The 245,002-nt window shown below is 40.8% G+C and overlaps 20 protein-coding genes across 44 annotated transcripts; 9 read left to right on the top strand and 11 right to left on the bottom strand.

Annotated features, from left to right (window-relative positions):
- Positions 1-20,134: 20,134 nt before the first annotated feature.
- zgc:110789 (Xan_ur_permease domain-containing protein) lies at positions 20,135-28,599 on the bottom strand. The gene is made up of 12 exons (XM_037255020.1): positions 28,374-28,599; positions 27,506-27,646; positions 25,886-26,043; positions 24,524-24,683; positions 23,994-24,175; positions 23,519-23,639; positions 22,739-22,895; positions 22,407-22,660; positions 22,167-22,331; positions 21,675-21,783; positions 21,471-21,566; positions 20,135-20,914 (listed from the first exon to the last, which is right to left on the bottom strand). The coding sequence occupies exons 1-12, from the start codon at positions 28,416-28,418 to the stop codon at positions 20,640-20,642; spliced, it is 1,863 nt and encodes a 620-aa protein (XP_037110915.1). The 5' UTR covers positions 28,419-28,599; the 3' UTR covers positions 20,135-20,639.
- Positions 28,600-33,069: 4,470 nt separating this feature from the next.
- Positions 33,070-35,853, top strand: LOC119124764 (intestine-specific homeobox-like). The gene is made up of 5 exons (XM_037255028.1): positions 33,070-33,888; positions 33,972-34,028; positions 34,189-34,337; positions 34,622-34,735; positions 35,124-35,853. Exons 1-5 carry the CDS (start codon positions 33,702-33,704, stop codon positions 35,307-35,309), a joined length of 693 nt encoding a protein of 230 aa, XP_037110923.1. The 5' UTR covers positions 33,070-33,701; the 3' UTR covers positions 35,310-35,853.
- Positions 35,854-36,648: 795 nt separating this feature from the next.
- On the top strand, positions 36,649-55,788 carry bicd1a (bicaudal D homolog 1a). Of its 3 annotated transcripts, none has more exons than XM_037255025.1 (10): positions 36,649-37,146; positions 46,440-46,652; positions 48,066-48,218; positions 48,393-48,890; positions 49,801-50,193; positions 50,639-51,397; positions 51,659-51,810; positions 51,897-52,107; positions 52,977-53,062; positions 54,058-55,788. In XM_037255025.1, the coding sequence occupies exons 1-10, from the start codon at positions 36,931-36,933 to the stop codon at positions 54,131-54,133; spliced, it is 2,757 nt and encodes a 918-aa protein (XP_037110920.1). In that variant the 5' UTR covers positions 36,649-36,930; the 3' UTR covers positions 54,134-55,788. The 3 variants fall into 3 exon arrangements, with proteins under 3 accessions (XP_037110920.1, XP_037110921.1, XP_037110922.1); XM_037255026.1 differs by having other exon boundaries at positions 52,987-53,062; positions 54,058-54,186; XM_037255027.1 differs by lacking the exon at positions 52,977-53,062 and having other exon boundaries at positions 54,058-54,176.
- Positions 55,789-56,548: 760 nt separating this feature from the next.
- fgd4a (FYVE, RhoGEF and PH domain containing 4a) lies at positions 56,549-93,432 on the top strand. 8 transcript variants are annotated; one of them, XM_037255472.1, is made up of 19 exons: positions 56,549-56,804; positions 73,773-73,856; positions 74,037-74,120; positions 81,198-81,350; positions 81,938-82,133; positions 84,599-85,025; positions 87,784-87,873; positions 87,962-88,107; positions 88,263-88,419; positions 88,510-88,648; positions 89,202-89,260; positions 89,332-89,478; positions 89,755-89,927; positions 90,215-90,245; positions 90,351-90,431; positions 90,511-90,636; positions 90,937-91,074; positions 91,157-91,297; positions 91,757-93,432. In XM_037255472.1, exons 1-19 carry the CDS (start codon positions 56,741-56,743, stop codon positions 92,015-92,017), a joined length of 2,697 nt encoding a protein of 898 aa, XP_037111367.1. In that variant the 5' UTR covers positions 56,549-56,740; the 3' UTR covers positions 92,018-93,432. The 8 variants fall into 8 exon arrangements, with proteins under 8 accessions (XP_037111367.1, XP_037111365.1, XP_037111366.1 ...); XM_037255470.1 differs by lacking the exon at positions 56,549-56,804 and adding an exon at positions 59,573-59,886; XM_037255471.1 differs by lacking the exon at positions 56,549-56,804 and adding an exon at positions 59,932-60,035.
- A 4,545-nt stretch (positions 93,433-97,977) lies between these two features.
- Positions 97,978-111,701, bottom strand: nup205 (nucleoporin 205). 2 transcript variants are annotated; one of them, XM_037255469.1, is made up of 42 exons: positions 111,626-111,701; positions 110,653-110,795; positions 110,370-110,541; positions 110,119-110,263; positions 109,826-109,985; positions 109,502-109,730; positions 108,962-109,120; positions 108,686-108,861; positions 108,475-108,591; positions 107,991-108,128; positions 107,725-107,875; positions 107,412-107,617; positions 107,139-107,321; positions 106,883-106,933; positions 106,419-106,628; positions 106,109-106,346; positions 105,827-106,016; positions 105,624-105,744; positions 105,263-105,344; positions 105,018-105,182; positions 104,795-104,919; positions 104,571-104,685; positions 104,106-104,255; positions 103,511-103,585; positions 103,120-103,277; positions 102,966-103,046; positions 102,660-102,851; positions 102,330-102,531; positions 102,161-102,259; positions 101,900-102,048; positions 101,577-101,768; positions 101,380-101,501; positions 101,165-101,297; positions 100,895-101,021; positions 100,750-100,823; positions 100,534-100,662; positions 100,077-100,203; positions 99,575-99,747; positions 99,358-99,487; positions 99,045-99,173; positions 98,511-98,584; positions 97,978-98,430 (listed from the first exon to the last, which is right to left on the bottom strand). In XM_037255469.1, the coding sequence occupies exons 1-42, from the start codon at positions 111,651-111,653 to the stop codon at positions 98,278-98,280; spliced, it is 5,973 nt and encodes a 1,990-aa protein (XP_037111364.1). In that variant the 5' UTR covers positions 111,654-111,701; the 3' UTR covers positions 97,978-98,277. The 2 variants fall into 2 exon arrangements, with proteins under 2 accessions (XP_037111364.1, XP_037111363.1); XM_037255468.1 differs by having other exon boundaries at positions 108,956-109,120.
- A 261-nt stretch (positions 111,702-111,962) lies between these two features.
- agk (acylglycerol kinase) lies at positions 111,963-115,497 on the top strand. The gene is made up of 14 exons (XM_037253290.1): positions 111,963-112,308; positions 112,391-112,430; positions 112,523-112,602; positions 112,679-112,754; positions 112,841-112,966; positions 113,058-113,152; positions 113,792-113,861; positions 113,957-114,036; positions 114,258-114,315; positions 114,397-114,544; positions 114,619-114,716; positions 114,807-114,877; positions 114,958-115,042; positions 115,124-115,497. Exons 1-14 carry the CDS (start codon positions 112,199-112,201, stop codon positions 115,256-115,258), a joined length of 1,272 nt encoding a protein of 423 aa, XP_037109185.1. The 5' UTR covers positions 111,963-112,198; the 3' UTR covers positions 115,259-115,497.
- A 537-nt stretch (positions 115,498-116,034) lies between these two features.
- On the bottom strand, positions 116,035-121,838 carry dennd11 (DENN domain containing 11). Its single transcript, XM_037253289.1, has 9 exons — positions 121,323-121,838; positions 120,468-120,567; positions 120,213-120,371; positions 119,586-119,739; positions 119,369-119,507; positions 119,087-119,218; positions 118,837-118,987; positions 118,554-118,622; positions 116,035-118,375 (listed from the first exon to the last, which is right to left on the bottom strand). The coding sequence occupies exons 1-9, from the start codon at positions 121,696-121,698 to the stop codon at positions 118,180-118,182; spliced, it is 1,476 nt and encodes a 491-aa protein (XP_037109184.1). The 5' UTR covers positions 121,699-121,838; the 3' UTR covers positions 116,035-118,179.
- Positions 121,839-121,905: 67 nt separating this feature from the next.
- Positions 121,906-127,986, top strand: wee2 (WEE2 oocyte meiosis inhibiting kinase). 4 transcript variants are annotated; one of them, XM_037253283.1, is made up of 12 exons: positions 121,906-122,413; positions 122,828-123,117; positions 123,220-123,428; positions 124,051-124,108; positions 124,420-124,589; positions 125,021-125,142; positions 125,248-125,394; positions 125,555-125,662; positions 125,902-125,987; positions 126,071-126,241; positions 126,340-126,488; positions 127,660-127,986. In XM_037253283.1, exons 1-12 carry the CDS (start codon positions 122,377-122,379, stop codon positions 127,820-127,822), a joined length of 1,710 nt encoding a protein of 569 aa, XP_037109178.1. In that variant the 5' UTR covers positions 121,906-122,376; the 3' UTR covers positions 127,823-127,986. The 4 variants fall into 4 exon arrangements, with proteins under 4 accessions (XP_037109178.1, XP_037109179.1, XP_037109177.1 ...); XM_037253284.1 differs by having other exon boundaries at positions 121,906-122,324; XM_037253282.1 differs by having other exon boundaries at positions 121,906-123,117.
- LOC119123903 (BH3-interacting domain death agonist-like) lies at positions 124,722-129,610 on the top strand. 2 transcript variants are annotated; one of them, XM_037253291.1, is made up of 5 exons: positions 124,722-124,732; positions 128,347-128,437; positions 128,705-128,973; positions 129,143-129,276; positions 129,367-129,610. In XM_037253291.1, the coding sequence occupies exons 3-5, from the start codon at positions 128,727-128,729 to the stop codon at positions 129,559-129,561; spliced, it is 576 nt and encodes a 191-aa protein (XP_037109186.1). In that variant the 5' UTR covers positions 124,722-124,732; positions 128,347-128,437; positions 128,705-128,726; the 3' UTR covers positions 129,562-129,610. The 2 variants fall into 2 exon arrangements, with proteins under 2 accessions (XP_037109186.1, XP_037109187.1); XM_037253292.1 differs by lacking the exon at positions 124,722-124,732 and having other exon boundaries at positions 128,678-128,973.
- A 238-nt stretch (positions 129,611-129,848) lies between these two features.
- bcl2l13 (BCL2 like 13) lies at positions 129,849-140,199 on the bottom strand. 2 transcript variants are annotated; one of them, XM_037253287.1, is made up of 7 exons: positions 140,086-140,199; positions 139,404-139,606; positions 137,345-137,425; positions 137,099-137,255; positions 136,483-136,555; positions 135,991-136,122; positions 129,849-131,497 (listed from the first exon to the last, which is right to left on the bottom strand). In XM_037253287.1, exons 2-7 carry the CDS (start codon positions 139,549-139,551, stop codon positions 130,502-130,504), a joined length of 1,587 nt encoding a protein of 528 aa, XP_037109182.1. In that variant the 5' UTR covers positions 139,552-139,606; positions 140,086-140,199; the 3' UTR covers positions 129,849-130,501. The 2 variants fall into 2 exon arrangements, with proteins under 2 accessions (XP_037109182.1, XP_037109183.1); XM_037253288.1 differs by having other exon boundaries at positions 140,082-140,191.
- Positions 140,200-140,452: 253 nt separating this feature from the next.
- atp6v1e1a (ATPase H+ transporting V1 subunit E1a) lies at positions 140,453-145,056 on the top strand. Of its 2 annotated transcripts, none has more exons than XM_037254686.1 (9): positions 140,453-140,632; positions 140,833-140,898; positions 141,015-141,124; positions 141,733-141,799; positions 141,932-142,021; positions 142,353-142,421; positions 142,511-142,605; positions 142,737-142,824; positions 144,928-145,056. In XM_037254686.1, exons 1-9 carry the CDS (start codon positions 140,600-140,602, stop codon positions 144,952-144,954), a joined length of 645 nt encoding a protein of 214 aa, XP_037110581.1. In that variant the 5' UTR covers positions 140,453-140,599; the 3' UTR covers positions 144,955-145,056. The 2 variants fall into 2 exon arrangements, with proteins under 2 accessions (XP_037110581.1, XP_037110580.1); XM_037254685.1 differs by lacking the exon at positions 144,928-145,056 and adding an exon at positions 143,095-143,429 and having other exon boundaries at positions 140,454-140,632.
- Positions 143,577-151,212, bottom strand: slc25a18 (solute carrier family 25 member 18). 2 transcript variants are annotated; one of them, XM_037254683.1, is made up of 10 exons: positions 151,086-151,212; positions 149,798-150,122; positions 149,376-149,498; positions 148,539-148,594; positions 148,301-148,391; positions 146,078-146,193; positions 145,770-145,953; positions 144,940-145,112; positions 144,558-144,633; positions 143,577-144,483 (listed from the first exon to the last, which is right to left on the bottom strand). In XM_037254683.1, exons 2-10 carry the CDS (start codon positions 149,815-149,817, stop codon positions 144,342-144,344), a joined length of 981 nt encoding a protein of 326 aa, XP_037110578.1. In that variant the 5' UTR covers positions 149,818-150,122; positions 151,086-151,212; the 3' UTR covers positions 143,577-144,341. The 2 variants fall into 2 exon arrangements, with proteins under 2 accessions (XP_037110578.1, XP_037110579.1); XM_037254684.1 differs by lacking the exons at positions 148,301-148,391; positions 148,539-148,594; positions 149,376-149,498; positions 149,798-150,122; positions 151,086-151,212 and adding an exon at positions 146,405-146,657 and having other exon boundaries at positions 146,078-146,261.
- A 2,872-nt stretch (positions 151,213-154,084) lies between these two features.
- On the top strand, positions 154,085-177,094 carry LOC119124417 (cat eye syndrome critical region protein 2). Of its 5 annotated transcripts, none has more exons than XM_037254366.1 (19): positions 154,085-154,359; positions 161,543-161,637; positions 164,154-164,337; positions 164,586-164,713; positions 164,863-164,946; positions 166,287-166,345; positions 166,442-166,605; positions 169,297-169,383; positions 169,523-169,673; positions 170,568-170,697; positions 170,782-170,819; positions 170,889-170,980; positions 171,063-171,189; positions 171,657-172,009; positions 172,089-172,220; positions 172,401-173,184; positions 173,848-175,717; positions 175,945-175,987; positions 176,362-177,094. In XM_037254366.1, exons 1-19 carry the CDS (start codon positions 154,240-154,242, stop codon positions 176,365-176,367), a joined length of 4,647 nt encoding a protein of 1,548 aa, XP_037110261.1. In that variant the 5' UTR covers positions 154,085-154,239; the 3' UTR covers positions 176,368-177,094. The 5 variants fall into 5 exon arrangements, with proteins under 5 accessions (XP_037110261.1, XP_037110263.1, XP_037110264.1 ...); XM_037254368.1 differs by having other exon boundaries at positions 166,445-166,605; XM_037254369.1 differs by lacking the exon at positions 164,863-164,946.
- Positions 177,095-178,919: 1,825 nt separating this feature from the next.
- Positions 178,920-183,483, top strand: ada2a (adenosine deaminase 2a). The gene is made up of 10 exons (XM_037255102.1): positions 178,920-179,046; positions 179,404-179,738; positions 179,950-180,169; positions 180,332-180,545; positions 180,621-180,748; positions 180,821-180,911; positions 181,483-181,591; positions 181,692-181,849; positions 182,444-182,646; positions 182,715-183,483. Exons 2-10 carry the CDS (start codon positions 179,432-179,434, stop codon positions 182,860-182,862), a joined length of 1,578 nt encoding a protein of 525 aa, XP_037110997.1. The 5' UTR covers positions 178,920-179,046; positions 179,404-179,431; the 3' UTR covers positions 182,863-183,483.
- On the bottom strand, positions 183,477-186,395 carry ribc2 (RIB43A domain with coiled-coils 2). Of its 2 annotated transcripts, none has more exons than XM_037255104.1 (7): positions 186,179-186,395; positions 186,015-186,096; positions 184,912-185,199; positions 184,722-184,840; positions 183,947-184,126; positions 183,695-183,861; positions 183,477-183,615 (listed from the first exon to the last, which is right to left on the bottom strand). In XM_037255104.1, the coding sequence occupies exons 1-7, from the start codon at positions 186,299-186,301 to the stop codon at positions 183,591-183,593; spliced, it is 984 nt and encodes a 327-aa protein (XP_037110999.1). In that variant the 5' UTR covers positions 186,302-186,395; the 3' UTR covers positions 183,477-183,590. The 2 variants fall into 2 exon arrangements, with proteins under 2 accessions (XP_037110999.1, XP_037110998.1); XM_037255103.1 differs by having other exon boundaries at positions 183,477-183,620.
- A 2,690-nt stretch (positions 186,396-189,085) lies between these two features.
- On the bottom strand, positions 189,086-190,373 carry LOC119124683 (apelin receptor B-like). Its single transcript, XM_037254884.1, has one exon. The coding sequence runs from the start codon at positions 190,272-190,274 to the stop codon at positions 189,258-189,260; it is 1,017 nt and encodes a 338-aa protein (XP_037110779.1). The 5' UTR covers positions 190,275-190,373; the 3' UTR covers positions 189,086-189,257.
- Positions 190,374-191,299: 926 nt separating this feature from the next.
- On the bottom strand, positions 191,300-203,090 carry ndufa9a (NADH:ubiquinone oxidoreductase subunit A9a). 2 transcript variants are annotated; one of them, XM_037254882.1, is made up of 11 exons: positions 203,013-203,090; positions 202,299-202,475; positions 193,229-193,326; positions 193,036-193,127; positions 192,811-192,952; positions 192,564-192,666; positions 192,420-192,490; positions 192,176-192,252; positions 191,956-192,051; positions 191,650-191,716; positions 191,300-191,555 (listed from the first exon to the last, which is right to left on the bottom strand). In XM_037254882.1, exons 1-11 carry the CDS (start codon positions 203,065-203,067, stop codon positions 191,385-191,387), a joined length of 1,149 nt encoding a protein of 382 aa, XP_037110777.1. In that variant the 5' UTR covers positions 203,068-203,090; the 3' UTR covers positions 191,300-191,384. The 2 variants fall into 2 exon arrangements, with proteins under 2 accessions (XP_037110777.1, XP_037110776.1); XM_037254881.1 differs by lacking the exons at positions 191,300-191,555; positions 191,650-191,716; positions 191,956-192,051; ... (4 more) ...; positions 193,036-193,127; positions 193,229-193,326 and adding exons at positions 200,110-200,364; positions 200,459-200,525; positions 200,749-200,844; ... (4 more) ...; positions 201,829-201,920; positions 202,022-202,119.
- On the bottom strand, positions 197,822-199,077 carry LOC119124684 (apelin receptor B-like). The gene has a single exon (XM_037254885.1). It carries the CDS (start codon positions 199,049-199,051, stop codon positions 198,092-198,094), a length of 960 nt encoding a protein of 319 aa, XP_037110780.1. The 5' UTR covers positions 199,052-199,077; the 3' UTR covers positions 197,822-198,091.
- Positions 203,091-203,860: 770 nt separating the features above from the next.
- On the bottom strand, positions 203,861-212,987 carry dyrk4 (dual-specificity tyrosine-(Y)-phosphorylation regulated kinase 4). 2 transcript variants are annotated; one of them, XM_037255122.1, is made up of 14 exons: positions 212,483-212,987; positions 210,384-210,461; positions 209,299-209,454; positions 208,940-209,090; positions 208,603-208,766; positions 208,074-208,210; positions 207,864-208,004; positions 207,236-207,374; positions 206,650-206,731; positions 206,253-206,425; positions 206,098-206,158; positions 205,691-205,820; positions 205,422-205,603; positions 203,861-205,241 (listed from the first exon to the last, which is right to left on the bottom strand). In XM_037255122.1, the coding sequence occupies exons 1-14, from the start codon at positions 212,501-212,503 to the stop codon at positions 204,985-204,987; spliced, it is 1,872 nt and encodes a 623-aa protein (XP_037111017.1). In that variant the 5' UTR covers positions 212,504-212,987; the 3' UTR covers positions 203,861-204,984. The 2 variants fall into 2 exon arrangements, with proteins under 2 accessions (XP_037111017.1, XP_037111016.1); XM_037255121.1 differs by having other exon boundaries at positions 203,861-205,244; positions 212,483-212,986.
- A 6,632-nt stretch (positions 212,988-219,619) lies between these two features.
- On the bottom strand, positions 219,620-231,758 carry wfdc1 (WAP four-disulfide core domain 1). The gene is made up of 6 exons (XM_037255038.1): positions 231,335-231,758; positions 221,727-221,922; positions 221,570-221,653; positions 221,104-221,244; positions 220,775-220,825; positions 219,620-220,678 (listed from the first exon to the last, which is right to left on the bottom strand). Exons 1-6 carry the CDS (start codon positions 231,428-231,430, stop codon positions 220,623-220,625), a joined length of 624 nt encoding a protein of 207 aa, XP_037110933.1. The 5' UTR covers positions 231,431-231,758; the 3' UTR covers positions 219,620-220,622.
- Positions 231,759-245,002: the final 13,244 nt, after the last annotated feature.

Here is a 245,002-nt window from a genome sequence, read left to right on the forward strand (position 1 = left end):
AGGGTCTTGTCATCTTCATTGGCCACGTCGAAGGAATTGTTGTGTAGAACAACAGAAAAAAGGACATAAAAAAGTCGACACACCATTTTATACTTCATGAGGCTTCACATTAATATCTATTCCAGTTAGTGCAACAGAATGTTTGTGCTGTCAACCTTGAATTTTATTTGCAATACGTGACTTTTGTAGTTCATATTGTCTTGTTATTTTTTTGTAGTTCATAATATCTGCTTGTCTACAGGTTGTTATTTTTAGCCAAGTATGTCAACGTGTATTGCTTTGCTTTTCTGTTTGCCACCACATAAATCATAATAATTTAAGTACAAATGTAATCACTGCCGTCTTTACTCAGAAAACCGCTTTTTTCCCTTGTTCCCACTTGTAGTATTTTATGCCCGGAAACATAAGAACCCACTTGTTAGAAAGCTACATTTTACTGTGTTATGTATTTATTCTGTCACTTTTATGAGTTGCCCTGATGCTAGGACATAAAAGTGCAATTGCAATGAAGGACTTCATATTTTAACTGTCCAAACCTTGAATGTGTGGTTTGATCAAGAAACCGCACACCTTACATAAGACTTCACCACAGGAGCGTTCGTGTCTCGCTCTTGATTAAGCTCATTATCTTGCTATAGAGACTTCTTGCTGCGAGTAAGACGAGTGCCGCAAATCAAGCGGTTTTTTGTATGGACTCCCCTCAAGCTATAGTGTTTTTTCTCCTCAAAGCTGAGAGACTTGCTGATTAAGTTCCTCAGAGAGCCATTAGAGCTGGCGACCTGTCCCACTCAAACACCGGCTGCATCAATCATGCAAATCCACGAGGTGGACACCCCAGTCAGGTCTGCCAGGGCCTTATTACACCCCGATGCGAGACACCAGTAAAACGTTAACCACTCCGGACATTTTCTTTGAAAAATTCCTCCAACAACAGAAATGGGACACCATTCTTGAGCATGGAGTGAGCCATAGGCCTCATATCAGGGAGGTTTGGTTAGTCAAGTGTGACACACACACACACTTTTTTAGTTGTGCCCCCAAAGCATATCTCCCTGTGGTAGCTGTGAGTGGACAGGCTGTTATTCTAGCTTTGACACTGGCACAGGACATTCTTTAGGACACACAAGAGGGCTCATGACAGGTCTGATAAAAGTTTTTGATGGAAGATCAGTAATTGTTTGTCAAATTTGCTGTGTTGCTTCAATACAACTCAAGTTAAAAAATTAGAATATATATTTTTTTTTTCCTGTATGACTCCCTCCCATGAATGCTGCTATAATAAAAACCTGAATTACTTAAGTTTAACGTATTTTAGCTCACAAAAAGAACAGGAGATTCCAAATAGAATAGTTTGGATGTAGTCGATGGCAAATGGATAATTTGGGGTTTTACTTTTGCAGCATCACCCAACTCGGTGATTTGGTTATTTTCAGCTTCACACCGTCAACACACAAGTCTCTGTATTTTGGTGTGTTTCAGCCTTAATATTGTTCTTTGCTGTGATTCATACATGATCTAATCAGACTTAATTAACCCAATGATGAAAGTTTACTTTCCTTTTTCCAAACAGAAATGAAACAAAACAACAAGCTCCAGGACAAAGAACCCCATTATGTGGTTTTCATTGTGCTCGGTAATGGCCAACAGTAGGTCTTGACCCACAAAGCAGCTCTTTTTATTTGGAGGAAACACAAGGCGTCATAAAGACAGGACTGATAATGGTTTCAATGGCTGCCTGACAAAATACATGCATAACAAATGCACTTGAATGAGACTGGAAATGATTGATTTTGCCAATTAGGCAAATCACTCACTCGCATAAAACAAACTCAATAGTGTGGACACTGGCTGCAAGACCTTTGGCCAGACAAGCATGTCCAGTGGTCTGTGAGTACTGACAAATTTTCCAGGCTATTAAATGCTCACCAGTTTCCTGGAATTCCCAGAAGATCATAAATAACTGTTGGGTCATCACCTTGAACTTAATACATCAACAGAAATGACCCTTCAAATGAACATCTGTGGGCCACATTGGACTGACTTGGTGATTAGCACTAAGTGCTAATGTATTGCAAGTGGGATTTGAAGCTACCTGGCCTTTACAGCAGATATGCAAAACCTGAGCTAACAGGCAAAAAAGAAAAAAAAAATTTGCCACAGAAATCTGGAAATTATGAACTGTTTTTATGGCCATGGTTGAGCCTTAAAATACAAACAATAACAAGGAAAATATTTCCTTTTCTGTACAGTGATGAACCCGTGCAAAGGGGTTTATTGAACATTTACCGGAGTAAAAATGCAACTAAATCAATGTTTGGCATGCCAATGTGGAGTATTGTTTTTGACTGGCAAACTCTGGCAACTCAGTTACTGGGAAATCAAAACTCTGTGGTATTTTGGAAAAAAAATGCAGAACGGATATCATGCACTGCCTGCAAAACCACAAAAAAACATAAAAATACGAATAAAGAATGTTTGTCCTGCTAAAACGTCAAACTAGCATTTACCTAGTTGATGCAGCTTTCCCCAGCCTGCCTATGTGTGACATTTCGGCCATATGCCGCTTTGTAGATTCCAAAACAGTCGCTTCAGTCTTGATATTTCCATCATTCAGCGTTATGGGTGATATTTGTTATAGAGGCAGTTGTGACACCAAGCTCAGCACAGCAGTACAAATGTTATTTGAGCAGGAGTGATGTTGTATAATGCTACCATCTTCTACTGTTCTTTGCCGGTTACGATCCAACTACATTGCTGTTATAATCCCTAAAGTTTAAGACTTGAACCAATTTGTTTAGGTTGACAAAATATTGAATTGGTGCTGGTATATGCTCTTTATCCCACATGATTATACCTCATCTCCAAAGAATTTCCTAGCCGACATTCGGTAGGTCTTGCTTGGCCTTCATACATAACTTTATGGCCCCATGTTAAATTATTTTGAGGTGGTGTTTATGCGAGGCATGTGAGCGTAGCATTTGTTTCGGAAGTCCTGGGGCATCTTAACATATTTAAAACCAGTCTTAGCTCAAGTGGAGACTGTAAATATAAAAAAGTTTTAAAAGACATTTGGGGTCTGAGATAAAAATAGGACACTAACCTCTTGAGAATATTTAGGAATAAACAAGTACTGTTGTGGTCTGAAAGTTTTGTGCTTACATAATACGTACATATGTTCCAGATGGTTCTATTTCCAGCTGATGTGCTCCAAAAGAAAGCTCGCTAGACTTTGTCATCCCTCAGAGTGCTGCATACTCAGCACCTGTCTGCCCTATGTTAACTGACATCATCAAAAATATCACACGCTTCCATCTGCGTCCGATCACGAGCATCCTCTCTATGAATAGCTCCTTTCACAGCATGTGCACTTTTTGATAAACAATCCCAAAAGGTCCGCACGAGTGGAACGAACTGACAACATATGAAAAAAAAAGGTCTGCTTTAATAATCAGGTTCAACAGATGTCCATGGCTTTGCACCAAGCAGGGGAAATAAATGCATCTTATCTGAGCCCAAAAAGCTCCCAGTGGGCAGGATGCTTCATTTGTTATGAGCATTAAACCAGTGGAATGGGTCTTCTTTGCTAAAGCTCATTTTTATCATACCAAAAATATAGTTGAGGATGTGGGTGATGGTCTAGATTCATCAGTGTTGGATGTATCAGTATTTCAGTCTAGCCTGTGATTGGTGTGGCGTATATCAGTGAGAAAGCACTACAACAGACTGTTGGGATGAATGTCGCTCCGGCTCATAATTCTTGAGCTAATGGACAGAGTAATGTAAACATGTCAGTGCCACTGATGCTTCAAATGTAAAACGAATGAGTTGGAGAACGCTTGCACCAAGTTTTCTCCGTTATATAAATACAACGTAATGACAAGCCTGGCTGTGGTGTGCTAATATTATTTCACAGGACATTAACACTCCATGTGTGGCGCATGTATGAAAATACGTGACATTTCTCTAATATGCTGAGGCTGGAGCTTTCATACTTGTTCTAGATTCATACGACATGATGGCCCAGTTTAGATTTAGATACTAACCATGGAAGCGGGGAAAAAAAGTGAATGTAGTGGTTTTTTTTTGTTTTGTTTTTATTGCAATCAAGCTTAAAGAATGGACAAAGTTGATGAATCATTTACTGAGCGTGAATAATATTACACATTATTTGATTTAAATGAAAAAAGGTATTATCGTATTCAGGAAATCTAGCTATCCTTTTCTATACCATTTATCCTGTTAATAGACACGGGGATCCAAAACCCATGAAGCATAGTGCAGCCCACTCAGTTCCCATTAAATGTACTGAATGTAAAACGATCACAACAATTTGATAGAGGCACTAAATCTGAATTTTTTTGAGCTTCTGTGTAAATCCTGACATGATGGCACTGAGCTGCTTTGTCTCACCCCCTCCTCTTCAGGCCCGCCTGTTTGGTTGATCTAGTCCATAATGTTAGGCCATGTATTTTTTTCCTGTCCAGTTTAGTTTTTCGGTTTGAACACTACTCCACCCATTTAAAAAGATATTTAGAATATATTAATACTCATAATAAAGACCACTTTGGGTCAAAACCCCCATGTGTATTCTTTGTTACATCCTTTATGCCATTACATAAAAGTGATGATACAATATGTCACTAAAGAGTTAAGAAGAATGATAAATTATGTTATGTGGTTTTCAATGGTGTTATGGTTTCCCACCACACCTTGTTAAAATGTTTTGAAAGGCACACTTTTATAACATTCATCACAGAACCCAAAACAAGCACCCAAAGCTTTTAGTGTACTGTTTTTACTTTTCCATGCGTGCTCCCATGTGGGCATCGCTCATTTGAAACGCATTTGTGCGTCTCGCCTGTCGGTGTTTGATACTACGCAGAAGACTGTATGACAAACTCAGAGCCAAATGTGAATAATTTTACTTCTCAAAATGTCTACCTCATAAGACTATTTTGTTTATTTAAAAAATGGCCACATCTGGTGTTTCAGACAAGCATTACAATCTTGGGATCATTTGCGAATATGTGGTCAACTAAGGGATTAGGAAATATTTTTTGCTGTTGCAGGAAAATTAGAGGAAATTAATAAAGCTGCTTCATTTTTCTTTTTTTTTTTCAAATTGGTTTTCCTTTTCTCAGCTGGTCAGCGTACTTTGTGTTGTGTATATAGAAACCAGGTGTCACCTACCATTGGGTAAAGTATTTACCACTCATTTCACTACGGAGTCTTGTCCAGACCTTTAAAGAAATGTTCTGTTGGTCCAGCGAGAATCATTTCATCGCTCAATATCCATTATTACATTTAGCCAAGAGCGGACAAGGAAATTATCACACATTTTAATCTTCTTAGGAAGGCTTTGGCATGTTTTCTTGCAGTCTGTTATTGATACTGCAAACATGTTGAGAGCCAGTATGAGGTGACAAATATTCCAAATGGTAAAACCCAGAATAAACTCGATACGAATTAAGCTATCAAACAGGCTGTATTAAACCAAAAGAGCACCTAAGGTTGAGATACAAATTATAAATTATTAAAAAAAAAGCCTCCACTTTTGCCATCATATCACCCTCACAAATCTGCTGTCCATGTAACTTAGCAAAACCCCCAAAATGAATGAATAAAAAGTGAATGAATTTTTATACAACTCCTTTTTGTGCTTTGAATTTGAATTCGATGCAAATCAAGTTGTAACAGTTGGAATCCTACAAATTCCCTTTCTGTTTCTTGAATAACACCTGTGAAAAGTACACTGCCTTCTCACTTGGCTTAAATAAAACCACCTTTCACACTTGTCATTCCGTTGCCAATTCAAGACCAACCCCACACTTCTAAACACACATTCAGTCAACCATTTCCCATAGTCTTCTCTTGTTTCAGAGCAAAACCTGGCAGGATTTCTGTGAGAGGGTCCTCATTATTGGAGGAGAGAGCAGTTTGGGAATGGTTCTTCAAACCCAAGTTTAGAAACCAGCGAACCGCTTTACTCGCAGAGATACAATCGACCTTGGAGTGTCCCTGTGGGGGGGAACACTAAAGCTGAATAATGCAGCTGAGTGTGGGAAGAAAAGTGTAATAACTTTCACCTGAATGCCTCCACTCCACCAAACACCATAGATTTGTCATTCACAGGCATCGTACCCCCCATGTATTCAGAGGAGAAGCCCCGTAGGGATCTTGCACTAATAAGGAAGCAGGCACTCATTACAAACCTCGGCATGTGGAGTCTTTCTCTTAACTAGGACCAGCCACCATCTCTTTCAAAGAGTGAAAGGGATTCCCACTTAATGATGCAATTATGCTAATAACAGACTGCAAAGACGCTTGTCTGCCCTCTTCTTCTCCTACTGAAGAAAATGGAACTATGTACATTTCAGATCCATCATTATAGATTAGCCTGCGTACAGAGGCGGTGCAAAGCAGCTTTTTCTTTCCTGTACAGTGGTGCGGTAATGGTGACTAAGAGAAGATTGTAGCTAGACTTTGTACACCCAAATGATGCTGTGACATTTCTGTTGCACCCAATCTATATTAAGAATCATATTGACTTGATGCTTCACATTAACCTTTTTCCATTCAGCTTTAAGTACTATTGGCCTTGTCTGACTTGTTGGCTTGAGCCCATTTTCTTGTCATTCACAGATAGACTGCAGTAACAGCTCTCTTTGTTTCAGAGTAGACCAAATGTCTGCAATTTGACAGCTAATCCAATCAACAGTGTTTTTCTCCATATGAAGCCTATAATCACGTTAATAATTGCCATAACAGTGCCCACAATGTGAAAACAAATAGGTCGACCATATTTACTCTTGGAAATGTGTCTATAAGGAAATAGACAGGAACATGTTTTCCCCCAAGACCAATGATTAACCAATGTTCACCCTATTTAGCACACCCGTAAACTGAATTTGTGGCCAATTTTACACAAATTGGGACCATCAGAGCTCTGACAGAAGATCTGACTCATTGCGGAATAAATATGGCTTCAAGTGCAGGCTTTGATCCTTGCAAATGACATAACAAGGACACAAGAAAAAAACATTATGCATGTGGAGAATAAAGGCCTTGTTTTATAGCTCACTAGATGCAAAACAAATTAGGAACAAATTTACCGGTATAGTCATATTTTGTGAATCTGCGACTGCATAGGTCTAAACACAAAAAACATTACAGCTAGCCTGTACAAACTCAACACAATTGACATATTGCATTATTCTCTTCAAGTTTATGAGAGCATAATTTCTAAAAGACAAGCAAACAAAAAAAGGCAACCTAGTATTCACAAATTCACATTCCACAGATGGTATCACATGCTGTGGAATAATAATAAAATGATATGATGAAACCCAACGTATCCCCATGGACATGTTTACTCCAAATCAATATCCATCTGACCTCCTTTCACTATTAAAGGCATAATCCTAATATATGAACAGATCCAGAATGATCTATTTGCTGCACTCTATATAAAATAAAATGTTTCTGTTAAGCATCTTTCAGAGTATCAAAAACAACAACAAATGGCCTATTGCTCATTCTGTGATTTTTAAATGCTTATAATGTTTTTTGGTTTCAATGTTTGTTTTATTGAATGACACCAGACGTAATTGGTGTTCTGCATAAGCAAAGTCCCATTTCAATCATGTTACAATTCATGTATTCCGGCAAAGACTGCTATTGCCCACAGTTTTGGCCTGTATGGTCACCAAAAGGTTAGTTCTAGTTTCGGGGGCCCTGTGTCTCTTCAGAAAAAGCTAAAAGCCTACTTCAGCAGGGGGCCATGGCAATTTTGACAATATGCTTTCTGGCAGTGTAGCACAGATTTTCAAATGTGTGAAAAGGTTGAATCTGCCCAGAGGGGGCCTGACTTGTCCCAGAAATGTCTAGAACAGCCATTTTTAGCTGGTTGCCATTTTCTGATTCAAGCCAAAAAGGGAGGTACCTTTTTTAAGTCAGCAAGATAATAAGATAACACAATCTTTTTTTTGTCACAATTAGATTGTATTTCCATGTTAAGATGCAGTATACCGTTGTTGCAGTATAACTGAAAAATGTCAATCAATTTCAGGGGAGAATGCCCATCTATCCATTATCCATACCGCTTTTCCCCACAGGCAAACTGGAGCCTATCCCAGCAGACATCAGGTAGCAGGCAGGGGACAACCTGAACTGCTTGCCAGCCAATCATTGGGCACACATTAAAATAAAAAATGCAAAAAGAAACTAACCCTTTATTCACTCAACAATAAAATTTGGTCTATTTTTTGTTGTGATAATTACAAAAAGCAAATACATTTTTCCCATCCATGCAAGTTTAGGACTGAGAAATAGGAGTTGAGCGCACTAGTTTCCACAAGTAGTTGAGGTAGAATGGTCGTGGAAATACTACACCAGTTAATAAGTGATATGGACGTTTTTGTGAAGAATTGTGACTGAGTAGTTCTGGGTTCATTTGCTCTGCCGAGCTCATGACAACAGGTGAATCCATAGATAAGCAGAAAGTAGTCCCTTATCAGTACGTGGTCATTGTAAACATCAGCCTCCTGATCTCCTGTCTTGGTCACACGCTGACATTTCAGTCGAAATATCAACGTGTCATACTGGGCCAATAATCCTTCTAATTGAATAAAGATGAAGACAAACCGCTGCGATGAAAAAGGGCAGATGGGATGTCTGCTGTTTGATTTAATGACCTTGTTGATTTATGGGTGGGGATAACACCCCGATTTAGGACTGTGTGGGTGGTGTGTCAGAGGACAGTTTGCAAACGTGCCCTTTCTGTTGGCTAATTTCCTGCTGTGCCTCAGTATCATAAATTTCCATAACTGAGAGTCTGAGCCATGGAAGGAAAGTGAAGCACAGGAAAAAGAAAGGAAATTGGCTTGTGGCTATTTGGAGTGCTCAACATACGTAGCTCATATCCTCAAATAGTAGCCTCTGCTCTAATAGACGCGTGGCTCAATTAGTGGTTGAAGGCCTCATCCAATTGAATAAAACATTCAAGAGAGACCTCCGATTTTCCCCCAATGTAACACAAAGAAAATATGTATATCCCTGCCATCTATATAGTGACACTTGACGTAAGAAGGCACAATAAACCAGTGCCCACCTGTTGCCGTTCACACAACTGCAGCTCATTTCTTCTTCATTTGTCATTATTTTAAAAATAACTCCAAAAACAATTACCGTCCCTGTCATTAATTCCACTCAAAGTGTGTAATATCTGACTGACATGGGTTTGAGTCCTTGGGACGATTACACATATGCACCTGCCTTCCTTCTTTTGGAGCTAACATAGTTGGGCGACTCAGAATGAACAGGTTGGAGAGTTTATGCGTTCCCTGATGAGGTATGGTGAAAAATTAAACACAGTGCTTAACATTTTAAGAAAGTTAAAAACATGTGCCTACTGGTCCAACAGATCCTAAACAGATTTGGCTCTAAGTGGAATATTTCCTTCTCCCAGCAGTCTTGATTGTAGCATGAAACACACACACACACACACAAAGAGAGCCTTCTCCCTCATTTGTATGCTGTCTCCGCACTGTAGGTAGATGATAAATGAGCTGATCGCTATTTGGGCATTTGGGGGAGGATTTCAGGGGTAGTCATTGGGGATGCTTTGTCACATCTAAAAATTCAACAGGGAATTCACTTTTATTGGCTGGTCGATATAAACCCCCGCTTTAGTCTGACTGCTAAAAATTGCCAACAATGCTATCATACCTCTGCTTAAGCAGATAAGTACCAGTAGAATGAAATGAGGCGTTATTCCCTTTTGCACCAGTGACAGTTTCCGTTCTTTCACCAACATGCTGGCGTGTATCACTTTTTCTGTTCTTGTTTTAAAAGCGGTTAAGGTCAAGTTCTTCCACAGCAAAGTCATCCAAGAAGGTCTCTATGGACCTCACTTGGTAGTCCGTGGTACAATCAGGACAGATAAGTTCCCAAAATTTTGAAAGCATACACTTCTATGAATGTTCTTGGCAAGATGACGCGTTGTGATTCGGGGTCTAGCCCAGTCATGATTGATTAATTAATTAAGATGTGTTGCCATGCAACTTTAGATCGGCGCTACTAAACACAGGTATCGGCCGATGAATTAAAAAATAGCAAATATCGCCTCTCTACTTTAATATGCTGTAAAATAATATATGCACGTTATCTGAAGATGAAAGACCTCCGATGCAGAATGAGGTTGTCACAGTGATCTGAAAGAAAAATCTAATCAGAGGTGTAACATCAAGCAAAGGGCAGGGACTGGCACTAAAAAGACAGTCGCTTTCAAAGCAAGTCGTAGTAAGAACTGCATATCAAGCTTTACAGGGTTTGTCATGATAACCGAAGCAAAACACAGATGTTCCAAAATATAGTATATAAGGGCCAAGTCGAAGCAGCTGAGTACACATACATGCACACACACACACACACACACACACACATTGAGAGGCCGCACTGGCGACTGGACTGTGAAATGTCAATGAAATTCAGCAACCGTCCAGTGGCGAAAAGGGGCGACAGTCAAAATAAACCAATAGTCAGTCGAAGTGGGGAAGGAGGTGGGTGTTTATTGCCACACCTCCCTTGGAGAATTCAATGGATATCCTCAAGCTTCAGAGAGCACATATAATATGCATTATATCTGCATAATAACTTAAAAGCAACTTGGTGTACCGCATCAATATTGAATGGTTGCATGGGACCAAAAACTCATCATGTGCTTGTATGGATTTTCTCCAGGTACTCTGGCTTCCTCCCACATTCTAAAATAATGCATGTTAGGTTGAATGAAGATTCGTAATAGTGCAGAGCTGTGAATGTGAGCATAAATGTTTGTCTAGAAATGTATCTCGAGAAACTTTGCACATGGAATGGGGCTTAGGTCCTGGTAAGCTGAGCAAGTTTTGTGAAGGCTGAGGCCAGGAAACTCCCTTCTTCTGAAGAATAAACTTCAGCGAAGGGGTGGTCGTCTGCCTCAACCAAAACTGCATTAACAAATTTTCCATGGCTATGATTTAGATGTGTTACAAGTAATCTTGTGTAATTTAAAGGGGGAGTATGGGATATTTATTGCTCCTGGGTTGTTCAAACAGCTTTGATGTTAAATTACTTCAAGCTATTGTGGTAATTACAAATCAGACATGGTCAGAATCCAAATGAGTCACGCCTACGTAATAAACACTGTGTTACATTTCAATATTTTAAGATCCTGCAAGGTTTGTAGAAGCACGGTTAGTGTGTGGTATGTATGCTCTAAACCAGATGGATACAAAAAATAAAAAAGGACCAATTAGCCCATCTGACCCATCTTTCTGGGTTGTTTTGCACTTAGATTTGCGTTGGGATCAAATCGACATGAGTAGCGAGTCAGCAACGTTTTGAATGGGTTATTTTATTTTTATGCTGTGACTGTGGCAATATCAGGAATTTAGCTTTTAGTTTAAAAGTGTCAATTGGATTGTTCAGACGTGGTAGAAAACATACAAAAGAATGTCTTCCTGTTTAATGTGATTGTCAGTGAGTGGCTCCCTGCCATAAATGATTTAATGCAACCTTCTGTCAGTTTAAGTAAGCTTTTACAACTGTCATCTCTTGGGAAAGTACACACGCACAACCTCAACCTTCTCATCTGGCCTCACTGACCATAAATTGCTCAAAGCTTATTCCGCCACACTAATATATCAACCCTTTTATGCATCAGACAACGCACTTTTGAAGCATGGAAGGACATATTTCCAACTGACGAGCCGGTGTTGTATCTTTTGCTTGTTTGTTCAACTGTTGTACCAACGCTGTGTGTTTACTTTGTTACTTTCAGCTGCATCGAGATAACAAGGTGTCTGGTATATTTACCACACACAACAATTTCCTGATTTGTGCCAATGTAAATATGGTATGAGAGCACGAAATGAACAGATTATGCGGCTTGGATAAGGACACAGAATGTGTACAGAGAAATAAATAAAAGTCAGTTCTAATCCAACAGTCTGCAGACAATAATTGCATTTCATGGAAAAAAAACACTCAATAAAAATGTCAAATGAGCCCAAGTTTTCCAAACCACATAATGAGACTACACAGTTACCCATGACCCTGTAAAAGTAGAATACAAACATTTGATATATGGACAAAAGTATTGAGACTAGTCACTTCAACAGCATTCTCAACTTGGCAGGAAGAGTTTGGGGAAAGCCCTTTTTTCTTCCAGCATGACCTTGCCCTGATGCACAAAGCAAAGTTCATTATGGCGTGCTTGGATGAACTTCAGAAGCCTGATCTTGATCCAATCGAGCCCTCTTTTGGGTTCAACATTGGGGATAGTTGACTTCACACATGTTCTTGGATGCCAAAATGGAATCTGTCTCTGTCTTTTTGTTGCTGGTCTAATGGCCATGTGTCCCAATATTTTTGTTCACATGGCATATTCTATTCAGCAATTCAGTGTTTTTTGTAAGAAAAAAACATTCATCTGTTTTGAATGAAAACTAAAGAGATTGTAGCTTTTTTTTCCAAAACCTGGCACTTGCAGTTAATAATTTAAAAATTGAGGCCAATTTTCGATCTTACATGCACATGAGCAGTTATAACGTTAAGATTTAATCCTACCAGAGATCAAAACAAAATCCAAAAAGGCTCATGTGGCAAGCTTGTACAAAGTCTTAGTGATTCCTGTGCTGGACTCCGTTCTCATTGGCTAAGCAGCTTTGAAACATCAGGATCAGTCACAGTAGCAGAGGACTCTCACATGACAGGCGAGGATGAAAAACTAATTCCACTTTCCATGTGCGCCATCAGTAATGAAATGAATACATTGGCTTGCTCTGGTTTGGTCTTGTCTTTTTCAAGTGAAACGTTTCGCACTTTTGCGCGGGTTCAACGAGCCTATGGGAGCAATTTTAGCTTTGGAAATCTTCTTCTAGAGTTTGTGATTGAAAGGAGGATGAATGTGAAATTATTAGTGCCAAGTCTCATTCCGATCTCTCCCAGGACGCATTCGTGGTCCTCCGCATTGGGGGCTAAAGTTCCTCGCGGTCCTGCTGCTTGTAGCCATCACAGACAGCTCAGCAGCACCGACATTCTTGACTCAACAATAACAACGAGGCTGACTGCAAAATTGCTTCCCGTTAACGCACAAAACAACAAGTCATGCCATCGCAGTCAAACGGCGACACTTCAAAAGCATCCATATTCTCCTCTTTCATTTACATCAATTGATGCGTGAGATCCAGAAAATCTGCACAGATATTATTGTAAAGGCGCTTGGATGGCCTTTGTAGTGATTACACACTGGGGGGTTGTTGAAAAATCATCGTACAGTGCCAATTTTTTAAATACGCATCCTCAGGACTTACATTTGTAGATAAATATCCTTTTGGGGTCTGGAGGAAGATGTTAAATAATATCTTGCTGACACTAATAGGACAGAAGTAGAGTTTCTACTCTTGAAAACAAGCCTCTAGCCCAGCCACAAGAATGCGAGTGACCAGTGTGTTTTTAATTTTAGAGAAGTATCTCGATCATAGGTTGCTTCATTTAGCCGCCTGTATTGAAGTCCATGTCATGTCTTTGACCACCAATCGGAAAAGCGAGTCTTCCAGTATTTCAAGGTTTTAATTTGCATATAAAACTGTCTTTGGTTTACTGGATTTTCATTCAAAAATAGTCCCTCAAGGAAAATGCATGTCTCTGTGGGATCGACTAAAATCAAACGGCCACACTAACAATTATAAAGTTGCATACCAGTACCATAGAGTCATTACATGATTGAATGTCTGGGAGATTGCTTATTTCCCAGAGATGTCATCATGGCGAAGGGTCACATCACATGGTGGACTGGTGACCAAATGTGACCCCACTTGTTTAAATTGTGTATAATCAGCATAATTTAACGCTAACTCATTTTCAGGGTCAGTCATAAAATATATGCGTAATTGTCCTCATCTGTTCAATCCTCAGTTTTAGGGTTGTCAGTCTGTCTCATGGGTGACAAAGTGGCGAGCGTGTCCCAGACAACGTTGTACCTTGGCAGCGTGGAGGCATGCTGTAAGTGCAGCTTCGTGCTCTTAAGTCTGGTGCAGCAGGGGAATAGATCTTTGAAGTAAAAAGAGAGGAGAAGCACAGATATTTCTGTCTATGGCTTCTGCTCCTCTCATTTTCTCCTCATTATCAAGATGCCGATTGTCAGACCTCATACGTGATCACTCCGAGTTGAGAGATGAGATACAAAAAGCAGATGAAAAACCTAGAACAGCTGAGGTGCGTGGAATTCCCCGCCCAGAGATCTGTTTTTGATTCTGCTCGCGAGCATTTAGAATAGGATGACACTAGAGCTCCCTTGACATTAGCATGTCTGTTATTTCTGAACTACACATTGTGACATGACATAAACTTTGGATAGCACAAAGAAATCATCTTGGATCAATTTTCTCAGCTGACCCTTGCTCACAACTCGGGCCCAGTCGATGATGTTTTTGTTTCTTTCCATCTTTGCAGTATGTGCATTAGATTTATCACAGAGAAGGGAGAGAAAAATGATTGTGTCTTCCTGACTGTCGCTCTTCAATACAAACAACATAGTCAGCCCCGTGAATTCAATTTAAAAAACAGTACATAATTCCTGAAAAAAATAGAAAAATACAATCAAGGGAAAACATTAAAAGCTCACAGGTAGCAGGACGCAGTAACGGTGGTTGGGAACATCCAGTTGAAGGTCCAACTGGTGATAGCCAACCAGCATGACAAAGTGGTGGGTAAAAATAATGTATATGTATAAAAGATAAATGTGTGCGTGTATATATATATATATATATATATATATAAATGTGTGCGTGTATATATATATATATATATATATATATATATATATATATATATATATATATATATATGCGTTCCTGTGAGCGTGTTTATATGTTTATATACGCTTTAAATGTAATGTGCTGACGTTGTGGAAATACATTCGCATTTTGACACATGCAGAAGCAGCTTGAAATACGTAGATAGATTGCACAGCAGGAAAGAGAAGTATTCCAGATGTTCATCATGTGCATCATGAGGGAAAAGCTCTCGTGACTCTTCCCGATCCCAAAGGTTTTATGGTTTTCCACTGCCCCAGTTGCTGTTACTTTTGGATGCATAAACTTGGATATGGTGGTGGTGTCAAACAGTAGGTGGCAATAACCACATGATAAAGATTATTCATCATTTTCACTCACTGCATATTGAACAACAAAATAGCCAAAGCAAAAAAAACATTTCCCCTATGTAATTGTGGGCTTTTTATTTTGTTTGACAGCTCTTAATTGAACAATGAGTTATCATTGTGGTTTTGTTCTAATATATACATATATATATCATTTTAGTTTTTAGAAAAAAGTAAACTAAAAGACTCATTGAAAATACAGTAAAGATTTAGGAGGAAATTTTATAGAAAAAAGTACAAATATATTTTAGTCTAGAGTCATGCTAAAACCATGTGATTTAAGTTGCCTATAAAATGTTCTTAGACACAGCGCCTCTGAACAAAATGCACTAAGGTTTGTGATTGTAGGGTCAGAAAATGTAAAAAGGTTGAATGTATGAATACTCTTTCAGAGCACTGTAAATTTTGTGCCGGCTGAATCTATGCTGATGCATTCTTTGAAATAAAGCAATCTTAAATTGAAAACCCTCCCACAGGGTCACACTGCCATTAAACATGATGAGTGAAAAAGGACAAGACGTAATGGGCACGGTTTCACTGGGGTCATTTAGTCTGACAAGCGACACACTTCAGTAAAATTAAGACAAATGCATGTTTGGGTGCTCCCTTAACAGTGCGTACTTAAATAAAGTGTTTACCACATACTGCGCTGATGGTGTTTGCTCCTTCTAACAGGCAATAAAATGGCCAGTAGCGTTTTCTGAAAGTCATTGCAAATCTTCATGATGAAGTGCCGATTGCAGTTTACACCAATGTACCCTGCGAAACGATTTGACGCCATAGAAGTCATTTTTACATGTTCTGGGGTCAGAGGGTCTGTTCTTGTCAAGATGGAAGCTGTCAGAGTACCACCTCAGTGACAAACCATTTTACCCCTAAAGTGACAATAACATACTTAGGGACAAAATTACAAAATAGCAGTTTCTCTCTTATCACGAGAGGGATCCTATTGATTTCAAGCAGCTGGCTGTGGCAGTGTGTAATTTTGGACTTGGACTTCTTTTGGCTCCTGATTGTATACATTGCTGCAGACTGTCTCATTTTCTATAATAAAGTGTTGCTATCTCTTAAAATAGACGTGCTCTTTGTAATTGTATTCATGTGTTGAAGTTGCACTTTTTTTTGCAAGTATGGTATTCTCGCACATCTGGTCTGAGTGAGAAGGAGGAACATGACGCAGGCTAAATAAGGGCAATGATTTGCTCACTGACAATATGAATCCACTCAAGACAGTCATTTTCAGTAAGAGCTAAATACCTGCTCGCAAAGAGGACCAAACACTGGTTTTAGTGCAGACCTCGTTTGAGGTCAGCCCACAGAATGCGTGAGCCAACCCACAAATGTCTTTCTGTAAACTACGTTGCGTGCGAGGGAGGAATGATTCCCGTGACTGTACAAATCCTATTCGCATAAGACGGTGTGTTCACACATGATTCATTTCTGTCAGTAAGTGCAACATTTTTCAGTTTACCTTGATATCATACTGAAGAAAATAAATTCAATGTTAACATTTTGGCCCTGTTGAAGTTTGCTTTTTATGCTCTCTCTTTGTTTCTCTCATGCTCTCATTTCAAGTGGTGTAGACAAATGGTAGCCTCACACCAAATCTCAGATCTGTTTGAGGTTTTGTCCTTGGTTAGTATTTTTTTTTTAACCACAATGAGTTGGACCTCTGGGGAGCTGTTTGGGTCTCTTTTATGTACATTTGGAGTGTGGTCCAGGGCCAGAATGGTGGAATAGTGGTAATTGTGTCTCTGAGCTTTGAGGTTTAGTGCTCCAGCCTCAGCTCTGGCTTCCCCCTGTGTTCCAAAAGTGTTTGTTAGGTTAATTGAAGATTTTAAATTATTTATGGATTTGAATATGAGTAGGAATGTTAATCGTTTGTTCACTGCGACTTACAGCTTTCGGCCAAATGTAGCTGGGACGATAGGCTCCTGATTGCTCAAAGTCCTAAAAAGGACAAGCAGTACAGAAAAAGGATGACTGCAGTGTAGTCCGAATCAAGACGTTATAGACTTGAATGGCATCACCAAAAGTTTAGCTGGAAGCGTTTTCCTTACTCTGGTGTCAAAATACAGGGACCTGAAATATAACCACATTGCTCTTTCTGCTTTCTGTATTTGTTTTCATTTCCATATCATTGAGTTTTTTCCCAATACGATACAACACCATCATCAATTATCGTCACTGAACATTCACATCATCACTTTGCGTGTAACAGAACTCATTCAGTGGAATATCCCTGTCACTTTTTCCTGCTTTGGAGCTCACATCGCATGACACATTGAGTACTTCCTCATTGAGTCTTAAACATCAGTGCCAGTTTCACATCTGTGAAAATGATCTTTTCATTTTTGTTTACAAATACAAAGGATATTGGATAAAGAATATTGGACCCAAGATGTCAGAGGAGCTGAGGTCAGTGGCGACATCAGTACATGTTCTTGCTTAGTGCTTGACTCTGTAAAGTGCTTTCTTTTTCTTCTTGAGAGCAAGAACTGACCGAGGTCATAGCATACACTTCGTTGTTTGGCCTGGCAACCTTACATAGTGTACAATTGGTTATGATCCTAAAATCTGTATTGAAACATGAGCGTATAATTCAGCGGTGATGATTACTTTTCAAGCAATGAACATGCAATAAACATGTAATTTGCCTTTCCTTTTGTACAGTTGTGAGCTTGCTCTGTTCCCACTGTATTATTTTTACTCACAAGTTGGATGAAGTCTCTTCGAAACAGTCAGACATTTATTGTAAGCTCTACTTCATGCAGCTAATTGCAGTGTCTCATATCTAAAATAAACAGATGACATTGACAGTCACAGAACAATTTTAATGATGCACAAATATTTTTTAGGTATCATTTTTTTTATTCAAACTGATGTTTGAAGTTTTGTTTTTAAAAGGACATGGCTTAAAAGTAAAGTTTCAAACCATGAAATAGTAATTGCACAAAGGCCTTGTGTTCCTTGAATGCATATTATATGAGCTGCCTGTGTAAGTGAAGATTCTCTTGAAGTATGGCTCTGATTTCCTCCCTGAGTCCCAAGTTATACACGTTAGGTTTATTGAACTGCGGGAATTCATGTTAATTTCTAGAACAATTCTCTAGCAAGATTAATTGATATGGTAGAAGTGACCTCAACTCCATCAAACACCTTTGAGATGAATGAGAACAGAAATGATGAGCCGGTCCCTATGTGGGGAGCAAAATCAACCACTGAATGAATGGATAAAAATTAGAAGCGCTTCAATACTTTTGTCAGCTTCATGTAGTTTGTAATGTGGCTGAATATGGCTCTCTAGTGGTCAACTCCGTAGGTGCACCTAAAGAGCAATGCATTGAATCCACATAAAATTATCAAATAACTTTCACTGTTACTGAACAGGTGAGCTGGAATTTTTTGTTATCTTGCACAAAGTAATTCGATAAAAATCCAGTGTTTTTTTAACCACGTTTAGGTTATGTGCACAGCTATACACTTTCACTTTATATACATGCTTTATTTATAGTTACAAATCACTCACTGCGCACACGGAAAAGCTCCAACTTTTATATCCACAAAAATCCAAGAGTGATGCCGCCAAAAAAAGGATCTTGCAAAGGAGCAGAGAGCGGCTGAGTGTCTGGAAGAAATCAAAAATCAGCTGAAACCTCCGATGCTCTTGAAGAAATCAAGAAGCGACTGATGGGGAAAGAAGCTCGGATGGAGGGGATCCAATTCCTCAAAAATGAGAATGCCAAGAAGGATCAGCTGATTAAAACCCTCATCGGCAGAGTGGAAGAGCTTGATCAGCAGAATAAGATCAATGATGCGATTCTCACTGGTCTCAAGATCGCACCTAGAAGCAATGCCGGGTCACTGAGACACCCAAGCAATGTGGATGATGAGGACAATCAATCTGTGGAAAAACAAGTAGTGGAGTTCTTGACACCGAAAAATATAACACTGGATATCGCAAATGTGGACTCATGTCACCTGCTTCTCAAGAGAGGAGTCACCGGTAGTCGAGTCAGCGACAATCACACCATGCTACTGTGATTCACAAGCAGAAAGCACAAAATTGCTTTACTGAAACAGGGGGAAAACTATGAAGGGATCAAATGTTTATACAAACGAGAATCTCAGTAAACAAAATGCATCTAATGCTTGGTAAGCCCATCAAATGAAGAAGGAAGGCAAGATACAAGGGACTTGGACGTCCAACTGCAAAATCTACATAAAGCCAAACGGATCATGTCCTGTGAATACCAGACCGGTTCAGATCAGAGTGCTGGAGGAGTTGGACAAATTTGTAAATTTAGATATGTCTGGCCCTATGAAAAAAAAATCCATGAGCTCATGCCACAATCAAATCATCACATAGTAAACTGCAAGAACTGAGGGATTTGGCTGCACGTTATGACAAAATAAACTTGGAAACAAATCACCATTCAACATGAACTAAGATGTTGATTCGGACTACCATGACTACTGTAATGAAATGGGCAAATGCGAATACCACGTCAGCTCAACCGCCGCATCGTTTTGGATGGAAAGCTGCCCATAATTCATTGCAACAGCAGGAGTCTAATCGCCAATTTTGGAAAAATACAGGATTATCTATTGACGTTGGATAATCCCTTTAATATCTATGCAATCAGAATTTTGGACGAAAGATGGTATGGAAGAGGGGGCTTCACCTTAAAGATACAAATTTGTCCACAGGAGGAGAATCAAAAAGGAGGCCTCCCTTTGTGGAGATCGCCACACTGAAATAATAATGTTTGTGCATTTGAAGGTCTTAAAAACAAAACGGTGAAGAGTTCATTGCTAAAACAATATCAGTATTGAGGTGAAAGATGAAATCTCTCAGTAATTATGACTACATCTGCTTGTATTATATCTAACATTCCAAGCAGAGCTGGTGTCCTAGATAAAAAGACTGCATTGCTATCTCATAAACCTTTATTATAAAGACTGTATACAACTTAGAATATCACTCTTTTTGTGGTTGCAAAAGTAACATATAGGATGTGTAATTATGGAGCTAAGTGATGTAAATTGATGGTTGGAATCAGGGCGGTACTAGACAAACAAAATTACTTCATTCCATTGCCCATTTCAGCAAGTCATGTGTTAACAGTGCATGAAATAAAATTGTGATGAATGGTGACAATGGTGAACTAGCCGAAATAAACAAAGCATTAGTATTGTAAATGATTCTCTGATCATATTGAACAAATAAATTCTTAAATACAATAAACATTTATTAGACTAATAATACAATCAAAAATGTTGGGACATTAAATATAGATTATATGAATGAATATAGTTTACAAAAAATTACAAAGCATCTTTCACAGTGAGCTAATACTAAATATTGAATTCTGATTTCGCTCATGGCATTGCATGTATTGAAAAAAAATCCCCAAAATGGGATGCTGATACGAGTTCACAACTTAGAAACAACTCCAACAATGATCTGTGAAGGCTCTGAATGTCCAAGTTCCTTCTTTGGTTCCTGAGTGGTTCTGCCTTCTCTACATCCATCAGGCCCTTTAGGCACAGTTGGTGGGCAGCATGGTAGGTAACGACTCCATGGCAGAGAAGACAAGGAAGCACTCAGGCCAAAAGGCAGGTCATAGACTTCTTTACTCTCCAGTGTGTTGAAGGAGCTGTCCTCGTGCGCTTTGTTCCAGGCTAGAATGCCTCGTTCTTCCTTTGTGCCTGTTAAACATGCAAGAATTGAAAGAAATGTGCACGCCATACTAAACACACCTTTGCTTATAAGTTTTCAACGCATGGATTCACCCGATTCTAGCCTTGTTTTGGGAATCGATGCTCTAACTAGAAAATATATATATTCTTTTTTTTTTATTATTATGTTCCGAATAACATTGCTCTCGTGCCAGGAGACTCTGCAGAAGTGAGTTGGGGAGGTTTATTTAGACAAAGGTAGTGCTTTGCTGCCATTTTGTGGCTTTTATAAGAAACTATTTACCCTATTACTGACACGTAGTTTTACTTCTTACACGGGGCTAATTGTGACCAAATACTGTGATTTGTTTATTTTTGCTGTATAGCTCTCTCTAGAGTCATTTTTTGTTAATGCCACAATGATGAATACATTGTCTATTGTCTATATTCATGCAAAATATAAACAAAAAAATGTAATTTAGTTCTTAGTATTGCCTCATTGTATTTTCATGAGGCACTGTGAAGCCATTTTTCAGATTTTTGTTATTCTAAAAACATCACCCCATGTCATAGAGTGCGGTGTTACCTGGAATTGTGTTGTCTAGTAAGAAACCAAAGAAACCTCCAACAAACATGCTGGTTGTGAGAAGGACTTGCAGCACTTGGTCTATCTCAGTCACACCTGAACAACACAGTGACACCATGACACAATTTGTATTGTGTGTGTTTGTGTGCGTGTTGATGTGTGTTTTTGAATCATTTTTCTAAGTAACGTGAAATTAAATGTTACCTGTTGAAATTGCCGTGGGGTTCTTTAGTATCCAGTTTGGTATGACAAGACCCGAGAACATGGAGAAACCAAACACGAAGATGTTGCGAGATGAGTTCAAATCTAAATACTAAAAAAAAAAAAAATTTGCTTGACGGTTCCGATATAACAAACTTGTAACATCTTGTCAAAATGTCAGTCTGTTTGGGAACAGTTTGCCACAGTGTGTTTCATTAATCTTGAAATACATCCATCATCCTCATCAGGATCTTGGGTGAGCTGGAGGTGTGGTTTGTTGCAACTACAATTTTCCCTTTGTTGTTGAGCCGCTTAAAAATGCAGAGAATATTTTGTTACAGGCTTCAATAAGATTTAATATTTGCTGTTGTTGTTTCTGTTTTGGACTCAATCATACTATCTTGCTGGTAGGCGAGTGTAAAAGGAAAAAAAATGTAATCATCTCGCTCTTTCACAAGAATACAAATATTTTATACACTTATGTTATGTGCTCACCTGTAGATTAGAAATCCCTGCAGCAGAAATGACTCCAAACATAACCATAAACATCCCCCCTACAACAGGTGTTGGGATGGTTGAAAAAATAGCTCCCACTTTTCCAAAAACACCAATAACAATCATGAAGACACCCGCAGCGACAATCACCATACGACTGCCAACCTGTGGAGGAAGTGAAAAAAGTCATTTGAATGTTATATTCAGTCCACAATTCAAACTACATTCAGCATGACTCACCTTGGTGATACCGAGTGCTCCCACATTCTCGCTGTATGAGGTGGTACCATTTCCTGTCCCCCAGGCTCCAGCCAGCAGACACCCAATCCCCTCAATCCCAATGCCCCGGTTGATTGCATGTTTAGGTGGTGGCGGAGCCCCCGATAGCCTGGCGCAGGCATGGTAATCCCCAACGGACTCTATCATGGATGAAATCACACCGGCAAAAATGCCAAGTACCCCTGCCACGCTCACGGTGGGCATCCCCCATTGACCTAAGTGAAAAGTGGAGGCTTCATAATATGGAATTCCATGAAATCCCATTCAATGAGTACAACCTCATGGGTTCTTACCTGGATAGGGGAATGTAAACCAAGGAGCTTTACCCACGACGTCGCCTTTGAGATCAGTACGAGCCAAGTAGCCATACTGCTCTGGATCAGAGGGAAGTACACTGTAGGTTGTTAAAATATAGCACAGGAGCCAGGACAAGGAGATTCCAAGCAGAACCTGAAGGGACAAACAAAATACCGTATTTTCCGCACTATAAAGCGCACCGGATTACAAGGCGCACCTTCAATGAATGGCCCGTTTTAAAACTTTGTCCATATATAAGGCGCACCGGATTATAAGGCGCACCTTCAATGAATGGCCCATTTTAAAACTTTGTCCTTATATAAGACATATACATTTGGCCCGCGGGCCGGACTTTGGACACGCCTGCTGTAGTGGCTCAATATTGGTCCATATATAAGGCGCATCTGATTATAAGGCGCACTGTCAGCTTTTGAGAAAATCTGAGGTTTTTAGGTGCGCCTTATAATGCGGTTCCAAAGTAGGGATGGGCATTTAGCGTGATGATCAGCTGCGGGTCATGTAATGAAATTAAATGTTACTTTTGGGATGGCAGATTCTGTCTAAATGTTCTGAACTCCTGCTTTCGAGTTCTACCTGATGTTTGCCCCCGCCCCGAGACTGCAAATTGGCATGGACTGAATTAATAGCGCCTCTGCTGCTTGCTTTGCAATTCAGTTTGCCTAACAATAGCTTATCCCTTGCCCCCCAAAATAGTGAAGTGATTTAATACAAAAATACTGTGAAAAAAGAAAGATATTTAAAAATATTTTACATACAGGGAGAATCTGGAAGATGTAAACACGCCTGGAGTGTAGTTTTTTATCCTTGCTGTACGTCAGCAAAGACACAGGGATGTGACGAAGGTACTGTGAGAAAATGATGATGAGGACAGTGGTTCTGGATGAAGAAAAGAGAAATATCACAATAATTAATGTACATTTTTGATTCGAAGGCATTTGACAAAATATAAAGTATTGCAACTACAGTAGGCTCTTGGATCATTGAACTTTTAATAGGATTTTCTCTTGTGCTTCTAGTGAAGATTAAGCATTTACCCCACAGTTCAATGAACAGCTGAACCATTTATTCAAATGTGTGAGGTATGCGCGTTGACAAAAAAAAGCATTTGATCGGAAACACATTTCAAGAACACCTCGACGGTATTATTACAATTAAAAAAAAGAAACCCCAGATCATATGAAGTCCAAAAGTGCACAGACTTTACAAACTGACTTTAGTCATATCACTTACAAGGTTGAGATTCCCCAGTGGTTCCCTGCACTGGCACCAGCAGAGTCAAACAGAGAGAGTCCAATGAGAGAGATGGTGGGGGCTATGGTGAGAGGTCCAATGAAACGCATGAAGATGCCAATCAGTCCAGAGAAACCAATGAACACTTGCAAGAGTGAGCCCACCATAATGGACCCCTGCACCTGGACACAAACAGGGTACAGTGTACGTATGATCCTCAAGTCAGTAGTCAAACGGATATTTGTACTTTTGGTTCATTTAAAAAGGTAAAACATTTTTTATTGCACATCCATGCCAATTAAACATTCCGATTAAAAAAAATGAAATAGTCCGTTTAAGTCACTAGTGAGTATTTTCTGTTCTCAAAGAATTGTATTGTGTGTAAAACAAGAAGGGAACTTAACTGGTTTGGTTTGGTGTGGTTTGGTTTGGTTTGGTGTGGTTTGGTTTGGTTTGAACAAGACCAAAACTGACAGAGCACATTGTGGTCAATATGCACTGAAAGCTCTTATGTCCCCTAATTAACTTACTGCTCTCATTCTAGTCTGCCACACTTCTATGAATTCACTAGAAGATGTATTGACGAGGCTTGCGTTCTGCGTCCAAGCAGGACAAGTCCACTCTGGCATTGACAGCATCGCCATGGACGGTGCAAGCAATGTGAATGTCCCACCTTGAAGAATTGGCAATCTGCGAACCATAAGAGAAAATAGGTTACGATAGATCAGGGGTCACCAATGATAAATAGAAAGGACGCCTTGTTTGATACACACGAGAAAACTAGTAATAATATTGATCCACCGAGGACAGGCTGCTGGAACCTATGCTAGCTGGACTATGTATGAGATGTAGGATACACCCTGAACCGGGCACATGTTCACAATGTTACGTAAACATTCTGCCCATCCTATCATGTGTCGCAACAAACAGATGTCATCGAGTCCGAAAGTAGTTTACAATCGATTAGATTAGATTTAACTTTAGTATCATTGCGTGTTCCAAATACAAGGCAACAAAAAGTAGATTGCATCCAACCAAAGTGCATAAATAGCATATACAGTATATACTATAAAAGCTGGTACGGGACAATGTAAACCATAAACATACTGTATGTCAACACCAGGAAACGAAACCCGATGTGCACTGTTCAAGTTCCATGTTTATCTGCTCCTGAGCATTTAGGGAAAGACAAAAATGCACCAGTGGCCCTGAGCCAAGGCAGTGTGGATTTAGTGAGAACAAGATTCTATTGATAATATGTAAGTTGGGGAAATTCTTTCCCTAATCCTGGTCTGACACCAATATTCAGCATGACTCGGACTGCACTGCAAGTGTTACAATTGTAAAACTTCCTACGAATTCATGGCTCTTCAAAAATAACATCCAGTATCAAAACACAAACTACCAAACAATCCAATGCATCTCACCAAGCAAAATACAATAATCAACCCAAAACTGAGCATTGGGAACCTATGGAGAGCAAAACATTCATCCATCCAGTCTTATTTGAAATAAATTTAAAAAAATCAAGATTTCAATTGATTTGTTTGATATTTTCTGAGAGCCTTCATGTATCCCCACAAGCTGCTGTTAGTGGCAATGGCATAAGAAAATGATAATGTATCACTCTTTCAACAAATAGTAATTAACATTAAATATAAAGCTGTTATTGGCTGCCAACCAGTTCAGGGTGTGCCCCGCCTACTGCCCAAAGTCAGCTGGTATAGACTCCACCATACTTGTAAACCTGTGTGAGGCAAAACCGGTTCCAAAAATGGATGGATGGATGGATGGACAGGAAGGACGGGATGGATGGACAGACAAATAGTAACAAAAGCTTTACGAAAAATGCCATTGACACGTTGCAGACCGTATTTTTTAGTCTTATCTACCTGATGCCAAAAGTAACTTGCAGCAGAGTGCAGATTCCAGACACGAAGAAGATGGTGCTAATGAGGTGACTCTGTGTGACGGCATCATGTTGAAGACACAAGCCTTGTGAGAGGATCAATGGGATGGCAATGATACCTCCAAATGCTGTCAAGCAGTGCTGAACAAACAAAATGCACACTTAATTTGAGACCTTGTTCATCAGCTAAAAAGCACATTATTGAACAAGCAATATATACACAGTTAAGTGCAAAGTTACCCCAGGGGTATGAATAATTTTGTATGTATAGATATACAGGGGGTCCTCGATTTACGACGTCGATCCATTCCTACGTATGCGATGTAAACCGAATTTCAGTATAAATTGGAACAGTAATAAAACTGTATTAATAGTAATAAAATGAAACAGTACAGTAATAAAAGTAAGAAAATAAAAATCGGAACAGTAATAAAGCCATAATACCATAATGAAGATGATAACACACGCGAGACACGGCAGTCTAAAACTGCGTATGTATAACGTGAGTGGGTAACGCCGTCTTCCTAATATAAAAACTAATAGAGACGTGTGTCGTAAACACAAACCAGCGTAACTTGAAGACGTCGTAAACTGAGGACCCCCTGTATTATTTTTATTTTATATTTTTGGTTTTATATATATATACACTGGCTCACTTTGTAATATACCGTAATTTTCGGACTATAAGTCGCACCGGAGTATAAGTCGCACCAGCCATAAAATGCCCAAAAAAGTGAAAAAAACCCATATATATGTATATAAATCGCTCCTGAGTATAAGTCGCCCCCCCCACCCAAACTATGAAAAAAAACCGCGACTTATAGTCCGAAAATTACGGTAGTATAATTGCAAGCACAATGAAGTAATGTCAGTCATCTAGTGGTGAATGGTGATTTTATAACTAAAATATACAGTGGACCTTGTTCATTTGGGGGGATGGGCACTAGGTCAGCCTGCAAATAAAAATCTGCATATAATTTATGCCCATTGAAATGCATTTGAAATGTATTCCCGTTAAAAAAAAAATCCTGATAAACCTGCAATATTGTCTCCACTGCAAAAATACGAATGAGTAAATAAACAAACAAACAAACAAACAAACATTCTATACATTATGGGTACTGGTCCTTAATGAGGAAAAGCGTAATAGAAAATAGATGAGTATGTGTATACCTATAGAAGCTACCGTAATTTTCGGACTATAAGTCGCGGTTTTTTTTCATAGTTTGGGTGGGGGGGCGACTTATACTCAGGAGCGATTTATATACATATATATGGTTTTTTTTCACTTTTTTGGGCATTTTATGGCTGGTGCGACTTATACTCCGGTGCGACTTATAGTCCGAAAATTACGGTAATATCATTTTACATACATCTTAATGGGAAAGTTTGCTAAACACATAAGGCAAGCACTTCTTGACGGCAACATCCCAACTGTGACTGAAACGAATTTCACCATTAGGTCCACATATACTAGAAAAACCAAGCAAGTCTAACAAACCACGAAGAAGACATTAAGTAACATGATGCCTCATTTGACAAAAGGTTTTCATTGTCTTGTCTTCTAATGCTTTTGTTTGGGTGCGTGGTTTTGTTGACATACCTGAATACCAAGAAGGATACACAAGTACCAAGGCGGTACATCTGTTACGCAATAAGCCAACTTGCTTCCCTCTTCGTCCATTGGAGTGTCAACGTCCTCTCCATGTTTGGTTTCATGTAACTCACAGACGCGGCTTTCAAGCTCGAATGTAAACAAAAAGATCATAATCTCAGAAATACTGCTTATTGTGTAGTGTGTGCATAACTAATACCTGAACAAACTGTGAACACTTTCTCGCAGTCAACAATCACAAATTTCCAAAGAATATTATTTTTATCTCCGTTAATAATAATAATAATAATAATAATAATATACATGTTATAGATAGATAGATAGATAGATAGATAGATAGATAGATAGATAGATAGATAGATAGATAGATAGATAGATAGATAGATAGATAGATAGATAGATAGATAGATAGATTATAATATACTTGTTATTATTATTATTACTATTATTATTGTTATTATTATTATTATTATTATTATCTCCTTTACACACATCACCTTTAAGGGCATTGATGGATGAGAACATTTTAAGTTATACACACGCACGCACACCAACCCACCCACCCTTAAGGGCATTGATGGATGAGAAAATTTTAAGTTACACACACGCACACCCACACACACACACACTCACACACACACGTACAAATTCATACACACAATAACACTGCGGGTCAAATTTAGCCCGCGGGCCAGACAGACGGACAGATAGATATATGGATATAGATATAGATAGAACACTTTTGTTACTTTTAACTGTTTCATTTTCACATCCAGTGTTTGATTAAGTATAAATGCGTATGAGGAAATAATTGCTTAAAAAATGTTGTGGAAGAGGAAATAAATGATCTACTCACTGCAAATGCGTAGTTGTCACCATTGCTTTCCTTTTCTGGAGCCATCTTTACTTCAGGAGGCTGTCACAAAATCAAACAAATAAGAGCAAAACTTAGAAACAATTAGCTGGGAGGGAATGGACTGCAACTGGGGAGAAGTGAAGAAATGATCATGTAGGGAGGTGGGAGGGAGAGCTGGGCAGTGTAAGAAGGAGGTATCAAAGTTCAAACACGAGACTCTGCTCATGTCTGTTGAAATGGGTCGCACCCACAGCCCATGTGATGCCCATTAGAACAGTAAATAGCAGCTGACCCGCTTGTCAGTGGTCGGCGGCACCAGGGGACACTCAGACAGCATCCGTTTGTTTTCATTATTCAATTAGGAGGCAGGAATTTTTGACAAGCCAGAGCAAAGAGGAAAAAAGTGGCCACCCCTTCCAAATCATACTTTCTCAGGGTGGACTTATTTGAACCATAACTAAGAAACATCTGGGATGCTTACAAGACTTACAATTCATACATTTATCAGATAGAATAGTATTTTATGTATACTTGTCTTACGAGTATACGGACTCATATAAGTAGTGCTGTATATTTGTATTGTATCTTTTACCTATGGATAACTGATTTCATACTAAAGATTTGGAAGGCTGCTTTAAAAACGTATTTTTATAGTTACTTGTTGCCCCATTTAAAAAAATACCGTCCATGATGTAATCAAAGTAACATTATAGTAATGTAACTTGGTTATTATTAGTAGTAGTACTTTTCCCATCAGCATAACACAATTTAACATAACATGATAATTATTGTGAGAAATCAATATTACAGACCTTATAAAGTGAATCCAAAAAAATATCTATCTTAATACATTATATAAGCTGTTATACAAGCTAATGACTCTACAGAGCTGTCAAAGCGTCAATATGAAATATTGAATTTTAGTTTTGAACCCAGAAGAAATGGTAATTAATACCCATGGTGATTCACAATTTTCTTTTTCGTTCCACAAAAATACCAAAATTGTGAACCACTGTACTTTTCATCACACAGTGACCATGAGCTATTAATAATCAACTACACTTGATTTAGTCAACCAGTGACTAATTGAAGTGCAGTGTTTGTTTTAACTGCATTCATATAAATGGACCTTACAAATTATACTACAGCTGCGCTTTTATTCCCTAATATAGTTGGGCTATTTATTAAGTAAGAATTGAGTGCAAAAAGTTCATTACCTCTTAAAAAGGAAATTGTTTGAGCTATGGTACAGTCATTTTAAATCAATTGTGGCCACATGCTGTACCTGCACAGTAGTTTTATTATTCTTTTTACCGAACATTGACACGTTTCCGTGACACATGCTGCCAACCTATCACATGATGCAAAGAAACCATTAATGTTAACTTAGTTTTCTAATTGGCCTCATTATTTCCCTTGAATTGTATTAATATCTTTATTCGTCCAAGCATTTGATAAATTCCCTCATCCCTTGAATTACTGAGATGTTCCAAAGATGGAGAGCTTTTCTCCTTATTTGGGACAACTCACACTAGTCACAAGATTCCTTATCTTTGTTCTAAATAAAACATTTAGGCCACACCAAGCCACATGGAGGAGCGTGATACCAGAATTTTTTGAGAGAACAGTAGAATGTCCTTTGAATGTAGAAACTTGGCGTCTTATATTTAGTATGTTGTGATTAATAATTTGGTCTGAAATCATTAGGCCATCAAGTGTGACATCACATCACACTGACGTTTCTCATCTAAAGAATCACAAATAAGTAACACTGTTTAGAATTGTTGGGGAAAAAAAATCCAAAACATGGATTTAATATTGCTGATTTGTTTTAACTGTTTACATTGTGAAAACAGCATGACTTGGGAAATGTGAAGCATGTGAAGGGAGCAAAACAGCAGTGTAAAATTGTGACCTTATTAGACACCCTCAGTTGTGTGCACATGTGACAGTTGAGAGGCATGCATTACGTGATGTCATGCGGCGGCAAAATTATGTATTCTTCCTAACACAGCCATCTAACACTTTCTTGTCATTCAAAGCAAAAGGCTATATACAAATATCGTAACACAATGTTGTGTAGAATAACTATTTATATATACTTATCAAGACTAGCTGGGATTTAAGACTCTATTTTATTACGGTGAATGTCACAGATTGATTTCATTAATGTTGAAGATTTCTGTAAAATTATGTACACTGTGAGTCTGCTGTCTGTACTGTATCTAAAAAAAGGACAATTGCATCAATATTTCCATAAAATTGCATTTCAATTGAGTCAAGGTGTCACAGTGGGGCACTGGATAGCACGTTTGCCCCACAGTACGGAAGGTTCCGGGTCCGATTCTGGCTCCAGCCTTCCTGTGTGGAGTTTGCATGCTCTCCCCGTGCTTGCGTGAGTTTCCTCCCACATTCCAAAAACATGCACAATAGGCCGATTGAGCACTCTAAATTGCCTGGAGATGTTAGTGATTGTTCGTGTGCCCTGTATTTAGCTGGCGACCAGTTTAGTTGTTTAGAAATGTTTCTTCATTTTTGCTTTTATGTTTGCCTATGTGTTTTAGACTAATATAAAATGGTTATTTAACCATATATCATTTAACCAGATACTGTAATTTCCAGCACTCACCACCAGAGGTCAGTTACAGCCTCTCAGCGACTATTTCTAAAACCTGAATTCAGTATTGCATTTATACTGAAGGGTCAAGTGGCCAAATACCATTTAATGCCAACATGCATGACGGTAAATCAGTCCATTTATATACGTGTACATTTCAAGTAAGACGTACTGTATATGGCGCTGAACACATGATGAAACAATAAGTATCATAGATGCGAAAATTGCCCATACAGTACATTGTTTTGTATTTCTCAACACCAGCATGGAAGTAATCAGTAATGCATAAATAATAAAGAAGTGCACATACCATCTTGTTGGCCCATAGGCGTTACGGTGAGGGTTAGACACCCCTTCCATTGATTTAAATGATATTAACCTCCACATTACTCCACTGGGCATTGATAGCAATTATTTGTTTAACTGTGTTTATTTGCGATGTTTGAGCAGACATGTTTATATTCACCATATGTCACCAAATATTTTGATAAATTCTAGCTTATTTTTGGGAGTTTACATTGCAATTGTAATTGCACTCAACAAACAGAATGTTGTTGTTTATTTCATTTGGGAGACACCCATATATTTACTGATACTATGATTTTAAAATAGAAGACTGAACCTATTCATAACAACAAAGTTGTAAGGACATACAGCACAAGCATACTTTAAATTATGAGAAGCAAGTTGTAGGGTTTGGGAATAAAATTGTAATATGGGAGAAAAATAAATTACAATAATAAAGAATAACAAAGATATGATTACTATTTAAACAGAGCCCATTCAGAGAAATGTGGTAAAATAAACAATCTCACTAGTGGTCATAATAAAACCTCATTTATTTGTTCAATACATTTTTTGGTGCTCACAACTAAATATTCATGTTTTATTTTTCCCCATGTCCCTTTTGGATCCATAAATTGAGAGCAGCAGCTTCTAACTCACATGCCATTATGCCATAATATTTGAAACAGCTTTTTTTCCCCATTCAAAACAACAATATAGTACATAGGACTTTTTTGTTCCATATATAAAACTTTTACTTAATTTGACAAAATTAAGACCAATGTCCATCATCTTAAGTCTCATCTCTTAAGAGAAATTCATTTCCAAGTTTCATTTACCGTTTTTTTCCGTGTATAATACGCCCCCATGTATAATACGCACCCTAACAATGGCATGTTGATGCTGGAAAAAAGCCTGTACCCATGTATAATACGCACCCAATTTTTTTTTTTTTTTTTTTTTTTTTTTTTTTTAAGTCCCAATGATCGTCACACACGCAGGGAGGCAATGGGTCCCATTTTTATAGTCTTTGGTATGGTCTTAACTAGGCTGGATGTATTTTTTTTGTTGGCGTTGATTTCTCCGACTGCCCATAAAGGCACCACCGCGATCAGTTAGGTTAAAATGAAAAGAGAGGAAAGTGACGTGCGGACATGTGAAAAAGGCGGCTCTGTATGGGAGAGACGTTGAAGAGGAATAAAAACACCCTTGGAAACCAAAACTTGCCCCTCGTCGTGACTCGGAGCCGCAACAAATGTTTCGGATTTGTGTAGGGTACATTGTGACAGCAAACGAGCAGGTGATCGAGCAAGCGTCTGATACGAGAGCATTGCGTTCGTATGGAGCGTGTTTGAAGTGAACAGCAGAGACGAAAGGAACAAGGCAAAGTGTTGTGAAATAAAACATTACCTGTAATACGCATTTTGTTATTTGCTGATTGTATTAAACTATCACATTCATTGTCAGTCAAGAAGAGAAGAGGACTATTATCCCTTCTTTGACGAAATGACCAGAGCACAGTACAAACACACTATTGTTCTTTCGGTATTTATTCAACCCACATTCTTTCACAACATGACAAGAAGAGAACAATACATAAATCAATACTCGTACCAGTACCATGATTTTCTTAAAAAAAAAAAAAAAAAAAAAAAAAAAAAAAAAAAAATGTAAATTAAAAAAAATAAAATTAAAAAAAATTGTACCCATGTATAATGCGCACCCCAGATTTTAGGACAATAAATTAGTTAAATTTTGCGTATTATACACGGAAAAAAACGGTATAAGTTTATTGAACATTTAGTTAAGTATTTTCAATCTACATTATTTAATAACATCAATCTAATCTTTACAGACAAGATAGCGCACATGCGGTTCTTTTCAGCATACACAAGAGGTCAGTATTAATCTGTTTTCCAACAAGACCTGAGAGGTGAAGTTAGGCGTGAAAGGCCATTGAAGGGACAAAGTCATAAATATTTATATGCCTATAAACAGGCTGATAAGATTAAAGGAGTTCCACTTTCAGCAGGCTGCTTTTTACAATTTCTTCTCACTTCAATCAATGACAATTTGCCTCCCGCTGGTCAGTGTACATTAATGTGGCAAAATATGTGAAAAGGCACCAGTGTAATATGAGAAGAACTGACTGTGCTCCTTGGAGACACTGCCAAGAAAACTTTCAGATGCTGATAACAGTTTTCCTGGAAGTAGCTGTTACACGCCGTGACTCCTCCTCAATGATGACCATGTGATCAAGGTAAATCTCAGCCCACCATGAGAGGAAGGACAACTTGTATATTCTCACCTTTCAGGGAGCAGAGTGCAAGATTAGTAGGCTATCAAAGAGCGGCGGAGAGAAATTTCAAAACTAAAGGGGTTGTGTGCTGAAAATTCCAATCGCGAATAACATATAACAGATTGCAATGCTGGAAATACAGAATAGAGAACACACAGAGATGGTGTCTGACCGGGAACAATGCAAACAAATATCTCATTCCATTGAGGAGATTCTTAAAAAGCCCTCTTGCACCAGAGAAAAGGAAAAAGTTCATCGCAACTGGTCTGTCATCAAGGAGAAAACCAGGATATCAAAACAGCTGGTAGACGAAGGTATGCTCTTCTCCTAAGCCTCGTCTCTAACGCTCCATGTGAGGTTATACATTTTTCAATAAACATATTTATTTCCCCTAAAGAAGGTCCAGATATCAAGCGACGTGAAGAGTCTCCAAAATCCACTGCAGACTGCATTAGTGAGTATCATGTAAAAAGTAAAAAAATCATGATGGCGAATGATGAGGCTATGAAGACAGATTTGGGCTGACAAGGAAGAAAAATGCTAGTTACTGCCAGTGGCAAAGTTATAATGATATGAGGAGAAAGTTGTGATAATATTTGTCGTTGGTTTTTTAGGTGGGAGAAAAAAAAGACAAAGCAGGGTCACTTTTACACCGTCCCAAGTGCAGGCAATGGAGAAGGTCTTCCAGCAGACGCACTACCCAGATGTTAACACCAGAGAGCAGCTGGCCTCATGTCTGCTTCTCAGTGAGGGTCGCATACAGGTACACATGTTCATCTTTCATAATTATTATCATAATCATCCTATCTTTATTTATTCTATTACGTCATTTAATAGATTCACTGTCTGATTTTATTTCATATATGAACATAACCTGAACATAAGATGCTATTTATGCTGGAATCCACAAGTTTATTTGTTGAAGGTGACGTGAATGAGCACCATCTTCAGCCCTTTTAGATACCTAAATTTGTATTGTTTTTCATTTCATTAAGCAACAAACCAAAAAAAAACCACACATTTCTATTTTGTTGTTGCCTTCTTTAGGTTTGGTTTCAGAACCGTCGGGCCAGATGGAGGAAGACTGAAACACAGAAAGATATTCAGCTACCGGACGGACAGCATACGCACTCGCCCAATAATTGCCAGTTATTTTATGAGGTATGTTTTGAATACTCTATTGTTTATTATATAAATCCACTTCATTGGGTATACCTGGGCAAATTCTGCCTTTAAAGAAGATAATGCTTAGTTTTAAATGGCCTTGTCAGAGAGGTCATCTGTTAATTATTATTGTTGTACTCTATAAACTGGAAATACAGAGCGCTGTGACGATACAAAGCAGCGGAGACGGGCCTCAAATGTTACCAAATGAATTTTCCTGTAAATGAATGTGTTTTATGTTGACATAAAACAGCTACAATGACAAATTCCTTAACCAGATAGCTAATCAATGAAGTCTATGATCAACGAAGTAGATTGTAGTTGTATTGGGAGTCAGACAACATGTCATCATTACGCACCCCTTTGACCCCTCCCTCCCCATCAGAAACCACGGCTGGAGGCAATGTGTTGGCCGCCATGTTGCTCGCAGGAGTCGTTGCATTCAAGATTGCTCCTCACAGTAAATTCACCTCCCAGTATGCTGACCAACATACATTTCACACATCACATGTATTTTAACCCTATGATAGCGACCTCTATTCTTGCAAATGATGACACGACTGGATTGTGACAGTAACATCACTTTTTTTATTCAGGACTTTTTGGTTAGTAACAAAACTCATTTACAACTTGATGTGCTTGTATGTACAATAAATGTCCTCTTTAAAGAATAGACAATGTTGCCTAAAGTTGTGTGTGTCTATTACACATCACACATCAAGGCTACAACATTATTTTATTTTGCACTGAATTATTGTGTAGAAGATATGTTATTTTTATAACACGACATTCCTTTGTCTGAGATAAGATTCTGTGCCGCCTGTGAGTGTTCATCTGTTTGACTTTCTAACTGCTGGCCTTTATCTTAATTTGTACTTGTAAACTGAGGTTGCTCACAGGTCAGATGGGTGAGTTGGAAAAATGTGAATGTGCAACTGTGCAACCCAATAAAATCTATGGCAACAAAAAAAATGCACGAATACCATTCATCATGTTAAAAGTTTGTATGTATTCCTCTTGATGGCTTTGAATGTAAAACAATACACAATACATTTTGCATGATTACAACATTGAGGTTGTTACTTTACAAAGTTCTACTGTACACAGTTTAATGTATATAACATCATGTCTTATGTAAGGTAATAATAATATCACATCTATTCCCTCTGCTTGACTTTTTGCCTTTTAAGAACCAGTGTAGCAGCCATAATAATAATAATGTGATCTTTTTTGCTTTTGTAACTTGGCCACATTATATTCCACCTTCCATAATTGTTAACAGTTAATCATTTCAAAATACACTATCTAATACAGTAATAATAATGTGAAATTATCCAGCAGGACATGGATCTGTTTCTATAGTGCTTGTCCCAAACTGCTCAGCATCATACTAGGAACTGTTCCAAAAATGTTACCCCTGTCATGTAACTAATTGAATTCAATTAAGTATTAAACTGCAACACCCTCTTTCTATGATTTGGTTCTACTGCTGAAACGTATCATCTGTCTGTCCGTTTGTCCGTCCGTGTGTCCGTCCTTCCAACCATCCATCCAGGAATAATAATCTAACCTTGAACCTCAAAACTACTTTCTAACCACACATATTTTGAAAATGATTTATGATAATTGTTTTTGTAGTAATTGCCAATTATAGCAAAGCTAGTACAACACAAGCCTCACAATCAATGCCTTAAATGACTTGACAGGATAAGAGCCAATAAAGTCTGACAAGGTAGTGTGTGCAGTTCAACTTTTCACCCCGGTTATTTTCTGTTTATGGCCTGTGTTATGTTATCGCGTACTTTTGGATGAGGCAAACAGACGCTAGTAACAAAATTATACAATGGGTGGAGTTGCAAAATATGTACGGACACATATGAGCCTGGAGGTGGCGCCCTTGCATTCATGAATTAGCAGAAATGACGCCGTGTTTTTCTGAGTGACCTGGTTTGGAAAAATCACGACTTTATCTATATGCTGCTACGATTCTTTTGATGTCTTGCCCAGTCCTATTAAGGGGGGAAATTATAAGAGTTTGACTACACATCTTTTTCTGCCGCTCCCCAGGGAAGGGGGCGTATATTCCGCATCCCCATCCTCCTCCCTTCCGCCCCTGCGTGCTGAGACATACCGGGAGAACAACCGCAGACCAACAGGCTGGGTCGGGGGACGGAGAGAGCGAGGGAGAGGCGATGGCGGCCGGTGCGGGATGCGGAGAGTCGGTGGATCAGTACCGGGCCGAGGTGGAACGGCTGGCCCAGGAGCTGAGCGAAGCGAACGGGGAGAAGATCCGGGCTGCTGAGTGCGGGCTGGTGGTCCTGGAGGAGAACCAAGCGCTGAAGAACAAGTGCGCCGAACTGGAGAGCGAGCAGGAGGCTCTGAGGAAAGAGTTGGAACAATTGCAAGAGGTAAGAACCTGCACTACACTCACAGTGGGGACCACATCATGTCTGTGCACCTGTGTGGCGCGTTGGCTCAGATGAAGAACCAAAGAGTTCATAGCATCTCTTCCTCTATTGAATTATGGATTTACATCTACATTCATTAAATCTCTTTCAACATCCAGTTTCATTCAAGCTTTGCAGTCGTATACATTAAGCATGCTGTTCAATCAACTATGCATCCTTGCAATCTATGATCTACTTTACTTTGCATCACTATATATATTCTTCAAAAATGGGACGGGATTGTTAAGTCTTCATTAAACATGCAATCTATTAGATCGGATGGATAAAACAAACGTTTTTCTTTTAAATGCATTCTAATTCAGTCTTTATTCAAGCCTAAACGTCCAAGGATTTTCAAGAAGCACCTGTAAAAGCCTAAAAAAAACGTTTCTGCAAAAAAAGTCTCAACATCAAGTACCGTATTTTCCGCACTATAAAGCGCACCGGATTATAAGGCGCACCTTCAATGAATGGCCCATTTTAAAACTTTGTCCATATATAAGGTGCACTGGATTATAAGGCGCACCTTCAATGAATGGCCCATTTTAAAACTTTCTCCATATATAAGACATATACATTTGGCCCGCGGGCCGGACTTTGGACACACCTGCTGTAGTGGCTCAAAATTGGTCCATATATAAAGCGCACCTGATTATAAGGCGCACTGTCGGCTTTTGAGAAAATTGGAGGTTTTTAGGTGCGCCTTATAGTGCGGAAAATACGGTAGTTTAGTAGCTTCACATGTATAACAGTGGAACATCTAAGGTTGGGCACAACATAGCCTGGAATGCCAGTTGACATTAGGTTTGATTAGATTTACATCTGCACCTTTATGGGTGGTCGTCTGAGTTTATGAGAGGAGTAAATAACAGAGGTGTCATCAATGAGGGATGCCATTGACAAAAGAGAATTGTTGTGATTAGTGCAAGCTTGAATCTCAGATCAGGCCTGCTTGTCTGGATAAATTTAAATAACATTGTCTATAAAATGTACTCTGTAATCTGTTCAGACCTCCGTGTCTGCCTGTCGCGCTGTTTTCGCCTGGCACAGGGAACATTTTCTGGAGGTGATATTACTTCCACAAAAAACCCCAGCTCCCGGTCTTTTCTCTTTGTCACACACTTGTGTCACAATAGCAGAGAGCAAGCCTTCCACTACAATAATATTACATCTATTCCCTCTGCTCTATCTTTTGCATTTTAACACAGCAGGAAAACTGCTGATGGAATCTGATTCAGTCGTTGTGTGGCCTTACCTGTGAATCTCATGAATATTGGCGATGATGAAAATCCCAAATACATTACTTACATGAAGTATTGTATTTTTACCCTTCTTGCTGAACATATACTATAAATAACCTGCAAAGTGGACAAAAATAAACACTGCTGACCTGACCATGGGGCAGTTGAAAAGCATGCTGTGCCCGGTCAGCTTAGTAGCAAAAGCAAATTTGGCGTTAGCCCAGGAGAGGAGGGACTGTCCATTTACAGGATAAAAACGAGCTAAAAAAAAAAACAAGTGTGTATAGTGTGCTGTATTGATGCATTTTGACCAAAGCATGTTACAGACATGTTATAAAGACTGTTTAAAATTATGAAATAATTGGGTTATAAAACGTGCCTTATGTAGAGAAAGCAGTGGTTTGCCCTCTACATGATAAATGATTTAATGTCCGAGTCTGCAGCGAATTTTCAGAGCTGGGAGATTTGGAGATCCCTGTGTCCACTTCCCAGCTGGTGAGATGCATACATATTTTCACATTAAAAACTTGTCACCTCGGTTTGAAACCCTTTTGTAATGCTGCTATAGGTTAAATAAAAACTATTTGTATTATTGTATAAGATTCCCTTAGGAACTTTTGCAAGTCCACAAAAAAAAAACATAAAGTGCACTCTGTGTTTGGGGACTAGAAGTGCTCTTGGTCTTCAGTGTTTTTGCAATCACACACACACACACTTGGTGCTGCATGCCCCTCAGCCCAATCACTCTCTCCAATCCTGTATTCTCTGGATGTTGCTGGCTAGTTGCCTAGTCCATGGCAGGGGCCTATTTCTTCAGTGTTTCTAGCTTGTTAGTGCTGTCTCTGGGCAGATCAACCTCAGACAGGACAGTGGAAATGAGAGATGAAGGAGGAAGATGAGGATGCAGTTACTGTGGCAGTGGGACAATCTCTTTTGCTTCGGCACTGTGCTCATATATATTTACATTGATGTGGATATTTTTGCAATTATCTGTGCTAAGATGATCAGCAGGACTGCACAGTATCCTCACTGATATGTGAATGTTGTAAATAATGACTCATTGAGACTCTTCAAACAGAGAAAGAGAAAATACATTGACATTTGTTGCAGTATATCCGCATAAAATGTGTCAAAGACTATAAGCATTATGGGTTGATTTCAACATTCTATTCTAGCCTGCAAGATGCTTTGCGCTTTTTTTCCCCCTGTGGCTTGACTTGACCGCTACAATATTCTTGCATGTTAATATGTTATGGCTGAAGACAGTTATTTTGTTGCTAATGTATTGGAAGTAGAAAGGCAGGTAGGTAGGTAGTTTGCGACTCACCACGCTTGACTTAACTGACTCACTTATGACTAGTTGTATGTATAGTAGAAATCCAAAAATCAATCAATCACCCCCCCTTCCAAAAAAAGAAATTGTTAGCACATTCAACACCATCCTGACCACTCCCACAGTGTAATGAAAAGTTTTATCTAAAAATCTACCTTTCTAAAACTAATGACAAATGCTCACTTTTAACTGAATGCAGTAAAATATGAGCAAAATATATGTATTATTGTAATTATTAGTGATGTATGAATTAGACGTTTCCTACATCATACTGAATCTGTTGTATGTAATATTTTATTTGTAGCTGTTTAGTTTGTGCAACAACATTAGCCTTACTTGGTGGGATGCTTTGTGGGTGACTACATCCATGTATTTGCACTTTTAGACAACAGATGAACTCTTGCTTGTATTTCTTTTGAAACAAGACATAAATTATCGGTCGTAAATCTGTCCCGAGGATGCATTACAGATTTGTCTGCCTCCTCCTTTGTCTCCTCTTACAGTAGCTTGCACTAGTGGGAGAGCAGTAAACATAGAGGAATGAGGTGGATCAATACATCCAGAGATGTTTTTTTGTTCCCCACTCTTCTCTCTGTTGAGTCCACCATCCCCCTTCTCTCAACATGCCCCTTGTACTCCCCACACCTTATCGTATACGGTCCCCCTTGGGCTGAGGTGGGGATTTTGCATCAATTTGTGGGGTGAGCAATTTTTGAGCTGAGCTGCACTTTTCTGTCTATAAAATGAAATGGAATCACATGAAACAAAAACGGTTTAAAATAGTGTTAGCAAACATTTTGATGTGGGTGTGTGTTCGTGTATGTGCATGTGTGTTTGAGTCACACCTCACTGAAAATGTATTGTGCACAAAACGTGAGTCTTGCAACATAAATAATACACGATTTGAATTTTTATTGTACATTACAATATATTTGACTTGTCACATAATTAGTGGCAGCATAGCTCAGACTCAATTGTTCTATTGTTCATTCACTTATACAAACACGGGTAAGTGTGTGGACCATGTTTGTAATGCATTATAGACACCAGGTTACCTTTGACCCCGGCAACAGGCTCAGCCAGGCGGCTATGAATCGAGCTTAGGAGCCCTGCGGTTACCCTTAAATATGTTGTGCTGCACTGGTTTTTGTGTGCCTGTGTTCGGAACTAGAGGTGAAGGTCATTCGTCAGCACCTTTTTCCACTGCATGAGGGTGTCTCGTGTCAGTAAATGCGGCAGAGCACAAGGGGGGTGTTTGGGTGCGGATGTTGTGTTGAAAAGCAGTGAGGGAGGGACGGCAGGATAGAGTGTGGTGTGTGACTCCAGCTCATCACTTGTGTGCCTTTGTACTGTATTATCTGCTTCTATGATTATGTTGATGTAATGGAGAAGAGGGCAGGAAGAGCGACCCAGTACTGGTCTGTGTAGCACGAGTGGTCGGGTAGTAGCAGAACAAACTGAAACAAAACCTCCTCCTGGTTGTCCTTGAGTTGAGCTTCCCTCAACATAGTACATTTGAATAGTGATTTATTTATGTTTATGTGGCCAAGGATGAAGAGTGGCAGCTCAAATTTTCATGATGGACACTTTAATTTGGTAGACTTTCAAAATAGCACTTAGCGTTGAGATCAATTATTTTTCTTGAGGAGTCCAAACTGCTACTAATAAAACATGTTGAATCATGATAGTGGACCGCATGTGTTGTTTTAGCAGCAGGTTGTTGCAGTGACTGTCAGTGGCTGCAATAAAATTCTTGAGTCACTCAGTGGAAGCCTCATGAGTCAACTGGTATATGTGGAGGCATGCTCGTCTTTCTCTTGCGTCTTTTTTTCCGCATCAGCTCCTCTTTCTCTGCTGCAGAAAGATGAGACACTATCATGAGTCCATCTTTCATTACTTTTCTTTCTCTCGTATCAGTTGATTCTTTGCAAGTGGCGGACAATTACGCTCCCCACCCACCACCCGCATTGTGCATTTCTTGATAAATTCTTTGTAATGTGGGAATAATAACGTGTCACTACACAAATGAATGAAATAACTTTTGCTTTTAGCAGAGAGGAGACATTGTGGGTTGATTTCTGCACTGTCGACATTAGTGCTCTATTTCTTATTCACCCGAGGCAAGTTGCTGAAGGGAAAATATGCACTCAGTGCCTTGTTGAAATGGAACTAGCTTGTTCACAAGGGGGAGCACAAGGCAATGTTCCACCCATCAGAAATAGATGAAAATACATTGCAATCAATGAGAATATATGCATACAATAAAATAATACATGCAACATAAAACTGCATTTTAATTACAAGTCAGCCATCAAGCTTGTGTTCTTGTGTTCTGAACCGTGTGCAGTCTCACGTCAGAGCCTTGTTAACATCTTTCTTCTTTACTGTTTCTCTTTATGGGTGCATCTAATCATTTTTTTCTCTTACAGTAATAAAAATATAATTCCATCTTTGCATCATTTCTTTATTTTCATATTTCCTTTATTCATTTATTTCCATCTTTTAGCCTCGATGACCTTGCTGTCCTCAAATGAATGGTCAATTCAGCAGTGATAATCAGTATACTCCCTAAATGAGAGTGCCTGGATCCAAGTGTATTTTTAACCATCCGGATGTGTGTGTACGTGGTCGCCTGAAGGCCATCTATGTCGTCTGTCATCATGGTTGACTTGCTCCTGGTGTCCTGGCAGGCACATTAGCAAGCAGAGGGAGGAAGAGTATATGACACAGTTACAAAATGCATATTCTCTCTATCCACTCATGCAGTTGCCCAACATCCATACCTATACTCAGCATATAATGAAACACCCAATATAAATATAAAATGGTCGGACAAATATTATCAATGATTTAGTATAAGATGAAAGAAGAACCATTATATAGATACAGTTTTGTTTAGTTGTGCTGTTTTGGATTATTGCAACTCCATCGACTTGCAGTAGAGATGAAAAATATAAATTGAGAAATAATTATACTGTGTATATGTTTATAATATCTACATTAATGAGGGCAGAGTATACTCTACATTATCTGGATGTAGCATTTTGTAATTTAGTTGTTCTGATGGCCGTATCTGTTCAACAGATAAGTCTGCAATTATCTAGAAGAGCCAAATCAGATTTGTGGGGTGAATTGCCATCTTTGGAGCACATTTTAAGCTGCTGCTTAGACGACCCGTTCATTGTCTATCGGTCAAGCACGCAAATGTGATTCTGGGAAATAATCCATCTTTCTTCTTAGCATAAGCAGACATGAGCCAAATGAAATCATTCCAACAAGACAACTTAAAGAAACCTGTCCTTGGCAGTCCTTTAATTAGCACACTTGTGTATAGTGTGAAAATCCAATCGGAAAGAATGGAAATAAATTATAATCTATTCCTGGGTCAAACTGTTCGACTTGACCTCAGCATCAGAGACTTTGTTAACAAGTCACGATGTGTGACGGTAATATTTGATGTTGATGCAGTGTTGCTCCTCTGCTGCCGTCCATGCATGTCTCGCTTCATGGTACCAAACTCTGTGATGTCATCAGATGGGCTGACCATCTGGACTATTCATGTCTATGTGTATGTATACCAATCATAACAACTTCCTGTGAGTTGACTATGACAGTCCCATAACCGCTACGTTCCACAGCTTCATTGCTACATGCTTTTTGTGGGGATTACAGCTCAGCAAGCTGCCTTTTGGATGAAATTTCAATCAAGTTACACTGAAAAGATTATATGTTGATTGACGGATTTTGATTCCATATCTGTAGCGCACATTTTTAATCAACTGGTGTTTTCACGTCAGTACAGAAGTAGTTCGACTTAGTGCCCCCACTTTGGAGCCTGTCAGGATAAAAGCTGTCGCATGGCAAATCATTTTGTCTTGATTTGTAACTTGCTAGCACAAATTTGAGTGATGACAGCTAGATGGTGTCAGAAAGCTTGACAACAAGAAAGAGTGGATAATTCTTCAAAAAAAAAGGCTGCGCTTGCTTTAAGCTGTTGATTGTACATCCCAGTTAAAGTTTACTGTAACCCTAAACATTATTAAAAAAAAAAGCATCTTATTAAAATTAAAGTATTTAAGAAACCACATGATGAAAGTTCACTAGTTTAATGCTAACACATGCAAAATTCTTTGCATTAAAATCAAACGTAAGACATCACTATATGTGAATCACCCAAAAGTGATTATTAATATGAGGTTACTTGACAGTTAACATTTATCATTATTTAACATTTAATGCTAATCCACAATGAATAATTAAAGAGGACGAGGGTTTGTGTTGTTGTTGTTTTTTTACTCTAACTGTTCTTCATTCACCATGAAAATTGACTATCAGTATGCAGTTAATTATGAAGGTGTAGTTAATTATGAAAGATGATGGAGTTTAATTGGGGTTGTAAGAGTGTAAAAATAGCTAGGCGCATGCACACACTGCACAGCTAGAGTCCCCTCCCTTGACTCCTCATTAGAAGCTACAACAGATGGGTAAGGATTTCGGGCTTTGCACATCTTCCGTATCTTTAGTGTCCCATGTAGCCTTCTCCATGCTTCTGTCCGAATACATGCAGGTGCATCCCCATTGTCTGGACTTTACCCAGTGAGGCACATAAGGCTGGGGCGCCTGAGGCGGAATTCATTATGGGGTTTTCTTTTTGCAAATGAGCTGCCATTCACAGATTTTGAATGAAAATTATCCTGAGGGAGTGCTATTCACCATTGGCACACTGTTTTTTACATGAAGAGAATTACATAGAAGACAGCAGGCCCAGGACGATGAGGAACCATCATTACAACGACATTGCTTTATACATAATGAGTTGAAAAACACAGAGCTGTCCTTGTGATATTTTTAGCTGCGAGGCGCCTGCCCTGCAACAGGCCGGTCAGAGCGTTGTGTGAGGGAAATGAGTCACGAGCATTAAGTGTCACTTTCTGTGAGCCGTTGTCAAATGCCGTGGTCTATAAGGAATATATTGCTCTGCACGTTGGAAGGAAACCCAACGGACTGTCACGTGACGATGGTTTTCACAAGTGTTCCTGAGCATGGGCATTCTTTGTTGGTTTCGGCTTGGCATCGAGATTTTGCCAAATATTCTGAATCTTTTGATAATATTTTGTACCGCAGATGATGACTTCCTGCAATTACTTGCAATAATTCATTGACAAACATTCTTAAACTGCTTGATTCCTTGCTCACAGTTGTTTCACCAAGTGGTGAGCCTTTTCCATCCTTATTTGGGAACACCTGAGCCGCTTGAGGATGTTCCTTTTATACCCAAACATGATGCTCATCTGTTTGCAATTAACCTGTTCATCTTTGGAATGTTATAAACGGGTGAATAAACATTCAGCAGTTTGAATTTTGGATATATTTGTAGTGTATGAAATTGATTATAGGTTGAAAAGGGGTTTTAGTCTGTTTTTATTTCCAACTTTACTTTATTATCCCAACTTTCTTGGAATTGGGGTATATGAACACAATGTGCAGGGTTGGTTTTTTTACACACATTAACAAATGTTTTGAAAAATATTTCAGAAAACATATCTTAGTATTGTCTGGTGTGTGTGCGTGTGTGTGTGTCTGTGTGTGCGCATGAGGTTCTCAGTGGAGCAAATTTGGCAATGTAACAGCTCTACTGTTGGTTTTATATTGCAAATTCCCCCTTTGTATTCTCAATGTGCTGGAAATCCAGTAAATAGGGCCCCGTGAGGCCAGCTTTTCCCCTCTTCCTCCTACAGAGTTCAGCTGTGGGTGACCAAGCTGCTACTCGGACGTTGGCAGCGAGCCGCTCTTGTGAAGTGGGAATTTAAGCTCATTCAAATAATACTTTGCATTAATTAATGGTTTTGTTCCGTTAATCATTCACCAGAATCCCAGTGTGGTTCCCCATGGAGGGAAAGTGGGTAAAAGGCCAACCACAGAATGTGTGAGAGAGAAAAGAGAGGTAATGAGAGAGAAAGGTAGTATATATGCAAAAGATAGATGTGTTACCAAACAGGTACCAAACACATGTGCTCTGCCAGGGATGTTTTTCAAACATTTGGGTGCAATTCTTCTTTTTTAGCAAGGGTCAAAATCTTCAATGTTGATTGATGCAATTTAATTTAACAATTGCAATGTAATATGGAAAATCCAATTTAATTTGTAGAAGTGTTTTTTCTACGCATCAAATTGGTATGAGCTCAAAATCCAGCTCAAAAATGTTGGATTGCTTATTAGGTTTATGTATCCGCAGTAGTAGCAGATAAGGGAATTCAACTCTGCCAACCTTTAGGTGACATTATTCAGAACAAATGCAAAAATATTTTTGGATAATTCTTGATGATGCCTGACATGTACTGTAATAGAGCAGGCTTATTTGCTTGCGACAGAATGACAGCTCAGTTGTGTTGTTGTCACCTCACTGATATTTCCAGTCGGGCTTCAGCACCTTTATCATGACACGTCAGCTGTCACTGCTGTGGAAACCTGTGTCAGGAAAATGGGAACAGTGTGTCTATTGATCAAATGAAACCTGATCCCTTATAGATGGAAGTTAACGCAAGTATTGTTGCAGGACAACTCCTGAAAGTTTTGCTTCGCAGACGTTATTGTGAAAAGTGTTGTCTTACCTACCAAAATCAGTTCCATTGTTTAGAAAGCAGTTTTGAGATGACAAACTGCGCTTTTCATTTCCTCAGGCATTCGGCCAAGCATACAGCATACAGCGTAAGGTGGCCGAGGACGGCGAGAGCAATGAGGAGACGTTGCTGCAAGAGTCTGCATCCAAGGAGGCGTACTACATGTCTCGTCTTTTGGAGCTGCAGACGGAGCTGACCTTGAGTCGCTCTGTCGCTTCCAACACGCAGTCAGAGAATGAGAGGCTCAATGAAGTCGTGCTGGGTCTGCGAGAGGTGAGTTTGCAGAACGGGACGCTTCACAAGGTTACTCTCAAAGAAAAAAATATATATATGGGGGGAGTATAAAGTTAAATTGTGGTAAAAGGGATTATCAATGAGAGTGTGGCAAACAAGCACGACCTGCATCTCTCAAACAGAGACAGACCGCATATTTCTTAATAAAAACAATGTCAAAATAACAGTTTCACAATTTGGTTTGCATTAGTATGATCCGTCTCTAATTAACAAACAGGAACCTTAATTAAAAAGGCATTGAGCTGTATTTGGTGAGATTTACTCTGTCGTAGTCAGAGGAATTATTTTTTGCTCTCATTACTATAAAAGCCTCAAGGCTCTCTTAAAAACTTATTTCAAAAGTTATTATGACTCAAAGGAACAGAATACGCGAAGTGATGTTCTAAAAGAGGTCAGCCCCCTGTGACATGATGTACTGTGACGCTTGAGTGCAACAAAATTGGACGTGCAGATTGAAATTGACCTTAATGTCCCTCTTAAAGCGCTTGCAAAGATGAACACGTGAATGCTTTTTTTATCTCCCATTTTATTTGACAAGGTGACGAAAATAGTCCTCATTTTCTTCCTCGGTTTGTTTTTAGTGTTTTCTAGTAACGTTTTGGCAGACAGGGAAACATTTTCACACATCACGTAATAACGTGCGCCTGTTTGCGTGCATGTCTGCGGGCATGGTGACGGGGAGCATAGGAGTTCGAGTTGGGGTCAGACAAGGAGGCCACGACCCCATTGTATGTTGCAAATCCGGGGCTAAACTGTGGAATCACTTCTAAATACCCTGAGCTCGGCACATGCGGGACACACACTGAATAAGGTTGCGCCACTACTACTACAATTTCTGCACACTTTCAAACATCAGAGCAAAATACAATGATTGTATAGAGAGTATTTTAATGTATTATAAATTGTATCGAGCATATTAACATTTGCTAGCTATATAGTTTTCAAACTATTGCTGAAAACTAGTTTAGGCTCTATTAGCTTTAAGGGTTTTAGAGCTGCTGTCAGCATTTGTGGAGCTCAAATCGTTTCTTAATGATCTGCATGTACGGTCTAGTCATCATTTAATGCAAAAGCATTGTCCACTCTCATCCTACACACACATGAATGAGGACACGCACATATGCACAGCCACATATACGAAATATCAGAACACCAATCAGTAACATTTACATTAAAATATCTGAAACTGTTTTGTCTTGTAATGATTCCTAGTCAGCGCAGTAATGTTGATTGTTTAATCAAATGAAACAATATATACAGCGAACTTGACTTTTGTTTTTAATGTTGTTGTTTTTAGTATAACATTTTCCCCACAATTCACTACAATACAGATAGTTCACTAAAGACCTTTGGGGGATTTAAAATGTCAATTTGTCTCTTCCTGTCCCTCAGAGTATTGACGTGCTGGAGCTCCAGAGAAGTAGGATGAGGGAAGAGATCAAAGAGTATAAATTCAGAGAGACACGTCTGCTTCAGGATTACACAGAGCTCGAGGAGGAGAACATCACCTTGCAGAAATTGGTCTCTACGCTCAAGCAGAGCCAGGTCAGTGCTGAGGCCGCGTAATACTCAAATGAAGGTTTTTTGGCACATCTTGAAAGCTTTTTTTCCCCCCTTATCATCCACATACAATTTTGATAGCAACTGCTATTTCTTTATAAATGCCGTTAAAATATTTTTGAAATTTTGCTCTCTTTTTTATCTTCTTCTTGTTCTCAGGTGGAGTATGAGGGTCTCAAGCACGAGATTAAGGTGCTGGAAGAGGAAACCGTTTTGCTCAACAGCCAACTTGAAGACGCGTTACGTCTGAAAGAAATCTCTGCGGGACAACTGGAGGAGTCCTTGGATGCCCTCAAGAGTGAGCGTGAGCAGAAGAACAATCTGCGAAAAGAGTTGGCCCATTACCTCAGCCTGAGTGACAGCGTCTACGTGGCAGGAGCCCACATTGCCCTCACGGTCACCGGTGTCGAAGGCCTCAAGTTCCCAGAGGAGGTCAATGGTAGCTCCAGCGACAACAGCAGCAGTATTGTCCCTGTCAACGGCAACAATGACGACAGTTGTCGACACAACGGTCACCTTCACGCAGGCGCCATGTTGGCCAAAATGAACGGAGACTACCATGCGGGCAGAAAGAGCGAGGGTCTGCATCCGGTACCAGACCTGTTTAGTGAGCTCAACCTGTCAGAGATGCAGAAGCTCAAACAACAGCTCCTACAGGTCAGTGGGGGAAGTCAAAATGATGGTATGACGGCTCTCTCACTTGGCAGCCACTGAAGATTTTCTTAACACAATGACAACAATGATGGCGGATTAATCACATATTGTGCTAACGGTTAATACAAATTGAGATAGTTTCACAGTGGGAAAGATACAAAACAATGGTTTGTGAATTCCCTTAATCTCTTTTGGTTACTTTCAGCAAAATCGTATCTTAAAGTTAAAACAAGAAATTTTGACATTTGGAATTTGCTATGCTGTGGCTCAAATCAACAGCAGCAGGGAGAAGTGTTGTGATGCATGTGCGTGGGCCAGTGGGAGTGCTGTCAGGGTGATCAGGATGTGATATGAACAGCAGAGCCATGAAGAGAAGAGACACAGACAGAGCCTGGCATCTTCTGCTTTTGGACTAGAAACGCAAAGCCTTAGAAATGCCAGCATCTTGGAGACTTTCACTATTTTAAGAGCATGATTTGATCATTCCATACAACACATTGACAACACATTGAATCAACAAATTTAAGGTACTTCAATAATGAGCTAGCAAAAGTCGCATAAAAGTCAGTTACGTGAACTACTACACTGACAACAGAGCCTGAACACTTTTATGGATAAATGTTTGAATTAAATGACTAATCAATCGGAAATTGGACTCCTCCATCTCAGCTTTTACCAGACCAAGCTACAGATTGTACAGCACCCTATTGCGCAGATAGAAATACAGATCATTATTAATCCAAATGTTTAATCTTAATTAGTATTTTAACACTTTACTGATTGTGAAGTCTTTTCATAAAGATTTGTTAGCAGTTCTTCATTTTATAACCACATTAATTAATTTCTTTAGAGCTTCATACCTAAACATAATTATATAGCATTGTCCTTTAATAATATTCATGTCGTCTTCCAGGTAGAGCGTGAGAAAGCCGCACTGCTCATGAACCTGCAGGAATCGCAGACCCAACTGCAACACACTCAAGGCGCTCTAACTGAGCAGAGCGAGCGCGTCCATCGCCTCACGGAGCGCGTCAACGCCATGAAGCATCTTACCGGTGGCAAAGAACTGGATGACCCTCAAGAGTGTGAGAAACCTGCCGACGGCTCCCTGTCGCCACAAGCTAATGGTCACGGCGATGTGGCCATACATGGGTTTGAGGTCCTGGAGTGTAAATACAAGGTGGCGGTAACAGAGGTGATCAACCTGAAAACAGAGCTGAAGGCCTTGAAGGAGAAGTATAGCCAGACTGCGGAGGGGCAAGCGGAGGATCATAGTGACGACAGAGTACGCGCACTGGGGGAACAGGTTTGTGGTCACTACAACAGTATAGGAATAGACGATGTGTGTAAAAATAAGTTAACCACTCAATGTCAGAGTAAAATCATCAACCATCTTGTCCCAGGTGCTAGTGAGTTGCTTCCTCACACAGCCCTAAAACGTGCATGCTAGGATAACTGAAGAATCAAAATTGTCCATAGGTGTGAATGTGAATGGTTGTTGGTCTGTATGCTCTCTCACACAGGACTCTAATGAGAAATAGATGAATATAACCATGCCATTTTTTGGACATGATGGTCCCCTAAAAACACTGGTAATACCACTCAAAATTGTGGACACTCTACTCATTGAATAGCATAAGAAATATTTTTAGAGAAGACTCGACTGGTACTGCACTGTAGATATTTTATTGCTTTATTTATTTCAACATATTCTATTGTGTGTAATTAATTCTAGTTAATGTTCTATTCAGGTAACCCATTTGGAGAGCAGCTTGCAGGAAGGCCGTGAGAGGGTGGCGAGCCTGGAGGCGGAGCTACGTGCATCTGTGAGCACCGCCGCAGAGAGCCAGGGCCTGCTGAACACGGCACAGGATGAGCTGGTGACTTTCAGCGAGGAGCTGGCGCAGCTCTACCACCACGTGTGTCTATGCAATAATGAGACACCCAACCGCGTCATGCTCGACTATTACCGCCAGAGCCGAGTCACACGCAACGGTAGCCTCAAAGGCTCCGAAGACCTCCGGGCTTTACTTACACCACGCCTGGCTCGACGCCTGGCTGCAGTTTCGGCGCTCTGCTCCTCCGAGGCTCAGCGTGGTCCCTTGGACTCCCCGTCCAAAGAGCCCCAACACAGTGACACAACCACCAACACACCAGAGTCCCCAGTTCACCACAGTAGCCCCACCCGCAACCCCATTGGCTCTCCTGTCACCAGCACATCCCCTTGCCCATCACCGGTGCCCTCGGAGGCAGTGGGAGACCTGCGGAAGGAACCCATGAACATCTACAACTTGAACGCCATCATCAGAGACCAAATCAAGCACCTGCAGAGGGCTGTTGACCGCTCCCTGCAGCTGTCCAGGCAGAGAGCTGCAGCCAGAGAGTTAGCTCCCATGCTTGATAAAGACAAGGAATTGTGTTTGGAGGAAATCCTGAAGCTCAAGTCCCTCCTTAGTACCAAAAGAGAGCAGATAGCCACACTCAGACTGGTTCTGAAGGCCAATAAACAGGTAAAAAAACTGCTTTATAGCTTGAGAACTTCAAAAAAGAACAGAAAGTTAGGCTGGAAAAAAATAGTGTAAACCGAATCTCTAGCACCCAAGTAGTGCTCCTTTATGCAGTCCCAGCAAAATTCTGTACAGCAAACCAGTTATTGTGCACAGTCCTTGTCAAGGAAGAGAAACAAATAGACTTGAAAAATATTAATCTTGTCTCACAAATGCATTTATATGTATTTTTACCAATGCCACTGGCGTTTGTCCACATTGCAGACGGCAGAGGTAGCACTAGCCAATCTGAAGAGCAAGTATGAAAATGAAAAGGTCATGGTGACTGAAACCATGATGAAGACACGGAACGAGCTGAAGGCCCTCAAAGAAGACGCCGCCACCTTCTCCTCGCTCAGAGCTATGTTTGCCACCAGGTGAGAGTTCGAGCAGTCATTGGTAGAAATCATGATGACTTCATTGATTTGAAGAAACATCACACTGTTTTGTTGTGACTTTGCAGATGTGATGAATATGTTACCCAGCTGGATGATATGCAGAGGCAACTTGCAGCAGCTGAAGATGAGAAGAAGACATTAAACTCGCTCCTCCGTATGGCTATCCACCAGAAACTGGCCTTGACCCAACGGCTGGAGGATCTAGAGTTTGACAATGAGCAGATCCATCGTGGTCGCGGTGCTAAAATACCCAAAATGAAAAGCAGCCCACCAAAAGTAAGTGACAAAAATAATGATCGGTCTGACCCAGACTCCCACATTGAATCATTCAAATTTCATAGGACTCAGATGAATTGCACGTCTGTGGGATCAGTCAAACACATTTAAAACGATAGATATAAATTAATTCAAATTAATTATTATGCACTCAGAATGTTTTACTCTGTTTTGTGAGTACGCAATGTCCCCCTCTGGCAAAAGCTGTCTACTGCAGGACAATTATACAGATTGCTATTTATTTTGAATACCACTGCAAGATATTAATACCTATTTACTCGTTCAATATTACAGTTATAAGTTTATTGATATAATACTTTTAAATTTCGTGTGTAAAAGAAAAATAAACAAATATAACGAGCACACAAGCATCCTGTATCATCTGTGCACATGTAGACTCATAACCACAAGAGAGCAGTCTTCCCTGCTTACATTTCAACACTTGCCCTGTTGCACTTGGTAGGGATTTATAGTTTAAGTGTAGCAAATGAGTTTTATTATTAACTACATGAAGCACGGACGACCACACATACACATAAGTGAGGAATGAATACGTAGCAATTGAAAGTTTTAGTGGTTTGTTTTGGAGATAGGGACTATATGAAACTTGAAAAGGGATTGCATGGTACTGCATGAAACCTGTGAACCGTTGCCTCCTTTTTGTACTATGAAATTGAAAGCAATATTGCATGTGTGTGTTATTTGTATCGGAACTGCAAACTTAACAGGTATCAATGTTTTCATGAGAACGCAGTAGGATCTTTCCTGCTTAAAGCTTGTGGTTCCTGACCAGGCATTCCCCCCTGTCTTGTCCCCCTACTTTTGCCTGTTTGTCTACAGACTGTGACTGCGTGTGTCTAATTGATCAGTTTCTTGTAGATTGTCAGCAGCCTGCTGCCTCAGTATCGTCGTTCTCCACACAGCTAAGGCGAGGGAGAATTTCCTTCCTATACAGGTAACATCCTGTAGTTCTCTGTCTGTGTAGACAGAGCAGGGGTTACCAGCCTTTTTGAAACCGAGACCTACTTCCAGTACATTTTCAAATGAGGACTTTTAGAAATTCCTAGACAATCCAAATGCCCCATCACTGCTAGACTATCTTTACAACAGTCCCACGGCCATACTTGCTGTCCACGGGCACCAAGTTGGTGACCCCTGATTTACAGTAGTCTGTCTGTCTGTCTGTCCGTCCGTCCATTCGTCCATCTGTCTGTCTGTCTGTTTGCCTGTGTGCCTGTCTGTCTGCCCGCCATTCCAGCTGCTGACCAATCTTAAGGCCTAGTAGTCAACCATTGTTATTGTGATGTTATACGTTAAAGATCATATCGATATAGATAATATCAATGGACATTTATCCTGCTTCAGTGAGGCCTGCATGAATAATTCCAGCCCTATGTTTTGTTTGCATGGTCAACATGGACCACAGCCAGCTTGGCAACTCAATTAGTTTTGTTGGACAGGGTGGAAAAATAAGGAGCTATATTTGTTTCAATGGAATCATTTACTTTACCTTTAGTCAACAGGCTCCCAATTTCTCCCAGGTTGTACAATTTGTGCGGGTTTAAGAAGTATTGGCTTCAGTCCTGATCTGTTGGTTAGTGAGTGAGTGAGTGAGTGAGTGAGTGAGTGAGTGAGTGAGTGAGTGAGTGAGTGAGTGAGTGAGTGAGAGTTAGTGAGTTAGTGAGTTAGTGAGTGAGTTAGTTAGTTAGTTAGTTAGTTAGTTAGTTAGTTAGTTAGTTAGTTAGTTAGTTAGTTAGTTAGTTAGTTAGTTAGTTAGTTAGTTAGTTAGTTAGTTTATTCTAGCAACAAATATTTTCATACATTTTTCCACCTTCATTCTGGTTTTATCACTGACTGTAATTTGGAAAAATGCCATCCGTTTCTTGTTGTACAGCCCTCTCCAACTGCATGTATTTTCACTGTGATCTCTGTGTTTCTGCATCCTTGCAGTCCTAAATTTCGTGCTGACCTTCAAGAACACAAAGCAGTTTTGTCCAGCAGCAGGAGCCTTCTTATCCCTATGTGACCTTCGTAACTGCCCGGCCCACCAACCCCAGTCCCGGAACATAACCCTTGTTGACTAAGAGTGGGAGTGGTGCTCCTGTGTGTGGGTCCCCTCATGGCTCCTCGAAGCCCTACAAAGATGTCACTGGATTCCATGATACAGAAGTGCTTCCTGGTCCACTGACACCGCGTGTCACAAGAGACTGGCAAACGCACACAAACACGAACACACGCACATGCACGCACGCACACACACACACACACACACACACACACACGCACGAGTGACAAATCACATGACTCTTTTCCCCTTATTGTATGTTTGAACATTAACTGCTATTGGTAATTATTTATTCATTAGATATTTATTATTATTGAAATGATGTTTTTCTTTTGGCTGGCGATTTCTTAACTATGGCTTAAAGTTGAAATGAACCCAAAGAAAGCAGTATTAAAAGGGAGATTTTATCAGTGTTAAAGAATTTCTTGTCATGGTCATGACTGCTAACTTTTCTGTTTTTTCTTTGGATGCTTGTGTTTTTATACAAATACTTTTTGCAACGCATGAGACTTTTATAACATTTGTTTTTTTAGTTTTATTTATTTTAGAGCAGCCTTGTGGGATGTGACTAAATCCATGCTTGGCTCATTTCTCGTCAGAGACTGAGTTAGAGGAGTATCTATGAGATTAGGGCTGCTGGCCTGAGTTGTTGCCTTTTGAGTTGCACAGGTTCAAGTGACCATGTAGGGACCAGACCTCTTATTTTTTTTAAATATGTCAACAGTAATTTATCAAGGTCGTGCCTCTTGTGTTCCTTACAGTCACCGTTATTTTTTAAACATTTTATTTAAAACAAATATTGTCTTTTCTAAGAGGTCCTCTTCTGTTTTATCAGGGTTAGGAGGGTTAGAAAATAAAACTTTCTATGAGAATCTTAGTTTGGGATTTCTGGAAATATTCCAAGTTAATTAGGGGTAGGTACTTCAAATGTTATCATATACAAACCTAAATATGAAATATCCTTATTTGCCCTCCTGTAACACATTGTGATGACGGCAAATGATTATGTATCTCTGTTGATATGCTTCCTTCACACAGTATGCAGTACTGTCCAAGCACAACTGAGCATCTATGCATTACAGCACTATCCAGTCGCGCTCACCACAAACTCTCTACCGACAGTAAAAGTGTTTCCCACTTTGTTCAAAAAGATTGGTTATGCAGTAAGTTACTTCTCGCAATTAATCCTTAACACCAATTGCAACAGTTCTGATCTGACACAAGTGACTGGTATGGATAGCCTTTCTAATGTTAGTCTTTTTTTTTTTAATTTTTGTAGCTTCATTCTGTGATCTGATCTTCACCACTTTCTAATCATTAGAAAGTCTAATGAAATGTGAATGACGTGGAACTAAAGCCAGTATAATGCATTTCTGGATGGGTTGTTTCTTGTTGTATGTGTGCATTTGCAATACCTGTATTCCTGCTGGGTCACTGGTGACCAACCTGTCTTGGTCTGTTTGCACAATATAGCAGGATAGAAATCGAGAGACTAAAAAAGATAAACAAACCTCTTTGTAGATTAAAAATAGCTGAATGCTCAAGCTACAATTGGAATTTTCTCTTTAAAACTGCATTTAATTGGTTTCAGAAATAAACAATGGATTTGTCTAATTTGTGATTTGTGACGTCTCAATTTTACGATGAAAATGAAAATTTATTGTACTGATATTTCACTTTGGTCCTGTAGGTGGCGGTGTTGCTCAGTATTTTATAACTCAAACTTAAATGCAATATTTAAAAATTCCAAGCATGTTTTTGGCATGTGGGAGGAAAGTGGAGTGCCCGGAGAAACCCCACGCAGGCACGGGGAGAACTAAAAAGGCAGACGTGCTAACCAGTGCCTCACCGAGCCGCCTATTCATTCATGTAAAATTCCCAAACTGCCAGTGAAATACATATAGGCCTGCAGAATGTCTACAACTAATGTTGAAAACCTTTTGTAAGGCTAACTTGATTTTCATCTGCAGTGAGTGAGTTATTATTTATGTAGTGTCATTATTAAAGGCTTAGTTAGTCTTTTTCGGATTTTAATTCTACTGTGCTTGACTGAACTCTTAACCCAACAAATAAACTTTAAAATGAGTTTACCAAAATAAATACGTTTGCACTTCAATAGCCACAGACAGGATGAGGTTCTCAGACTGCATGACAAAAAAAAACGATGTGTTTCATTTGGTGTGGAGCGTTTGACTCACGGTTTATAAACAAATTTTAAAAGTTGCAAATTTCGTTAGTGGATGCTTTTGAGGGTAAAGTTGCTGGAGTCTGTCTAAAAGGTGCCAGTCTCAATAAAAGTGCTAAATCGGGGAGTCGGTGGGTGGAGTCTGCCTCACTCACCGGTGATGACGTCACTAGACGGAGAAGAACTTGACACCTGACACATTCATTCCGTACTCCGTTCGTAAAAACGCCACATGTAGTATTCCCTTTTAATCAGAGCGTCTCTCTCGTCACCTTTTATGTAAAGAGAAGAGTTTAAAGATTTTTTTTGACGTGTCAGTTTCTACTTGTGAATGAGTCTAATTTGTGTGTCTGGATGCTGGAGGAGCGTTTTTGCACAAAAGCATGGATGGCTTTAGTAGAGTCGCTTTTCGCAGGAAGCCACAAAGTCTGGATATTGAAGACGCAGGTGAGCTGAGATGTTTTCTACTTAGAGTGATTCTTGACAATATAAGGGCGCTTTTCTGCACGACGACTTGTATTTATGACTATGTCGATGCATTTGTGAGTGTTGTGTAAATGAAAGAACTGTATCCCATCTTTACACACGGCTGCAAACTCTAGGGCAGGTATGAAGATTTGCAGGCAAGTTCCAGCCTGCATGTGTAAGCATCTGCAAATTGGAGGGTTGTTTTTTTTCTTCTCGTAACTTTCTTGTGACTATGTTAAAACTAGTGCCCAGTGGTGCTTGAACATTAGTTCCATGAGTTAACGTTCAGCACCCTAATACTTGCAGTGCTGAATGTTTTGAACCAGTTCCATGTCAATCTTACTGCAAGCTTATTAGAAGGGAGTAGCTTATGCCTGCGCTGGTAACTGCGTGTGCAAACATGCAAGCAAGAACACTGCCTGCACTTGTAATGTGAACTTCGCTCTCTGTGATAGTGGTGTTAACAGCGTGCAGTTACTTGCCATAAGCAAAGCACTTTCTTCCGGTCTAAACAGGATCAGAACCACTTATTTATATTTACAACATAAATTGTAATATTAGTCCCATGAAGTTACAGTACTTTATTCCCAACAGTCTATTTATTCTCTTCATTTGGTAACGTTTCTCTCGGTGGCACAGTGTTGGATTTACAGAATTAACATTGAAGATTTTATAATATCCTTCTGACTAGTCATCATTGCATTTTGAATATATATTTTTTAAAGCCAACATGTCAGGCTATTCTGCCCAGTTAGCAATGGAACCAATCTCAAATAAATTTTTGCAGGGTCACCTCGCTCGCCCTCTGATGACAGGATTTTTTTCCGCCCTGTTAGTTTCATCAAAAGTTGTTACAGCAAAGCCTACTCTGATTAGAAAAACACATCTGTCACCACTGGAATGGAATAAAGGCTGTCAATCAAAACTGGGCATTATTTTCTTTCTAAAAGCAGAATGTTACCACTGAAATTGTATTGGGTTTTATTCGGTGGTGAAGATGTCCCTAGTGAATCTATAATGTTTATTTGCTTATATTCAGATCTAGTTCCTGTTTAAGTGGATGTGAACCACATAGCAAGAACTGCTGAATCATTTTTTGTCACCTCTAAGTTATCATGGTGACTTAGAAGGACCCTTAATAATCAACCATCTGTCTTTCTGCCTTGTTGATCCAGTTCTAAATAGACCACAAATATGTACTGCCTTTCAGGGAGAAGTGACTTGTGCTGTTTGATTGTGTAGTACTGAACAGTATTGATTGATCCCTTGATCGTGTGTAGATTCTATATTAGTAATTTCACAAGATCTCTAATTGAGCCCAAACAAATGTTTTCCATCCCCTAATTTGTTTGCTTCGAGGCATGATGAACTGGGTTCTATACAGTGCAGTCTGTTAAAAGCATAAACAGTGTAGTGGGGCTTGTGGTACTGTGAGGGCAACCTAACCAGTGTACCATAATGGAACTTTTTGTTTCGTGTCTGCTTGGATAGAAGCAGTGGGTCTACAGTATATGAATCAAGACTGTGTTGGCAGCCATTGTTGTGCTCTGAGTGACGCTCATTCATCCTAGTTGAACCCTCCGACTGTCCTCTCCTGGCTTTAACTTCTGGAGACTATTCACTTCCGGACTACTCAAACATGAATTCTATTTATGAGCTGAATCTGGGTCATTTCAAAGTTATGGAGCATTGCCATAAGCAAAAAAAATAACCATTAAGGTTAACCATATTGCAATTATGATGACAGTTTTCAATTGCTGTTATTCCACAAACTTAATTGTGTCTATGTAATTAGTAAGTAGTCCACTAGATGGCGGTAAATACAATGTTTCAATCTCCTTTTTCTGCTTGGTGCACATCATGCGTGATGCTTGTTTATCCCCATAGGACCGTCTGGGGCTTTTATTTGGAGATCATTCTGGCTTGTGACATGACATTTTGTAGGATTTTTTTTTCTCCTCCCAATTCCAACATTTTTGACATCCCTTGAAATGTACACACACAAAATGGTGGTTGGCTCCTTTTTTACCATGGTATAAAACCATTCATTTTTGTAATGTCAGAATTACCTTTGTATAATTAAAAGTAGTGATATTTGATATTTTGGATCTTTTCCAATAGATTCCAACAGATCCAACAGCCATTTTTGTTTCTGTTTGGTGTGCATTTTAACTCGTGGGCAGTATGTATTTTTTCTAAAATGTGCTTCAGATGGATTTTTATTGTAATATGCATATTTATTTGAACTATCTCAGTCATTGCCCTGGGATGCCGCCTTGTCTCTTATTAGTGGACATGGTCACATCCACTGCAGCTACCAACTCAAGCAGTCATGGGGTGTTTTGTTTGTAGAGAGTCCCAGGTCACTGATGCACCTCCATTTGTTACATTCTGGATTGGCAATTGTATAAAATTCAGAACTATGCCTCAACTTTTTGTAACACGTACAGTAATGCCAATTGTGATTCTGCAATCCTTCTGCTTTGAATGTGTAGTGACTACATTTTACGTGACACCTGGTGTGTCCATTTTAAGTCGTTTGAAAACATTTTTAGTCTTGTCAAACAACTATAGTGAAACACAAAAGACTATCAGTGAGCAGCAGAGAGTCTGTCTAAGGCTTTCCACATGCGTTTCCTGAGTACACCGTTTCCCCTCCTCCTGCCATTGTGAAGTTCTTTCCAGAAAACTACAGTATTCTGTTTTACCTTAGCTCCGAGCTCAGCCCGCTCGGCTTTTTGAGGATGGAACTCGGGAGGAGTTTTTCCCTGAACTTTCTGAACTCGAGGAATTCCCCATTGCAGAAGGACAGAACTCCAGGAAGGTGTTAGTGGATTACATACCTGTTTTTAGCATTTTTCCTTAAGACGTAGTTATTTATTTGTGAGTGAAGATGAGAACTTTACCAGAATGGAGTGCGTTTTAGAACCTAACCCGATCTACACGATCAAAGCTCGAGCATTATGTACAGTTATGCTATTTTCACTGGTCTTACAACCACTGTGGACTACTTGGGGAGCAAACATTGGAGATTTCAACTGGAGTGGTACAATAGCGGAAGGTGAGCCATCACAGTATAGGTGGCAGAAGATTTGATTTTGTTTTCTTCAAAGCAAAAAACATTTGTATTGACAATGAAACGGCGGCGCAAGTACTGGTTTTGGAGACGTAAAGGTAAAAACGCAAAGATGTGTCTGCTCTGCTGCTATGGTAAGATTTAGAGGCTTTATTTGACGAATGAAGGATGAAATGTTTTCAAAGTGTTTTACCTTTTTACAGGACAGTACGGTATGGTTGCATTGTATCTTATGAAACATGTCTCATACATCGATTTGTTGCACACTAAAAATCCTTCACAAGTAAGATGTTGCTTTTTTTCCTAAACTCACCATTTATTTGCTGTCGGTCTTGCTGAGTGATCATTTGGAGGGATGTAATCTGACCAAAACAAGTGGAAATGATCATCTCTCGAATTTGTGTTCCAAAGTTGCTTTTGTTAAGCAGTGCCGCTGAAGTGCGGCAGTGAGTGGTTTACTAATGTGAACGTTTGGCAAAAGCACTTATCACAATAGTTGATTCACTGAGCCGTGGCGTTTGTTTGTCTCCATGTGGACGAGCTTGCCGCTGCAAAGCAATGAAGCACAGTTTGAGTGGGAATGCTGGATAAAAAAGCAGTTTTGTCTATAAAGGCCTGGGAACCAACAACCCCCTCCACACACACACACACACACACACACACACACACAGACACACACATTTTTTTTCCAGCCACTCTGGCCTTTTGGCCATTGTCCCTGAGGCCCGTTACCCAACCGTGTTTGTGTTTGTGTGCAGCGTTAAAGGGCACATATTATATGAGTGGATGTGTGTTGCAGTGTGCACCTTTCTTAGGCTAGCGTGTATTGTTGGAGAGCTCCATCAAGTCCCCCTTCTTTTCCTATTTAAAGAGCAAAAGAGAAACACTGAAGCATTCTGCTTTCGTTCTCACTGGCAGGAAGGAAAAGGCTGGGAACGCAAGCCAGCCTGCCCGAGTTCTTTCACCACACTTATTGTTTCAACGTGGGAGTGGATGTCACATGCTCAAGTGACACCACTTGTCACAATCAGTGTGGGATGGGTCCACACTTTTAAAAGTGTTCAATGACAAGTCCAAAAGTTTGAATGAGACTAAAAACCTCAATTGTTGGTGGTGTTGTTGACTAATTAATCTTTTGCCCAAGAAAACAAGGTAACACGCATAAATATTTGTCTTCATGTGAACAGTTATGATCAGGGATTTTAAGTACCATAGATTTTATTGATACTTTCATCTCTGGTGATGTCATACACAGTCATGTCTAATACTGTACAACACTGAAACTCACTGCAGAACAAATATTTAACAATTGCACGCGTCATGCAGGTGTCATGGTTTCAATAAAGTGCATGAATTGAAGCCTGCTTGTCAAATCCGTTAAGTTAGATCATATGTGATTGCTCATCCAGTGCATCAATTATTCATGTAGAGGGGAAAATGGTAACTCCTCTTAGGCAACTAAATTTGAGACTTTGAAGGCTGGTGGTGCAGTCTACTAATTCAAATGCTACACATGAGTCATTTCATTGCACAGAGAAAAATAAAGGTATTAACTCATGAAGTATGCTCATCATTGAACTGCATTACATCAACATGAAAGATGTTTCTATTGTTTTGGTGGCTTTATTTAGCCACTGTAAATGAAAGGCACAAACCAAAATGAGTAAGTTGCTCAAAACATGTGAATATGGAATTTTGCATTACATCCAAATTAGATTGCGCAAATGAGTTTATTTTTAGTTACACAGATTGATATGATTAATAAAAGTGTTTGTCTCATTGATCCCCTTCAGCATTTATTGTGCAATCTGCATCAGCATCAAAGTCTATTTTACCCCAGGTTTCCAGCTGAGAAAGATGAGAAAAGCTAAGACAGCTAGCTAATGAAATTAACTGGGCATCTTCTACACTCAGATGCTCCTGAGGCTTTGTTAAGAAGTAAATGGTTGAATGCATTTGCTTATCGCTGCTTGCGTTTCAGATTGACAGGAGTAAGGGTGTAGGCCTGTGTCCCAAGCTGATTATGGGAACCAATCCAGTGCAGGTTGTGGCTGTGATGCGGGGGCAGATGCTTACCAGACACACTGCTTGTGCTTGCCTGCCGTCAGCTGTTCTCTGATGCACAAGCAGAGTCTTTGTGTACGTGTGTGTGTGCGTGTGTGAGTGTGAGTGTGTGTTTGTGCATTGGGGGGTGCGCAATTTCAAACGACCATTCATCATTGACCCTCATAAACAGCAGGGGAGAGAAAAAAAAAAGGAAAAAAAAGAGTTCAAATGAAGTATGGACACATTAGCCTGTGTGGAATTAATTAATGATGTGTGTTGCAAATTCTCGCTCGTATCCTCATCAAGTGGTGGGCAATAGCCTGGAGCCATGCTGATGCCATCCTCCCATTACCTCAGGCATAAAACAAAAGATGGATCAGAGTGGTGAGAACGTGGTGTGGGTGTGAGCCACACAGACAAGGTGGCAAAGGGAACACCAGCTGCAGTTTTAAACAGGCAGATAGGGTGTGAAAAATATTGTCACTTGTCACTGCTTTCATGCTTCTGATAGGCTGAAGATGTTAAGCAGCTGGGTATGTTGAATGGAGAAATTTAAGATGGGAATGTTTTATGTTTATTGTAATGTCTTTTGGTTTGATTTTTCAAAAAATTACACCCTCAGCCCAAATCTAAAAATGTCAATTAGATTTACAGTGCATATCAAATAATCTGACTAACCTAAATATGATTAACATCCTCCTTGAGCACATTAGAATAGAGTAAAATAGAAAACCATACTTTTCCTGTCATTGCTCTGAGGAAGGTTTTGAGGCGAATGAATATTAAAGCAGAGTATGATTTAAAGCAGGGATTATCAACTGGGGTCCGTGGCCCTCGAGCGGTCCGTGGCTGTATTGCAGGTGGTCTGCAAAATTGGAAATGGAAAATAATAGACACTTTTAAAAAAAACATTCCAGCTAATTTTGTGAATCGTTTACCCATCCAAATTATGTCAAATGTAGCTGAGATTCCCAAAATAGACATACGGATGCAAATAAATAGCCTCCTTTTGTGCAAAATACAATAATATTCCGCCAAAGCAGTGGTCCCCGGGTTGCTTCTTGATTATAATGGTGGTCCCTTGGACAAAACCAGTTGCAAACCCCTGATTTAAAGTATAGATACCCACCGCTGTGTCCTCAGTGACGATGAAAAATGCACACATATTTGCCGATTGTTATGCATAACAAGATGGTTGTGTGTGTTTTGTAATAGAGGTGCACTGGTGCAGGTTAAAAAGTGGCTTCATGAGTGCGCGCCATCACAAGGTTAAGGGTACTTTCCCAGATCTAAATAGGCCCATTATTCACACCGTCAAAATGTTGCCATGGAAACACTGTCCATCAAATAAGTGTTGTGTTGGCTTATCAAATCAAGCATTCATTTATAGGTTAATGAATTATAATGTCTGTTGAGTGATGATTGCCACAATTTGTCATCATACACAAAATAGTACACAAACTTCATCACTACCAATAATTTAAACGGGCCTGACTTTGTGACCCTAATAATCAAAATACCTGCATAAACCTTTTGCAAACTGACATTGGAATTGCATGGTAATTCCTTTGCTGTGTATTGTGTGTTTGAGTGTGACCCGACCTGAATACTGTGTGACCTTTTGGCACTCACGGCTCTGCACTATCCATGCCCAGGAAGTAACTCTTCATTTTCTGTATACAGCAACCAGATATCCTGTCAGAGGTTTATACACATGCGCGCACACACGCACACACACATGCGCACTTAGTACACTTCAGGCGCATTAATTACTGTGTAGTGTAATGAGGCCTGCACAACCTCAAACCTTTGCGTGTGCCATTGGTGGTGTATGTGGCATCCAATCAAGGATGCGCGAATGGGGCATTTAGTACAGAAATACATTTGAAATACTATGTGCCATGGTCAAACCAGTCAACATCATATTTACTTACTACAATGGCTATTTGCCAAGTAACATTTCTGGTGAAGCATTTTCTTTTTCTCTTTGCACCACTTGTTGGCGCACGGTATTTTGGATTATGCATAGCATAAAAAAAAAAAAAAAAAGATGAAAGTTAAAGCAAAAATATCAGTTAACTTTCTATATTAGCTTAACAAAGGTCTGGTGATGTCTACGTAGGTCTGGCATAGCAGAATATGCATGACGTCAAAGTTTAGTTTGATTTTTTATTTTAACCTTACTAAGGCCAGATGAGTTTGATTGAATTGTGTGACATTTTGAGATCCTGTCACTGTATTGTAGTGTTAAGTGAAGACTTAAAATGGAGAATATCACAAAAGGTCAATTGACTCAGTCTTTGTCATCATTTGTCCCCTTTTAAAATATTTCACAAGATGCGTTACTATGTTGGAGTTTGCAGTTTTTTCTTGGAGCACTTAATAAAGAAAGTTATCTCATATTCAGCATTCATTTGATCATTTCACAATCCTACGTGGAACTTAATTAAGATGGATACGTATATCCACAGTATTCTGCCAGTGTCGGAGATGTTTGCTTATCTTCTATAGGGCCAATTCGTGTGTGCAGTTCAGGCTGAAAATGAAAGCGTATGAGGAGACCGCCAGCCACGGCGCCCAGGGGGCTCCGAAGATGACTTCTCTCAAACAGATCAATTCTTCGTCATCTCATGTCCAACCTGCTGTGCTTCTCTTGTGTCACTCTCTCCCTTCCCTAGAAGGGGGTTGGTTTGCGTGGCGTTGCGCATCTTCTATGCGCTCTGGCCAGCAGCAGTATCCAGGGGCAGCAGATGAGTGTGGCCATTGGCTTCCTCGCCTATTACTGGCCCTCCCCTCCTCCTACACAATGGGACTGATTGTCCATGTGACACACACGCACAGAGGGGGCTTTGCTCTGCTTGTGGGCTGACTGGCGCTCCCCCACCATATGCCCCATCTCTACTGGAATGTGATTCTCTTCTTCAGTCCATGTGGAGTGGAAGGCGGAACAGTGTGTGAAGCAGAAAGTGAGAGGGACAGAGAGAGAGAGAGAGAGAGAGCGCAAGATGAGAGGTTGAGCTGAAGGGTGAGTCAGTGCAAGGAGGGAGCGACGGAAGGAAGGGAGGATGCGAGAAATGCAGCCAGGCAGCAGTCTATCAGCAGCCTGATTTCCGAACCTGCCCACCGGCTCTGGAAGCATCGCGCACAAGAGGGGGAACCCTTTTTTCTTTTAAGGGTGGGCATCTATTTTCCACTCTGTACCCTACTTGTGTTGTGACTGGACACAATCTCCACTCAGGTTAGTGCTTCATACCGGCATGCACAGTGTAGCCATAGGGCGTTGGGTTGATCGGGTTGACATGAAGCAGTGCCGCGCCAGAAAGGTGTTGTCTGCGCAGCACACACACACACACGCACATACACTAGGATGCCCTTTGCTGAGGCTGCTGGTTAATGAAGGAGGGGGCACACATGGTGTGTGCGGGTGTGTATGTGTGTGGGTGTGTCGTAAGGTGTTTTCAGATGAGTCTCTGAGCTGCAGGGAAATGCGCTGAAAATCTGCAACACACACACATTTATGGTTTTCCATTGGAGAGGCTGCTACTGTTTCCCCCAGTTTAGTGTGCTCCCTTTGATTGGCGCCTCAGTCCCTGCTTGAGCTGTGGGAAAACATGCACTTGTGTGTTACTGTGTGTATTTTCACTGTTGCCTGCTTGAGTTGGGTTAGGGTTAGCTGACTACAATGTGATTTAAAGTCACCTTGCCTTTAGTGATGGAATAAAACTTTCAGATGATGGACATAAGAGACCTTGGACAGGGCATTGTTGAGATGGACATTAGTTTTCTTGCTTTTTTTTATTAGAAGCATTTAAAGAAACTTTTTGGCTGTATTGAACTTGAACTTTGTTGTTGGTGTAATAATGAGTAGAATGGTGTCCTTCATTCCCATGGCAACTACGGCTCATCTGTTTAACAGCTACTATGTTAGCACCAATACTGATTCAGAATCGTGTGTTGTGCTTGCAACATTGACATGTGTCAAACTGACCAGAATAATTTGGAATATCCTGTAGTATTTGGGTGTGTCAACGAAAAGGAAGGTCACAATGCATATTACTGAGCCCATCTGTTCCAACTGTCCACAAAAATGATTTCCCACCTGTAGGAGGGGCACTTTAAAGAAATGACTCCCTTTAGGCACACTTTGATTATAAGAAGCATATATCAATACGGTGTCATTATCGGTATCACCTTTCATTGAGGATGTTTTTTTACGTAACAAGGTGCCATACTCGGACACTGTGAAAGAATACCAAGAGTTCTAATGAAAGAAAATACACTTGGTATCTTGGATATAGTAAATCAACAAAATCTTAGCTCTGAAACATTCAGACTTAGGAACACCAGTGCAACATAAATGCATACAGTATATTCATTTTGTAGCACTCCAATGAACATGTTTCATTGGGTGGCATGCAAGTTTATGATTTTGATGAGTCGTGACATGTACTGTTCATTTTTTTTCTTTTGTGGAAATAGTCAAATATTGTGTGGTTTCACTGGTACGGAGGAGTGAACATGCGGTGTGAGGCGAAAAATGAGCATATTAAAAAGAGAACATGTTTCGCAAGTAAAAACTAAAAAGAAGGAAGCCTTATGCAAATAGAGCTGATGTCTCAACACTTGCTCGTGTACACCAAGTGTGATCTCTCATCACCTTGTTTCATTACTTATTTTATTTCTCCCGTTCTTATTTTTCCCCCCACATTAATTAGTTAAGGATGTTATAAATGTTTTTTCACCTTCCTCTTTCTGTAATGGCCAAAGTAAAAATAAAATGCTATGTCATGCCCAATGCAAAGGCGCTGGCTCCTTTATTGGCAGTGAGTCAAGTTGCTGTTTTGTTCTCTTTGTACAGTGGTTTGTCTTTCTGCTGACACCAACCAGAAATGTTGATTCCGTTTGACACCTTATTCCACCACGAGGTGTCAGATGAAATGTGACATTTGTGTAGGCGGGGACAGGTTTTGAGACAGAGAATAACATTTTCAAAGCTGTTTCAAAAGCATTTGGATTGTACCGTGGAGCATCGTTGTTAGCAATATAGGACCCGCACTTTGTCGCTCAAATACATACTTTCCTAAAGGGCCTCAAAGACATTTTTGTGCTGTGTTCAAAGTTTCATTTATCAAGGCAGGTCAGGTCAGAATATTATACTCAAAACAAAATGTACTTTTCATTCAGAACAAAAATATCCAACTCACCACCGAAGTAAAACCAAAGTGGTCTTATAATAAATTACACTTCACAACTTGACACATGCGGAATAAAACAAATTTGTTCGCATTTCCTCTAAAAGGAGCTGCTTTCTAACGGGTAAAATGGTTTTCATTCCTCTTTCTATATATCTTTCAGCATGTTGTTGCTTCAGGCTCGACTTTCTGCAGAAAGCTTGTCTGCGCATTCCAGTTCAGTGCTGAGAATGTAGGCTCCAGAGCTTCTTGTCAGAGAGACTCATTCATACTCTGCACAAGAATCCTGCTGGGCACAATGATCTTGTTTGAGTTCTTTCTGCGCTGTTTGATGAGGCCCTACATTTACTAGTTGCCCTATTTACTTCATGCATTATGCATGAAGTGAAATCTGATTAGTTCCATTTGCAATTCAGCATTGACAACATTCAGACATACAATATGAAGGAGCTTTGCTATGACGATGTACAATTTAGTACTTAAGCAAAACATAATTCACAGGCATTCCTCTTACTCAACCTCATTTATATTGGTTCAGTGACATTTATGTGTGAAATGTATGTTTTCCATCACTTATTGAAAGTCAAAGGTGTATGTGTGGACAAGCCCTCGTCACTCAGTGTAAAGCTAAAAAAAGAACAGTAGGTGTCAGCCACTGTGAAAGTATGATTACACCATGTCCTCATGAAACTTTCACAGATGTCATCCACACCTCCTCTGCTAATGACAGCGGCCTGATGACTTTTAGTCTGCACTGAACTCAGACCATCATCAAATGACCAATAGAAGGGTATGGTTTGTAAGAATTTCTCATGAGGTTATTTTTGGAGAGGTTTTAAACTCAGGAAGTACTTTTGCTTCATAGATGGAACTTTAAGGGCTATTTTGGGATGACAATGGAAAAAAGGCTTAAAAAAGAAATGACGGCATAGAATCTGCTTCATCAGTTATTATCACATTGTATTTAACATTGAGTGTTGATTTCACCTCTGTAGTCTAGCTTGCCATGAAAGTGCTGACCATGATTATAAGCTCTTGTTTATTTCATGAGAAGTCTGCTTGGGCCCAGCGAGGGGCACTGATTGGTCGAACAACCTATTGATTGACACATTTAGATGCTGCCGCCGGGTGGCTGTTATGTGTTTTCCGCAATAGACTGGTAGGTCACAGGGGATGGAGCAAGGGGTGACAGAAGAGGCACAATGAAAAAGGGGAAAGTATTAATAGAGACTGAGAACCAGTGTTGCCTACTCATTCTCACAATAAACTGTTTCTCTTTGCTCATTAATCAGTCAGTGCTATCTACATCCCTCTTTTTACACTCATTTGTACTATATTATCCTTTAAATTAACTTTTTAAAATATAAACAAGACCACGAGGTACACGTTTTAACTCTGCTAAGGAGTTGTTTTGCTGAGTCGTGTGTATGCTGGCGGTCATCAATGAGATGAGATGGCCAGTATCTGCTTTAGATACAATTTGCGAGGCTCGTGGTTGGCTTAATTTTAACCCAGTCGCAGTAGGAGCTATACAATTGTCAGTTCCACCACATGCTCTACATTATAATTTCCTGGAGCTACTGTATGATACCAATAAAATTCTTGCTGCTCTTTGTGCATTCTTCTCAGGACATCTCCGGCATGCACATAATCCCGGCATCAAAGCATTCATCCACTGTAATGCTGTTGTGTTTTAATGTTCAAAGTCAGACATGTGCAATGTTTCTGCAAAAACAAAAGATTTAGGGGGAAAATGTTATACCTACACATGGTGGTGGCAGGTCACTGATGGTGTAGTGTTACAATCGCCTGACTTTGTTGGTGCAGTCAGTGTGGGTTCACTTCCCTCTCATTTGTCCATGTTGGCCCGACAACTGACTGGCAAAAGCAGTATAGAAAGTGATTGAATGAATATTGGTGGCAAAATAATCATCAGAAATTATTTCTTAGTTTTCGTTGTAACTAAACGCATATTCTGTTTGGTCTTGAAAGGTGCGTTGCAAGTTGGCTTTAAAGACCTTCCAATATAGACAAATTGGTATACGATTTTGGAAGGGTGCCTAGAATCAGTTTTTATGTAGATGAGAGAAATCAACTAATTATGTTTTGTCCACACAAAGGGTCTCATCTGGTTGTTTGAGCCGTATCACGAGCTCCACAAGGTCATTTAATTTTCACTCAATTATGAATGTGGCTGACCTATAGGTCTTTGGTTATTGTCAATTCCGTCTGGGCAGCGGAGTGAGGACGTGGCTACATCTGCTCCCATTCGATAACTAACGTCTCGTCTGAAAGCCTTGAAAAGGCAAGACACGCGTTATTAAGCGGCATCAACTGCGGTGTGATTAAAGGGGTGTGACTTGGCATGTAAATGTGTTCCCAACATACCTTAATCTGCCAATTTAATACGGGGAAGCTCTGCAAATGCAAAGTCATAGCGTTAAGCTTTTTCACTATAATATTGGTCGGTTGGCTGATGTTTCCATTTGGATGCTAAATGCTGCTTTATGGGGAGGGGTCTTGTCTTATGTGGATAGTGCTTCAGTGTGTAGCATTTTCTTCTCCACGATCCGTAAATGCATTTTTGTCAGATTATGTGTGGTGTATAAATAAAAATTAAGATCTATTTCTGCGTTTGGGACTGATTTAAAAGTAGATTCCATATCTGGGTAGCGCACATATTTATTGATATAACTAGTAATCGTGGTTGTTTAGCTTGGTTGCGTTGGAGAGGCAACTTTCCTGGACGAATAATTTTGTAGATAATGCATGAAATGCGGGATTGCAGATATTTTAAACAAGATTTACTCATTTTCCTCTTTGTGAATAATCTCTCAGGTATGTGATACACTGCACCTCAGAGATTTCAGTCCTTTGGTGTTCTTTTGGTGTCCTTATCTGTTTCTGAATCCTATCCTAGCATTGCCCTTAATTTATTTCAATGACTGTGAAACCTTTGAAGCCCTCCTCTTTTTTTCCCTCATCATATCTGGTTTCTTGTAAACCGGTTTGTGAAGTGACGGGGCAGGTACTCTTATGGTAAATAAAGTCACCGAGCTGTCAAGTCAACCTGTAGTTGAAATCTGGTCTATTTTCAAAAGGAAAAGCCCAAATGTAATTCAAATCAGATAGTATTGTCGGATTCAGCATGTGGAAAACGTTGCAGTTCTGGAAGGAAGTATGCTCAGGTACTGTGGACTTCTTTATTTATTTTTTTACAGTTTACGAGATGATCAGATTAGAAGTTTATTGTGGATGCTTTTGAGTTTTATTGCAGGAACCATACACACATGCTGCATTGTTTTTACGTCAGAACCATTTTAAAAGTGTTCTCTTAGTTCCCGTCTGTATAAGAACACTGTTGAATTACAAAGCTGTTGTCATGAAAAGAGTCTTCACTCTGTCCATGTCAGCTTGTTGCTATGGAGGGGGAAAGCACAGAAAAACAGGTTTGCAATAACATGCATTTCAACATAGGAGATAATAGGGGTGTTTTACTCCCATTTGTTTGAGAATGAAGTAAAAATATGACATTGTAGAAGTATGTAGTTACTGATTATTGCCATACAGGCTATTTTTCATATGTAGTCTCTGAGGAAGGGTTTGTGAAGTGTCTTGACCAAGGACGTAACGACACATGGTTCGGACAGAGCTGGGTTCGAACTGCCAACCCTCCGGTTTCTGAACGACCCGCGCTACTGCCTGAGCCACGGCCACCACGATATTGATCATTCCCGATGTTAGCTCTGATTGAGTTCCCATCTTTCTCTCGGATTTAAAATGGACAGCTCTTCATGCTTGCTTAACAGGAAATAGAGTTTTCACAGGCTAAACACAAAGCCAAAAACAGGGACCACCTTGAGTTCCAATACTTTTGCTCGCAAACCTAAAGTGCTCTGTCTTGCGCTGTTTAGCACATATAAATGTACATACAGTGAAATGAAATAAAAGCTGGAATTCTGAACTTTCGTCTCATATTCATCTTTTGATTTGAAACTCAAATGTCTTCAGTTTCCAACAAAAACAAAGGAATTGACTTTGTTGTACCAATACTTTTGCAAGGGACGGTATGTATTGTAGATATCATTGTCCATCATTGTTTACTGGCAGTGACACAGAATGACTGACTCACAAAAAAGAGGAACAACACGTTTGAATTTGAGTAATTTTACATAATGTTTGTCATCACCACAAGAGAAGACTTTGTTTCCTCAACAGTTTTGTGTTTCTCATGGCCCTGTTATCATTTCATCAAGGTTGACAGTCAGCTCAAGGTTGTATAACGGCAATGATTAATCTGATGTCCGTTTCCCTTCACAACCAGTCAGCACCATTTACTACTGTGCGTCTGCCTGCCTGTACCCAATTGTGTTCAGTCTATCGTGGCCTTTTTTCTAGTAGGTTAGCCAAATGTTGCTGGATGTGAAAACAGGATGTTGATAGTATGGAGAGGATGTTTTGGAGCAAGCCATTTGCTGGCCACTAAATGTCCTCCTCCTTTTCTAGAAACTAAAGATGTTGTCAGTTTGTATTTTGGCACACTGGACACCCTTTTTGTTTTCCGGGTTTCATGCCATGCACCTTTCAGTACTGACATGGTGACACTTCCCACTTGATGAAATAATAGGAGTGTGATGATGTTGGTCACGTAGCCGAGCATCTGGTGGCAGTATCGCACTTAGTGTGTTCTTTATGCAAATGTTCTAATAGGAATATGGATGTGTAAGCTGCTTTGACATGTTTATAGTTATAATAAAGAAACTTACAGCATGTGTGTTTATGGGTGCACATGTAAACAGCAGGGTGCCTGTCATGAGGACTCCAGATGGCGAATGGAGAAAGCTCTAGTTTAATCCCTGAGCCACAATATTACACCCCCTTCTTTACCTACACACGCACGCACGCACACACACACACACTCGTTTTGTAACAGCCTCTGTCTGTAGTAGGTCAGTATTTGACTTAGGCTCAATCCCATTCTTTCCTCTTAACCCTAAACCTTTGTCTCGTCCCTTCCCCTTACTCTTTGGAGAAATGAAGACAAAGGGTAACCCCCCCCCCCCCCCCCCCCCCCGGGAATTGGGAACATACTGGACTCATGACGTCATCATTTGGAGCCAGGAAGACTAGTTTGCTCCGATGCGGTTGAAGCTTCATAGCACTCAACTCAGAATATGTCATATAAAATACAATAAAACTTGAATTATACAGCACATTTTGGAACTTTTAAGCCAAACATAAGTGTCATTAAATATTACTTGCATGTATGTGCTTCTCCTGTATTTTTATACACCAATGTTGACGCCTGTTGCCGAGAGGGCAAACTGGGTAGAAGTCATGTCGTCTTGGGAAGTCGAGGGTCTGTCGTCGTGCTTTAGGGTCATGCACTCTTTTTTTGTGGCCCAACCCCTAGTTTACGGAGAATCTTGGTTCTCATGAATTTCTAGGGGGATGGGACAAGATGAGATGTAAAGGAGCATACTACCCATATATTGGGATTGAGCCTTAATCTACCTATTTTCCTCTTTACTAGTTAAAAAGAATTAAAGAGATTTTCCCCATACATTTCCAAGTACTGTAAAGCACATTTATTCAATAATTATAAAGCATTGAATCTTGACTATTGCTGGGTATAATGAAATATGGGGTCCTGTGAATGGATGGATGAGTCATTGTTTACACATACAGAAGATTTTGAGTTCAAGACTAGGTTTTAGTGCAGGTCAAAGTAACTGAGAAACCACCAAGGATAACAATTATGCCATGATCCAGCAATTCTACAATAATAAAAAAAATTGTAAGAATGGAAACACAATAAACATCAACAAAATATTTGTTCACATCTCCTGTGCTGTGTCATAAAATATATGACAGCAGAAAATAAGCAACATAAGATTACTAAGCAACATTGGTTTATTTCATATTTCCATATCCGCAATTCACTATTGAAGTTCTAGAAATGTTAATGCTCTGTATGCTGTATCTTATCTGATGATCATATACATTCCGTCATGTAGCGTAGGATAACACGGCGTGACGGCTGATGAGTCAAGAAGTCAGTCAGCATCACATTGTGGCTTTCTGCAATGTGACAGTCATCAGGGCATCAGCTGGAGCGCAGTGGAGTGTGTTTACATACATGTACAACTGATTTATTGCACTGTGTGTGGCGTGCACACTTACATGTTTACTGCTTTGCATTGCTTACAGCTTTGGTTCTTTGAGTTTTTTTTTTTACTTGCTATTGAGAGTGTTGCTCCATTATTGTTTGAGTTATGTCTGATTTCAGGGCGGGGGTTTACACTCCTTTGAGTCCTCATTGTTTTTAATGCTATTTTCTCTTTAATCTTTTCTATGCATATTAACGGGCTGTGTATAATTATTGTTAGCTGTCCCCATAGGCTATGCCCTACATATCCCAGACAGGCTAATTAGTTTCTGTCTCCAAAGACTGTTGCTTTGTGTTCTTCAAATAAACAAGTTATGGTTGGAGTTAACAGGGGCCTCACCAGCGTTACATTTTTTCGATGCGATGGTTGTGGATTTGATTTGTTTACGTGTATGTGATGTGCTGTGATGCTGTCATCTCGTTTGCATCATTGTAATTGTGGATTCCGACTCATGTGCTTGCAGAGAGCAACGATAACGTGGCGTGTTTCCAGTCCAAGTGTGCCGATGAAGAAGCCTGTGTGCCTGTGAAAATTGAGCCCTCCACAGGTAAGACTTTCGCACTCACCTTGCAGCCATCTTTTTATTTGTCTATCTTTCATGTCATGGGAAAACAGTCCATTTCAATCAATTGATTTATTTTCTTGTCTTTTTTAAGCTTCAATATTCATGCTGTAAGGAAATCTAGTTTGCATCATTGAAATTGTGAATTCCGTCACCTGTTTGCAGAGAGGAACGATGATGTGGTGTGCTTCCAGTCCAAGTGTGCTGATGAAGAAGCCTGTGTGACTGTGAAAAGTGAGCCCTCCACAGGTAAGATGTTTCACTCACACTCACCTTGCAGCCATCTTTTTGACATTGACAGCTATTGACATCAAAGGACCATTTAAATTGGGCTGCCACAAAATGTGGGAAAAGCTTCTTTTTTTTTTATTCTTCTAGATTTTTTTTTTAAATTTAGCTTGCAACACTTTTGAGGGTCCACCTTTCTGGTAGTGTTTTTTAGTACAGTATGCTGTAGAAAATATTAAAGTAAAGAAAATATAAGGTTTTTAAATAAATGTGTTGGGGTGTACTTTTTGATGTTGAGTAGATGTTTGCAGTTTGCATTGATTATTTGGTGGGATGTTATGTTACGACAAGTTCTGTAGAGCATTGTCTGTCCATTTGTTTATCCCTGCCTTCCTCTTGCTCCATGCATTATATAAAAGTTCAAACCGAGCTATTTTCAACACCCCACAAACATGCAAGACGTAATATATTCTCCAACAAGACATTGTTTACGGCATTTGAAAGAAGATATGATTGTATTGTATTTCTTTCTTTCTTTCTTTCTTTCTTTCTTTCTTTCTTTCTTTCTTTCTTTCTTTCTTTCCTTATTTCCTTCTTTCTTTCCTTCTTTCTTTCTTGGTCTCTGTCCGTCTTTCTTTCTCTCTCTCTTTTTCTCTTTCTCTCTCGCTCACTGGTGTGCATTGCTGTCTTTGCCTCTCATAGCCTCATTCACCTTTTTGTTCAGCTTCTTTTTTCTTGAATTCTTCCTCATTTTGATCCTGCTGTTGTAGCTTCTTACAATGCTGACATTATCTGCATCTAATCTTATATTGCCTTCTGGATTAGAAAATGAGGCAGGGTTAATCTGAACAGAGTCTGGTCTGGTAGTAGTCCCCCATGCCGGCTGCTAATGGTGCTCTGCCACACTTTCTATACCACACGCGGGGGTACACACACAGGCACGTGTGCACACACACACGCACACACACACACACAGAGTTATGGTGGACACAACAAAAGCTTCGCATAAAGCCAGATGGGACACACACCCTCTAATCCCACAGGGGGATGTAGGGCATCTGACAGTGATAGAAACCAGGTCCAATGGACGTGTCTAATGGTTTGATGCGTTTTACGTGATAATGGACAACATCAGCAGCAGGGGTTGTCACCGTCAGCGTCAATGAGTGGCACATGCTTTTGAATTTAAACCAAGACAAGTTGTACTACTTAAACTGGTGAAAATTAGTGATGGCCTCTTTGGTCTCATAGTTTCGCCTCCCCCCGGCCGCAAACTCATCATGCAAGTTTTGTGTTGCTCCTCCTTGACAAAACAGAGTGAACTGCCAAACTCTGCACTGTATCATACATGTGAATGAGTCTGACTCTTCATTTGGGCATTTTGAATGCATGCAGGATGAACAAACTATCATATTGAAATATTTGTGTGAGTATATTTTGTTGTTTGCCTCAAATCCTTTGTTGTAAAATAGTGGATCCATTATACATGCATGTATGTACATATGTCTTACAGCAATATTTCACCACTGAAACTGAAAAGCAGCAAATTCTGTGTCCCTTATCGTTTAACGACTTTTACGTTCAGACAAAAAAAATCAGACAAAAAAAAATCAATTTGTGACTACAGTTAAAAGCCAAAAGGTGTAGAAAGTGAATCCAGAAAAAACATTAAAAATAATTTCAGTCATTGAGTGTGTTTATTTGTGGACATTTTACTGTGATGCTGATTTGTATCAGTGTTCAAGGCCTTAAACTCATTAGTTTAGATTTATCTCCACTCTGTTTTAATGACACCCAACAGGGTTGTTTCTGGCAGTTTATTTTTAGCACCATCGAGTCACATTCAGCCTAGCAACACTCGTCATCCACAGCAAGATTTTTGTTTGGGGAAATTTGCATTTCATTTAAACGCATTTGGCGTTGCCAATGAATTTACTCAAGTGGAAGTGATTCAAAGACCAGTTTGCTGAAAGAGACATGTAATACATGGTGTTCCATCAGCTTGCATGTTTTTAGAATGGTATGTGCAGTCGGGTGGTTGCACACACGCTTGCCTTTGTTACTCCCTACAGATGCAAAGACCAAACTGGTCCTCTTGCCAAACACACTTAAATGCTCTTTGCATGCTTTGTTGATGTCTCAACATCGCACTGTCACTTAAAAGCAACAGACTGGGTGATATGCCACTGAACAGTTCACTCACATCGAGCAGTGCGTGGCTGTCTGTATCTCGTTTTTAGGAGCTGCCAACACGCTGCAAAAATCATGGCTGTGCTTCCCATTGTGAAAACGCAAATGAATGGGGTCAAAATAAACGCAGATGTTACAGCCATTTCAAATGGTGTTATGTCAGAGCTTTCACAACAATGTGCTTGCAGGTACCAATTAAGAACTGGCCCACCCCCGTCAAGCAGTACCAATACATACAATATACTATCGTAGGTTGTGGTTTGTATTTATACTTATTATTGCAGTGGATACATTCCACACCCACCTGTGTTGGGTATAAATATGCAGAGACCATTAAGGATTGTTTATATGTGGTTCTACTGCTCCCATTTGTTTTGAAAACAAAAATTTCTTGGAACACACTTTAACTATTCTTTATCACCTAATCTCACTTTCTCCCTCGCAATTCTCCAAAAGAGGTCAATGTACTCATTTCAAGCTGTATATTACTCCCAGTTGAGGTTTAGTATTTAAACGCCACAACTTTCAACCCAACCATATCATTTCATCGAATCAACGTCTGCTATCTTAATGCTAACATTAAGACGAAACACCAAAGATGGACTAACGGGAATTGAGCAGAGATGTCAGTAATTTTGAAACATCAAAGACCGAGGATACAACAATACACAGTCACAAAAATGAAAAGGGCCAAATGTGAGAGCCTGTGTTCCTATTCTTCTTTCTGTTGGTTACGCTTCATCTCTTCTAGAAGACCGCCCTGCTATAGAATGTTGAAACGTGGTACTACACTGACAGATAATTCCTCATCTCATTTGTACCTTTGGCTAAAAAGCAAAGCGTCAAGTAACTTTAACTGTTAATAAAGTAATAGAAATCCTGCATTTCTCTGTTGCAGCAAGCTGGTGGTGACACTGCTGTATTCCTATTTAACCGAATTTTCATTGATTCCAACTTGTTTCTCGCTTTTGTTTGCATTGTCTTGTTTATTTTGGCTTGCTATGTTTGCACATGTACTTGGCCTGGGGACTAGACGTGGATGAGTGTAAGCGTGCACGTGTGTGTTTGTGCATGAAAACATTCTTTCCCGTGGAGTTTTTAAATGGTCCAGAATGATGATATGCGATAAGAGACAAGATTGACCAAGTTGTTTTTTTCACTCTTTACTTTGTGTGTGTGTGCGTGTGTGTGTGTCTGTGTGCGCGCACTCACGTGCGCCACTTTTTGTAAAATGTAAGGTGTGTGAGTGAGGGAGGGAGGGAGGAGTCTGTAACAAAGTCTCTTCACTGAGCGTCATTCTGCAACTGCCAGCACTGGAGTCAACAAGTCACCAAACCTTGGTGCATTTTGGGACACACATAACAGCTCACTGAGGATACACATGGCAACAAAGTGATATTTCTTTTCTTTTTCCTGCTCTACCTGGGTGAGTGAACTCCACAATCTTGAGAAAATGTTTAGTCGTAGGCAGAGCACCTGTTCAACACTTTGCTCCCAAGTGTGTTTTGCTCCCGTAATTGCAGAGATCACCATCTTTGACCTACCCTAGGTTCTTGCTGGACTTTTCTACCTCAACTCTGATGTAACACAGGTCTCTAATACGATGTGTGCACGAGCCATTTTCATTGCTTAACGTTGCATGCATGTGTAATTTGCTCGCCCATCAACAAGCAGCACAATGTGACATTCCTTGTGGTCCGAGTGTGGTGAGACGACGTGGCGTGAGGTCAAAGCATGCATTTCAAGTGCCAAAGAGGGAGCAAAAATACAGGTGCGCTTTTTGTTTCCCAAATGGAGCTAGAGGAATGAAACGAGGCCAATCTCGTTTATCAGGTCTCTAGTTTTTAACATTTCGTCTCACCAGATTTCCAGCAAGGTTCATTCAGCTCACCATGTTATGGTTTGTAATAGTGAATTGTGTTAAGGTTTGCATTCTTACAGAGGGTTTGGTTGCTCATGTGGTGATTCCTGTTTTATCTATGCAATTAGTGTGACTGTGAAATTATAGTTGCATTACGCAATGTCGTTTACAAATTAGTTCAACAAATGAGATCTCACGTGGTACAGTGTCATCTGTTAACATCAGTAAACAAGTATCCCATTAAGATTTGAATCAACTTTTGCAATCCACTGTGTATTCAAATTACACTTTTTGTGTTAATGGACTGCATCGTTAGCCACTGTTTCGGTACCACATTTGTGGTTAGTAACCCAAAAGGGCTGAAATAAACAAATACAGAAGTGAACCTGGTCTGAAATTGACATGTCATGTCTGCATTGCATTAAAGCGGTTAAGATAGAATGGAGTGCACTTCATAGATGCAGCCAGCAGAGTCACTGTGGTTTCAGTCTCAATAGGTTTGCTCAACTACTTTGTGCATTGACAGGACATCAGCATTTCAAAGTTATTTCTTTTTGTATGCACATGTTATTGCAGTAGAAGCCTTCAGGAACTTGGCAGGATATAAAAATACATTTTACATCTTCAAAAAGCAACAGGTCGGTTGTCATGGTAGCCGTTAAATCTCAAGTTCAGAAACCAAGGTGAAGTTTGGTTTGACTTGTTTGTGTTTTTTGCATAATATTCGCATGGATCATTATTTTTTACAATCGAGAACACCCTGTCTAGCACATGCTTTGCTTTTTTGTGTGGTTTATATTTTCCCAAGTTAACAAGACTCAGATTCAGCCAGCAGGGCTTATTCCTGCAGAGGCGGTGAATCAAAGCGTTTCTGCAGGGCGGCGATGCCTCTGGCTGGTATTAATTTACTGTGCATTCTACCATTCAAGTCAGGATGCTTTTAATGAGAAGCTGCTCGAGCTGAGCAACACGAGTGTTTTGGTAAAGAACTCAGAGAGCTATTATTAGTTACAGTATACTGTCAAGTGTCACAAAAACATGACAAGTTGCATTTCAATATATTAAGTCACATACTACAGGCAGATTTACCAAAAACATAACATTTTACTTTAACATGAACTGCCAAGCTGTTTAGTAGTCTGCGTTACGTTTATTTAGTTGGTGCTTTAAACTTTGCATTGATTAACATTGCTGTTTCTTTTATTTGCAAGAGTGCACAGTAGCAGAGCTATGGTTTTGGCAAACGTCTCATTACAGGGTGGCTTACAGCTCCAGAGCAGACTGGCATGATACACATTGAAAACAAGCCTCCAGGCTGGGACAGACTCACCCCCTGCCATCCTCAAGGGTGAAAGTGCTTTCTGAAACACAGCCTGTAGCCTAGCTACTGCTTTATATGGCATCCTGCATAGGGGAAAAAAATGGTGCTTATCTTCTGGAAGTTTTCTCATGATCTCCTAATGTGACCGTGGGAGGCAAGAAGGGGCAAGCGCACACAGTGTAAATCAAATTCCTGAGGCTGTCTTCGGAATTGATCGGTCATTTTTTAGCTGCTTTTTTTAGAGTTTGCTCCCCCAAACTTAGCATAGAGCTGTTTCCACTCAGACGATGCCAAGTGCTGTTGTCTTTAATTACGGTCAGCCTGTAAAAATAGGCTCTGACTATAGGATTCGGTGGCTTTTTTTCTTTCTGTTTTAGACATAGACATTGTCAGAGATTAGTGTGCAAAAAATACAAGCTTGCTGCTCTGATTCCCACCAAGGTTTACAAACACACATTTAAGAAGTAATATGTGTAAAGGTGCAACACACTATTTTATGGATGTCTACATGCTAAACTTGTCAACTTGTTATAGTTGAGCTGTGCCAAAGATGCAATATTTTTAAAAAAATTAATGTGCCATGATATGTTATTAGGTGTGCTGTGGGAAATTACCCAAATACGTCCCCCCCCCCTCAATTTTAGTTACCACATTCTTGCACCATTCAAAACAACATTTGCCTGATTTATACCGACGGGAGCCTTCCTCACTTTCACATGGAAATGTTCCAAGCTTTAGTGATAAAGGACTGACCCAAATGATAGTTGTTTGACATTCTGTGGCCTGGATACTTTTAGGCTTTAAGATTCAGCTTCCACAAATAATCCAGCACATGCTGTTTATCCAAACAAGCAAAGCAAGGAAAGCAGAAAGCTACTCTAATTTCTGCATCCAGCTCTATATAGAATATTGATACTATTTGGTAATCACGCACCACCTTTAAGTGAACACCTTACATGGAAAATGCCATGTTAAACAATGAGACAGTTTTAGACCATATAAGGATGTGTGTGAGTGTGTTTGAATGTGCATTTGTGTGCATGAGCGATAGAGAGCGGAGCAATAGATCAAGGCTACTGTTAACACTGCCAGTCTGTGTCCGTCGCTCCATTACCTCACTGTTGTCTAGCTAAATAAACAGCACTGCTGCACCAGCTGGGACCAGCTGGTTGGATGGGAACCTCACTGAACCATCAGCTGCTCAACCATTATCTCGGGCTGATGACTGCAGTTTGAATTGATCTTAAGATGTCTAAATCCTGTAGAGGAGAGGTCATACCAGCCATCAGTATGGGACCGATACTAATGGCTTATTTTAAGATATTGTGTCCTTGTGAAGGATGCTGATACCAGCCATCGATAATTAAATGGAAAAAAAATCTATCTGCCATTCTGAGTATTTCGTGCCAGTGCGGCTGTTTGACATGGTGAACCTTAGGTGCATCAGAAAGACCGAAAGGTCATTTTCAGAGTTACGTATGAGTGGTTTCAGTACTTGCTATGGGTATTGGTGAGTATTTAAACGTGAATACTCGTACTGGTATCAGTTTAAAAAAAAAACGGTATCGAATACTATCTCTAAACCCGTATCCTGAGTTTGCATGCAACACAAGTAAACTATTTCTGAGCAATAAAATCATCTAAAAATTCATGGCATGACAAAATGCAATCATACTGGGAGTGTCTATTTTAATGGCCATGCTTCCTTTCTCTTTGTGTTGTACAGCTGCAGATAGTAGTCCGTCATGCCCGCACAGTAGTAAATCCAGCGTGCATGTGTGTCTGACTCGAGCAAGCAGTGAGGGCAGCGAGAGAAGCCGGGCCGGCGTCAATGGAAGGAGTTCTGGCAAGAGGCCGCTGTCACAGACCAAACCGCCAGGTAAGCAATGATGGCTGACTAATGACTGCACTTATGTACATCAGTTGTTCTGTAGTTAGAAAAAGGCACGATCAACAATGCACTGACGGACTAATTTGTCAAGTCATTGTTTTCATTTTAAGCATTACCATTTTTATGTGTCACAACGTCCCCCTCATTGCATTTTCACCATCGTAATTCATACATCAGTCGCAGTGTAGTGTTTAGCAGTGCTCATGTCCCACCCGGCGAGGGGAAGCGGTGAAAAGAGGAATCTGATAATGTAAGTTGTTAGGAGACCGGTGAACGTTGACCTTTGTCCCGCTTTTATGTTTCCCGGTTAATCATTCTACACAGATAAGTCCCATAAAACACTCCTTATGCAGCAGTTAATTATGCTGGATATTTCCACTTCAAACGTGAACCCTGAGGAACACGTTACTCATAACCTATTGTTTAATTGAGCGTTTCCTCCAAGCCCAAAGTAAATGCCACGTAGCCCACAGTGCCCCCCTCAGCCCTAAATGTGCATCGCAGCGGTTTCTCCCTCAGGAAATACGCTGCTCTCAGCAAAATCCAGCATTATTTATTTTTTATTTTGTCCTTAGTGCCTCCCAAGCCAGCATACCTTCAGAGCCCGGTGACAGAGCTCTCATCCTCACTGGCTCACAACCAGAAACCCCAATTTAGACCGGGGATGGAGGAGGGAGGAGGTGGAGGAAGAAGGGGGGCGACAAACCGGGAGAGAGTGAGAGTCAAACACTCCAAAGTATCAGACCTCATCAGCCAATTTGAGGAGAACAGGTAGGAATTAAGGAGCCTTTTCCTCTCTTCTGCTGCGTAGGAACTGCAAGCATAGGCCAAGCCTATGTTCTGCCCATGATAAGAACAAATTGGAGAGCCTTCCAATGGTTACATTTGTCTTACTGGGAATACGTGATTTCACTTGAACTGCTGCACCTCATTTCTTCAAGTGTCCTCACACATACGAGGACATAATAGTTAGTCCCTGAAAAACATTAACTAGTACTCGGTTTCCAAAGGGTGATTTCATTTCATTATGTTATTGAGTCTGAATATTTTTGATTGGTTAACTGTCTATTGTTTCACTGTCCTGGAAAGATAGTGGTTAATCAATATTACTGAGAACTCGATAAGAGTCAACAGTAGAATTGATTGCAGTGTTTTTAGAGACAGTAAGCATTTGTCCTCAATTCAGAGGTCATTTTGAATTTGGGAGCCAAAAACTGTTTAGTCTTTACAAGAAATAAAATAATTTGTTTTTGGAGCATAAATACTGTAGAAAGAGAGAGGAGGGGGTCTTGTGAGTCTTTGGGTTAAAATAGAGGCAACTTGATGAGGCAGGTCTTGTGTATTTTAATTATAAAGTAATATTTTATTTAGTTACTAGTCATTATTGTATTATTTTTTTCCATTGTTGTCTTGTACGTTTTATATACAGCTTGTGGTTGTTGATAACGTACTCAAGAACTAAAGTTGAATTATCAAGTTGAGGTATCATACAAGTTTTGTGGGACATTGTTGCTTCAGTTGATCCCATCAAGTCAATTTTATTTGAATGGCCCTCAATCCCAAAAGAGTCTCAAAGGGCACGACTCTCCCACTGTCAATATATTGATTGAATTAAAAGGGTCATTACGTGATGTGCGACAATCCGAGGAAATATTGGGACACAGGCAGTTTGCACTTAGAGTACTTTGTACTGCTCAATGTACGTAATAATGCAGCAAGACTTTTGCTGTCGTAATAACGTTGACACCTTGAGGCGGCACAAACGGAAAGACGTCGTCTTTCCCAACATTTCCTATATGTCAAGGATGGAAAGCAGAAGTTCTGCCATCAAAGCGCTCCAACTGATAGTAGTTCAGACGAGAAGAACTGGGAAAGAGATTAGCACACATTTACAGGTCAGTCTTTGGCGAGGGGATGAAAGCTGATTTGAGAAGACGAGGGCACACACGCCTCCTCATTCAGTTGTGGGAGAGCAGTCAGTGTCGGGACATGAAAACCAAGGGGAAGAGGTATGGCTCATTCGGCGGCACCACTCTCATCTGTCATTTTATCATATTCACCTTTGTGATGTCACATTATTTGAAACAAAAATGTTTACATTTTGTGAATAACCGCCTTTATCAAGGTAAGCAAAGACGTGTTACTAGAAGCTCATCACTCGTATCCTTGCACTGACTCCAACAATAGACCCCAGGAGTCACTTTTTTTAACCGACTTTTATTTTAGACCAAAGAAAACTCTGGACCATAACAGGACTGCTGGGATTAGTCCCCAAGACGCCCCGCAACAAGAGACAGCGGCCCGCAGCTTCTGTGAACAGAATTAGCCTTCTAATGTCCTAATCTGGTTCACATGGAACTTAACGGCTTCGAGGCGGCCACGTGGCCAACGAGACCTGCCCGGACTGCTTTTAAAACTGCCTTAATGCATGTCATCTAACATTTGCTGGGCTTTAACCGCTTGAAGAACTTCGTGCGTGCGCAAAGCGGAATATTCAGTAACCTCTTGCTCGCCGAGAGGTAAGGGTGATGACGTTTCATATTTAAACGCAACAGGGGACAAGCAGTTGCGCCAGTGTGTTGTTCCTCTATTTATACACGCTTCCTGTTTCTGCCGGACTTGCAGAGAAATGGTGACCGCCTCCTAGAAAATGGAAACAAAAATTCTGATCTGGTTGACTGATATCTGTAATGGTTCGTTACTTTACAGATAGAAATGACAAGCACTAATACAAAGCGCTCATGTATTTTGAGGAAATAAGGCTAAGTGCAGGAGTACAATGATTTGGAGGGCTCTCACGTTTGAAACAGCTGCTCTCTATGCAGGATGTAGAACAGCTGTGCATGTGTATTTCTGTTTATTTTTGGCACAATGTATTTTTTCCCATCCGATTTGTGCTTATAAAGCTAGTGGAAGGAATGTGTAAGTTGTAAGACAGGTGTGCAGAACTAGGACAGCTTTTACCTCTGGGGAGTGAGCTGCTCCTGTCCTGCTCATTACTGTACCTCACACACACACACACACACCTCCTGTGCCTCACACCAACCTCGCAAGACCAACAGAAGTCTGGAAGTCAGTGCGAGTTTTATTTTTAACTTGCATGCAAAGGCTCTCCGCTTTCTCTCCCCCTCACTTCCTGATTGACAATGTCAGCTCGAAGAGCTCCTGTACCGACATACTCGTCTTTTTTGCATTTTCACGATCCTAATCGGCTTCCTTTTTCTTTGCTCTTGCAGCAACACGGTCAACAAGAGGGACAGCTCGTCTTTCAAACAGACCAACAAGTCAGCCAACTGCAGCCCCGCCGCACACCGGAACTCCCACAAGTTGACGGAAGCGGCCAAGATTGAGGAGAACCACTCCACATTAGAAGTGGCCTCTTTGTCATCCCAAGTGCAGGATGCTCATATACCCGCAGCTAACGGGGTGCTAGAGCAGATGGAGCAGGACAAGGAGGAGGAGAAAAAGCCATGCAATGGTGAAATAGTGCAAATAGACAGTGCAGAGCTCATTGATGGAGATATGGGACGCACAAACAGGAGGGACGAGGACTCGAATTCACGCACGGACAGGACTGGTTCGGTTAGTTCCCATGAGAATGAGGAGAGTGGAACTGAAGCCAAACAGGAACATGCAAAAGAAGAGGCGAGCACAGAGCAGAAGGTGCGTGGCAACACTGCTGTTTGTAGTCATGTGTGTGTCATGTAAGCATTGCTTCATGGTCATGACGATCGATTGCAATATAAAGTGCTATTATTATATTGGACTCTGAGAGTATGAGTCGCTTTAAAAAAATACTGTACAAAATTCCAGACCAAGAACAGTAAACCTCAGACTCGCTCTCAAAATCCCTGTTCCCTAACTGTGGGTGCGTTCCGACATACGCCAAAGGAACTGGCTTTCATTTTAATATATACACGTCGCACGTGAGTATAAGTCACAGGGCCAGTCAAACTATGAAAGAAGTGCAATTTATACTCCCAAAAATGCAGTATCTGCAAGAAGGCTACATGCAATACATGGAAGCAGTGACGTATGTGAGCTTGCCGATGGGGTGTTGAATCACAGGTAACGATGTAGCATACATTTTGAATTACCAAAAGGTTCCTCTATCAATTTATATGACAAAGTGGACTTGACAAGATTAACAACATCCAGTTACACTCATAATTTGGGCTGTCACAATATCAAATATTTCTCGTATTGATTACTGTCTTGATTACTCTATTGAACAATTAGATAAAGATTGATTGCAAAATCCCAGTATTAACTGATTATTGTTGCTCATTTGGAATTTTTTCAACATTAAGCAATACTAAATAAATTCCAATCAAACAATATCACATGAGAAAGAGTGATGTTGAACTGAAAGTGTTTGGGAAACTGTCTTTTATCATTTTGAGGGCTGCTGCTTCGATACATGTTTGAAGTTGCTACAGGTTCAACTTCATGTTAAATATACTGCAGACACACAGATAACGATTATTTTGAATTAAGCTGGGGGGGTTTCCTGTAAATTGAGTATGATTCAATTACTGGTTTAGTCTATAACATGAAAATACCACTTTCCTGAGGGACTACAGAACATATTTACTGGTCAGAGGCTGACATCAGAGAATTTGGACAATTCTAAGTTAAATAAATCTCTCTGAATGATTAATCACTTCAATCAATCAAAAATGTTCATTTGATGAGCTATTAGCAAAACGCCAGTGTATCAGTTTTCGCAAAATGTTTGGCTCCATCTCAAGACCTCAGAGTTTCATTATTCTGCTAGAATTCTAAGTGATCTTGATGGGAACACCAAAGGCACTTTGGAATGATATTTATATTTATTGATGGCCTTGGGTGAATCCTCAACTCGAGATTGCAGTTCACCAAACTGATGTGCCAGAGAAATGACAATGAACATTGGCTTCAGGTTACTGCTAGTGTAGCGGTGCATGCACCAGTGATCAGTGTGAAAGCTCGTCTGTCTTTATGTATCCTGTAATTGACTGGACACCAGGTCAGGTCTGCCTTTCACCCAATTTCAACAGGATTATCTTACTCCCACATTTCTGAGCAGGCTTAGAAGTAGAAATTCAGTGGATGGACTGACATTGATTAATACATCACAAGAGGCTCATGACATTTCCTCGATAGTGCCGACTGTACTGGAGAACAATACAACTAAAGGAATATAATGCTGGTTAAAACAGCAAAGCCCCGCATGGTGTGAGGCAGAGGCCCAACAAATGAGTTAGCCCACGGGAGCTAAGGATTATGTCGCTGTCTACGGATTATAAATATCTCAGGTCCAGATCAATGGCAGCATTCAGAGGAGCCACTGCCTCACTCAGCTGATCTGACCATTGATGTAACATTAAGGTGGAATCTTCCATTAGGTTAAATAAGAGGCTTGATTGCATTACTGATCAGAATACTTCATTATCATCAGTGAAGAACTATGCAGAATATACTGTAGCAAATCGTACATTGAGTAGTACAATAATTTTAATTGCTTATGCTACAACTGAACCGCGTCTTACTGCGATGTAATATTTTGCGATTTCACATCACAAAATGTGGCGCCGATATCAGTGTTGACTATACTGTAAATATCCACATTTGTCTGATCTTTACACAAAAACTGATACTTGGACAGTTGTTGATTGGGTTACATTTGGTTGGGATTGTTTTCTCTAGTTACCTTTAGTTGTCTACCTTATAATGCTTGACTGCTGTTTTTGACTAATTTCCCTTCTTCCCATTGAGAGCCCAGCCGAGCTGTATTGGTGTCAATAACACACTCAAGTGCGACATGTTAACATGCAGCGTATGTGCAATCAAACACCAGACACTCGTGATTGATTTAGTACAATAAAGTAAATAAAAATCTTAAATAAATTTTTGATTTAACAGTAAAAAAAATTCTTAATCTTATCACGAGCAATTATTGTAGGTTTTTCTCTCATTAATAGTGGGCAACCATTTCCCCTGTGTTTATGTTGCTGGAAGTATTTTTCCGTAAATATTGGATGTTTTTTTTCACATGACAATCAAAGGCGAAATCAACGGAAGAATGTCATAACGCTAAATGTCAAATCAAATTGCTCTCAAGTAAACCTTGCGCTGCCCGCAGACACTCAAGGGCATTCTTGTATGCGGGAATTGATCTATGTTGGAATGTATTGACATTTGTATTCCTTGAGTCCTTTTTAGCATTTTGGCTTTGTATCTTTGTAACACAAGGGAACATGTCATTAGAGGTTTGTAAAGACAGCCCCACGTAAGAGCTCCAGACTGATGCCACAACCACAGTTGTACTTTAATTTAAAATCCTCTCTCCATCTGAGCTGTGTGAGTGTATTGTCTCATTAACAACCAGGATGTGACTTGTATGTAAAGTTGCTTTCTAATTTGTCTTCATGATTTACAGGAGACAAATGAGCAGAAACTGTTTAAGATTGCCAGTGAGCTCTTGCACACAGAGAAGGCCTACGTTACGAGACTCGACTTGCTGGATCAGGTGAGATTTGCTTCATGTCACGTCTCTGTTTTGGGTGAATCATGTGCTATGAAGTAGAAATGTGATTAAATGTGTTCTTCCTCTTTAGGAATTTTGTGCCAAGCTCATGGAGGAGGCAAATAAAGGAACATTCCCTGTGGATGTAGTGAAAAACATCTTCTCCAACATCTCCTCCATCAATACTTTTCATAGTCAGTTTTTGCTTCCTGACTTAGAGAAACGGATGGGAGAATGGTGAGTTTGGGGTTTTCAAATGATTTTAGTATTTTCTAAATAGAGCCACGTGAGGATCATAACTGCTGAAGCCAGCCGAGCTTTCGACACACAATCCTCTAGGTTTTGAATCCCACAAAAAAAAAAAACGAAATGTGCACTCTGCCTCCTTGCAGGGAGTCCACCCCTCGCATTGGAGATATCCTGCAGAAGCTCACACCCTTCCTCAAAATGTATGCGGAATACGTGAAGAACTTTGACAAGGCCATGGAGCTGCTGAAACAGTGGAGTGACCGATCTCCGCAGTTTAAGTCCATCATTCAGGAGATACAGGTCCATTAAAAGTTCTTCCTTTTTACTTGACAGCAAAGCACAAACTGAAAGCCTCAGTGAGGTTGAAATTTGTTTTCTTGGCGTGTGCAGAGTCAAGAGGCTTGTGGCAGCCTTACACTTCAGCATCACATGTTGGAGCCTGTCCAGAGAGTGCCTCGATACGAGATGCTCCTCAAAGACTACCTGAAGAAACTTCCTCAGGACGACCCTGACAGACGGGATGCAGAAAGTAAGAAGAAAAACACTTCTCAGAACACGTAATGGAGATGCAAAGGTGGAAATGCAAGTATTTGTGGACGAGGGCCACAGTTGCTCAGGTCTTAGGTAACAACCAATCACAGCTCACCTACTTTCTGAGTTTAGTCATGTTGCAAGATGAGCCGTGATTGTTTATTTGGTGCTCCCCGAGCAACTGTGATGTCATTTTCAGACAGCAAGGGAGATGGATAAACACAGGTGGATTTTGCTGCTTAATTCTTTTTGCAATATGAATCAGAATGCCGTGTTTAGCCCAGCAAAGGAACATAGAACGAATCATTTTCTGAAATTTTCTGGGCTTGACTGGCCCTTTAAAACCAGCTAAATTGCAGCACATTTAGAAAGAAAAAAAATGACGTTTGCGGCGCAGCCCAAGAGATATTTATCGTAAGTGTTCTGTCACCAGCAGCAGAGATGCATCTGTCAGATTGCTCTCTTGAAAGGCTCTCGATCAAGCTCAAACATCAACTATCTTATATGTGTCGTTTGTGATTTAATACCAAGTTTCCCTTCGACTTTCCTAGAATCCTTAGAAATCATCGCCACAGCAGCAACTCACTCCAACAGTGCCATTCGGAAATCTGTAAGTACGCCCAGTAAAATACTACTCGCATTTAAAAGCCTTGCCTCAAGTAGACACTTTTCACTATTCAGGAAAATCTGAAGAAATTGATGGAAATTTACGAGATGCTCGGGGAGGAGGAGGACATTGTTCATGCCTCTAACGAGTTCATCAAAGAAGGTCACATACTGAAGCTGGCAGCCAGGAACACTTCAGCCATGGAGAGATATCTCTTCCTGGTGAGACCAACACAATAGCAAAATGTGCTAAAGTGACATCTTTTTTTTTTTTAAATGTAAATTAGCATCCTACTGAAACACTTCCAGAACTAATCAACCAAACATTTTCCATGATGGTTTGATTTTACGCACAAGTATATACATTTAAACCATAAAGCCTGTTTTTTTTATTTGTATTATAAAAGGTCACCTTTAAGGTTCATGCAGTGTTTAAATCTGTTATGTTTTTCCAATCTTTGTACTGCTGTAATAATTTTCAACTTTTTTTTTTGTTAGTTCAACAACATGCTACTGTATTGCGTACCCAAATTCAGCCTGGGAGGACCCAAGTACACGGTTAGGACGCGGATCGGCATCGATGGGATGAAAGTTCTGGAAACCACCAATGAGGACTACCCTCACACCTTCCAGGTTTCAGGGAAGGAAAGGACTTTAGAGCTACAAGCCAGGTACATCTAAATAAGAATCCTAGTTATTGCAGCTGATGTCATCATCCGGCCTCTGGAATTAAAATATATGTTACTGGAGCAGCAAATAAGGATCACAACCAAGATGTCTTTTGGTACGCCAAACACTATCATTCACTTAGAAAGAGAATGTTAGCCTTAAATGAGAAAAGTCAGTGTTCAAATTTAGACCCCATAAATGCCTAAAAAAAACTTTAGGACCACAGCTAACTACTATGATGGTCAGAAGGAAGTTCTCATACTTGAAATGTTTTTTGTTTTATTTTCAGCTCAGAGCAGGACAAGGCGGGCTGGATCAAGGTAGGTGCGGTGACATCATCGCTATAAAAATCTAATTAAGCCTTTCATTGAATTCTATATTTGCTTGAAAAGTTACTGATGTATATTATATTTGGGGTTCTTCAGGCATTCCAAGAGACTATTGAGGTCTTCCAGCAAAAAAACGAGTCGTTCAAGACTGCATCCAAGGATGTGGAGGAGGTTTCGGTTAGTATCACGTACTTAGCAACTTCTCATGTTTAGGAGCAACTTACTCAATGTTTTTTGTTTTGTTTTTGTGCTGTAGAATGCTGAGCTGGGGAAGCGTGCTCCTCGCTGGATACGAGACAATGAAGTGACAATGTGCATGAAATGTAAAGAAAATTTTAATGCCCTTACACGGCGGAGACATCACTGCAGAGCTTGTGGCTATGTAAGTATTGAGCGGATCTCATTTGGAATTTATTTTGTAATATTTCTCAAATTTCTCCCCACATACCACATATTAATGTCGGAAAGATCTTCCGTAATGCCTTGAAGTTTCAAAGCTATTGCATGCATCCTCAATTTTTTTCGAATTTCGTTCTGAGAAGTGATTCATTCTGTGTTTTTTTTGTAAACATAATGGTGCCATATTCTAATGTTTCTTAACGGGCTTGTTCCACCATTGTTTTTCGATTTACAATTGTGGCCACACTTTGTGTCAGGTTTCCTTACTTGTCCTTCTCCCCAGGTGGTGTGCTGGAAATGCTCCGACAACAAGGTGCCGCTGGAGTACGATGGCAACAAAGTGAACAAAGTGTGCAGGGACTGTTATTCCATCCTAACAGGAGAAACAATTGCGGAGGGCAAGAAGAAAGGCATCCTGGAGGTGAGCAGAGAAACATCTAAAGGAGCATCGCCAGTTGTGGAAGAGCAGCCCATGTTTATTTGTGACTTTTTTTTTTTTTTAGATTGAGGCAGCTCAGTTCACAGGCAGCAGCATCATGTGTGGCTTCTTGCAGTACTGTGAGAAGAACAAACCTTGGCAGAAGGTGTGGTGTGTTATACCTGAGAAGGAGTGTCTGGTGCTCTACCTCTACGGAGCTCCTCAGGTAAAAGGAATAGAAATGTCAGTTCTTGAATCCGTCAACAACGGCGCCATATTGGATGTGGCAAATGTATATCATCAAACCGGAATTCTGGGGATTAATACCGAAAGATTGCTTTTGATTGTATGATATCATTCTCATTCAATTTTATATTTACTGTTTGACAATTTTATGGCAAATACGGTCATCATATCTGGAAAATTATGCTGTCATAGGGCTTAATTTGAACCGGCCACTCGGTTCAACGGGTGTCTTCAACAGAAATAAAAAGAAAACAGAACGAAAATCAATCATTTTCGATTCCCTAACGTGTTTAAATGGCTCTTAATATATAATATGTAAACCGATACACTTTAAATGGGGCAACTACTGTATGTGCTGTTTCCAATTTAACATGAGTTTAAATGTGATTCTTGATTGCTACCAAAACCAAACCACATTAACCCATTAACTTTTTGGTAGGACGTGAAGGCCCAGAGCACGATCCCGCTGCTCGGCTATTCGGTGGACGACAACAGCCGCCCCGCAGAGCCCCAGGCCAGCTTCCGCCTCTCCCAGTCCAAGTCCGTCCACAGTTTTGCCGCTGAGAGCGAGGAGCTCAAGCAGCGCTGGCTCAAAGTGATCCGCGTGGCCGTGACGGGCGAAGTGCCCGAGCGCCCTCACGCCAATGGCAGCAACATGGCGGACGGCGCCGCGCAGGAAGCGGCCTCGGACAGCTCGTAAACTCCCGCCGGGAGTTTGTCTGCAATTTGTGCGACTGAGGTCACAAACACTTCCTCTCTTTGCTGGGCCAAAAAGGACAACGCAAGTGCTGGATAAACTGCCTTTTCCTCCCAATGCTTTCTTGTTTTGGATGACTTCCAGAGCTGTGCTGGATCACTAATTGAACACTAGGACTGAGATGCTTTCTGTGTCAGTGTTTCCTTGAGCCTGTGGACTTGTACTGCACCATCTACTCAGTCTTAACTGTACACTATCAATGTCTATTTCTAAAGGAACAATTACAATTGTTTTTTTTTTTCTGCTCCTCAGCTTGTTTTTATAACATAGGAAAAAGAAAACACGGTGAGATAGAAATTGTCAGTACATTATTCTCCCTCCTGAACCCAGTGAATAAGATGATTGCATCATTCATACTCACATTGACTCTTTGAGGTAAAGCCATGGAATAAGAAATGGGTCGTTATGCTCGACAGGTCATTTTGCAGGGCTGCTATGCCATCACCTCACACACAATGACCAGCTTGGTATGGACTGCACGTTTTTTTTTTTTTTTACACCAGTCAATTAATGAGCGAAGTCAACTATAATTGCTCATATATAGCCAACCTGGATCATTTAGATTTTAATCACAAAATAAACTGCAACAAGTACACTATTTCTATCTAGAATAAAAATGATGTTGCAATATCCCTGAAATTTGTGATGAGCTCCAATGACCTTAATGAGGACACGCAGTAAGAAAATTAATTTGGCCTCTTCAATTACACTTCCTCCACATTGAACTTTGTGCAGCCACAGCCTGAGAAAAGGACCCTTCATGTTAAGCTAACCATGGCAAATAAATACATACCCCTTGAGCATGCTGTCTGAGCAAAAGCGCAATGAATATCATATTTCACTTCTTTCTGTTTGTTGATCAAAATAGGAAACGTGTGTTACGCTGCAGTGCAACAAGAGCTGATAGCCACAGCCAGTCGCGTGCAGGACTGAATCTTTCAACTAATGACTGTAGTCTGCATGGAGCAGCTTCTTTTTAGACGCAAATGCACAATCAAGCTGTTGCAAGAATTGTAGATGTTCTTTTTATTAAATTAAAGTAATTGTATTATTTAAGTAATTTATAGATGATGAGGAGGAGCTGTCAGAAAGTAGCACAAACCTTTCTCCAGAAGGGAAAGAAATCCACATTTTACAAGGTGTTCTGCAGTGAGACAACATGCAGTGGTTGTATGGACTGACAGAGGGGATGGATGTGCCTATTTTTTTTTCTAATCCTCGTGTTAATATCTCGATGAAATAAGAGCACAACACAGGTTCTGAATGTACAGCCAACATTTGTTTGTATGCGTGCATCTTCTCACCCCAAAATGTTTCAGAATTGTACAACTACATTAAATATTTGTGGATCCAGCTCATTTGTGGTGTGATTTCAAGTTCTTATGTCGACTAGTGCAGTGTTTCCCAACATTTTTTCATTCACGGCACACCTTTTCATTGGAAAAAATCTCGAGGCACACCGCCAACAAAAATCGGTTAAGTGTTACTCCAGCTTCTATCTTAAAATCAGTTATATTACAACAAATGACGTAAAGTTCTATTCCTGTATATGTATGGAGAGTCGAATAATTGAATAAAAATAAATACTAAATATTCTTTAAATTGTATTTCTTTTGTAAATGAAAGTGACAGTTTTTGAAAAAAGGTTTTAGACAGTGTAAGGAATAAACTATTGAAAGTGATTGTGATCAAAATCCAAAAGAATCAATATGGCTTTGTTTACTGTTTTAGACTAGCTCTATAAAATATTGCGACATTAAGAACAAAGTCACTTTTAAAGACGCTCTGCTGTTCTGACAGCGTCTGAGTGGCTATCACAGTCGAGGTGTCTGAATAAAAGGTTGGTAAAAAAAAAAAACGTTAATTTAAAAAACGTTATGCCGACATTTGTTATTTTGGGGGACACCAACTCCTATAACAACGTAAACATTGTCATATAAAGCAGTTAACCAAATGTCTGATTATTATGTTTTGATTGGCGAATATAAATACAAGGGTTAGGGTTTTTTCAGTTCATATGACTTCAACCAGTAGGTGTCGGTAATGCGCATTAAAGCTGGTGCCACCACGCCGTAAATCAAAACGAAGAAGAAAATGACGTAACTTCCCGTTCACGAACGAGTCGTGAATTGCATTTCCCGTTCACCACCTGAACGGATCTGTGAGTGAACGAGTCATTTTAAATTGTACTTTGCGTTCGTGTACACAATGTGTTGTGATGACATCTGCTGTGGAGTCTTCACTGATCTATTCGCTTGTGAGCTGCTCCATAAAACCATACATGTTCCATGCAGTGCGAGCTTGGCTTCCATAGGGTAGTGGTTAGTGCACTGGGCTCTCACCCAATCGACCTGGGTTCGAATCTCTATGACACCCAAAATATTTTATCATAGAAAATTTGCAACACAGTTGCGCGTGTGCTGGCCCATATAACCATACACTTCCTTAGAGATCGGGTTAGTCCGAGGGTTAGGTTTAAAGTTAGGGTTAGAGCTAGGGTTGGGGTTAGGGTTAATGCTAGGGTTAGAGCTAGGGTTGGGGTTAGGGTTAGAGCTAGGGTTAATGCTAGGGTTAGAGCTAGGGTAATCCTACCTCTAACCCTAGCACTAACCCTAGCCCTAGCTCTTAGTCCGAGGGTTAGGTTTAAAGTTAGGGTTAGAGCAAGGGTTAGAGCTAGGGTTAGGGTTAGAGCTAGGGTTAATGCTAGGGTTAGAGCTAGGGTTAACCCTAATCCTACCTCTAACCCTAGCACTAACCCTAGCCCTAGCTCTTAGTCCGAGGGTTAGGTTTAAAGTTAGGGTTAGAGCTAGGGTTAGAGCAAGGGTTAGAGCGAGGGTTGGGGTTAGGGTTAGAGCTAGGGTTAGGGTTAGGGTTAGGGTTAGGTTAGAGCTAGCACTAACCCTAGCTCTAACCTAACCCTTACCCTAGCTCTAACCCTAACCCTAGCCCCTAACCCTAGCTCTAACCCTAGCTCTAACCCTAACCCTAGCTCTAACCCTAACTCTAGCTCTAACCCTAGCTCTAGCCCTAGCTCTAACCCTAACCCTAATAACAGGCCACTTTATTAGGGAAATATCATGGTCAAAGGTCACAGGTGTCAAGCTCTAGTCCTCGGGGCCGCGTTCCAACATGTTTTCCAAGTGACCCTCGTTAAGCGCACCTGCGTGAAAAGTTTTTGGTCACTTTCACGTTCCGCAGGAGCTAAAACTTTTCACGCAGGTGCACTTAACGAGGGAATCACACGGACACTCCATTAGGTACACCGCCATTTTCAAGTGTACCTAATAGGCCACTTTATTAGGGAAATATCATGGTCAAAGGTCACAGGTGTCAAGCTCTAGTCTAAAATGGCGGTGTACCTAATGGAGTGTCCGTGTGATTCCTCGTTAAGCGCACCTGCGTGAAAAGTTTTAGCTCCTTTCACGTTCCGCAGGAGCTAAAACTTTTCACGCAGGTGCGCTTAACGAGGGAATCACACGGACACTCCATTAGGTACACCGCCATTTTCAAGTGTACCTAATAACAGGCCACTTTATTAGGGAAATATCATGGTCAAAGGTCACAGGTGTCAAGCTCTAGTCTAAAATGGCGGTGTACCTAATGGAGTGTCCGTGTGATTCCCTCGTTAAGCGCACCTGCGTGAAGAGTTTTTGGTCACTTTCACGTTCCGCAGGAGCTAAAACTTTTCACGCAGGTGCACTTAACGAGGGAATCACACGGACACTCCATTAGGTACACCGCCATTTTCAAGTGTACCTAATAACAGGCCACTTTATTAGGGAAATATCATGGTCAAAGTTCACAGGTGTCAAGCTCTAGTCCTCGGGGCCGCGTTCCAACATGTTTTCCAAGTGACCCTCGTTAAGCGCACCTGCGTGAAAAGTTTTAGCTCCTTTCACGTTCCGCAGGAGCTAAAACTTTTCACGCAGGTGCACTTAACGAGGGAATCACACGGACACTCCATTAGGTACACCGCCATTTTCAAGTGTACCTAATAACAGGCCACTTTATTAGGGAAATATCATGGTCAAAGTTCACAGGTGTCAAGCTCTAGTCCTCGGGGCCGCGTTCCAACATGTTTTCCAAGTGACCCTCGTTAAGCGCACCTGCGTGAAAAGTTTTAGCTCCTTTCACGTTCCGCAGGAGCTAAAACTTTTCACGCAGGTGCACTTAACGAGGGAATCACACGGACACTCCATTAGGTACACCGCCATTTTCAAGTGTGCCTAATAACAGGCCACTTTATTAGGGAAATATCATGGTCAAAGGTCACAGGTGTCAAGCTGTAGTCCTCAGGGCCGCATTCCAACATGTTTTCCAAGCCCTGATGGAATGCACATCACTAGTACAAAGCAGTGCAAACGACCATGGTCGTCCAGGTTGAAATAGCCAACTGGATAATGACACGGGCTCTTGCTCGGTAAGAACTTGGTTCGATCCCAGGTGTGAGAATATATATTATTGTGCAATTAACCCTTTATTTATTCTTTTTTTTTACCTCGTGTAGTGTACCTATTGAAGTGTTCATGAGGTGTACCTACACATATTGTCATATAAAGCAGTTAACCAAATGTCTGCTTTTTATGTTTTAATGGGCGAATAAAAAAAAACAAGGAATAAAACACCACACAAGTTTTAACATAAATGTTTATTTGAAAATAATAATATTAAAAGTAAATTTCAAACCAGCAATCCAATGTGAAATTGTAGTAGATATATTGGAAAACAATATTTAGGCATATATATGCATACACGGTATTTAAAAACTACTACAGGTGTTATAAAATCAAGATTACCCAAAGAGAAGCATAATCTCCCCGTTGTTGCATGACGGCGCATCCCTTCATGCAATAAAGTTAGCTGTTAGCTTGGAGAAAACGTGCATAAAAGAAGTGGTGTTTCAGTGAGTGGTTCTTTCTTTCCTTGGCAAATCGTAAATCTACATTCTGGCTTACATAGTTCACGCCAGGAGACGCAACACATTCACTGACTGATCCGTTGATGCACGGGAAGGCAGTTCACCCATTGATCGTTCGCGAACGGGAAAGTCAGGATTCGTTCCCTCACTGATCCGTTCTCGCGATGAACTGGAAATGCAAATCACTCACTCACTGACTCGTTCACTCACAGATCCGTTCAGTTGGTGAACGGGAAATGCAATTCACGACTCGTTCGTGAACGGGAAGTTACGTCATTTTCTTCTTCGCTTTGATTTCCGGCGTGGTGGCACCAGCTTCAATGCGCATTACCGGCACCTACTGGTTGAAGTCATACGAACTGAAAAAAGTTCGTTCACTGAAAACAAAATCGTTCTTTTGAACGAATCGTTCACTCATGAGCCAACACTAACAGCAACACACACATAAAGTGAGTATGTGCCGATGCCACAACATGAAATCTCAAGATTCTCCGATTTGCCACGCATGCACGATTAGCAAGTGGCTGACCAGGCCTTGCGCTAACTGATCTGTGGTTTGGCGATCCTGTTTACAATGCGCTCGGTATTTAATGTTGGACAATTTCCCACGGCACAGCTGAACATCTCTCACGGCACACCAGTGGTTGGGAAACACTGGACTAGTGTATTGTCATACAGAATACAAATTATCACAATGAAGAAGTATGATTAAGTATGATGCCAGAATATAGATTTTACCAAATGAAACTCAAGTTTCCAAACGTTCTCTCAAAATACTTTGGATTCACATGAAATTAAAAATCGGCTATGTTTGAAAAATAATTGCACGTATATAAGTATTTTTTACATAACCAAAATATTATATCATCCATAAAATATTGATTATTGTAAAACTACTGGAAAGTATGGGGATATTTACCATGTACATCTTTTCCCCTCAAAGTATATCACTCAAATTGTTTTTTTTTCTCAAAATAGGATTTGAAAAATTAATCTTTTTCCCCCAACGTGGAATATTTTCTACGCTTTTTTTTCACATATCACTTTATTGTTGAAAAATATCAGTCAAATGGAATCATTAAGTTGTGTAGAAAATGTATCTGCACACACAAGAAAGACAAATCAAACCAACACTATTTTTAAACTATTTGTGTACGAGTTAATTTCCTGTCTATTAAAGAACAGTCCTTGCAGTGTAAGCCGACATAATCATAGAAAGATATTCTGCTGTTGCTGTGATTTTGGCTTGGTGTAATGTACTAAAATTGTCCAGAATTATGAATTCTCAGCTTTTGGGCTGCCTCAAGAGGCCTCGGATCCTGCGTACAAGAGCCTGAATGAAGGTGTGACGTGAGCGCACTTGACTGTACAAGCCTTCTATCTCCAGAAGTTTTCTCTGGAGAGCCTCTCCAAAACCAGCAGCCATGTCACTCTTAAGCTGCAAACCACAGGAAAAAAAAAAAAAGGGGTTTAAGTGCTGGAGCAGTATTACGTGCTTACTTAAGTTTAATTTCTTACCAAGTCCAGATCTTGCTGAGAAACCCGCGAGATGGCTCCACGTCCGCTGCTTGCTTGCAGGCTGCTAAACGAGCCTGGAGGCCCAAAATAATGGGGGTTCAGGGGGAATGCATATTGGAGTTTTATTGGTATATTTCGAAGATTTTTGTTTAAAGAAAAAAACGTTTTCTCCATTGCATTTCAATGGCCGTCAATCACAAGCAGACTTTGGCTATTCACAGGCAGGCCATGTCTCCATCAAATTCGAATGTTTGTTTGGCTTTATCAGCTATTGCAACCAATCCACCAACTGCACAAATGTCAAACTTCAAATAGGTCACAGACTCGGTTTGATGAAAGAGTAGGGAAAATGGAATAGGAAAGTAGGGCAAATTTGAGGTCCAATTTCATTCATTCATTCCTCTGTTACTGCAAGCAGTGTTGCCTCATCGCCAAAAACACAAGTTGTGATTTGTGGACATTGCGCTCGAAATGTCATTACGAGGTATTTAAAGAAGACAATTTGAGTACTCGACTAGTCTTTACAATCCTTACCGTTGCCAAGGCGAGATTGATACAAAGTGGTTCCAGGCAGTAGAGAATTCTTTGGGTCTGTGGGGGTGCAGTGTAACAGGTAATACTCGAGGTGGCGCCACAACACAAATAGACATGTCTCGATGATGTCTACGAAGGGGGGGTTAAGGTTTGTCGACAGTACACCATTAGGTGCTGCTGCTAAATTAGATTTAGTCCTCCACATTAGAAAATCAGATGCAAGCTGGAGGATCAGCTGAGATTGTGATATTCTACATGTTTTGTGTTCTCTCTAATATGAGCTCGTGAAATAGGAGGTCTGCATGAAGGATACAGGAGCAGAGGGCCAGGAGCTTGGCCCTATTGTTGATGAGTTGCACCAGCCTTTTGTTGGCCAGCAGACTTCTTTGCACCGATGAGATTTTCTCCACCCCTCCTGAACCGGACATCAGGCCTTGGCACAACTACAAACGACATGACACGTCTGCTTAGATGATGCACATTGAAGTCAGACTAGCGTTAGGGTTCCGCCGGGCCATGTCCGCCATTACCTCCTTGAGCTCCTCGGGGGGCAGCTGATCCAAACTCTGCAGCTTGCCCAGACTCTGCCTGTGACTCTGGTGAAAGTGGAAGAAGTCGGCAGCACCGTTCTTCAGCATGAAGAGCACCAGGCCCAGGCTGGGGGCTCGTGAGTACGCCACGTTGGGCTGGCTGGACGTCAGATCTACGCACATGACTCATGTTTCACCAGTAACATTTTAAAGATCATAATTTCTCAATAATAACAGCATGCGGTGGAATATTATACGCAACTACGCATGATGAAACTTGTCCTTCAATTCAAATCAGATTTTTCTTGGTAATCGGTAACCGCACGCCCCACCCACCCGCCCATTTATTCCACAACTACACCCATAATAATTACAAATGCCAAAAATCGGCCCAAGGCCATTGCATTGTATTCAGCTTTCAAAGTTCCTCTGCATAATGACTGACGAGGACAAGCAGCATGTTCACATTAATTCATTCATGGATTCCTAATGAGGGTCTGACCTGCGCGTCCTCCGTCCCTGCCAGCCGGCTCGCTGCCAAATGGGCTAAACAGGCAGATAGTGAACTGGGCCTGAGCCGAGCTTTGCAGCAGCAGAATTTGGCAGTACTCCATGATGTTAGCGCACACCTGAGGTCAGAGCCCAGAACACGTCAATGACATAACAGTGATGTGCATAACTTTTCCAAATTCCAGTATACAGCAGCCATAATTGTTTAAGTGAATTAAAAAAAAAAAGAAAAAAAAAAGGAGATTAATTTAGAAACTATAGACATCACACACACACTGCTGACATTCCTTTATCTGTAGGATTAAGTTAAAAGGGTAATGGAAAAGGTGGAATCAAAAATCCACTTTACTATACCTATAAATCTTGCATGTTGTACTTGAACCTGGTTAACTATAAAATATTACTATGATCCAATCAACTTTCGGTTAAGCAAGCATGGCACATCCTACCTGTTGCATGGCCACCTCCATCTCCTCTTTTCTGTCTGCTGAGTCTCCAGCTGCAGTCACCTCCGCTTGCTTCAGTAACCTCTCTCGCTCACTGCCTGCCAGGCGGCTGAGCAGCAACAGGCATAATCGCTTGGGGGGGAAAAAAATACAGCACAACGTTTTCACAAAAAAAGCTAAATTTATGCTTTGAGCTTTTGACACAATAGTCAAGCTAACCTGGAATCTATTGATGTGACCTTGAAACTCCATTAGAGCACCACCATTGAGCTCGCCGGCCATCTCGGGGCCCCCTGAGAAATAACGTCCAAATGTCATCTATTTTATGTTAATTTGTTAATGATTTGCTGTATGCTGTTGATACCTGGTAGAGCCGTCTTACTGATGATACCAGTAAGCAAAGAGAGCTCCTGCAACGCTCCTAAGCTGAGCTCTGGACAGCGCAACAGTGACTGGATGGTGTCTGCGTGGACTATCAGCCACTGGAGAATCTACAAACAACACAAATACATATTACGCAAAGACATAAACACAGGCAGCCTCCAAAACAGTAACATACACAAAACAACTAACCTCGCGCAACACGAAAACTATGCAAGCTAACTGAAATTATGAGTTTTGTCAGTATTCTCACCTGTGCTGCCCCCTGCTGGTGATTCATAGTGGTGGAGGTGAGTATCACCTGGAAGAGCCTCAGGGTGGGTAAAAGAATCTGTCTATAACGGTCCATAGGGCTGGGTATGAAGCCTGACGGGTCCCTCATCATCCTGTACCCACCAACAGACATATTCAAGTCAGTTGGAGGAGGAGAGGTGTTTCTAATGAAGCAGTAATGCGTGTGACTTTAACCTGTGAGCTTCACTGTCAGGTATCATGTCAAACACTTGACACTCAATTAGCTGTGCTACCAGACCACAGCGAAGTAGTTCGATAGCACCTTGGTTCGTCTTGGCCACACGAGTCAGCAGGGCCTGTAAACACATCGCTGGCGTTGAGCCTTCTTACCAAGAAACTTTGGTGAACAAATACATAGAATGGCTCCTCACCATCTTGCTCTCGTATATGTAGAGTGGCTTGAGGAGGGGAGGCTGAGGTGTGAGCAGAGCCTGCAGGGCTGTGTCATCCTGTCGAAGGCTCTCCACTAGCGAGCGCAAGTAGCCACTGTTGCAAACATACACCAGCCACTGGTTCTGGCGGTCGATGGACAGGATTCGGTCAAGCACCGCCAGTGCTAGCATCTGAGAGACATTATTGTCATTGGATAAGATTTCAGCGATACCTTGACTTACACGTATCTCCCATGACCAAGCTCAAAACTCAAACTGGATTGATTGTAGAAAACTCGGGGGGTACAGACACTTAAACATACCCTGCTAATTTCATGGCCGTCACATGCATCCCTGCACACCACCTCCATTAGTGCTCTGCCGTAGCTCTCAATGATAGTGAGGTTCTCTCGCTGTAGTTTGGAAAAGCCATCTTCAGGGGCTGTGAGACGCTCCCACATTGCCTTCCCAGCTAGGACACACCGAGAAAGTGAAGGGGATGATTAGATTTATATAACAAAACTAGGTTAAATGCTTAATAAAAAACAGATGATCAGATATGTGTGCGCTTATGTTTGGTTTACCGGATTGTAAAGTATCTGGTTCCTCAGGCTTTTGGGCAATTTGAAGGTAGTACAGCAAAGACCCATACAAATATGCACGTAGACGCTGGTACCCTCCACCTTAAAATGTAGAAGACAATCTTACAAATTGCGTAAGCAGAGTTTGAAGGTGATGGAGGTTGATAACCACCTGTAGAAAGGATGAAATCCAGCAGCTTGCGAAGGATAAGATGAAGGGCGGAGTTTGCTATTGAGGCAAAACCAGATGAGGATTCTAATCCGGCCCCTTGTGGATGTTCGGACAACACTGATTGGCTGAGGTGGGCAGTCAGGGTGAAGACAGCACCAGCTACAATGGACATCAGTTCTCCCGCTGCATCCTCAGATAAAACCTAGGTGACAAAAGTACATAAAAATAAGTGGAAATTTCATTATTCACATGTATGTATGTATGTATGTATGTATGTATGTATGTATGTATGTATGTATGTATGTATGGGGGGGAGGGATCATTATCAACCTTGTCATGCAGGTCTAATAGCAGGTCTCTAATGATTAGTTGTCTCTCTTCAACTGCTATAAGGTCAGCAGGGCAAGCGGTCAACAGCGTCTCCACTAGGCTCCTCCAGGACTGCAGCGCATGTCTCTTTGCACTGAGACTTCGTCGGACACGGTTACGTTCCACCACCTGCTGTAGGATGGAGTTCACCTCCTAGGAAAACATAGTGTTTTAATTTAGGTTAAACGATGCAACGCATGATGTACTCCGACCTCATACGAAATTAAAAAGTAAAATCATGGTCCTGTATATTTTCAGTTCACGTACCTCCATTAACAGTGGTCTCTGTCCTATCGCGGCCATCCCTTGCAGAGCATTCACCTCAGCAACCAAAACTCTATGGAGCAACTGTGAAAGACAATTTGAATATGATAATTTGGTGAGGTCTTCACAGCGCCATAAATTAAACCAACAAACCCACCTTCACATTGCACACTGTGTGTCCTTGCTCGTTGACATGTTCACAGTTGGAGATGACTTGTTCTATCTGAGTGCGCTCAAAAAAGTCCAGCTGCAGCAGCTCAGGCATGTCTTGGCTGAAGTCGATGGCATCCAACACACTCAGCAACTTCCTACGTACTGGTTACATCAAACAACAAGTGGACAAGTGGTTAAGTCCATCACCTGAGATGACCAGGCAAAACTTAGTATTCATGACATTCCCGGCTTTTCCCTTCACCTCTGAGAAGTGGGAGGAAAAGTGAAAGAAAAAAAAATATTGAGGGAATTGATTTTGTCAAATTAAATGTGTAAAATATGCTGGTTTCAGTGTGACATGTTTTTACTGGAAATGTGAACAAAATTATACATACCTTTGGAAACATAGTCAAAATGTAAGAATCCGCTGACTGATCTAGTTTCTTCCTCCATAGCGGTTTCTCCTTCAGCTAAAAAGAAAAGTATCAACAAAAGCATATAATAGTTAGTTTTATTAAAAAAATAATAAAAAACTTTTTTTGTTAAAGAAATAGTAGTATTACAGATTGTGTATAGTAGTAGTGTTTTTCCACAATCAATAGACACTTTACTCACAACAAATTATGATGAGACCATTGTTCTTGAACTTTAGGAACACTGACACTGTAATAAATATTGTTTTAAACCATTGGGAACCTTGTACTTTAACCTCCGCGAGAAAGGCAAATTTGTCATTTTTGTATATAAACAGGATTAAACAATGGCTGAGGGTGGGTCATGGGCCAAGAAAAATGATTACCGGCATAAATTGTGCATATTATGACAATACAATACAGGATGTTTTGGTCTTGGACAAGGTCTGTAGGTCTACTATAAAAAATAATAATAACAACAATTTCAGTCATTATATTATTCAAAGTTTTAGTCCTGTTTCTAAGATACTGAGCAAGTGGATGAATGGATAAAATTACACAGCGACATATGTAGCACCTGCATGCTGCGAGTGTGGCTGGTCATCAAGCAGCAGGTTTACGAGGCGCTGTGTATGTGAGCGCTGGCGGTTCAGTGATGTCACCCTTAGCTCAATTGCTGCTGTTTTCATGAGCCAGGACATCTGGGACAGTGCAGCAATCTGGTCCCCTGAGAACACCATGCATCAAAACAAGATTTTCATACAAAACTTGCAAATGTAACTACAGTTCTATAAATCCTGAATGACCAGCAGAGGCGGGGCTGAAAGCACTAAACGTTGTTCCCTTCATGCATACACAGTTTGAGTATGCATACCAAAAAAAAAGTCACCTGTGAACACTGGATGACCAGAGACAGGCAAATGTTCTGGTGTCACCAGAACGTTTTTGTATGCTATCGAACTCCGTATGGGCGAATGGAACCTTCAGTCCTTTAAGCACTGCCTCTGGCGGTCAATAGAGCCAAAATCATGGATGTACTTGCCAGGGAGGATGAATGGTAGGTGCTGCAGATGTGAGAAAAGAAAGTCCTGGCTTGTCCTTAAATAACGCATTGTGGGTCCAGATGTTTCAGAGCAAGCGCACAGCTGGTATATCACCTGTGAATACAATAAAAGAACATTCACGAAGACATTTAAGAGCACCCAATCAATCGCCATTGTGAAGTACCAATTGTTAAGGCACTCTACGTGAAAGGCGAAAGCTTGCCTGGTAGCAGAGCTCAGCCAGGTGTGGAGCCTTTTGAGTGAGGGCAGGGCCTGATCTTTTCTCAGTGCCTCTCTGCAGGAGACTCAGGATAGCATGCAGGCAACTGCGTGGGCACCCTAACACACCTGCAAAATACAGCTATTAATGCACTGCTGTAGTTAGGATTCGATTTTTTGCCGGATATCACAAAAGAAGGTCCTGCGATCAATGTCAACATCTTCACCTGGATCTTGAAGGTTGGTGGAGGACACACGCTTCTTGACGTCATAGCCCAGTAAATACAACGCCAAATTGGGCGTCTTCATTTCCAAAGAGTTGATGAGAAGGTTTAGGATATGAACCTGTGTTTCATGTCGGATTTGTGCCACCTTCTTTATGGCATCTGCATCTAGAAGTGTAAAGAGTCTGGTCATGGCAAATAATGAAACACATTTTTTGAAGAGGCAAGACAAGAACCTGGTGATGCACCATTTTCTGTCTCAGTTCCTTCTTCTGCCTCGTCATTATCCAGACACTCCACAAAGCCTGCCATCAGCTTGTCACTCACAACCTAAGGGAACAGAAAAAAAGTTAACTTGATCCTACCTAAGACATGACCCACAGCTGTCATCTAATATAATTACATTGATAAATGCTAAGCAACCTAGCATGAAATCTGATGCGATAGAAACACAACCCAAGATTTTGATCGACACTATCAGAGAATAAGTCAGGTTTTTGTTCGGATAATTTTCCATTTTGTGCCAAGAATCAGATGGGGAATATTCTTCTAATATTTTAGTTTTGTTTAACAACATCACCAATATCTTTATGAGACACTAGAATATACCTGGTCATATGTAAAATCTCCAACAAGCCTTTCTTGAATGTTTGGGTAGTTTGCAATGCGGCGGAAGATCTTGGCACTGTGGAAGGCAGCCTCAGGGTTGGAGTCATTGTGGTAGAGATACCTGACAGCAAACAAAATCATATGAATAATTTGAACAGCGCACCACCACCAGTTTTGAAGATGAGCGCCGGGTTCATTTTTACCTGGCCACATTCACAATGTGATCTGCTTTGCGGGTTTGAGGACTGACCCCCTGCAGAAGCTGCTCTAATGGGGACACCAAAAGAGAAGCCTGGCTTTCCCTGAGGAGATCCATGAACACCACCTCCTTCTGCAGGGTCAGGTCTAGTAGGCAGAGGCAGTGCAGTACTGCAGATTCCAAATGCTTCTTGCCTGGAAGACAAGATTGCATTGCATCACACTCAAAACAAACAGTCACAAGCTTTATCAATGAGATTGTGACAGCAGCCTGCATGCTCTCTTACCAGGAAAAGGGGCATAGGTGTCCAGCTGGCGTACCCCCTCCTCTAGCACGCTGAGGCAAAGCGCCAACATGGGCGAGTCATTGAGCAGGTGGAACATGATGCTGTGGCCCGGTGGCTTGTCAGCTGGGACTTGCTCGCCCTGCAGCTCCACCATCTCTTGGACAAAGTCTGACGGCTGCGGCTCGTAATCTCGCAGCAGCTTGTGGAACACTTCGAGCGCAGTGTCGGCTACTTCCCACTGGCAAAAGGCAAAACCGAATGAGTATACGTGCGTAAAATCTATGAATAGAAACAATGAGCTGCAGAACACCTTCTCTTCTGGACGTCGATATGCTCTGGTGGGGAAAGCTAGGAAGACGGTGTCACGCAAGAAATTCAGGTATGGCTGGAAGCCTGGCACACGCAGCCCTGCACCCAAATTGAGGGGAATGCTGCTCTCCACCAAGGTACTTATTAGATGACAGAAGCCTCGTGTCAGAGGGTACTCCTCACAGCTCGACTCAATCTCATTAAGCTCCACCTGAGAGAACAGAATAAGAAAGCAAATTGCCCGGCAAATGAGGTTGGCGTTTGTATAACAATCTTCAAGGTATTGGAATGTCATTATGTTACCGATGAGTACACATTAAATGATGTGCACCTGTCTAATGAATATGTTTGAAGTCCTATTTTATTTACAAAAATGCCACTTACAAAATGTATTAATACACTTACATATTTCTCTTTAGCAAAACGCTGATCTAGACACTACGCGAGTGTATCAAGTTGACTTACCTCAATTCCTGCCGCCTGTCTTTGTCCTTGAGCACGGACCGTCTGAAGGATCTGTAGCAGGAAAATAAAACTATAAGGTATCCGTCTAAAATTTTCTATTGCAAAGACTGCCTGCCTCCAGCATTTTGAGGCAGTCCGGAGCCCTACTTAAATTTAATCCTTTGTTAATTTCACATCACAAATTCATATTCGGAGCATTTAACCATTTGACAATAGTCCTGAATGCATTTAGAAAAAATATACTAAAATGTTCAACCTGTGTGTACTCTAGTGACTGCCAGAGTGAAGCGGCAATTTCAGGTGATTTGCCGAAGGCTGCCAGGCAGCGAAGAAGCTCAGCTTTTAGGACAGGTGGAACACTGCACTGAAGCAAACCCAGCATCACCACCACAGGAGTCCACTGGGGGTGCTCACACAATGCCAGGCGAGCATTTTCACTCTAGAAAAAAACAAGAAAACATACACATTTCCACAACGTTCTCAGGTCAAAGTGTGCCTAAAATATCATAAAATGGACAAACAAAAATACCCATGCAATTATTGTAGTGAGTAACTGCAAAAATGATGTAAGTCCTTCCAGTTCTCGTTGAGTGATACCCCGAAGCGATGGGTGACGATAATGAACTGCATCAGGGTTTGGTAGGTCTCGCCGCAAATTCTCATGGTAGAGCATGAGGGAGTGGAAAAAATGCTCCCATGATACTGGACAGCCTGCGACTCCCTGGATGTTATCAGCTGCATGAAAGGACATGAGAATAATTGGTGTCCAATGTTATGTGATAATATGCACTAAAATTAAAATAATCAGCTTGAGGTGAAAACTTTTATTTCGTTCCTCTTACCATGTGAAGGTCCGTTGGTTTTTAGCAGGCTGAAGCAGTAGTGTGCACATTGAGGACCATTGGCAAGACCTTTCAGCATCCGCAAATAGGAGATGTAGAGTGTGGAGGGCAGAAGGTCCCCCATTTGCCGCACAAACTTGGACAGAACCACCTACATTCAACGCATCAAAAGAAAAATTGAAAATTGACAACAAACAGAACTCATCTAAGGAGGTATAGGTTAAGACTTTGATGGTTATGCTGATAATATGGAAAAATAATATTACCTGTTTATGTGGAGGCCTTTGCAGTGCCATTCCCAGGTAGGATCCTTGCAATGGGTTGTGCTGAAGGGGCTCTGTTGGACACCAGAACTCCAGGCCCAACTCCATCCCAAATGGATCCTTATTGTAGAACTCTCCTATCTGGAAAAAAAAAAAAAAAGGGTAACACTGCTGTATAAAAATGTTTTGACTTTGAAAGTTGAAACACTATCTTGAGTTAAAGCACTAGTCTTTGAGGAGATTGTTGGATTATGTAAAAGCAACATTAAATCACATTTGGAATAAAATACGTTTTTGAAGATGTAGCTGCTGTGAATTCCACCACTGACATTTTAGAATAAATTTAGAGTTGTGGTTTTAATTTGAAGTAATCGACAATGACAAAGCGTTATCCTATTAATATTGAAGATTATACTTGTAAAATCGTGAGCGTAAATAGAGTATGTATTATGTTAAGTGTGTGCGTGTGCCTTCGTAGGAGATTTACAAGCATCATGAGGTGGTCCAAGTCTTTGCGCAGTGATGATGGAGGCTCATTGTCCATTTGTAAAGACATATGCATCAAGCGGGCATCCTCATCGGCACGGTTACGGAGATGCTTGACCTACAAAAGCATTCAAAACCAAACCAACTTAATTAAACTTGGCGAGGAATGTCTTCAATCTTTCACTACAACAACAAAAAATGTGACAGCTCACCTTCATTGACATTAGTGCCAGAAAATCTGTGATGAGTGAATGGAGGCGGCGGATGTAAAACTCCTCCAGGAAGAAACTCTCACAAGCGAGCATACCCTCTTTAATAAAGAGGAAGACATCTCCCAGGACAGCCTGGTCTGCCAGCGCCTCGTCTGCCTCGGTGAACTCCACGAGGACTGGCCAGAACAAACGTGAAATGTCTTCCATTTCAACAGCACCTACATCAAATCTTGTGGTAATCTAAATATCCCAAAAAGATGTGATCCTAACCTGCACCTTGTGGCAGCTGGGACAGCACCCTCAAAGAAAGAGCCCAAGTTAGGCGACACACAGCCTGCAGGCCAGGAAGCTTCCATGGCTGGCTGTCCATCAAACGACTGTGCAGTGCTGACACATACTGTCTCTCTGAGAGCAGCGGTAGTGCCTGGAGCAGATCTGAAGATGGAAAAACACACACTTATAATTGAGTTACAATCAATTCGGTCAATCATGTCGAATTTCATATTGAGGTTGAATTGTGTAGAAATCGCACTGAGGATTGCAATACTTGCAGCATCCCACAATTATTTAAGTCTTAACAGCAGCTGAAATGAAAATGGAGAGCATCACAATGGTTGGAATCACTGAATGGGTAGGCTGGAGCTAGGCTGAATGATATGTTGTACTCTGTTTATTTTGACGAACCTTTCATCGAGGGCATAAAAATATAAAGAGATCTACACAAAGCTATGCACTGATTTTCTACGTTTAGTTAATAGCTAATACAATATTTGAAAAATAACTTTTCAAACTGTTCTAAGCTTCAACAATTCTCACCTTCTCTATCTTCAGTGCCTTGCTCAATGAAGCTGACATCCAAACAGTACATCAGTGCCATGGCCAGAGCCAGGTTCACACTATCCAGCGAGCCATCAGCTTGAGCCGATACTGTCTCCAAGTAGCCGATGAGAGCCAGGGTGTCATCTTTAGTTAAAGGTGATTGGCAGGTCCATGCAAACAGGCTGTCTGCAAGGGCCTGCCTGCATTCTTTAATAAGGTCTGAAACCTGGGGGCGGGGGGTCAAGTTGGTATCATGTCAATTCCAACCGGAAAGATCAACCATGACAAAATAATAGTTTAAAAAAATAGATGTACTCCTACCTCCTTTCGGTGCTTTTCATTGCCCAGGCCTCGCTCCTTCTGCAGCCGCTCAAACTCACGTGTCAGATTGATCTCATTTATTAAGGTCAGGATGCGCCTGGTCAATCCCTGGCTCATCAATTCATCTGTGAAATGTGTCGTCAAAGACACCAGCTCTTCACTAAATGAGGCGGGAGGCAGGGGAAGAAAAGCAATCAAAAACTTTTTTAAAATAACGGCAGAGATCGTGAACGATCCATACTGTATATGCAGGAGCTATTGAAACAACCTGCAGAATAACTGTCAGCAGTTACCTGAGGTCCAGAGTGAATGTCTTGCCGTGACGTGACTGGATAAGTGTGCGCAGAGAGTTGGCCACACAAAGCTTTCCATCCCAATAGAGGAGCACTGCCACCAAACCACGTGTCAAACCTGGAAAGTGGGACTGTTGCTGCTGAGCTGGGAGGGAAAAAACACAGACCGTCAAACACCATGACTGTAAACAGCTCCCTAGTGGATTTTTGTATCTATTCAAAAAGGTTTATGCTGTTGTTTTTGTAAGGACCTGCCAACAAAAGCTCCACAGCTGCCAATTCTCCAATGTCAAATAAATCACTGACGATGAAGGCCTCTGAAAGAAGGTGCTCTGGAAGGAGTCGGGACCCCTGCTGACCCTGAATGGCGATGCCTTCTGTGCTGGCTTTCCGCACCTTCTCTCTCTGCTCTGCACTTTTTGGCTAGAAATGAGAAAGGAGAGGATGTTGTATGTGCATCATGTGGGGTACTGTAGTAAAAACGCATGCAATACAATGACGCTAGGGGGGGTTATAATAAATGCATGGCCTCACCGGGTTTTTAAAGAGGGATAGAAAGTGTGGCTTGTGTTTTTTCAACTGAAGGTCGAGCAGATGAAAGCTCTCTGGCTGTCTTCTCAACACAGCGCCCTCCACTGTCTCCCATAGTTCCTTTAGTGGCCTCCACAGACTGGCTCCTACATAATAATAGGAGATGTCCAAGGTCAGGTACACAACATACACTACAGAGGACATCCAGCTTTCAGATGACATTTCAGGATGAACTTAAAATTCACATTAACCTTTGTAGTTTAAGTTAATTTGACCCCCTCATAACTTGTGAATTCACATGTAGACTAGTAATGAAAATCGTTGTGGATATTGTCGTTGCGCTCGAGAGAACCGCAAAATCAACTAAAATATTGAAATGTAGTGTTATTCTTTTCACTAACAAAACCGATCTGAGCAAATAAATAACTTCAACATGGTCAGCTAAACGGGGTAGTAGTGAAATCCTTCTTACTTCAATATAATAATTTTAAAAAAAAATGTTGGGCATTTACTACTTCCATTGATTTAGCATCATGTTTGTTCGGTTGCCTCTATTTCTGCAGAAAATCAACAGGCGTTCATCCGACAAGTACTCAACAAACCAAGTAAACAGACCAGTGACGGACTTCTCATAAAATATTTTACTATTGTAAGTACTTGTTGAATTGAGCTGCTGCGTTGACATGGCGTATGCGAGTATGGAGACAATGAAACGCCACCCAGACATGTAGTTAATTATTATGAGTTAAGATTTCATCAAAACAAGTCAAGCTAACGCTATGTCTCGGTATACGTATTAGCAGCGTTAGCCTAGCAGCCCAAGCATGAGCGCAGGGCTCACCATGCGGTAGTTACTTTAGAAACACAAGGAAATCATGTCTTCAAAAGATATAGAAATATAGATCGAAAGGCTTTATTCCTGTGTTATTGCCCGATAAATGAATACAATGAAACGTTCCAAAATTGTGGTTCATACCCGAATTTACCGCCATCTGCACCGCCATGACACAATGCGAAGGGTGGGCGCGACACTGGGCCGTCCTTTAGTGCCTGTATGAAATTCAAAACATCAGAGCTTTCTTTAAGATATTCATTAAATAATGTTTTTCTTAACCATGTATTTTAAATGGATGCTCAAACTGTGATTTTATTTCGTAATAATTGAAAATATGACAACAAATTCTTACAAATCTATCAGGCAGAGTCTTGGGATTCTTTTTTTATAGGAAATCTATTCCACCATTGCTCGCCGTAAATTTTCAATTTATAGATTATTCGTTACACTTTAATGTATTGATATTTAAATTTGATATAATTATTGTCGTTTTCCCGATTTTAAATACGCCTCACACTGGGATCGTAATAATACTAGATGTGGAACCAAAGTTCCCATCATTTTATGTTGAGTCCAGCCGTAATATTTTGGTGTAACACCTCCACGTTGGTGACAAGCGGTGACCGCTGCAAGTGAAGTTAACCTATTTTACGAATCAAACATGTTATAGCAGTTGTTATTTTATCTTTTGTGCTGTATAGACTTGACTGTTCAATGGCGCGGGTTGTGAAAGTTTTTCGGACATTGCGTAATCATTGGAAGAAGTCAACATTTGCTGTGTGCGTCTTAGCTTACGGAAGCCACTGGCTTTATGGGAGACACTGGTGAGTAATCAGGATCAATCGGACAAAAACGCAGCATAAAACTGTATGTGTGACTTGGGTTTTATTAATATGATCGTTTTAGTGACAATGTTCTGCGAAGAGAGGCATGCCTGGAAGCTAGGGTAAGTCTAATAAAGTATACATTGATCATGAATTAAGTAGAAACTAAATAAAACGCTCCCAAATTTATTTGATTTTTTTTATATATTGTCAGGAATTTGGACGACAAATAATAGCGCCAAATGAACGTTTAAAGAAGGCCACCGTGATCTTGAACCCTGCAGCTTGTAATGGGTGAGGAAGAGACTTCTATTTATAAAAACCCTATAATGTGTGCTTCTGCATAATTTTTTGCATAATTTGTTCACAGGAAAGCCAACAGTTTGTTTGAAAAGAATGCTGCTCCTATTTTACACCTAGCTGGCATTGAGATTACAATAGTGAAGGTATTTTTATATTAAAAACCTGACGAGACGTTCAGGCCACAATTATGATGTAATTCCATATATGTGTGTGTGTTATATCCTTACAGATGGATTATGAAGGTCAAGCCAAAAAATTGATGGATCTCATGGAACAGACAGACATGCTGATAGTAGCCGGAGGGGATGGCACTTTGCAGGAAGTCATCACAGGCTTACTGCGGAGGTCAGATCAAGTAGGTTTGCCTGAGTTGTGATGATGAATAATACTTTTGAAATGTATAAATAGTGTTTGTACTTCATCCAAAACTGGTTTTATGTCCACAGGACTCATTCAGTCGCACACCAATTGGATTTATTCCACTTGGCTCTCAGAATGCTTTGAGTGCCAGTCTTTACATCCGCAGTGACAGCAAGGTCAAGTGAGTATTAAACTCTTCACAATAGATCTGAAAAAGTAATAAATGACCACAATTTTACCTGTGTCACACGAATCAACTTGAGTGCCGCAAATAAGAAAAACATTCAAAACAATTAAAAACCGTTAAAACAATATACTGGTGGCAGCAATTCACAGCAATATGTATATGGCAAATCACCAAAAATATGTTTAAATACAAATAAGGTACACACGCTGGCCTTCGCTTGAAAGTAGCTCTGAATCTTAGCCTAGCTGATAATGTCATGGTCCGAGAAGCTTGGGGATGGTTGGAACGTAAATTAATGGAAGTGCAGAAATGCTCATTCACAGACATTAGAAATACAGTCGGCAGATACCTAAAAATTCATGCACTTGTTTAATTCCACGCTTGATGGGTAGGCAGGATATCCAAAGACCCAACTATTTGCATCCAAGCAATAAAAAGTGAAGAATTATGTGACCGGAATAAAAAAATATTACAAGATTGATCCATGGGCAGTTGTGAAGAAAATTAGGGCAATTGACTTTTGGTCAGTTGTTTGATGCAGGAATCCAAAATTGAGCAAAATTATATTGATAGCTTGTTGAATAGTTTAGCCATTTTTTATTTATCTATTTTTAATTGCCTACAAATGTGCAGGGACATTACGTCAGCAACTCTGTCCATCCTGAAGGGAGAAACCGTGCCTTTGGATGTACTTCAAATCAAAGTGAGAAACCTTATTTGAATGCATTTGTTTTGATGAGAAATGATTTTTAGTCTGTGTTTTCAGATGAATTTAAATGTTCAGGTGTATGCTTTCAGGCGGAGACAGAGAAGCCCGTCTATGGCCTGATGTCACTGCGTTGGGGTGCTTTTCGAGATGTTTCTGCAACTGTTAGCAAGTAAGAGTTTGGTCACCTAAGTATTTTTGGGGGATTTTTTAGGGTATTTTAGTAGAGTGTCATGCAGATAACTCCAAACCATCTTTTGTAAGGTTAAAGTGGCTGAATTAATCATCATATGACAATTCTACCAAATTAAAGCACCTTTTATCTCCCCTTTACATTCATGATGTGAAATTTGTGCGTATAGCTTGAAATAAACCCCGTAACGATTTGCATAGATATTGGTACCTTGGACCACTGAAGACAATTGCTGCTCATTGGTTTCACACCCTTCAGGTAGGTTTGTCAGTTTGCATCAAACTTATACTAAAACATATGGTGTGGCCATCAGTTAGTCACTATTATAAACTGACATAGGAGTGGCCCTTACTACATGACGTCACAGTGAACTACTTGGCTCCCACACTTCGGCCGCCTGACTTGCCTCCTTATAAGCCTCCCAGACCCAACCTGCTCAATCGCATTATCCGCAGACTGAAAAACTACTGGAATCCGCCTCTGGAAGGTATTGTTTACAATACGGGAGTGCTGACTACTGTGTCCCAAGAGTACTTTCACTCGCCAATATTTTTTCTGCAGAGCCTCCAAAAGCAGAAGAACCGGAGCAATGGGAGGAAACGAAGCTATCATCAGTCGAGCTGTTTATTCAAACACACAACAAGAACCCTGTTGAGCGCGTCAGTATAACATCAAAATTGGACATTTGGTGCACCTGTAACGCTTTCTCGCAATTCTTTCTCTTAATTTGTCTTTTTGTGAACTTGCAGCGCATAAATGACTCCATGATGATTTGTGCCGAGTCTGACGACTTCACAGTGGGCGAATTCATCACCGTCGGGTTGGTGTCACGGTCAACATTCACACAGCAAAGTGTGAATGTACAAAAAAAAATCAACGTTCCCCTCTTCTTCTTCACAGAAAACAAAAACATAACGACCCGTCTGTTCTCACTGCAAATTCTACAAAAATGGAAGCCAGTGCTTGCCGGCTGCAGCTACCACAGGTCACTTCAACGAACCTTCCGCTACATGTGAAGTAAAGCAGGACGTGTCTTTCAGTTGACCCTTGTGTTGTCACTCTGTAGGACACTGGCAGCTTCTTCAACATCGACAACGAGGAGTACGAGGCCATGCCTGTGGAGATAAGACTGTTGCCACGGAAACTACATTTTTTCATGAGTGCAGAGCGTCGACAAGAGCTTCTGTCACATACGCAGTGAAGAGAAACTGGAGGAGACAAAAATAACGCCTCGAAAAACAGACAGGCTTAACCACCTCACCAAGTAATATGAAAACTTACAGTTTTAAATACCGGTAGTCATTAACTGGTGTCTTTCTATATCTTGTAGAAAAGAAAGATGAAATCATGTCATCAGTTACATTGCATTCTCATCTCAGCCTGTATTCCATGTATACATTGTCTTAGTACTTACATTATTAAATGCCAATTTAGTCAACAGTTATGTTTGTCACTTCTTTCTGCTGCTTTTCTATTATTAATAGTCTTGTAATCAAAGTCAAGGTTTGTTTATTAATTGTAGTCATCTGTAAGCCTCAGTGCCAAAAGACTGTGCTAAAGTTAACCTTCTAAAACATATCAGTATATCAGCGATATTCAAGCAGCAATTTACTGAAACTCTTACAAGGAAAAAGAATGAACCCAAGACCGGGCCGACCGCCAAATAGCAAAAATCTACATATAGAAATGACAACCATTTATTCAACTCCAAAAATTCTTGAAGGAAAAAAATGCTGATAAACCATAATTGAATGTCAAAATTCCTCACCAATTTAGCTGTTATAATGGATTTTGCAAGTGTACCAAAAAGTGTCCATTAAGTGTGAAGTCACACATGTCCATCCATTATCTGAACCGCTTGTCCCCACGGGAGGTCATGAGAAGTCACACAGGTAGGTGTTGGAACTTATTTTATGCTGCTACTTTACATGAAACTTCTCAGCAATACAAAACAATAAGTAAGATGCATAATAAATCTGGACAGAAAAGACAAATGTTTTATTGTTATACAAAGTACAGTGTAATTAACAGTTGCTCATGCTATTGACTTCAGATGTGTTTTAATGTTTAATTCCAGTGACTGTTCTTGGTATACACTACAGTCAAGTAGAAAATGTACAATGTGTGTCTTGGACATTCAGAGTGGCACATTATACAAACAGTAATTGTAGCTAATGCTGGTATGCATCGGTGAGCATCTCCACAATGAGTCTTACACATTTGTGTATTTGTGTGTATGTCAACCCACTTTTGACATTGCATGTACACCAGGAATGCAAATAATCTTGGCTGCTGGAAAGTAAATAGACTGGTCCAAGGCAACAGAGCATTCATATACTTATATATACTATACTTAATCGCATACAGTATAACAGTGACGCACTGATGTCATAAGTCATATTTCCTTAAGGCCCCGTTAAAAAATAAACAAAGCTTAAGTTTTTGTTATTTTAAATATGTACAGTACAAATTGCACTTGATGTTTAATAAACCAACCTAGGAAGCATGGTGTCAAACCACAATAAAGCTGTTTCTGGCATCCTTCTAAATTAGTAGTTCCTCGCTTGGATAGGGGTTAATTTTTGAGACATTTGAGAACCACCTCTGTGAATTTATATTAGCCCCAGCCTTGGTGTTCCAACATGGAACAAAATTATTGGAGACTGGCACTGCGATGGATTACTTCCACAGTTTGCTAGCAGTGTTCAAACACACTTGATCCCACTCCAGACTTGGATTTACTCAAAGAGACGGTGATGAAAAGAGAGAAGCGGGGGAGGTTTTTAATTTTGTGAATTTCAATGAGGAAGAGTTAAAGCTGCTGCCTAGCATCGCAATACAAAGAGAACTTTGTCACAGAGACACAAGGCAGGAGGAGGATCTCCTCTGCGCTCCATCAAGGACCCTTCATTCAAAAAGCTGAGAACAAAGAGAAGCGGATGAACAGCCTCAACAGTGTTTCAGGAACAACACACAAATCCCCTTAAAGTGTCAGAAATGAGGGTCCCATAGAAGTCTATTTCTCTCCACCCAGATGTAATCCACACTAATGTATGCCATAGGGCCAATAATTTTCCCTTCGAAGTCAAGTGTGAATTCTAAGAGATCTCAGAAATGTTGCAAAATGCAGTTGAGGACTCTAATGCAAGTTGATACACTAGCAAACTACTGCTGTAAGCAGAACCGTGGATGACATCACAGCATTTGTATTGAATACAATTGTCACTAACCACGTCATCATTATTTGTCTCCATAAAATCACTTCTAGCGACCATTTGGTAATACGATGGTTCACATAGCCAATTTTGGTGCAGCTGCCCAATTCAGCCTGTGAGAAGAATGTAGTCAACTTTTTCCCCCCAATTTGTTGCGTGTGCTAATACAAGCATTGCTTGTCTCTCAGCATTCACACACTTCTGGACTCAAGAGGTACAGGTACAAACAGTACAAATACAAGAGTACCTTTGAGTTGCAGTAAGAAAACATCGTACCCCAGGATACAATGATTTTTTTTTCTGAGCGTGTAAGATGCATGATCAGTGTGACAAATAGTCCCGTGGCAAATGGCGTAAAAAGATGCAGCATTCATAATAACGTGTCATAGAATCACATTCATTGAGAACCTAACTCAAGATGAAGGTGCCAAAATGTGAACGATTTACGAAATAATGTGAAAGGCCCATCGCCGGCAAAGATGCACACTTCTATTGCTTCTTTTTTTGTAAAGCCAAAAGAGTGGTCAATGCTCTCACAAATGGACAAGGATCACAGCAGAATGACAGACAGTCCAATTCCATTCCAGTGCAATTCACTGATTGGTGCACAGGGAGGCATCGCTCACACCGTAATATTATCGAGCACATATCCAGTGTTGGGGGAAACACAAACAAAAAGAGTACAGTAATAAAATGGCTAAAAGAGCACAGCATCATCAGCCAGGACTGAGTCCATTCCACTTCGACAGACAGCCAGATGACACAATTTACACAAACGAAAACAAACACCGACAATGGAAGAGCAGGCAACAGATGAAGGCTCGGGGTGTAAGTAGTGTCTCAGTGTTTGTGTGTGTTTGTGTTTCTTAAAGTCACCGCCGACTGGTGTAATCCTGCATTTCCAAGGCTAGTGGCAGCAGAGGTTATCTACAACCAGAGTGACATCAACACCGTACATCTCCAGCAGCTCCACCAGGAAACAGCGATCGCCCTGGGGATCCAGCCCCATGGCTCTCACATGCTCCGCCGTTAAGGTGGGATCAGCACTACCCGCAACCTCGGAAAGGATCTGGAAGATGCGGTTATTAAGCTCCATGAAGAACCTGGAAGAGGAATAAAGGTTCATGGTTATAAAAATGCATCAAGGAGATAGTGGTACAAGTTATAGGTGACATTAATGGTGGAGAAAAAAATTATTTATCTTGGTGTCATTTTTCAGATAGTTGGATACACTTTTTCTGTCCATTTTGCATTCTTCAGGTAAACATTTCAAGCACTTACACAATAAAAAGATCTTCCTCATTCGACGTACAGTCTCCATCCACTTCTTGAGAATACAGCAACAATTGCCTGGAAAAATTCTTTGGTTGTGAAATCCTGTACGTACTTTCAATACATGCAATTCATAATTACACTGAAACTCGTGTATAAAAAAAAAAAAGCGCCATAATATTGATTCAGCAATTGTCAGTTAATTATTTCAGTGTATCAAATAATGCATAACTAAATCAAATCGAAAGCATCCCTATCGTGTTGCTCAGCATTACATTACAGTGTCGCGTACCTCTGTTCGCTCAGTTTCCTGTATCTCTCTTTATCTGCAGCATTCAATCGCAGCAAGGGCAGTAAATGGCTCCTGTGTGTTTTCACATTTTGGTTATCAATATACAGATCGTGCAAATCCTTCTTGTCTTCAAAAATCTTCTCGGTGGTGCCTAAAAGCATAGGTGGACAGGTTTTTAATACCTATTTCAGATTAAATGTACCATACATACACGTTTTGGTGCACTTATTATCTGTCAAGGTGCACTCACAGGCCACATATGACATCTCTGTTTCCAGTGCAGGGATGTCAGCTACGTTGATGTAAAAGAAAGGTCGTAATTCAGGCACAGACACTCCAATTCCAGGTAAAGAGACATTGGCCAGGCTGCAACAGCAGTAAACTGAGACAGAAAGAGGATCCCATTAACCATCTGTCACTATTTATCATGTCATTCCTAATCCAATCAGGTGCCCATAAGCAATGTGATGACACCAGTTGACAAATGCCAAATAACTCATAAGTCAAGCATTTTAAATTCCAGCTGCCACACCTCTATAGCAGACCACACCGACAGGTGGCGGGGAGAAGATGAGGAGCCGCTTCCGAAGCAGTGCAAACTTCCACAAAACCATTATGTGCTCCCCGAAAAACTGGACAAACTGGGACATGCAGCCGGCCGGGTGAGTGATCTGCACAAAGTCAACGATGTTTCAAGATGCTGCAGAGGATTAACACAGATTTGCACTGTTTGATGCAATTATGCATACCTTCATTTCTGGATGCATACAGCGGTTGATGGTGGTCACACTCCAGGTAGGGCAAGCAGTGACTAGGCCGTTTACTGTCGGTGGAAGGATGGCCTTCTTGTCTTCATAGAAGGCCTCCAGGGCGGAATAGCGGTATGGATTCTTTAACTGGAGTCTATAAAGTGATTGCAACGTGAGATGATGAACCCAGCTTGATGTAATGCCACGGAAACAAAGCCAGTTTTATTATACAGTATGTAACTGGTCTTCATTTCATGATTGTTTCGGGGATGAGGATGCTTACTTGACACTACATTAGGTACATGCTATGTTCATTATCATAGTTTTGACTGCAATGGTGTCTGAAAGGTGTTCTTAAAACGCCTCATGGAAGTTAACTTAAACATTGAAATACACAAAAAGTCTACACAAGGCAGGATTTTGTAAAAAATGAGACCAAGGTAAATAATTTTCCACCATTATTGTAACCTGCACAACACATTAGGGAAGGGACGTTATTGTGCACACTGTCTAATAACACTGACGTAGCTGTGTTCAGAATGTACCAATCACATTCAAAAACATTTTAAATAATGGTTCCAGAAGGCTTTCCTGACTTTTCTTTTTCCAACACACAGTATGTCTTACCTGACTTGATTCTCCAGGAAGTGCATGTAGCGGTACAGCAGCGTGTAGGAAGGAGACAGAATTCCTACAGACTTCATCCGGGCTCCCCGTTCCAATTCGTTGTCCACAGGCATATTAGCAAAGCAGGCCAGCCCAAAGTAAGAGCCTTTGCGGAAATATCTATCAAGGACACACAAGGATCAGGAGTGAGCGTGGAAATATAAGTGCAATGATAACACTTTGTGGAAAAAAAAAAGGGCGGGTGGTAGTACATACACAAAGTCATTGGTAATCCTATGTGAACCGCTGGCCATTGACTTGAATTCAACTCCATCCAGGTTAATGTCATGAGGTAAGCACCACTCGACCATGTTCCCTGCCGTGGACATACAATACACACGGTTAGATGTGTTGTCATGTTCACTGACAGTACTATACTTTCATCATGAACGCTTCCTCTTATTCAATCAGTTCTAGTGGTAGGAAGAGGTCAGGCCTGGCGGGAAAGCGGTGACTCAGCTAATGAAATAGACTCCGTGAAGAGCTGGGCTGGGAAGTGACAACATTACAAACAAAGCAAGAACAAGCTCAATAACTCACTGAGACTTGCATCTTATTAATAGCATGACTATAATATCGATATATGGCGATTGGGTATTGTTATCATCATACTATTAACAAAACTGACATAATAGTGACATTGATATATCGTCCCACCGAGACCGCTCATGCAGGCATTCATGCGTTTCATCTTAGTGTATTATGACTGCCCAAACGTTTTCCTCCAAGGGCTGCATACGGGAAAATGTAAAGATGAAAAGGCCTCTTTGATGCACTCTGATTATTTTTTTAAACATTCTAAAATAAACCATCATTTTAACTGAAGATATGAAGGACAAACCGTTTTGGGTTTTTCAGGGTTGATTATTAGTCGTCAAAGAGGCTGATGACTTGTATTTGGAATGGACATTCATACAAATGTTGGTAAATATTAGGGATCAAAACCACCTCATTGTTTGATGAACACATTGGCCTACTATGTTACTGTATTTCAATGTAGGTCATTGTAGTGGTATTTACAAAGTTTGACAGCAACTGTTTTCGAGAATTATAATGCTGAGTCTTCCTTACCTGACCGTGTATTAAAGGTGACGACAAACACAGCCACGATGTGATCTTTTTCCTCCCACTGATCTCTCACTGTCACATCCGGGAAGGGAGGAACCGGCTGACCCTGTATATGGCTGGGACGCTTTTCCCGGCCCATCGGGCTTCTCTCCCGGCCGTCAACAACAGCTGTCGGGCAGCTGATGGCGGTGCAATTGTCGTTCCTTCTGCCAATCTCTGTCACCTGGAGACACACTGGAGTCGAAGTTTTTTTCCGCGACGTCACGTCTCCCTTTTCCTTGGGCGCCGCAGGTAGCGACGGAGCCGCCTGGCTCGGGTCGGACGACGGTGGGATCTCTTCCCAGTCCAGGAGCGGGGCTCGGTCCGACTGCTCGACCATGGTGCCGCTGCCGTCGACGGCTGGCAGGCCGAGAAGAGAATATTCACTTATTGGTCGTCCACGCGAATCGACGAGCCTAGAACTGCGTGATGGTTGCCCCTGGCTTGCAGTGTTGTTTTCTTTTCATTTGGGAGCTTGTCACATCAGTGATGGGGCGGAAGATCCGCCTGCTCGCTCGCTCGCTCTCTCTCTCTCTCTCGCTTTCGCTCGCTCTGTTTTGTTGACGTAACCACTTCCGCCCACGTGCCCACATGACTGGCTCCACTTGGTCTATAGTGTGACCTAATTTGGTTCGTATTTAATCCTGAATCGCTTTCTGCTTGAAAAGAACGACCCTGTCGCACACATTCATTGCAAGGCATCACTAAACATGCAATTGTCGAAAAAAAAATTGTGCATCATGAAAACATGATTAACACAAGTTATAAAGCCTACATGTTTTTTTATTTTTTTTAAGATCAAAACAAACCAACCAACAAACAAAAAGGTTTGCAAACACTAAATTCGGTTTACAGATGACGTGTTCAATTAAACATTAACCCGGTGACATCATTTATTTAAACAGGAAGTAATTTACATATGAAGCGCGAAGTTCAAGCGTGGTGGTTAAGGAAAGTGGGTCGTTCGTGAGTATACGTGATAAAAGTACATCAAAATTCAGGGGTTATACGACGTTTTATGAACTCAATAAATAGATTAACGATCGGATTAGCAGGTAAATTCGCCCTTGCGACAAATGTTACTAATTCCGGTATTGACGATAGCCCAAAATGTCGCATAACATAATGTGCAAATGATAGGAGGATGCACGCAATGTGTTTGTAAAAATGATGATCGCTACATATACCGATCTAAACAATTAAATATTTAAAAAATATATGTTTAGTTGGTTTATAGGGAGCAAAAAGAAAGTAGTAAAAAGGAAATTAATTTAAGATAAACTTTATTTTTATAAAAGGTTTTGGTCACAGAAAATGCTTACTTAACATTATTGGAAGTGAAGACAGTTTGAAATTTTGATATTTCAAGAATCATGATGTAGATCCCTATAATATGCTTAAAACACATAAAGATGATATGTCAGACTTAGTTGGCTGTCAGATGTTTGACAACTCTGTTGTAAATGAAGGCCCCAGCATGGCGAATTTGTTCGATGAGATCTCCCAGCGGCTGGATTTCTCCAGTTGTGGAAAGGTCGGCAGTGGCAGCCGCAGCCGCAGCAGCAGTGGCAGCGACAACAACTCTGATGACTGCACATCTAGGATGCAAAGTCCCAGCAGCCCTGCGTGCAGAACACCCAGGGTGCAGCGCCACCGCAGTCGAAACAACGCCATATCTTCACCTTTGAACTGCACCAGCCCCATTCCTTACGCCACTTGGAAGAAGTTGAGGCTTTGCGATTCCCCCAGCACTCCAAAGGTAGGGGGAGTCACTCCTTCCCTCTTGTAGCATTCAATGTAGTCTATCAAAATACATTCGTAATGCCAAATTGTCATCCCTATTATGCAACACCCACCCCAGAGTCTGTTGTCCAAGTCGTCGCAGCCTTTTTCCAGCACTAAAATAAATCGACAACCCAGGACCCTGCGTTTCGCCTCGGCTGTTTCAAGCCTCATCCAGGTGCCTTCAGTCAATGTGAACCCATTCACCCCCAATTCCGAGAACAGGTTCAGTGAGCGGCAGTGGAAAAATTGCTGTAGGAGTGATACTGATGCAGACTATGGACACAGGTAAAGTCTGGAATTTTAATCCAGTGCGTTAAAAAATATTTGTCCAATCATTTTTGGTCTAGTATAAAGTGGGAAAAATAAATACAAAGTGTTTTAATTCCTTAACTGTTTGCATAATCTGGATGAAATCCGCTTCAATTTAAAGCGGAAAGTCTGCCGCACAGTCACGTTTGTTTTATTTCAAATAGATTATGGCCCAAAAAAATGAGATTGGTGTGAGTCTTGCCTATGGACCTGACTGCACCAGTCAAGAGAATCAAACCTGCAGCCCATCAGTCACAGGCGACCTTCTTAATCACTCGCCTAATGGCCCACGTGTAACGAGACATATTGATTATTCGGCCAGTTTCCTCCCGGAGGGAAAATGGCGCTTTGGAATCTGTGGTTGAACACTGTTTGTTGTGAGACACCGGTTTTCAATGCGTTAATTTTAAGAAAAAAATTTCCTGAGAATAATAAAAAGTATTATAATCAGATTCAACTGTTGCCATCAACCTTAATTAACTGCACAGGGAATCTTAACATTCACAATCAGCATTGTGTAAGAATTAGCCAACTGTATTATGAATACAAAAAAAAAGTGTCAAAATAATAATCAACTTAACTGTATTTTGTCTTTTAGATTAAAACACAGCCTGACATCATCAGAGGAGGATGATGAAGCCTTCCTACCACCAAAGGTATTTTTATCTCTGACTGCACCTCCCTATCGAAACCTGCGTCATCCTTGGCTGCCTCCTCCATTTTATTTGCTTTCCAAACTGGCATGCCTCCAATTCACCTTCCGGAATTCCTTAGCGGAATCTCTGACCGAACCAAAGCTGTCAAAATGTGCACACAGGTTGTGGATTACTATACATGGTAGCACAAATGACAAATCTCCTCCTGGCTATTACCAAATTAAAGATTCAGCATGATGACGCAGGTTCTTTCTTTAAAGATGCTTTGTCCTTCTGTGTGTGTGTGTGCTTGTGTGTGTGTGTACACTCAGAGGCAAGCTGTCCAAGCCCTCATGTTGTCACGGTACGAAAGTGAGTTCCTGGAGCTGGAACGTATTGGCGTGGGTGAGTTTGGAACCGTTTACAAGTGTGTGAAGAGGCTGGACGGTTGCCTGTACGCCATCAAACGATCCCGACGGCCCCTCGCAGGCTCTGCAAACGAGTGAGTTGGCGGCACGGCACTGCTGAGATTTTACCTGGCTCCTGTTTGTATGCAGTGTTCCGTCTACAGAATGGTCCAGCTAAACTAACCTATTCTTTGCCCTCCACCTGTAGTAACCGTATGTTCTCACAGCACCTATGAAAGTCAAATCTTATTTGAAGGGGAAGTCATACTACTCGATTAAAAGACAGAAAACATAAAACATTTACCCATACTCTAATTCCTTAAATATACTCATATATGCATATAGTATTTTAGAGACTTTACATCTGCTGCATGGATGGATGGATGAACGTAATATGTAGTGTTCACTAAATTGTCTCACAGATGTCTAAGCTTTGATTTGCTTTTTTTACGTTTACTAGGATTATAATACATATTGATTGAGCAGCAGAATTTGATAAAATGCGTAATACTTCATGTCCTCTTAGGCAGCTGGCTCTTAAGGAAGTGTATGCACACGCAGTTCTTGGCCACCATCCCCATGTGGTTCGCTATTATTCTGCGTGGGCCGAGGAAGACCACATGATTATTCAGAATGAATACTGTAATGGTAAGGTGTTTTTTTTTTTTTTTTACTTGATTTTAAGTCTAAAATTGTATCTGCATATGTGATTTAGCTCATGTCACACCCTTGTTTTGTTTGTGCTTGAGCTAGGTGGAAGTCTCAGTGATGTCATCAAGGCAAAGGAGATGAATGGGCAGATGTTTTCTACAGACGAGTTGAAATATTTGCTATTGCAAGTGTCTATGGGTCTGAAGTACATCCACAGTTTAGGACTTGTGCACCTGGACATCAAACCGAGTAAGGTTGAATTTTCTTACACTATCTGTATTATGTCAAATCACAAAATTAACACATTTATTAATTAATAAACACAGGAGTTGTATAATTTGATGCTCATCCAAAATTGTGCAGTTTTGGTTAACGTTTTTCCCCCTGTAAATTTCCTTTGGATCTTTAGGTAATATTTTTATCTGCCAGCGTACTGTTTCAAGCACAGCAGGTGAGGTGGAGAGTGAGGAAGAGGAGGATGAAGGAAACCACCCAGCAGGAATTGTGTACAAAATTGGTACGAATGATGATCGATGAATGACTCGTGGTACATTTCCACTACAGGAATTATGTAGGCCCATAGAGTATTTGGCCCATGGGAACTATGACACGATTTAGTCCCAGTATAATTCATCCGGTCCAGAAGAACACTTTGCAAGTGCAGTAATGCTGTCAAGAGGTTCAGGAACTTAACTAAAAGTTTGTGTAACTTCAGGCAGAGAATGTCTTAAATATGTTATCATGAATCCTCAACAGGCGATCTGGGTCATGTGACATCAACCAGTAATCCTCAAGTTGAGGAAGGGGACAGCCGCTTTTTGGCCAAGGAGATTCTTCATGAGGTAAAATGGAGCCCATAAAAATAATCTATAGGACACATTGTAAAGCTTTATTGTTTTTTTATGGACATCTTTATATTCACCAGGACTACACCCATCTTCCCATGGCAGACATCTTTGCTTTGGGACTTACCGTGCTGTTGGCTGCAGGGGCTCCACCAATGCCCCAAAATGGAGATGAGTGGCATCGGCTCCGAGGGGGTAACCTTCCCATGCTTCCAAGGGAGCTATGTGCTCCTTTAAGAGACCTGCTTCTGGTACCCCTTACTTTGTAAAGTTTGGCTGAGTTTAGGTTGTGGAAAAACACCTTGTACAGTCAAAACCTGACCATTTTTTTTTTGCATCTTTCTTTTAGTTGATGTTGGATCCAAATCCCACCAAACGGCCCTCAGCCAAGGAGCTGTGCAAGCACAGCGTCTTAAGACAGGAGAAGACCGGAAGACTGGCGGCGCAGCTGCGGCGTGAGCTAAACGTAGAAAAGTTCAGGACAGCCATGCTTGAAAAGTAAGAAAGAAATACAAATGAGTTAAGCTTCATTCACACTGCAGTTCCAAGTTTTGATTTCCAAATGAATGCGCTTATCTAATTAAAAAATATATCTATGCCTTAACATTTAAAATGACAATATCTATCATGGCCCTGTTTACATTATTGTTATGTACTTCATTTTTATCACAGAAGTAAGGTCACATTATCGAAGTGCACCATTAAATACGACCAGCAGATGTCACTTTTATCATGGATCGCTTTTGTATTTTGATTGCATTCTTAGTTTTTTTTTTTTTTATTATGCATAATCACATCAACCTGGAGATAGGTATTCTTCCAAATATGTTTCTATTTAAAGCCGTCCATATTATTTAAAATATTTTAGAATGACCTAAGCATCACATTTAAACATCATGTCAGGTTCATCTTTAATTAAATGACCAAAAACAGAATTGTATCGCTGGCCATGATGTTTGCTTGCCAGAAGCTGAACTGCGACCAATGTTTACGGCCCAGGCTTGACGCAGTTTGATTTACTCACTCACCTGATATGTTCTGTGTGGGAGTCCTTACAACCGCTCCATCAGATAACATCGATGCCCCCCAACCTGAATTTAGTTATAGTTTTTATGACTTTTTTTTTTTTTGTCAAGGAAAAAAAAGGTGGCAACCTTTTGCATTGCACAAAATCACGTGATAGGCCTTGAGTTTGACACCTGTGATTTAGTGTGTATAAATTACAGTGGCAGGCTGTGAAATTGATATCCGGGCCTTCAGTGGAAACTAAAACCGCCATTGATATTTTCAAAATACAACACAACTCTGCCATGTACATTTGGAGAAGTTCAAAATCAATGTATCAAGACACAAACGTTTCAATAAAATAAAACATACCAGAGACAATGATTTCATTTTTTGAAATGATAATAATAATAATAATAGTTATTTAATGTATGCGGATCGCTGTGTTTTGCGAGTCAAACTTGGCTTGCTCTGACCAAACAAGCAGTGGATATAGGTCATGTGAGACAAATGTGAAATCTGCTTCAAAAACCGTCCCAAACAAACTTCAGCTTTGCTGCCTGAAACAATGGATCAGGTCATCTTTTATGTATGCCAACAGATAGTCTTGCTGACCCTGATGTGCCACTATTGGGACTTTTGTTAACATGTTTTTTCTTTACAGAGAGCTCCAAGAGGCACGTCAGGCCGCTCTTCCCCCCATGAGCCCTCTGCCTGACTTGAAACTTCTTGAAAATACGGGGTCACTACCAAGATCTGGGAGGAAACTTGTGGGTAGAAAGACTGGGCGGTCCATGAGCTTTGGTTGTCCAGGGTATCAAGTGTGATGGGAGGAAGCCCCATTGGAAGCTTGTCCATTGGTGTGCATGTAACCATTTTGCTAGTTCTGAAAATAAGTGATTGCAATCACTTGGCAAGTGCTAGTTAAACCACAGTGTACTTTGCTATTTTTAATTTTTTTTTTACTGTGAATAAACATTTTAAGAATTAACTTTTTTTGCTTATTCTGTTTAAATATTGAAATTAACCTGTCATTTTGAATGAGGATAAGCAGCAGTATTAGCAGAAGAAAATTCAAAGCTACCATGGGGAATTTCCCGAGTTGTTGTTGTTCATGTTATTCTTACTGTCAAGTTGTCACCACACTGACACTTAAACTCGTTGGGTCCTTCAAAATGTTTCATGTCCATAAATCCATTTGATATCCCTTTTTTAAACCTAGGTATATGCAAGCCTATATGTGTACGCAAACTTTTTGGACGTAACCTGTGTGCATTTTCTTTGGGCTGCGTTCAAATCGAAAGCATATTTTGGACCACGTGATCAATTGAAGCTCCACCTCAAACTTCAGTGGTGATGGCGTGATCACTTGCCCAGATGAGGAAACTGTTGTGGTGCATCTAATAACCAGGGAAGCTTTGCTACGTTACAGGCGACCTATTGTAAGTAAAAAGATTTTACCTGTGGCTCAAATAAGTTGATTTTAAAAGTTTTGATTCAACAACGGCTAACCAGCTAGCATTCGACCAACGTAGCGTTAAGATAACCTGACTAGCTTGTTTAGGCGTTCGTCACGAGCTCATCTTTTGAAGAAGACTGGTGGTTAACGATGTACTGCTTGACAAATATTTGTTACTTCACTTAACTGATTTAAAACTCTGTCACGGTGTGTACCGTGTTTGACAAACCACCTCCATCTCCCTCTTCAGGACGGTAGTATTCAACAAAGTGATGGATGATCTGACAAAGTTGGCCAGCGAGCAAAACGCCGCTTTGGTGGTGTTGAGCTTCCTCCAGGCGGACTGCAGTGACGTGCAGTATAACAAGGCAGTTTGCTCTTTGGGGAATGAGCTAACAGAAACTTGGAGGAGCAGTTGCGAAGAAGATGATGGAGTCATTGAAAGTGACGGATACCTGCCCGTATCCAACGCGGAACTCATCGCAGACATGGAGCCTGGAGTGGAGCACTACTGGCCTGGTGAGTGAACTCCATGTACTCAAGTAGTACCGATAGTGTAGCTGTGTTAAAAAAAGAATTCTAGGACTGGTGACTCAAATGACATGTCAAATAAGTTTAACCCCTCATCGTGGACCAGACAATCTTGCGAGGGTTGTGGTAGGAAAACACATTTATGACTTCCTGTAAGGTGGTGAAGATGAAGCAAGGGACCTGCAGGAGATTGCAGCCAGACTGAGAGAAATTGCTGCCCGATTTCAGCAGAATGTTGTGGACCAGGCTGCCCTAAACCTGCGCAGGAATATCCTGTCCTCACCCAGTGAGGTGAGTCTTCTCTCAATTACGACACTCACCATAAACTCAACAGTCATTTTCCCAAAACGTGTCATTTGCTGCTTGACTGTGGTTTTGTAGCAGTGGCTGGACCTCCTAAAAAGTGAAGTTCAGAGGGCCATGATGATGGTTGGGTTGGAGCAACTGCCCCAGGAGAGGGTCATCTTGGCCCTCAGCCTCACCCTGATGAAGCAAGTGTGTGTACACAGCCCACAATTGCTTCGAGATCTCTTCAACACCGCGCTGCGGTATGTCAGTCTTCCGAGGCCAAGGTGACTTCAAGTGGGAAGGATGAGAAAGAATAAATGTGAAGTGTTTGCAGGGGGGGAAAAAAAATGAAATGTTAAGCCACTTTTCAAAAACGACTGTTTAAGTATCGTTTTTGACCGTTAGTCTTATTTTGTAAACAGGAATGCAACGTTTGTGTAACGTTTGACATGTGATTTTGTGAGTTCTATTTTTGTCAAATGTTCATGTATACACTGTATTGCATTCAATTACCTCTACTTTGTAAAATGTTAAAATAAATGGTGGGTTTTTTTTTTTGATCATACCATCAAAAACATTGCCATTTTCTTTATTTTCAAGTGCCTGTAAGGATTCAGCAAATTCCAAAGTTTGATGGAATCTCAATGGATATTCTCTTTTTGTTTGACTTTTCTGCTTTGGTCACCATTCAATGTTCACCCAAAAGGGAAACTTTCTGCAGTTTACATCACAGTGACACCAAACCTGTACTGAATAAAAATGCATAAATAAAAGACAGCAGCTTGGAAAACAGAATATTGAAGTGGATTTTCATGTGGCAAGGTTAACTGAACAGCAGCAAGTCTGCTAAATTGAGAATTTTCCATGTGTTTATTTTTAAAAAGACTTAACATGTTTATGTGCTGCAGCTTTTTCAATGATCGATGTAAGCATCGACTAAAGCATCTTACGGTATGACTGAGCATCCATACTCATTTAAAAATACTACATATAACAGTGACGGTAGTGGTACAAATCAGTAGGACAATTTAATAAGTGTAGAGGGAATCACATGGCACACAAAATGATGAATAAGGAGAGAAACCAAAACCGTGATTGTTTTAAACATCAGGGGAAGTGGAGCCATAGACCACGGATGGAAAACGCATCTTTAGTCTATTCAATTAATTGATTCCTACCACATCTTTTCATGTGTGATCTAATCCCCTGAGAAGGAAACGCGTCTATTCTACTTCCTCCTATAGTTTATGACACCATACGCCATCACAGCAGTGAGGAGCACCAAGGCAGCTCCACCATACAGCAGAACCTGGAGCTCTGATGTTGGATCTGCCGGCACTGGGGGCTCTTCTGCAGCGGCCTGCGCGGGGGTCTCTGGGACTGGGGTTGCAGCTGGTGGGACATCGAGCTCGCTCGGGGCCTCTGGTTCATACTGGGGAGGCACACTTACAGGCTCCAGTTGTGGTTCAGACGGGGCTTTGGGCTCTGCGGTCTGGCCCTGCTTAGCCGGAGATGGGGGCGCAGCCTCTACAGGCACAGAAGCAGTCGGGCTTTCTGGTGCAGGTGCTGGTTCTACTATAGGAGCAGGTAAGGGTGCCACAGGTTGCGGTTCAGGTGGAGGAGGAGCAGCAACTTCTGAGGCTGGAGGAGGAAGCTCTGGTTCTAAAGAGATAAGGGAAGGTTCTGTAGACAAGCTTAAAGGTGTTTCTATGACTACAGGCTCGTCCAGTGAAATCAGGGAGGCAGGTTCCTCCAAGGTCAGGGGAGCAACAGGAATCTGGCTCCTAATTTCCTCTCTGAGCTGGGCTAGCTCACTCTCTGTACCCAAGACACTCATCATGCTCTCCTCGATCGCACCGCTTTCACCTCCTTCCTCCAGCAGCTCGGCTTCCTCGCGCTCCACATGGACAATGTCCGAGTTGGAAGAATTGTTTTCGCTGCGCTCTTCGGCCAGGGCTACGCCCTCGTTGCTGTCCAGGCTCTTGATATCTTCGGGGTCCATCGCGCACACCTGCGCCCACGACTCGTGGCCGGCCAGCGACACGGGTAAGCTCTCCGCCTGCCAGGAGCTGTGCCCGCTGCTGCTGTCTGCTGCACACAGCAGAGACGACTGCGGGCTCAGCCGGTCGGGCGCTTGCTCCCCCGACAGGATGTAGATGTCGTTGCTGTCTTCGGCGATGGCAACGCCTCGTTCGTCTTCTGAACTAAGGCCAAATATTTCCCCCTGTGGAGGACAGAGTGTAGAGAGTTTATATTGTGGACAGTAGCAAACTAGAATACCTGCGCTTACCCCTAAACAAGTCTACTTGGGATCAGCAGCAAACTGTAAAGTACATTTTTATGTACTCGAAGCAAAAGGGGAAGCAATTTCAGATGCCCATTTTGGGCAAAAGGCGGACTATGGTGCATTCTGGGTTGGTCACGTCAGTCACAGGACACATAACGGACAACCTTGCATCACAGAGTGAGACTTGAACTCACATTGCCTGCTCAAAGGTCAGGCAAGTGAACCGTTAAACCATATCAATGACACTCACACAAACCAATGTATCATTTTTCACTCATTACACCCATCAATATTGTCAAGGATTCAGACATTCGTGGGCTGGACACTTCATAAGGTACACCGATGACCCACCTTGACAAATCCACAATTTCATTTACTGGAAAGAGAGGTATGAATTTCTCCATACAGTATGTTTATCGTGTAAAACTGCACTGAATCATCCTGTAAGCGCCCTTTTCGCAAAGATGAAAAATGAGGGAAAAAATATACATGCAAAAACAACAATTCTTCAATGTCTGTTTATGTATACATCTTCCAATTGCATCTTTTTAGGGTGCCTTATTGATTTAATAGTTTCATCTGCGAATGTGCTTTTAATTTGCGCTAAGCTAAAAAGTGCTGTCATTCACCTGCAGCACTGTGTTTTTGTTTCTTAGCTTTGTGTGCCACCTAGCGCAATAAAGCTACCGGCCACTACAAGCATGAATGCCTGTGCTGCGTCATCCTGTGTTACATAACCAAACATATCATTATGATCTAGTGCGACAACTGAATGACACCAGTTCGTCTGCCTAAGCCAAAAGCCGTGAACGCAATGTCATCAAATAAAACTTTGTTACAATGAATTTACATTTGATAACAAATCATTATAAAGGTCACAAACTTGCCCTAGGTTATTCATTTGCATGACATGCTTTCTGCCTACTGGGAATACCTTCAAGACAGAGTGACTCATTTAGGATAGTTTGAAGATAAGGTTGACAATCAAAAATGATTGACCAATAATTCATAAATGGCTTGGTTATTTATTCCCCCCCCCCCCTCCACAACAACAACAGCTGCACCATTCAGGAATTAGATTAAAATTTAATAGCCACAACCGTTATCCAACATTGGCTTTTGCTGTAAGCTGATTTGCATGAGAGAGTGCTTTAGAAAAAAGAAAAAAAAAAATCCACCATCAGGATACATCATCCATCGTCATCAACTAATCTGGAGGGGACAGTGCTGTCATGTGGTGTTAAGGCCATTGGAAAAAAGAAAATCCATACGGGAATTTGTATTGCATTCGGCTTTCGTGCAGGTTCAAAAATGCATCAGGGGAGAGTAGGAGTAATTAAAAATGGTGAAAGGAAAATTTGGAGTTGAAGGTTGACCAATGTCAACCTAAGACGTTCCAGTGCTCAGTAGTGGCTATGAGCAGCAAAGGGATGTTGTCAGACCAATCTGATTGGGGGCTTAATAATTGTCCTAAATCAATGCTTTTTACCTTTACAAAGTTATACTGAGCAATTAAACTGGTTAAAATAGACCAGAATATACAGAAGTGTGCTGATACTTGACCCACGATTTACGCAATAATGAACAACTAGATGAGGAACCCAGAAAACAAGCAACTTCACGAAATCCATTTCAATATCAACGTCTGTCATTCTTGTCATTCTTCCGTCACATCATTCTCCACCCATTTCTCCTTCATTTCCTATCTCAGTAGGTTACACAATATCGCGAGTCGCTTATAAACGTCACAACATCTGGGAGACATTTGTGATGGTTATGAGCGGAGTAAAGTCCTGCAAAATGGCTAACAGGGCAGTCACCATTCTGTGTTAGCCTGACACCTTACTGACAAGCACAGAAAAGAATAATACTGCATTCACTTAACTACTGAAACCGGATACAGGATGTTGCTCACAACAATGCAAATCAGCATAAGCCAGAAATCATGAAAGGCCACTCACAGATCAAATTTAACACTAATACATAAAATTTAAAAGGCACCTTTACCTCACAAGTGAAGGTCAGCTGAAGCAAAGAGTTACACAGAAGCCAACATGAGGGAAATAAACCTGCTCAGTGGAGGGACATTTCTGTGATACTATACTATTAAGCCATAAAATAACATCAGTCCCCATTTTGGAACTCACATTAGTTCCCTAAGCCCATTGATAATATTGTATGGACCTGACCACTAATATATTCCATGGGAGTAATAATGAGTACATCATTTTAATTATTGCATTGAATAGAGGATAAGTAGAGGAGAAAAAAACGCATTACAAGTGGGCCATTTTAATCCCTTCTGATGATGCTTCCACAGGGTTGTGAGAGCTATTTTTATTTTAGAGCGACCAGTCAGGCACTCTGCTCTATTCCAGATTCGTGTCAAAGTCAAGGCATGGTGATGCACATATTTCACACATGAGCTGGCTCTTACATAACATAGGGAGGGTACAGTCGCACGATGCAGGCCGGGGAGGAACGTGCCGTGACAAGGGCTGAGCCAAACCCATTACATACAGATTCTTGTCCTGGCAACACTTGGTTCCAAAAGGCAGTTGGGCAAAATGTGAGCCGACTGTCCCGTGAAATAGCCGATGTGCAGTTTCTACTGCAAGCATTGAGACCAACATAGCGGACAAAGTACAAGCTAGCTGGACGACCTTTAAGGTCACGAGTCTCTTCATAAACATTTCGCAAATATGTCCTCCCCCCTCTTGCGTGCCCCTGGCTCTGTCCTGTTTATTGGGGGCTACTGGTTTTGTTCTGGCCAAATGAAGCATACGCCACATTCAGGTCATAATAATCGGCATTGTATTCGGAAATGTGTAACAAACGACTCCGTCCTAACCATTCAATCGCCTGCGCAAAGATTGTATAAGGGCAGATTTGCTTTTCATTTAATGTACCATAAAAAGTATGCCCAATTTGTGTGAAATACAAAACTGTGAACTATAGCGTGCGATTTATTAAATTCAATAATGTCCATTTTTCACTATGGAAATTGACACTTTGAAAGAAACGTGTGTAGTGCTTAAGTGGTAAATGCCGTTATTAACTCTTAAAGATGGAAGTCGACAATTTTGCTATATAAACTATAAAAAGTCAGTCATTCTCCAAATCTTTTAGTACCTAACATTTTAATCTCTGTATTCAGAAGTACCAACGGAATAATGACAAAGGCAGAAAATACTACCCGAGCTCCAAAGATTTATGCTACTACAGGAGCTATAATAGAATAACGCAATGTGAAAGTACATCCTACCTGAGTGCAAAGTCTGCAAAGTGCCAAGGACAAGCTCGACGTTACTCTTGCTGCCACCAAGCTACTTTCCCTCCCCTTCCAATGATCAAGCCTGTATACAGGCAGCCGCCTCCTTTCTCTTCACCCCTCCGTTGCTGAGCCTGCCCCAGCACATCATCTGTTCATCCCCTGTGACATAACGCTGGGGCAAGAATGTAGCCTTGTACAGAACGAGCACACTGCGTTCTTATTCGGTTGCGTTAAAAAAAAATAAAAAATATATAGTATATATATATATATATGTAGTAATATGGACTAAAGCCGTGGTTAATATGTCAAATCTCATGACGCAACATATACGTCAGCATGACCTTGTTCATATGGATGATTTGTGACGCAATGTTTTAGTGAACTATGATGGATTATTAGAAACTCACTGATATCACAAAGGCCGGTGTTCCTATTGCGACACTACAGTAGTTGAAGAAATTGTGAAGCAATTTCTCTGTGTATTAAAATGACTTGCAGGATATTCAAATCTTTATTAATTGTAGAGTGCCTGTGGAAACACCTTTTTTTCCCCTAAATCCTGTAACAGTGTAACTACTGAGAGACATTCCAACTCATGACAGAGCTACAAACAGCAGAATGTTGTAAACTATTGCGCAGGTAAATATTTGCACATCTTCTCCGCTCAGGGCAAATCAATCAGAACATTAACTCAAGAGTAGCACAAGATTGTAGGTCATAAACTTATATTCCTATGGATGTACAATAGTACTTAAGTACACTTATGTACTAGAATTCCCATTTATATTTTTGAGTCTTGTTAACCAGTTGAACCTGAAAAATGTGAAACTGGATCTATGAAAGTGGCTCACTGACGCCCTCCTCTGTTCATTTAAAGTGTTAGAAATAGCTGAACAGGGCCGGTCTTGGAAATTGAGGATTTCCACCTGACAACGGCAATACCCTTTTTTGCTTTAATATACATAATTATAAATTCTGGTCGTTATTCTTCACTCTATTGTCTGGGATAACTTGACCTTGCGGTGAGACATTTTGTCTTTTTTTTTTGTATTAATGAATGCATGGATATTTACCGACCCGTACGGGTGCTATTTTAAAAAACATAAACACTAATTTGAAGCTCAGAATGCAGTGAGTAGAAATGTATCGCACTTACGTATCCCCCTTGCTGGCTGATGTATTCTCCCTGAGCCTCCTCCAAGAAGCGCACTCCGAGATGAAGCAGGGTTGAAACATTGTGCTCTTCTTCACTTTGCAAAGCCTGAAGCAGCACCAAAGGCACAAGCACCTGGGATACAAAGAGGAAGTAGTAAATCAGCAACAAGGAAGGCGAAATAGTAGCCGAGCGGAAGGAGAGAGGATGTACAAAAATAAGCAGGAGCAAGTGAAATAGAGGAAGTTAAATGGTCGAGAGATATAGGGGAAGTGGAGAAAGTTGTAATAAGGGAGAGCAGTACAGGAGGAAGGAAAAGAGGAAATAATGGCTGGATTAAAGTCGCCAAGAAAGGTCAAAACAAAGAAAAAGAATATACATTGAAACTACATCAGCAAGAAATGGTGCAAACCCCAAAATAATGTGGTTCACTTTCATTTTCAATAAATAAATAAATATATAAATAATAAGGTGTTCGATGGAATCAAAGCTCACCTTCCTCCATCCTCCCTGTGTGTGTGTTAACAGGTCCAGTGTTGTATCTCGGAATCTCTCAAACTCGAGAGGCCTTAAACACAGACATGGAGTCATGAAATATAAAATGGATTTCTTTTAATCCAGATTTCAGACACACATTAGGTCATTGTGATTTTATTGTACTGCACCAGTGTAAATGTTAATGTGTGTATAATTGACATAAATGAATATTATTGATAAAGCTGGCTGGACTGTGAAGTAAATTGAGTTTTCCCAGTTGATGGGAATGTCTGCCTGAAAACTGTCTGACATCTACTATTTTGGTTTAGCAATTTCTTAAGACATTCAAGAATATATTTAAATAACAATTTCATGTGCAATATTAAGTACATTAAAAGAGTTTAAAGTGATAAAATTAATTCAATAGTATGTTATTAAGAATTCGGTTGATCAAGTCTCTACTGGGCTGTAGAGGCAGTCCGACATTTATTGCTTAGTGACGGTCAATTTTCCCCAAAGCTAAATGCCCATTTGAAACAACAACTACTCGATTTGACTTTTAAATAAAATGAAATGTCCTTGTCCCACAAATGTTAAACAGTGCTTTTACAAGTTGCCATAGTAACAAACCGACCCCGCGAGAAGTGCGTGGACAGCTCCTCTCAGTTGAGCGTCCAGCTCTCCAACTAGACGATCTTCGAGCTCAGCGAGACAGTCTTCAATTGATGTCTCAGGGTTGACTGGACTGAACACCAAGGACGTGCGACGGTCAAACCCTGTGCTGGAAAAGGCTGAGAATTCAAAAAGAAGTCAGGTTTGCAAACAAGCCAAGAAAGCAACAGGTTGAGTGACTATTTGTGTCAGTCAGTGAGTGACTTACAAGCCTCAATTTCATCTTCAAGTCGTCTCAGCTCTTCTTCTACCTGCTCTTTAACAATGCTGGCGCTCCTGCTTTCTGAGTCTGTTGAAAATAAAAATTGAAACACGCAACATATTGTTAGCCAAATAGACAACTTTTAACTTGCTTCACCAAATCAAGCAAAGTAGCCACAAAGTAGCAAACTGCTTCGTGTAGAGTTTGCCGGGGAACTGCGCCACCTTGTGGCTACTCTCTCTCGGTCATGTAATACGCCGTTAAAAAACGAGTACCTGGAGATTTGAATAATGCTCGACATTTTAAGATACTATCATAACTGCAGGCTCAGTGAGCACTTAAATCAGACAGGCGCGAGCACAAAATACTGGAATGGTACAGGTTTTTAATAAAGACTCTCAAACACTTGACTCAGGAATAGATTACTTTTGGTTCCATTATTTATTAGGCCCTAAGAGGGGACACTTTCTAAATCCAATCAAACGGGAGTAATGGGACTTTACAAGTCTACAGTTCCTGAAATTAGGGGTGTTTCACTAATAATAGAGAAATCTGTGTTCAGCAGCACTACTTTTTGGACGGTGAAACTAGTGCGTAAACATTCTAAATGCTGCAGCCACTGTTTTCCAGCCTTAGGTTCCACAATATTAAGACATTCTCTTTTCAACACGTGGCTGAAAAATGTGTCCACATATTGCATACAGACACGACACGCATGCCGAGCTCACGCCCTGAGTGAAATATTTATAAGGTTCAGTCTACGCAGCTGAGGGCATGATGAATCACGCAAGGTACACAAAACAACTGACTCAACATCGACCTGGCGAGGAGCACAATCTTTCAATGTAGAAATCACAGATAAAAGACACGCATTTCATAAAGTAGATTATTTGTTTTTGCATTATTCATCTGCCTTTCTGTAGAAAAAGGCAGCTTGACTGTTGGCAACAGCAAAATTAAACTGAGGGAATACAACCAGTTTTCAAAAAGCGGCCACTGTCCACACATTGTCTCTATCTGTGGCTTGGACACGACTACCCAGAGAATCACTGCTGTTTTTTTTGCTGTCGGCTGGGTGCTGTTTTAGCATTCAATCATGCAGTTACAAGGCCAGCTATTCAGCTTGGCTCCATTAATGTGTGAGTGATCCTGCGGTGATTACACATGACAAGCTGTCAGAAATTGGACCGGGTCATGCGGAAAACAGGGATCAGACATTCATCAGCTCGGCCACGCCTATAGCAAGCAAACACACGACATCAGTGGAGACGGGAAATACCGAAAATTCACTTTTTTACATAACTTGCAGATGTTTGCTTTTATGTAACACAATGTTACTTTCATTTTACTTTCTAATCCTGCTTCTCTCCATTTATAGAACCTAAACATAATTTAGGAGTATGATGTCATTTTAGTGATCAGCAAGGACACTGTAGTAAATTCAGTTTTGAGAGTATGTGGTGTTCATCATCCATTTGTTATGCTAACAATGTTTAAATTTAGCTCACAGGACGTAACCACATTCCATATTTGATACATCTGTAATCAGTCATGACCAAAAGTTTTGCTTACTGTTTTGTGCAGCACCAACTTTACCACATCAGCATTTTATAAGAATATTTCAATAACTACTGTATTATATTATGACAAACAAAAATAAATATATTCTAAGTAGGATAACAGATGTTTACAAAAAGTCAAGCATTAAGAACTCTGACAATATATGAATTTTAAAAACTCATGCTGGAAATGTATTGTGGTCAACCTGTTGATGCTCACTCCTTTCCCAAGTGTGTTGTGTATAATTTTGAGTGCACTGCATTTTTCTTTTGAACATTTAGACCCCCGTACAAATTGGAGTTAATAGTGTACTATAAAGGGAATGAATAGTGTGCACATTTTGACAAATGACTAATAAGGACAAATGATAAATAAAAGCAGGTATCACCCCTGCCAATGCCATATTAGATAGATATCGGCATTGGAATATACTCTAGGCTGCAATTTTGGCATATTATCGTTCGCGGAATAGCTATACTGGGACACTTTGCTTGTTTTTGCTCACCTCCAGATGAAATGAGTGCAGAGTGCCGTCGACCTGCAGGCAGCCGTCCCAGGTAGGTGAGCACTATGTACTTGGTTTCATAATGGAAATTTGTAGGCACAGCGGCGGCGATTGGGGCAGAAGGAGGGGGGGAGTATGAGGTAGCCATGGATGAAAAGTTGTGTCACACTCCTGGGCACATATGTTGCTGCAGGACGCTCCACCTGAATTGAGAAAGAGGCAGAGTTTTGGAGGTAGCACAAGTATGATTAGAAACACCCATTCACATCATACTAAATGCAAATCAGTATTTAAATGTGTGTATTTTGTCCTAAAACAACTCTTAAGAGTACATGTATGACACTGTGTCTCACAGCAGGAATAAGTAAATATATTTTGGCATTTAGAATGCCACCTGCCCATGTGTCATAGAGCAGATTTTGCAATATGCATAAATGCTAATTATAGTCAAAGTACAGCCAAACTCTATTAAGATGATAGACAGTGGTTATGAATATTTTCAATGGCAAATCAGACACGTGTTTTTAATAGTGGGAAAAGTAGATGGGTCGTCTTCAAACCACCACGCACAACAGCCACACAAAAAATAATGCGTTTCGATAGCGCAGCGTTTTCGATTGCTATTTCTGCAACGTCAATCCTGACTTTGAGTGAAATGAAGCCCAATGAAGGACACACCTACCGTCCTTGAATAAAGGCAGCCAGATACTGACAAACGAGAGGCCGAAGGGGAACTCGTGCAGGATATCTTTGCACGAAAGGGAGCCCTTGCCGTCAAAAAGGCAGTGTGCGTTAAGAACAATCATAAGCTAGCAAAAGTGGAATACCAATAGTTCTTGTTCAGCCTTCATACAAAAACTATGCGTGAATTTATTTCTTTCCGTACAATCACAAGTTTCAGGGGAAGTATTATTTTAATTATTCACTCGTATTTGTTTATTGCATTTGGAAAAACCAATGTGTTATACTCTGTTGAATCGTACTTTTTAATGCTTTCTTAAGACACAATCAAACCAATTGTTTTATTTTGAAAGACAAAATCGGAACTCTTGTCATAACTTATTTTCGCCCAACTTGGTGTGTCGCGAGCGGAAGCACTAAGTTATACTGTCGTGCAAACGAGATCTCACAAGTTGCCGTCAAATCTCGTTTTATAAACTGTTTTTGGGTAAACATTAATTTTACTAACAACAAAGATGGCCCTCACCGATGCGGACGTCCAAAAACAGGTAACTATCATAGTCAGATACCAAACTAACTAGCTAAAAGTTTGATGAACGGTAAAAACATTGAACTACCGTTAACGCTGCCAAATGATCGTGCTAAATAACTTTTCCCATTTTAAATTTGCCTTGATGAAAAAATCTTTTAAAAGTTCCACCAGTCGAGACTTTGAATCTGACAGATCTTTGGATGTCTGTTGTGACAGATCAAGCACATGATGGCCTTCATTGAGCAAGAGGCCAATGAAAAGGTTGAAGAAATTGACGCCAGAGTAGGTGCCTCCCACCCACCCACACACACACACACACACTCACACTCACACAATTAATGCATTTGTATGTTTATGTACTGCTAAAATGACATTATTATTATGCTCTATGATTGCAGGCTGAGGAAGAGTTCAACATCGAAAAAGGTCGTTTGGTCCAAACGCAAAGGGTGAAAATAATGGAATACTATGAGAAAAAGGAAAAGCAGATTGAACAGCATAAAAAAATGTGAGTTTCTTTTAAGGGGGGTCCGGGGGAGGTCTCAAGAACTGAAAACAACCCTGGTTTTGATTTTTTTTTCTAATTGGGCACATTTTGTATTCTCTGTTGTCTTTAAGTTATTCATCTAGATATCCCTTTTTTACATTGTCACTTTACCTGTTCAGGGTCACTTCACTTTAGCTGTTCAGGGTGACATGCAGGGAGCTGGAGCCAGTCCCCTCTGACATTTGGTGAAAGGTCGACCGCAGTCAACTGGTTGGGCACTCCTGACTTAATATGCCTCTGTCCAATCTCATACCATTATAACTAAAGTTACTCATTTATATACAGACTACTCATGCTCTAATGTCAAATCGGGATTCATGTGAATCGAAGACATACTGCAAATTTGGCAACTTTCTATTATGGATTTCTCTCATATCCCATCTGAATAGCTTTTCAATTCTTAGCATGAGATCTTTTCCATGGGAAATTTGGATTATGATTAAACTTGACCTCTTCTAGACTTTAAAGATCAGCGCTGTTTAGTCATTGATTACAGTGGTGAATGGTGAAGGTCTTGTCCTCTTCAGTGCGCTGAAGTAATCTGTGACGTTTCTTCCCATGAACCACAGCCAGATGTCCAACCTGATGAATCAAGCAAGGCTGAAAGTGCTGAAGACCCGTGATGACATGATAGCGGTAAGCGGTCATGCTGTTTCGCAAATATCACAATATTTAAATATCCCTTTGTCTTGTACCGAAAATCAATCAGTGTAATATTTCTTGGATTTCTTTTGAAATGTTTCTATCCCACGCCCCAATGTGACACAGGACATGTTGTTCGAAGCTCGACAAAAGCTTGCAGCGATTGCTCAGGATTCTGCCAGATACTCCACATTGCTGGAGGGTCTTGTGCTTCAGGTAAAAAAATTGGGTGGAGCAAAACAAAAATTAATTTGTTGTGCAGTTGAGATGCCACTCTCATTCTGGAGATTACTTTAACAAACCATAATTTTGTTCACGGGCTCCTGCTGACAGGTTTCCCTTGATTGTATCTTGATCAGAACGTGCACACGAGTATGATTGTCATGTCATCACACTACTATAGACGTGCAGGCAAATTGAATTGCATAACTTTGTCGATTAAAGTGCCAATCCATATGGCCTACAGATACGGGCATGGAAACATTGCAACTGTTGTTGCATTAGTAAACTGGGTGCCTTTTTTTGAGTTTATTCCTCTACTATGTAGGGTTTCTACCAACTGCTGGAAGAGAAAGTTATCATTCGGTGTCGACAGCAGGATGTGGAGATGGTTCAGGTGAGGTTGATCTGGGAAAAGTGCGAGGAAGGAAGCGGAGTCACAAATGTTTTTAGTAAGTGCTGCATGTGTTTGCGCTTTGTTGGTAGGCTGCTGTGAATAAGAACATCCCCATCTTCAAAGAGACTGTGAAAAAACACATTGTTGTCAAAATTGACATGGCCCATTTTCTACCATCAAGCATGTAAGAAAATTCTAAATACAATCACAGTTATTCTACATTTCAAATAAAACACTTTCATTTTAAAATAGTGAATAAAATTTTCATTAATCTTGTTTTTAATTTTTGGGACACATGAATTGTTGTTTTCACAGCTGTGGGGGAGTGGAGGTGTATAACAACAATGGCAAGATAAAAGTATCCAACACTTTGGAGAACAGACTAGAACTTCTAGCACAACAGGTAAAGAATGTTAACATGGAAAACTTGAAAATAAATCACCAAGAGTGATTCTAAGATTTGGTCTGGAGAGGGCGCTCCACTCCACAAAATGCCAAAATAGCGAGTGGGACCCCTCAAGGCAAACTGGCTCAGAGTATTTCATTCACAAAGTAAAAAAAAAAAAAAAAAAACGTTGCATGGGAGCATTCGATTATGTTGGTCTAATTATATTTATTATTCAAATAAATATTGGACTAGTTATGTGTAATTTGTTGCTTTTCCTCCAAACAGATGATGCCTGAAATCAGAGTGTCCTTATTTGGAGCCAACCCCAACCGCAAATTCACAGATTAATAGCTCATGCGATGGGCGCAGCATTTACACACGTGTAGATCAACACTGTGTTGCATACTACTTCTGACAACTAGTATATTTCCTCAAGTGCCTTATTTTTATAATGGAACAGATTTAAATTTGTCTCAGCCATTTGTGTGTAATTTTTTTTGCTTCAAGAGAAATTAACAGTATTACAATGTATACAACTGTATACAACCAAACAAGTAACATGTTTATTATAAGGGAATGCTTAACATTCAAGAGCAAAAGCGATAAATGAGTACAACAAAGATGTCTGTGTGTATCTTTATTTACAAGTTGTAAACAAACTTTACATGGAATTTTGCTATGCGAAAAATCTTGCCTAGTTATACAAACTACAGCATTGCATTTAAAATACTTTTTAGAAATAATTATTTAAGTGCGTAATTGTTTTGTTTTACAAAATGAATACTGAACAGCACAAATCAGAAAATTCAAGACCATTTCTTGTTTTTTTTTATTTTAACAAAGAACAATAATAAGGCTTTCATTTTAATTTCCTTTTTTTTTTTAAAAATTTGTTAGAAGTAGGTTTTGGTCCCATTATTTAGGGTTTATTTTAAACCTTCTGTTCAGAAGGAAGCATCAGCATGGTTTAAGTGCAGTGGCCCAAGAGTGTGTAGCTTTTAGGCCGGAAGTGAACTGCGTGTGTATATTTTACGCTAATGCAGGGATTAAGTCATTACCATCAGATTAACAAAGGACCTACTGACAGGGAGCATTTCCCAATCCAGGTATAGGGAATCCAAGGTTACAACTCAGGCCACACAGATTGAGTGGGAAGAAATCATAACGGGGCAAGTAAAGAAGATCAATTTTTTTAATCTGTGAGGTTGAGGATTATGCAATGAGACCACTTGAGATGATTTGGAACCAAGCAAATGGTTAGCAGCAGCCTGATTGACATGCAACTTTTTCTTAGCAACCAGACAATGATCTCTTTTAGGTGAAGGGATAACTCCGGACGTAAATTCAAAATGCCTTGCGGCACAGCACACACAGTACACAAGACCCTGTTGCCTGCACCTTGCAAGCCCAGATAACAGAAGAGTGTGAGCTGCTGGGTCCACACGTAGTATATTGGGGCCTTCACTAGTGTACTCCAGATTGACTGCGCAAAATGAATTGTGCAGATACAACACGACCCACTGACGATTGTTTTATTCCATAAATCCTAATACTGCTTCCCCAACACCCAGAAAGTAGACACCTTGCGCAATGCCAAAAAGGGGGGCAATGACCAATGCGCGGCATGCTGCACCTTTCAGGAATGCTGAGGGTCCCTCTCGGCTCATTATGCGCCTACAAAAGATACATGTGATCAATAATGGCGAGCAATACACTACAGAGTTAATATCCAATTGTAAAATATTTACCGTGTGCAGTCTACAATTCCTCTGTAGGTGTCCTCCCCTTCACCTTTTTGCAGCGTTTGCAGTCGAGTTTTTACCACTGTACGGTTGGCAAAATCAAAGATGTGTTACAACTTCCGACTATCACTGTAGTACTGACCCTAAAAATTGATTAGATCATGTCAGCGTACCTAGTACAGCATCTGTCAAGATGTATTGATTTAGATAGTTGATGATGTACAGCGCTGTTACCATTTAAAATTGTCAATTGACCAGGATTGCATTTACTGTAAAATACCACTCTGTGATATAAAATCCAGATATGTCGATGTTTAATCTTATCTTCTATAATAGGCTGTTATGGGTTGAATCACTCTCGCTTCTCCACAATCAGTTCTCCACTCACCATCCAGCGGTGTGACAGCTACAGCTGCCACTGAGCCTGCAGCGCATCCCGCCACAAAGGACTGCCAGAAAGGAGCCTTTGCCTGCACCTCTCCTGGATTTCTGTGTTTTTCCCTCCCCAGTGCATTCAGGTTGGCAAACAATGGGAAGTAGATCATTGAGAAAGGGACATCCCTAAAAAATATATTTTGGTAAGTGTTAAGGTAAAGTATAGCTCACGTACGAGAAGAATGGTGTGATAAAAGATCTGTGGCCTTTCCCTTTGTAACATAGCAACCAGACATAGTTGGAGAATCTATTGATCAGTGTTGATTAGAGGTGACAGGAAATGCTGTACAACAAACATTCTAGTCTAGTTACGTAATCCACAATGCACCAATCAGAATAATGAGGGTGTTGAATGGTGGGAGAAACAATTGACACATTTCTATGAGATCCATTGAGTATAAGTTCCTTTGCCCTTACATAATGAAATCAGAGCACAGACTTCCGCCAATTAAGGCCAACTCAGACATTTTAACGTTTGTTTGAGTGCAGTCAAATAGGATGAGGCAATGTTTATTTCAGTGCCACATACAGGAAGCTTCTTTTTACTGCCGCCCCCTCAACCCCAATGCAAGTTGACTATAACAGTCGAAAACTCTTGAATCCCCTGATGTGTACTTGTATCCAGAGCAACACTTTGTATGAGGTTTTCACCACACTTAAACGACCTAACTTTGGAAGGAATTCTTTATTTATGCTAACTGTGATCACAAATAATCTGATTGAGTTAAATTGAGTTGATTTTGTACGAGCATATAGTGGCCTGTGTGTGCATGTGTGCAGAACCTCATTAAGGTGGCTCCCGCTCCCCTGTACAGGCCCGCAAGACCTCGGGTCCTCAGCAGCTCCGCTGTGATGCTGGTGGCAGATGTCCGTAGGGCAGGACTGGGCCGGGGCGGCTGGGGTGCCACTAATGATGGAGCGGAACCAGGAGCAGTAGCCTGAGCTGGTGTGACTTTCCTCTGGGCAGCTGATCAGAAAAAAATATTTTGTGAGCTTACGTCCTCGACACGGTAAGTCATTTTGTTAGTGAAAAGAAATGTTTGCGTTTTATTGGCTATATTAGTTAGAATTCAACATGAAATAAATCTCACCCAGCCTCCCTGCATCTTGTAGTTGGATTTTCAGCATTTCCATGGGAGTCGTGACCACCACTTGACATGTCCCGGCCCCACACCCTGCCAGAACTTCCCCCCAAAGGGGCAAATGGCTAATGACAAAACAAGACAACAAATTTATTGTATTACAGGCATTTCTTATTATTATTATTGAATCACCAAATATCTGGGGTTTATTTACCTCCCACTAGGGAGCATTTTTGGAGACAGCACATAGGCAAATGCTAACATCTCTTGACTTTTATACAGGCACAAGGCTCACTGTGCATATTTGCTAAGTTGGCAGACCTTTTCCACCAAGCAGGGCCTCCCGGTACTTCCAGCCTTTTGAGATGCGCCTGGTGGAGTGACAATTTGGTGGCAGAAATACATTCTAAACTTAGGCCTATTCAGACCAGTTGATCTAATGCAGGGCACAGACAGATTCTGAACTCGTATGCTGCCTTTAAAGGGAGTGAAGGAATGGGTTCGAAATACAAAAAGTCCTGCCTAGCTACAAAAACAGATATGCTCAAACCTCATTGAATAAAGTACAGAAGCAGACAAGTATATTCACATATTAAATCAATAAAAGAAACATTTTAAGCATATAATTATACCTACACACCAAATCAATAAAGAAGACATAACTAGACATTTTTGATAGGGGGTAATGACAAAGGTTTTTATAACTTTATGATCTGATATGTATTTCTGAGCACTTTGAAATAACTAATGTTTTTTGACATATTGCCTGAACAGCTTAATGACCCTTAATGGAACTGTTTAATGCATGCCTGATGATTTTCTAAATTACGGACACTGCCAAAGTCGTCTAAAAATGTTCAGTACTTGATTATATCTTATGTTTTGACTAATGCTAGACGCCAGTTTTCGATTACTACTGAACGTTCTGGACAGAGGGAAATATTTTGCCTAATAAAGAAAAGATATGGTTGGAAGCATGATTAAACTAAGAATATGATGACGTAAGCAAGTACATGGAGTATCAAAAGAACAAACAAACAAAAACATGGTAAGTGGTGAGTACAAACTTTGCATAGTCAGGGCACATGAATAAATTGATGATGTCACAGCCAAAAGCTCCCATAATTCCGTACAAAATGACAAAATTGAAAGAATGATGAATGGATGAGGTGCGACAGTGTATGTGCAAGAATGGAGGAGAATGTTTACAGGAAGGTCACTTGGAGATAAAACCAGCAGGTGCCAGAGGGAGACAGCCAAGAACCCGGCCAAAGATGATCGTCAAGGCTGAAAGACGGAAAGGAAAACAACAGCCCCCACACACATCGAATCGCCCATAATCAGCACCCAACCCCACAGAACCAGCTCTCACCGAACCAGCACCCACTCCCATGGAATCAAACTCTCCTGCGAACTTGCCCCACGCCAAAGACTCATCACCCATCAAACTCGGCCCACGCCGGCATGTGCAACTGAATATAAGCTGACCAAAGAACCTTGAACGTTGCCTTTTCTGAATGGAGACTTTCTGCTCTTGAAGGGCCCAGCGCTGTATTGTACTTTCCTGAAAACAGAGCTTTCTTAACAAGAATTGTGATTGAACTCAACCAACCTGTGTAAATCTAATTTCTGCTTCAGTGTCTTAGCATTTTCCTAAATCTGAAGAAATCAAACGAGCACGCAGTGAGTAAATTGGATAACAGGTGATCGGCAATGGCTTTTGCCGTGAGGCGCAGATAGTGCGCTCCCTAAATTGTGGACCAAAAATCCAACAGGAGGAAAGCAGTTGCTTTGATCGACTTTAATTGTGACCACAGCATCGCAGCACTCCTTTTTTGCGCACATCCTACGCTTGTCTGCCAAATTACCAACATTTGGTGTAATATTCGCACCCCGCCAGATTCACACCAGTCACCAAAGTAGTAGTGTTAAATGCAGGGCTTGCCATTGACACCTGGCAACCTGCCAAATATGGGTAAATTTCAACTCCAACAATTAGCCTATCTTTGTGTTTTTAATCAAAATTCTTGCCATGAGTGGATGACAAAATCAATGATCAAAAATATCCTAAATGGTTAATTATTAGAAACATCTTAGAGCTATTGCTTGGAACACATTTGGATTATTTGAAGACAATTGCAAAACCACAACATTGTCCAAATATTTACACACCTCATGGAATCCTAGATAGCAAACAAACGTAGTATTCAAATGGATGTTTTGAAAGCTTACCCGTCTCTGGAGAGTTTTTGTCTAAAGGCATCGTTAGCCGCCAGTTTGATTGCTTTTTCCGGTGTGACAAGAGTGAGGTTGACTGCTGCGCCTGGTGGAGGCAAGCACGCTAATGAGAGACAAACACTTCCATCTTGCAAAAATATGATGAACCGTTATCTGATGGCTACTACCATGCTTTGCAATGTCACAATAAACAGTCAAACTTGTATATTTCTTTGTGTCAGGCATTAAATACCTCTGTAGCATCCAAAATATCCTTCTGAGCGAATTGTCTTAGCCAGACAGTCCCACCTGATATGACCAAAGAGAAATAACATTGCCTCAGTTGGATTGTAAAGCTCACTACTGTGGCCCTAATTTGGAGGTCAACTGCCATTTAAATATGCCCCAAAGGTCAAACTATACCACCAGAATGAGGGAGGTTACATCTGACTTGGCCAAATAATGAGACTTTTTTTTTTTTTTGTCAAGCAGCTGCTAATATCACTTAGATCGTAGTAAACAGCTAAAGATTTAGTATGTTGATTAATGTTGAACTGGTAGCACACAATCCAACTTTGATTCTTGGGCCTTGAAAGGGAGTTAAGCCATTTTGGGTAGTTTTCCATCTCTGAGTCACTGTGGAAAACTGCGGTCTGGATCTTGTGCTTCTGAGCACAGGATAGTCACACCCACCATCACAAGGCTGCCCACCGCAGAGAAAATTCAGGGTCTTATAAGGACGCTGACACATTTTTCCACATTATGTATTTTTGCTTTTTGGTCATATTCTACCACTAAAACAAATGTTTATAATAAGTGAGTCGAGTTACATAAAAACAAAACATGCATGCAGCTAGTTATGATCCTGATTTTCCATGGGACTTTCTCAAGCACTAAAAAAAAATGGGATGAGACAAACCATGAGACATTTATCTTTGCAAGTCTCCTCTCAATTAGATTCTTTGTGATCCATCTGACAATGCAGTCTGTTGTTTAGCCGAGTTGCTAATTTAATAGAGTGATACAATGCACTTGTGCTGGAATAGGAAAAACTGATATTTGTTTGATTTGCTCTGGAAACCATACTCACATTCCTTTGTAAACCTGGGCGCCCTGTTGGTTCTGTAGGCGGGTTTTGGCCAGATCGATAGGAAATACACATGTCACACCAACCAGGCCTGCCACACCCCCATTAATCAGCTTAGCTGGGAGACTGCAACGGGATCAACACACATTGGACACATGCATGGACACAGACATGTACGACATGCAGCTGTCAACACAAGCACCACGCATGGCTGAATAACTACTCAGATGTCTCACTGGTTGACTTTAAACAGTATCATGGAATCAACATGCTTAAAGGGAATGCAAATAAATAAAGTGGAAACAAATCCGTCTTTAGAGGATTAAAGTCAAACAGATTTCTAGTGTCAGACCAATTTATTCTGTAGTGTTTAGCCAGGTGACTGGAGTAACAGCAGATGGAATGTTTGACAAAACAAAGATTACCTTATTTTGTTCTCCGTCATCCTGTTTGCGTTTGGGCTCTAGGCCCTCAACTCCCTTCGTTGTCCTCCGCCTACTTTCTCCTCTTCTTCCTCTTGCCTTCCACAATTTGGCACTGAGCTTCAAATGGTCGGCTCACCCTTCGTCTTTCCCACTAATGCAGTCTTTGAGTGTGTCACCAGTGGATTGCTCTTTTTCCTCCCACTGGTGGACGCCTTTTTTTCCCTGTTCTGGCCAAAACCAGCAATGGTGGATCTGTACCAAGGCCAGCCCCTCTGCTGTTTTTGCTCTCCCTCACCACATTGCACAAACTCTCTTCTTCTTCTGCCTTGAATAGAAAACACATACAGGAAAAGGGATCGCATGAGATCAAAATCTTTATGGAATCATTCTTAAGACTAATAAAAAATATATACATAACAGTACTAAGACAAAAAAACTGGGAGTGCTCTCTCTAAACTTTCTTCTAACACAGAAAAAAAGTATTTTGATAAAGCACTGGAAACAAAATAAAAACACATTATCCTGTTGCCACACAGAAGTATTTTTATGAATTATATATAAAGTAGGCCTAAAGGTGTGGAGGTTATATAACAGGATGAGTTTTGTAGGAAACTTTGCAAAACTTCACAGATCTTTCGCTTTATTTAACACACTCATCCCCGACTTCCTCTTTACTCATCTCTCTAATTAATCTGACTTAATCTCCACCTTTACTCTGCCACTATTTTTGACACCATTAAGCTTCATTCTAGCTTTACTCTTACGACAGGAAACTATTTCTCAGGCGAGGATTAGGATAGCTTCATTATTCCTTTGTCACCCATCACAGCATATCTTTTTGCATTTTTTCATCTTTTCCCCCCACTCATTTGTTTTCATTGCCAAATGCCATCCACATTCTGCACATGCTTTTCCCCGAGCCTTTCAGTGAAACTTTCTTTCAACCAGGCTCTATTCACACACACACTCAGAGAGAAGTGACCCTGGCAAAACACAGAGGGCTGCCTCACCCCTCGACAACCTCTCTCTGCAAGACCCCGGGTACCCTTTATTTAGGATATTCTGACAGAATGAAGTACCGTAATTTTCGGACTATAAGTCGCGTTTTTTTTTCATAGTTTGGGTGGGGGGGCGACTTATACTCAGGAGCGATTTATATACATATATATGGGGTTTTTTCACTTTTTTGGGCATTTTATGGCTGGTGCGACTTATACTCCGGTGCGACTTATAGTCCGAAAATTACGGTAATTTTCTTCCGTAACAGTGAGGAGATGAGGATCCTTACCTCTGCGGCTGCATCCCACAGGCTGGATCAAGCTGTCCGCTTTCCTCTCCCTTCAACCATGCGTGCATCAGTGGTAACCCACCCAGAGTGAGCTGAGAGAGAGGCCAGTCGTTGCACAAACACGAGCATTGTCCATCCATCCATCCATCTTCTGTACCGCTTAGTCCCCACGGGGGTCGCGGGCGTGCTGGAGCCTATCCCAGCGTCATCGGGCAGTAGGCGGGGGACACCCTGAACCGGTTGCCACGAGCATTGTCTCATTGACAAAGTACCTCCCTCTTGTGGTGACTGTGTGAGACACAGCCCCCAGCAATTGCATTAACACAACTGAACAATTGCATATAACACAATTGACATATACTATACTCATGTACTTGTTGAGCCAACATAATCAACAAGATCATATCAACGGTTCACTTTTAATGTGTTTGTTGTGTAATAGGTGGTAAAAGCAAAGACAAAGATAGGGTTATCCATTCATTAGCACTTTTATTCATTGCCCTCTGCGTTACATAATACCCCAGTCTGAAACTAATCAACCAACAAAAATGTTTCCAGACTTGTAGTACATGTATTGCTCGGGTACTCCAATGCCAAAGATGGAGTACTGTGCTGACTGGTACAGAAATATCTTAAAAATCAAATTTGCATAAACAAGGGTTCATATGAGGACGTAACCCACAAGAGCATGTGATTACCACACAAACCACCACTATTCCCCCCTCCCTCACTAATCTATTGATTCCTGGTAATAAGGAAATGCATCTTTCAGTGTGTTGGATTTCTGTTCTTTCCCCTGTCTGATGTGCCGTATACTTTGAGTACCGCTCCTGAATTGTCATGGTTTCTCTTCACTTTGTTCTCAGGAAAGATGCTCCCAAGGGTTCCAGTCAAGATAAGACATGCGTTTGCACTGATGACTCTGTTGTGCCCAGTTGCTATGGCCCAGAGTTCAGTTTTTCCAATCTAAACAAATTTTCCTGCACTAAAATATCTTATTACAACACTTACTTTAAATGAGTAAGGTGTAAAATAAATATTGGTTGGTCAGTTTCTCCATGGTATAGTCATAGCATGTTTCCATTGATGTCCATCCATGATTTTTGATACATATAGTGTCGCCGAACAGCAAAAATATCTATATGAATAATAATAATAATAATAATAATACAAAAAGAGCAAAACCTCGTAAGTTTAAACCTATAAATGATATTGATGAAACCTTTGATGTTGCAGCGAGTCGCCCATTTTACATTGGAAAAATCTCACAGCACATGACTAAAGTCATGATATTGTATGAATTGACTGACAAACTCAGTCAGTGGGAAATCTGTCTAATTTAACACAAATTTGATATGTTTGTAGGGAGCCTGAATGACAACAGGTCCTCTGCCATCTAATACCAGAGAGTGTCGAATTGTTCTGTCACTGTGTTTTATTTGGGAAAACAAATCAGAAATTATAATCGTCTGATAAATTAAATAGTCAGGTTTAAGCCGTTCGGACAAGGGATGCATGGATGACTTGGTACCCTTGACTATCTCACTGGTTAGGATTCACTTGTCAGTTTTCCCTAATGCATGTGATTTATGCTCAGTGCGATAGGGGGAGCCCCTATGTTGTATAAAGGCCAAAGCCTTTAAGCAGGGGTGTCCAAACATTTTGCAAAGGGTGCCAGATTTGGTTAGATAAAAATGTATAGGGGCCGACCATTCAGATTGACATTCCTCGAACCATTACCATTGTAAATTAACTTGTAAATATGTAACTATATCCTTTGCTGTCTGCAGATAGGTTCATATTGCAAATGAAAATATATTGTCAATTGCATTACCAGGATAGTTAAAGATTAAAATAATGAAAAGAAGGGCTTGATTCGAAGACATAGTTTCACTCATTTTAATTCATCAGGTGAAAAACCTTCAACGCGAGAATTTACAAAACTATAATAATGATTTTTGTACAATTTTGCACTGCATGCATTAAATTAAAGATACTTTTTACCAGTCTAATCGCGTACTCTAAATATTTTTAGCTCATTAAATCATGCACTTTAACACAAACTAATATTTTACATACCGATTGTATCATGTCAGATTTTTAATCAAAATTAAATCATTCTCCGTTTTATCTTTTTGACTTTAACTCCATACACAACAAAATACTTCATAATCACAAAATAATAACCCATAGTCGTTTTGTTTGTTTGCGATCATTGTGAGTGGGCAGCACGGACGCGCAGTAGTTAGTTAAGTAGACAGAGCTCTCACCAATGGTCCGTGGTTTATTTTATTTTGCCTTTCCGTGAGCAGCGTCACTGGCAGCGTCTTTGATTTTAGCGTCACCTTTTTGTGTGGATATTTGAATGTGCAAGTGTCTGGGTCACTGATCATCTTGCAAACGTACACCTGTGAACTGGGAAGGAACGCGCTCACATCCGATCATAAACGCTCGCGGTCTAAATTTAGACGCGGGCCGAATTTGGCCCGCAGGACGTATTTTTCTTTAAGGGGATGTTTACTAAATCCAGAGGCATATGTGGGATTACAATGATTTTTGTTGTTGTTGTTGTTGTTGTTGTTGTTGTTGTTGTTTAAATGTTGTAATACAACGTCGCTGTGTGAAGGCATTGAAAGGAACGTGTACCAATCAATGATTTTTAATTAAATTTAGAATTACTTGACACAAATCCAATATCGACACTTGAATCGGTATTTTACCGTTCAAAACAATCCCTTTAAACTAAGGTCGCACAATCAAGATCGATAGGGATTAATAGCCATTTACCTTTTTCTGTTCATACGGATTTGTCAGTTCAATCGCCAGAATTAAATCAAAATTAAGTCAAATCAGTCAAGTTATTATCATATTTGAAGCAAAAGTCAATGGCTTTATATATTTGTAGTAGTGTCTTTAATGCCAATCGTACGCTCTCCCCTCTCTGACGAATAATGGTATGGTCCGGCCCATCTGTTCGCCTTGGCTCGGACTGATTGAAACAGATTGATGAGCCCGGCGAGGCGGAATGGCAGCAACGCAAGGACTTAGTGGACTGCGCGAGCAAGTTTTGTCGGAAGTGTTTCATTGAACTTTTGAACTTTAAACCCCTTTCTAATGTGAGCAATCAACGTGACAGCATTCCTCCAGTCTGAAAATGTCCCGGGGATGTACAGTTTCTGTGGAAGAAGTCCAATCTTGGTGGGAAGTCCCCGCCATAGCCCACTTCTGCTCACTGTTCAGGGCAGCGTTCAACCTTCCCGACTTTGAAATCGAGGTAAATGATATTCTGTCTTCACGGAAGTGACACCACTCGCCCTCACTGTGGAAATTAAAAACGTTGTTTGTGTCACCTATACCAACTACTAGTCTCCTAAGCAATGTTCTTTGAACTTCTACTCGTGAACGTTACGACTCCGCAACAACCTAGCTAACCGATTAGCAACGCTAAAACTTAGGTGTGAACCTTTTAATCGATCGTCAATAAAGGTCGATCGAGAGGCCAAATTGAGATTTGAGACCTAGTAATAAGATTGTTGTTGTTACGTAGTGCTCTCTACAGTCATTCAAGGCTTTCATGTTCCCACTTTAATTGATATTCTAAAAGATCCGTCCACTCAGATATAGTTCATACTTAGTCCCACTTAAAATCTTAGTTTCGGGGTGATGATGTGCTTTACGATACAAAGTGAAACTTTTTTAAATTCCACATAAGCGTGATAACGATCATACAGAACAAGTGTCTTCAGATAACGTTTCCTCCCCTTATTTATCACATAAAGTTAAGTTCATGGCGTGGGTTTTGGAGTTTATTGTCTTGCGTCGTGAGCCATCTGGCTTGGGGAGCGAGACGCAGATGCTTCTCGGGCATTGTTTGCTCCCCCCCCCCCAGTTTAGGATTGAGTGAAAGAGTTGGACTCAACGTGTGCCTGCTAATACCGCTTTGAGAGCCAAAATACAACGTGAATTAATTCCGAAATGTATACAGCCTGGCAACTATATCACATGGCCTCAACACACAGAAGCCCTTTTATTCATCGAAGGGTACATAATCATCGATCATTGCGTTATGAGTCAATCGAAAATTGATTGGCTTCAAATAAAATTTTACGGTCACCCCATGACGCCTTTATTGCCCTGTCAACTCAAATCAGAGCGAAAAGGCCAAAAGCAATTCCAAGAATAACTTCAAAGGTAGCGTTTTCGATCGGTTAAATAGTTGGTATACGGAACGTTTGTCGTTGCTTTAAACTCTTTGAAGGAATGCGCAGGTTAGTCCGTCCTTCGTCATAGTGACTCACTAAGCACAGCGTACTGTACGTGTTTGCGCAATACGCTTGAAAGAGCTTCATCTTTTTTGTCGAAATTGAAAAAGTGTTCAAAGGTGATACTTTCTTTTCACATAATCAGCTGCTAGCTGAGACTGAGACGCCCTTAAACAATGGTTGTATATCTTGTTTGCCATTTTAGCAGTGAAATGTCAGGTGTCTGTCTTCAGTCTGCCACTGCATGGTGCCAGTTTATTTTACGTTCTTAATTTGACCGCCGTAGTACTTTCCCAGCAATCAGCTGTCTCAAAGTGCTCAACATAAAAGACATTAAATTTAAATAATGCAATCATAGAAAACTAAATAAATACACTTTCCTATGCATATGTGGCTTGACAAATTATGAAGCTTTAGTGATAAACCAGCAAGCAGCACAGGGGCACGGGCACGTGCGTCGAAACCTGGTTTGAACTGGGCTGTCAGAAAAAAATAACAGATCCCGATTTTCTAACAGAGTAGTGAAGGTTGGCTAGTGTTTGCGCACACCCTAATGTTGACATTTTTTTCTTCAGGGATGAATTGCAAAGATGTTCGCCAGACATTTGCCATCAGTATTAATGGTGCTGAACAGTTTTTCTGGTTGTAAACAAATGTCTTTGTGACAAGAAATACAGTACAACCTTTTACAACTGTTTGCAAGCTTTTAGCAACTCTGACCCAAAAAAAACATTCACTTGCGCAGTGTTCACACAACCTTAGTGTGCTCTCATGGAGGACTACAGTAATGTAGATTTAAGGGTTCTTTTTCAATGTAACAGGGTGACTAGATGAATAACTGCCAACAGTTTGACATGTATTATTTGCAGATTATTTAATTCTAATAATTTATTAAGTGATTTGATGAATATATTTATCCTTACCCGTCAAATTTGAAATCTGTTAACTCTGTCTATAAAATTGAGGTTCCACTGTAAAAGGAAATTGAGTTCTATCCAATGCCACGTCCCTGTAACAGGTGAAGCCGGTTTGGCAGCTGTCAACAGCAACACGCTCTACAATGACTGTCATTTATCTCGACCTTGATATGGACAAGCCCAGTTGCGTGGTTTTAGTTGTCAAATAGTTTAAATCAATCAACTCAACGTTTATAACAGCCACAACTGCCAAGACGCTGTTTATAGAAATAATACATTAAAAAAACCTTTATATTGACACTTTGCATAGAGGAGTTCTATTTCAGCCATCTTCCCCTCCAATTGCCCATGTATGAAGTACAGATGTTTGTAACGTTGTGAGGTCAAAGGTACTTTGCATCATACAGATGTTGCCTTTACAGTGTGCATGATGTCGCTCACATTTGCTACAAGCTATGTTTGAAATTACACCTTGTAGAGATTCAGCTGAAGTCAAGATTAATTTCCTCAATTAAAAACCAATTACACTAAATAAACGGAACAGGACATTATTAGTTTTTATAGTCTTTCTTTTGTTTGAAGGATGGGGGGTGACCGCTCCGACTGCAATCCTATTATTATTATTTCATTCAGGACACTTGTATAAGTGATTTTTATTTTTTCCTTTTGGTACTCAAGGTGTGTCACACTGCTTCCTCATTAACACCATCAGGAGCAACTGGGGCTTCAATGTCTTGTTCAAGGACACTTCAACATGGTCACAATGGCTGGGGACCAGTTCTTTCACCTCTGAGTTTGTAGATGTTGTCATTGGGGAAATTATGTCGGTAGTGCTTCCGCCTCGTGATATGCGCGGATGTCTATTTGGACACCAACATAATTGTTTTATTTTCTTAGAGATGCTGCATTTTAACTGTAAATATGTATATTCTTTCAGACTTCTTTCACTGCGTCATTCACAACCGCAGCCGCTGTTACACTGACTGCGAAAATGATGCATTGTGGCCACCGTAGGGACGTCACAAGAAAAAGAGCATTGGCGTCTGTGTCAATTCACACCAGGTGTGGTGCGATGCGGATTGTATGTGCCGTGCCGTAAGGGTTCCACGAGGTTTCTATTTTCTCCGGACGCCGCATGCGTATTTTCATGAAGCTGAAGTAATTACACTATCCAGACAGGAAGTCAGGGGTCAGCATCCAAGGTAGATTTGGGTTAGATTTAAAAATCAACAAGTTCTGCAAACTTGTCGGACATTTAAAAGACAAAAGAAAGGAGCTTGAAATAAACTAAACACAAAACTCTGAACACAGAACATACATACACTGGGTCGAAGAGCCAAAGTCCCCCAAATGACATCCATACAGCATAAGGGGTGGCTATTGTTTAGCTCTCTATATACACTGTTGTCAACTCTTCAGTGTGAACCTCTGTGATCTTCTGGTGTTGTGGGTGCAGATTTGCTTACACGCATTACAAGGCATCTCTTCCGTAGTCAGTGTGAACTAGGCGCTGGGTATGTGATTGGATGCTGAAGTGGAACGTCAGCCTACATGTGCAACATCTTTGCGCCTTGTGCTGTGGAGTTGCGTTATGCATGTTGCAAATTATGGTTACACATTGCGAGAAGCACCACACATCCATTATCTCGTCTGTGTCAAGACTCTATAACGAAAACAAGACAGGAATAGAGGTTCCTTTTCCAGGAAATTTTGATTAACCTGTAGTATTTGTAACTGGAGGTTTCACTGTATTTGATATTTAATCTGATTGCGTTCTTAGAATCTGATGAACAAGACATCTTCATAGTCTGCCCACCTATTAACCTTTGCTACTTCGCTCATAATGGTAAATGATTGCTGTTCATTGAAGGTCTTCCTAATGTAACAAATTGTTAGACAATGTAGGATGCCTTCCGCCATCCATCCAGCAGTTTGATGTTTTGTGTAGGCTTGCCTCAGTGCACCTCACTCCAAGTCCACTATTTGCAGCCACTAACAGAACCTCGACCCTATCCTATTCTCTATCCCTAACATGTTTTCCAATCACTAAGCCCCAGCCCCTGCCTGGCATTACCATGACTAAACCCCAGATGGTGGTTATTTCTTTCCCTTCCCCTTGAAAGGTGAAGGCTTCCCACTTTGACTGGGTGCAAGCTGCTGCTTCTGGGGCGTTTTTGTTGTTGTTTTTCCATGGAGTCCTCTGATTGTGTATATTTTGGTCCTATTAGGTTTGGTAAATAAGTGTGCAAGCTGCCTGTGAGTGTGTCTTTGTTTCTGTTGTCTACAAGGTAAATGGATTAGCCCCGGAGGGACAATAAAGCTTTAAGCGTTTCAGAAAATGCTTAGATGGGTGTTCTCAGTCACTTGGCAAATCCAAATTTTTGTACTGATAGGAAGCTGATACATTTCACTTTAGCACCATGGAGTCAAGACTGCTCCTGACCAAATTGGAGGCCCACCTCTCCATCCCAAATGTATCTTAGATACCAAAATGACCATAACACCGCAGGACATTTGACAACGTTTATTAATAGTAAACAATTAATAGCTTTGAAAACAATCGCTGAAATCCAGCACAGCTGCATTAGCATAAAGAGTTCTGTGCACCCCCGTGCCTATAAGATAATGCCCATTTAAACCGCAGTCTTTGCGATTACAATACCGCACTTTTGTCAAATCACGATCATAGTGCAAATACAATGTATCGTTTAGCCTTAATCCTTTGCGGTCTAGCAATGTGGTGGCCATTGAGAATTTTGAGATTTCCTGAACTGCCATTTTTCAGGGCCAGCCCCCCCGTCGGCTGCTTACCCCCGTCAACGAATACGCTTTGGTGGGCGCAAAAGAATCGCAGACACCTCAAAGTTGTCTACATTAAACACTCAAACGACCGTATTCCCTTTACTTTCTGTCAAATGCCAGTGACATGAAGAACCCCCCTGCACAGCAATACTTGCGTATTCTATTCTCAAGGCAATTCACTCACTTGCATCCTTCCCCCCTCGCACCTACTGACACCTCTCCAACTCGGCCTGTGTGATGACCTGTGAGTCACTAACCACTCGCACTCGTCTTTCCACATCAGGCTATTCATAAAGCCTAGGAGATCCGTTTCTCACAAAGAGTACTCCTGAAAGATCAAGAAACAGTTTGCATGTCTTTTTTATACCCTCTCTTGTATGCAATGAAGTCGTGGGGGGCTTTGTAAAAGGCTGCAGCCTCCTCCCCCAGTTGTGAGTGACAAGTGAGGGCAGCAGTACATGCATCAGATGGGGGGGAAGCAAGGGGGGCACATACACTAGGGTTTGTCTCAGCCAGCCCCATTGTCTTAGCTCCCCATGGTTCCTTCTCCCTGTCTCCAGTCTGGGTGCGACTTCCCTTCAACGTTGTAAAGGCACTTGTCTTTGGTACTGGTTGTAAAGCAGAGATAAGAGGGAAGTCATGTGATGGGAGGTCTGGAAAACTTAACATGGACGTGAAATATACTTAGTTTACAGTACATAGGCATGTCTATGGACAGGTAATCAATTGGGCCATAAATTCTGACCATGTTTGCACCTCAACTTAGATGGCGAGAGGGTCTCCGAACATAATACATATTCAAAATAATAGAACGTTTATTAGTCCCACATTCGAGGAATTCGCATTGTTTTAGCAGCAATCGTGCATACCGGAAATAGAAAAAAAGCATGTCAAAGAAAGCATTTGTACAAGGAGTACACTGTGAAAATATTGTATGTGCATTAATTATCCAATTCAATCTATCAGCAACATTATGTTGAGTATTGATTGTTAATATTGACGTCTGATCAGTCTAATTGAACGGACTTGTTTTCTTTACCACACACTTAAAAGGTGCCATTACCTTTATGACTTCAGCACCACCTTGTCTTTGATACGGTTCTGGTACCACCTACAAAGCCAGGAAATTGTCAATTCTGCTTGAGCTGTTCAGGAAAAAGACAAGACGCCTTTGACAGACCATGTAAAAGGGGCTTATTACAGACCCCAATATTAACTCGTCATTCTCTGACTTAATGAGCAAAAGGTGTCCCACAGATTGATGGTCTCACCAACACCGGGCTTGCGCCAGAGGTGTGGAAGTGGCTTTGACAGATGTTTTAAAGATGACTAATCTGGCAACAGGCTTGCATCAGTGTCTCAACAACTATGCAATAGAGATGATTCGTCATGCTGGATCAAGAAATGTTAAACATTTTCCTGTGGTTTTTGTGATTGCGCATGCATGTTTGTCATGCATTTCCATGCGGGGGTGGAGGTTTCCTCAGGTGAGTAATCTAGCAGGAACCAGTGAATGGGACGTGTTGGGGGTGAAAGAATCAAAGCATAGTAATGGAGGAGCCCATACTCAACAAGCAGGCATCCCTTCCCCCATCCCGCCTTCGCACGCCAACTATTAGTGATGTGAACCCCAGTTGAGCTGTCAACAGCAGTGACATGGAAACTGTCTGCTGTTAGGGTAGCCACGACTTCCACATCGCTACTTGTGCTGTCTTACAGGAAATCACTCCCATTAGATGTGTCAGAATTAATTGATTAATCGACAAACCAATTCATTCAAATATATTGCCTCATATTTTTATAATTGGGTAACCGTTACAGACTTACCTAAAGATTGTCCAAATCTTGTGATTTCAGGCACTCAAAGTTGATAATTATCTAATTTTTCTCGTCTTTCATGAAAGCAAACAGATTTATCATTTATGTTGAATCAAAATAAGAATTTGCAAACATCTGCTTTTACTTGGGAAATCAATGACCAGAAATCCCTCTCGTGTGATGTTGCTTTACTGTTTAGTTTCTTTTTAAATCACAAAAACATACCAATAAACACAAATAATTGGGTAGCGAACAGTAATTGTCGAAACATGTTTTTTAATAAGCTTAAATCCGAATAAAATTTAATTCAATTGAATATTCAATTCTCGAGCTCCCATAACTGTTTCTCCATGAGAGCTGTAAGGAAAAACGTGGCTTGAAAGCTGGCCGTGTTGTATATATAGTTTTCAGTTTACACAGACTGCAATCATGACATTTTTACTTTTCCACCCTCTATCTGGCTGTATGTAGCTGTAAAAGCGAGTAGCATAGACAAGCAGATTAACAAACAGCAAGCAGGTTAAATATGTGACAGTGATCTCTTTACATCAAGCACTAATATGCATTTCATTTGTTAGCAACAGAGCTGTTTTTTGTAGTTTCTACTGTAATATTTTACAATGGATTGCTAATTATTATTTTTTTTTCTGTGTCCTAGGAATTGGAGAAAGCGCTCTCAGAACAGGACTTGAACTTCCTCGGGGATCTTATTGCTTGTCTACTGCAGGGATGTTACCAGCGCACTGACATTACGTATGTTAAGATTTAATCGAAATTATATTTATCGGGAAATGATCTTAGACGTAGCCACTTCATTTTTCTATTAATGCACGAGGTATTATGTATTGGTGTAAAGGCATGTGTGGTTATAAATGTTAGTTGTACTATGTTCATCTTGTTTTCAATTGTCAATTATTTTACTGGTTCTTTTATCACAAACCAATTATTTAGGTTTCATTACCTGACATGTTTCGGCTATCACTTCCGCCTTCATCAGAGTGTCACCGGTGTGGTTGTGACGCGTCTTTATCAGCTGATGGATGAACTGCTGTCCGTTCACCCCTCCAAAATGCTGCTCCAGGTGGTAGAGAGCATGAAAGCTCCCAACGGTGCTCACAAAGGTGTAGGGCAGGTAAACAAAAACAACACAACACAGGGGGAGGAAAAAAACAAGTAAACAAGAACACAGCGGAATGGTGACGTTGCCGTACGTGAGCGGGATTACGGAACGCATCAAAAGAGCCATGAAAAAATACAACGTAAACACACCCATCAAACCACACACAGCACTCCGTCAGATACTGGTTCACCCAAATGACAGGATTCACCCGGAAAATAAATGCAACTCCATATACGAAATCCCATGCAATAAATCATACATCGGGGAGACAGGGAGAAACTTCATCACAAGAAAAACAGAACACAGGAAGGAGTGTGAGAAAGAGACAGCAACAAGACAAACAAGAGCAACAAAACCACAAGCAGAACAGGAACACTACAAGTCAGCCATTACCGACCACTGCAAAAGAGAAAATCACATCATGGACTGGGGAAAGGCCAGAGTCATCCGCACCGAAGAAAACACGCATCAGCGTTGGATCAGGGAGGCCATCGAGATCCGCAAGCGGGTCCCGAGGACCATCAACAGGGACGAGGGAGCTTTCATGCTCTCTACCACCTGGAGCAGAATTTTGGAGGGGTGAATGGACAGCAGAGGGCAAGACTCACCTGTCAAATCCATCAGCCGATAAAGACGCGTCACAACCACACCGGTGACACTCTGACGAAAGCGGAAGTGATAGCCGAAACATGTCAGGTAATGAAACCGAAATAATTTGATTGTGATAAAAGAACCAGTAAAATTAGGTTATAAATGTTTCGAGGAAGCCAAAAACAAATTCAATATTTTAGTTATTTGTACCCATTGTAGGTTATTCATTGTTACATTATTTTTTAGGGTTGTTGTTTTATGTAACAAATGTGTCTACCTTGAAATAGGAAAAAAAGATTCACCAGTCCAATGCCTCACTAACGAGTCGCCCCATATTTTGACGCAACGTCTGATGCAAAATTACATTATAATCTTATTGGATTTATAACCTTAGCATCGATAAATTCTCAAATATGGAACAAGGTAATTATCAGAGAGTATCACTCCCAACACAGTCAAGTATTAATGCCCAGATGGTGTTTCTCTTCCAAATATTGTCTACTCAAGATTGGGAAGAAATATAATGGTACCAACAGACAGATAAACAGAGAGGCAAGCATGAGCCAGTTTCTCCACCCAGGCAAGCAGCAACTGTAGGACAACCTGTTTTATTGGACAGGACAGGCGCTGGCATCCTGGGGCTGCCTGCTCACTGCTGGCCTTTCACAGAGCTGCCCTTTTCATCCACACGTGTTAAACGCTCTGCCGGAGCGGGGGAAGGTGGGAGGGAGGGAGGCTTTTGGTGAGAACAAGGGACAGAAAGGAAGAGCTAGATGGGGTTAGTGAGAAGGGGAGCCTACAGCTGTTTGAAAAGTGCACACTGCTCTTTCAAGATAAGCCTTTTTTCTCTGGTCCTCTTTCTCTATGTTGCAAAGATGCTCACCCCTGCCCCAAGGCCCTGTTCTTTTCTTCTGAGTTGGAACTAAAAGGTAGCGATTAATCGGGTATGCCTGAACCGTAACATTTGCCAATTCAACTTTGGAAAAACAAAAAGGACATTTCAATCAACTTACCAGTTTTATTAAATTATGCAGAGCAATGGTGCAAATCGGGCATGGGCAACTTGAATGATGCACCGTGCTGCAATTTTTCACTGTACTAAGGTCACACATTGTGACATTCATTTTCAAAAACCTTTTGATACTAATTGAAAGGCATTTTTTTCTTGAAAATATTCCAAAACCCAGTGTTTGAAAAGGCAGATATCAACAATTATTATTTTTGAATATACATAAACACACCTTTTAGTTAACTAAGTATCAGTTCACATGATAAGCAGGATTTCATTAATGAACTGGTTAAAAAAAAAGACATTGGCTTGATGAACCGGTTAGTCACACGTTTTATCCTTCTTGATGCTGGAAGGCTTTGGCAAAAAAAAAAAATTCTTAGTGGCTTTGCTTGTGACTGTTTTGTTCAAAGCAAGGCATTATTGGATTGGTCTATGTAGAAATATGAAAGGCCTTATTGGTCACGGAGCCGATATTCCACATCAGTAGAGTTAGCACTTGGTGTGAAAAAAAAGAATAAATCCCATACTCATCCTAAAGCACTTCAGTCCCCAGGCATTCAGCAGATATCTGGATGACATCATCAGCTACAGATGGGAGCTTGAAGAGGGGAAGCCCAACCCACTTCGGGAGGAGTCCTTTGAAAACTTGCCCCCTCGCACTCAGGTTGAACTGCTGCACCGTCTCTGCGATTATCGGCTGGATGCTGCTGATGTCTTTGACCTGCTGAAGGTAAAACCACAACATGTTTGTCATGTTTTCAAAGTTCTACGTGTCATTTTCGCCCCCACAAAAAATACACTCAAGATTGTAAATGATATCCAATATTTTTGCGATGGCAGTCACGTGGAAAATGTTCCTTCTCAGGATTGTCTCCTTCATGCATTTCATTATTATTATCATCCACTTCTGTAAAGGACTGCAAGGACCAAATTATGTCCAAAATTGAGTGAATTAATGCTTTCCTTGGCCCCCATCAGGGTCTGGATGCAGACAGTCTGCGGGTAGAACCCCTTGGGCAAGATGGAAATGGAGCCCTCTACTGGTATTTTTATGGCACCCGTATGTACAAAGAAGAGATATTCATGAGAAAAGTGGAGAAAATCAGGTAAATGCCTCGCCGTAGTCTCCTTTTCCTTATGAAAAACAGGTCATTAGTTCATCCCCCTTGTAGTAATTTTAAATTCGTGCTAATTGATCATATTGGGACCTAGGCTTTTAAAGGATTCAATTCAATTGATGTGGTCTTCCTTACAGTGAAAATCCTGAGTTAACATTAACAGAGAAAAAGAAAAGAGGAAGACCACCAAAGAAAAAAAGAATGGAAGACTCTGAGCTAAGGTGATTTTTTTACAATTGTTTATTTCAATATAACAGGCAGAACTTGTACATCTGGTTGCATATATTGCACAGATGCCTTTGTCTAAAGGAAACTGCTGTTGATGGTTCCACAGCTGTCTATTGCCATGTGGCCATCAATTGCAAAGTTTTGTCAAGAGTCTGTGCAGTTGTAGAACATAAAAAAAAATGAATTAGATAGAAATTGCAGGCAAATTACATGACCTGCTCAGAATAATATCTGATTATCTTTGGTGACTTTTTGAGGCATTTCTCCAAATAAATATTAATGTGACTGTATAATTTAAAGAAACAGATGTCCAATTAAGTCTTCAAATGACACTGAGCAGCCACAACAACGTTACCACCTGCGATTGTGCCTGTTCGAGGCTTATAATGCTCAATTTTAACAATGCAGCTTATTCTTGTTTGCAACAATGGGGATTCTCGTTAATAAGGCATTGCCCTACCACCCAGCTGAGTCACAGTGAAAGGGATAAAAATTTAATAAAGAAAATTAAATGTTAGCATATAAATACTTTAAAATATAGGTCTTGTTTTTTGATGAGCAGGATGAACAGCAAGCAATCATTGATAAGTAAAAAGTTTATTTGTGCCATCTTAAATGACAACTTACTTGAGTATTGAGCACAAAAAAACATTGCCTAGTCTCTTGTAAACATTTATGATTAGGTACCGTCGAGCGCTGAACTCCACAGCCATATTGGATGTGGCTCAGACAGGCTGGGTGTGGTCCAAGCTGCTTTGATAATTGGTTTCTATTCTCACATCTTCCTCTTTTTATAATTTCAATGGTGACTTTGCTAGCCAATCAAATGCTGTTATCTTAGTCCATGGCTGTCAAACCAGGTATTGGCAGTTTTGGCTTTGTGGACAAGGGCCAAATCCTCCCGGAAAATTTAATCATCTCCAAATAGATCGTCGGCAGCAGGAAGTGCTCTAAAGTTTCTTGGTGATAAAAGACCACGGAGCAATAGAAATAAATAACATGGCTCTCCAGCTCAACACTGGACTTAAAGCTGTTTTTCCAGTTATTTTTCAGACTCTGGGACCTTGATTCCCTAGTAAAATGCAAGATTGACTTTAATCTAAAAAGAGGTCTGTGTACCAACCAGTACTTTTTCTACTTAGCCTAGCCCAGACACTTCCGATGTTGTTTTTGTTTCAGGAATGGCTTGCCACATTGAAGCTGTAGCTCATGTCATGTAAATGTCCGTATGTGACAAAGCAGCCTCATCCAGTCCTTATGAAGATCCCCCAGATTTATGAATCACTGTTGCGTGACGATCCTCTCACTTGCTGTGTCATATTTGTCTTTTTAGTGAGGCAGAAAGTGAAGAGGATACAGAAAATGGAATGGAAGATATAGCTCCTGCGAAAGGTGAAATATATATGTGCAGTACATTAACAGCGATCTATTTGTTGTTATTTTTTTGGAACCTGTTTTACCAACTGCCTTTGTGCTTTTGGCTCCCAGTAGGTTGTCAGCGAGGTACCTGGTCCCTTGTGTGCGAAACAGAAGAACAGTGGGTTAACTTGGCAGAAAGCATTAAGGATAAACTGTCTCCCCAAGACCGGCATCTCTACCGTGTCATCAGCCAGAATTTTCTGCCTGAGATACGCAGCATGATTGAACACAAGGTCAGATACCAAAGAATTAATACCATTTGTTTGCTTACCATTAGTGTTTCACAAGGTCTGTACTCTTAAGCATTCATATGACAATTCAATATTATCTGTATTTATGTTCGTAGTTACTATATGGGAATTGGTTAAATTTCTAGACAAATAATAGCGTGAAAGACATATTTTTTGGCGGCCGTTTTCTTTAACTCGCTGATCGTCATCGGCTCCAAGGTCCTGATTTTGTAAAGCCTTGTATTACAACCTTACAAGCACCACAATCAATGAACTCAAAAGCCTGCTGTGCAGTGCTTCAAGGTCTACTTAAGGCAAATAAAACGCCATCCAATTCTTCATTCAAGCAGAATGCAACATACTGCATGACAGTGAGCTTACATACACAATGTAAAGCCACATACACCAGCCCTGTATTTTGCACCTGTCCATTCCCATCATACTATATGCAAGTACCACCAACTGCTGCCACGGAAAGTGAGCCTCTTTACACTGAGCTAGGAGATGAAAAATAATCTAGTTGTCAAGAGGTCATTTGCAACTGACAAAAGAGGAGTACGGGTATGTCTTCATTGCTGTGCACTTGGCACATACTAAACATTTTCTTGACTCATTGTATACTAAGGCTGGTCAAAAACATCGAAATGGGACACATTCTCAGGATTCTCTTCAGTGCGTCAAGATAACTGAAATCACATACTGAGTATCATTTAATATTAACCAAAGAGAATATAATTCTTCAAATCTCTTGCATATTTTTCTGGTTCAATCAGCAGGCGATCCTATGAACTGCCTTAATTATTTTTAATTCTTTGTATTTGTGTAAAGAGATGTTGACTTATTCTCGTATTCTCTTTAATGTCAAGTCAGTATAGTACTGTTTCTAGATTTTATTAGATAATGAAGGCTTTATGCCCCCTCCCTTATTTTCTTTCATGTCAAATCAGTACAGTACTGTTTTCGATTGTATCAGAATTTTGAAGAAGGCTTTAGTCTTTTTACTCCCATATCAATTAGTCACTAATCACTAAATTTAGCCACAGTGTTGCTCAGTCAGCTGCATTAAAGACACTTGCTGTTAAGGCTCACAAATCATGCACACCATGGATGCAGTACCACTTCCGCTTTATTGAATATATTTTTTTGGTCTACGTTTGCACATAACGTGTCTGTTAGTTGGAAGAGTGAGGGCGGTTCCACACATGCAGACTTGTCAAATACAGAGTCTTAGATTTTTTAATCCACCCCTGCATGTGTCTTGAGCTGCAGTCAACAGTCATATGATGGACAGTGACAGCAGGCAGAGGCTCACCTTGAGGCAGGATGAAGCCTCTTGAATGACAGCTTTGTTGTGCTGCGAGATCCTCTCAGCCTAAGTGGTTACACTGGAGGTCATCTTGCTTGTGCTTCTTCAATAGATAATAGTCGATGCTGTTTGCTATATTTTATTATGTTATGTCATATTATATGTGTTTTAAAATTACGGTATATCATACAGTAATTACATTGTATAACATTTTATTCGGATTATTATGAATTGTGGCATTTCCCCAATGCTTTACTTAAGAGGCAGCAATACAACAGAGCAGACTTGATCAGTTCTGGAACAGCTGCTTTTGTTTTTGTGCTTGCTTCCTTTTTTTGGTCATGTACACCCCCACACATCCTTCATTGTCTTCCTCTCATGTTTTCACTCCCCCACCTGCATATGTGCAGTTTTTAGATGTCTCTAAATGTACTTCATAAGAAGCCCCTACTTTGACTGGCTTGTGAGTTGACAGGTTTGTCTTGGTTCTCTGATGAAAATTGACAAGAGATGCACAGTGTCTCTCAATTTAGACAGACTTTTGAAAGATTTGTTAAGAACTTGACTTTGGCTTAGTTACTATGTTACTATGTACAGACTATATTTCAGTATAAAATCTAGGAGACAGGAGTCTACTCACTCTCTTTGTATGGAGGACACGCGGTTAGATATATATTTTGTCTGATGCAGCTTGGCTGTCACCCCCAGGGAGATGTGAGGGAATGTTGGCATCTTAAGCGAGAAGGGGGAACTGGGGGAGGAAAAACCAAAGCCAGTGACCTCTCAATACTCGTGGCTCCTTCACCCAAACCCCCGGGGCCTCACAGTTATCTTTCTTGGGTGGTTTTCTGTTCGTCTTGAAGGCTCAATAACTTTTGTTGATTTTATTTCCTGGTATTTTCATGAGGCTATCGTACCAAATTAGGATTTTGGGGGTTTATCAGTCGGTTTGTGTAAACGATAACCTATTTGATCATAGAACGGAGCAATATCGCTCTTTAAATAACAGTATATGTTGGGTTTATGTTTTTTTCATTTTATTTATTTAAAAGAGAACAGTTTATGTTAACATTTCATGTAAGGATGCTGGATAATCTCGGTTGGCTAGTTTCAATTTGTCATCCCTTGGCAGGTTGTAATATTGTACGAGTACTTTTGTACCGTTTAGATCGGGGGTGTCAAACTAATTTTTGTTGCGGGCCACATCGCTTCTTCCAAAGACTTCTAAACTTAAGTCTCATATTCATCTTTTGATCTGAAGCCCAAATGTCTTGAGTATACAACAAAAACAAGTAGACCTTGCTGTTCCAATACTTTGTCACTTTAATCATAAATTCAACATCTAATACAATCGAAAAGCAGTCTTGAACGTTTAACTCTTGTTTCAGGAGCGCGAGCAGAAACAGAAGCTTGAGGATCCAACTCCATTCCGTGCATCACAGCGTTTCTCTGAAAAACACATGAGCCAAGAGGAGGCATGTGTGATTTTTCTCTACTGCAGCAGTAATGGAGTATACCTTTGTCATACCGTTGTCATTTTTCTGTGCATGCTGTCCACTTGTGAATAGAGCCGCTGTCTGTCAGTCTCTGATGTTCGTGTTTCTTTATACGCAGGATAATGTGGATGCCACAGTTGAGTTTGAGAAGCGAAATGATGAAGAGCTGGACAGGCAGGTCTTGCTGGCCGAACAGAGGCGAGAAGAAGAAAGGCTTCAGCAGGAACAACGACAGCGAGAGAAAATGGAGAAGATCAAAGCTGTGGAAGGTACGATGGTTAGAACACAGAAGGGGAGAAGCCAAAGGCCATTGTCGATATACGAGTTTTCAAAACAAAGTTCATTCACTTGTGGACTCTCCACAATGAACATTGATGCCAAACATAAATTTCAAGCTAATTTTAAGCAATGATTTCACAGTGTTTTGTCATAGACCTATCATCATCAATGAATACGCCGCCGTGGTGGAATTGTAACAAATAGATCAAGAGCACCCTTCAAGAAGGCTTCCACATGTCCTTCACTCTAATTTTGTGTTTAACTTTGAAGCTTGAAAAGCCGTCAAAGGATAGTACAGTACCATCGGCTCATTGTGATTTGAACAGGCAAAATTTATGATCCTACATGATCACTCTGCCGCTCTCTCCTTCATCTGTCAAGGGTTAATGACCTGATTGTGTTTGAGTTGAGCAGCTTTATTAATGTATTATAGATGAACTGCTAGACTTGGGCTGTTCTGTGTGGATCACACATGTGGAATCCTCCCTCGAACATCTTTAATCCAAACGACGGGGAGCTTGGCTGGGCTGGGATGCCTTTCATGTTAAAAAAAAAAAAAGTGGCGATTCATGTGCTCTTTCTGCTCCGTATTTGATTCTGTTCCTTTTCCATCTGGGCTCCATATAATCGAAGCCAGTTCTTACGGCAATGGCCAAGGCATCTACCCTTTCTGCAGCCTCAATTTTCAGCATGTGACATCAAGATGCTAAAGGCGAAATGTGTTTTTTGTTCAGCTGGCATTATTTCTCTGATGTGACAGTTGGTTGTTCCTCTTTCTCTCTTTCTCGGCCCTATGCTGATTGCATTTCTTGCCCTCTTCCTCTGTCTTTCTCTCTCGCGGCCTCTCTTTCTCTCACTCTCCTATGACATTCTCTTGGTCTTAGAGCGGGCCAGGAGAAGGAAGATGCGAGAGGAAAAGGCCTACCTGTTGTCTGTAGGAAAAGACCTACCACCAGAACTTCTGAATTTAGAGCCGTCTTCACCAGTTCTCAGAACACGGACTACTAAGGAATTGTATGAGGATTTTATGTTACAAATTATTCATTTGCATACAATTTGAATATTAATAACTTGGAGTGTCAATGTGATGTCTTTCAGCTTTGACATGGAAGATGACTACACAGGTCTATACAAAGGTATGCGTCCAGGGAATTTGCTTAGTGTCTGAACGATTGTCATCTCTGACCTCTACTCTCCCTTCCTAGTGCTGGAGGCCTTGAAGGCTCATAAAGATGCTTGGCCTTTCTTAGAACCTGTGGATGACTCCTATGCCCCCAATTACCATGACATAATACAGGTACAAAATCCCTATCGTGATCACTTGAATGTAGAATGTGTCAGTTCGTCAAAAAAAACCTTTTTTATTTTTTTTATCTCAGACTCCCATGGACCTTTCCACCATTGACAGGAAACTCAATGATGGCGAATATGTTGCAAAGGAGGAGTTTATTTCTGATGTGAAGCTCATATTTAAAAACTGTATTGAGTACAACGGAGAAGATAGTGGTAAGTATGATTTTTTTATTCACTTACCCACACCATGCCAAGCAGTAAACCAGAGTTGGCTATGACAGCCCAAAAGAAAGAAACATACTCAATGTTGAAATGGGCTAGGTCCAGGGCAGCCTTGACAGTGATTAATGAAGAATGATTGAGCAATGCTCCAATGCTCAGGAGGAGCTGAGCCCTGCAGTGCCAGAGAGACATTCCATTCCTAAACCCCCTTCTAGAGCTATTCATCCTTGGGGAATACTTTCCCTTGGGATGGGGGTGAGTGGGAGTGGTGATGGACCACGGTAGATGGGAGTTTATAGAAGGAGCAGGGGTCAACATATGCCCTCTGACCTATTGGAATGATCAGCATTGGCCTGAAAACAGTCTGTATGCAGGAGAATCTGTAAGCTGTTGTGTATTTGTGTTTTCTACATGCTTTTTTTGTGAGTCTAAATAAAATTTCTGCCCCCCCTCCCCAGAATACACTGTAATGGCACAGTCTCTCGAACGCTGTTTTAACCGGGCCCAATTAAAACACTTGCCATCAGAGGAGGGTGATACTGATGAAGAATTCTACATCAGCAAAGAAGACAAGGAGCGCAAGGAGAAAAAGCGAAATCGTAGCAGTAAACATTTGGGACCTGAAAGTCTAATCAAGGCGACTCAGGATGTTCAGCGTAAACGAAGTGTGCAGGGAGGCAAAGGCCAAATGCTGTTGGAGGACAAGGTCCTCAAGCCAGTTCGACCACTTACACATTCTCATTGGGGCTTTCCTCCAAGCCAGCAACACCGACATGGCGACATCAAGGGCATGTACCTTCCAGAACAATGGGTATATTTTGATCCGTATCAATGTTTGATTTTATTTGTTTCCAAAAACTGCCACTTAAATTTTCTTTTCATCCGGCCAGTTACATCGTCCTCATGGTCCGCACATGTATGCTCATAGAATGGGCACGGATCCCCGTTTTGCCTTCCCAGGTCACATTCCAAGGCATGGAGGCCCTGGCTTGACTCGTATGCAGCACGACTTGAACATGCAGGTACAAAGTCCTTGTACACTTATGGTATATCATATTTATGTGGAAAATGTCTGGTCATCGCAGTATGTTGGTTCTTTTACATTAAAGCTTTTTTGAATATTAATGGTAAATCAAAATCAATTGGACAAAAAAATAGGAAGAAGTGGAAATGAATTAAAGTGACTTTGGTTTTACTTTCAGCATCCTATGGGCCATAGGTATCCAATAGGCCCTGATGGTAACCAGCCTCTTCCCCAGCAGCAGCACCCCTATATGGGTCCAACACATGGCCCATCTCTGGGCCCCCGTCCAATGGCCCTTCAACTGAGACCTCCTCCTGAAGCCAGCATATACCCAGCCCATTACCGTCCAGAGAGCCACACGATGCACCCAATGGGGAACCAGTTGTCAGGACCTCAACAGCACAATTACACAGGCATGAGCTCTCCTGGTATGGTACGCTCTAACATGTGGACTAGTTTGAATCACCACTGTCCAGAGAGACCTAGTGGAATGCACATGCAAGAAGACCCTAGTTTGGTCAATCAGCACAACCTGAGTTATGGAGGAGTGCCACCTCCAGTGGGACATAAACCATGGCCGGAAGCTGCCGGATATCCCCATCCTCCTCTAAATTCACAATATCAAAAGTCTGCAGCAGTGGCCAGCCCCCCAGGCTCTGTGCAGCAACGCCCTCCCTTAACCCACCCGGACCCCTCCACCAAGATGCGGTTAGCCTCTATGTTGGAAAGTCCAGAAATGCTAGCTCTACAGCAGCTGTCTGCCTCTTCCAGACCTCCCGTTGGTTCCCCCCATCGCGACATGGGCCACTTTCAACAGTCCAAGCCCCCCTCAGGGGTTGGCAGCGTCCCAACTTGTCCCTCTCAGCAGCCTCCCCCAGCCCCTGAGGTTCAGCTGCTGCGTCCTGCTGGAGACAAAGGGCCAGACAGCCAGTCTTCCCCACAGACAGACATTCAGCCCAAAGGTAGATCTGACCCAAGTGCTTTTTTTTTTGGTTTGTTTATGCCGCTTCTTATAACCTGAAAACAATCTAATCTGGTATTTTACAGTAACGACTCAGAACAGCTATAGGTCATCAGCATTTGTCCCTTCAATTCAAATTATTTCTCATAGTAAGAGCTAAATTGAGTATTCAAATGCTCGATTGAATGCCTTGCGCTTTGCTTTGAGTACAAAATAACTGGCATGTCACCAGTTATGTTTATTCAATCAGATAGTCAACTCAAGAACTACGTATTACTAATGTAATTGTGTAATTTATTGCATTGTTAATCCAATATATATTTTTAATACAAAAGTCTTTTACACAGTATACATGAACTGGAACTAAGGCAGTACTGTGCCAGTACATAGCTTGAACGTGGGTTATATTAGAAAAACTAAATTGAGGTTTGGCAATTGCTGAGTGCCACTGTGCACATAGCTTTGCTTCTTTCTTACTTGTAAAAAGAAAGCAATTATTAAAGTTCAATACAAATGTAAATTGTTAAATGTATTTTTAGACATATGATCTCTAAATTTGATTGCTCTGTACATAAAATGTATCAAATATGACCGATGGGATCCATACTTTATGGTGATCGTCTACTTCCGCTTGTGTTTATGTCCATTCCGTTTTTGTTGACAGGACCACCCGAAAACAAAGCGAGTATCAAAGACATTTCCAATGAACCTCCTTCATCAGAGAACACTGTTTCAGTTAACCAAGAGCACCCATCCATTCCAAACCCTACTCAACACCACAGTGGGCCAGCAGAGGGATTGCACAGCCCTCAACAACCTCAGGAAAATGTGCCTGGAGAAAAACTGAAGTCAGAGAGTGGAGCAGAGTGCCTTATGCAGGAAGTAGGTGGCCAACTTCAAAATAATGGTCACACTTCTGTGCCCTTGCACTTCCATGTTAGTAATAAGAATTCTAAGAATCCATATCCACTTACCACTGCTCAGCATGCACAGAGCAGTCCTCTCCAGAGCCCTGCACTTGTTCAGCAGTGTGCGTCACCATCTTTGAATGCCACATCCGACTGCAACTCGCCACAACGGCATGAGCAGAATGTTCGAAAACAACACCAGCAACATCCAACCCAAGAAATTTTAAATAGGACAGCACCTCACAACCACTGTCAGCACTCGCCTCCACAGATGCCCCTGAATATGACACAACTCCAAGCTCCACATATCACGCAAAGCACTCAGAGCAACTCTATACGTAGCATTTCACATGGTGTCTTACAGAGAACCCAACCTGGACCCCCTCATCCAACCCCTCTCACCGCTCTGCCACCCAGCCACCCTCCTCCACATTTACCCTCCCAGCCAAGCCCAGCAGAGCATGGAGATCAAACACCGCGCGAACCTGCAAGTTGGCGAGACACCGAAGGTCCACATGCAATGAAATTTGACTTTTCTAATACTGCTTATAAACAACAGCAGGCGTTTATTCCAAACCATCACAGAACCCAAACGGTGGGCAGTAATCCAGGTGTGCAGGCAGAAAGCGTGCGAGCACCTCCTCATAATGCTGCCATGCCTCCTCATTCCCAAGAAAATGGAGACATGGGTCCATACACCATAGAGAACCCTCCACATCCACAGTATAGCCAGACAAGCATGAGCAGGCATTCTTCACATCACCCTTATTACATGCAGAACCTCAACCCCCTCCAGAGTACCCAAGACCATTCCAGGTACCACCAGCAACAAAGAACTGTGTATTCAATTCACATGCCTGGCCCTCAGCATCTCCATGCCCACACCAACATGTACCCGCCACCGCCGTTCCAGCAGGAACAGTATTACACCCGACCGCAGGCCCATAATTTTGTTAACAGTAGAGGTGCTTATCCTTCAGAGGGTTGGCAGCCATCTCATCAGCCCATGCTGCCTACAACCTACCTGCCCGCATCCAGTGCAAAAGGAAACAATCAGGCCAATGAGGGGTGTGTGTCACCCAAAGCCTCTGAGGGCTCCGCTATAGTGAGTTTGTTGTCCCCCGAAGCCGGGTCAGTCTCTGGAGGCTTGGAGGAGAGCAAATGGGAAAGCAGAAACAGTGGAAGTGATAGCCCAGCCAAACGCAGTCGCACTAAGGGGAACTTGGAGCAGCCTGACAGTCCAAAAGAAATCCTGGACCTTGATAGCCACAACGCCGCCACTCGCCGTCATAGCAACCAGTCGCTCGCCTCCACTGCACACATTCCTCCTGGCTTTATGTATGACACCCGCACTGTGCGCCCGCCAATGCATCCAGGCGGTGCTCCACCGTCCCACTGTGGAGTTGGGAGTGGAGCCCTTTACTCTAGACCACCATACCAAGATGCAGGACGATTTAGTGTGCAGAGACCTCACCCACACCTGATGGAAGCTCTTCAGCGGCCCCAGCAGTTGCCTCTCTCCCCTGGTCAGATGCGCATGGCCATGTACCCTCACTCTGGTGGCCACTTTCAAAGTGTGATGATTCAGCAGAGAGGCTTGGCATCTGAAAATGTCCTACACCCAGGGTAAAAAGATTTTCCTTTTCTCATAGCAAAAAAGCTAATCTCGAAAGGCAATTCTAGTTTTATCTGCGATAACCTTTGTCTTCGTCCCTAAAAAAACCTTGTTGTCATGCCATATTTTCGTTCATTTCGTGTGAGGCCGTTACCTGACTCACAAGATTTAAATTTGATTCAGTAAGACTCTCAAAATGAACACCATAAACCTGATAACTTGTTTTCATGCATCACAGGCAACACGTGATGACTGCACCGGGTGGATCAAGCACCAAGCAAGTAAGTGTGACATATCCTCTGTGAGTGTTGTGGTCCTCACATTACATTGTACTTCAAATGGTTGTCCGAGTAGATCTTCCTTTTCATAATACTGTATAATATTGTCATCTATAAATACCGTAAGGTGCGATTGAGCTTTTAATGAAGTGTATTTTCATTCAATTGAGTGGAGCTCAAAAGGAAAAAGATTTTTTATAATCGACCACTGAGTTAGTCCCCTACATTTTTATGATGACAGTGATTCAGATGAGGACACAAAAAGGCACATTATAGTAGTACTGCAACATTTACTTCAAACATACACAACTACATGTTTAACTTGATCAACCTTATTTGTACCCTCACCCTCTTCGCCCCCTCGCTCCCTCTTTCAGGCGTAATGAACTGAACCAAAAGAAAGACATAGTGACCCACCTGACAGACAGCAGAGGGCATGATTTCCAGCTTGCAGTCTACAGCAACTTGTTTCACATTTGTCATCCTGGCTTTCAATTTTGGTTGGACTGAATAATCATAATACTAAATTCTACTGAGCCCTTGTGAACAAAAGTGTATAGATTACGGATCTTTAAAACTACCGTTGTTGGGAAACACAACAGTTGTGGTCGTCTCACAACATCTTCCACTTTATTGCTTTTTACCATTGGTCTGCCCTGTCCACTGTGAACAATCAAAATATATACAGGGAGAGGGGCCAAGCCTTTTTATATTGTGCCATTATCTACTGACTCAAATTGTTAAAAACTCAGGTACTGTAAAGGAAGAAGGCGGTACCGTGAGAGGCCTCTCTGACCAAGACAAATTCCAGGTCCAGTTGTCTTGGTTTCTTTTTTTGAATGTACGAGTGAATGTTTCATCGATAAGCACACTCGCTGTGAATGAGAGTCAAAGATTCTGGATAAATAACCTAATTATTTGTACTCACTTAACCATTTCCACCCAGACACAGAGTTTTGTGAACTAACCCTCAAGGAAATACACTATTAATAGCGCCTTCACTGGTGAGACCGTCCGTCTTGGGCAAACAAAGACAACGCCGCTTGTATCGGCTTGTACCTGATTCCATTATGCACTGTGGCTTTCTTCGACTAAATCTCCTGAAACTGAGTGGCCTTGGATAGTCTTTAGTTTGTTTTAGTAAATCCTCATTTGTGTATATGTATAAGTACAAATCTATTAGCAAACCCTTTTTTGAGTCGTTTTATCTGTAATGAAGGGAATGATTTAATGTGTGACGTCCTGCCTGCTGTTAGAAGGTTGCAACGTAAACATGTAGTGTGATAATTGGTGTTTGATGTGAACTGCACAGTCTGGTTCTACATTTGCTTCTGGAATTCACTTCCGCTTCTCAGGGATCACACTTTGTACGGGTATTTCTCGCTACTGATTTTCAAGAGTTGCATCTTAAACAAGTTTACATTTTTGGTAAGCTCCTCTTTTAAAGGAGGTCGTTTTGATGAAGTCACTTTGCGTGAACTTGAACTGCTTATTCCACACTGGGCTTAATTTGATGTCATTGTGGATTTATTGGTTTGGGGATTATTAGATCTTTGATAAATTTTACCTCGAAGTTACCACTGTTTTTGTTTTATTGCGCTGTTTGGAAGTAAGTCAATCTACCTCAATGAGCGAATCTGGATTCAGCAGGGTCCTGTGAGTCCATCACTTTTACCAGTTGAGCTTATGTTAGCAGCATTAGCATTTTTAGTAAAGGTTGTGGTGTTGCTCCTTGACTTACAAAACACTGTATAACCCTGGCAAAATAAATTCTCATTGAATCATGCTAAATGACACTTTGACACCAACATTATGTACTCTACATGATGTTGATGCATTTTTTTGGCTTCCCAACTACACATTTTTGCTCAGTGCCAGGAGTACAAGTTTCACATAGTTTGGCAAGAATCCAATATTTATAGCAATAGCTGCCTACGTTTTATATCGTATGTTGTTGATGATGCAGGATTAAAAGTAAAAAGTTAGGAGCTTCCAAGACGCATGACGTGGTACGCTATTAAAATTGTGAATTGTCTCACTGTAGTGGATCTAAGGGGGTGGGTACTTCGGGGTAGTGTCTTCAGTGCTGTTTTATCTTTAAAAAACTGTTCTTCAAGGCTACAGTATGTGAAGTTGTGCATGGTGGTATCTAAAGATCTACAGGTGTGTGTGTGCGTGTGTGTGTATATGTTTGAATGTATGCCTGTGTGTGTCTGTTGTGCAGAATTGATGCCAGTTATCAGTTAAGCATGTGTAAATCCATTGTCATTCATTAGTCAAAACCATTTAGATGTGAAATATATTTATTTGCTTTTTTTTTCTTGTTAAATATAAATGTGCTGGCCATGTCTTTTTAAGTGTCAATCTGTGAGGAATTACCTAATTTTGAAAGGTGTTTACAGATTTTTTTTTTTTTTTTTACTTGAATGTCAGATTGTTTGGGAAATGGACTGGTGTATTTTCTATACTGTACATTTCTTAGAAATAAATAATTTTCCTCAAATTGATGTGTTGACTGATTTGTCGAAATGTACTCACAACTAGTTGCTGCCATGTGTAGATGAGAAAAAATACACTTGTAATAATGGCCTGAAAAATTCTCATTTATTTCAGTGAAATTGAATACTGATGATTTCTCTTAATGCGTTTTATACAACTGTGCACCCATTGGAAATTACTAGGCACGGCTCTGCGTATGCTGCGTCTGCTGCGTCTGATGAACTTTGAACGGAATTATACCATGCAATTGAACAGCATTGAACTTTGAACGGAATTATACCAAGTATTTTGTGTGAGTTATGCGTCATATTTTGAAGTTTTCTTTCCCGTTTATCAGGCCGTGATCCGCGTTTATTGGGACAATGTGACTTAATGGGGCTGGAAGAAACCCAATTGCAAGTGTTAGACGCGGTTTTATAAGGGGCGGGGCTTACAGGCTCCGGGGAGCTGCTTATGACAGGACTACTCGCCCGGGTTGCGAAGAGGCTACATTTTACAGCATTTTATATTGTCTGATCGCCAGTGTATTTTAATTTTTGTTGTTGGGACTGCCACGTTTTAAGGTAAATCATGTTGAATAAATCACAATGGGTCCGTTGGATCCGTCAATCCTTTGTTTTGTAAAAATGCAAATGAGTGTTTACATCTCAGTTTATAATATCCTTCGTGTGTTGTATTTACCCTTTGCTTTCATGTAATTTGGGAGCCATTCGCTGTTAGGTTTCACTACTGTAACCATTTTCGCCATGAAACCTGATACACTAAACTACGATTTACACGTACTACTGGTAATTTGACACGAATGCACTAATTTTGGTACATTTATCCAGTTAAAGCAATTGGTTATAAAAGTTGTTTTATTTGCTTTAAATCCACAGGGACGTTGAAAAGGTTGAATAATATGCAGTTTTGTGTTTAAGGTCGTCACTTTCTGCGGTTTCCCAGTGTATGATGGTGGCTGAGTTACAGCGCTCCCTCGCGGCGGTTGCCTATCTACTGCTGTGGCATGCAGCAGATGTCTTCTCCCTGCCAGACCCCAAGAAGAGGGAGGCGCTCATTAAACTTGAGACGTCCCAGCAAATTGGGGGGGAAATTGTGCTAACGGACTTGGAGAAGCTTCTGGATGCTCGGCTATACCAAATGAAGCAAGATGAGATGGCCAAAGCTAATTTTCCCCCTGCCATGCACTTCTTCCGGGCCAAAACTTTAATCGAGCGCAGCCCCATCTTTAGCTTGCTGCAGAAAATGCCCAAAGGTGATTCAATTGATCTAATGTTTCCCAACCTTCACTGGGCCAATCTGTACTGCCCGAGAGATGAACAAAAATGCATTATTTGTTTTAAATAATTTTTGAGTACATTGACTGGTGTGCTGCTGCATAATGGTGGTAATCGCTGATTTAATCACTCATTTTGAGATGCCCACCCATCAAAAAAGGCACACCTGTAATGGAGGTTTTGTTTCAGGTGGAGCCTTGCATGTCCACGACCTCGCCTTGGGGGACCCTGAATGGCTAGTGAAGAATGTGACATATCGGCCAAACTGCTATATGTGCGTCAGTGACAAACAGTCAGTCAGGTTCATCTTCTCTTCAGGGCAGCCGAAGAGTGAGCCTCACTGCTCTTCCTGGATCCTCTTGGAAACACTCAGAAACAAAGTCATCAACGTCACAGATTTAGACAGAAGGTGACCTATAATTGTGTAAAAAAAAAAAAATTTTTTTTTTTTCATTTTCTTACAGTAGGAGCAACATAATATAAAATTTAGTTGTCACATTTATCACGTTTTTATGTCATGGAAACCTATGAGGTTGTCATGACACGAAACCTTTGTTTTGTTTTTTTCCAGCATCCTGGCCAACTTAACTCTCTTCACTGATGGTGATCCTGAGGCCTTGTATCCTGACCAGGGTGTGGTTTGGGAGAAGTTTGACCTGAACTTCATGGCTGTGATGGGTCTGCTCACATATGCTCCAGTGTTCAGAGACTATTTCTATCATAGCCTCGGTCAATTCTACAAGGATAATGTCATGTATGTGGAAGTGCGCACTTTACTTTTGCAGGTCAGTTGTTTTCATGACTCCATTGAATGGTTTTGATGTTTGTCGTTTCCTGATACCATACTTGACTGCATTCAGGTATACGAGCTGGACGGCACCATTCACGACTCAGCATGGGTTCTGAAAACCTATAGAGATGTCACCAAACAATTCATAGCTGACCATCCAGATTTTTTTGGAAGCAGATTCATCGTTGTTGGCCACAGGTGCCCCAAGGAATCCTGCCTTTTACGAATAATCAAACTGCAAGTGAACATTAATCGTGGTTTATCTTTCAGAACAATGGATGCATCAATGTTGAAGGGGATAGTGCAAAAGGCAATGCAGCTCCAGAGAGATTTCCCAGACTTGATGGTGGGCTTTGATTTGGTAAGAAACTACAGTTGAAATAAATTGTGCTACATGAGTACAAAAGTACAAATCAGGCTAAAACAACAACATTTATACAAATACATGAAATAAGAGAAAATAGTTTTTTTCTAGAAAAATATGGTCTCGATAGCAACCACTCCTGCAAGCAACGTGGAGCAAAATTAAGTCATACAACAAGATAAAACAAGAAATTAATAACAATGTCAGTAAAAAAAATTCAAAAAACAGTAAACCCAAGTCCAAGTCCCCTGCTGAGCCAAACGTCAATGAATAAAATGTGTTCTAAGATGCACAACAATACCAAAATTGAATACATTCAAAGTGAACTCCCAAAGTCTCATGTATGATCTTAATTGACCAAGACGAAAACAGACCTTTTCATAGAATTCTAGTTAGTTTTATAAACTTCGGATGTATTTTCAATTAGAATTTTAAAGCATTGTGTTTTATTTATTTCTTTTTTTCAATTTTAGTTTTTGCTAACCTTGCTCCACACTTGACCTTTTGTATTCAATGTAGTTGTGATAGCAAACTACGTTTTGAATTTTGTTGAACTCCCTATGCGCAGGTAGGTCGCGAAGATGCCGGAAAGCCGCTTTGGTATTTCCGAGATGCCTTGTCGCTACCTGCAGAGATGGGCGTGACACTTCCCTACTTTTTCCACGCTGGAGAAACAAGTAAGACCTTGAGCTGCTTCCGATGAAAGGGATTGAGGGAAGCATTAGAAAAAGTGGAATCCATGAATTTCAAATATATGTTTGGACTACCTTTTCGTAGATCTGGAGGGCACGGATGTGGACCAGAACTTGCTTGACGCCATTTTGTTTAATACTTCACGCATCGGCCATGGGTTTGCTCTGAATCGTCACCCTTTGGCTCGAGAACTGTCCAGGAAGAGAGGTGTGGCTGTGGAAGTGTGCCCCATATCCAACCAGGTACGCACGCTCTTGTGTTTCCACACATGAACTGATGTCATTCAGCATTTGACAATGATATGAATTCAGCAATACAGTAGCCGTAAAACACTTGAATGTACTTGAATATGTACGGTATTTTCCATACACTTGTTTACAATGTGTTCAAAAAGTGTTTTTGAAGAGGATTAACGCGTTTGAAACGTGGCGTGGGCAAATGTAAATTATTCCCCCCCAAAAAGTTTTTTTTTTATTTACCTGTTGTTCTGAAACAAATTCCTAGTTTTATCATTTATATCATCATTATCAATTTATTTCACTTTTGTCTTTCAATTAAAAAAAATCTCATAGATAAAATATTTCCTTATTTGCTTCATCTATAATTCTGATGAGTATAGCTGACAGACACCCTCATTCCAAGATATAAAAATACCATCACAAGAAATGAGAGCGTTATACAAGAAACAATTAGAATAATTGTAAAGGTTCACATTAGGTTGGAATTTCTTTTCTTTGTGTGTTTTTAATGAATTTCCGATCAGAATTTTCCAAGCCAAGTAGTCAGTGAATCTCTGGTTGTAGTTTACCAGTGAAATTCCTCTCATCCTGGAGCAGGTATTGAAGCTGGTAAATGACCTACGAAACCACCCGGCGGCGGCACTGATGTCCCAGAACCACCCGATGGTCATCAGTTCAGATGACCCGTCCATGTTCGGTTCCTCCGGTCTCTCCTACGACTTTTATGAAGCCTTCGTGGGCTTCGGGGGCAACGGCTCCCATTTGGGCACTCTCAAGCAATTGGCCATCAACTCTATTCTGTGAGTTCAGCCCACGTAAAATGAAAATTGTGCTCGCCTGCTGACATGTGGTCATTGTTTTCTTCCAGGTACAGCTCACTCAGCCCAGAACTGCAGAACAAAGCTTTGGATTTGTGGCAGATGAAATGGGACAAGTTTGTTTCTGAAAATGTTTTTCAAACACAAAAGTGTGATTCTGGCAAATTTTGGGGTCTTATCTCAGCATGTGTTCTTTGAGGAGACTATACTGCTGTTCTGTGAGCAGGAACGTGGGGCTTTACTGCTCACACTTTTGTGTGGACAAAAGGCACCGTTGTTTTTTCTTTTTTTACTTGAATTTGCACTTTGTAATGGTGTTCTTTGGGTTTGTTTAAGTGTGCAATGCAGCATGCTTTCTTTTGCCATCGCCATAGGAAAAACAATTTTTAAACATTTCATATGCATTTTGGTCACAACAAATTGTGTTTATAATTAGTGGAACATTTCGGCCCAAAATCAATTTTTCAGAAGTGTACAGTAAATGTCACACTGAGTCTTTTCTGGAAATCAATTTTCAAGTTTCCAATTGGCTATAATGATGACTTTAGAGTGTGAGGTTATAGCACCTCCCTTTGTTTTGTCAATATAAATGTCGATTTTTATTGAAGAGGCTCTCAAGACCCCAAAAGTAAGGTGAACATGTTTTTTACTGTGGATCATGTCGTGTGTGTGCTTTGCTTGTGTTTTATGACGTGGCTCAGGAAATGCTCTCTGACAATGCGTATTTTTAAACTGTCCTGTTTCTATAAGAAGAGCGGTGTTGTCGCATTGACTGTGAAAATTGTCAAAAACTCTCACTAAAACGTTGCATATTTAAAAGGCATTATATTTTATTTCCTCATTTGAAGTCTTATTTTGAGACACACAATAACTCCGCTTTAGATCATCAGCGGCTGCTGGTGTTGAATTGGGAGAAGAATCGCTCATCAATGTGTCCCCTCCCAAGGTCCTCTTTCCTTAAAACAGACACATGACTTATGAAGCGTCTCTAAAAGAACAAATGGCTCAGATTCGTGTGCGTGAGTTGTACCTGTGCTCCTGTGATGCAGCCAGCTGTTTGTTGGTGCCGTCCACGTGTCGTCTTAGCTGCTTTCGATATCGAGCCTGCTGCCTCTCCAGGAGCACGGCCGTATGAGCCGAATTCAGACGGATGCCATCGTGTTGCATCTCTTCTCTTTTCTTTGCTAATTCTGCCCTCTAGAATGCGTGTCCATTTCGAGTCAAGCATGTTTTATTTACACAGAAAGAAAATTTGACTTTGGTGTAACTTTGCGGCTGTTACCGATTTCTCTTCAATTTGATGCTTGTGGATTTGAGAGATCTGCATCACGCTCTCGGGAGGCGGCTTCCTGTCGCTGTTAAGATGAAGGCCGGGTGCTCCCATCATTCCCGTGTGCAGACCGTGCTGCTGGATGTCCTCCTGCTTACGCTCTTGACGACGCCTTTCTTCTGCCTTTGTCATCTTAACAGCAGAGGCAAATCCAAGTTTAGACTTTTCAAGTTTGCAACTGTTTGGTCATTTCTGAAACAAATACAATTATTTGTAACAGGCCCTCACGCCATTGAGGAAAACCCAAAGGTTTTGCCATTCACTAACACAGGCATGTGGGCAAAATAGGCCCCATGTGCCACATTGTGTTCATACACTTTTTAGTTCATTAATTATGGTGCAATTCGTTTAATACCTTTTGATTCCAAGTTGTTTTTATTTGATGCTTGATTTACAATTGATCTGCAGAAACAGATCTTCTCCAAGGCAAAACGGTTAATGTCCTGTTCATTTTAGGACATGTTGGTCTTTAAGTCTCCTCTTGATGAATTTGTCTACTGAACTGTCACTAATAGTGTAATGGTCTTTAAAAAAGTAGTGATGTTGACCCGTGATTGTTTCTCATTATTTAGTTTGAAATTACACACCGCTTTACATGTAATTGTTTTATTTTTCGCTCAGTTTTATCAATGCTCTATGCAAATGAAACTCAGCTTAATTTTTGGATAACCTGCCATGCATCAACCTGCTGTGTGAACCACATTCCCAACCTTGAGGCATGACTCACTGTGTTCATATTCCACTCTTTAGTTGCAGCCGCGACTGCTTTTCTCCTCTCCAGCTCTCTGTTCTGGAGCTGCAGAGCTTCATTGTCCATTTCTACTCTGCTTCGGTCGTCCTGCAGTTCTGAAGGCCCGGACGAAACAATGAGTGAGCTCCGGTTTGTGTGCATGTGTGTGAATGTTATTAAAACCTACTCTCCATCTTCTGTCTGTGTTTTTCTGCGCTCTTCTCTTCCTGCTGCTGGATGAGCCACCTTTGGAGCTGCTCCCTCTGCCTCTGCGTTCGTGGCCTGCTGTCTGGATCCTCCCCAAGCAGACCAGGCAACATCATCATCTGTGCTTCCGAGCCCAACTCCTGCCCATCCTGAGGCTGCTGGTACTGACAACACAAGTCCGCTATGGCCTTCTCCGTGTCATGTTTGACCTTTAGTTGTTGAGTATGGAGCAAGGAAGCTTGATTTATATCTTCCATCATAGCAGCATCTACGGGGAGCACCTACAACTGGTTAGTCAGACATTCTAATAGAATATTATTGTTTGATTTGCAGTAGTTTGTCCTTATTTGCGCACAAGTGGGTGACCTGGTCAGCCCAAGTGACTTCAGGCCAGATGCAGGGTAGTGTAGGAAGACTCCACATTGGATGAAGGATTTGACCCCAGAACTTGAGGAGATGTGCTAACCACTACCCCACCTTGATGCTATTGTTAAGATTAGATTCAGCCAGGTGAACTGTACCGATAGGCTTAAAATATTTAACTCGCAAAGGTCAGAGTGATATAGAATACTGAATGATGTTAAATAGTTCCATCATATATTGTATTTGCTAAGGTTAAGTACAGTATATCCCTTGGAGGACAGTTTTACATATTTTCCTTTTTTATTGCAAAACTGATCCTGAAAGCATTCAGGTCCATCTGATTATGGACCTAAATGCTGTAGACTTAAAAAGTTCCCCCTCTAACATCTCTATTTGTTATTTGTACGATGCATGAGGACCATGGAAAAGAATTTATTTCAGTCTTCCACTTAAAAAGTCATAAGTTTCATTTAACAATTTTCATGATTCCAATTCAACATGTCAAAAAAATATTTTTTATAGTCCATAAGAAGTAATCAGAATTGATTTTACTCTAGTAATTACAGGAATTGACCTTTTGAAAAGTATTTTCCATGCGTGTGTTTAGATGAATGGTGGTTTTTAATTAAACCACAGAAATAAATTAACTTGGAAAATAGGTAAATATGAAAAACATTGAGAACAATTTTACTACAAGGCAATTTTTTTTTATCTGCTTACCATAGGCATCTTGTTCTTCTTTTTCTGCCTTTTTCCTTGCAATCTTCTCAGCCACTTGCTTGTCAAGAAATTCCTTATCAACCTTTTTTTTTTTTTTTGCGGGAGAGTACGGGGTTAAAAATAATTTTAAATGCAAAAGAAAATGTTCAACACAAAAAACTTACTCCGATGCACCTCAACTTGTCGTCAAACAACCTCGCTCTTCTTCGAGCCTCAATGTCTCGACGTCTCTGCACTTTGACATTTGACAGGCCTTCCAATAACAATTGAGTGTTGCTCATCATCATCGTCAGACACTGGCGAGTCGAAGATGTTCACCGTGGAAAGGTTAGGAGCCCTTTTGTCCAGTGGGCGTTGTACCAAACACACGGGTTGCTAAGGCAACGCTTCCTGCTTCTTCGGAACAAATCGGCTATTTCCGCGATGTCTCCGAGACAGCTGCACAATGTCATCTCGCTGTACGTTTTTTAAAAACAGGTTTCTCACCAACAATGATTCCCCCGTTACAATTGTACTAGCAATGCTGGTATTAAAAATTAATTTGATGTTTTCATGAGACCTTGCAGTATTTTTAAACATGGCTATTCAAAATTCTCCACTAATAAATATGTGGCCCAGAAATGTGTATTGTACAATGCAGTAATTGTATAATTCTTGATGTTTTCATGAAAGGTGCCTGCAGTTAGTGGAAGTTGGATGGGGACTTCAGTAGACGTGAAGGCCACCCAGCAGGTCATCCCATGCAAGCAGACTCGGATACACGTTGCCAAGGTACCACTTGAATGATTTACACTGTAATCTTGTGCTCTTCAGTGATTTTAGAATAGAATATAGAATAGATCTTTATTGTCATTGTCACATGTACAACGAAATTTAAAAAGTGCCAACCGATCCGCGCATGCGATAAAAAATATATAGAATAAATAGAATAAAAGATAAAAAAAACAAGCTAAAAACCCACAGAAGAACATACACAGACATAATCATTTACGTTTAGCTGCATTCAATGTGACGTGTGGGCATTGTAGGATAAAAACTGTTGGCGAATCTGCTAGTCCTCGACCTAATTAATCTGTAGCGTCTGCCTGATGGCAACAGTTTTGTGTTTTGAAACATAGTCCCTCTGCAACCTTCCTCCTTATCCTTCCTTCTATTAGACATGAAAACATTTTGTCATCATAGTGTCAAAGCAAGGGAACTTTAGCAAACCACTCGGATTTGATATGATGATCTGGGTCCTGATTATGTGTCACACATCCTGCTTTGCTTTATCAGCACAGGGCGATTTCAAGTTGTTTTGCGCAACTCAAGAAACCAAAGCAATATTGGCATGTTCTTACAATTTAGGGTAGCAGCAAAGGTACTAAACTTGCTATTTTACAATGCACCATTGGATTGGTTAGTGATGTTTTTAGTTTTAAATGTGTTTGACAACCAATGTTATGATTAAATTGTAACCAAGCGTATGCATCACTGGAAATACGAGATGCATATATACATTTGACAGCGAATAGAACGTACACAACATGTTTTCTCGTTGTAACTGGACACACGCAAACAAGGTCAAACTGGATGTGGTAAACTTGTACAATTTAAAGAGAGCCAACACAAAAAGAATGCTTTAATTATTATAATAAAGATCTAGGAGGGAGAAATGCAAAAATGTTAGATCAAAAGAAATTGAGAAAAAATACACAGATGGAAAATATGTAAACATTACAAAGAAATACAAGACAAAGCTGTATTTAAGAATAAAATATTGTTTTACTTATTAGACCTTTTCTGCCCCCTGACTCATAAGCATCCATGAATATTATCTGACTAATAACAGGGCTATTTCTGACTTCTGTGCCCAACTCCGCAATTTGAGGTGAGGCTGGTTGCTCGTTGTCACACTTCCTGTCTCACACAAGTATTTGAACAGGAAATATGCAAATTCACAGTTTTATTGTTGGTTCATAAAAATGATTGGCTTAAAAAACAGTTTCTATAAAGGAGAGAACACAGAATGAGAGTGGGGAAAAATATCAGATAAACATTTGTATTTTGTTTTTATTTTTACTTGTCACGCAGGCCTGCTTATCCCTGCATTACACAGACGATTCACATTTCATCCCTTGAGATTTGTCTGTCAGGAAGGTGCAGAGTCAAGAACCTGGAAGTAAACATCTAGTGTTGATTGAGTCCTCCAGACCCACTAGACTAGCCATGACAAACTACGGCCCGCGGGCCACATCCGGCCCACGGGGCCGTTTAATCCGGCCCGCCAAACCTGTATAAATTGTATTATTTAACTTTTTTTGGGGTCATTTTCCCTGCAATTAGTATGTTTCCCCAATAGATGGGGAAGCAATTTTTACTCCCGGAAGCCGTGTCAGAAAGCTCGGTGCACACTCACAAGTGCGTGTACTAAGTAGTACGGACCCGGCGCACTCCGCGCTCTATTTCCATCAGTGCTGAATTTCGAGTGTGGGCTGTGACGTCAGCATTCTCGTAATTCGCGCGCTGACCTTTCAGATACAGTTTTACGCTCATGCCACCCACAAACCTTCCCCTGGAATCCTTCCATTAAAATGAGTGGCCCGAGGAAAAGAAAGGTGGACACTAAGTGCCGAGTGTTTAAAAAAAAGAGAGGACAATTTGGCTCGACCTACGTGTGTGAGCAGACGTTCAGTCACATGAACGTCAACAAAGCCCGTCACAGATCTAGGTTAACGGACCGACACCTCGGCTCTATCCTAAGAATTACCACAACAAATTTTACTCCAGACCATGATGCACTAGCAAAAAAGGGAGACCAACAATACTATTGATTTCTTTATTACTTTATTTACAAGTATTCTTTCATTGATTCTTCAAGATGATGTATTTGGTCAGAATGTTTGCCGTTTGATCGCCTCATTAGATAAACACATTTCATAAATCTGACCTGCAGGCGCCGAAGTGATGGAAACTACTATTCATAATAACAGTGTCGTATTTAATGAGAATCACTGATAGTAGTTTTTTGGTGAATTTTTTTTTTTAATCCTTGTTGATAAATGCATTTGTTTTCTAAAAGCTTTTTTTGAATATCCATGCTTTACTACCTACTAAAAGTACAAACCTTTCATGCAATGACCTTTACATGTCATTTCTATTACTTCACACAAACACTACATCCATCTGCTCCTGGTTCGGCCCCCCGATCAAAATTTCGAACCAAATTCGGCCCGCCAGTCAAACAGTTTGCCCACCCCTGCACTAGACCCTGGTGGGTTTCTGGCAGTACTTCTTGAGCTGAAGCAAGTGCAGGCAACGTGACCTGAAACGCAGGTCCAAGAAGGCGTAGAGGAAGGGGTTGAGGCAGCTGTTGATATAGGCCAGGCAGGCGGTGTATGGGTAGGCCAGCAGCAGAGAGCGCTGGAAAGCACAGGTAACTGGAAACAGGTTCAAATCAGAGAGGGTGCCCATGGTTCTCACCACATGGTGGGGGATCCAGCAGACGGCGAAAACCACAACCACTGTGGTGATGACCTTCAAGAGTTGCCACTTGCGTTGGTCTCCTTTGCGATAAGTGTTGAAGTGGCGAATCACCGTACAGCCGATCAACCCATAGCACACCACCATGGCCAGTAAGGGGAGCAGGAACCCCAGGGTGGATAATGAAAAGCTTAACCCGGCATACAGCAAACTCGCCTGATGCTCACTGGTCGTGACAGACCTGAAGTCTAACCTGCAGAAAGTGCGGTTGCTGCTCAGCTCGTCCAAGGTGGTGCGGAAGACGAGGGCGGGCGTAGACAGGAGTCCCGACAGCATCCAGACGGCAGCAATGGAGGCGTAGATGTGGCTGCCGGTGCACAGCAAGGACAGTGAGTGCACAATGGCCAGGTAGCGGTCAAAGCTCAAGCAGGTGAGGAGGAAGACGCTGGCGTACATGCTGAGGAGATCCACATAGCTGATGATCTTGCACAGGGCCATCCCGAAGGGCCAGTGGTTGTCCATGGCCGTGTACAGCACCCACAGGGGCAGTGAGACGGTTAAGGCCAGGTCGGCCAGGGCCAGGTTGCCGATATAGAGGAAGGCCGCTCGCCGCTTCCTTTGCGCCCTCCACACGGTGGAAATGACCACGCTGTTGCCAAACAGGCTCAAAATGAAGATGAGCATGAAGAACACTGAAATGAGCGGCCGGGACAACGTCCCCCTGGTGTAGTCGCACATGGTGTTGTTCTCAGTCTCCTCGTAGTAATAGTACTCGTCGGGCGTCTCACTAGGCTCCATTTCTTTTCTCTCTTGGTCTCGGGGTAACGTGTTGCTGCTTGTGTCATTTGCCCACTCTTGCACAATCCCGTGCCGTGAGGATGCATGCCCTCCTCCACCGCCCACTTTGGGTGCAAACACAGCCACTAACCTATTTAACCTAGAAAATTATTTTCTATTACGACATCTACCATTGCTCTTTTCTTTACTTGCCTTGTTGAAAGCATGGTATTATGAATATCATGCAAAAAGGTATTTCCATTTTATCGAAGCGCTTCATCTATCCGCTTGGCCCAATGCCAGCGTTGAGCTACAGTCCAGGGGTGTCAAACTAATTTTTGTCGCGGGCCGCATCGTAGGCATAGTTTCATTCGGAGGCTCATTATGATTGTCATTGTCTTCTATACACAGGATAGGCTACAAAACAAACTGATGAATAACTAGTTTTGAAGTCAGAGACTAGTAAAAACTGTTCAAATATTTTAAAAAGACGAATGGTAATAAAAATTGCAAGCAATATTTCAATTTTTATTTAAAGTGAAGACAATTTGTAATTAAAGTAATGACAAAGTCGATACAAAATTTGTCTTCGCAGGCCACGTAAAATGATGTGGTGGGCCGTATCTGGCTTCCAGGCCTTGAGTTTGACACGAATGAGATACACGATCTGCGAAAAACCTCTAAACCTTTAGGTGTGAAGTTTGAATGCTTATCTATATGGGTCTGTAGTTAGACACTCCCATGAGATGAATGAAGACACGCACTACAGAAAATTGTTAGATAGATGAATATTTGCCTGTCTCCTCTACTTGGGCTGATTCAAAATGTGGTGGCACAAATTACAAAATCCTGAATCAATTCTTACGGACTAGAACAAATTTTATTTTAAAAATGATACGCACGCACGCACGCACACAGTACAGTGCATTAGTACCATAACTGTAATGTTTCTGGAACAATGTTTGTGATTTCAGTGCATCATGAATGAAGTGCAGCTATATGGCCAACACTGGATACTATATCTACCAAGAGACAAACATAAAACATTTTTAAGGATACAAGTATTTTTTTTATTTACATACAGAATAGCTAAAGCATTCTGAAGTGACAATAAGCCACTAATTTAGGACTTTAATAGTTGACGGTTTTTGCTGGCTTGGTTGCATCTAGATCAGCTTCCAGGAAACGGAATCGGCGATGGCGCCTCAGAATCTCAATCGCCCTTTGCTCGACGGTGGAGGGACTGATACCAAGATCCTCTAGACCAGGGAGTCCTGGGTACTTCATGTCAGTTGTGTGAAACTGGGAAAAAAACGTTCTCATCACGCTAAACTCTGATGAACTGCAGTAAGCTGCAACTTTTACTCTGAACTCCCCAAAAAATTTTCTTTCTTACCCTTTCTACTTTATCTGGGGTTGTCCAAGGCTCAAATGGGTTCAATGCAAAGAACTGAGCGGCCAGGCTGAAAAGACAAACAGAAGCACATGAAGAGATTCATACAGATTTTCAGCTGCCAGATTATTTGGTCGAGGCATGTAGAAAAACATTAAGAAGGGAGTCACCGCTCCTCTATGTATCTTTGTCAATGTGGATACAAACAACTGTGACATTATGATCCTTTAAAGCAAGCATCAGATCCTCAACTTTGAAGTGTATCTGATGAGGACCAACCACAAATGTGTATGAATGTTAAAAACTTACTGAAAGAGTGGGCGGGGGAGTGGATAGGGCACAAAGGGTCTGTGAGCGACGGCGTAAATGTACTCCACCAGGTCGTGGAGCAGGTACCGGTTGGGACTGTGAGACAGAAAACCCCCCAAAAATGTTACATCATGATATCGTCTCAATCAACTGGATGTCTCACGCCACTAAGGCATGCAAAAATGATGGACAACTTCAATACAAACATTCGGTCACTTACCCGACTAATGCGTACGTCTTGCCATTGGCCTCTGGGTCTCTGACTGCGCTGATGATGGCCTTTGCCACGTCGACAACCTAACGAAGAGGATGACTTTTTATTCTATATGTTTGTTGATTTAGAGACGCAAATACTATGTATGTAAGAACAGGCTTTAGCTCCCATAGAGTCCGCTGCTCTGCACTACACAGCAACGGAGCAGGTAGATGACGGAATAATGACGGAGGAAAAAAAGTCCGCTCACGTGAATCGGCTGCTTGACAGTTTTCTTCCCAAGGCTGATGAGCGGAATGGCATTGCCAAACCAACGCATGTCTGCAGGAATGACATAGTAATCGTCAGCAAAGCTTTGATTTGCACATCACTGTTGATAAGTGGTTAGTCTTACTTGCGTAGTAGTTGAAGAACCTGTCTTCCTTCCCAAACATCTCTGAGGGCTTCATGATGATAGCATCAGAAAACTTATCTCTCACTGCCGTCTCTCCCACAGCCAGGGACACACAATAGAACGCAAAGGTTTCATACGAGACTTGCCAACCAGATCCAACCCTCTACATCATTTTACCATAACAACCAGCCCACTGAGGGCAAGCATGACTACAATGTCACCCATTATCTCATAACATGTTTCAGACCTTGTTCCTCAGGTATTTGGACGAGCTGCGGATGTCAGCGTTGAGGTGAGACATGTGAATGAACTTAGTAATGCCAGCCTCTCTGGTTGCCTCGGCGATCTGCTGAGGAATGCTCACAAAGACCTCCTCAAATGGGAAGTTCCTTCACAAATAGAGGCAAACAAAAAATCAATAAATGCTAGTATTCAATGTTGTAGTTAGTAATGGTGTCAATACAGGTCATACCTTGTTTCCCACTCTTTACCCACAAGATTGATGACAACGTTGGAGTGCTCCAAAGCTCGTTTAATGGAGTCTTTGTTCTTGGCATCCCACTCCTGTAGCAGAATTCCAAATAAAGTCAATCTGAGGTATTTGAGAAATATTCTACCATTCTGGTTGGGTGGATCATTGTTGAACTCCTATGTAACTTACGCACCATAAAAATGATTTGTCCGAGGTCCCCCATAGGCTTGAAATACATGGTGTCATACTGATCACAGCGATGAGGGACTATGATCTGAGAGCCAATCCGACCTGTAAACCAATAACACACCAATTATTTGTAACAGGCCCTCACGCCATTGAGGAAAACCCAAAGGTTTTGCCATTCACTAACACAGGCCTGTGGGCAAAATAGGCCCCACGTGCCCCACCTTGTGTTCACACACTTTTTAGTTCATTAATTATGCTGCAATTCGTTTTATACCTTTTGATTCCAAGTTGTTTTTATTTGATGCTTGATTTACAATTGACCTGCAGAAACACAAACTAAAATGATCTTCTCCAAGGCAAAACGGTTAATGTCCTGTTCATTTTAGGACATGTTGGTCTTTAAGTCTTCTCTTGATGAATTTGTCTACTGAACTGTCACTAATAGTGTAATGGTCTTTAAAAAAGTAGTGATGTTGACCCGTGATTGTTTCTCATTATTCAGTTTGAAATTACACACCGCTTTACATGTAATTGTTTTATTTTTCGCTCAGTTTTATCAATGCTCTATCAAAATGAAACTCAGCTTACCGTGTTTCTCCATGCAAAATGCGCCCCCGTGCATAATACGCACCCTAAAAATGGCATGTCGATGCTGGAAAAAAGCCTGTACCCATGTATAATATGCACCCAAATTTTGACTCTTACTTAAGTCCGTAAACGTACAATTATTTCAGAAAAAAGATCATCTTTGGGAACAACCGGATGTTGTTCTGCCGGTCAGTATCACTGCGCATGCGCTAGCAAACTCGATAGCGAAGAAATGTTTCGGATTTGTGTAGGGTACATTGTGACAGCAAACGAGCAGGTGATCGAGGAAGCGTCTGTATACGAGAGCCTTGTGTTCGTATGGAGCGTGTTTGAAGTGAACAGCAGAGAAGAAAGGAACAAGGCAAAGTGTTGTGAAATAAAATATTACCTGTAATACGCATTTAGGTAGAGAACTGAACTCTCGCTCTTTATATAGCTGACGTGTCAAAAAAAAAAAAAAAAAAAAGAAATTGTACCCATGTATAATGCGCACCCCAGATTTTAGGACAATAAATTAGTTACATTTTGCGCATTATGCATGGAAAAACACGGTAATTTTTGGATAACCTGCCATGCATCAACCTGCTGTGTGAACCACATTCCCAACCTTGAGGCATGACTCACTGTGTTCATATTCCACTCTTTAGTTGCAGCCGCGACTGCTTTTCTCCTCTCCAGCTCTCTGTTCTGGAGCTGCAGTGCTTCATTGTCCATTTCTACTCTGCTTCGGTCGTCCTGCAGTTCTGAAGGCCCGGACGACACAATGAGTGAGCTCCGGTTTGTGTGCATGTGTGTGAATGTTATTAAAACCTACTCTCCATCTTCTGTCTGTGTTTTTCTGCGCTCTTCTCTTCCTGCTGCTGGATGAGCCACCTTTGGAGCTGCTCCCTCTGCCTCTGCGTTCGTGGCCTGCTGTCTGGATCCTCCCCAAGCAGACCAGGCAACATCATCATCTGTGCTTCTGAGCCCAACTCCTGCCCATCCTGAGGCTGCTGGTACTGACAACAGAAGTCCGCTATGGCCTTCTCCGTGTCATGTTTGACCTTTAGTTGTTGAGTATGGAGCAAGGAAGCTTGATTTATATCTTCCATTATAGCAGCATCTACGGAGAGCACCTACAACGGCTTAGTCAGACATTCTAAAAGAATATTATTGTTTGATTTGCAGTAGTTTGTCCTTATTTGCGCACAAGTGGGTGACCTGGTCAGCTCAAGTGACTTCAGGCCACATGCAGGGTAGTGTAGGGAGACTCCACATTGGATGAAGGATTTGACCCCAGAACTTGAGGAGATGTGCTAACCACTACCCCACCTTGTTGCTATTGTTAAGATTAGATTCAGCCAGGTGAACTGTACCGATAGGCTTAAAATATTTAACTCGCAAAGGTCAGAGTGATATAGAATACTGAATGATGTTAAATAGTTCCATCATATATTGTATTTGCTAAGGTTAAGTACAGTATATCCCTTGGAGGACAGTTTTACATATTTTCCTTTTTTATTGCAAAACTGATCCTGAAAGCATTCAGGTCCATCTGATTATGGACCTAAATGCTGTAGACTTAAAAAGTTCCCCCTCTAACATCTCTATTTGTTATTTGTACGATGCATGAGGACCATGGAAAAGAATTTATTTCAGTCTTCCACTTAAAAAGTCATAAGTTTCATTTAACAATTTTCATGATTCCAATTCAACATGTCAAAAAAATATTTTTTATAGTCCATAAGAAGTAATCAGAATTGATTTTACTCTAGTAATTACAGGAATTGACCTTTTGAAAAGTATTTTCCATGCGTGTGTTTAGATGAATGGTGGTTTTTAATTAAACCACAGAAATAAATTAACTTGGAAAATAGGTAAATATGAAAAACATTGAGAACAATTTTACTACAAGGCAATTTTTTTTTATCTGCTTACCATAGGCATCTTGTTCTTCTTTTTCTGCCTTTTTCCTTGCAATCTTCTCAGCCACTTGCTTGTCAAGAAATTCCTTATCAACCTTTTTTTTTTTTTTTGCGGGAGAGTACGGGGTTAAAAATAATTTTAAATGCAAAAGAAAATGTTCAACACAAAAAACTTACTCCGATGCACCTCAACTTGTCGTCAAACAACCTCGCTCTTCTTCGAGCCTCAATGTCTCGACGTCTCTGCACTTTGACATTTGACAGGCCTTCCAATAACAATTGAGTGTTGCTCATCATCATCGTCATCGAGTGATATAGAATACTGAATGATGTTAAATAGTTCCATCATATATTGTATTTGCTAAGGTTAAGTACAGTCTATCCCTTGGAGGACAGTTGTACATATTTTCCTTTTTTATTGCAAAACTGATCCTGAAAGCATTCAGGTCCATCTGATTATGGACTTAAATGCTGTAGGCTTAAAAAGTTCCCCCTCTAACATCTCTATTTGTTATTTTGTACGATGCATGAGCACCATGGAAAAGAATTTATTTCAGTCTTCCACTTAAAAAGTCATAAGTTTCATTTAACAATTTTCATGATTCCAATTCAACATGTCCAAAAAATATTTTTTATACTACATAAGAAGTAATCAGAATTGATTTTACTCTAGTAATTACAGGAATTGACCTTTTGAAAAGTATTTTCCATGCGTGTGTTTAGATTAATCAGTTTTATCTTTTTAATTAAACCACAGAAATAAATTAACTTGGAAAATAGGTAAATATGAAAAACATTGAGAACAATTTTACTACAAGGCAATTTTTTTTATCTGCTTACCATAGGCATCTTGTTCTTCTTTTTCTGCCTTTTTCCTTGCAATCTTCTCAGCCACTTGCTTGTCAAGAAATTCCTTATCAACCTTTTTTTTTTTTTTTTGCGGTAGAGTACGGGGTTAAAAATAATTTTAATGTGTACTGTACAATGTAGTAATTGTATAATTCTTGATGTTTTCATGAAAGGTGCCTGCAGTTAGTGGAAGTTGGATGGGGACTTCAGTAGACGTGAAGGCCACCCAGCAGGTCATCCCATGTAAGCAGACTCGGATACACGTTGCCAAGGTACCACTTGAATGATTTACACTGTAATCTTGTGCTCTTCAGTGATTTTGTGTTTTGAAACATAGTCCCTCTGCAACCTTCCTCCTTATCCTTCCTTCTATTACACATAAAAACATTTTGCCATCATAGTGTCAAAGCAAGGGAACTTTAGCAAACCACTCGGATTTGATATGATGATCTGGGTCCTGATTATGTGTCACACATCCTGCTTTGCTTCATCAGCACAGGGCGATTTCAAGTTGTTTTGCGCAACTCAGGAAGCCAAAGCAATATTCGCATGTTCTTACAATTTAGGGTAGCAGCAAAGGTACTAAACTTGCTATTTTACAATGCACCATTGGATTGGTTAGTGATGTTTTTAGTTTTAAATGTGTTTGACAACCAATGATATGATTAAATTGTAACCAAGCATATGCATCACTGGAAATACGAGATGCATATATACATTTGACAGAGAATAGAACGTACACATGTTTTCTCGTTGTAACTGGACACACGCAAACAAGGTCAAACTGGATGTGGTAAACTTGTACAATTTAAAGAGAGCCAACACAAAAAGAATGCTTTAATTATTATAATCAAGCTCTAGGAGGGAGAAATGCAAAAATGTTAGATCAAAAGAAATTGAGAAAAAATACACAGATGGAAAATATGTAAACATTACAAAGAAATACAAGACAAAGCTGTATTTAAGAATAAAATATTGTTTTACTTATTAGACCTTTTCTGCCCCCTGACTCATAAGCATCCATAAATATTATCTGACTAATAACAGGGCTATTTCTGACTTCTGTGCCCAACTCCGCAATTTGAGGTGAGGCTGGTTGCTCGTTGTCACACTTCCTGTCTCACACATATTGTGTACTATGTCTTGTCACCGTGGGATAGTGGGAACGTTATTTCGATCTCTTTGTGTGTCTTGGCATGTGAAGAAATTGACAATAAAGCAGACTTTGACTTTGACAAGTATTTGAACAGGAAATATGCAAATTCACAGTTTTATTGTTGGTTCATAAAAATGATTGGCTTAAAAAAACAATTTCTATAAAGGAGAGAACACAGAATGAGAGTGGGGAAAAATATCAGATAAACATTTGTATTTTGTTTTTATTTTTACTTGTCACGCAGGCCTGCTTATCCCTGCATTACACAAAGACGATTCACATTTCATCCCTTGAGATTTATTTGTCAGGAAGGTGCAGAGTCAAGAACCTGGAAGTAAACATCTAGTGTTGATTGAGTCCTCCAGGCCCACTAGACCCTGGTGGGTTTGTGGCAGTACTTCTTGAGCTGAAGCAAGTGCAGGCAACGTGACCTGAAACGCAGGTCCAAGAAGGCGTAGAGGAAGGGGTTGAGGCAGCTGTTGAAATAGCCCAGGCAGGCGGCGTATGGGTAGGCCAGCAGCAGAGAGCGCTGGAAAGCACAGGTGGCTGCTGGAAACAGTTTCAAATCAAAGAGGGTGTCCACGGTTCTCATCACATGGTGGGGGATCCAGCAGACGGCGAAAACCACAACCACTGTGGTGATGACCTTCAAGAGTTGCCACTTGCGTTGGTCTCCTTTGCGATAAGTGTTGAAGTGGCGAATCACCGTACAGCCGATCAACCCATAGCACACCACCATGGCCAGTAAGGGGAGCAGGAACCCCAGGGTGGATAATGAAAAGCTTAACCCGGCATACAGCAAACTCGCCTGATGCTCACTGGTCGTGACAGACCTGAAGTCTAACCTGCAGAAAGTGCGGTTGCCGCTCAGCTCGTCCAAGGTGGTGATGAAGACGAGGGCGGGCGTAGACAGGAGTCCCGACAGCATCCAGACGGCAGCAATGGAAGCGTAGATGTGGCTGCCGGTGCACGGCAAGGACAGTGAGTGCACAATGGCCAGGTAGCGGTCAAAGCTCAAGCAGGTGAGGAGGAAGACGCTGGCGTACATGTTGAGGAGCTCCACATAGCTGAGGATCTTGCACAGGGCCATCCCGAAGGGCCAGTGGTTGTCCATGGCCGTGTACACCATCCACAGGGGCAGTGAGACGGTGAAGGCCAGGTCGGCCAGGGCCAGGTTGCCGATATAGAGGAAGGCCGCTCGCTGCTTCCTTTGCACCCTCCACACGGTGGAAATGACCACGCTGTTGCCAAACAGGCTCAAAATGAAGATGAGCATGAAGAACACTGAAATGAGCACTCGGGACACCGTCCCCCTGGTGTAGTCGCACATGGTGTTGTTCTCAGTCTCGTTGGGCGTCTCAGTAGGCTCCATTTCTTTTCTCTCTTGGTCTCGGGGTAACGTGTTGCTGCTTGTGTCATTTGCCCACTCTTGCACAATCCCCTGCCGTGAGGATGCATGCCCTCCTCCACCGCCCACTTTGGGTGCAAACACAGCCACTAACCTATTTAACCTAGAAAATAATTTTCTATTACGTCATCTACTATTGCTCTTTTCTTTACTTGCCTTGTTGAAAGCATGGTATTATGAATATCATGCAAAAAGGTATTTCCATTTTATCGAAGCGCTTCATCTATCCGCTTGGCCCAATGCCAGCGTTGAGCTACAGTCCAGGGGTGTCAAACTAATTTTTGTCGCGGGCCGCATCGTAGGCATAGTTTCATTCGGAGGCTCATTATGATTGTCATTGTCTTCTATACACAGGATAGGCTACAAAACAAACTGATGAATAACTAGTTTTGAAGTCAGAGACTAGTAAAAACTGTTCAAATATTTTAAAAAGAAGAATGGTAATAAAAATTGCAAGCAATACCTCAATTTCTATTTAAAGTGAAGACAATTCGTAATTAAAGTAATGACAAAGTCGATACAAAATTTGTCTTCGCAGGCCACGTAAAATGATGTGGTGGGCCGTATCTGGCTTCCGGGCCTTGAGTTTGACACGAATGAGATACACGATCTGCGAAAAACCTAAACCTTTACGTGTTTAGTTTGAATGCTTATCTATATGGGTCTGTGGTTAGACACTCCCATGAGATGAAGACACGCACGACAGAAAATTGTTAGATAGATGAATATTTGCCTGTCTCCTCTACTTGGGCTGATTCAAAATGTGGTGGCACAAATTACAAAATCCTGAATCAATTCTTACAGACTAGAACTAATTTTATTATAAAAATGATACGCACGCACACACACAGTACAGTGCATTAGTACCATAACTGTAATGTTTCTGGAACAATGTTTGTGATTTCAGTGCATCATGAATGAAGTGCAGCTATATGGCCAACACTGGATACTATATCTACCAAGAGACAAACATAAAACACTTTTAAGGATACAAGTATTTTTTTTATTTACATACAGAATAGCTAAAGCATTCTGAAGTGACAATAAGCCACTAATTTAGGACTTTAATAGTTGACGGTTTTTGCTGGCTTGGTTGCATCTAGATCAGCTTCCAGGAAACGGAATCGGCGATGGCGCCGCAGAATCTCAATCGCCCTTTGCTCGACGGTGGAGGGACTGATACCAAGATCCTCTAGACCAGGGAGTCCTGGGTACTTCATGTCAGTTGTGTGAAACTGGGAAAAAAACGTTTTCATCACGCTAAACTCTGATGAACTGCAGTAAGCTGCAACTTTTACTCTGAACTCCCCAAAACGTTTTCTTTCTTACCCTTTCTACTTTATCTGGGGTTGTCCAAGGCTCAAATGGGTTCAATGCAAAGAACTGAGCGGCCAGGCTGAAAAGACAAACAGAAGCACATGAAGAGATTCATATAGATTTTCAGGTGCCAAATTATTTGGTCAAGGCAAGTAGGAAAACATTAAGAAGGGAATCACCGCTCCTCTATGTATCTTTGTCAATGTGAAATTATGATCCTTTAAAACAAGCATCAGATCCTCAACTTTGAAGTGTATCTGATGAGGACCAACCACAAATGTGTATGAATGTTAAAAACTTACTGAAAGAGTGGGCGGGGGAGTGGATAGGGCACAAAGGGTCTGTGAGCGACGGCGTAAATGTACTCCACCAGGTCGTGGAGCAGGTACCGGTTGGGACTGTGAGACAGAAAACCCCCCAAAAATGTTACATCATGATATCGTCTCAATCAACTGGATGTCTCACGCCACTAAGGCATGCAAAAATGATGGACAACTTCAATACAAACATTCGGTCACTTACCCGACTAATGCGTACGTCTTGCCATTGGCCTCTGGGTCTCTGACTGCGCTGATGATGGCCTTTGCCACGTCGACAACCTAACGAAGAGGATGACTTTTTATTCTATATGTTTGTTGATTTAGAGACGCAAATACTATGTATGTAAGAACAGGCTTTAGCTCCCATAGAGTCCGCTGCTCTGCACTACACAGCAACGGAGCAGGTAGATGACGGAATAATGACGGAGGAAAAAAAGTCCGCTTACGTGAATCGGCTGCTTGACAGTTTTCTTCCCAAGGCTGATGAGCGGAATGGCATTGCCAAACCAACGCATGTCTGCAGGAATGACATAGTAATCGTCAGCAAAGCTTTGATTTGCACATCACTGTTGATAAGTGGTTAGTCTTACTTGCGTAGTAGTTGAAGAACCTGTCTTCCCTCCCAAACATCTCTGAGGGCTTCATGATGATAGCATCAGGAAACTCATCTCTCACTGCCGTCTCTCCCACAGCCTGGGACACACAATAGAACGCAAAGGTTTCATACGAGACCTGCCAACCAGATCCAACCCTCTACATCATTTTACCATAACAACCAGCCCACTGAGGGCAAGCATGACTACAATGTCACCCATTATCTCATAACATGTTTCAAACCTTGTTCCTCAGGTATTTGGACGAGCTGCGGATGTCAGCGTTGAGGTGAGACATGTGAATGAACTTAGTAATGCCAGCCTCTCTGGTTGCCTTGGCGATCTGCTGAGGAATGCTCACAAAGACCTCCTCAAATGGGAAATTCCTTCACAAATAGAGGCAAACAAAAAATCAATAAATGCTAGTATTCAATGTTGTAGTTAGTAATGGTGTCAATACAGGTCATACCTTGTTTCCCACTCTTTACTCACAAGATTGATGACAACGTTGGAGTGCTCCAAAGCTCGTTTAATGGAGTCTTTGTTTTTGGCATCCCACTCCTGTAGCAGAATTCCAAATAAAGTCAATCTGAGGTATTTGAGAAATATTCTACCATTCTGGTTGGGTGGATCATTGTTGAACTCCTATGTAACTTACGCACCATAAAAATGATTTGTCCGAGGTCCCCCATAGGCTTGAAATACATAGTGTCATACTGATCACAGCGATGAGGGACTATGATCTGAGAGCCAATCCGACCTGTAAACCAATAACACACCAAATCAAATCTGTGTGTAACTGTCAGAAAATAAGTCATTCAAGTTTTTTTCCCCCCATTTCAATTTAGTAAAAATAACAAGCAACATTAGGTTTATTATTAGCATTTAATGTTGGTTTTGCATTGAAGGAAGCGAGAGTCTATTTTCTTATCTGCTCACCTAGCCGATTGACCACATATCGCCCCAGGAAGCCGGTAGCGCCAAACACGGTGGCGGCGATGCCACTGGACGACGAGCGGCCTCCCTTGCCTTTGGGGATGACAGCATGGTGCACCTTCCTCTGCTGAACTGGGCCCAAGCCAGAGGCTGACAACACAGCGGGAGGACAGCTACCCTCTAATTGGAAGAAGGTAGATTACTACATTTGGGATGCCAGCTATTATGGGTCAGAGGTAATCATTTTGCTAGAATATCTCGGTAATTCATGATAAGAATAAACTAAATTGAAACTGTTTAAATGACACGTTAGTTTTGCAAGAAATTATAAGCAGTTATTTCATTTATTTTGGTGTACACTGTGTTGGACTTAATTCTACATTTGATTTCAATAATTACAATGGAAAGAGAAGAAAGAATCGATTGGCATGGGTTTAGGCTAGTAAACCCAGTAGTACAACAAAGTATTACATGACAGTTACACATGACTTAACCGAGTGTCCTTATGTTCCGTCAGGCAGCTACTGAAATAAAAACAGCTAACGTTAGCACCTTGCTAGCGTTAGCCGGCGGTTCTTAAGGCAAGCAGATTAGCAAGGTCATTCAAAATGCGAGCTTGCTTCCAGTGTGAGTCTGTGTGAAGCCATTGTATGAACCATGCCTAAAGTTTACAAAACCACGTAGACGCATGCTAAGGACTATTTTGACGTTACTCACTCGTAATTTTCGGAAGGACACTCGCAGGACGGCCAACCAGCAAAACGGTCGCCATGTTTTCGTCTACGGCATCCGTTGACGACCAAATTTGCACAGCGATTTTGCGAAAGTGTCAACAGTGTTCAAAGGACCACTGAAACACATTGAAGGGCCGAGAAAGACCACGTTCACACCGCACTGTATGCACCCATACTAATAATGACATTTGCATAGTTATTTGTACGTTTATTTGTTTGTTCCCTTCAAAAATAAAAACAAAGTGGTAGAACGATCCTGAAATATAGTATTGTTTAAATGCTGCCATCTGCTGCCTTTGGCATAGTACAGTTCAAATATTTGGAATCTGTTCAACTAGATATTGTTCTTATATTATGTATTTATTTTTGAAAAGCACCGTTTTTAATTCAACCGGAACTATGTTGACACTTTCTGATAAATTTATCAGAATATATATATTCATTGTCTTTGGTGAAAGCGGTCCTAAAACTGCCGACACCCCTTGTATTTTGGCCATATTTATGTTTCTACGAGGGATTTAAATTAAATTAAAAAATATATATATTTCTAGCTGACAAATTTATTTTAGCTGTACTGTATTTTATCTTATGAGTGTTTATGAATTTTGCATTATCATTATAAATTTTCAATGATATAAATACTTACTTATTCATAATGTATGATTGGTTGATTGGTTTGCCCAAACATAATAAGCAGCACATTACAGGTATAAAGTGCAGGGCTGACTTTTTCTTATTTTTCAAATCTCAATTCAAATATTGATATGTTCATTCTCCCGAAAGACAGCTCTGAATATTCTAAACACAGTATCAAATTCATAGACACGCACATATTAAATAACATTTTATTTTAGCATTAAGTACATAAATAGCATTAAATTTTCATATATCACCTTCAGTCTCTTTCCTATTAGAGTTTCTGATTGTTGGCCTGATTGTCACGATAGGACTTTACTGCCTGTTTCAACCTGGCGTTGACTCACGACAAAAATAATCAGTAAGACAAAAAAGCATTTCTTCACTGTTAGACAACTGTGGGAAGGTTTCGTATTGTACTGCACAATTATAAGAACTTAGCCAACAGTTTCTAAACACCAGTAAAGTGCAATATGTCTAATACTGCAAGGCACAAACTAAGATTGTCTTTCAGTTTCTAGTGTAAAAACACAGACATCCAAAGTATTATCATTCAGTAACAATAAATGGGTATTCTGAACTACACTTATTTTGGACACAGATACATAATGGTTGAGGTGCACATGTTTTGCCAATCATACAAGATACATTAGCTAAAGCAAATAAATTAAATAATAATTTAAGCAGTAAATGTGTTCCAGTTAAAATGTACATGACATTGCGTCTCTGCATACAAAAACAGTTTTGGCTCAACTTTATTGCACACACACTTTCGTAGTTTAACATGAGAATGATTGTAAAAGAGGATAAAAATGAAAAAAAAAAAAAGAATATAAGAATTTCAATGTTCTTGCCGTTTTAAAAATTTGCCTTCTTTTTTCTCCCCTTACAAAATAAACATTTATCACAGATTTCAATACTCAACCAAGACTATGCCATTAGAATAATAATAATAAAATAAGATTTAAACTACATTCTCTGAGCATCACATGTGGTTAACAAACATACAAACATTATAAATAACAAAAGTGCGATATTTTCATGGATATTTTAATTGTAACCTCTTCTATACATCATCTAAAATCTTGTCGGTCACCTGTAGAACAATTGTTCGTCCATTCTCAGAATTGTTTTTTGTCGTGTTCAGACAAAACAACATGGCAGTGTTTCAATAATCTATCACAACCACCCTGCAGGAAAACTTGGCTAATACCGTTTTAGTTTGTATTCCTGACTGATGAATGCAAAAGCAGGAGCAAATCTCAGCGGCCACATGACTTTCCTGTTTTTCTTGAACGCAGCACCGCTCTCCTCTGCTCTTAGATGATAGGAGGCAAACACTGAGAGGACACGAGGCTGTCTTGCCTTTCCGTGCACTCTTCTTCCCGAGTTTTGATGACGATGTGAACAGGCCTCTCTAAACCACCATCTTGAAGCTTGGAATCCTCACTCTCGCACACTTCGTCCTCCGCTGAAGCCCCGATAGGTCGCAGACGCTCACCGGGGGTTGTCTTTGACTCTGAACTGTGTTTCTGCAACTTGCCTTCGTCACAGTTTTCTTCTGAGCTGAACCTCTCTGCTGAACCGCCACAACAAAGAATATTAAATTCCTGCTAAGTGGGGATGCTTTACACATTTGGAAAATGTGCTTATCATATTCCTGATCCTGGTGTTCGGATTTGGAAATAGTAATCAATTCCAGATTCAAACTGTTGCCATATTTTAGCAGTTCCGTGCACTTACAATATTTACTCACCAGATTTGCTGTTTGCTTGTTTGCTGTAACTGTAGTCACCATTTTTCTCTATGGCAGTCACACTGTCCGTAGGCTTCTTCCCTGATGGTTTGGTTCTGGGCTTTGCCTTGTTGAAATTCCCCTCCAGGATCCAGCCATGCTGTAACCCCTCATCTGGTGTCATACGTTTAGTTGGATCCCAACTGAAAGGCCCAAGGGATAAGAAAAGAGTGTTTTTAGAGCAACGGAATTAAAATGGTGCCTATTTTGAAACTAGAGCAGCAGCATACGTAAGGCAGCGTGTGATGAAGTCCAAGAATAAAGCATCATTTGTCTTCAAAGTAGTTGACAGGTCCTTGGAATTGGGTCTTCGTTTCTTCCCCTTACTATTTGTTGTGTTTCTGGGATTTCCTTTTGAGTCTGAACATCAATACAAGCAGAGGTGTTGTTAGCGGTGAATATTACACTCATGAATGAATCCTACTTTTTTAAATGTTTAGCACTTTAAATCTTAGCACTTCAACAAGATAATTAGTGGAATAATGCTTTCGTGACCATTCTTTTTTTTTCTCATTTGGCTTCTTCTTTCAGTTAAAAAGTATTGCTCAAATAAGTTTTTAACATCTAAAAAACTTGACAAGCTATTTGTATAATCGTCACAAAATGTAATACAAAAAGGGTGAGGATAACCTCTTACCAAAGAACAATCTCCTCCTGGATGCAGACTGAACAAAATCATTTGGTGGCATTCCAAGAAGCTGCAAACAAAAAGGAAATCGGACTCTTGAATCAAACAACCAAAAGAAGTAGAATTTACAACACATGTGAGAGAGTGATTAATCACATGCACACCTCCATGATACATGCTATCTGCTCCACTTCACTCTCCCCAGGGAAGAGCGGGTAACCAGTGTAGAGCTCAGCCAGGATGCAGCCCAGGCTCCACATGTCAATGGCCATGCTGTAGGGGTGACCCAGGATGACCTCTGGGGAGCGGTAGAAGCGGCTCTGGATGTAGGTGTACACTACGAGGTGAGGAGAGCTCAAATTTACTTCACCTACACATACTTTGAATTTGACTGAAGAACCCCGTTCCTATATATTTTATCTTCTTCAGTTACATTGTTACGGTTCTTCCAGTCTATTGATGAAGGTATGAGTTACCACCACTCTTTACTACTACTACTTAATTTACTGCACAAGCTCATTTTGTTTACAAGATAAATGTTCACATGCAGCAAGCTCTTACCTCTTTGTTGTTCGTAACAGCTTGATCCAAAATCAATCACCTTGATGTTCCCTGGTCCTCTCTGAGACAATAGGATATTCTCCTGTGGAAGAAAATCTCTTTAGTTTCTCAGCTGCAGTCTTGTTGTAATACTATACTGCTCCACAAGGTGGCACAGATATTCTCGTAGCAGGCGTTTTCAACAAGCAACTCGGGTACCACTGCTTTGGCGGAATTTTTTATTTTTTTCACCGAAGGAGGATAGACCTATAAGGGCTATTTATTTGCATCTGTATGTCTATTTTGGGAATCTCAGCTACATTTGACATAATTTGGATGGGTAAATGATTCACAAAATTAGCTGGAAAATAAATCAAGTCCAAATAATAAATCTTTTTAATTTTTAAAAATGTTACAATTATTTTCCATTTCCTATTTTGCAATACCGCCATGACTACTAGAGGGCCGCGGACCACCTTTTGATAATCCCTGTACAACGACATTATTTTTACAGACAGAGCTGGGCAGGGCACTTAAAAAGTAGCTCAATTGTGCCTTGAATGTACTTTCACTCCAGTTTTCTGTAACTATCTGCACGAATCAATACCGGTTTGAGATCGCAGTGGATGATCTTCTCTCTGTGCAGCATCTGCAGGCACCTGAGCAGAGCGTGAGTGAAGCGACGGATGAGAGCCACACTGAAGCCCTGGAAGTTGTTCTTTTTGATGAGCTCGTACAAGTTCACCCTGAAAAGAAATGAACCATTTGGTAAAGTGAAGATCAAGATCGAGGTTACATTTTTGTCACTTTATTAAGGTTTCAAACATTTTTGCACACTTTACAGTTGAGTCGAGTCCCCTCCTCTTGGGAATATTACATGATTGTGCCAGCAATGTTGTCCTTCTGTCTATTGTGATGAGCTGCTCTATGGATGGTGTAATTTGAGCCGCCGCACCATGAAGCACGAAGGGGTAAGAGATAGCGCTCTGATCAAGGCCTTAACTAAAGGATTTGGTGACAGTAACGTAAGACAAGGTGGCAGTCCAAGACGTCCTCTAAAGGACATCCATTTAAAGGGAGACACAAAACTGTGCCTACGGTACACACTAATCCCGTTACCCCTAATCCCTTCAAGTCACACACTGACATCAATATGATAGGCCAAGAGTGATTGGACCAGTTTTGTCTGTGTTTTTGTGGATGTTGAGCAGCAAAAAACAAAAGTATCCACCAACCCGAGAAGCTCAAAAGAGATGCAGAGGTGATTTCGAAAGTAGAAGTACTCCTTCATGTGGATGACGTTATGAAGATTGTCTTTATCTTTCCTCTTTATCACATCCAGGATCTTCAGCTCAACTAAAGCTTGGTGATGAAACCTGGAGAGGAAAGTAACATGTATTTACCATTGGCCACCCAAAAGTTAAAACAAAATTCCCAATATGCACCTCTTCTTGTTGCGTATCATTTTAACAGCCACAAGTTCGTTTGTCTTGTGGTCCAAGCATTTCAGAACCTGCCCAAAGGAGCCTTTGCCAATCACTTCGAGTACTTCAAATCTGTAGGCAATGTGGTCGTGCAGCACCTGTGACAACAAAAGGATCACATAACTTGACATTGACGTCAGTGAACATCGGATGGCCCTACACAGTCACAGTGGCTTTGGGTCATCAGGCCACTGTTAATGACCCTGGTGAGTCGAATGTAGCCCTGACTCGAATCCCTTTTAACACCTTTGGGGTAAACTATGGGGCAGAGATTACCTCTCAGAACGTTTTCCAAGAAAAGTGGACGCTGTGCTAGCGTTCTAATTAAATCAACCCCAAAATACAAACAATAGCGCTTTGCCAAATTTGAACGTCTGCTCCATCTTCTTCTTTCGGCACACAGCAGATCAACCGTTTCCAACTCATCCTGTCCTTTAAGAGGGCATTTATTAAAGGTGAAAGATGATGGGAGGCGGCATCATGAATTTACCCTGATGTAGCTCCCATGCTCGTCATCATATCCGCTGTTCTGCGGCGCACTTTGGGAGGCCTCAATCTTCTGAGCGCCAAGCCCGAGGAACCAGATCTCTGAGTAGTCCATGATTTCCTCCTTCTCAAAGTCAGTCAGACGATCTTGGAAAGTGTTGACTGAGTCTGTTAGCAGATTGGAAGAGGAGGAGGTGGAAGAGGAGGACCAGATGAGTCATGTTATCATATTGATCAAAGAGCAGAGGAGGATGAACAAGTGCCTGTGATGCAAACTATGAGTCAAGGAATAGATTTACTTTTGAGTATATCGTGGTTTTCTGTGCTCCACGAAATCATACCTGTGGGAGACATGGGTAGCCTTCGACCCTCGGGTGCCTTTTCTTTGTTCAGTCTGTTACTGAAGAGTTTGTTGTTGCGGGATGCTGATATTTTATCCATGGCTGCACCAAATCGCATGGTGAACTGTTGAGTGGGATTTGGCCTCTCAATCTGTTCACGGAGATTCAGATTTTAGCTCTGTGTCATCTTACTCATCCACACAAAGCTATTAAAAGAGCTTACAGTTGCACGTCTACAACGTAAGACAACACATTGACCTTCAAGCTGCTCCTCAAAAATCATACACTAAATCAGTCACCTCACTTTTAATATTATCAACAAAATGAAAGTTTAAAAGCTGCTATAATGATGTACTTACTGTGTTTGTTTGGTAGTGGTTCTGGACCCCCTGATTGACAATTTGGGGCAGGATGTGGTCGGACTGCTGCTGGTGCTGGTTCTTGGCATTGCTGACAACCATCTGGACAACTGGAGGCTCGAGCTGAGGCAAAGTTTCCACACCTCCACCAAACTTCTGTAAGTGGAAAAAAAAGGTTTTACTACCAACTTCCACAAACAAAAAAGGCTGACAATGAATACTATTTACAGTAATTGGATAGAATGTTTTTTTTTTTATCTTTTCACTTCGACTGGTTTATAGTTGACATTGATAAAGACAGACACAGAGAGATAGAAAATAAATATTCACAATAAAGACGCCCCAATTTACCAAATACAGCACACTTGTAAACACCAAAGAAGTAGAGTGGGTCAGTGAATGTGACCTATAAATGAATGATATCTTTTTTACACTGTCCTTGCACGCCTGTCACGGCCCCATTCAGCTGTATATCTTTGTGTTAGGCTGATCGCTTTTTAGTTGGAGGCTCAGGTGATAAAGAACCCCCAGCAGGGAGCGGCTGGAGTTACAGAGGGTAATGGGGACAAGCCGGGTCCTGGTGCCTTCTCTGGGAGCTTTGTGGGGGAGAAGAGCGGCAACTTGTTTCTCTCTGGCTGCCATCAGGCATACTCTGATAGCCTGATGGGTAAAATTAAACCCCTTTGCAATGCCAAGTCCGCTAGGAAGAATTAGATATCGTAAAGATCCATATCGGTATCATGGGGGGGATTAGAGAGTGAATTTAGGACAAGCCTTTATTTTGTTGGCTGACATTCCTCAAATACGTTCAGTTAAATCATTAGAATAACATTCTTCTTAAATATGACAAGAATCAAACACAACACCACCGTTAAGTATCATTGGTGTGAGATGTGTTTTTTTCTCACTGAAAGTATGTCTGGACAGTTGATGTGATGCCTCTGCTCATATGCAATACAGACATACAGGATTGGTTTATTTGGGGGTCCTGTAAGTTACAAAAATATCAAATTATCTAATTAAATCTAATTTATGTAGAAGAATATTCAAGTTTCTGCAGCATCTTGCAGGGGTTAAAATCTGACCTGTAAGCAGGAACGGTTGGTCCCAAGACGACTGCCCTCCGCTTGCTGTCTGTGAGGGAAGGCCTCCGGGCGTGATGTCTGTGGGTGGAACAATAACGTTTAAAATCCACGGCGAGATAGCTGAAGCATATCTACTTCTGTTCATTTGTGGCACAGTTGGAATGGAGCAACACTTAGAAAGTCACACACACGATATCAGTTTTAAGATTCCAGCGGAAATTGCTTTTCATATTCTTTCTCCAGTCACAAACCAACACACACAGCAGGGCAGCTGAACAACAGCCATGCTACCAAAAATAATGCGCTGAGATCTAAAAATATACCACTTCCGCAAAAACCCAGCAACAACCAATCGCTCTCATATGCTGCACTTTTCCCTCCTGCTGTGCAGTTTCTGAACATGTGCACATCCACGTGCTTGCCTTTGGATGGGCACGTGTATGCCTGAATGTGTTCAAGAGAAGCAACATTCTATAAAAAGGAACTGGGATATTTGGGATGAAGAGCCTTTGTCACCAATCTGCCCGGCACGTGCCTTTTTAATCAGCGTGTGAGCCTGTGTTGGCTCCATACGGGTGAAATAAAGCTTAACCCAATTTCAAGATGCAGCACATGCCCAGAATGGAAGGAATAGGTAGAACTGGAACAGCCATGCTCACCAATATACTGCAAAAACATACATTATAATATAAAGCTTATTCTGTTTTTGTGAGACAAACTTAAAAATAAATTCATTCCAAAAGAATCATCTGTGCTATGGATGAACGTGTCAAGAATGGATGATCTAAAAGTAAAAGAGATAGCGTCAGTCTCGCCATTAAAGCCATTCCTTTGGTAGGTGGATAAAACCATGGCTGGTCTTCACTTGAAGCAGCAGGGCCATGTAGGTCACTCTGACAGGCTGACGTTAAAAAAAACACCTGGATGGATGAGCTGACTAAGGAGTGATGAGCTTGTGGAAGCCCTATGACGTCATGTAACCAGATGCCAACTTGACTGTCAATAAGTTTTAAGAAACAATTTATTCACATAAATGCTTTTCATACGTCTCATTCTCCACTGGAAACCCAAAACTCGTCAGTATTTTCTTGATTGGGTCACTCGACAGATCCTGGTTCTCAGGGCCTCTTTATTTTCATGCTTATATGCTGAGACAATCATTTCCAATCAGTGTGCTGCAAAAAAATTATTTGAATAATATAATCTCAAAATTATTTGACAAAAATAATTTCATATATAATGTTAATGTAGCTAGAGGTACAATAATGAAATGTTTTTTCCACAGACAAAAGTGACTGAGTATTGATCTTTTGTGGAAATGTTTGTTTTGTGGTGTGCCATAAGATGTTACTAACCTAAAATATCTCTATCTGCCTTAGCTCAATAAAGGTCATCAAATACTGATCTCTCAAGATGTGAGAGAATCCAATTCATCAATGTTGCCTGGGCAAAAGAATTAGAATGAAGGGTCATCCCATCAGGTGCACGAGGGAAGCTCAGAAGCCTCAGTGTGAGCCTCTCTGGTTACTTGGTCAGAGGGTCAACTCATGCAGCAAAGGCAAAGTCATATTTAATTCAAATCACTACTTGAATTTTGCCATACAAAGTGCCAACAATTGAAATGGAATGGGATGTGATTGCGCGGCTAAAATATGTGGTCAGGAGACACAGGCGAATGATCATCTCTGTGGAATTTGTGGATGAGGAATTGACATTATGCATCAGTGTGCAGCGATAGTATTGACTTTATCATCATAACAAACAGGGCTTTCCCAACATTTGACTAAGCTGGCATTTTCTGGGAAACTAAATTCAGTGAAGCAAATATAGACGATATTGCCACAAAATTATATGAGCTCAAATGAGTGGCATAAAACATGTTGCCTTAGCAAATATCTAAGTTAATATTAAATTGCATACAATACATTCTATATTTTAAGTATTGTCTTGTTAGTCAGTAAAACAAGGTGATATCCATTTTAATACCATTTTTATCTCAGAATTAGTAGCTGTATGTGACATCAGGACTGACAGCCTAAATAAATGTAAGTGCAATTCGAAAACTATATATGAATGTTAATAAAAACAAGTTTCCTCACCTTATTTATTTCTGGCAACATAACTACAGCGAGAATCTAAAAAAAAAAGTGACTCTGACACGAGAGACTTGGATCAAATCCAGGCAAAAAGACTCATTGTATCCAACTCATTCAGGAGCGTCAAATGGCAAAGCCGCGCTGTCCGAGTCCTCCAGTGATGAGTGCGTGGAGTACCTTAGAAGCTGATCGGAACCACGGATGACAAAGAAGACCAAACGAAATGGAACATATCGCATTCCAGGATTTTGACGTGCAGTGCTGCCGTCACCAAGGTGGAGATTAGTGTGAGAGGCAAGCTGTTGTAGGATCTCACGCCCATGAGCTAAGGAGCCACCTGGTCCGCTTGGTTTCTGCCGCGGACAGCTGGGGATGTCCCGATATAGACGTGCATGTGTCTTCTCTATCCCTCTCCCTCTGTCCACCTACACCGTGCTGCCCCTCTTAACACCGACGCTCCGTGGAGCAGATTTCCACCGACGCACTCACGCACGTCAGTCACGCCGCTTAGAATTCTCCGGAGACTTGCTCACTATCTCCACTATGGAATGGAGATACATGATTACCTGGCAGGCAAGCGTGGTTTGCAGCATTTCCCACATAACAACCCCTTCTATGTCATCACAAGACTATATCACCTTTCAAATACATAACAAGCCTAAGGAAATATTATAGGTTTGCTAATGACCACATGAGATTCACATAAACAAAACAAGAGCTGTGGAAACATTCTGCCTCAACCAAAATGGTCATCCTCAATTATGACTGACAGTTTTAAAAATGTCTTAATACAGCAAGGGGAGTTACATGAATCATTGACAGGTTTGACATGGTGCCTTTTCTCACCTCCACGAAAATGTGGCATTGAACGAGCAATATTTTGCCAAGAAATGTCATTGCTGTTTTCAAAGGGATGGATGGATGGATGGATGGATGGATGGATGGATGATTTGTTAGCAGTTTGGGTACAGCTCTAGTGTACAAAATGGTGTGCATCAAGGAATTTGTTAATTCGTGCTTTAAAAGTCTGCTTGCCTTGGGCCAAGTGAAGCAGCGACTAAACAGCTATATGTGTCGGATCGATCAAATTAGATGATTATCACCACTCAAAAAAGACAAATACAACTATCACAGAAACAGTATTTCATTCATGGATGAACAAAAAGAGAATATTAAGGGTACTTTAAAAGGGGAATTGTTGCAAGGTCAGCTATTCAAAACCGCTCGTAATGTAACAGGTCGATTTTGAGACGAACTGTTGCACATGCAAGTGAGTGATGGACATTTATTTTCCATTGACTAATTCCCTGAGCAACACTCTTTATCCATGTGATAAGGGGCCCAAGAGCTGAGTATGATTAGCTGATAGTTCTTATGCAATGGACGTGGTCACTTCAGTAATCCATCTCTTCCCCGGGACACGATGTGTACCTATTCAAAAAGCTGCTTATTACACTAGTCAAGTCCCTCAGCAACTGTTGTGTGCAGGTTTCCTGTATATCAGGTTGCTGTACAAAGCAACGAGCATGCGGGCCCTGATGCCATAGTCCGGATTTGGTGCTGAGACTGATTGGGCTGAGCTGCTGGAGTGGAGCGCTCGCAAGGGGAACACAGAGTACACTTATGTGGACCTTCTTTCCGTGTAGCTTGATTAACAATCAGTAGGCATCCATCTTCGAAAAGCTCAAACGTAATTGCAGCTGAATGGACCAGGATCAGGATGAAAAGATATATTGGACATTTCTTTCAAGTTAAAAAAAAAAGGATTTTTGAAGGCCCTATTCTATCACTCTTCACTTATTTAATATTTAGAAATACATGGCTGTTTTCAATGAACTTACAGAGGGTTTTTTCTGTCTGACCGTATTTTATCCATAACTTAAGCCTAAAGGTATGAGCAATGGTCAAATAACCGTTTACAACAAGCTTTGCCATTGTTCACCAGTCGTAGTTAATCTTCACCATGGTGACAAAGCATTGTCTAAAGCAAACCTAATATTATTATTTGGAAAAAAGGTCAGTGAGAATAAAAAGCTGTGCACCAGCAATACAAAAGAGTGCATAAACTTGTGTATTGATCGCTCACGTTTTACCTCAGGTTGGATCCTCCTGTTCCTGCTCCAACAGCAGCCTCGGAGGACATTAAAGCCACCACAGGCAGGTGAGTTCCCGTCATCCCGCATCATGCAACCCATCCATGCTTCCACAACCACGCACTGAAGTCAACCTCTACCCGTCCACTGTCAGCCGGAGAGATTTGGAGTACTCAGCATGTCAAAGATGACATATTACGATCGCCTTGTCTGGAATGACTGCATCCTGTAAGGTCCCAGTTTTGTTCCATTGCTATTCACAGGATGCTGATGAAATAGGTTTCAATGCAAACCGGTGACTTTACTTCAGACCTTTCTACATAATGTAGAAAGCAATCAGTTATGCTTCCATTCTGTATCCAGCTATCGTGCAGGTGTTTCTTGTCTGATTCCCCCACGACTCAGGATGCACTGAGTAAGGCAGGTACTGACACCCAGAGAGACGCAACTGTCTTTTTTTTGCTCTGTCACTATACCCAGTGAGGGAGTTTGCCTCTGTTTTGCTGCTGACAATGATGTGTGTATGTGATTCAACAAGGGACCCATCGTGCAGCCGGAGACATCGGTGACGGGCCTGGCACTTGGCTTCCTGCGATAGAGGCCTCAGGGAGTGTATCTTGATAAAAGGGGTTGGGTGGGTATCGGAGGAGAGACAGAGTTACTATAGATACCTATCTCAGGAGAACTTTCCATGTGAACAAGGAAGTCAGAATGGGAGGTAGTGTCACTACAGTGGATCCCCCCTGAGGTTCAGACTTTCCTCTGCCTTCTCTCTTCTCACCGTATCTTGGAGACAAAGTCAGCGGAAGCTGTCAGATTGCCTCCCATTGGTCCTCATCTCTAGCACACCAAATAAATTAAAATTCAGCGGAACCTCGGTTGACAAACAGACTTCTTTCGGAACCTCCACTTTGCGAATCAGCGCACTGTTTCCCACTGAAATGAACGCAATCCTACTCCATCCTCTTAGGAGCTGTGATAACTTCACTTGCAGTTGTTCGGCCAAAAATAAAAACAGTATATCACTTTGTTTTGGTGACAGGAAATATCTTGCTATTTCTGAAGCATAGTGTATTCCATTACAGCTCGCTCAGACCATCTTGGTTGTTCTGCTCATGCTTTGGTCTTGGATTGGTAGTTGGCTCACAAATTTAGGTCATTAAGCCAAAGTTGGTAACAACAATGGACAGCAGGTGTTAGAAGGGCTAGCCAGGGCCAGATGAGACTGGTCACACAAAATTCAGTTTAGAGAATAAGTAGCTGTGCCCTTGGAGCATGGGTTTATTGCTGCCAGCTGTCTGATGAGGCAAAGTGCAGCGACATCGCAGGCAAATGATATAGCATCAATGACCGTTGCCGTTTGCCAGAGAAGCGGAGGGGTATAGCTCACCCTCACCAGCGGGTACGAGGTGAATCTTTAGATACACAGTAAGCTTCTCAATGGCTCTCTGGCCTTATTTAAAATATAGGTCAACACATTTCTCCTTGGAGTTTTCCACTTGGAGTGAAGATGTCTAATCTATTTTGAATCTGCTTTGATAAATATTTGTAAGGATAGGCTAAATGGGATCCTACTTGTCCCATTATTTTACTTACTAAAGAGTTAAGGAAGACATTATGAGACATTCATTTCATTTGTGCTTGTCTGCTGATCCAGGTAGAGGCTGACCTAGTATTGTATATCTGTGTCAACTGTGCCAGCCCGAGTAGACCACCTACAAACACATAATCCACTCATGATCCGGAATACATTATTCATTATTTTTACAATAACCGCGCCGAAAGATAAGCATGAGTCTCAGATTCACTCTATGTCGGAGAGCTTGTGCTGGTTCTGTTCTTGATTTTAAAAACCATAGGCGTAGTGATCACTCACTCACTCACTCACTCACTCACTCACTCACTCACTCACTCACTCACTCACTCACTCACTCACTCACTCACTCACTCACTCACTCACTCACTCACTCACTCACTCACTCACTCACTTGAAATATGTTTATTACAATACTTGGAGTAAAAAATGATATTTGCTAATAAGTGTGTTGATGCTTTGTGATAAAGCATTACAGGATTTTACGCATCAATGTGAACCCCCCCAAAAATTAGCCAGTGACTGACTTAGGGTTCTCATTTGGTCCTTGGGAGGTAATGCGTAATTGTGAGCTTTGTCACACATGTAAGATGAGCACTGTTAGTCTTTAAGTGCTAACCTTCCTGTCACCCTCCAAAGAAAACCCAGCAAGGTGATCCCCCTTTGTCCTGGCTCACTTGATACGCAGACAATCCACTGTCTTCAAATCACAACAAATACAAGAAATTGCCGGGCTTAAATAATGACATCTAGACAATAGTTACTGAAACGCTTGTTTCATGAGGTGATAGTATTTCACTCGGTCCCATTCAGACATACGTATTGGGATAACATTTGGAGTATGCGAAGCCTCTTAGATGTTAATTGCATTACTGACAAAGACTCAGGCGTAATCTTCTGAACTGGCATGCAGAACTTTGTCAATCTCCAGATGTCACATAGATTGACACACAATCAGGAAGCAACCTTTTCACTTGTGGCTTGTCCTATTGCCACTGGTAGTGAAGTGGTTCACATAGCTCACTTTTGTGCAGCTGGCAAGCTGCACTCAAAATAAGATTCACCATCAGTCTACGATTGACTTTTAATTTGCAATAAGGTTTTATTCTATTGTTTTTTATACAAGACTCCAAACATGAACACAAACACGGCCAGTGCTAAGAAATATTCCCGTAAAGTATACAACTTAATACATACAGTCCATATTTTTAGTCAGGAAAAGTCCAACGGGACAGAACGAGATGAGCAGAGTCCACAGATCAGTTCCCAGATGTTACAGGTCGAGTCGTCTTCTGCTTGATATGATCAATGAAATGTCAAAACAACAAGACAACATATCATTGGTGCATTTATAATAACTCAGAGTTCCATGCTCTCAAAGTGACCCTCTTTACAATGATGTCAAACATGATGGCTTGCTGATCTGGAGCATGAGCATGATCTGAACAGTCAAGCATCTATGCCTATGATGGACTTTTGATCAATCCAGAGAATAATCTGCCTTGCCCCATAGTTCAGGTAGGAAAAACTCCATCTTCTGTGACCCTAAACAGGAAAAATGGTACATAAAATGTATGGACATTCATATTTTATCTTCTGAATCATTAATGAAGCAATAAACACAAATTCTCTTGACAACATCAGGAATTCTTTTTCTTAGATTGACCACACACGATCAAACATCCACCAGTCCTAACATTTACAGATTTTGTTTCTTTGCTTAACATGATTACAGATTTAAATCTGATGTTACAACAAAAATAGATTGGTGAGTCAAACATGGTAAACAAAGAGATCTTTTTATATAACATTTTAGATAACGCCTCACATTTTATTACACAACAATTCTCCTGGGTCTATGGCGATAGAAGGAGAAGGTGCAATGGGGGAGGATGTTGGCATACGCGACGTAGCCGTTCTCTTTTGCGTGACTCACTGTTAAAGGAAAACAGGCACTGGATGCAAGCTAGGCATTCATTAACAAATCTCCCTGGGTGGCGAGCCACAATTCCTTGTGTATCCAATTAATGTTTATCTTTTCCAGCACTTTGAAAGAATTTGGCTGGCTGCTACACACGCTTCCAGATTGCTCGGTGAAGCAGTGGGAGTGATCAAGCGATTGAGATCTCAAAGGATGCTGCTATGCTACCACATGGAGACTCACGTGCAGTGATGCCCGAGCCATGTGACAGCTCCCCAACAGCAAGCCCCAGGCTGTTCTGTTGCGGAAGGCATGCAAAACTAGGGTGCATGAATAATGTGTTGAAATGAGAATAAGCACACTTGAACCAAATAGTGGATGAAATGATCGTATCAACACCAATACTCTACTCGGGGATATTGATATAAGCATATTGCCCAGAAGAGCTGAGTGCTCTCACTAATAGCTGTATTTTATTCAAGAGACAAAGATGTGGTGTGAAACCTTATCAGGGTCAGAGGTTCATCAGAATAAAAGATGCACAATCCCTACAAGGCCAAGTGTACTTTGTGCACATAGTACAGGACTGCATGGACTTGTTTTCATTAACATCTTTGAACTTCCATACAAGGCCTTCATTACATACAGTAGGTGAAAAGTTTGTTGGTTGTCACGTTTTACTCGTGTGAACTGCTCACCATCAAACCCTTTGATAGTCATTCCTCTGTTAAAATGATGTTTAAAGTCAGTATCCATCTCATTTTCCAACTTAAAAAAAAGAGTCCCAATCTTGTCAGGTATTTAACACAACGTACTTGCAGATGTTTTCCTCAGCCTTGAAATTGTCTCACTTTGTTTCACTTGACTGAAATCTGAGGGATCTTCACAAGGGTGATGCCAATGCATAAAGTACCAGCACATACAAACATGACATGGGCTGCAGCTGCAGAATTCCATCTTGCAAGCCAGTCCTGAAGCAAAAGTCATCATCCCACCCCCATTTAACAAAATAAAACTTTACAGGGATGACATGAAATAATGTACAAGTTGTTGTGTGAGGATTCTTGGCGGTTCAGTAGATCTACTTTAAATTACACTGACATCTAGTGGACACATGTAGACTTGAATTTATAAATTGTATAAACTGGAGTCATTGGAGACTAAATTAAAAGTGTGTTTTGTTGCAGCCTTTGTGTTACGGTAACACCACTGGGGCAAACACATAAAAAAATCTTAACTAAGTAACCATATCTAAAAAGGCTGGAGTTGGGTTGTGTCGGATGAAAATGTCACTTTTTCCCCCCTGATGTACATAAAATGAAGTTGAAAAGATAGCATAAAATGTTAGACGTGGAGAGATTATTGCGCAGTGCAGTTCCTCACCTCACAATTACATAAATATTGTTATATTAATACCTGTCTGTGTCCAATTCAAACGAAACCTAATGTTGAATGAAGAAATGAAGAAAAGAATAAAGAAAGAAAAATGTGTGATTTATGCAGTGTCTCCTTAAAAACTTGACACATTGCTCTCTTATTTCACATATTATGTTTTATTTACTAAAAACAAGACAGCACCACAGAGTCAATGTTACGGCTTTTGTTCAACACATTCATCTTGTTTTGTGCATTAATGGTGGAAAACAGCTTATTCTGCTGTTAGTTATTGCAGGCAGAAAAATATTGAGCAGCATCAATGACGTAAAATTGCATGTTTTCTTGGTCGATAGCGTTGCACCGGTGAAGCCATGCAAGTCTACAAATCAAATTGCTATGGCGTGTATTATTTGTGGCACATTTGTTGCTAAAATATTGAATCTGAAAATCTTAAGTTTTAACTACCACATATGGAAATGTTCAGTTTGTCCGTGAAACATTCCAGCTTTCAGGGCAGGAAATTTGGCCTTCAGAGAAAGAGAGAGAGAGAGAATCCTCTAGAACCAGATGGTCTTCCTTTTTTCCCAATTGACCAGCCTTAAAACTTTAACCTTGCCAGGAAGATGGATTTGTTATACGCACGCACGCACAACCTGCAAAAACATTGAGTTGCTACTGGGGGCCACATAAAATGTTGTTGTGTGCCAGATCTGGCCCCCAGGCCTTGAGTTGGACACCTATGCAGTCTAGAAGGTAGAGTGGAGGAAAATTTCCAAATAGGGATGGTTCTTGATCAGTTATGGAAGAAAGACGAAATATATGGTAATAGAATTACTACTTGAGATATTTGGTAAGCAGCATTGATACCCTCACAACTTCTCTACTTTACCTTTACTCCGAGATGATACATAATGTCGAAAAGCACCAACTTTCTTTGGCTGTCAGATAGTAGCATGCCTGAGATTAGGGCTTTGTGGAGTGTAGAGACGAGAAGAGGTAGTAGCTTTTACTCTCTTCTGACTGATGTGTGGTGAAAAGCAGCTTTAACACCAGTGCAAGTGTTGGGGTTGTTTAATTTGAGAACTTACAACATAAAAAGGAAAGTGTAGTTTGAAAGCAAGAGCATAAGAGAAAAAAAAAAAGAGTACTAGGTGTTGCTTATCCCAGGTGCTTGTGATGCTTCTCATAGCCCACTGCATTGTTTGTACTGGTACCTGCAAGGAAAAAGTATCAGGTCAGGTGGACTGTTAATGCTTCAGACTTAGTCATGATGGTTGTGTGCTACCATTTGGTCTTATTACCACACTTACCTAAGTAGTCCTTGTAGTCCTTGAAAAATTTGTGTCTTAGACCGCGTCCATCTTCAACGAAAAAGAGGTAACAAAGTTATATCGCAGCACTTAATCAATGCATGCGAAGACTGAAAAATGCTTTAATTGAGCCAAAATGAATGCAGCAAAAATGGACTAAGGACTTTATATAGCACTGCTCACGATTGCCAATCCGGGATGTCATCAGCTTTTGTTTCTATCATAAGCATTTGGTCCTTTTTTAACTCTGGTGATTATTAGTTTCGGTAATATGAAGCTCTAGATTCAAATGAAGAATACAGTATGTCCAAGAGTTAATGAAGTTCTACCAGAGTTGGCACGTTGCTTGATGCACTGTCCCCGGTTAGGGATGCCAGTGGCGGGGTTTCCTGGGTTGATGATGTGGCACTCGTATCCAGTGGGACAGTGGAGAGGTTCATCGCCATCTTCTGTTGTACTGCACGCCTCGGCTGCTCATTAAAAATACATATTCATCGTTAGTGCATGTGCAGCATAAGGGAATGAAACATTTTCAGCAAAGGGTGGATAAGCATTTGGGCCTTGTAATGATACAGTGCTACTGTATTTTATTGTCGGTCATGATGATGGCACTCGTTGAATATTTTTGGTAAAGAATGTGAAAACCACTGTTCTAGGTAGTTACTGTTCATACAAAGGCAGCAGTTATTCAATGTTTAACATTTAGTGAAGCCCTGCACTTGTTGGTTAATGGTTTTGATTTCACGGTGAACTTGCAGGTTGACATTGCAATGATTCCAGTAACTGCACACTCACCCTGCAGCACCTCCTCAGGACCATCCAGTAGCCAGCCGTTGCCCCCCAACCACCTAGGCTTGGGCTGCACGAGCCAGTCAAGGACTACTCGTGATGACAAAGACACAGAAGCAGTTATAAACATTGATGAAGGATTGCATTTGTTGGTTCCACAGACCTGGTGGGGGCTGAACAGACTCCAGGCAGGCGTAGATGCAGCCGTTGTAGCAGCAGCGTTTGTGGCGCTCACACTCTGAGTCTGAACGGCAGCCTGGCACCTCACAGGCCCTTTCTGGGAGCATCTGAGGGGGTGGTGGGCAGCGGTCATTCTTCTGGTGCTGTGTGGATTGCGGGTGGTTGGGATGCTCGTAGTCCTAGGAGCCCAGAAAATAAGTTGGTGAATTTGTCTTTGCAAAGTCGGCCGCTAGAGAGCAGCAAAGTGTCCTCTCGCGTTGATTCTGAACTCTTGTCACCCGAGGACCCGTATATAATACAGAGATGCGGGCCTTGTTGTACAAAATATTTCTCTTTCAACAGTACCCTTTAAAAACATGAACATGTGCTTACATGTTGAAAGTGACTTTCAGTGTACCAACAATTGTTGTAACAATTGTAAACATTAATGTTTAACTTGGTATCTAACATTTTGCAGCATTGCGTTGAAAATAAAAAATATATATATATATGTGCATATAAGACCGGAATTATCTAAATACACACTATTTTGCTATGCTACACATTTTTACTACCCACCTAAAATGTTCCCACGACCCACTTTTGGGTCCTGACCCATCAATCACTGTGTTCTAAGATTTGGCTTTAGTACAGACTGCACGCTGCCTTCTAAATGTCTTGACCTGGATTGGGAAGGTAGTTTACAGTTGGAACACGCACACACATTCCCATGGTGCATCTGAGAGTGAACAAAAAGTAGGCCACAAAACCCGCAGGCAAGCAACCTCACGTCAGACTTCGACAAACATAAATTTTCGAGGCCTGCGTGGACAATTGCATGCAGCCAGGAATGCACACACTGCTGCTGACATCTGCTCTTGTGTGCTAACGTGATGGAATGTGCATCACAGCCATTGTGTCTGTGGTTTGATGTTGTGAAAACTTGGATTCTGTTATTTGAGGCTTGAATTCCTTTTCCGGGGTAAGGTCATTGTTCCTAAAATCCCTTTTTCTCATTTTTGCTTTGGAATAACCTCATGGCGCCATATTATTTTATAGGGTTGACTGCACAACTCACGACAGCCACAATATAACAAGAGAAGCAGCGTATCGGTTATTTTATGGTATTATAAGCCACATGTCCAAAAAGTGTTAATTGTCGGTGGAGAAGTGTCAATGGTGAGTTGTGCTGTGGCAAAATGAGTGAACCATACCGTGGGAAAATAATATTCCTCATATCCACAGGTTTCATGGTCTTTCTGCTATGCTAACGGTCGTGGTTGTCTGTGTGGTTTATGTGATGGTAGACTGAAAACTTTTTTTCTTTTGGTTTCCTTTTGATAAGCAGAAATCAAAGTAATTCAATTTGTGTCTCATTGCATTATCAATTTCTTTGGATCCTTCTGTGAACTCTGTCCTAAATCAGTAATCAGCCTATGTAGGCTGCACACAATGCCTCAAACTGTGATGGGATTTTTTTTTTTTTTTGGCAGCGTAGACAAACATGCTTGCAATTCAGCTCGGAAAATAAAAGCCAACCACGTTTGGCACGGAAAGTGCCATCACACACTGAGAATGTGTGTTAGACACAAATTAGTTCATTCTGGCAGCATTTAGCTAAGTGGGCTGATTGCTATTTGAGTGCTTGATTCACATTATGTGAAGTTGGAAGGGACTTTCAAAATGTGCTAATTATTACGTTGTATTACTTTGTGAGACACAGTTGAAATCTTTCTTGCTTATCGTTGTTTGTCGTCTTTTTACAAAAAGTCAATATATTTTGTTTTCTGTTTGTAATATATCTAGAATATTACATACAATAACCAACTTTAGTACAGTTAAACTCGTGCACAAGGAGCACAAAGTCGACTGGGACTGGATAATAGTGTAACTACCCATTATCTTGTATCCGATCACATCCCAATTGCTCCTGCAAAATTCTCCATCAAGATGTAGGATATTTCCTTCCTGTCTGACATGATGTATGGGTTTCATACACAGCGTACTCCATCTTTATTCAACATCATCATGGTACATTTGCCTGATTTTAATGCAGGCAGGGTGGGTGGGTTGTTTCCACTCTGACCCTGCAAATGTGTGAGTAGCTGGCCAACGACCAGTCCACATTGCAGTCAGCCTTTTGCTCAAAGTCATTTGGAATAGGCTAATGTCTAATTCCTTTGGCAGTTTTTCTGGGCTCTTTGTTACCATTTGGATAATCCATCTCTTCAATCCTGTGGCTACATCCAGGAGGTTAGCTATTATTTAATTACTAAACAAAATCTGTGCAACTGTAGTCACAGGAACATCAAGTTGCTTGGAGATGTCTGACTAGTTGCTTACAAGTTTGGCTAACATGTCCTTATTTTAAATATAAAAAATAAATATAGGGTTGGCTTTGCATGCGAATGCACACACTAACACACAATGTTTGAATGCCATAGCCTCTAAAGACCAAGGTCACAGTCAAACCCACTCTTGCGTGGACAGGAAAGAACATGTCTTCCAAGTGCCATTGCCCACAGCAGACATCTGGTTAGCTCTTGGGTTGTCAGGCCTCATTTTCTGCAGCTCCACTCAATTTCATGTACGGTAAATGCAGTCAATGTTTTGCAATTTGCCTAGTCTTGCAAAAGAATCCTTCCATACATCCTTCCATCTGCCTATAGCATAGCATAATATTCCTTTTCATAAATGCTGAAATTCTTCCCGGATGCAAGTTTCTTTTCCCAGAGGGCCCAGGCCAAGGTAAGCATATATTTGTGACTGTCTGCAGAGCTGCTGGCTGTCAGAAGACGATCCTTCCACATCAAATACACTTCATGATACTGCAAAGGGTTGTGTTAGAAGCGTCCCCCCTTCGTGCATGCAGACGTGCCCATTAGTGTTGGCTCGTGAGTGAACGATTCGTTCAAAAGAACGTATCTTTTCAGTGAACGAAACACTTCCTAAAGTGATTCGTTCTGTTTTCAGTTCATATAACTTCAACCAGTAGGTGTCGGTAATGCGCATTAAAGCGGGTGCCACCTCGCCGTAAAACAAAACGAAGAAGAAAATGACGTAACTTCCCGTTCACGAACGAGTCGTGAATTGCATTTCCTGTTCATCAACTGAACGGATCTGTTCCGTAAGTGAACGAGTCAGTCAGTGAGTGGTTTGCATTTCCAGTTCATCGCGAGAACGGATCAGTGAGGGAACGAATCAGGACTTTCCCGTTCGCGAACGAGTCAATGGGTCAACTGCCTTCCTTCCCGTGCATCAACGGATCAGTCACTTAACGTGTTGCGTCTCCCTCCTGGCGTGGACTATGTAAACCAGAATGTAGATTTACGATTTACCAAGGAAAGAAAGAACCACTCACTGAAACACCACTTCTTTTATGCGTGTTTTCTCCAAGATAACGGCTCACTTTATTGTATGAAGGGATGCGCCGTTATGCAACAACGGGGAGATTATGCTTCTCTTTGGGTAATCTTGATTAACACTTATAGTAGTTTTTAAATAACGTGTATGCATATATACGCCTAAATATTGTTATCCAATATATCTACTGCAATTTCACATTGGATTGCTGGTTTGAAATTTACTTTTAATATTATTATTTTTAATAAACATTTATGTTAAAACTTGTCTGGTGTTTTATTCCTTGTTTTTATATTCGCCAATTAAAACATCAAAATCTGAAATTTGGTTAACTGCTTTATATAACAATATGTGTATGTATATCTACTGCAATTTCACATTAAATTGCTGGTTTGAAATTTACTTTTATTATTATTATTATTGTTTTAATAAACATTAAAAACCTGTTAAAACTTGTCTCGTGTTTTATTCCTTGTTTTTATTTTTTTGGGCATGAAAACCAAAATTTGACATTTGGTTAACTGCTTTATATGACAATATGTATATGTGTTTTACGTTATGTAATATGTGTTGGTGTCCCCCAAAATAAAGAGCAAGTAGTCAAATACACATTCTTGACACGTACAAAAAATGCATAAAGTTATTAGGTACACCTGAAAATGGTGGTGTACCTAATGGAGTGTCCGTGTGACGTCACAGATCAACCAGCCAATCAGGAGGTGGGGGTGAGGGCGGGTGTGGCACTTTTCACTTTCAGTTCAGCTTTGGCCATGATTTTTCCCTAATGAACTGGCCTGTTTTTAGGTACGCTTGAAAATGGCGGCGTACCTAAAGGAGTGTCCGTGTGATGTCACAGATCAACCAGCCAATCAGGAGGTGGGGGTGAGGGCGGGTGTGTCACTTTTCACTTTCAGTTCAGCTTTGGCCATGATTTTTCCCTAATGAACTGGCCTGTTTTTAGGTACGCTTGAAAATGGCGGCGTACCTAAAGGAGTGTCCGTGTGACGTCACAGATCAAACAGCCAATCAGACAGTGGGGGTGAGGGCGGGTGTGGCACTTTTCACTTAAACCAGGGGTGCCGACCTGCAGTCCTCGAAGGGCCGCATTCCAACATGTTTTCCAAGTTACCCTCGTTAAACACACCTGCGTGAAAAGATTTTGGTCATTTTCACGTTCTACAGGAGCTAAAACTTTTCACGCAGGTGCGCTTAACGAGGGAATCACACGGACACTCCATTAGGTACACCGCCATTTTCAAGTGTCCCTTATAACAGGCCACTTTATTAGGGAAATATCATGGTCAAAGTTCACAGGTGTCAAGCTCTAGTCCTCGGGGCCGCGTTCCAACATGTTTTCCAAGTGACCCTCGTTAAGCGCACCTGCGTGAAAAGTTTTAGCTCCTTTCACGTTCCGCAGGAGCTAAAACTTTTCACGCAGGTGCACCTAACGAGGGAATCACACGGACACTCCATTAGGTACACCGCCATTTTCAAGTGTACCTAATAACAGGCCACTTTATTAGGGAAATATCATGGTCAAAGTTCACAGGTGTCAAGCTCTAGTCCTCGGGGCCGCGTTCCAACATGTTTTCCAAGTGACCCTCGTTAAGCGCACCTGCGTGAAAAGTTTTAGCTCCTTTCACGTTCCGCAGGAGCTAAAACTTTTCACGCAGGTGCACCTAACGAGGGAATCACACGGACACTCCATTAGGTACACCGCCATTTTCAAGTGTACCTAATAACAGGCCACTTTATTAGGGAAATATCATGGTCAAAGTTCACAGGTGTCAAGCTCTAGTCCTCGGGGCCGCGTTCCAACATGTTTTCCAAGTGACCCTCGTTAAGCGCACCTGCGTGAAAAGTTTTAGCTCCTTTCACGTTCCGCAGGAGCTAAAACTTTTCACGCAGGTGCGCTTAACGAGGGAATCACACGGACACTCCATTAGGTACACCGCCATTTTCAAGTGTCCCTAATAACAGGCCACTTTATTAGGGAAATATCATGGTCAAAGTTCACAGGTGTCAAGCTCTAGTCTTCGGGGCCGCGTTCCAACATGTTTTCCAAGTGACCCTCGTTAAGCGCACCTGCGTGAAAAGTTTTAGCTCCTTTCACGTTCCGCAGGAGCTAAAACTTTTCACGCAGGTGCACCTAACGAGGGAATCACACGGACACTCCATTAGGTACACCGCCATTTTCAAGTGTACCTAATAACAGGCCACTTTATTAGGGAAATATCATGGTCAAAGTTCACAGGTGTCAAGCTCTAGTCCTCGGGGCCGCGTTCCAACATGTTTTCCAAGTGACCCTCGTTAAGCGCACCTGCGTGAAAAGTTTTAGCTCCTTTCACGTTCCGCAGGAGCTAAAACTTTTCACGCAGGTGCGCTTAACGAGGGAATCACACGGACACTCCATTAGGTACACCGCCATTTTCAAGTGTCCCTAATAACAGGCCACTTTATTAGGGAAATATCATGGTCAAAGTTCACAGGTGTCAAGCTCTAGTCCTCGGGGCCGCGTTCCAACATGTTTTCCAAGTGACCCTCGTTAAGCGCACCTGCGTGAAAAGTTTTAGCTCCTTTCACGTTCCGCAGGAGCTAAAACTTTTCACGCAGGTGCACTTAACGAGGGAATCACACGGACACTCCATTAGGTACACCGCCATTTTCAAGTGTACCTAATAACAGGCCACTTTATTAGGGAAATATCATGGTCAAAGTTCACAGGTGTCAAGCTCTAGTCCTCGGGGCCGCGTTCCAATATGTTTTCCAAGTTACCCTCGTTAAACACACCTGCGTGAAAAGATTTTGGTAATTTTCACGTTCTGCAGGAGCTAAAACTTTTCACGCAGGTGCGCTTAACGAGGGAATCACACGGACACTCCATTAGGTACGCCGCCATTTTCAAGTGTACCTAATAACAGGCCACTTTATTAGGGAAATATCATGGTCAAAGGTCACAGGTTTCAAGCGCTAGTCCTCGAGGCCGCGTTCCAATATGTTTTCCAAGTTACCCTCGTTAAACACACACAACCGATTCTAGATTTTCAGAACTGGAATGCACATCACTAGTACAAAACAGTGCAACCATTTGTAGGCTGCCGGTTGAAATAGCTGACTGGTTAGTGACTCGGGCTCTTGCTCGGTAAGACTTTGGTTCGATCCCAGGTGCGAGAAAATACTTGTGTGCGTTTGTTGTGCAATTAACCCTTTATTTATTTATTCTTTTTTTTTTTTTTACCTCGTGTAGTGTACCTATTGAAGTGTCCATGAGGTGTACCTACACATATTGTCTTATAAAGCAGATAACCAAATGTCTGATTTTTATGTTTTAATTGGCGAATATAAAAACAAGGAATAAAACACCAGACAAGTTTTAACATAAATGTTTATTAAAAATAATAATATTAAAAGTAAATTTCAAACCAGCAATCCAATGTGAAATCGCAGTAGATATATTGGATAACAATATTTAGGCGTATATATGCATACACGTTATTTAAAAACTACTGCAAGTGTTATAAAATCAAGATTACCCAAAGAGAAGCATAATCTCCCCGTTGTTGCATAACGGCGCATCCCTTCATGCAATAAAGTTAGCCGTTAGCTTGGAGAAAACGTGCATAAAAGAAGTGGTGTTTCAGTAAGTGGTTCTTTCTTTCCTTGGCAAATCGTAAATCTACATTCTGGTTTACATAGTTCACGCCAGGAGACGCAACACATTCACTGACTGATCCGTTGATGCACGGGAAGGCAGTTCACCCATTAACTCGTTCGCGAACGGGAAAGTCCGGATTCCCTCACTGATCCGTTCTCGCGATGAACTGGAAATGGGAATCACTCACTCACTGATTCGTTCACTCACAGATTCGTTCGTTGGTGAACGGGAAATGCAATTCACGACTCGTTCGTAAACGGGAAGTTACGTCATTTTCTTCTTCGTTTTGTTTTACGGTGAGGTGGCACCAGCTTCAATGGGCATTACCGACACCTATTGGTTGAAGTCATATTAACTGAAAAAAGAACGAATCACTTTAGGAAGTGTTTCGTTCACTCTCGTTCACTGAAAAGATTCGTCCTTTAGAACGAATCGTTCACTCAAGAGCCCACACTAGACGGAACGAATCCTGACTTTCCCGTTCGATCCATTGAACGATTCGTTTGAACGAATCTTTTGAGTGAACCGATTCTAAAGATTCAGTTCACCTAAAAGAACTGGAATGCACATCACCAGTGCCCATGCAGGTGTGAGCCAGACGACTGTGTTGTGTCTGCACGAGTCTCATGATGTGCATGTGTGTGCAAGTTCAGGTACTTTCAAAGAACTCGCTGCGGTGGAAATCTTGTGTTCAATCTTTACATCACACACAAGCTTTTCTATTTACTTGTCTTACCACTTATTGTCACATGGAATCTATTTTTCCATTAGCTCTTTAGTCTGTCTGTCAGGCATGTCTGGCTCCACTCCCTTTCAAACACGGAGACAATGTTGAGTAACTGCTATTGTTGACCTTTGACCTTGGTCACAAGAGGTTTAGATAAGGGAGGAGGTGATGTACACAATTTAAGTGAGAGAAACTATCTGACACCAGGTCAAATGGGCAATGATGAAATAATGAATAAACAATGAGTCATACCATCGAAAGAAGGCAGACATGGAGGTGTACTTTGCTGAACTCGTCATCTTTAGTATGACCAAGAGGGAGCGTTTCAATTAGAAAAAAAGCCAACTATACTGACCCTCTTGAGGTTTTATGACAGTAAAACAACTATGAAATAGATTGTGGTCTTAACTCAAGTTTCCTATTCATGTTAGCTTGTTTGCTGCTTGAATTATTAGGACCTGACTACTTTAAAGTTTTGGACCGATTATATCGGCTATTATTAGGTTTGCAAGTGTAAAAAGAAGTGAAGAAATCAAGTAAAAATAACAAACACACAAAAATGGCAAATGTATAATGGCATCATTCTCAGATGTCTCTCCTGCTTTATTTTTTTTGTAAAAACTAAGTTGACCACTGTTAATATGAAATTGTAAAAGCAGTCAAATATATAGTCTTAACTTCAACTACATAAATGTCATATATAAGAAGGTGTAGAAGAAAAACTATTGGAAAAGTCGCTGAACAAATACCTCCTCTGCCTTCATAAAATGCATTGGAACTGGATTTGGCTGTAGTATGACTTAGTATGGAGTATGGGGGTGGTTTTGAAAGAAATGACAGACTGAAAGAGACTGATAGAGATGAAAAGAAAAGAGGCAAATTGCCTGCAAACAGCCATCTCAGCACGTTCCAATTGGAGCAGCTTTGAGGCTGGAGTCCGAACTTTGAGCCCATTCCATAAACTAAGATGGGCACGCCGTGTGAGCGTAAAAGAAGCACACGGCCCGAGGGTAGGAGAGAAAGTATTTTTAAGGAGAGGTGGAATGGTTACCAGCTTAATCAAAGGAAGAGGAAGAGCCGACAATATCCTCAACTGGTCAGAAAGTGAGAACATTGAAGCACAAGAGGATGACAAGGCATCACGCTACACTGAACTTTTGATCACTCAGCCACACTGAGCTGACTTAACAAGCAGGGGCCCGCTCTGTCCCTACACACACACGCACACACACAAACACACACGCACGCACACAGTCTGTGTCCATTTTTCTTGCTACAAAATCAAACTTCATCATAAATCTCTTGTCCAGTGACACCCGTGGTGGAACACGTTCCCACAACTGTTAAGCAGTCACACCTGAACATTTCAGTTCCTTACAGACTAGAGTCAATGGAACAGACTAAAACTGGATGGAACTTGATGATGAATACATACAATCACATTTCGGGTTTTATGGTTAGTTTTTCCCACCGTGGCTACGGGGTACAAATAATTGTGCTCCACTAATTCTGCCCAGCCACAGGAATGAAATGTAGAGTTCCTGTTAAGTAATTTAGTAATCAGTCTCCGGTATTTTTCATAAAGCATCATATAAAATATCTAATGGTACACCTGTTTATTCATTAACCTATCATTTAAATCACACATAACATTGAACTGCCAAACAAGAATAAAAATAAAATAGCCATCCAACTTTGATGACCTTTCACCTCATCCTATGCTTTGTAACAGAGCAGCCGTTGTGCTGTATCACCGGGAGCTTTCACCTCCCTCCGCAAGCAAAAATAATAAATGGAGTCCCTTCTAACTCACACCTGTTTGAGTTGAATCATTGTGAGGCTGTGAAGGTGACATCATTAATCCCACCTTTTGGTTCAGTCCTCTTTTCCTGATTCTTCTGCTATCACTTCCTGTGGAGAGCACCAACAGGGACAGCAGCAGCAGCAGCAGAGATCCCATCATGGTGCGCGTAAAGTTCCAGTACCTTAATTCCAACTTTGTCCTTAGAGGTGCTCCTTCTTCCTTCTCTCAACGTTGTCCACCGAGCTGCGAGAGCTCATCCGTGTGAGCTTTTGCAGCTGAATCAGGCAAAGAGACCCCGGTGCTCATGTGCAGCCAAGATTACACAAGCGCTCTCCAACAGGACCTGCCTTTATATTCGCCTGAGGAAAAGTGCGGGCCAGCAGTAGACTGAAGGAAAGGGAATACGTAGTTGAGAGAAGAGGGAGGGGGGGGGGGCGGTGCAGGAGAGAAACATAAGAGGGAGAAGAGAGAAATGGCAGCTGTCTGTGCATCAGAGTTGTCTGCTGGCACACTGTGCGCACATGTCCCAGCGAGAGGGGAGTCCCAGTGAGGCCTCCCCCTTTGCCCTTTCGTTTCATCTCCTCCCACATCTGGGGATCCTTATGTGGATTTCTAGGTCAAGAATATGTGAAAAGTGTTTCATAGTTTGCAGTTTAGATTTACACATGTTGCTGGTGAGCTTTGCTGACCCCCTCGGCGGACGCCGGTGCCTGCATCTCCGGGAGAGGACGATTTACGAGAGTGTGGCTGGGAAAGCAGCAGAGGAGTTTTCATACGCTCAACTCGGTGATCCTGCAGTAGTGCATCCGTTGTGCTTCTGGAAAATGAAACTGACCACTTTGTGACATTAGCTTTTTTTTAAACTGACCTTTTGCATTTTCTTTCTTTTTCACAAACGTGTGTTAAGCAAACCTCACTCGGACCCTTCTACCCCTCCCCTTGTTCCGTTCCCAGTGGCAAGCCGTGAAGGGGTGAAAGAATGCTAAGCCCGCACAAATCTCAGTCATTATTAGTTTTACAGGAACAAGCCATCATGTCATTGGGAGGCCCCAGCTACACTTGAACAAAAGAGTCAAGAGGGAAGTACAGGAAGGGGCCGCTAAATACGTACAACTACAGTGAATGGGTGAAAAAGTGACAAGCAGTGTGTAAGTAGTCAGTGTACTGTTATTCAGTGTCTGCTTGAGCAAATACAGTCTCATTTGACCTTAAACATTGGCCTAGGTAGATTAAGAAAAAAGAGAACAAGAGAACTGCAATGGAATAAATCTAATACAATGTTGACTGAATTTAGCGCTAGTTACGTTTTTCCTTCATTTACTAAGAATAAATTACAGCGGTAACATTTTAATGTTCCAAATAGTCGCTTGCATTTTGTATTTTGATCATTTTTATTGGAACTTCCAACTTGTGTGACAGACAGCCTAATCGGTGACTTTGCGTACAGACATATACAAAAACCATCACAAATGCATCTTGAAGTTTTTTTTAATACTAGATTTTTTTTGTAGCATGGTAAAAATGCAAGGCCTTTACTGTTATTATCAGAGTGCTTTTCTCTTCCACAGTTAACAAGGGAATTTGTCACTGGCAAGTTTCCCACTGTGACCCTTCAAATGATATTTGCTGACCTCTTCTCACGTATGCAGAATGTAAACATTGATATTGCATAAACAGTTGCACACTGAAGTATGCAGGTCACACTTGCATGCTTCATCTGAACTTACTTACACTATGTATAATGCTGTATGTAACAAATTAAAGCAAAACGCAATGATAGTGACTGATGAACATGCAAGATTTTTATCTTTGAATAAACTTATGGTGTAAAAGTGAAGAATTGGCCGTTGCTTTGTGTGATGACTATTGGCAATGACGAATGAGCTTATTTGAGCCAAATTGTCTAAATAGCTTCCAAATGCATCTGGTTAGAATTTGTGTCTTTTTAACTCTTATTGTGAATGTTGTTTGTAGTGGTTTACAGCTCTCGCATGGAAAGAAAGCGTAAACACAGCACAGTGTAATTTATCTAGACCCATATAAAATAAAATTGTGCGGTTGTACCAAATGTGGTGGCCAGTAAGTGTCTATGCATATTTTTATTATTTTTTGTAAAATCTTTTAAGCTGCGGAATTTAGAAATAACACAAGAGTGTTTTCATCTGTTGAAATTTGTCTAAATGGACACTTAATATGAGGAAAAACTGATGCAATTGAGTATCCCATTTGAAGTGACTTTTTTCCAACACTGAAGTGTGCGTGTGAGTGTAGGAAAAAAACTGCAAATATTTAAAGCAGTTACTCATCACGCTTTCTAAACAGCGTCCACCTGGTTTTCAATCTCATGTCATTTTATTGGAGCCACTAGTTGCCGTACATGCTGCATTTGTTTTACCTGATGCTACAATTAACTAAGGGTGCCAGTGATTTTATGTGGTCTTCACCAAAACGCAACAGTTTGGTATCAGTTTTACTAGATGACAGAGTGGTTTGGTTTTTCTGTTTTTTAATGCGCTGCATTTCTGCAGCAATAAAAGTGCTATAAAGGCTCAGTGAGCATTTGGTTTTGATTTGCTTTGGATGGAACAAAAATGCTGTTTGAGTGGCTGTTTGAGTGCAGATTGGTATTGGCTGTCTTTATCTTGTTTGGCTTGTTGACACTTTCCTTAGTGAGACCATTGCCTCTTTCCTGCGGCATTTCTGTAAATCAAAGAAACGTGCTTTCTGAAATACAAAACTTGGACAGCGGGCCATTTTACATGTTGTGAGTTGGCAACAGCAGAACTAAAAAGAGTTATTCGATTAGAGAAGAGGACCTGGCCAAGGAATGATCTCAAAATGTGCACAAAATGAGAGGCAGAGGGAGGCTGAACTAAACAAAGGAAATTGGAATCAATTGTTGAATAAAACGTGCAATAATATCTTCACTGAGATAAAGGTCCACTGCCTTGAATTAAACACAAATAACAAATATGTAATCAAAATAACGTTCAAAATTAAACTGAATATGCACAGGTTCACATATCTTTTTAGGCAAGCTTTAAGCAACGTAGCAAATAAAGGAACCCAGTAGAGAGAGCTAGAACTAGAAATGAAACATGCATATGCAAGTGTGCCTTTGCCAGGGAGTGTTATGCATATCAGGTTGCTGCTTATATACTCATTAAACTAAACTCCCAGAAGTAGAGCTAATCATTCGTCATTAAAATCATGTTTATCTGCTCTCTTCGAATCAGTGACTACTGCAAAGCCTGGCTGCTCCCTTTTAATGACTGTCTCCTAATCCTTTAATGGCCCTAACCAGCACCAAGACTTTACATACGTTCAGTTACCTCAAAGTTTTCCCACCATAATTGCTTCTTTCTGCACTTTCTTCCATCTCGCTTTGAGCCCGCCCCTCCCTGCCAACCCTAATCTGAAGCAAAGCCTGCATACCGTGTTCCAATAGAAGACCCAGCCATCATCTTGTGGCTTCAGAGGATTTCTTACCCAACTTTCTTCCTCATGCTGGGGTTTGCCTTTTCTTCATCATACTCCTCCTCCTCCTCTTACCTCCACTTTGTCATTACCCTGTTACTTACTTAAGCTATCATACCAGTGCAGCATTTCTTAACATGACCCTAAGCAGCAAGTTCACGGAAGAAGATGAAAAAAAGTAACGTCAGCAAGCATTTCACTTGTTTCCATGGAGATCTTTTGGTCAGGGTTCACTTCTGGGAAGTGAAAATGACCAGGAGATGCTTCACCAAGTCTTCACAGACTTCAAAGCTTTTCTTTTCTTTTCTTTTCTGCTTTATTGGCCGCAATGCTGAGAGGGTTCAGATAGAGCTCAGTCGGTTCGCCCTTTTTTTTTTTTTTTTTTTGCAAATACAAGGCACAGTGGGAGGTGAATGTGAAAAGTGGCCCATGCATTTGCCCAAAGTGAAAGCACATGCATGAGATCCTGCACATTCTAGCCCAGAGTGTGAAAAGCAAGCCGGTGCTCTTAGCCTCGCACACAGAAGATTCAAGTAAATAACCCTTTTCTGATCTGGCTTCAACAAAACTAACCGCAGCTCATGATGAATGCGATTCTCAGTTGCTGGATTTTGTGATCAAATAGATTATCGGTGAATTATCTGGAGCAGGTGTGCTTACGGTGATGTCACCGTCTATTCTTACATGTTTCATCACTTGGTATAACTTCATAAATGATGTCTAACGTCACCTGTACCTGGGATCTTATGAGGTGCAGACTGTAAAAGCGCAAATGTCCATGTCGACCTTGAGGCAGCAACTTATCGGTTCACTACAGCAGGAAGTGCTCGGAGAGATTAGAAATGGCTCCTTTCCTCTCTAATAATGAGTGGCCTCCCTTTCCTGTTGGCCTTCAGCCATTACGGCATGTGTGTGTTTTAATGTTGAGTTTCTTTACATTCTGATTTCACTGATTTCATACAATCACCTGTCTATGCGTCTATTGGTTTGTGGAGTGAGTCAGAGGTAGAAGTGTTTATACACTTCAGTTGAGAATTAGTTATTGTAATTTTATGGAGGGTGATCTGTTTATTCAAACAACTGCATTTGCGTTAGACCGTGAAGAGTTGGGGCCTCTTGCTTGTTCAGGAATATAAAGGCTACTTTTCTCGACTGTTGCACATACCAAGCATTCTGCAGACGAAGAAAATGATGAAAAGTTTTTTTTAGTTACATTCCAGTCAGCATTGGGGAAGAGAATTCATTGAGCTGCTTCCAACTTAATGTGTTATTGTTGCTGTATAGTCATTTTAGGATGTTAGTGAGATTGTCATCATAGCATTTGCTGTTAGCTACTTTATTAACAGATACTGTTTGCAATTTGAGTGTTTCAGCAATAATTTGTTTCAAATATTCAATTTGCATATGCATTTCACTTCACTAATTTATTTAAACTATTCAATTGGCATACTATGCATTTCACTGGGCAAGAACGAATCCGTTATTAATTTGCTTGTGATTTTAAAAACACTTGAAACATTTACAGCGGCCAATGCAATATTAGAGGGATTTCACTAGAGGGCAATCAAGACTCATTTTCACTCTTGTAACATAGGACACCTACTTGATTTATTTTCTTCAAGCCTTTGTAATAGATTGTGGTGTAATATGGTGTTTATTTTTAATATAGAGTAATCATACGTCTCTAATAATATTAATATTGATATTAATAATAATGCAGGTCCCATGTCACATGACCCCTTGAAATTATTTATATATGTAAATTGATTAGTAATACACTGATAAACACTCCCACTAGTCTGTCCAATTGCAATCAATTATAAGAACATTAGTCAAGATAGTTTTAAAAAGATTTTACAAGTGACCAGTATATTAACTCTTCATACTAATGTAATGTAGGAGAAAATGAACGTTTACAAAATTTATTGGGAACACATTAAGGGGAAGTGATAAAAAAAAAGAAGGACAGGACGAACATAAAAAGAAAAAGGACAGCAGGCATTGGTAAATGTGAACAACTGTAAAAAGTAAAACATGTGTCACTAAACAGTTAAAAATACGTTTTAATACAACTCTTAATTAAAATACCGCATACCTGAGAGGTCGCACACCCAGTCACTCACACACCATCCCTTGACCACCAATCAACCCTGTCACATAAAAACACATTTACCACAGATAATCATAAAAAAATACTGAAATACAATAATTACCAAATTATCAAGATTCACTACCATACCGCGTGGGCCCAGCAATCCCTGTGGCCACCCACAAGAAGCTGGCATCTCGCAACAATTAGGGACTTCCTATTTATACCCTGTCCCAGATCGCCCTCCTGTGGTGCCACTTGCCACACTCATACAATAGTCCATCCATCCATTTTCTATACCGCTTGTCCCCACGGGGTTTGCGGGCGTGCTGGAGCCTATCCCAGCAGTCATCGGGCAGTAAGCGGGTGACACCATGAAACGGTTGCCAGCCAATCGCAGGGCACACAGAGACGTGTCTTGGGAAAAGTCACTTATGCATTTAGACCTAAAATGTGTGGCATAAAAAGAATAAGGCAAAGGGTGGATCCCAGGGCACTAGCCCTGTTGGCCCTACCCCTTGCGTGACCCTATATTCAGCACACATTTAACAATATAATTGGCAACATTCCATTCCATTCTCAACTGGGATCAGAGATGTCAAATCCAGGTCCAAAAAGTAGAAACCTTCTGCAGTTTGGCTTTAAGATAGATGCTTCGAATCAACCAGCAGGTAAACCAGTTAGCCTGGCTCAGTTAGTTAGAAGCACCTGTGGAAGAATTTCCACCTTCTGGACCTGGATTTGATACCTCGGGCTGGGATAGACTCCAGTTACTCACAACCCTAATAAGGACATGCTCTTTAAAAGAGCAAGGATGCATGGATAGATTGAAGTGGTTTACCATTTGACACTGAGAGCTGCTAGTTATAGTTTACGTAACTAGCATAGGTAACTTTGAGGCAATCATTCCTTCCAATGAATTGATCCAAATCATTGCCTGGATTTCATTATTTGGAAGACAAGAAAGGAATCCATTCGGTGGCTTCTAATTTACACAATCAATAATCGTAATTTTTTATGCAAGTCACAATATTTTAGACGTTTTTCATTTAATTAGTTATTGAAGACTCATTTTGTGTTCCTGTGTAATGGTGAGTGTTTTTTTGCGAAAGACACAGTTTTTTATCACTGCATTTTGACAGCATGTTTTTTTTTTCACTGCTGGGTCACGCCGCAAGGTCACCCGCTGTCTTTCACTCAGTGTGTCACGACTTGACGTAACTCAGGGTCCTTGTTGTTCCATCCCCTGACCTTCGTGCTTCGTTTGATGCAGGAAGAGAATGGAACGAGAGCCACACCTGCCGCAAGGAAACTCATTCCATAATCACTCTTCTTGTCAATAAAGAATCCTGAAAAGGGAGAGATTGTCCGTGAGTACTTTGTCATGCACCCCATAGCACCAGAATACACAATGATCCGTTATCATACGATCTTCATTCACTGACAGACTGCTTGATAAGAAGGCGACAAAAGAGTGAGTTCAAGATAAGGCACAGAAGATTGCAACAAGATTCATTTTTATCTAAACGCTTACCGGCAGTGCCTTCCTCGCGCGAGTCAAACATAATTAGTATGCTTTGAGCATCCTCAACATCTATCATCTTCGTGCTCATCAGTGTATTAGGAATTCACAGGACTAAAGACTACAGTAAATACGTTTGAAATAGTTCATGTGTCAGAGGGACTATGCAGTTCTAAATAAGGCACCAGGCGGTGTTTACAGCAACGACGCTGTAATTAGCATTTAACTGTAGTCAAGGTCAGTTTCAGCCTAAAGCAGAGAACAAAATTAGCCGCTTTTTTTTTTGGAGAGTCATTTGCTTTGATCCAGTGGAAAAAACCGTGTCATTAAGCAACGAAATAGAAGTGAATAGACAGGAAAACAATTGACTTTGTGTTCATATATTTCAATAATGATTGTGCTAATGTTAAAGAGTGAGAATTTTTCTAATTTAGTTCCTATTGCAAATAATGGAATATGTTCCTTTAGTAATGTTAAATGTTCATGATAACCAGGTGCATGGTGGGAGGGTTCTTGAGGAATTTTACAGCAGCCTTCTCACTTAACTCGCAGTGGCGATCTGAGCAAGCCTCCTCTGGCTCGTATGAGCATTAAAAAGCTCAGTAAACTTCTAAGCATGCATCCGCCCACGACTCCCCACTAGCACTATGATGTTGGTGAGTGTGGTGCCGTGGACCAAGAAATAAACGCCGCTGAATGGTGGGTTTCAGCTGCGGGACCTGCATGTTAGAGCAAAAGCAGCACAAGCATCATTATTAGTCCATTTCCAACAACCATTAAAACCAACTGTACAACCAGACACTTAATGTTTGGTAGTTGCAGCAGTTTATCATCAGTGTGCACTTGTTTTGTTTTCTTGTAGGCTGTTAAATTAGATTGTCAATACGCATTTGATAGCCAACTGCTGACATTTTCAGCCACAAGCCAATGACTCCAGCATACAGATTAGAATGAGGTAAAACTAGTTCATGTCATTGCGTGGATGTTGATATCAGATGTTTTGAATCCAAAGATTGACAAAGACAGCGGTCTTTCAGCATCTTTGCAAATCTACTTAGATGACGTTTTAGAAGTCTCAGCATGAAAAGAGTATTCGCCTACTTTTCTTACCTTCAGCAAAAAGAAAATAAGACTAATGTATGCAGTAGCCTACTGTGCAAATCTCCTTGCAAATGTCCTTACAAATGGCCGCACTTACATTCTTATTAAAGCGATGGTCATTTTGACATAGCAAAACACTAATGAGAAGAAATATATATCTTCTTGCATTGACAAAAACATACAAAAATAAAAGAAAATCCTTTTTATAGTGTGTGTGTGTATGTATATATATATATATATATATATATATATATATATATATATATATATATATATTTATTTTTTAATATATATATACAATATATATACAATACACACAAAATCATTTTTATCATATATATGTGTGTGTATATATATATATATATAAAATATAATACACACCAAACTGGGTGCTGGATTGATTTGTAAGGATTCACCATAAGCTCACATGATTGTTAATGAATAAATAATTGCATTGAAAAAAATATGGGATAATAGAGTAACACTCACTGTGTTCTGCATGGCGTTCCGGCTGCTAAGAAAGTGAGAAATGCATGTGTAATTCAGTTAGGTGCAGAAGTATTTGGGCAGCTTTTCCTTCAGAGGACTTGAAATAAAAGGTTCGCTTTGCGATTTATTGAAGCGAAGCCTTTTTGCTGTAAATCTTAGAGGTTGACCAAAGTATGGCCTTTCTTGCAAAGTGCCTCCATTTTCACAGGCTCACAAGTACTTGGACAAAGTTACTCAAATTGTCCAGTTCATGCTACTTCAATTCAAATTCATCAAAAAGTCTACAAATAGCCTATACTAGAAGAAGTCTTGAGTTGGCATTTGACAACCTTTTGACAGAAGCTACTTATATAAAGTCCTAGGACCAAGCAAGATAAAGAAAGTCATCACAATGCTTAAAAACAAACAAAAATTAAGACTTAAGTTAAGGTAAAAATAGTTAAGGCGGTCATATCAACAGTCTGGTACATTTTAAAAAAAAAAAAAATCAATATCGATATTTTTCAAAAGATTCTGGTGTCAATACAAACTCCACATAGCTAAAATGTACTCTCATGAATGGTTGTATTGTAGGTCATAAAATGAGAATAAAACGTTCATTTGAATAAAAACACATTGATACATCCTTGACTGATATCAAAGGTTTGGATTGTATTGACTGTGACATATCTGAAAATAGAGTCCATTTCATCCAATCAGCAGTTCTTCGTAAATTACCCTGTGCTGCCCTTAAGTGCGGGTACCAACAAACTTTACCAAACTATTAATTGAGTCTTTTATGATTTTGACCGTGACGTTTGGAGTGGGCCAAATCATTACTGGCCACAATCAGCCATGTGCACTTTATTGAGGCCAAAACTCTGCAGGCACCTGAGTCAGCAAAATCAACAGCAGCAGTGAGAGCAGTTAATTTACAGTGTATCCTTAATATGACAACAATTTTGTATTTATGGTCTTCTGATAACACTGGAGCTTTTGGTAATGTCAAAGCAACACTTAAGCAGCAAATTGGCGTGATTCCCAGAATGGTGCTCTGCTGGGTGCATCTGCATTTAGTCCCACAACTAAAGGTACAGTTCTTATTGTATGCCTCTGTTTATGAAATGAACTTGATTTGATCACCTGGAGAGTTTGTTACATGTTATATTATGAGAATTCTGCAGCCCGAGCCAAATCAAACCTTTTTTTGGAAGAATCACAATGTATTTGCCTTTAGGCGGTTGCTCTGATGAAACTCCCAATGAGAATTAAATGCTCCTGTATAACCTTCACACCCTCGTCAACAGGCTTCTAAAATGCATGCAGTTGGTGAATAGCAAAAATATTCCATTTACTTGATGAATAACAAAATGATTAGGTATTTAAAAATTGCCCTGTTTGGTTGACATACTGTGAACGGTCTATCGATGGAAATTTCATGACCTTGCAATTAAAACAAAAAAAGTTTGAATGTTCTGACTGAATAGGCTTACGTCGGCTACAGAATATTAAATTATACAGTACATCCCCAACGGGTGCTCTAAAAACAATCAAAGATTTATAGGCATGGCTGATAAATTATAAATCTGTGGTGGGGATGACTGGGAAGGTTGCAGCAGTGGTAAAGATGGTGAGGAACACCTCCTGAATTATAAATATGTGCAGAGGAGGAGTGACACACTATAGGCCAGAGGGAAGTGTTATCTGCAGAAGGACTGTTCCACCGTCGTGTGTCTTGAGCATGCGTCACTGTCTTTGGCATCAGGTTGTTTTGCACTTGCTTGTCTCGGGACAAACACATCATCAAAAAGGCTTTCTTGATAGGTGGTCATGTTGCATGGATCCAACTACTGTAAGCTATATAGTCTTGGATAGACTGAAACCGAATTTGATAAACAACATTTGGATTTCTAAAATACTAATAATTTTTCATTTCTGGATTTTTCTACCACCATTAATAAATGGTAGTGCTGGCCACGCAACACAACATAATGTGATGCAGAGTAGCCTAAATTTGCATAAAGTAATGTAGCATTACACAACAAATTGAAACACGATATAAGGTACTGCAAGATAACGTATAAATTGTAGCATAACATTGCTACCTAACAGTATAATGTAACAGCCTAGCATGTAGAGCATAAGAGAAGCAGTGGCTTGGAGTTGCCAAGTCGTGAGCAAATGCACAGATTCAAACTTTAGATTTTCTCCTTTGAAGTAATCCCCCTGGTATCAAATGCGCTTACCCAGCCTTCTGGCAACTATTTTATATTTTCTACCAGGAATTGTCTAATACTCAGGGTATTGTGAGCATCCATAATATCACGATTAAGTGAAATTGTTCTGCCACAACTCTCGCCTCTACTCATGCACTGAACAAAGCAAACATTTCACAATCTCATTGTAGACGTCTCAATTGATCGTCTGGCTTATAGCCAAGGGGAAAACTGGTATTTTCTATATTGAATTGCATTTTGTGATACAAATCATTGAGCTTTCCTGACCTTGAATGAATGTAGAGGACTTTTTTGTCTGGAAAAAAAAATCTTTTGATTTACAACTATGTGCACATTTATTTCTACACTACTAATATACACTTGTGACTTGTGCTTGTGTGCTGGTATAGAATCCCTATATGAATAAGTGTTGTGTTATTTAGGCACCACATTGGAATACTGCAATGTTACATTTACATCAACAGTTGGACAGATTTGTAAATATATGTAATTACCATAAAAGATAACATGCATATGTGTGTGTGGGTGTTTGTGTGACTTGATTGTGATCCAAGGTCATTGTGTAAGCATTGTAAAACATTGTAATCATTTGGGGGGGAGGGCACTCCACCATCACCGAGTGAACTACTCCCACTGTTGGCCTCACTTCTCTGCATATTTGTCGTCTAGTTTTATCTCTGTGTCCGCTGAGGAGATGGCAGATGCACACAAGCACCCAACGACACACCTTATCAACAAAGTCACAGTTGTTTTCTCATCTGGAAAAGTGGCTGCTTGAGTGTTTCCAATGGCTCAGTCTTTGTAGATGCCCCCCTGAGAGAAACGTAATTGAGAAAGACACAATCACTGTCAATGACAGACAGTAATTTTAACTTAACTGGTCTCACTCAAGGATTCTAATTCTTCTATGGTGATTATTACGTCAGGATGCACTTTTATAGAAGTCAAATCACATAGTATCCCCCCTCCCCCAGTCACGTGAAAATACCCTTGAAAACACACATCAGATATAGAGGTACAAAGTACATTTGAGAACACATTATTATTGGAGCAATGTAAACTTTGAATAATTATTTTTTTCAGAAGATCCACACAAACATTTTAGCTGTTGTCTGTCTATGGTCTCGGCAACCAGCTCCCAAGTAGAAGAAACATGCACGCTAACCCATCCAGCATTTGCCGTGAAGACTTTTTATCACTATTTTGCGACGCCAACATTTGCAATAAGCGACCCAGATTGCACCGTTGGCTGCAATGCGATGTTAGATTTTACTTATGGTAAGTCAGCAATACGTTTGCCTCATACGTTTTCAAATAATCTGGCTTTTTAAAACATTTTGGGAACCGTATGGTGTAGATCAGGGGTCAGATAAATTCTAGTGGAATTACTATATTTGAGGCACATTTTGCACACTGCAAGGTCCATTAAGGCCCGGTTGGCTGGGTTTGGTGCAAATTTGAGAGCCCTGACCTTCACCCCATCCAACTCCTTTGTGAGGGACTACATCAGAGAGTGTGAACCAACATCAGTTATATTTGACCTCACAAGCCTCCTTCTGGGTGAATGGACAGTAATTCTCCACAAGCTCCAACATGTTGGCGAAAGTATGCCAAAAAGAGGAGCAGTGCTAACTGCTAGGCCAGGTGCCTGCTTACATATATATGCAAAGTTTGTTGTAATGTCAGGTGACGTCGCAGTTTGCATAAAGAACAATTATGGCAATATCTTTGTGAATTACAATAGAAGCAGCATTGCAGTGTTTTCTTTTAGCAAGATTCATCAGTATGCAAACCCTCGTTGCTGCTTTCTTTGTGTGTGGAAAACTTTCAAGAAAGTTGAACTCTGTAATTGTTAAGCTGGTCATGTTGGCCAGATCTGAGCTCGGTCAGTCTCTTTCTGCCTTGTGTGAGATGAACAAAGTCAATCCTGACTGTGGAGTTTCCCAACAGGGCAGCTTACAGACTTGCTTTTATCTATCTGGATGTACTGTCTAGCACCAACCACAGTGGATGTTCAGAGTGAAGTGATGCTGGTGAGAATTGAGGGAGTTATTATAGTTGGTGTCTGACAGTCCTTGTCAAAAAAAATCTGCAGACACACACAAACTCAGCCAGCACTCACAGCAAACCTCAGGGGAAGAAGATCTGACCTTTAGATGTGAATAAGTAATGATCTGTGGATCAGTCTGGACTGTACGTGCCCAAGTAGGCATGACAACAGGTGTATCGCCCACCACCCCTCCTTTGTTTGCTGAGCGCAAGCTGATTTTGGAACGGATAAAAAGACAGATCATATCATCATCCCCTATTACAGATTACACAACCTCTTTAATCTTCTCTTCCATAACATGGTCATCCATGTGCGAAGGAATTTGAAGATCCCAAAATAACCCAGTGCATTTTTTTCCATTCATTTCTTTTGTTCGAAGGATAGATTGGGATTGAATGTTGGCTTTGGCCTTACAGTGAGAATGTGATAGGAGGTTCATTTAACACTAAATTGTCTGCATATTGTCTTTCTGTTCTATGGTCTATGAGTCGATTACTTCAGGCTCACCCGTGATCCTCGTAATATAACCAGGAGGGCATCATGATATGTGAATTGTGACAGCCACAATGATCCGGCAAATATTGAAAGAAAGCACGCAACTAAACAGACAAATTGGGGAGATAGCATTACCACAAAAGTCTCTACTTTTTATGAGCCATGTCTCCCACCCCCCTTCCTCCGCTTCAGGGTAGCGGCCTATGCATGTCCTCTGATGGCACCCTCTCAGAAAGCGCAGGTGTATGTGTGGGATTACCCATATGGCCACGCTGCCGATGCTGAGGGGAAG

The sequence above is a fragment of the Syngnathus acus genome, chromosome 6 (assembly GCF_901709675.1).
Source record: "Syngnathus acus chromosome 6, fSynAcu1.2, whole genome shotgun sequence".
Classification (NCBI taxonomy): domain Eukaryota; kingdom Metazoa; phylum Chordata; class Actinopteri; order Syngnathiformes; family Syngnathidae; genus Syngnathus; species Syngnathus acus.

What these genes read in the sequence shown, in the direction of transcription:
- zgc:110789 (XM_037255020.1), bottom strand. Translation starts at nt 28,418, where the DNA reads ATGGCTCCAGAAAAGGAAAGCAATGGTGACAACTACGCATTTGCA. An exon ending in GGCAGACTAGAATGAGAGCA is followed by an intron (nt 24,176 to 24,523) that starts GTAAGTTAATTA and finishes GTTTGTGTCCAG; the next exon opens with GTGCAGGGGTCCATTATGGT. An exon ending in GAGCACTCGGTATCACCAAG is followed by an intron (nt 22,332 to 22,406) that starts GTGAGTCATGCT and finishes CTTCCTCCACAG; the next exon opens with GTTGGCAGTCGTATGGTGAT.
- LOC119124764 (XM_037255028.1), top strand. Translation starts at nt 33,702, where the DNA reads ATGCTGGAAATACAGAATAGAGAACACACAGAGATGGTGTCTGACCGG. An exon ending in ATCCACTGCAGACTGCATTA is followed by an intron (nt 34,029 to 34,188) that starts GTGAGTATCATG and finishes TTGGTTTTTTAG; the next exon opens with GTGGGAGAAAAAAAAGACAA. An exon ending in TCAGTGAGGGTCGCATACAG is followed by an intron (nt 34,338 to 34,621) that starts GTACACATGTTC and finishes TGCCTTCTTTAG; the next exon opens with GTTTGGTTTCAGAACCGTCG.
- bicd1a (XM_037255025.1), top strand. Translation starts at nt 36,931, where the DNA reads ATGGCGGCCGGTGCGGGATGCGGAGAGTCGGTGGATCAGTACCGGGCC. An exon ending in TCAAACAACAGCTCCTACAG is followed by an intron (nt 48,891 to 49,800) that starts GTCAGTGGGGGA and finishes GTCGTCTTCCAG; the next exon opens with GTAGAGCGTGAGAAAGCCGC. An exon ending in AGAATTTCCTTCCTATACAG is followed by an intron (nt 53,063 to 54,057) that starts GTAACATCCTGT and finishes GCATCCTTGCAG; the next exon opens with TCCTAAATTTCGTGCTGACC.
- fgd4a (XM_037255470.1), top strand. Translation starts at nt 59,736, where the DNA reads ATGGAGTGCGTTTTAGAACCTAACCCGATCTACACGATCAAAGCTCGA. An exon ending in GAAAAGTGAGCCCTCCACAG is followed by an intron (nt 74,121 to 81,197) that starts GTAAGATGTTTC and finishes TGTGTTGTACAG; the next exon opens with CTGCAGATAGTAGTCCGTCA. An exon ending in AGCCAATTTGAGGAGAACAG is followed by an intron (nt 82,134 to 84,598) that starts GTAGGAATTAAG and finishes TTGCTCTTGCAG; the next exon opens with CAACACGGTCAACAAGAGGG.
- nup205 (XM_037255468.1), bottom strand. Translation starts at nt 111,653, where the DNA reads ATGGCGGTGCAGATGGCGGTAAATTCGG. An exon ending in CACCAACCTTCAAGATCCAG is followed by an intron (nt 104,920 to 105,017) that starts GTGAAGATGTTG and finishes TGTATTTTGCAG; the next exon opens with GTGTGTTAGGGTGCCCACGC. An exon ending in ACCAGATACTTTACAATCCG is followed by an intron (nt 102,049 to 102,160) that starts GTAAACCAAACA and finishes GGTGTGTCCTAG; the next exon opens with CTGGGAAGGCAATGTGGGAG.
- agk (XM_037253290.1), top strand. Translation starts at nt 112,199, where the DNA reads ATGGCGCGGGTTGTGAAAGTTTTTCGGACATTGCGTAATCATTGGAAG. An exon ending in AGGCATGCCTGGAAGCTAGG is followed by an intron (nt 112,431 to 112,522) that starts GTAAGTCTAATA and finishes ATATATTGTCAG; the next exon opens with GAATTTGGACGACAAATAAT. An exon ending in TTGAGATTACAATAGTGAAG is followed by an intron (nt 112,755 to 112,840) that starts GTATTTTTATAT and finishes ATATCCTTACAG; the next exon opens with ATGGATTATGAAGGTCAAGC.
- dennd11 (XM_037253289.1), bottom strand. Translation starts at nt 121,698, where the DNA reads ATGGTCGAGCAGTCGGACCGAGCCCCGCTCCTGGACTGGGAAGAGATC. An exon ending in AGGATTACCAATGACTTTGT is followed by an intron (nt 120,372 to 120,467) that starts GTATGTACTACC and finishes TGTCCTTGATAG; the next exon opens with ATATTTCCGCAAAGGCTCTT. An exon ending in AGGAAACTGAGCGAACAGAG is followed by an intron (nt 118,623 to 118,836) that starts GTACGCGACACT and finishes GAATTTTTCCAG; the next exon opens with GCAATTGTTGCTGTATTCTC.
- wee2 (XM_037253282.1), top strand. Translation starts at nt 122,752, where the DNA reads ATGCTTAAAACACATAAAGATGATATGTCAGACTTAGTTGGCTGTCAG. An exon ending in GATGCAGACTATGGACACAG is followed by an intron (nt 123,429 to 124,050) that starts GTAAAGTCTGGA and finishes TTTGTCTTTTAG; the next exon opens with ATTAAAACACAGCCTGACAT. An exon ending in AAGCCTTCCTACCACCAAAG is followed by an intron (nt 124,109 to 124,419) that starts GTATTTTTATCT and finishes GTGTACACTCAG; the next exon opens with AGGCAAGCTGTCCAAGCCCT.
- LOC119123903 (XM_037253291.1), top strand. Translation starts at nt 128,727, where the DNA reads ATGGATGATCTGACAAAGTTGGCCAGCGAGCAAAACGCCGCTTTGGTG. An exon ending in AGTGGAGCACTACTGGCCTG is followed by an intron (nt 128,974 to 129,142) that starts GTGAGTGAACTC and finishes ACTTCCTGTAAG; the next exon opens with GTGGTGAAGATGAAGCAAGG. An exon ending in TCCTGTCCTCACCCAGTGAG is followed by an intron (nt 129,277 to 129,366) that starts GTGAGTCTTCTC and finishes GTGGTTTTGTAG; the next exon opens with CAGTGGCTGGACCTCCTAAA.
- bcl2l13 (XM_037253287.1), bottom strand. Translation starts at nt 139,551, where the DNA reads ATGGCTACCTCATACTCCCCCCCTCCTTCTGCCCCAATCGCCGCCGCT. An exon ending in TGCACTCATTTCATCTGGAG is followed by an intron (nt 137,426 to 139,403) that starts GTGAGCAAAAAC and finishes TATTTTCAACAG; the next exon opens with ACTCAGAAAGCAGGAGCGCC. An exon ending in TGAAGATGAAATTGAGGCTT is followed by an intron (nt 137,256 to 137,344) that starts GTAAGTCACTCA and finishes TTGAATTCTCAG; the next exon opens with CCTTTTCCAGCACAGGGTTT.
- atp6v1e1a (XM_037254685.1), top strand. Translation starts at nt 140,600, where the DNA reads ATGGCCCTCACCGATGCGGACGTCCAAAAACAG. An exon ending in ATTGAACAGCATAAAAAAAT is followed by an intron (nt 141,125 to 141,732) that starts GTGAGTTTCTTT and finishes CATGAACCACAG; the next exon opens with CCAGATGTCCAACCTGATGA. An exon ending in CCCGTGATGACATGATAGCG is followed by an intron (nt 141,800 to 141,931) that starts GTAAGCGGTCAT and finishes AATGTGACACAG; the next exon opens with GACATGTTGTTCGAAGCTCG.
- slc25a18 (XM_037254683.1), bottom strand. Translation starts at nt 149,817, where the DNA reads ATGACGGAGAACAAAATAAG. An exon ending in GCCCAGGTTTACAAAGGAAT is followed by an intron (nt 148,595 to 149,375) that starts GTGAGTATGGTT and finishes TGGTCATATCAG; the next exon opens with GTGGGACTGTCTGGCTAAGA. An exon ending in ATATTTTGGATGCTACAGAG is followed by an intron (nt 148,392 to 148,538) that starts GTATTTAATGCC and finishes TGCCTCCACCAG; the next exon opens with GCGCAGCAGTCAACCTCACT.
- LOC119124417 (XM_037254366.1), top strand. Translation starts at nt 154,240, where the DNA reads ATGTCCCGGGGATGTACAGTTTCTGTGGAAGAAGTCCAATCTTGGTGG. An exon ending in GAAGATCAAAGCTGTGGAAG is followed by an intron (nt 169,674 to 170,567) that starts GTACGATGGTTA and finishes TCTTGGTCTTAG; the next exon opens with AGCGGGCCAGGAGAAGGAAG. An exon ending in CTACACAGGTCTATACAAAG is followed by an intron (nt 170,820 to 170,888) that starts GTATGCGTCCAG and finishes CTCCCTTCCTAG; the next exon opens with TGCTGGAGGCCTTGAAGGCT.
- ada2a (XM_037255102.1), top strand. Translation starts at nt 179,432, where the DNA reads ATGATGGTGGCTGAGTTACAGCGCTCCCTCGCGGCGGTTGCCTATCTA. An exon ending in TTCATCGTTGTTGGCCACAG is followed by an intron (nt 180,749 to 180,820) that starts GTGCCCCAAGGA and finishes TTTATCTTTCAG; the next exon opens with AACAATGGATGCATCAATGT. An exon ending in TTTCCACGCTGGAGAAACAA is followed by an intron (nt 181,592 to 181,691) that starts GTAAGACCTTGA and finishes ACCTTTTCGTAG; the next exon opens with ATCTGGAGGGCACGGATGTG.
- ribc2 (XM_037255103.1), bottom strand. Translation starts at nt 186,301, where the DNA reads ATGATGATGAGCAACACTCAATTGTTATTGGAAGGCCTGTCAAATGTC. An exon ending in ACAAGTTGAGGTGCATCGGA is followed by an intron (nt 186,097 to 186,178) that starts GTAAGTTTTTTG and finishes AAAAAAAAAAAG; the next exon opens with GTTGATAAGGAATTTCTTGA. An exon ending in AGAAGAACAAGATGCCTATG is followed by an intron (nt 185,200 to 186,014) that starts GTAAGCAGATAA and finishes TGCTCCCCGTAG; the next exon opens with ATGCTGCTATGATGGAAGAT.
- LOC119124683 (XM_037254884.1), bottom strand. Translation starts at nt 190,274, where the DNA reads ATGGAGCCTAGTGAGACGCCCGACGAGTACTATTACTACGAGGAGACT.
- LOC119124684 (XM_037254885.1), bottom strand. Translation starts at nt 199,051, where the DNA reads ATGTGCGACTACACCAGGGGGACGGTGTCCCGAGTGCTCATTTCAGTG.
- ndufa9a (XM_037254882.1), bottom strand. Translation starts at nt 203,067, where the DNA reads ATGGCGACCGTTTTGCTGGTTGGCCGTCCTGCGAGTGTCCTTCCGAAA. An exon ending in TGTCCTTCCGAAAATTACGA is followed by an intron (nt 202,476 to 203,012) that starts GTGAGTAACGTC and finishes TCTTCCAATTAG; the next exon opens with AGGGTAGCTGTCCTCCCGCT. An exon ending in GTTCTTCAACTACTACGCAA is followed by an intron (nt 192,491 to 192,563) that starts GTAAGACTAACC and finishes TCATTCCTGCAG; the next exon opens with ACATGCGTTGGTTTGGCAAT.
- dyrk4 (XM_037255121.1), bottom strand. Translation starts at nt 212,503, where the DNA reads ATGTTGCCAGAAATAAATAAG. An exon ending in TGTTGCCAGAAATAAATAAG is followed by an intron (nt 210,462 to 212,482) that starts GTGAGGAAACTT and finishes TTCCACCCACAG; the next exon opens with ACATCACGCCCGGAGGCCTT. An exon ending in AGATAGCATGTATCATGGAG is followed by an intron (nt 206,159 to 206,252) that starts GTGTGCATGTGA and finishes TTTTGTTTGCAG; the next exon opens with CTTCTTGGAATGCCACCAAA.
- wfdc1 (XM_037255038.1), bottom strand. Translation starts at nt 231,430, where the DNA reads ATGATGGGATCTCTGCTGCTGCTGCTGCTGTCCCTGTTGGTGCTCTCC. An exon ending in GTCTGTTCAGCCCCCACCAG is followed by an intron (nt 221,654 to 221,726) that starts GTCTGTGGAACC and finishes CATCACGAGTAG; the next exon opens with TCCTTGACTGGCTCGTGCAG. An exon ending in TCCTGAGGAGGTGCTGCAGG is followed by an intron (nt 221,245 to 221,569) that starts GTGAGTGTGCAG and finishes TTTAATGAGCAG; the next exon opens with CCGAGGCGTGCAGTACAACA.